Source organism: Schistocerca cancellata, chromosome 3, assembly GCF_023864275.1.
Source record: "Schistocerca cancellata isolate TAMUIC-IGC-003103 chromosome 3, iqSchCanc2.1, whole genome shotgun sequence".
NCBI lineage: Eukaryota > Metazoa > Arthropoda > Insecta > Orthoptera > Acrididae > Schistocerca > Schistocerca cancellata.
In genome coordinates, this window is record NC_064628.1 from 352,762,517 (window position 1) to 353,050,874 (window position 288,358).

Genomic DNA, 288,358 nt, shown 5'->3' on the forward strand with positions numbered 1-288,358 from the left:
GCGCCGTTCTCCGGACAGGGAACATTGTTGTTAGCCGTGACTGCACGTGTACCGCTAACACTCGCCCGAAATTCGTTTCACACATCCGATGTTTTCGCTATTCCGCCTCATTTTACCAGAGAGACTTTTTGTATAGCATTTAAAATCATCGCAGTTTCTGTTTTCAATAGCGTAAAATTTATTCTCGTAAATCTTGACTTCGTCATTTATATATTTACAAGTAAACAACCGATTCTTTAAGGAATCAAATTTTCTTATATAAAAAGCTTCCAACTTTACAAATGAGTTTTTATGTTAAATATTCGACGTTAAGCTAGTAACAGAGAAAAAGATTAGAAAAGTTTCGAAATTTTATTTACCGCTAAGTGCTCTGATTACGAAAATGTGGATGAATACCGTCTGAGTAATTTCCGCTCTATTTGAAGCAAAAGGAAGTTTTTTACGTTTCTAAACGTTTGTGACGTCATATCTGCTGACTAACGTGTCATACGATGATATAATTCAGGTACTTTCTTTCTTTCTTTCACTTGCGCCTTTGTTCCGCAATGTTCGCAGGGTCGGCGTGGTTACAACGGATTTGGCAAGGTTAATTTAGTGGGGTGGCCGGATGTCCTTCCTGCCGCCACTCTGTACCCCTCATGTCCGCCGCTCGTGGTCTCGTGGTAGCGTTCTCGCTTCCCGAGCACGGGGTCCCGGGTTCGATTCCCGGCGGGGTCAGGGATTTTCACCTGCCTCGAGATGACTGGGTGTTTGTGTTGTCCTCATCGTTTCATCATCATCCAGGAAAGTGGCGAAATTGGACTGAGCAAAGGTTGGGAAATTGTACGGGCGCTGATAACCACGCAGTTGAGCGCCCCACAAACCAAACATCATCATCACTCTGCACCCCTCAGGACGGAATCAGTGTGCCCCAGCTGTCTGCGTCTAGCGTAAGCCATGAAACGGTGCGGAAGTGTTACAGATGTCTGCGTGTCGTGTCGCTGGGGCGGGGTGTGGGGGCGAGCCCGCTATTCGCCTAGCGGGATGTGGGGGGGGGGGGGGGGGCGGCCCGGTATTCGCCTAGTGGGATGTGGGGGACGGGGGGGGGGGGGGGCTAAGTACCGCATTCAGGCTGGCCGACACACCGGCCCACGTCGTTAATTCGGATTCCATCCGGGGCCGGTGCGCCTACCCGAGTCCATTAGCGTTCTCGGCTAACCTGACGGGTCCTAAACTTCCAGGTACATTCAGTAGTATGTGTGGGTACTGTCTGCAAAATGTGCTGCGAGTGGAGTTAGTAGTAATAAATTAAAACCTTATGACTGATGCAGAAGTTTTAGAGCGCTTCATTTCAAGTAAAAACCAGTTTTTCACGCATCTCAATGTTCCTGGCGTCATTTCTTCTGTACTATTTGTGTTAACAATGATACATTTTTGCTGGTACGTTCAAGGGTATAAGCGAATACCGTCTCAAAAATGTGTTACGAATAGTCAGTATTAAAGAAGTAATACATTAAAAATGTCATTCCTCATGTTGAAGTTCTATTGCAAGAACAGTGAACACGTAGTAAGCAATAAACTTTTTTCCTTTGTCAATTTATAGGGGTGTCAACTAGAAAAAGCTCCAAAAAGTTTCGAACTTACGTTTAAAGTCCGTTGGAAGTCATTATCAATTACTAGATGAATAGGAACGAATGAACAACTTCCGAACAGGACGAGAAGACCCAACGGTACCGACCGGTCGTCATGTCGTCCTAAGCCCTTAGGCATCACCGGCTGCAGATACGGAGGGGCATGTGGTCGGTACGTCTCTCTCCCGGCCGTTGTCAGTTTTCGTGATCGGTGTCGTTACTTCTTAGTCAAGTAGCTCCTCAGCTGGCCTCACAAAGGCCGAATGCACCCCACTTGCCAAAAGCACTCGGAACACCCGGACAGCGACACATTTAAGTGCTGGACAAGCTCGACAGTACTTAACTTCGGTGTCTAACAGGAATCGGTGTTACCACTGGCGGGTAATTTGAATGTCGTGAGCTACGCTGCCTCAACACAAAAATGGTTCAAATGGCTCTGAGCACTATGGGACTTTACGTCTGAGGTCATCTGTCCCATAGAACTTAGAACTACTTAAACCTAACTAACTTAAGGACACCACACACATCCATGCCCGAGGCAGGATTCGAATCTGCGACCGTAGCGGTCGCGCGGCTCCAGACTGTAGCGCCTAGAACCGCTCGGCCACTCCGGCCGGCTACCTCAAGGCATATACATGATTTATAACTGTAGTACTTGCTGTGTTAAACCTTTGACATAAGATTGTGCTTCTTAATGAGTAGATTAAGATAGAATTTTGAATTTTTAAATTCGGCCGATAATTATACGAAATAACGAAAGCAAAATTTTGTTGCCCCAGGAAGCTGTCACATAGAAACCTGCAACTGTGCTTTTGAACCGTGACCCGTGGACAGGATTAGTGGGTTAGTAACGTAGATATTGCTTTACTGAACAAGATGACGTAGTGGTGAACACACTGATTTCGTATTCAGGAATTCAAGCCCACATCCTTGTCCAGTGTGAACTAGTGCTGCCAGTAGTGATCTCGGTATCGACGGGACGCAGAGCTCTGACGTCCTTTGTTTCTTTAGTACCTCACTCAGGAGGCGGTGCGTAAAAACGGAAAAGGTACTACAGAAAACTTTGTTGCACAGTCAGATCTGTGGCATTTTATTAGTAAAAATGGGTTGCATCGTATTGTATTGTACTGTATGGAACTGAGGACCTAGAAACGATGGAGAGGCTTCGTCGCCGCCGTAGTCCTCAGTGGTTCACAACCCAACAACAGGCTACAACAGTCCACTCACCCCACCGCCGCCCGCACCGAACCCAGGGTTATTGTGCGGTTCGGCCCCCAGTTGACCCCCCTGGAACGTCTCACACTAGACGAGTGTAACCCCAATGTTTGCGTGGTAATTATGGTGTACGCGTACTTGGAGACAGAGTTTGCCCAGCAATCGCCGACATAGTGTAGCTGAGGTGGAATAAGGGGAACCAGCCTGCATTCGCCGAGGCAGATGGAAAACCGCCTTAAAAACCATCCACAGACTGGCCGGCACACCGGACCTCGACACTAATCCGCCGCGCGGATTCGTGGCGGAGACCGGCACGCCTTCCCGCCCTGAAAGCAGTGCGTTGGACCGCACGGCTAACAGGACCGGCTAAGATGGGTTACCTTTTATTTATTTGGTTCTCGTCACTTCTGCACCATAAAATCAAATAAAATTCAAAACGCCGTATCCATGTTTAGCAAGCCTGAGAGAAACTGAGGACAGCGAAAATAAATAACCATCCTTCGATTCTTGCAAATCAGAAAAAGGGAGATGAAAGAACATTTTACAGGAAACGTGTACATCCTTTTGACTAGAGCCACATATTACTGAAAGCCAACAAACAGAGCTTCGGAATAAAATATTAATTTAAAACTCCAGAGGGCCTCGTCTCGGTGTTTGGAACGAACCTAGCACTGGCTCACAACAAAAACTGATTTCCATAAGTACGGTATAATATTTGGCGTGTTAGATGACAGACTGGTAACATAGGCGTTATATAAAATGAAAGATTGTCACCAGTTCTACATCCAAATATACCTATCGTAATCAAAAACTGTACACCCCCCCCAATCCCCTCACCGGTAGAGTCAATTATTGAAATCGCTGCTGTAAAGTGAATTCCCAATTTTCACTGAAATCTAAGCTTAGCCTCTATATCAAATCATAAACAAATATATAGTTTACAAACTTTCTATTTTATATTAATGGTTTACAGTCACCTACAATCGCTGTAAATCTTGAACGTGCACGTAAGATAATGTAATTAATTCAACGATGTAGTACTACAGAATGTGTATATTTGTGACAACTTAGTTTCGTATAGGTACCGCTTGACAACGAGTCCCGCTTTAAACTAGAAATTGAAGAATACATAAAATAAATAGTGCAGCTTTGATATAATTATTGCGATGTTGTTCATACAATTTATTAACGGTGTCTATTAAAATGTGCAAAAACCCAAATCTGCCATAGTCTTCTTTAAAGTGCTATGTCGCAGTCATCTGTAGAATTTTACAAAAATATTGATAAAAAAAAATATTCCTACTTTCACAGAATTATTACGATTTTATCCACATAATTTATTAACGCTGCGTAGCACAAGATACAAAGAATCAAACTTTCAAATTTGCCGCCCGTCTTCTGCAAAGTGCTGTCACGCAGTCACTTTTAGAGATTTAGCAAAATATTGAAAAACCTAGCCATAATGGTACCATACATTGAAGTGACAAAAATCACGGGATGAATGTTCCATGGATTCACGTCGGGCGATCTAGTTGGCCAAATCATTCTCTCCAATTGTCCAAAATCTTGTTCAAACCAAATCGCTGATATGTAAGCGTAGGCTTCCGCGGCCGTTGTCATCTTCAATAAAATTCTTCAGGGTATCAGACCGAATCGTCATAAATTTAAAATGCGCCAACGTTTCGGCCAGCGTTGCAGCTAGCCTTCATCAGGGCCTTACGTCGATGATACTTTCATCATTTGGCCCCACGGAGAAGAGGAGTTACAGAACTTCCACAAGCACCTTAACCAACAGCATAGGAAAATTCAGTTTACAATGGAAACAGAGAAGAATGGGGTGCTGCCTTTTCTCGACGTGGAAGTTTATCGAAAACCTGATGGCAAACTTGGCCACAAAGTGTACAGGAAACCAACCAGTACGGACAGGTACCTTCACGCCTCCTCCCACCATCACCCCACGCAGAAGAAGTCCGCCCTGCACACGCTAACGAAGAGAGCGTACAGGATAAGCGATGAAGAACATCTGAAGACAGAACTTGAACGCCTCAGGTCCATCTTCGGAACTAATGGCTATGGGAAGCAGACGATAGACAGCACCATGTCGACAAGGGAGAAGACTAGAAGGGAAGAGGAGAAGGAGGCACAGAGCATTGCTGTGTTACCATATGTACAAGGGGTCACCGAACGTATTGGCAAAATTCTACGAAAAGCCGACATCAAACCAATTTTCCGAAGCAGAAACAAAATATCAGACATGCTCGGTTCTACCAAGGATGCAGTTGACAAACTACACACAGCTGGCGTGTATGAAATTGGTTGTGCGTGTGGATTAGTCTACATAGGTGAGACGGGACGTCCGATTAGCACAAGGCTCTGGGAACATGAAAGATATATCCGCCTGAAACAACACACTAAGTCAGCAGTGGCGCAACACCGAGACGAGTGCGGGAAACCAATATTTTTTCAAGAAGCCCGCGTCCTGGCGAAACAGCCTCTCACTTTCAAAAGAAAGATTAGAGAGGCGATAGAAATAGCCAAAAGACCCGCCAACATGAATAGAGAGGACGGGTACAAGCTTCCGAGGTCTTGGCTGCCTGCAATAGCAGGGCTACGGAGCGGCGGCAGAGCCTTGGCGGCCCATGCAGACACGCGGAGAGCCGCAGTAGTGGTCGCGAGCACACAAAGCAATGGCACGCCGCAGCCGGCTCCTGGACAGCATGTAAACAGTATGACGCCACAGCCATCACCTGTTCGCTATTCGTCCGTCTCCTCCAATGGGGTGGATTAATATAAAGACCAATAGAAAACAGCTATTTCAGCCAATGACAGATAATAAAGGAAACACCAATAAAGCATACCTTTCACCCCTCCTCCTCCTCCTTTTACAGCCAATCAAGTAACGACACGGTTTTCTCGTGCAGCTATTTAAGGAACCAAGTGTGTTTCATTTGGCAGTTTAACGTAAGGCCCTGATGAAGGCTAGCTGCAACGCTGGCCGAAACTTTGGCGCATTTTAAATTTATGACTATGCGGTCTGATACCCTGAAGAATTTTATTGAAGACAAATCGCTGATAGTTGTGGCTCGGTGATATGGCGCATTGTCATTCATAAAACTGCACAGTTATTTGGGAACATGAAGTCCATGAATGACTACAAATGGTCTCGCAGTAGCCGAACATAACCATTTCCTGTCAACGATCGGTTCATTCCATGTAAACATAGCCCACACCATTATGGAGCCATCACCAGCTTGCACAGTGCGTTGTTGACAACTTGGGTCCATGGCTTCGTAGGGTTTGCACCACACTCGAAGCCTACCATCAACTCTTACCAACAGAAACTGGGACTCTTCCGACCAGGCCATGGCTTTCCTGTCTTCTAGAGTCCAACCGATAGGGTCACGAGCCCAGAAGAGGCGCTGCAGGCAATGTCGTCCTGTTAGCAAAGACACGCGCGTCGGTCGTCTGCCACCATAGTCCATTAACGCCAAATTCCGCTGCACTGTCCTAACAGTTGCGTTCGTCTTTCATCTTACATTGATTCCTGCGATTATTTCACATGGTGTTGCTTGTCTGTTAACACTGACAACTCTACGCAAACGCCGCTGCTCTCGGCTCATTAGGCCGGTAGTACACTATCAAATTTCTTTGTCAAATATCTTTGTCAAATATCTTTGTCAAATATCTTTGTCAAAGAAATTTGATGGTGTAATAGGAAACTTGGTCAAATGTCGTCAAATATTTGATCAAATCTAGGGCCTCGCTGTAGATTTGATCAAATAAGTCGCTTGTCTTTTCTTCGCTGCAATGTGACATGTTACCATCGCTGCAGCGTTCTGTCATCTGTAGTGTTTTTTTAAACATTGCCGGTAAATACAGTTGGTGTGTACCGACAACTACAAAATTAATAGAGATGTATGTAGCTGATGAGGCGCTTTACAACGTGAGGCACCCTTAATACGAAAATAGATTAAGAAGATTGTAGACCTGACCAAACATAACCTAACCTAACTCTCTCCTGTAGCAAGGAATCGGAGTGTTACAGTGAGCCTGTCTTCTGCAGATATAGCAGTTCTTAAGTGAGTATTGCGCTTTGTGATATGAGGATACACTTCACTGAGCACATACAGAAATGTATGCTCATCCATTCTTATGTAACTGCTGTACTACTTGACGTCCTCCACTATAAGCTCACGTAACAAGTTTTGTTGAATGCTTTTATCGAGTCGTCGTAAAGCCCACGGCTTCACCCAGGTACGTTTCCCTTTTCCCCCCGCTTCTCTCCCGCATGTGCACACAGAGCAATTGTGGTACATGCAACTGCTGCGGTTAATAACAAGTTGTTGTTGTCAGCCATCTTGAGCTTTGACAAAAAATATGATGACAGTGCAATACACCTTTTTAACGCGACCTCAGAGATATTTGTCAAATATATTTGACAAGTATTTGATCACATCTTTGATCAAATATTTGACAAAGAAGTTTGATAGTGTAATACCGGCCTAAGTGAAAGTCGTCGGACACTGCGTTGCCCGCGGTGAAAGATAATGCCATAAATTTGGTATTCTAGGCACACTCTTGACGCCGTGGATCTAGGAATACTGAATTCCATAACGATTTCCGAAATGGGGTGTCACATGTGTCTAGCTACAGCTACCATTCCGCGTTCAGAGTCCGTTAATTCCCGTCTTACGGGCGTAATCACGTGGAAAACCGTTTCACATGAATCGTCTGAGCCGGCCGAAGTGGCCGGTTCTAGGCACTACAGTCTGGAACCGCGCCACCGCTACGGTCGCAGGTTCGAATGCTGCCTCGGACATGGATGTGTGTGATGTCCTTAGATAAGTTAGGTTTAAGTAGTTCTAAGTTCTATGGGACTGATGACCTCAGAAGTTAAGTCCCATAGTGCTCAGAGCCATTTGAACCATTTGAATCGCCTGAGTACAAGTGACAGCTTCGCCAATGTGGTGCCCTTTTATACCATGTGTACGCAATACTGCCGCCATGTGTATATGTGCATGTCACTTTGTTACCTCAGTGTAGATGTAGATAACACAGTTCGGCTCTGAACATCTAATATTGTGGCTGTCTTGGTTCCGCAAATTCATGTTAAAAAAAAAAGACACCCTGTACGACTTGTCTGAATGGAAGCCACGTCAACAAAAAGTATTTTTTTCTGGGGACAAATTCACTGTTCCATAAATGCCAAGATTATTTCCCCGGCCATTTTAAAAGACCGGGAAACTACCATTCCTTTGAGATGGCCGTCTGACGTGGGTTAACGGTCGTCTCCATGGTAACTCGAGTTGCTGATTGCTTTATTTACTCGAACAACACGGAAGAAGCGAAGCTTATTTGTAGCCGTAAAGTGTAAGAGTAAACTGACTAGCAGTTCCCGGTAGCTTCCAGACAGCACATTTAGCAAGAGAGAGAGCAGCCACTTGCTCCAAGGCTTACAGCTGCGTGTGTTCAGTATTCTGAACTACTGCTTTTTAGGATTGGTGGTTAGCGAGATGATAACTTTGTTTACGCACAGCATTCGCTGGAGCAATACGCAAAATTCTCAGATCGCAGTGCGTAAGACACCTTCACATATAACCTAACTATTATGGGAATTTCAAAAGTGGAATTATTACTGATAGTACTTTATTGTGTTTCCGCTACTTAAATGGTACGCCCGTGTGTATCATTTAAGTAGCGGAAACGCGGGATTAGCCGAGCGCTCTAAGGCGCTGCAGTCATGGACTGTGCGGCTGGTCCCGGCGGAGGTTCGAGTCCTCCCTCGGGCATGGGTGTGTGTGTTTGTCCTTAGGATAATTTAGATTAAGTAGTGTGTAAGCTTAGGGCCTGATGACCTTAGCAGTTAAGTCCCATAAGATTTCACACACACACACACAAAGTAGCGTAAACACAATAAAGTACTATCAGGAATAATTCTATAACCATTTTGCATACATACCAGATAACTCGTTTTTGTGGGACACATTTTCGATATGTTCCCCATAAAATATATTTCTTTGTCGAGGCATGATAGTCGATTACGCATCATTATAATTCTTATTTCGATTCATTAACATTTGTGTTTACTGTACTGCTAGGACGGCAACATTGCTAGTGCCTTACTAAACCAGCACAATGAAGCAATTGACTGCAATATGAGACTGAACCTCAATGGTAACAACCACATATACAAAAGTTCAAATCCCTGACTACTCTATTTACTTAAAGTAAAGTATTACTCTATTTACTTAAAGTAAATAGAGTAATAATTGCGACTGACTGCTGTCTTAAATTTTATTTAAAAATAGTGACGGTTTCGCAGTAACGGTTATCGACGGGGCAGCGGAAACAAAAATAAACTTAATTCTCTCAAATGCGCGTCCACAGTGAGCTTCGTCCCTCGCAGTCCTGGCGAGCCTAGCAATTATTTTCTGCCTTAGATGTATCCCGCTACTGTTCTGTGCCTACTGACTGTCATTCATTCACTATAACCTAGACTTATTAGCTACAACGGAACTTGCCATATTTGATGATGACGGATGATTGGTTTGTGGGGCGCTCATCTGCGCGGTCATCAGCGCCCGTACAAAGTCCCAATTTTTTCACGCTCCAATTTTGCTACTGTCAAGAATGATGATGATGATGATATGATGAGAACAATACAAACACCCAATCCCCGGGCAGATGAAAACCCCAACCCGGAAGGGAATCGATCCCGCGACCCTGTGATTCAGGGGCAGCAACGCTAACCACCAGACCACAAGCTGCGGACACCGTATTTTAAACACTCTCGCAACACTTCATGTGTCTTACTCGCATTGCCACAGAATGTACTGAAGAGTTAATTTCAGTCAATTCAAATGGCTCTGAGCACTATGGGACTTAACATCTGAGGTCATCAGTCCCCTAGAACTTAGAACTACTTAAACCTAACTAACCTTAGGACATCACACACATCCATGCCCAAGGCAGGATTCGAACCTGCGACCGTAGCGGTCGCGCGGTTCCAGACTGAAGCGCCTAGAACCGCGTGGCCACACTGGCCGACTCAGTCAATTCAATCCTGCCCTACTGCAATGTCAAATCGTCTTAATACGACGCTAGAATGTCGTGTCTTACGTGATTTCATTTCGTATGCTCGAAGAATTCCAGTTCTTTGTTGTACTTTCGTTTCCTGAGAAGTTTTAAAACAGATCTTCGGATCAAATGGGGTTTGTAGACCCTTTTATTGTCATATGCAAGCAACGGAGCCGCCTATCCACAGCAAATTTTAGAGTGTCGTAGTGCAGATGCAGTGTCACACTCACACTTTTATGTTAGGTCTAACACGCAACGCGTATTTAGTGCCATTGTGTCCATAAGAAATAATTTAAATGGAATGAAACAACAAGTTTACTGTTACCAGTTACTGTCCATTTATTTCCACGACACGTTTCAAAGGTTTATACCTCCATCATCAGGTGGATTTACATTTGTTAGTATAACATATGTATGTGTTGTGTTCCGATTTTGGAGGAGGTTGTGGCACTGTCTAGTGGAGAAACAAAACACTATTACAGAACATGATTTTGGGTTTTCTGACAAAAAACTGAACGTATATCTAACGATAAAAATAAAACAAGTAAAATACACTCCTGGAAATTGAAATAAGAACAGCGTGAATTCATTGTCCCAGGAAGGGGAAACTTTATTGACACATTCCTGGGGTCAGATACATCACATGATCACACTGACAGAACCACAGGCACATAGACACAGGCAACAGAGCATGCACAATGTCGGCACTAGTACAGTGTATATCCACCTTTCGCAGCAATGCAGGCTGCTATTCTCCCATGGAGACGATCGTAGAGATGCTGGATGTAGTCCTGTGGAACGGCTTGCCATGCCATTTCCACCTGGCGCCTCAGTTGGACCAGCGTTCGTGCTGGACGTGCAGACCGCGTGAGACGACGCTTCATCCAGTCCCAAACATGCTCAATGGGGGACAGATCCGGAGATCTTGCTGGCCAGGGTAGTTGACTTACACCTTCTAGAGCACGTTGGGTGGCACGGGATACATGCGGACGTGCATTGTCCTGTTGGAACAGCAAGTTCCCTTGCCGGTCTAGGAATGGTAGAACGATGGGTTCGATGACGGTTTGGATGTTCCGTGCACTATTCAGTGTCCCCTCGACGATCACCAGTGGTGTACGGCCAGTGTAGGAGATCGCTCCCCACACCATGATGCCGGGTGTTGGCCCTGTGTGCCTCGGTCGTATGCAGTCCTGATTGTGGCGCTCACCTGCACGGCGCCAAACACGCATACGACCATCATTGGCACCAAGGCAGAAGCGACTCTCATCGCTGAAGACGACACGTCTCCATTCGTCCCTCCATTCACGCCTGTCGCGACACCACTGGAGGCGGGCTGCACGATGTTGGGGCGTGAGCGGAAGACGGCCTAACGGTGTGCGGGACCGTAGCCCAGCTTCATGGAGACGGTTGCGAATGGTCCTCGCCGATACCCCAGGAGCAACAGTGTCCCTAATTTGCTGGGAAGTGGCGGTGCGGTCCCTTACGGCACTGCGTAGGATCCTACGGTCTTGGCGTGCATCCGTGCGTCGCTGCGGTCCGGTCCCAGGTCGACGGGCACGTGCACCTTCTGCCGACCACTGGCGACAACATCGATGTACTGTGGAGACCTCACGCCCCACGTGTTGAGCAATTCGGCGGTACGTCCACCCGGCCTCCCGCATGCCCACTATACGCCCTCGCTCAAAGTCCGTCAACTGCACATACGGTTCACGTCCACGCTGTCGCGGCATGCTACCAGTGTTAAAGACTGCGATGGAGCTCCGTATGCCACGGCAAACTGGCTGACACTGACGGCGGCGGTGCACAAATGCTGCGCAGCTAGCGCCATTCGACGGCCAACACCGCGGTACCTGGTGTGTCCGCTGTGCCGTGCGTGTGATCATTGCTTGTACAGCCCTCTCGCAGTGTCCGGAGCAAGTATGGTGGGTCTGACACACCGGTGTCAATGTGTTCTTTTTTCCATTTCCAGGAGTGTAGAATACCTCCAGTGGTCACAGGTTCCTTTCACTGTCGTAACTCATCATATGTATATTGTCATATTTTGAGAACAGAGATGGAGTCTGGAAATTATTAGGTGCAAGGATCAAATAGTAAAAGAGAAACATGAGCACTGATAACAGTAAACATGTTGTTTAATTCGATGTCATTAACAGTCACGGTAAAGCCTAACTTAAAATGTTCGCATTTAAAATTATTTAAATGATAATATCTTTCCACGTCGGTCTGTATTAAATTTAGTAACATTTCTTTCCATTTCATTTTCATTTGCATTGCTAAACAATTTCGGCTGTGAAGCCATTTTCAAATGTGAATGCATGCACAATCCGTCAGAAATGCCATGCTTCATTCAGGGCCCAATAACTAAACAACACAAAGAGTAGCCTAATAGTAAGGAGTCACCCTTGAAAGGCGTCATAATCTCCACCATCAGATCCAAAGTTAGCTGCATTAACCTTTTATTCCGAAATGAATGTAACTAACAGTTCATCGTGTGTTTCAAAAAGCTGACACATAAAACAAATAACAAAGCGGAAGAAGATGTGAAAGGAACGTGCTAGCAAATAGCTAATTCCCATCTTGAAGTTTAGTGTCCACCCGTACTTTACTTAAAGATGTGAGTGGTTAAAATCGATTAACGTTAAAAATTTTCACGGAAGTAAATATAAAGAGTCTCCGTAAATCAGAGTCCCCTTTCTGCGTTAGTGGTCAGTGCGTCTGGTTGCTATGCGGAGTACCCGAATTCGATTCCCGGTGCCGCCAGGGGTTTCTCCTCTGTCTGAGGGCTGCAACGGGGTGTACTCAGACTCGTGATGCCAACTGACGAGCTACATGATTGAGGAGTAGCGGCTCCAAGGGCTGCGAATCCGACGACGGCCAGGAAACGCTGTGGCCGCCTCCTCCATAACGCATTTGAACGACGGCATTAGCAGAAGAATTCCATTTCTTTGTTATACTTTCGTTTCCTGAGAAGTTTGAAAACAGATCTTCGTATCAATATATATTTACCACCTGTTTCGGGACCAAGTTATCCCATTGTCGAGTGCTTAAATCTCCTAAGCCACTGACATAATAAGGGACAGCTATAAGGCCTTCATAACTGGATAACGCAGTCCCGAAACATGTTGTAGTAAATATATCATTTGTCTATGGCATCCATACTTGGGTTTCAGGCAGCTTCGTTGAATGCTGAAGTGCTGTTACAATGCTGTTAGAGAGCCTCTGCAATGTTGTTCGAGCATAGGCGGAATACCAAGTCGGCTGAGGCATGAATTGGAATTTTGATTGAGGAGGGAGGCGTACTAGGGTAGTCCGCACACTTATGCAAAACCACTGTGCTAGCGTGCCATGATGGTTAGGGCACCTGCCTATTAAGTAGGAGACCCGAGTTCGATTGATAAAAATTTTCAATCTCCGTTTCAGTCTGTAAATCTACATTAGTAGAGTAAGCCTGAAAGCCTGTCTGAAAACAGTTTACAATATAGTCTACTCATTGAACAGAAATTTGTTTACATTAATAATGAAGTCATAGAATCTTAGGATTGCTCAGCAAGAAATATGTTGGGAATTCCTAGGAGAGACAAGGAAAGAAATTAACTGCTGAAGGAACAGACTGGAGTGGAAGTCGTAATTAAGTGCATAATTAAAATGAAATTAAAGTGAGCAGGTGGATGGGAGCTGGATGGAACAAGGAAGTACTTCGCTGCATTTCAAGAGATAAAAAAGACAGAGGGGTAGAAGACATAAGAAATCATGCACGAGCAACACGGAAGCATATGACGGAAAACTTGAGTGGAAAGATCTAGAGGGGAACGTGATGCCATAAATAATAATATCCTCCCTTCCAATTTCTAAAATACTGCTCTTTACACGAATTCCAAAGGACCTCGTTTGTCATTAAGGCCTACGTGGAGGAGCAATAGTATGATATGCAGATAAATCTGATTCTGTGATTTAGCCATGATATCATTTGCTGTGGTGACGGTTTCATTACACCACAATGGAAATCTTATTTTTTGAAAATTATAGTCATTAAAAATAATTGCAACCTTGTGTCGCATTTGTAGTTAATGACAGGTTAAAGGAAAATGCTGCAGGAATGTAAATAAAGTGCAAATTAATTGCATTTATTTTCACTCAGGATATCATTTAGACCACAGATAGTTGATTTCAGTTCCCCTTCACAAAGTGCAATTATCAAACAATGTACAGTCGTGGACAAAACGAGCGAGACACCTCGCCTTTTCGTTATGCAGGTCCGCACAGCTTTTAAGTCTGCTACACACCATAACAGGCAAGGCGACGAAGTGCTACCAGCATACTATGCGCAGGCGTGAAATTGAAAAACTATCCGAACTTTGTCAGAATGTTTTCAGTCTTGTGTAAGACTATATTAATGCTGATTAGTGTGTTAAACACAACACGTAAATATAAGATATAAATGAAAGAAGAAACGCTAATTAGTATGAACTATACTAATAAAAATTAATTTTAGCCTATCGAGGTAACAAAACTCCTTTGGTAAGACAAAGTACCCCAGATCGTTAGGAATTAGCAAAATATTATGCGCATTCGGCCGCGAAGCGGTCTGTGTCAATGTTCAGACCAGTCATACTCGATTACCATTGCTGACCTACCATGAAGCCGGCCGCGGTGGTCTAGCGGTTCTAGGCGCTCAGTCCGGAACCGCGGGACTGCTACGGTCGCAGGTTCGAATCCTGCCTCGAGCATGGATGTGTGTGATGTCCTTAGGTTCGTTAGGTTTAAGTAGTTCTAAGTTCTAGGGGACTGATGACCACCGATGTTAAGTCCCATAGTGCTCAGAGCCATTTGAACCATTTGAACCTACCATGAAAGTGTGCAAATTTAGCAATGCGTGAAGATTCATAATGAAATTCAGTTAATATCACTCAGTGTCACACTTAAGTCAATTCAATTCTACATCTACATCCATACTCCGCAAGCCACCTGACGGTGTGTGGCGGAGGGTACCTTGAGTACCTCTATCGGTTCTCCCTTCTATTCCAGTCTAATATTGTTCGTGGAAAGAAGGATTGTCGGTATGCCTCTGTGTGGGCTCTAATCTCTCTGATTTTATCCTCATGGTCTCTTCGCGAGATATACGTAGGAGGGAGCAATATACTGCTTGACTCTTCAGTGAAGGTATGTTCTCGAAACTTTGACAAAAGCCCGTACCGAGCTACTGAGCGTCTCTCCTGCAGAGTCTTCCACTGGAGTTTATCTATCATCTTCGTAACGCTTTCGCGATTACTAAATGATCCTGTAACGAAGCGCGCTGCTCTCCGTTGGATCTTCTCTATATCTTCTATCAACCCTATCTAGTACGGATCCCACACTACTGAGCAGTATTCAAGCAGTGGGCGAACAAGCGTACTGTAACCTACTTCCTTTGTTTTCGGATTGCATTTCCTTAGGATTCTTCCAATGAATCTCTGTCTGGCATCTGCTTTACCGACGATTCATTTTATATGGGCATTCCATTTTAAATCACTCCTAATGCCTACTCCCAGATAATTTATGGAATTAACTGCTTCCAGTTGCTGACCTGCTATTTTGTAGCTAAATGATAAAGGATCTATCTTTCTGTGTATTCGCAGCACATTACACTTGTCTACATTGAGATTCAATTGCCATTCCCTGCACCATGCGTCAATTCGCTGCAGATCCTCCTTCATTTCAGTACAATTTTCCATTGTTACAACCTCTCGATACACCACAGCATCATGTGCAAAAAGCCTCAGTGAACTTCCGATGTCATCCACCAGGTCATTTATGTATATTCTGAATAGCAACGGTCCTATGACACTCCCCTGCGGCACACCTGAAATCACTCTTACTTCGGAGGACTTCTCTCCATTGAGAATGACATGCTGCGTCCTGTTATCTAGGAACTCCTCAATCCAATCACACAATTGGTCTGATAGTCCATATGCTCTTACTTTCTTCATTAAACGACTGTGGGGAACTGTATCGAACGCCTTGCGGAAGTCAAGAAACACGGCATCTACCTGTGAACCCGTGTCTATGGCCCTCGCCTGAGTCTCGTGGACGAATAGCGCAAGCTGGGTTTCACATGACCGTCTTTTTCGAAACCCATACTGATTCCTACAGAGTAGATTTCTAGTCTCCAGAAAAGTCATTATACTCGAACACAATACGTGTTCCAAAATTCTACAACTGATCGACGTTAGAGATATAGGTCTATAGTCTTGCACATCTGTTCGACGTCCCTTCTTGAAAACGAGGATGACCTGTGCCCTTTTCCAATCCTTTGGAACGCTACGCTCTTCTAGAGACCTACGGCACACCGCTGCAAGAAGGGGGGCAAGCTCCTTCGCGTACTCTGTGTAAAATTGAACTGGTATCCCATCAGGTCCAGAGGCCTTTCCTCTTTTGAGCGATTTCAATTGTTTCTCTATCCCTCTGTCGTCTCTTTCGATATCTACCATTTTGTCATCTGTGCGACAATCTAGAGAAGGAACTATAGTGCAATCTTCCTCTGTGAAACAACTTTGGAAAAAGACATTTAGTATTTCGGCCTTTAGTCTGTCATCCTCTGTTTCAGTACCATTATGGTCACAGAGTGTCTGGACATTTTGTTTTGATCCACCTACCGCTTTGACATAAGACCAAAATTTCTTTGGATTTTCTGCCAAGTCAGTACATAGAACTTTACTTTCGAATTCATTGAACGCCTCTCGCATAGCCTTCCTCACACTACATTTCGCTTCGCGTAATTTTTGTTTGTCTGCAAGGCTTTGGCTATGTTTATGTTTGCTGTGAAGTTCCCTTTGCTTCCGCAGCAGTTTTCTAACTCGGTTGTTGTACCACGGTGGCTCTTTTCCATCTCTTACGATCTTGTTTGGCACATACTCATCTAACGCATTATGTACGACGGTTTTGAACTTTGTCCACTGATCCTCAACGCTATCTGTACTTGAGACAAAACTTTTGTGTTGAGCCAACAGGTACTCTGAAATCTGCTTTTTGTCACTTTTTCTAAACAGAAAAATCTTCCTACCCTTTTTAATATTCCTATTTACGACTGAAATCATCGATGCCGTAACCGCTTTATGATCGCTGATTCCCTTTCTGCGTTAACTTTTTCGAATAGTTCCGGTCTGTTTGTCACCAGAAGGTCTAATATGTTATCGCCACGAGTCGGTTCTCTGTTTAACTGCTCAAGGTAGTTTTCAGATAAAGCACTTAAAAAATTTCCACTGGATTCTTTGTCCCTGCCACCCGTTATGAACGTCTGAGTCTCCCAGTCTATATCCGGCAAATTAAAATCTTCACCCAGAACTATAACATGATGGGGAAATCTACTCGAAATATTTTTCAAATTATCCTTCAGGTGCTCAGCCACAACAGCTGCTGAGCCAGGGGGCCTATAGAGACATCCAATTACCATGTCTGAGCCTGCTTTAACCGTGACCTTCACCCAAATCATTTCACATTTCGGATCTCCGTCAATTTCCTTTGATACTATTGCACTTCTTATCGCTATAAACACGCCTCCCCCTTCACTGTCCAGCCTGTCTCTGCGGTATACATTCCAATCTGAGTTTAGGATTTCATTACTGTTTACGTCTGGTTTCAGCCAACTTTCTGTCCCTAGTACTATATGGGCGTTGTGACCGTTTATTAATGAGAGCAGTTCTGGGACCTTTCTGTAGACGCTCCTGCAGTTTACTATTAGCACATTAATATTGTTATTCCCTGTTGCATTTTGCCTACTCCTACCTTGCCGCGTCAGCGGGAAAAGTAGGCAGTAACAAGTATGAAATTCTGCAAGAGTTTAATATTGACATCCATAGGGCTCCAGTACAGAATAAAGATAACAATAAAGCGTATTGGGGGCTCGAGAATTTCTTAAAATTGCTTTACTGATAGTCTATCTGCCTCCATCGAGATTAGAACCGAAAACAAACCAGACCTCCGCTGCAGTAAGCAAACACCTTTCACTACGCTAGCAGACAACCCAGGCAAACAGCCCTCTATTATTAATCCAGACATGAATAAGCCGGCAATTTCGCAATGAAAATGGCAAAATGATTTTCAGTTTCTGTTGCATAGAGCTTTCTGGACTCTAAAACAAGAATTTTCTATCTTATGTCACCGCTTATGTGACAATCATTCGGAATGTTTATCGAAATAACAAAATACTGTTATTAGAGAGAAAATTCAGGATAATGCTGCACCACCCCAGGAAATAAACGGCTACATAGCTGCCAAACGTATTCTACAATGTTTCGAATTCTCCTTTAGACTCGCGACAGCCAGAAAGCGTTCATTAGCCGAAGTGTTTAAGCTAGCTAGCAATGGAAATGCTCGCACTTTTAAAACGCGGTGGCATTAATACTGGGAACTGAATTACATCTACATCTACATCTACATTCATCTACATTTATACTCCGCAAGCCACCCAACGGTGTGTGGCGGAGGGCACTTTACGTGCCACTGTCATTACCTCCCTTTCCTGTTCCAGTCGCGTATGGTTCGCGGGAAGAACGACTGTCTGAAAGCCTCCGTGCGCGCTCTAATCTCTCTAATTTTACATTCGTGATCTCCTCGGGAGGTATAAGTAGGGGGAAGCAATATATTCGATACCTCATCCAGAAACGCACCCTCTCGAAACCTGGCGAGCAAGCTACACCGCGATGCAGAGCGCCTCTCTTGCAGATTCTGCCACTTGAGTTTGTTAAACATCTCCGTAACGCTATCACGGTTACCAAATAACCCTGTGACGAAACGCGCAGCTCTCCTTTGGATCTTCTCTATCTCCTCCGTCAACCCGATCTGGTACGGATACCACACTGATGAGCAATACTCAAGTATAGGTCGAACGAGTGGTTTGTAAGCCACCTCCTTTGTTGATGGACTACATTTTCTAAGGACTCTCCCAATGAATCTCAACCTGGTACCCGCCTTACCAACAATTAATTTTATATGATTATTCCACTTCAAATCGTTCCGCACGCATACTCCCAGATATTTTACAGAAGTAACTGCTACCAGTGTTTGTTCCGCTATCATATAATCATACAATAAAGGATCCTTCTTTCTATGTATTCGCAATACATTACATTTGTCTATGTTAAGGGTCAGTTGCCACTCCCTGCACCAAGTGCCTATCCGCTGCAGATCTTCCTGCATTTCGCTGCAATTTTCTAATGCTGCAACTTCTCTGTATATTACAGCATCATCCGCGAAAAGCCGCATGGGACTTCCGACACTATCTACTAGGTCATTTATATATATTGTGAAAAGCAATGGTCCCATAACACTCCCCTGTAGCACGCCAGAGGTTACTTTAACGTCTGTAGACGTCTCTCCGTTGATAACAACATGCTGTGTTCTGTTTGCTAAAAACTCTTCAATCCAGCCACACAGCTGGTCTGATATTCCGTAGGCTCTTACTTTGTTTATCAGGCGACAGTGCGGAACTGTATCGAACGCCTTCCGGAAGTCAAGAAAAATAGCATTTACCTGGGAGCCTGTATCTAATATTTTCTGGGTCTCATGAACAAATAAAGCGAGTTGGGTCTCACACGATCGCTGTTTCCGGAATCCATGTTGATTCCTACAGAGTAGATTCTGCGTTTCCAGAAACGACATGATACGCGAGCAAAAAACATGTTCTAAAATTCTACAACAGATCGACGTCAGAGATATAGGTCTATAGTTTTGCGCATCTACTCGACGACCCTTCTTGAAGACTGGGACTACCTGTGCTCTTTGCCAATCATTTGGAACCTTCCGTTCCTCTAGAGACTTGCGGTACACGGCTGTTAGAAGGGTGGGGGGGGGGGGGGGGGCAAGTTCTTTCGCGTACTCTGTGTAGAATCGAATTGGTATCCCGTCAGGTCCAGTGGAGTTTCCTCTCTTGAGTGATTCCAGTTGCTTTTCTATTCCTTGGACACTTATTTCGATGTCAGCCATTTTTTCGTTTGTGCGAGGATTTAGAGAAGGAACTGCAGTGCGGTCTTCCTCTGTGAGACAGCTTTGGAAAAAGGTGTTTAGTATTTCAGCTTTACGCGTGTCGTTCTCTGTTTCAGTGCCATCATCGTCCCAGAGTGTCTGGATATGCTGTTTCGATCCACTTACTGATTTAACGTAAGACCAGAACTTCCTAGGGTTTTCTGTCAAGTCGGTACATAGAATTTTACTTTCGAATTCACTGAACGCTTCACGCATAGCCCTCCTTACGCTAACTTTGACATCGTTTAGCTTCTGTTTGTCTGAGAGGTTTTGGCTGCGTTTAAACTTGGAGTGAAGCTCTCTTTGCTTTCGCAGTAGTTTCCTAACTTTGTTGTTGTACCACGGTGGGTTTTTCCCGTCCCTCATAGTTTTACTCGGCACGTACCTGTCTAAAACGCATTTTACGATTGCCTTGAACTTTTTCCATAAACACTCAACATTGTCAGTGTCGGAACAGAAATTTTCGTTTTGATCTGTTAGGTGATCTGAAATCTGCCTTCTATTACTCTTGCTAAACAGATAAACCTTCCTCCCTTTTTTTATATTCCTATTAACTTCCATATTCAGGGATGCTGCAACGGCCTTATGATCACTGATTCCCTGTTCTGCACTTACAGAGTCGAAAAGTTCGGGTCTGTTTGTTATCAGTAGGTCCAAGATGTTATCTCCACGAGTCGGTTCTCTGTTTAATTGCTCGAGGTAATTTTCGGATAGTGCGCTCAGTATAATGTCACTCGATGCTCTGTCCCTACCACCCGTCCTAAACATCTGAGTGTCCCAGTCTATATCTGGTAAATTGAAATCTCCACCTAAGACTATAACATGGTGAGGAAATTTATGTGAAATGTATTCCAAATTACCACGTGTATAGGCAAATGGATTTTATCTGCATTCCTGTAAACGTGATTTGGATCGAAAGCGTAGCTACGATTAATATGTTGATGTATCGACTGCAACTAGAGCATTTCAAATAAAAAGAAGGGGGAATTATTTATGCGGCCCTCATCTTCAGTAACTGTCGTAGCTGTTTTCGTTGTTAGGATTTCGCCAACTAAATCGGTAAAAATGGAACCCTACTAGTCTCACTTTCTTGACCGTCTATCTGTCTACCCAACCCTTAAAACCCGTTTACCACGAGTACGGGTAGACATAATAAGCGGAAATGTATCGCTCTTCCTGCGGTATACGGTCCCTTGGTGATGTAAAAAAGTGAGCTTCTGTGTCAAAGCAATCTAAAGATACGGCCGTTTATGTAAAGAAAATTTACGCGAAAGGTCAAAAAATGGCTCTAAGAACTATTCGACCTAACTGCTTAGGTCATCAGTCTCCTAGACCTAGAACTACTTCAACCTACCAAACCTAAGGACATCACACACATTCAGTTCTTGCTTCGAGACAAACGGAACGTTGTCAGATGAAGTGTTACCAGGCGACGATCAGTCAGGGAAGAGCACGTTGTGCGATGTCCATGACGCACCCCCAGAGAAGGTTGCCCTCAGCATGGCGTTAGCTGTGCGGCAGCGGTTGGCTTGGGCTGAGACAGTCAGCTAACGGCTATTAGCCAGCTCATATTCCTCTCATCACTAACCAAATTATCTGGCAATAACTATTGTTGCTGTTCCATAATGCCTTCTTTTCCCGTGTTAGAACACACCAAAAGCATCCGTTCGCCCCTATGTAACGCATAATTAACCACTATATGTCTCAAGAGACGGAGCCGTCACTTCAAAAGGAGACGGGGACTATTGTATTGTCAGTAGAGAAGCACTAATAGCACCACGGGTCGGCCAGGAGAGTTCAGTGACCTCGAACGTGCACCTGTCAAAAGATATCAGGGACATATAAACCCTTCTAAAGCTACGCTGATCGATTGTTTGTGTTGCGACTGCGTAGTGGCAATGCGAAGGAACAACCATAGAGTAAATATCTCTGGAGTGAGCATTGCGTTCTGCGCATGTTGTCAACATTAAACCAGGATTGTCACGTATTTTAGGGACTTCGCTGTGCGTGTGTGCTTTCCCCAGAGTTTGAAGTTTATAATATCAAGAGTTTTTTTTGCGTTTTCACCGTTTGTTGATAGTGTTATTGCGATGGTGAATTACTGTTGTTGCTACGGGTGCAAAGAAAAATATGCGAAAGGAGGGATAGTAACTTTTCATGGGTACTATGTTTAAAAATTTCGAGACGCATTATAATTAAGGCTTGATTCTGTAGACCTATTTTTCTACGATTTTATGACTATATAATAGATATCACGGCTCGTACAAAAGCTTACAAACAATCGCTTCCTCTCGTAAATTTGCTAGTGGAACAGGAATGGGAATGGTTAGTTGTTTCAGCAAATACTATCCTCCATGCATTTATCAGTGACTTGTCGATTATGTTATAGATTTGAAAGACGGGAGACAGATAAATTCAATAGAGTGGGAGTCTGTAATTGTCTTCGTATAATATGTGTGTCCAAACCTTTTGTTTACTATAAAGTTACAGTAGGAGACCATGTTAAGTGTGCCTAGGACATGGAGAATGATTATGTGTGATTTATATTTTAGTTTCCCGAAGGATGAACAATGAGTAAAGACGTGGCTCCAGAAAATAAGGAGGAGTAATTTTGTCCCCACAAAATATTCCAAAGTATGTTCAAAACACTTTGAACAGGAATGTTTAGAGAGGAAAAAATTTCGACGTGTGTGGCTGAAGGTAGATGTTATACCAACTATTTTTAATTTTCCACAGCACCTACTACCAATTTCTGCATTCAGCTTAAATACATTTTCTGCACAAATCAAATAAAAAACACAATAGTGTAGCTATTCAAAGTACACATTCATCTTCTTTGGCGTATTTTGCCTTCAATTTATTTTCTTCACCATTTGATTAAGAAGCGTAAAATATTAGTAAACATGTCCCCAAACTCTTTCATTTGTGTCACTTTCCACTTCCCTTAATGGTGTTATATAAGTTGACTGTTACATGACCAACTGTATTTGCTTTACAGTACATTTATTCTCCGATCGCCCTTTTTCCTTCTTCGTACTCAGTCTACTATTTATTTAATAAACTGGGAGCAAGTACGTAAAATGCGTTAAATAAACACTTCAAAGTGTCACCAGTAAGAAAAATTGTCTTTAGGTCGCAAAAACGAGAAAATAAATACGCAGAAATAGCAGAAAAAAAGGTCGAATTAGCAGGGATATAATCACTAATGTGAGGCAAATTCGGTGTTTTTCGGACACTTGCAAAAGTACTAGCGTACTGCCAAGTCGTTTTGCAAGACTATCACTGCAAAAATGTACGTCAGGCTCTGTAATACTATAAAGTGCCGTATCATACCGAAAACTACCAAAAATCGAGTGCATCTGAACTGTGACACCTATCGCAAAGAAGCAGAATGCAATATCACTTGCCCTTAACATTTACGTAGCTGGTTTACTCCCGGTTTCAAATGGATACTGTTAAAATGTCTGCGCAACATATATAAATAATCCACGACACGTACGAAAAGAATCCGTCTGTACTAGGGATGTAGTGACATTCGAAATATTCAGGGCGCTATACGGACACACACGACGTCCCGAGAACACGTGACCAGGCCGGCAATGTATGTTGACAACACAAAATCTGTTCTGCGTATGTGAGTGCTCACTCCAGAGATATTTACTATATGGGAACAATCACAGCTAAAACAAGACCAAACAGACCACATGTACAAATGGACAGGGAACATCGACAACTACGGAGTGTAGATGTAAAAAAACAGCATGAAATCAGCGGACGGAATTAGTCGTGAGTACAATGAGTGTACGTAGAGAGTTAAAAACAATCGGGTACAGTGGTCGAGCAACTACTCATAAGCCACACATTTCCGTAATCAGTGCTAAGTGAACCTTGGGGTGGCGCAAAGAGCGACTCGACTGGACCGTAGATGAGTGGAAACAAGTTATTTGGAGTGATGGATCACGCTATACCCTGTGGGTTTGGGTTTCGCGAACGTCTGGAGAACGTTACCTGCCATCATGTGTAGTGCCAACAGTAAAGCCTGGAGGAAGTGGTTTTACGGTATGGTGGTGTTTCTCGTAGTTACAGCGTGGTCCCCTTATTGCGCTTAAGAAAACTGTAAATGCAGAAGGGTATGAGCACATTTTATAGCACTGTGCCACGCGTAAAGTAGAAGAATAGTTCAGGGACGATGATTACATCAGCATGACAATTCACCCTTACGTGAAACAGCAGTATGTGGACAATAACATTTATGGAAAGGACTGGCCGGCCAGAATCCCAATGAGAAGTCAATGAGACAGCTTCGGACTGAGTAAACGCGTTGGCTCTGCTCCAGACGCCAGCGTCCGCCATAACTACCTCATTTGTTTTCGGCTGTTGAGGAAGAATATGCTGCCAGTCTTCCACAGACATTCAGACACGTCACTGAAAGTGTCCCCAGCAGAGCTGAGCCATCATAAAGGCGGAAGAGTACGTATTCCATATTAGTGTCCAATAACAGCTGTCAAGTTACTGTTGATCAGATGGTGTACACTCGCGAAGAAAGTTCCCTCTAACATAATTCTTGCATTTATTGTGCTAATACATTCGTCTCTGCCACACTGGTTCCCCGTCCAGGTCCCATCTGGACGCTACAATAGCTCTTGAAATCACTCCTGTGGCGCCCACTCCGTGCCTATGGCCGTGGCTGCGGGTATCGAGAGCGTATTACAGTGTTTGCCATATCCGTTGTTTAATGGCCTTCGTTCGACTGTTTCTGTCTGCCAAGTAAATTCTCTTAGTTCAGTTGGATTCTATTTATACAAAACGTCTCTCAGTGTAGCTAATTTATTGCTACGTGAATTTTTGTATCGTATTGCTATCCTGTTTATCTGAGGTGTTCGCCGTTTTAATTTCTTACTGTCACGTTATAACAGTTTTTTTTCAACGTTACGTTTTCTATTACGAATTTTTTACCCATAGAAAACAGAAAAGATCTGATACTATGCAATAATAAGGTTAATGGTACCTGCAGAACAGTGGTTCCCAAACTGGGAGTAGTTACTCCCTGAGGGGCAAAATGAAATTTTCTGAGGGGTAAAAACTAAATGTTTCGATTCCATTTCAGTCACGAAACTAAATTATTTTCAAAAGATCATTACTTTTATCACAATTTTTAAGACTCTAATACTGGTTGTATAAGTCATCAATAACTACTTTTCTCATTTAGTAGCATTAATGCGGTGGAGGTTACGGTTTCCTCACATAGTCCACTTACATACATGTTGTGCTTCGTCCCGTACATCGCTGGTGATAAAAGGTGAGACATATACGTAACAAATGCTAAATATCAAAAGAAAATGTCTTCTCCAAGTCGTAGACAGTTCCTGTAGTAGTCCAGAAATTACTTCATTGCTCACTTCGAAACAGATTAATGAATTAACTGACAGCGCGACACAATAGTTACTACATAAAGACTACTATAGAATGTACACAGTATTATTATTATTACTATCACTGTTAGTGGCTGTGGTCAGACACAAAGCGTTACCAGCCTGAAGTCTTCCATTTTCTGCCAGTTCAGTAGTAAGGAGTGCAGTAATCAAGTGATTTACGAACAGTAAGCATAGTGCACACATTTTAACTTGGTCGATTTTAAATGGAGTTGCAGGGCGCAGGTCAAGCAAGTGCCGCAATGGAGAGGAGTAATGCAGAGGAAGAATGTTTCGTAACAATTGTCTATTCTCAATGTGGATAGTTAGCTTTCTTATCTCAGGAGGAGTTGTGCATGCATTTGCTATGTCCCATGAATTCCTTCGTCATTTATTCTAACCCCTCCCCCCTCACCCCCCACCCACACAAACACACGAAACTAAATATCATTCATCTTACGTATTAAAAATAAAAGTGTTCCAAGAAAAGTCTTTATTCTACAGTTTAGTTAGGTGCTAAAGTTGGTGATAATGTGGGAGAGGAGCAACAGACGGTGAAGGAGGGGGGGGGGGGCGGTACCAGCTAATGTCTAATTGCACTTGGGGTAATGGTCTGAGAACAACTGCACTACAAACTTCCACATGATTTAAATATCTAAGAAGATTTAAAATGAAACGAAACGATTTAAAATGAAACGAAACAGGAAATTAGTAGTAAGTAAGCTGAATGCTGTTCAGAGTATCGTGAGAAAGTGCCAGATGACTGTTAGGAGAAGAAGGAAATATTCGTAGGGCACTGTTGGTTGGAACACTCCGAGGAGGAGATTCAGGCATCTAATCGGAAATGGTTTTCTTGCTCCATTCACAATGACCCATTTTCTCTTGAGTCGCAAGTGTATCTGTTGAGTATAGGTGACTGCATAGTGTGGTGTCATGATTGTGTTACATTAGGATGAGATAAGGGAGAGGATAATATCCGGTGCGGGCACAGACTCCTCTTGAATATGACCAAGGCGACCCCATAACGTCCCCACACTGCGATCGGTTTAAATCATGTGATTTGATCCATTATAAATGGTTCTGAAAGCCTGCGACTGTGAAAACAATAGGTTTTTTTTATAAATAACTCTTCTGCTACCAGTCATGATTTCTTTATTTTATTTTTCGCACGACGCGTTTCGGGAAATTGTTCCCATTTTCAAGTGCATTTTTTATGTTTGTTGTGTCGTTCCTATGTGATGTTGTCGATGTGTGAGATTATGCATCATTTTGTTGACTTTTCTGCAATATATAAGAAAACACGCGATTTTTAGTTGGTTGTCGATCTTTTTGTGAAGTTGGTGGTGAAATTTAGAAGAATTTGTACCTACAGTTTCCTTATGGTACATTTGTGCAGAGTCTCAAAAAATTGGTTAATTAAGATTTACTCAAGAATTTTTCAAAGGAGCAAAATTTGGTATAGCTCTGTTAAATTCTGTTATTACGACATTTGGTCATGTCAATAGGAATCGTGGAATCAAGAACCTATCCCAGAAATAACGACGTAGATCAGTAACGTCGACAACCACACACAATCTTCACTGATATAAAACACTATATTCTTGGAAAATCACTGTTTTCAAAAGAGTCACTGAGACCGATCACTTTAAGCGTCGATCCTATAGTCGCGTGATGCTGATGCCATCGTAATCTTGTGGATAGGTCGGTCATAACTGCTCCACATCCGAAGTTTGCGACAGTTCGCGGGGGAAACTCGCAATCGCACTCCCATCAGATTTGGTGGTAAGATGGCCCAGTGAACAGCCCGTCAAAAACTGAACACTGATCAAGCATGAAAACAGGAAAAAGAAATACTGAACTGTGAAAAAAAAGCAAAACGAAAACCGTAAACGGCCCAAGCTTGAAAAGTGCAATATCGAGACAGACTGAATAGTCGCGGCGTCGTGGTTAACCACGTGGCTCATTGTGGTTGCTCCATATTGCACTTCTTGGCGTTGGACAGTTCACTGTTTCTATTTTTTTTAACAGTTCAGTTCACCTTTCTTCTGTTTTCGTGCTTGATCTGTGTTCAGTTTTTGACGAGATGTTCACTGGGCCCTCTTACAACTGAGGGGATGCGATGGGGAGTTACCCTTGTTAATAATATTCTGTACTGGTACAAACTGTGTCAGCGTTTTCTTCTCGGCCCACTGCAATCCACGAGTGTCAGGAAGTCACATGCTGTTACCTCACACCTCGCGCAATGGTCCCGAGCGCAGTGTACCGCTTACGAGCCCTCCTTGTGGCTCTATCTTTGGCTAACGCCGCACACAGCGGCCGAAATCCTATCCGGGACCAGCGCGCACACCGGAGCACGTAGAGTTTCAGTCAATGTTACGAAAACGTGCCAGTCTTAACCTTTACCGTCCTCTTTGCCTTATCATATCCCAGTGATTACAGCAGTTACACATGAACATAACGAGCAAGGAATTTTTATGTAAAGTGCGCTTCATCAAAAATGAACACGAAACTGTCAATCTGATTGCGTTACTTTATATTTGAGGAATAAAGAAATTTGTGCACAGCTTACACTGTGTTGGGGCAACCGCCGGGCTTAACGTCTTCATCCGACAGATATATCACCGTCAACAGTGTCACAAGCTCTCAATCCTTGATACATTCCGGAGAGATTTGCAATTTAATCCACTAAATTGGCATAAAGTCTGGTGATCAGGAACTTGACGGCACTTCCCCTGCTCTCCTTGTGAGACGAATACTGGCGGTGAAAATTTCTTCCTAACCCAGCAGGTTCGATCTGTGTATCTTCAAGGTCGAGCGCCACCGAACAGGCGTTTGTTGCCGACCTCGGTTACAGAGGTGAGTAGACTGATAGGGAAACCAATTACAAAGACACCAATATGTCCTATTTTTGAATATTCCTCCAATGTGTGTAGTACCCATGACGCACGCGTGACAACAGAGAGATAAGGAGTTCAGAGACGCGCTGTTAGGATCATGGCACGTCAGTACAATGCACACAAAATGTAAAGAGAATGATAAGTTTACTTAAATAGGGATACTGGAAGAAATCTGAAAATTTGTTCCAGGACTGGAACTCGTACCTGGATTTCTTGCCCTTCGTAACTAGTCATTGCACCAGTAGAGTATTCTAGTACGCCGCCTGGCCCGAGGCAAATTCTAAATGTCATCTGTTTCCCTCCTATATGCTGAAGACCTTAGCCGCGATGCTGTTTCTGCGAGAAACAAGAATAGGTATTCGAGGAAGATTGTGAAATAATTCAGCTCATACTTATTCAAATATTCCGGGCGTTTATGCCGTGCCGACCGCGGTGGCCAAGCGGTTCTAGGTGCTTCAGTTCGGAACCGCGCGACTGCTACGGTCGCAGGTTCGAATCCTGCCTCGGGCATGGGTGTGTGTGATGTCCTTAGGTTAGTTAGGTTTAAGTAGTTCTAAGTTCTAGGGGACTAATGACCTCAGATGTTAAGTCCCATAGCGCTCAGAGCCATTTGAACCATGTGGTCTGTCAAACCGGAAAGTAACCACAAATTGCCTAACAAAATCCACCTGTAACTATCACGTTACAGAAAACAATCGTTCGCCAACTGGGAACACTACCCTGTCAGAAGTTGAATCTATTAGCTATTTCGTTTACTGGCGTCTTTTGAAGGCTTTTGTTGTACGATATTTAAATGTCTTCCGTGACTGGGGGTGGACGCTGACGCCGCGGTGTGCCGGCAGGCCGCGATGGCGATGGCGCTGTCGCTGTCGGTGTCGGTGCCGGCGTCGGTGACGAGCCCGGCGGCGTCGTCGGCGCTGCCGTCGGCTCCGACGCTGGCGCCCGCCGTCGCGGTGACGGTGGGCGGCGCGGTGGCGGGGGGCGGCGGCCGCGGCCCGGGGGGCGGCGCCGGGCCCAGGACTCCCACCCCCGGGCCTCCCGTGGTGGGCGGGGGGCCAGGCGGCGGCGCGGGCGGCGGCCGCGGACATCCGGGGGCGGACGCGGGGGCGGCCGCCTGCCCCCCGAGGCTCGACTACGGCGCCGCCGCGGACACCGACGCCGCCGCCGCCATCATCTGCTCCATGTACATCGTCTTCGGCGTCGTCTACAGCCTGCTCGGTGAGTACCCCTCAGAGTCTTCATATCCACAGTTTCGTGCTTAAACCTCCCCTTCCTAATCCGCCAACTGCATTGCGATACACTACTGGCCATTAAAATTGCTACACCACGAAGTTGACGTGCTACAGACGCGAAATTTAACCGACAGGAAGAAGATGCTGTGATATGCAAATGATTAGCTTTTCAGAGCATTCACACTAGGTTGGCGCCGGTGGCGACACCTACAACGTGCTGACATGAGGAAAGTTTCCAACAGATTTCTCATACACAAACAGCAGTTGACCGGCGTTGCCTGGTGAAATGTTGTTGTGATGCCTCGTGTAAGGAGGATAAATGCCTACCATCACGTTTCCGACTTTGATAAAGGTCGGATTGTAGCCTATCGCGAATGCGGTTCATCATTTCGCGACATTGCTGCTCGCGTTGGTCGAGATCCAATTACTGTTAGCAGAATATGGAATCGGTGGCTTCAGGAGGGTAATACGGAACGCCGTGCTGGATCCCAGCGGCCTCGTATCACTAGCAGTCGAGATGACTGCCATCTTATTAGCATGGCTGTAACGGATCGTGGAGCCACGCCTCGATCCCTGAGTCAACAGATGGAGACGTTTGCAAGACAACAACCATCTGCACGAACAGTTCAACGACGTTTGCAGCAGCATCGACTATCAGCTCGGAGACCATGACTGCGGATACCCTTGACGATGCATCACAGACAGGAGCGCCTGCGATGGTGAACTCAACGACGAACCTGGGTGCACGAATGGCAAAACGTCATTTTTTCAGATGAATCCAGGTTCTGTTTACAGCATCATGATGATCGCATCCGTGTTTGGCGACATCGCGGTGAAAGCACATTGGAAGCGTTTATTCGTCATCGCCATACTGGCGTATCACCCGGCGTGATGGTATGGGGTGCCACTGGTTACACGTCTCGGTCACCTCTTGTTCGCATTGACGGCACTTTGAACAGTGGACGTTACATTTCAGATGTGTTACGACCCGTGTCTCTACCCTTCATTCGATCCCTGCAAAACCCTACATTTCAGCAGGATAATGTACGACCGCATGTTGCAGGTCCTGTACGGGCCTTTCTGGATAAAGAAAATGTTCGTCTGCTGCCCTGGCCAGCACATTCTCCAGATCTCTCACCAACTGAAAACGTCTGGTCAATGGTGGCCGAGCAACTGGCTCGTCACAATACACCAGTCACTACTCTTGATGAACTGTGGTATCGTGTTGAAGCTGCATGGGCAGCTGTACCTGTACACGCCATCCAAGCTCTGTTTGACTCAATGCCCAGGCGTATCAAGGATGTTATTACGACCAGAGGTAGCTGTTCTGAGTACAGATGTCTCAGGATCTATGCACCGAAATTGCGTGAAAATGTAATCACATGTGAGTTCTAGTATAATATATTTGTCCAATGAATACCCGTTTATCATCTGCATTTGTTCTTGGTGTAGCAGTTTTAATGGCCAGAAGTGTATAATTGACCGTGATCGCGTTTGCCTACTGAAATTTTACAGTGAGTGAGGCTACCGTTACGAAGCAAAATAACACTGGGTAGTTGGAGGAAAGAGCACAACAGACTCTTGTGAAGGAAGACTCTATTCTAGATAATAATTTTGAAACGGGTGGAATTTAGTGCAATCGCTCATGAGCCCCCCAGGGGGGAAAAGGGTACCAAGTAGTATTTTAACACAAAAAATATTGATTATTCAAAAATACTGATTAGCAAGCCCACTAGGGCAATGGACCTCTAGAATCTTAAGAAAGGTAATGGCAAAGAAAATTAAGCAAATAATCACCGGTGTGGCAACGGAAGGTTGTCACCCTTTTCCACAACACGAGAGTCCGCGAGAAAATAAATGAATCAGAAAGCACTGAGTTTACAATTACCCAGTCTGGAATACTAAATTTTGAAAGTAAAGTCAAATGAAGTTGCTGGTTAAATAAATGACTGACTGTAACTGAAACTTGTTTCGTAAAAAATGACTTTCAGTAACCTCAGCATAACGTAATGCAAAATTTAGAAAAAGGCAAGCAGTTTACTTTTAATTATGGAAATACTGAATTTCCTTTAAGCAAATGAGCTCCTGATTTACTTTTAAGATAACAATAACGTATATACCAAGCCAGCAGAAGTCACTCCCTAATAATAGAATAAATAAAATTGCGCACTCTTTATTTGTGCTGTATCTTTAGTTATTAGTTTTGCCATTGAAATTTTGCGTTACTTTAAGTGAGTGAAGTTAAGACTCAAAATTGCAAAGTAGTGGCTAAACTTTAGCCACCCTTATGCAACACAAGAATGAACAGTTACTGAGGCAGCGAAATTTAGATTGAAACTGGGCATTACCAAACAAACAAAACTGGCAGTAAATAGTCAATTAATTTTCATATTTTTACGACACTCGGTGATTGTATGGAAACGAAAGGGACCCTGCTTGGTAATAATGTCTAAGGACAATGTCAACACAGGTGCCCCACAATTTTCAACGACGGCAGGTTATAATTCAAGAAATTAGTGAACAGTCTTACGTTGTTGTAGCTTTACGGACGACGAAGAATGTGGCCGACGACAATGTTGAGCTGCCGAGCAGCCGCTGTTACTGCTGCTGTTGGTTGAGACATTGAGTCGTCTCCAGAGCCACGGATAACTATGGGACAGGCACCAGTTAGAATTGCAGCTTTCTCCGCCTGTACACTACTACCGTGCTCTCGATACACGCGGGTTAACGAAGTAGGTGCGCCTACACTGGCGCGAACGTATCTGCACACCGCGTCTGTGAGAAAGCTCAACAAACACTTCCGCACTCTTTCATGACTGAAGCTACTCTGCTTCATCAATGATCGCAGCACGACAGAGTCTCTTCATATGCAAAGATAAACAACGGCACAGCAACTGCAATTTCGTAGTTGCTATCGGCACATTAAAATAATGTTGCCTTATCTATTACCCGGAAATTTACAATATTTACATTATAATCAAAATCAGTTATATACTGTGACAAATAAATACGCTATTACATCCTTTACATACTAACTATAGTTTCTGTAATAAAACTTACATATTCAGAAACTTAAGTAAAGTAGAAGTTATCAACAAATACTAAATGGTGAAAAATTCTGGATGACGCAGAAGGTATTTTATCTGTATTTTTGGTATTGCAATGCCACAGCAAGGACCTGCATTTTACGGGATAAACTTGCCAGAATTGACATAGTTTATGAAAGACTGCCCTTGACCGCAATAAGAACATTCCAGTGCAATCTTCTAGATTCGAAGACATATTCTGCTGCCAGGCTGTGAGCACGACGACACTGCACGGCGACTGAAACCATGGTCGTAAGATGCGGACAGAGCAGTGTGCTCCTGTCGCTATCAGGGACGTTCGGCAGCACGTCAGTCGAGGCACTGTGCGCGATGCTCGGGTTATACCTAACAGACATCACCATTAATCTCACGCTGCAGTACAGGGTATTTGCACTAAAGCGCCAAAGAAACTGGTATAGGAATGCTTATTCAACTACAGAGATATGGAAACAGGCAGAATAAACAAAAAAGACTGGCGCAGTTGTTAGCTCGGGTACTGCTTCTACAGTGGCAGGTCATCAAGGTTTAAATGAGTTTGAACGTGGTGTTATAGTCGGCACACGTGCGATGGGTCACAGCATCTTCGAGGTAGCGATGAAGAGGGAATTCTCCCATACGACCGTTTTACGGGTATACCGTGAATATCAGGAATCCGGTAAAATATCATATCTCCGATATCGCTGCTGCTGGACAAAGATCCTGCAAGAGCGACGAAGAGAATCGTTCTGCGTGACAGAAGTGCAACCCTTCCGCAAATTGCTGCAGATATCAATGCTGGGCCATCAATAAGTGTCAGCGTACCAACCAGTCAACGAAACATCATCGATACGGGCTTTCGGAGCCAAGGACCTACTTGTGTACCCTTGATGACTGAACGACACTAAGCTTTACGCCTCGCCTGGTGCCGTCAACTCCGACATTGGACTGTTGATGACTGGAAACATGTTGCCTGGTCGGACGAGTCTCGTTTCAGATTGCATCGAGCAGATGGACGTGTACGGATATGGAGACAACCTCGTGAATCCAGGGACCCTGCATGTCAGTAGCGGACTGTTCAAGAGCTGGTGGAGGCTCTGTAATGGTGTGCGGCGTGTGGAGTTAGAGTGATATGGGACCCCTGATGCGTCTAAATACACTCCTGGAAATGGAAAAAAGAACACATTGACACAGGTGTGTCAGACCCACCATACTTGCTCCGGACACTGCGAGAGGGCTGTACAAGCAATGATCACACGCACGGCACAGCGGACACGCCAGGAACCGCGGTGTTGGCCGTCGAATGGCGCTAGCTGCGCAGCATTTGTGCACCGCCGCCGTCAGTGTCAGCCAGTTTGCCGTGGCATACGGAGCTCCATCGCAGTCTTTAACACTGGTAGCATGCCGCGACAGCGTGGACGTGAACCGTATGTGCAGTTGACGGACTTTGAGCGAGGGCGTATAGTGGGCAGGCGGGAGGCCGGGTGGACGTACCGCCGAATTGCTCAACACGTGGGGCGTGAGGTCTCCACAGTACATCGATGTTGTCGCCAGTGGTCGGCGGAAGGTGCACGTGCCCGTCGACCTGGGACCGGACCGCAGCGACGCACAGATGCACGCCAAGACCGTAGGATCCTACGCAGTGCCGTAGGGGACCGCACCGCCACTTCCCAGCAAATTAGGGACACTGTTGCTCCTGGGGTATCGGCGAGGACCATTCGCAACCGTCTCCATGAAGCTGGGCTACGGTCCCGCACACCGTTAGGCCGTCTTCCGCTCACGCCCCAACATCGTGCAGCCCGCCTCCAGTGGTGTCGCGACAGGCGTGAATGGAGGGACGAATGGAGACGTGTCGTCTTCAGCGATGAGAGTCGCTTCTGCCTTGGTGCCAATGATGGTCGTATGCGTGTTTGGCGCCGTGCAGGTGAGCGCCACAATCAGGACTGCATACGACCGAGGCACACAGGGCCAACACCCGGCATCATGGTGTGGGGAGCGATCTCCTACACTGGCCGTACACCACAGGTGATCGTCGAGGGGACACTGAATAGTGCACGGTACATCCAAACCGTCATCGAACCCATCGTTCTACCATTCCTAGACCGGCAAGGGAACTTGCTGTTCCAACAGGACAATGCACGTCCGCATGTATCCCGTGCCACCCAACGTGCTCTAGAAGGTGGCCAGCAAGATCTCCGGATCTGTCCCCCATTGAGCATGTTTGGGACTGGATGAAGCGTCGTCTCACGCGGTCTGCACGTCCAGCACGAACGCTGGTCCAACTGAGGCGCCAGGTGGAAATGGCATGGCAAGCCGTTCCACAGGACTACATCCAGCATCTCTACGATCGTCTCCATGGGAGAATAGCAGCCTGCATTGCTGCGAAAGGTGGATATACACTGTACTAGTGCCGACATTGTGCATGCTCTGTTGCCTGTGTCTATGTGCCTGTGGTTCTGTCAGTGTGATCATGTGATGTATCTGACCCCAGGAATAAGTCAATAAAGTTTCCCCTTCCTGGGACAATGAATTCACGGTGTTCTTATTTCAATTTCCAGGAGTGTATGACTCCGGCAGGTAACATGTACGTAAGCATCCTGTGTGATCACTTTGGCAATTCCAGCAGGCAATACGACACGCCACACATCCACAATTGCTACAGAGTGGCTCCAGAACACTGTTTTGAGTTTAAACACCTCCGCTGGCCACCAAACTCCCAAGACATCAACATTATTGAGCATATCAGGAATGCCTTGAAATGTGCTGTTCAGAAAAGATCTCCACCACCTCGTACTCTAACGGATTTATGGACAGCCCTGCAGGATTCGTGGTATCAGTTCCCTCCGGCACTACTTCAGACACTAGTCGAGTCCATGCCACGTCGTGTTGTGGCAGTTCTGCGCGCTCGCCGGAGCCCTGCACAGTGTTGGGCAGGTGTACCAGTTTTTTGGCTCTACAGTGTATAATGTCCATGAAAGAACGTAACAGAGTGTGTGAAAGACGAACACTCAAAGTCTATCCTTCGTCATACGGCATCCTTCTAAACGACAGTTCAATACAGCCCATATCCGACCAAGCACATCTGCAGTGAAGATAAGAACACCTGCAGCGATGCGATGTCATAAGTCTTCGAGATTGTGTGGTAGAGATGGAACAGGAACGTCATACAATTCCACAAGAAAATATCGCAAGGCGTCCGACCTGACAACCGTGGCGCCCACTAAAGTACTTCCTGCCGCCGTTGGATAAGCAGCTGCAGCAGCAAGTCGTATACCCCTAGCTTACTTATTTGTTACATAGTTTAATTCTTAATTTCTTTGCGTGTTTTTGGGTATTTGCATTGTTTAATTCATAAATTTCGGGCGTATTATAGTATTTGATAGTTGTAGCATCGCGCTTTAGTGTTTACTTCGTAGATTCTTACTTAAATTGCGTGTGAGTTTCGTATAGGAGATGTAATTTCGAGTTTTAGTTACTGTAATCGTAAATTCAGGCAGATTGTAGCGCAGTCGTTAGGCATTTGTACAGGTTAGTTCATACATTCTTTGCGTGTTTCCCTTGCGTTATCTAGGCACGAACTCGTCTTTCAGTAACTGTTGTTCAACATCGATTAGAATGGACAGGGACTGTGATTGCTGTGTTCGGATGAGGGCTCAGTTGGCATCCCTTCGCTCACAGCTGCAAGCGGCGCTGACTTCGGTCGCGCAGCTTGAGGCTGTTGCCAATGGGCACCACTGTGGGGAGCCGGACTTGGGTATCACGGGGATGTCAACCTCGTCCCGTCTGTCCCCAGATCGGTCTGCCGCTGTGGTTGCCCCGGTTGCTGCCCGCAGTGGGGCTGAGCCCTCGCCTGTGGTTGATTGGGAGGTCGTTCCAAGACGTGGCAGGCAGCGAAAGACGTCCCCGGAGGCTGATCAGAAAGCCTCCCTGGTGCGTCTGACGAACAGGTTTCAGGCATTGTCTCTGGCTGAGCCAGATACAGCTGCCTGCCCTGTTTCAGAGGATGATTCTCAGCCTTCAAGGTCCGGGCAATCGCAGAGGGTGGGCTTATTGGTAGTTGGGAGCTCCAATGTTAGGCGCGTAATGGGGCCCCTTAGGGATATGGCGGCTAAGGAGGGGAAGAAATCCAGTGTGCACTCCTTGTGCATTCCGGGTGGAGTCATTCGTGATGTGGAAAGGGTCCTTCCGGATGCCATGAAGAGCACAGGCTGCAGCCAGCTGCAGGTGGTGGCACATGTCGGCACTAATGACGTGTGTCGCTTTGGATCTGAGGAAATTCTCTCTGGATTCCAGCGGCTATCTGATTTGGTGAAGGCCGCCGGTCTTGCTTACGAGATGAAGGCAGAGCTCACCATCTGCAGCATCGTTGACAGAACCGACTGCGGACGTTTGGTGCAGAGCCGGGTGGAGGGTCTGAATCAGAGGCTCAGGCGGTTTTGCGACCGTGTTGACTGCAGATTCCTTGACTTGCGCCATAGGGTAGTGGGGTTTCGGGTTCCGCTGAATAGGTCAGGAGTTCACTACACTCAGCTGGCGGCTACACGGGTAGCGGAGGCTGTGTGGCGTGTACTGGGCGGTTTTTTATGTTAGAAGGCCTCGGGAAAGTACGGGGTGGACTGCAATCTCAAATGGTGCATGGCAAATACAGGACGTGCTTGGATCAAGGAACAGTCGGAATTGTAGTTGTAAATTGTTGTAGTAGTGCTGGGAAAGCCCCTGAGCTACAAGCGCTAATAGAAACCACAGAAGCTGAATTCGTTATAGGTACAGAAAGCTGGCCAAAGCCTGAAATAAGTTCTGCAGAAATTTTTACGAAGTCTCAGACGGTGTTCAGGAAGGATTAGGCAGAATTGGTGGTGGAGTGTTTGTGTCTGTCAGTAGTGGTTTATCTTATAGTGAAGTCGAAGTAGATACTCCGTACGAACTGGTATGGGTGGAGGTTATACTTAACAGCCGAACTAAGTTAATATTTGGCTCCTTCTACCGACCCCCAGACTCCAATGATATAGTTGCTGAACAGTTCAGAGAAAATTTGAGTCTCGTAACAAATAAATACCCCACTCATACGGTTATAGTTGGCGGGGACTTCAACCTTCCCTCGATATGTTGGCAAAAATACTTGTTCAAAACCGGTGATAGGCAGAAAACATCTCCCGAGATCGTCCTAAATGCTTTCTCCGAAAATTATTTCGAGCAGTTAGTCCACGAACCCACGCGAATTGTAAATGGTTGCGAAAACACACTTGACCTCTTAGCCACTAACAATGCAGAGCTAATAGAGAGCATGAAACGTCCCCTTAGAAAAATTATACAAGACACTGCTTAAACTGACACACAATATTTTTAGTGCAACGCAATCTGACTTTCAGAAATCCCTACAAAAGAATGGCCCTGACTTACATTAACCTATAACTTTCACAAATCACTTACCTCACCATTCGTTACTCGAACTACTGCAATACAGCGGGCGCCACTACTGCCAGCTAAATAAAAGATTCAAACTACTGAAGGCACTAGCTACTGATAGGCATAGTTAGCAAATGAAAGATTTTAATAGAGAACAAACAATGTATTTACCTTAATAATCATAATATATATAGCAGTTCATGACATCCATTTTTACAAATTTCAAAACTCCGCCATTTCTCTCCCCACATCCACCACTGCTGGCAGCTCACCTCCAACTGCGCAACGCTACGCGCTGTTCACATCCAGCTGCCGCTGCCCAACACTACAATGGCAGACAACAATGCAAACTAGCTACAGACTGCACACAGCACAGCCAGTGATTTTCATACCGAGCGCTACGTAACGTTGCCGATAAGAAAACATAAACAGCCTACTTACATAGCCCCCATGCTCCCCACAAAAAATTGTACAAATTGTTTTGGGCAGTGGCCAATAATGATTTGATAAAATTTTTCATAATTACAATAACAAAGATGTCAAATGCACACACTTATTGATAAAATGTTGGTCAAAAGCTAAAATTTTCTCACAGTCCATAAAGACAGTCCAGATTGTTCATCACTGTAAAATTGCAGTGTTTTTCTCAAAGTCTGAGCAGTAAAAGAAAATGCACACGGAAGTAGTGGATTTCCATGGAGTCTTGAAGAAGTAGTGTTGTCCTTCCAACGGAAAGACAGTGCTGACTCTTGACATGCTGACAGGTAATGGGCCACAACAGAGCAAACCCACAGCAGAGTCATTCGAACTTTTGAAGAATATTGGTAGGTAGGTAGGTCATCACAGAGCAGACCCACTGTAGACCTGGTAGAGAGTATGGTATTGGTGGGCCACCAGAGATGCAGACCCACTGTAGTCCTTGTAGAGATGGCCAGCAGCCATCAGTTGTGACTGTGCGGGTGCACAATCACCACTGAAGAGTCTTGCGGATAATATAGCAAGTCCATAACCACCACTTGTGCACTCACAAAGTTTTTGGAATTGTCCTTAGAACCAGCAATGCTGTTATCCAGTCCCTTGCTGAATTATTAACACACGTGGAAACACTAACAGTCCCTACTTCTCACATATTGTCCATATTCTATGACCAACAGAAACGTGTGCAGTGAAATGGAACTTACAAGTTAATAATATGATGATCTGGTGTCAATTACAATTTTATAAGATAAGAATACAATTACAAAGGTACAAAATACATCATTAAAGAACATAACAATACAGATAACATTTGTGGTACAGGCTTTACAAAAGAATCGAACTAACATATACATCAGTGTTACAGGAATTGTGACATAAGTAAATACAGAAAAGATCAAAATAACTTTTGAAACATCACCTTCACATATGAGCAACAAAACAGAATAAATAATGTCTAAACATTTTTCAAAGTAAATAACATATTATCATAAAAATTCTACAATGTAACTCTCATCAGATAAACACATAAAGACAGGAAGAACACAAATATACAAGAGTACACAAACACATAGCGGGATAACAGAAAGGGAAAGGACAGGGTTTGTTTTACTGCAGTATCTTGCAAACAAAACTCTCTTTACTTCTTGGAGATCTCCCTTCGTTCTTCATTATTTCCAAAAAGTCATATCTATACCTGCTTTCTTTACTTTTCTCGTATAACCTCTCAGTGCATTTCTTCAAATTCATCACAACTCATTCTCTTATAGGCTACCCCCTCTTAAGCTAACTTCAATCTATTGAGCTCAGATGCTAAACTAAGGGACGAGGCAATGCAGCAGCACAAAACAATTAACACAAACATCAATGACAAAAAATTTAAATAGGCAAAGCAATTGCAATACTACAACTAATATAAGGCAATGTGCAGCAAACAAGAAAAATAAATCAGTACTAAACTGGCTTAGAAGAGTAACACAAAGTCAAATTCAGTAACACTATGTCTGGCAAACAGCAGCAGCAAATGAAATAACTTATATCTAAACATGACATAGCTCAAGCAGAAAAAAACATTACACTAAAGACAATAATGCAGACAAGGGAAATGTATATTCACATCTTAATGTCTATGTAATTAAAGTGGTGCACCACAAATTATTCTACAAAAGAAATTACCAAGGACTTGAAAAGAAAATTCTGTATGCAATTCCTGTGAAATGTTTTTGTGCTCCTTTGTTTTTTTTTAAGTACACCATACAGTTTTTTTTTACTGGATCTGTAGGCATAAAATATTTATATTAGTACATCTACAAAATTTTATTTTAACCAATGCTGCAGTGCAGCTAGGAACTAGATAATAAACAAAATAGGCAAAGCAAGGCGTGAAACGTCATTCACTAGCCATATGGCATTTCATAATGCAGTAAACAATCTTTCAACTAGCAAGACAATAGACATGAAATGTTTCTCATCATTTCATTTCAGTAAATATCATAAATTAAGAACTCTGCAGTGTAATCATGTTTTGAAGTTTGAGGGTGTCGTATTTACGATGCTTTCTGCAAAATAATGTCAATAGCGAGGATAATGGCCTCCCTTTTTTTTCAGCCTGTGCCTCTGAAAAGGCACACACAAATGGCTTGTTCTCCAGGCGTCTGAAACAGCTGGGTGCCCACGACGCATTATGTGCAGGTGGTTACTTAACTTTCTTACGGAAATATTTACGACAGCAGTTTCCGCTACAGTGACAGTCTCATATACAAAATTTCACGGGTCGAGTATTTGCGTTGCAAATGTGTAGAAACAAAATCTTATGAATATAACAGTGTCCAAAAAATTTTCGCCGGCATTGTGATACATTCACGCATTTAGACACATTTCATAACTCTTACAATTACGATTCTTGGTTTCCAACAACCTTTTTCACAAACCAGAGTCCCTAACCACTACTCATTATTCCTTACCTTATTCGTCGACACTTCTTCAATATTTCACCATAATAAATACGTAGCATAATCAGATTCCTCATACAGCATCAGCTTATTGATCATAAACATACCTCAACAGCATTATACACATAGTCATCGTAATAATAACATCAATTAACACCTCATTCAACTCTCAAAATCGTCGTAGCTTTCTCCAATAATTTCAAAACCTAAGAAAAATTCTCTGCTCATGTCAAAAGTGTCATCTGCCTCAAACGTATTTTAAAAATCGTGATTCCATACCAAATATATCATTCAAAGCTCTCATAATATCACAATGGTTCCGAAAAAATATGAACTGTTCACAAAGTACAGACAAAATACAATTTCGTAAGTGTGAAGTAATCCAACTCTGTAATTGCATAAACATGTGTCACTGACGTAGTAAAAAAAGTTTGTCTCTCTCAGTTAAATGATCAGATAGCTGTGTAATTATGTGTTAGAGAAATATGGTACCGATGTGTAAAGTTGTATAAGCAAATACCATATTAGCTAGGGCTCCTTGTGCTTGCCAAACACATGATACACAAAAGTAAGCATGTACCCCCCTGAAGATTAATGTAATTATACCCTCAGGTGTTACAGATTACAGCAATGGAATGAAATGTATCACGGAAAACTTTCTTTGTAATTCAAAAATCTTGAAAAAATAAATGGTTTAAGTACAAAATTAAGCACTCAAATGCATGTCCTGTAGCGCTAAATGTGCGTCTTGCTGTAAGATAATTCTGTGGAAGTGTCGTAGTTATTTTCCTCCGAAAGCTAAGTTCTGCAGAAGCCAATGTACTTACCTCATGATAAACAAAAGCGAAATGCTTTGCGTATAGATATCGTAGTTATTATGCTTATTGGCGTGATGAAGAAAGCACTGTACTGTAACGTATTGTTGTGCTACGGAAAAGGCTGCCTCCTAGTAGCTATACCACAAAAGTTACTACTAAAACATGTTTTACTTTCCAGAATAAAACAGAAAACTGTGCAGATATAAAACAGAAACTCCGCAAAAGCAACATTGTAAATTGTCACTCATTAGTAGTGTCGTGATAAAATCGTGTAGCTGTCACACAAACCAACCACTGTGTCATCTGGCATTTCACAGAAAGTACTTTAAATCCAGAATGTATTTTCAAGTAAACCAAAATGTTGCATTAAAATCTCATTAGCAGTACTGGTAAATGTTCTAAGTATGTGAGCCTTATAGTCGTTACGTAATCGTGCAACTAACAAGCAAGAATGCACACACACAATAACACTGTGTCGTCTGTTCACAATAACAATGCATTCGTAATTACTTGTCAAAGTTCCCTAGGTTCTTGACTGGATAGTTAACTTCAAAACATAGCTGTTTCTAAGTGTGACAATGCATACTAGAAATGTGAAGCGAAACGTTTTATGGCAAAGACAAAGTTAAAAAGCGGATTATTTTTCAATAAACGGTTTTACATGTGAAATGTGGTGTAAACCTTTACTCTTCCTAGTACGCAGAGTTTCAACTTCAACGCAATTATCATGTGGTATACGTCGGATTCTGTAAGGTCCATTGTAAACGAGAAAGAATTTGTGACTCAAGTGTTTCTTCTTATGTGACAATGAATGAGCTTTAATGAGAACTTTCTGACCAATATATAATTTCTTTGCATTTGCTTTACCGTGTAGTTTTCTCCTTTTGTTTGCTGCAGATTTGATATTTTTAAGAGCCAAATCAATTATGTCTTTGTGTCGAAGTTTATGTGTATTCGGGAAAGGTACAAGCTCTCTGATTCTGTTCGGTGGTTCTTCATTCTTCAGTACAAGAGTAGGTGGTAAAGCAGTGGAATCATGAGGCATTTCATTCAGCACGTTTTGAAATAAGTGTAGATATCTGTCCCAATGCTGATGCTTTCTGTGACAATAAAGTCTGCAAAGCTTATTGATTTCTTTCATAATCCGTTCAGACTGGTTACAATGTGGTGAGTACAATGAAATAAAAACAGGTTTGATTTTATGATTCCGAAGCATGCGTGACCAAACAGTAGATATGAATTGCGGTCCGTTATCTGAAATGACTTTAGCAACGTGGCCAACTTCACGTAAGAAATTTTTAACAAAAGCGTTGGATACAGACCGTCCAGTGGCTTCACGTAACGGAGTGAAAGAAACAAATTTTGAAGTAAGTTCAACAGCGACTAGAACGTACGAAAATCCATTCAATGTTCTGACAAGGGGTTCCAAGAGATCAACAGCAGCAAATTCTTTTAATTTAGAAGGAATAATAGGAAACAACGGAGCACGATGTGAGATAGTAGATGGTTTCGCCTTTTGACAAAGTTTACAAATAGACAAGACTCTTCGAATTCTCTTTTCCATATTGTTAAAATAACAAGTCGTTCGAAGAATATGATAACATTTTCGTGGACCAAAATGTGCGTAACTGAAATGAATGTACCAAATGAGCTTATTAATAAAATCGTCTGGAATGCAAAGTACCCATAGCTTGTCATAAACAGTGCAGCGTTTGAAGAGTATGTTGTTTCTAACCAGGTAATAATGCCGAATCTGAGTGTGTGTCTTTTCATGCCATTTACTTTTGATGTCTTTCCAAATCGGATCTTTATCTTGTTCATGAGCAATGTCCTTTAAAGATGTGGTGATGAAGTTTTCAAAGGCGACTTTCTGAATGTAAAGAATACTGAAATTTTTCTCAATGTTGCCTTCTGTGTTACTTTTCTCAAGCCCAGCCGGTGCGCGTGACAGCGCGTCCGCAACACTGTTCTCCTTGCCGGGAATGTAGACTATTGTGAAGCGGAATTCTTGCAGAAACAATGCCCAACGTTTTAACCTTTCATGATTTAATTTTGAAGACATAAGAAATTGTAATGCACGATGATCACTGTATACTTTTACGTGCTTACCAGAAAGAAAGAAACGGAATTTGTTAAATGTCCAAACGATAGCTAAAGCTTCTAATTCAGTAACGGAATAATTTTTTTTTCAGATTTTGTTAGCACTCGGCTAGCAAAAGCAATGGTTTTCTGAACAGTAATGTCATTTTCTATGGCTTCTTGAAATAAATGGGCACCAAGACCGACTTTAGAAGAATCCGTGCTAAGGCAGAAATCTTGTGTCAGATCTGGATGAGCTAGTATTGGCGCATGAAGTAACGCTTCTTTCAAAGAATTGAATTCCAACTGTGCTTGTTCGTCCCAGTTCCAAATAGTATTTTTTCCAGTGAGAGAACAAAGTTTTGGTGTAACAAGAATTTGCATATTCAGAAAACGACGGTAAAAATTTACGAGATCTAGAAAACTGCGGACTTGTTTTTTTGTGGATGGAACTGGAATGGCTCTGATTGCTTCTAACTTTTCAGGATCTGGCTGAATGCCTTCAGAAGAAATAATATATCCCAAAAACCTCACCTTTGACCTACCGAATTCAGACTTTTCCAAGTTAACTGTAATTCCAGATTCTGCAAAAATACGTAACAAACTGTTGAGGATGCGGTTATGTTGTTCCCATGAAGCTTCTTCTATTAGAATATCGTCCACATATAAGGTGATGTGACGTTTTAAGAACTCAGGTAATATGAAATTTAGCCCGCGAATGAATGCTGCCGAAGTAATGTTCAAACCAAAAGGAAGTTTCCGAAACTGATAACAAACGCCGAAACAAAGGAAAGCTGTGTATTTTCTGCATTCTGGATGAAGTTCGATCTGATAAAAGCTGGATCTGAGATCAATGGAAGACAACACTTTTACACCATTAAAATTTTGAAGAAGTTCTTCTAATGTTTGCGGCCTGTCTGTTTCAGGAATAATGATAGTATTGATTTGTCTCGAATCTAAGACAAGCCTAATCGATCCATTTTTCTTCTCAACAACATGTAATGGATTGTTGTATGAGCTTACTGCAGGTTCAATAATGCCCTCGTCAAGCATAGATTGTATTTCTGTTCTAACACGGTCCCTATAATGTGCTGGAATTACGTATGGTCTAACACAAAATTTAGTATGCTCACGAACACGAAATTGGTATTGAAATCCCTTGATTGTTCCTGTTTTATGAGTAAAAACTGTGGAATGTGCTTGTAAAATCTCAAAAAGATCCTGCCTATCAGTGTCATTACAATTCTCAATTGTTTGAATTTTATTCTAAATTAAATCATTAGTTTCAAATACACTCCTGGAAATTGAAATAAGAACACCGTGAATTCATTGTCCCAGGAAGGGGAAACTTTATTGACACATTCCTGGGGTCAGATACATCACGTGATCACACTGACAGAACCACAGGCACATAGACACAGGCAACAGAGCATGCACAATGTCGGCACTAGTACAGTGTATATCCACCTTTCGCAGCAATGCAGGCTGCTATTCTCCCATGGAGACGACCGTAGAGATGCTGGATGTAGTCCTGTGGAACGGCTTGCCATGCCATTTCCACCTGGCTCCTCAGTTGGACCAGCGTTCGTGCTGGACGTGCAGACCGCGTGAGACGACGCTTCATCCAGTTCCAAACATGCTCAATGGGGGACAGATCCGGAGATCTTGCTGGCCAGGGTAGTTGACTTACACCTTCTAGAGCACGTTGGGTGGCACGGGATACATGCGGACGTGCATTGTCCTGTTGGAACAGCAAGTTCCCTTGCCGGTCTAGGAATGGTAGAACGATGGGTTCGATGACGGTTTGGATGTACCGTGCACTATTCAGTGTCCCCTCGACGATCACCAGTGGTGTACGGCCAGTGTAGGAGATCGCTCCCCACACCATGATGCCGGGTGTTGGCCCTGTGTGCCTCGGTCGTATGCAGTCCTGATTGTGGCGCTCACCTGCACGGCGCCAAACACGCATACGACCATCATTGGCACCAAGGCAGAAGCGACTCTCATCGCTGAAGACGACACGTCTCCATTCGTCCCTCCATTCACGCCTGTCGCGATACCACTGGAGGCGGGCTGCACGATGTTGGGGCGTGAGCGGAAGACGGCCTAACGGTGTGCGGGACCGTAGCCCATTTTCATGGAGACGGTTGCGAATGGTCCTCGCCGATACCCCAGGAGCAACAGTGTCCCTAATTTGCTGGGAAGTGGCGGTGCGGTCCCCTACGGCACTGCGTAGGATCCTACGGTCTTGGCGTGCATCCGTGCGTCGCTGCGGTCCGGTCCCAGGTCGATGGGCACGTGCACCTTCCGCCGACCACTGTCGACAACATCGATGTACTGTGGAGACCTCACACCCCACGTGTTGAGCAATTCGGCGGTACGTCCACCCGGCCTCCCGCATGCCCACTATACGCCCTCGCTCAAAGTCCGTCAACTGCACATATGGTTCACGTCCACGCTGTCGCGGCATGCTACCAGTGTTAAAGACTGTGATGGAGCTCCGTATGCCACGGCAAACTGGCTGACACTGACGGCGGCGGTGCACAAATGCTGCGCAGCTAGCGCCATTCGACGGCCAACACCGCGGTTCCTGGTGTGTCCGCTGTGCCGTGCGTGTGATCGTGGCTTGTACAGCCCTCTCGCAGTGTCCGGAGCAAGTATGGTGGGTCTGACACACCGGTGTCAATGTGTTCTTTTTTCCATTTCCAGGAGTGTATGCCGCCGATATCATCCCTGTAAGTACTTGCAGAGTGATTATTAGCGTCAAGTTCCGTCGAAAATTCCGAACTGTTGTCTAACAGGAGGTAAAGCCGATTAATTTCTTCGTCATGGTTTGAGAGCCAATCTTCAAATTTCAAATGTACTGACTTACCTTCTTTCTCTAAACTTATTTCAGCATCGTGAAAGTTTAAGATTGCTTTGTATTCATTCAAAAAGTCTACTCCCAATATAATTTCCGTCGACAATAATGGAACAATAAGAAAGTTCATAGAGAAGCTGTGGCTTTGGCTAAAGAATTCTAAATTGGTTTGTTGGCGTACATCTACACTTTTTCCAAAGATTGCACCTTGTAATTTAATCTTACATAATGGAAGTGTGGGGCAATCGTTCGATTTGTTGCATTTGCTAAAGGCTGTTTCACTAATTAATGAAATGGGACTGCCAGAGTCAAGAACTGCCGTAAATTTTACGTCATTTACTGTAATGTGAATCACAGGATATGCAATGTTGTTATGTTTTACGTCGTGTTCCTGGAGTAAGATGTCTCTAATGTCTTCCATTCTTACATAATTACTAGCTACGGCAGCTTTGTCGCCAGTTTCATAAGTACGTCTTGTGGCTGCCAGCGGTGTGAGTCATTGCCTATTGTCTCTTTGCTGGCGCGCGTCGTTATTGGGATTTGGAGACCTAACTTCTACAAATTCACCGTGACGAGAATCCCGCCAGTTCTGATGCAGTTCAGGTCTGTCGTTACGATCATATCGTCTGTCGTCATGTCGGTAGATTCCATAGTTTCTTTCTTGTCGGTCACGTGGTGGAGAATTTCTCCCTGAGTCGTAACTGCGCGCTGGACCGTTGCGTCTAAAGTTATTCTGTCTCCCTTGATAATAATTGTTTTGGTTCCCATATTGTCTGTTTCTCTGATTGTCTCTGTGATAGTCATTACCGCAGAAAGGTGTTCTTTCCCTGTAACTATTACTCTGCCAGTGGTTGTCATATGGGTGGTGTCTGTTTTGGTCACGATTTACGTTGTAAGAATAGGTTTGTAGTGGCCATTTATTGTTTCTGTCGTCACAGAATTGTGACAGATGTGACCTGTAGTGATTGTTTTCCTGTTTTCGCATCCCGCGACTGTCTGTGTCAATTTCTAATTCTTGTAAGAGTCCCTGAAAAGCTTCAATGTCGTCTTTGCAACGTCCTGCCAAAATAATATGCCGTAAATGTTCAGGCAGTTTGATTAAGCAAATGCGGATGAGTTCTGAGGGGCTGTATGGGTTTGACAGGTACTGATTCTTGTGCAACATGTCTTCAAAATATTTGACAAGACTGGAAAATTCAGATTGTTCAAAATGTTTCGTCATCATGATGCTATGTTTTACTCGGTCTTGTGTAGCTTGTGACCAATATGCTGAGAGGAACTGTGACAATCGTGAATGACCGATCGCATTCTTACAGCTGGTTCATTCTCCAAGTAGCCACATATAAATTCTAATCTGTGTTCTAATGACCAGTTGGGAGGAAAACAATGAGAGAATTGATGGAGCCACGCTTGTGGATGAATGTCGTTGGCAGAATTCTTAAATGTTTTGAATTTACGTGTAGTAATGAACAGCTTATAGTCAAAAGCATCATGTCGGCGAGTCGCATGTCGGTCATTGTTACGTCGTTTCGGCGGTTCCATCTCAAAATTCGGTGTACCTTGCCAATTTCTTTCATAATTTCCGAAGTGCCCTGTGTTATTCTTTTGTAGCTGTTCCATATCTCTATGTCCCTCTTCCCGTATTGGAGCGCGAGTGTCCTCTGAAATACGCAATTCTTGTATTACCTGTGTCAGCTGATCTTGTACTTCCCAGATTTCTCTTTGGTGTTGCGTATTAATTTGATTCAGATTTTGTTTCAGTTTCCTAATTTGTTCGCACTCTTCTGTGTCATTAAAGACTACCGGTTTTGTGTCATTCAGATTATCATCTACCTTCATAGATAAATTATTTAGCTGATCCGAAAGTTCAACTACTTTCTCTGATAATGAACTAATTTCCTCCATGTGTCTTTCTCAACCAATTTTCAGAGTATCTACTGCGTCCTTTAAGTTTTCTTGAGTTTTTGCAATTTGCGTAACCGAATCGGTAGATGCAACTGAGTCCATTTTAGCTTGCAAGGTCTCATGATTTTCATGAACATTAGTTTGCAGTTCTTTTATGGCTGCTTCGTGATTCTGTAATGCATTTTCATGCCGCGAAAAAATAGGTTGAAAATGCTCACAAATTTGTGTTTTTACGTCATTACAGACTTTTTGACATTTCGATTCAATGTTATGTAACTCAGTAGTTAAATCTTCACGTGTTTGTTCAAGTGTGGTGTCTAACTTTTGAAGCTTTTGCAGTGTTTGTCTCTGATTTTTTTCCATTGTGTCTAACTTTTGAAGATTTTGTTCCATTGTGTCTAACTTTTGAAGCTTTTGCTGTGTTTGTCTCTGATTTTGTTCCATTGTGTCTAACTTTTGAAGCTTTTGTCCCATTTTTTGCATTAATTTTAATAACAATGCACTGGTGTCTGAAACATGTTCCTCAGTGCTATTCGGCAATGCATTTGAACCGGCAATATTCGCAGTTTGAAAAGCAGAAAATGTGTCTTGACTTATTTGAGAAAAGGGTGAGGACACAAACCCTGAATCTACAGTTTTTGCAAGATTGTGTCCTGTCATTTCGGTTTCCTGAGGCAAGCTGTTGCCGACCGATCGATCGATAATGCTTCCCTGTTCACTAATTGTTTCACTGTCTACATCATTGTTTGCAGCCCGCTCCATTTCCCTATGTACAATTACCAAATTACTACTTTGAACATTAGTTAATTCATTACTCGGTGGCGCTAACACACTGCTTTCGTCTTCACTGCCATTTCTCAGTTTACTTTGGAGCCTAGTATTACGTTTTTCACACGCCATTATTGTCACAATATTTCACACGATAACACAGAAAAACACAATTTGAAGAGCAAAAATAAGAGAACACATTAACATAGCACTGAAAATAATATCTAGTTAATTGCAAGCGCAGCTGCGAAATACTTGGTGCAAATTTACATGCATGCCACAACTGTTTTACTGTACAACAATGAAAGGCTGCAACTACAAAGGAGATTCTCTCTACAATTACGCGCTAGCAATAAACAAAATCTACCCTAATTACACAAACTACAAGAAAAAATCAGAAGATTCCAGTGAGGTATCCTCGGCTAAGGGTCGACATATGAAACGTCCCCTTAGAAAAATTATACAAGACACTGCTTAAACTGACACACAATATTTTTAGCGCAACGCAATCTGACTTTCAGAAATCCCTACAAGAGAATGGCCCTGACTAACATTAACCTATACCTTTCACAAATCACTTACCTCACCAAAAATCTTCGTTACTTGAACTACTGCAATACAGCGAGCGCCACTACTTCCAGCTAAATAAAAGATTCAAACTACTGAAGGCACTAACTACTGATAGGCATAGTTAGCAAATGAAAGATTTTAATAGAGAACAAACAATGTATTTACCTTAATAATCATAATATATATAGCAGTTCATGACATCCATTTTTACAAATTTCAAAACTCCGCCATTTCTCTCCCCACATCCACCACATGGAAGAACCCTGGAGATACTAAAAGGTATCAGATAGATTATATAATGGTAAGACAGAGATTTAGGACCCAGGTTTTAAATTGTAAGACATTTCCAGGGGCAGATGTGGACTCTGACCACAATCTATTGGTTATGACCTGTAGATTAAAACTGAAGAAACTGCAAAAAGGTGGGAATTTAAGGAGATGGGACCTGGATAAACTGAAAGAACCAGAGGTTGTAGAAAGTTTCAGGGAGAGCATAAAGGAACAATTGACAGGAATGGGGGAAAGAAATACAGTAGAAGAAGAATGGGTAGCTTTGAGGGATGAAGTAGTGAAGGCAGCAGAGGATCAAGTAGGTAAAAAGACGAGGGCTAGTAGAAATCCTTGGGTAACAGAAGAAATATTGAATTTAATTGATGAAAGGAGAAAATATAAAAATGCAGTAAATGAAGCAGGCAAAAAGGAATACAAACGTCTCAAAAATGAGATCGACAGGAAGTGCAGAATGGCTAAGCAGGGATGGCTAGAGGACAAATGTAAGGATGTAGAGGCTTATCTCACTAGGGGTAAGATAGATACTGCCTACAGGAAAATTAAAGAGACCTTTGGAGATAAGAGAACCACTTGTATGAACATCAAGAGCTCAGATGGAAACCCAGTTCTAAGCAAAGAAGGGAAAGCAGAAAGGTGGAAGGAGTATATAGAGCGTCTATACAAGGGCGATGTACTTGAGGACAATATTATGGAAATGGAAGAGGATGTAGATGAAGATGAAATGGGAGATACGATACTGCGTCAAGAGTTTGACAGAGCACTGAAAGACCTGAGTCGAAACAAGGCCCCCGGAGTAGACAACATTCCAGTAGAACTACTGACGGCCTTGGGAGAGCCAGTCCTGACAAAACTCTACCATCTGGTGAGCAAGATGTATGAAACAAGCGAAATACCCTCAGACTTCAAGAAGGATATAATCATTCCAATCCCAAAGAAAGCAGGTGTTGACAGATGTGAAAATTACCGAACAATCAGTTTAATAAGCCACAGCTGCAAAATACTAACACGAATTCTTTACAGACGAATGGAAAAACTGGTAGAAGCCGACCTCGGGGAAGATCAGTTTGGATTCCGTAGAAATACTGGAACACGTGAGGCAATACTGACCTTACGACTTATCTTAGAAGAAAGATTAAGGAAAGGCAAACCTACGTTTTTAGCATTTGTAGACTTAGAGAAAGCTTTTGACAATGTTGACTGGAATACTCTCTTTCAAATTCTAAAGGTGGCAGGGGTAAAATACAGGGAGCGAAAGGCTATTTACAATTTGTACAGAAACCAGATGGCAGTTATAAGAGTCGAGGGGCATGAGAGGGAAGCAGCGGTTGGGAAGGGAGTGAGACAGGGTTGCAACCTCTCCCCAATGTTATTCAATCTGTATATTGAGCAAGCAGTAAAGGAAACAAAAGAAAAATTTGGAGTAGGTATTAAAATCCATGGAGAAGAAATAAAAACTTTGAGGTTCGCCGATGACATTGTAATTCTGTCAGAGACAGCAAAGGACTTGGAAGAGCAGTTGAACGGAATGGATGGTGTCTTGAAGGGAGGATATAAGATGAACATCAACAAAAGCAAAACGAGGATAATGGAATGTAGTCGAATTAAGTCGGGTGATGCTGAGGGTATTAGATTAGGAAATGAGACACTTAAAGTAGTAAAGGGGTTTTGCTATTTGGGGAGCAAAATAACTGATGATGGTTGAAGTAGAGAGGACATAAAATGTAGACTGGCAATGGCAAGGAAAGCGTTTCTGAAGAAGAGAAATTTGTTAACATCGAGTATAGATTTAAGTGTCAGGAAGTCATTTCTGAAAGTATTTGTATGGAGTGTAGCCATGTATGGAAGTGAAACATGGACGGTAAATAGTTTGGACAAGAAGAGAATAGAAGTTTTTAAATGTGGTGCTACAGAAGAATGCTGAAGATTAGATGGGTAGATCACATTACTAATGAGGAAGTATTGAATAGGATTGGGGAGAAGAGAAGTTTGTGGCACAACTTGACTAGAAAAAGGGATCGGTTGGTAGGACATGTTCTGAGGCATCAAGGGATCACCAATTTAGTATTGGAAGGCAGTGTGGAGGGTAAAAATCGTAGGGGGAGACCAAGAGATGAATACACTAAGCAGATTCAGCTGCAGTAGGTACTGGGAGATGAAGAAGCTTGCACAGGATAGAGTAGCATGGAGAGCTGCATCAAACCAGTCTCAGGCCTGAAGACAACAACAACAACAACATCCACCACTGCTGGCGGCTCACCTCCAACTGCGCAACCCTACGCGCTGTTCACATCCAGCTGCCGCTGCCCAACACTACAATGGCAGACAACAATGCAAACTAGCCACAGACTGCACACAGCACAGCCAGTGATTTTCATACCGAGCGCTACGTAACGTTGCCGATAAGAAAACATAAACAGCCTACTTACAAGCATCATGACTGATACAGGGATTAGTGAACACAGGGTCGTTGTAGCTAGGCTCAATACCGTTTCTTCCAAATCCACCAGAAACAAACGCAAAATAATTTTATTTAAAAAAGCGGATAAAGTGTCACTAGAAGCCTTCCTAAGAGACAATCTCCATTCCTTCCGAACTGACTATGCAAATGTAGACGTGATGTGGCTCAAATTCAAAGATATAGTAGCAACAGCAATTGAGAGATTCATACCTCATAAATTGGTAAGAGATGTAACTGATCCCCCATGGTAAACAAATCAGGTCCGAACGCTGTTGCAGAGGCAACGGAAAAAGCATGCGAAATCCCGAAGATTGGCTAAAATGTACAGACGCGCGAAATTTGGCACGGACTTCAGTGCGAGATGTCTTTAATAGGTTCCACAACGAAACATTGTCTCGAAATTTGGTAGAAAATCCGAAGAAATTCTGGTCGTATGTAAAGTACACAAGCGGCAAGACGCAGTCAATACCTTCGCTGCGCAGTACCGATGGTACTGTTACCGACGACTGTGCCGCTAAAACGGAGTTATTGAACGCAGCTTTCCGAAATTCCTTCACCAGGGAGACGAATGGAATATTCCAGAATTTGAAACACGAACAGCTGCTAGCATGAGTTTCTTAGAAGTAGATACCTTAGGGGTTGCGAAGCAACTCAAATCGCTTGATACGGGCAAGTCTTCAGGTCCAGATTGTATACCGATTAGGTTCCTTTCAGATTACGCTGATACAATAGCTCCCTACTTAGCAATTATATACAACCGCTCGCTCACCGATAGATCTGTACCTACAGATTGGAAAATTGCGCAGGTCGCACCAGTGTTCAAGAAGGGTAGTAGGAGTAATCCATCGAACTACAGACCTATATCACTGACGTCGGTTTGCAGTAGGGTTTTGGAGCGTATACTGTATTCAAACATTATGAATCACCTCGAAGGGAACGATCTATTGATAAGTAATCAGCATGGTTTCAGAAAACATCGTTCTTGTGCAACGCAGCTAGCTCTTTATTCGCACGAAGTAATGGCCGCTACAGACAGGGGATCTCAGGTTGATTCCGTATTTCTGGATTTCCGGAAGGCTTTTGACACCGTTCCTCTTAAGCGACTTCTAATCAAGCTGCGGGCCTATGGGGTATCGTCTCAGTTGTGCGACTGGATTCGTGATTTCCTGTCAGGAAGGTCGCAGTTCGTAGTAACAGACGGCAAATCATGGAGTAAAACTGAAGTGATATCAGGTGTTCCCTGGGAAGCGTCCTGGGACCTCTGCTGTTCCTGATCTATATAAATGACCTGGGTGACAATCTGAGCAGTTCTCTTAGGTTGTTCGCAGATGATGCTGTAATTTACCGTCTAGTAAGGTCAACCGAAGACCAGTATCAGTTGCAAAGCGATTTAGAAAAGATTGCTGTCTGGTGTGGCAGGTGGCAGTTGACGCTAAATATCGAAAAGTGTGAGGTGATCTACATCTACATCTATACTCCGCGAGCCACCTTACGGTGTGTGGCGGAGGGTACTTATTGTACCACTATCTGATCCCCCCTTCCCTGTTCCATTCACGAATTGTGCGTGGGAAGAACGACTGCTTGTAAGTCTCCGTATTTGCTCTAATTTCTCGGATCTTTTCGTTGTGATCATTACGCGAGATATATGTGGGCGGTAGTAATATGTTGCCCATCTCTTCCCGGAATGTGCTCTCTCGTAATTTCGATAATAAACCTCTCCGTATTGCGTAACGCCTTTCTTGAAGTGTCCGCCACTGGAGCTTGTTCAGCATCTCCGTAACGCTCTCGCGCTGACTAAATGTCCCCATGACGAATCGCGCTGCTTTTCGCTGGATCATGTCTATCTCTTCTATTAATCCAACCTGGTAAGGGTCCCATACTGATGAGCAATACTCAAGAATCGGACGAACAAGCGTTTTGTAAGCTACTTCTTTCGTCGATGAGTCACATTTTCTTAGAATTCTTCCTATGAATCTCAACCTGGCGCCTGCTTTTCCCACTATTTGTTTTATGTGATCATTCCACTTCAGATCGCTCCGGATAGTAACTCCTAAGTATTTTACGGTCGTTACCGCTTCCAATGATTTACCACCTATGGCATAATCGTACTGGAATGGATTTCTGCCCCTATGTATGCGCATTATATTACATTTATCTACGTTTAGGGAAAGCTGCCAGCTGTCGCACCATGCATTAATCCTCTGCAGGTCTTCCTGGAGTACGTACGAGTCTTCTGATGTTGCTACTTTCTTGTAGACAACCGTGTCATCTGCAAATAGCCTCACGGAGCTACCGATGTTGTCAACTAAGTCATTTATGTATATTGTAAACAATAAAGGTCCTATCACGCTTCCTTGCGGTACTCCCGAAATTACCTCTACATCTGCAGATTTTGAACCGTTAAGAATGACATGTTGTGTTCTTTCTTCTAGGAAATCCTGAATCCAATCACAAACCTGGTCCGACATTCCGTAAGCTCGTATTTTTTTCATAAAACGTAAGTGCGGAACCGTATCAAATGCCTTCCTGAAGTCCAGGAATACGGCATCAATCTGCTCGCCAGTGTCTACGGCACTGTGAATTTCTTGGGCAAATAGGGCGAGCTGAGTTTCACATGATCTCTGTTTGCGGAATCCATGTTGGTTATGATGAAGGAGATTTGTATTATCTAAGAACGTCATAATACGAGAACACAAAAGAAATCCGTTGGAATTCGATTACTCGATAAATAGTACAATTCTCAAGGCTGTCAATTCAACTAAGTACCTGGGTGTTAAAATTACGAACAATTTCAGTTGGAAAGACCACATAGATAATATTGTGGGGAAGGCGAGCCAAAAGTTGCGTTTCATTGGCGGGACACTTAGAAGATGCAACAAGTCCACTAAAGAGACAACTTACACTACACTCGTTCGTCCTCTGTTAGAATATTGCTGCGCGGTGTGGGATCCTTACCAGGTGGGATTGACGGAGGACATCGAAAGGGTGCAAAAAAGGGCAGCTCGTTTTGTATTATCGCGTAATAGGGGAGAGAGTGTGGTAGATATGATACGCGAGTTGGGATGGAAGTCATTAAAGCAAAGACGTTTTTCGTCGCGGCGAGATCTATTTACGAAATTTCAGTCACCAACTTTCTCTTCCGAATGCGGAAATATTTTGTTGAGCCCAACCTACATAGGTAGGAATGATCATCAAAATAAAATAAGAGAAATCATAGCTCGAACAGAAAGGTTTAGATGTTCGTTTTTCCCGCGCGCTGTTCGGGAGTGGAATGGTAGAGAGATAGTATGATTGTGGTTCGATGAACCCTCTGCCAAGCACTTAAATGTGAATTGCAGAGTAGTCATGTAGATGTAGATGTAGATGTAAAGTAGGTCATCAGCCGCGACGCGGCCTATCCCGCGACGTGACATCTCATTTAGGTAATCTCATAAACAATTGTGGCAATGTTTAAGGGCGCCATCATGTTGGAAGACGAAATCCCTGCTGACAGTTTCAGATTGTGGTATGAGCCGCGCCGGCCGGTGTGGCCGAGTGGTTCTAGGCGCTTCATGCCTCGGGCATGGATGTGTGTGATGTTCTTAAGTTAGTTAGGTTTAAGTAGTTCTAAGTTCTAGGGGACTGATAACCTCAGATGTTAAGTCCCATAGTACTCAGAGCCCTTTGAACTATTTTTTTGGCATGAGCCACAATTCCAGGGTGTCGGGGTAGGTGACTGCACTGACAATTCTGTCAATGAATTTTTTGTACCGCTTCAGAATGTAGTTCTAAATTGCTGATGTGAAACACGACACGGAAACTGCTTTGCACTACCTATCGATTGGCAACACCAAAAATTCTAGCACATAAAATATTTTCTCTGCCTGAAAACTTGGAAATTTGTGGTAAGCTTCTATGGGACCAAACTGCAGGGGTCATCGGTCCCTAGACTTAAAAATCTACTTAATCTAACTTAAACTAACTTACGCTAAGGACAACACACACACCCATGCCCGAGGGAGGACTCGAACCTCCGACGGTTCATCCCCGCGAACCATGACAAGACGCCCTAGACCAGGCGGCTCCCTGCCTCGTTGGTCACTGTTTTCAGCAAGTATGGTGAACTTCACTGGCGACAAACAGTTAAAAATTAAGAAGAAGGAGAGAGAGAGAGAGAGAGAGAGAGAGAGAGAGAGACAAACCTCTGAGCGTTTATCTTTCACATATTGCATCATTTGATACATTATGTTCAGCCATTTAAAATGTTTTGTCGACTTCACAATACTCTGCCTATTGTCTCTGAAAAACGACAGACGAGGCACGGGGGGAAGAAATACAAACCTTGAGACACCTGAAAAATTGGGGAGTGAACTCACGGCAAAAGCGTTCATACCACTGCGGAAAGGACCATATGGTATCTGTATTTCTCCCCAACATCAGATAGTAGTTGAAGATGAAACACGTCAACCTCACACTGGGCATTGTTCGTTTTCTGACCGGCCGCGAACCATATCCCATACGCTTGCTGCGTGTAAACCTTGGCGAGGAGGCTGATGAGCCAGTGGAGAGGAACGCACCCGGAGCAGGTACTCCTGTACTGCAACCGTTGGTCGCAGGTAAGACGACTAACACACAACACGACGGCATTACACAATCGCCTCGACACCAAAACTGTATACCGACCTCAGCGACAGCGCTGACACAATATCGAGAGCGCTGCATAAAGAGTACTTGCAGCGCGAGAATGCAGGTGGCAATCAACATAGGCGGCGAACGACTCCTCAGACAATAATAGCAAGGCGGACACTAGCAGTACCGTCACTTGGGGTGATTTGGAACTACTGGGGTGAAATGGAACACGGTATCCATTTCAACAAATCATCTTTGCTGAGGAGTGATACTTCGGTGTAACTAATGGAAACCACCCTCTAGAGTCACCACAGATGTTCCAGTGATATAAAAATTGTATGTGTCAAAGAGATATGTGATTTTTTAAAAATAATATATTTAAGTATAAACTTTACATTTTTTTCTAAAACTCTGCAAACAAACTGTTACACAGCTACTCTGGTAATAGTAATACAGTTCTCTGAGATTGGAATGTGGAGGACAACTATCAGTGATGATATTTGAAAAGTTAGGTTTGGTTATGTTATTCATTAGCTGCAGACATAAATGTAGAAAATCATATTTTTTCAGGGTAAATTGGAACATGCCACGGGTATACAAAAAGAAGATTGGGCCAGCTGGCTATCAAAAATACAGTGAGACAAGCCTGCAGAAAGCTGTCAGTGATGTCAAGGCATGTAAATTATCACTCAGGAATGCATCCAAAAAATATGCTGTACCACCTAGTACACTTTCAAGGAAATTAAATAACAAAAATCCTTTGAAAATAGGTGGACAAACTGTTTTGAGTTTAGAAGAAGAGAAGGCATTAGTCAGAGGATTATTTAAATGTGCAGAATGGGGTCAGCCATTAACGACAAGTGAGATAAGGGATATTATAAAGAGCTACTTAGGTTTATTTACCCCAGACCTCGAGTCAGATTTCATGTGCGAAAGAAACAACGGGTATTTCACGTTCAGGTCAAGAGTGCCATGGACCCGAAAAGGCTGAAAATCACTGCAGTAGACATTTATAAAGATGCCTAAACCGCCATAGCGCTGCTACCCGATAGACAAGCTGCAGTACAGATGATATGACAATTTTTATGTTCATACTGAAAATATAACGGAAAAAAGCAAACAGATGCCTAGCATTTAAATTCCAGCATTGTATTGTGTTGGACTGGGAACCTAGAAACGACGGAGAGGTTTCGTCTCCAGCGTAGCCTCAGTGGTACCGTAGTACATAAAATGTATTCGCTGTTGCTAATATGGACAACCATCAACTGTATAATGGAATCACGACAATGAAAATTTGTGCCGCACCGAGAGTGGAGCCTGGTTTTCTCTTATTTTCATTGTTGTCATTCCATTATACAGCTGACGGTTGTCCTAACTCGCAACTGTGAATACATCTCATGTATTTCATAACGGCTTATTAGCTGCAGTACCTGATGCTCCGGAAATGCTTGTACCTCCGAAGGAACACTGCACCGTAATTCGGAATAACACAGGCACTGCAATATCGCACGTATCCGCCGACACCGGGCAACCGACTTTCAAGTAAAATGTCTCCCTTGTAGGGGAACATACGTAATGGATGTACGAGTACAGGTCGTAGACACGTGGTTAAGTGTGGTGTTGAGTCATGCTTGCCTAGCCAAAAGGTAAGGCGACTGCTCGCGATTATCGGGACTTCCGGGTTCGAGTCCCGCTGCACTCCGTTATTTAGTTAATAGTTGTCCATATCCACAACTGTGAATACATTTCATGTATTTCATAGCGGCTGTATCCACTGCATGTCCGAAGGAATACTGCATCGTAATTCTGAATACCACGTTGTTGTTGTTGTGGTCTTCAGTCCCGAGACTGGTTTGATGCAGCTCTCCATGCTACTCTATCCTGTGCAATCTTCTTCATATCCCAGTACCTACTGCAACCTACATCCTTTTGAATCTGCTTAGTATATTCATCTCTTGGTCTCCCTCTACGATTTTTATCCTCCACGCTGCCCTCCAATACTAAATTGGTGATCCCCTGATGCCTTAGAACATGTCCTACCAACCGATCCCTTCTTCTAGTTAAGTTGTGCCACATACTTCCCTTCTCCCCAATCCTATTCAATACCGCCTCATTAGTTATGTGATCTACCCATCTAATCTTTAGCATTCTTCTGTAGCACCACATTTCGAAAGCTTCTGTTCTCTTGTCTAAACTATTTATCGTCCATGTTTCACTTCAATACATGGCTACACTCCATACAAATACTTTCAGAAACGACTTCCTGACATTTAAATCTATACTCGATGTTAACAAATTTTTCTTCTTCAGAAACGCATTCCTTGCCACAGCCAGTCTATATTTTATATCCTCTCTACTTCAACCATCATCAGTTATTTCGCTCCCCAAATAGCAAAAATCCTTTACTACTTTAAGTGTCTCATTTCCTAATCTAATTCCCTCAGCATCACCCGACTTAATTCGACTACATTCCATCATCCTCGTTTTGCTTTTGTTGATGTTCATCTTATATCCTCCTTTCAAGACACTATCCATTCCCTTCAACTGCTCTTCCAAGTCCTTTGCTGTCTCTGACAGAATTACACTGTCATCGGCGAACCTCAAAGTTTTTATTTCTTCTCCATTGCTTTTAATACCTACTGCGAATTTTTTTCTTTTGTTTCCTTTATTGCTTGCTCAATATACAGATTGAATAACATCGGGGACAGGCTACAACCCTGTCTCACTCCCTTCCCAACCACTGCTTCCCTTTCATGTCCCTCGACTCTTATAACTGCCATCTGGTTTCTGTACAAATTGTAAATAGCATTTCGCTTTCTGTATTTTACCCCTGCCACCTTCAGAATTTGAAAGAGAGTATTCCAGTCAACATTGTCAAAAGCTTTCTCTAAGTTTCCAAACGCTAGAAACGTAGGTTTGCTTTTCCTGAATCTAGCTTCTAAGATAAGCCGTAAGGTCAGTTTTGCCTCATGTGTTCCAATATTTCTACGGAATCCAAACTGATCTTCCCCGAGGTCGGCTTCTACTAGTTTTTCCATTTGTCTCTAAAGAATTCGCGTTAGTATTTTGCAGCTGTGGCTTATTAACCTGATTGTTCGGTAATTTTCACATCTGTCTTTGGGATTGGAATTATTATATTCTTCTTGAAGCCTGAGGGTATTTCGCCTGTCTCATACATCTTGCTCACCAGATGGTAGAGTTTTGTCAGCACTGGCTCTCCCAAGGCCGTCAGTAGTTCTAATGGAATGTTGTCTACTCCCGGGGCCTTGTTTCGACTCAGGTCTTTCAGTGCTCCGTCAAACTCTTCACTCAGTATCATATCTCCCATTTCATCTTCATCTACATCCACTTCCATTTCCATAATATCGTTCTCAAGTACATCGCCCTTGTATCTGAATACCACAGGCACTGCATTATCGTACTAGCAGTGGTGGTAGCAGAGCTGGTCAGACGTCAGCGTCACAGGCGAATAGGGACCGACGTGGGCAAAGGATTAAATGTAAACTACTAACGCAGCCCTGGTGTTGTAGTTTTACTACTAACTACTTAGGCTTGCTAATGCTATATCGTAGGCATTAAACAATGCTGACCACTACATTATACAGGGTACCAAACAGTAGAAACTTAACCTACTTGGAGTAGTAGAATTAGAAGCATGTTCATAATTAAATGTCGCTGTCTCATGCCGTGCATGCATTTTCTTGCGTAATTGGTTGACATCGGGTAATAGCCTTTCGAGAACAACTATGAATTTAAAAAACTAACGTAAGAAGGAAAAATTATCTAGGTCAACCATGACTTAGCCTTATCACAGCGTTAAGAGGAGAGCGCTAACCAGCCGTACATCTTTGGCCAGCTACTCAGTGATCTACAGGATCTAACTGCTAAAAAGGTAATACTGAAAACGAATTAAAACAACTAATGTAGGTCTAGGAATTAGGCCTTGTTTTGGACACATAACACTTCTGTCAGGTTTGTAGCGGCCAGTCACGATTGCCTATTCTGTTCCAACTCAGAGTAGCACTTACACCAAATATCTTCAATTATTTGTCGTAAATGTTCCAATCTCTGTCTTCTCCTTCTATTTTTGCTTATACAACTTCCTCAGACTACAAAAGAAGTTGTTTCCTGATATCTTAACATATCATTCAATTCTTTCTTCTCATTTGTGTTCGCACGTACTCTTTTCCTCGCCACTTATGCGAAGAACCTCCTAACGTCTTTATGTTTTCAGTTATTTCGTTAACAGGTGTTAATACATCATAAAATAAATAGATCTTAGGACAACTTAGTAAACTGGCGGAATGTAAGCACAGAAGTAAATGCAGCTGCGCACTGACTCTGCAATATGTGTTCCGCATGATAATAAATTTCCATGTCAATGATCCAATGAACAAGTGTCAAACTAGACTGAACTAAATTGTATGTGTATGTGTGTACGTGTACCTGTGTGTGTGTGTGTGTTTGTGTGTGTGTGTGTGTGTGTGTGTGTGTGTGTGTGTGTGTGCGAGAGAGGGAGAGGGAGAGAGAGATGGCTCTTTGGTAAAGGGGTCATGGGAGGTTATTTCTTGATTTAGCTGGTCAAGGATAAGTACGCTAGTAGTCACTAGTTACGGCGTTACTTAAGGATCCTCCCTACCATTCGACTGCGTTGATTGATGAAACGCTAGTAGCTGCAAGAAAATATCTAGCATACCAAGCGCCCAAGTGAAGGTTCACGAGGTCCTGTAAATTTGAGGACACAATAATGCAAGGCACGCCATGTCATATAAGACGATGTCATGTGAAGGAATCTGGGAGTTTCCTTTCTGAGCCCCCGGCGAGATAAATTCCTAGCATTGCGCATACTTCATCCATATTTTATATATCAGCTGGGTTGGTAGCCCGTCCTAGTGGCGGAAGTACGTTAGAAAAGGCGTGGAAGTTATAGCAGTTTCTCGAAATAATATTGTTTACACATTCATCACGGTAGACCTACAGCATTATTATTATTATTTTTATTATTCGGGTGAACGACAGAAAACTAAATCACTGTGGAGAGATAGAGATTTGAAACCAGCGTTAAATAAATAAGCAGGCAGTGACTTAACAATCACGCTACCGTAATCGACATCAAGCGTTCTGAAGTCGCGTCAAAAGGCATTCGTCCTTGACTCGTGTTTTCGCTGTACATGACGCTCTTTACTACTGTACATACACTATCCACTCAAAAATGTCTGCTTAGAACACTTTCAGTGAGGTGTCTGCACGTATGTGGGTAAACAGCAGGCCATCCTTCCTCGAGAGCCAAGACCACAGAGGGTAGAGGGATCTTGGACTCTGGCATCTGCAACGATATCAACGTTCTAACTCATCACAAATGCGTTCCATTGGTTTCATGTCGGGAGTGTGGGCAGTCCAGTCCATTTCAGGAACGTTATTGTCCAGAAACCATTCCCTCAAAAAAGCTGCTTTATGACAGGGTGCGTTGTCATGCTGATACAGTCATCGGTTCCGAACTATTCCTCTGCTTTACGCAGAATATAGTGCTGTAAAACGTGTTCATATCCTTCCGCCTTTAGCGTTTTCTTAAGCGCGATATGGGGACCACACCCTAACCACAAAAACATCCACATCAAAACATGTTTTGCACATCTTCATCTGCATCCACAACCACAGAATTACTAATCAACCCACAGCACCGTGCACAGTAAAGCGTACGATGAGAGACATTCCCTGACGTAACCAGTTTGCGTATTGAGCATAGGAAAAAGAACCGGTCATACGCCTTTGTTCACAACTTCATCTCTCTTACGGTAGTCACTCGCTTCCTGCGAGAAATACACGGTGGAGGCAGCAGAACTGTAGCGCAGTCTAACACATTTAGTGATCTCTAAAGTTAGGGTAACTGGATTCTGCGAGAAAAATATCACCTTTCTTCCAAAGTTCCAAGTTTAAGTTTTTGTAACACATTTTCGCAAGGGTTGCATCGACATGTAGACATTTTGTTCCAGGTACATTAGGCATTTAGTTTGGACGCAGCAATCAGATTCGTAAATTAACTGCGAGCCACTTTTAAAATGTTGTTATTTGTCCAACTGGTTGAATAATGTCATTACCGACGTTGAGTAGCACACTTGCTTCGATCTTAAGGGTAGCTAATCTACCTTTCTACTCCAGTACTATGTCCACTGAGTTCGGATATTCTGTATCGTAATTCCTCTGTAGAAAAGAAAAAAGTTAATGTGGGTCATCGTTTTACTACGATCCAGTGATGCGTACTGAGTTAAGTGATTTAAAATCTCGGAGTCACCGTGCCTTGCCTAACAAGTTTTTCTTCTCAGAATTTTCCATTTTCTTGATGAAACAAGTTTATGTTGGGTAGACATCACATTTCATCAGTTAAGATTGGTGATATGTCAGTAACCAACAAGTGGGGAAAAATTATAGAACCATCCTTGGACGTCTTTAAATGTCTGTCAAGTTCAAAAGGTAAATCAGAAACATACACATTTAATAATGAAAATGACAGTCCGGCAGTAATAGTGGATTACGTGGGCGGAGAATTTCGAGTTACGAAGAAAGGGAAGGTGCCTGGGGGTGACTGTGTTTTTCATCAGAAATAATTAGAACTTGACGGAAAATAATACAAAGGGGCTTGCGCAATTGCTTACAGGATATATGCGGTGAAAGACAATTCCCGTGAATGAAACAATGCTGTGTGAGGCAGACAACTCCAGCGCTACAAATCTCCTGTAACTTACAAGATGTTTATTAAATTGGCACCATCTACGTTGACAAAAAAAATTAATAAGAAAAAGGAAAAGGGTGCGTTTTTAAGTGGAAGCAGCACAATAGATATTCGCAGTCCTGTAGCTAATTATAGAATGAAGACTGTTTTGAAAGAGCAGATAAGTAGTTGTTAGCATCCCACTTAGACAATGAACTGACGTTACCTAATTCCAGTAAGTTGGAAGCAGAGGAATTATGGGCAAACTTTAAGCAGATGGTAAATCGTGGTCTGGAGAATTTGTGCCTAGTAATTGGATTAATGATGGAAAAGACACACCATGGTATAATAACGAAATTCGGAATCAGAGGCTGCTGCACTGCCAGTTCAAAAGAGAACGTGCAAATGGCGACAAGCGTAGTTTATTAGATATTCGTGCGTCTGTGAAAAGGTCTGTGCGCGAAGCATTCAACAACTACCACCTTTATACCTTAGCAAAAGATATGGCGAAGAACCCGAGAAAATTATGGTGCTATGTAAAATTGCTAAGCGGGCATAAGGCTTCCATTCCGTCCCTTGTTGACCAGTCTGGTTTGGCAGTTGAAGACAGCAAAATGAATATCAAAGTTTCAAATTTCGCCTTCAAGAAATCGTTGACGCAGGAGTATCGTATAAACATACCGTCATTTTATCATCGGACAGACTCCGCGCATGTACGACATAGTAATAAAGGTCCCTGGCGTATAGAAACAACTGAAAGATTTGAAAGCAAATAAATCAGTAGTACAAAGAGTAATCTATGGCATTGTCCCCCTACGTAGCTTCTTGCATTTATCGTGAATCTCTCGCCCAGCGCAAACTCCCAAACGACTGGAAAAAAGAGAAGGTGACTCCTGTATATAAGAAAGGTGAAAGAACGGACCCGCAAAATTAGAGACCAATATCCCTAACTTCTGTATGCTACAGAATCTTTGAACATATTCTCAGTTCGAATATAATAAATTTTTTCGAGACCGAGAAGGTTATGTCCACGAAACAGCATGGTTTTAGAAAGCATCGCTCATGCGAAACTCAGCTTGCCCTTTTCTCACGTGATATATTGCGAACTATGGTTGAAGGCCAACAGGCAGACTACTTATTTCTAGGTTTCCGGAAAGCATTTAACACGGCTCCCCATTACAGGCTGTTAATGTCAGATCCCTTAATCGGGCAGGTAAGTTAGAAAATTTAAAAAGGGTAATGGATAGGTTGAAGTTAGATATAGTGGGAATTAGTGAAGTTCGGTGGCAGGAGGAACACGACTTTTGGTCAGGTGAATACAGGGTCATAAATACAAAATGAAATAGGGGTAATGCAGGAGTAGGTTTAATAATGAATACAAAAATAGGAGTGCGGGTAAGCTACTACCAGCAGCATAGTGAACGCATTATTGTGGCCAAGATAGACACGAAGCCCATGCCTACTACAGTAGTACAAGTTTATATGCCAACTAGCTCTGCAGATGATGAAGAAATTGATAAAATGTCTGATGATGAGATAAAAGAAATTATCCAGGTAGTGAAGGGAGACGAAACTTTAATAGTCATGGGTGACTGGAATTCGAGAGTAGGAAAAGGGAGAGAAGGAAACATTGTGGGTAAATATGGATTGGGGGAGAGAAATGAAAGAGGAAGCCGCCTGGTAGAATTCCGCACAGAGCATAACATAATCATAGCTAACACTTGGTTCAAGAATCATAAAAGAAGGTTGTATACATGGAAGAATCCTGGAGACACTGACAGGTTTCAGATAGATATATAATGGTAAGACAGAGATTTAGGAACCAGGTTTTAAATTGTAAGACATTTCCAAGGGCAGATGTAGACTCTGGCCACAATCTATTGGTTATGAACTGTAGATTAAAACTGAAGAAACTGCAAAAAGGTGGGAATTTAAGGAGATGGGACCTGAGGTTGTACAGAATTTCAGGGAGAGCATAAGGGAACAATTAACAGGAATGTGGGAAAGAAATACAGTAGAAGAAGAATGGGTAGCTCTGAGGGATAAAGTAGTGAAGGTAGCAGAGGATCAAGTAGGTAAAGAGACGAGGGCTAGTAGAAATCCTTGGGTAACAGAAGAAATATTGAATTTAATTGATGAAAGGAGAAAATATAAAAACGCAGTAAATGAAGCAGGCAAAAGGGAATACAAACGTCTCAAAAATGAGATCGACAGGAAGTGCAAAATGGCTAAGCAGGGATGGCTAGAGGACAAATGTAAGGATGTAGAGGCTTATCTCACTAGGGGTAAGATAGATACTGCCTACAGGAAAATTATAGAGACCTTTGGAGACAAGAGAGCCACTTGTATGAATATCAAGAACTCAGATGGGAACCCAGTTCTAAGCAAAGAAGGGAAAGCAGAAAGGTGGAAGGGGTATATAAAAGGTCTATACAAGGGCGATGTACTTGAGGACAATATTATGGAAATAGAAGAGGATGTAGATGAAGATGAAATGGGAGATACGATACTGCGTGAAGAGTTTGACAGAGCACTGAAAGACCTGAGTCGAAAGAAGGCCCCGGGAGTAGACAACATTCCATTGGAACTACTGACGGCCTTGGGAGAGCCAGTCCTGACAAAACTCTACCATCTGGTGAGCAAAATGTGTGAGACAGGCGAAATACCCTCAGACTTCAAGAAGAATATAATAATTCCAATCCCAAAGAAAGCAGGTGTTGACAGATGTGAAAATTACTGAACTATCAGTTTAATACGTCACAGCTGCAAAATACTAACGCGAATTCTTTAGAGACAAATGGAAAAACTAGTAGAAGCCGACCTCGGGGAAGATCAGTTTGGATTCCGTAGAAATATTGGAACACATGAGGCAATACTGACCTTACGACTTATCTTAGAAGCTAGATTAAGGAAAGGCAAACCTTCATTTCTAGCATTTGTAGATTTAGAGAAAGCCCTTTGATAATGTTGACTGGAATACTCTCTTTCAAATTCTAAAGGTGGCAGAGGTAAAACACAGGGAGCGAAAGGCTATTTACAATTTGTACAGAAACCAGATGGCAGTTATGAGTCTAGGGGCATGAAAGGGAAGCAGCGGTTGGGAAGGGAGTGAGACAGGGTTGTAGCCTGTCCCCGATGTTATTCAAGCTGTATATTGAGCAAGCAGTAAAGGAAACAAAAGAAAAATTCGGAGTAGGTATTAAAGTATTAAAGTCCGTGGAGAAGAAATAAAAACGTTGAGGTTCGCCGATGACATTGTAATTCTGTCAGAGACAGCAAAGGACTTGGAAGAGCAGTTGAAGGGAATGGACAGTGTCTTGAAAGGAGGATATAAGATGAACATCAACAAAAGCAAAACGAGGATAATGGAATGGAATGTAGTCGAATTAAGTCGGGTGATGCTGAGGGAATTAGATTAGGAAATGAGACACTTAAAGTAGTAAAGGAGTTTTGCTATTTGGGGAGCAAAAATGTAGACTGGCAATGGCAAGGAAAGCGTTTCTGGAGAAGAGAAATTTGTTAACATCCAGTATAGATTTAAGTGTCAGGAAGTCGTTTCTGAAAGTATTTGTATGGAGTGTAGCCTTGTATGGAAGTGAAACATGGACGATAAATAGTTTGGACAAGAAGAGAATAGAAGCTTTCGAAATGTGGTGCTACAGAAGAATGCTGAAGATTAGATGGGTATGTCACATAACTAATGAGGAGGTATTGAATAGAATTGGGGAGAATAGGAGTTTGTGGCACAACTTGACAAGAAGAAGGGACCGGTTGGTAGGACATTTCTGAGGCATGAAGGGATCACAAATTTAGCATTGGAGGGCAGCGTGGAGGGTAAAAATCGTAGAGGGAGACCAAGAGATGAATACACTAAGCAGATTCAGAAGGATGTAGGTTGCAGTAAGTACTGGGAGATGAAGAAGCTTTCACAGGATAGAGTAGCATGGAGAGCTGCATCCAACCAGTCTCAGGACTGAAGACAACAACAACAACAACAACAATGATGGTATGAGCACATGGATTAGATTCACAGATATGTGGGTGGCTGTAAGATTTCTTAAGTTACAGAAGCCAGTACGCCGTCCTCGACGGCGAGTGTTCATCAGAGACAAAGTTATCGTCAGGAGTGCCCCAGGGAAGTCCGGTAGAACGGGTCTTGTTCTCTGTATTCATAAATGATTTGGCGGACAAAGTGTGCAGCAATCTGCGGATGTTTGCCGATGATGCAGTGGTGTACCGTAAGGTGCCGAAGTTGGTGACTGCAGGAGGATATAAGATGACTTAGACAAAATTTATAGTTGGTGGGATCAATGGCAATTACCGTTAAATGTAGAAAAATGTAAGTTAATGCGGATGGGTAGGAAAACCAAACCCGTAATGTTTGGATACAGCATTAGTAGTGTCCTCCCTGAGAAAGTCACGCCGTTTAAATTTCTGGGCGTGACGCTGCAAAGCGATGTGATTGGAACAAGCATATGAGAACTGTGGCAGGGAAGGCAAACGACCGACTTCGATTTATTGGGAGAATTTTAGGAGAGAGTGGTTCACCTGTAAAGGAGATCTCATGTAGGACGCTGGTGCGACCTATTCTTGGGTATTGCTCAAATGTTTGGGGTCCGTACCAGGTCGGATTGAAGGACGACATCGAAGCAGTTCAGAGGCGGCTTTCTTCGTTTGTTACCTGTACGTTCGAACAACGCGTAAGTGTTACGGAGATGCTTCGGGAACTCAAATGGGAGTCCCTGGAGCGGAGGCGACGGTCTTTTTGGGGAACACTAGCGAAAAAAATTAAAGAACCGGCATTTGAAGCTGACTGCCGAACGATTCTACTGGCGCCAAGATATATTGCGCCTGAGGACCTCGAAGATAAGATACGATAAATTAGGGCTCATGCGGAGGCATACAGTCTTTTTTCCCTCGCTCTGTTTGCGAGAAATGGGAATGACAAGTAGTGGTACACGGGACCCTCCGACATGCACCGTACGGTGGCTTGTGTGGTATCTATATACACTCCTGGAAATGGAAAAAAGAACACATTGACACCGGTGTGTCAGACCCACCATACTTGCTCCGGACACTGCGAGAGGGCTGTACAAGCAATGATCACACGCACGGCACAGCGGACACACCAGGAACCGCGGTGTTGGCCGTCGAATGGCGCTAGCTGCGCAGCATTTGTGCACCGCCGCCGTCAGTGTCAGCCAGTTTGCCGTGGCATACGGAGCTCCATCGCAGTCTTTAACACTGGTAGCATGCCGCGACAGCGTGGACGTGAACCGTATGTGCAGTTGACGGACTTTGAGCGAGGGCGTATAGTGGGCATGCGGGAGGCCGGGTGGACATACCGCCGAATTGCTCAACACGTGGGGCGCGAGGTCTCCACAGTACATCGATGTTGTCGCCAGTGGTCGGCGGAAGGTGCACGTGCCCGTCGACCTGGGACCGGACCGCAGCGGCGCACGAATGCACGCCAAGACCGTAGGATCCTACGCAGTGCCGTAGGGGACCGCACCGCCACTTCCCAGCAAATTAGGGACACTGTTGCTCCTGGGGTATCGGCGAGTACCATTCGCAACCGTCTCCATGAAGCTGGGCTACGGTCCCGCACACCGTTAGGCCGTCTTCCGCTCACGCCCCAACATCGTGCAGCCCGCCTTCAGTGGTGTCGCGACAGGCAAGTATGGAGACGTGTCGTCTTCAGCGATGAGAGTCGCTTCTGCCTTGGTGCCAATGATGGTCGTATGCGTGTTTGGCGCCGTGCAGGTGAGCGCCACAATCAGGACTGCATACGACCGAGGCACACAGGGCCAACACCCGGCATCATGGTGTGGGGAGCGATCTCCTACACTGGCCGTACACCACTGGTGATCGTCGAGGGGACACTGAATAGTGCACGGTACATCCAAACCGTCATCGAACCCATCGTTCTACCATTCCTAGACCGGCAAGGGAACTTGCTGTTCCAACAGGACAATGCACGTCCGCATGTATCCCGTGCCACCCAACGTGCTCTAGAAGGTGTAAGTCAACTACACTGGCCAGCAAGATCTCCGGATCTGTCCCCCATTGAGCATGTTTGGGACTGGATGAAGCGTCGTCTCACGCGGTCTGCACGTCCAGCACGAACGCTGGTCCAACTGAGGCGCCAGGTGGAAATGGCATGGCACAGGACTACATCCGGCATCTCTACGATCGTCTCCATGGGAGAATAGCAGCCTGCATTGCTGCGAAAGGTGGATATACACTGTACTAGTGCCGACATTGTGCATGCTCTGTTGCCTGTGTCTATGTGCCTGTGGTTCTGTCAGTGTGATCATGTGATGTATCTGACCCCAGGAATGTGTCAATAAAGTTTCCCCTTCCTGGGACAATGAATTCACGGTGTTCTTATTTCAATTTCCAGGAGTGTAGATGCAGATGTAGATGTATATGTAAGATAAATAGATTTTGAGAATTTTCAGACCCATTTTCAACAAGATATGCTCTAAAAACCTTAAACTGATGCTAAAGAGTGTCCCTCAATACTGTAGTTGTCTTTGCAATTCACTGAGATTCAGCAATTCTCTTTCGAGGAACGAGATAATGAGATATATAATATCACGGAAACTATTATGAGCTGTGTTTGACAATGCTTTCAGATCCTTAAACTTGGCAATGCAGAAGGAATACCCATAAAGAGAACACATTTGAACCACGATCGTTTGCTGGTGACGTCGTATCTTTTGTCTCTAATGGAAATAAACTTTAATAACGAAGGTAAGAACATAATAGACAAAAACAGAAAGTAGGACTGAAAATAACTTATAACGATACCATTAACCCTATCCCCTATTCTTTAAAGAATCGAAGGCTCACGTTTCGCCGGCCGAAGTGGCCGTGCGGTTCTAGGCGCTGCAGTCTGGAACCGAGCGACCGCTACGGTCGCAGGTTCGAATCCTGCCTCGGGCATGGATGTGTGTGATGTCCTTAGGTTAGTTATGTTTACTTAGTTCTAAGTTCTAGGCGACTGATGACCTCAGAAGTTAAGTCGCATAGTGCTTAGAGCCATTTGAAGCTCACGTTTCACTACATGAAAAATGCAATTTAGTAAGCTATAAACTGTTTTCATTTAATTATTTTGCGAGAGTGTAAGCGTCAAAAAGTTTCGGAAAGGTTCGCAATGATGTTTGAAGTTTGTTCAAATGGTTCAAATGGCTCTGTGCGCTATGGGACTTAAGTTCTGAGGTCATCAGTCCCCTAGAACTTAGAACTACTTAAACCTAACTAACCTAAGGACATCACACACATCCATGCCCGAGGCAGGATTCGAACCTGCGACCGCAACGGTCACGCGGTTCCAGACTGTAGCGCCTAGAACCGATCGGCCACTCTGGCCGGCTGAAGTTTGTTGATAGTCGCTTAAGTGCTCACATTCTTGAATACTGGATGAATATATTGTGGGTAATGTTCGCGCCATGCACTATGCTGCCTCAAGATAGCAGTATGCATTGTGTGACGAAAATCAGAGGATATCTCGTAATGACCTCCTTTCTCCCGGCGTAGTGTAGCAGTTCAACGTGGCGTGGATTCAACAAGTAGTTGGACGTTCCCTGCAGAAATTTTGAGCCATGCTGCCTCTGTTTTTGGTTTGTGGGGCGCTCAACTGCGTGGTTATCAGCGCATGCTGCCTCTATAGCATCCATAAATGTTCGATGAGATTCATGTCGGGCGAAATGGGTGACCAAATCATTTGCTCGAATAGGCCGGAATGTTCTTAAAACCAGTCGTGAACAACTGTGAACCGGTGACATGGCGCATTATCGTGGATAATAGGAAATGCTGCAAATGGTCTCCAAGTAGTAGTAGGACCAGAGGAACCAGTCCATTCCATTTAAACACAGCCCACACCATTATGCAGCCACCACCAGCTTGGGCAGTGTCTTGTTGACAACTTGGATCCATGGCTTCGTGGGGGTCTGCGTCACATTCGAAACCTATCATCAGCTTTTACCAACTGAAATCGGAACTAGTCTGACCAGGGAACCGTTTTCCAGTCGTCTAGGGTCCAGCCGATATGGCAGCAGCCCAGGAGAGGCGCTGCAGGCGGTATCATCCTGTTAGCAAAGGCACTCGCGTCGGTCGTCTGCTGCCGTAGCCCAGTAACGCCATATTTCGCTGCACTCTCCTAATAGTCGTTCGTCCCACATTGATTTATGCGATTATTGCACCCATCGCACGCCTTGTCGCTGACAACTCTCCGGCAATCGTCGCTGTTCTCGGTCGTTAACTGAAGACTGACGGCCACTGCGTTGTCCGTCGTGAGAGGTAATGCCTGAAAATTGGCATTCTCGGCACACTCTAGACACTGTGGATACCCAACAATTTCCGGAATCAAATGTCTCATGCGTCTAGCTCCAACTACCATTTACGTTGTTTTTATTTGGTTGTACATTGGGGAGCAAAACGTACGGATGAAAGTAACTTCCGCGAACTGCCATACGACATACACTACTGGCCATTAAAATTGCTACACCAAGAAGAAATGCAGATGATAAACGGGTATCCATGGACAAATATATTATACTAGAACTGACATGTGATTACATTTTCAGGCAATTTGGGTGTATAGATCCTGAGAAATGAGCACCCAGAACAACCACCTCTGGCCGTAATAACGGACTTGATACGCCTGGGCATTGAGTCAAACAATGCTAGGATGGCGTGTACAGGCACAGCTGCTCAAGCAGCTTCAACACGATACCACAGTTCATCAAGAGTAGTGACTGGCGTATTGCGACGAGCCAGTTGCTCGGCCACCATTGACCAGACGTTTTCAACTGGTGAGAGATCTGGAGAATGTGCTGGCCAGGGCAGCACTCGAACATTTTCTGTATCCAGAAAGGCCCGTACAGGACCTGCAACATACGGTTGTGCATTATCCTTCTGAAATGTAGGGTTTCGCAGGGATCGAATGAAGGGTGGAGCCACGGGTCGTAACACATCTGAAATGTAACGTCCCCTGCTCAAAGTGCCGTCAATGCGAACAAGAGGTGACCGAGACGTGTAACCAATGGCACCCCATATCATCACGCCGGGTGATACGCCAGTATGACAATGACGAATACACACTTCCAATGTGCGTACACCGCGATGTCGCCAAACACGGATGCGACCACCATGATGCTGTAAACAGAACGTAGATTCATCCGAAAAAATGACGTTTTGCCATTCGTGCACTCAGGTTCGTCGTTGAGTACACCATCGCAGGCGCTCCTGTCTGTGATGCAGCGTCAAGGGTAACCGCAGCTGATAGTCCAAGCTGCTGCAAACGTCGTCGAACTGTTCGTGCAGATGGTTGTTGTCTTGCAAACGCCCCCATCTGTTGACTCAGGGATCGAGACGTGGCTGCACGATGCGTTACAGCCATGCGGATAAGATGCCCGTCATCTCGACTGCTAGTGATACGAGGCCGTTGGGATCCAGTACGGCGTTCCGTATTACCCTCCTGAACCCACCGATTCCATATTCTGCTAACAGTAATTGGATCTCGACCAACGCGACCAGCAATGTCGCGATATGATAAACCGCAATCGCGATAGGCTACAATCCAACCTTTATCAAAGTCGGAAACGTGATGGTACGCATTTCTCCTCCTTACACGAGGCATCACAACAACGTTTCACCAGGCAACACCGGTCAACTGCTGTTTGTGTATGAGAAATCAGTTGGAAATTTTCCCCATGTCAGCACGTTGCAGGTGTCGCCACCGGCGCCTGCCTTCTGTGAATGCTGTGAACAATTAATCATTTGCATATCACAGTATCTTCTTCTTGTCGGTTAAATTTCGCGTCTGTAGCACGTCATCTTCGTGGTGTAGCAATTTTAATGGCCAGTAGTGTAGCTCGATGGAACTTGCACCACACTTAGAAAGAACTGCTACAGTATGGTACAGAAGGAACTGAAAGAAATACGTAATGACATGAACAGAAATGACAGTTTTATTCAAAGACAGTAATTGCACTGATATTTCTGCTGTTCATGATGGTCCCCTGAGCGTTACAGAAGGCGGGGCGTGGTTCTTAATAGAGTGTGTGATCACCACGGACAGGCAATACATGCTCTGCAACGTGCACCCATGCCGGCCACAAGGTTAGTGTGGAGTTACTGTGCTACAGCGTTCCATTCCTCACCAGCGTGGTTGAAACTTCTGGACGGTCGTTTGATGCATGTGGTGGTGCTGCAGTACGTCTGCCCTACGCATCCCACATGCACTTGATTGGATTTAAATGGGGCTGTCTGCAACCCAGTATATTCGCCAAAAATCCTGTCGTTCGAAGGGCTGCTCCACCTGCGCTGTTCCATGTGACTGCACACTGTCATCCTTAAAAGTCGAGTCAGGGTGGAATGCGCCCCTGAAAAGACACGCATGGCGAAGGAGTACAGTGTCATAACGTTGACCGATTAGTATATCGTTGCGGGCTTTCAAATTAAAATGAAATGATGTGGTGCGGCACTCCACTATGTACCCTCAGACTCAGAGTTGAAATATTGAAAGTTTTGGCTGGTTTCGTTGTCTAGGGGCTGGGATACGTAGTTGCCGCATTACAAGCCAAATACTGCTGAGTTTACAGTATACAGTATGAACAGACACATTAATCGAATAGTTGAAGGTTCCTATCACTCGGCAATTGCGAATTTTTAATGCAACATAATAATTTATAAATGAAAGATTGCAATTAAATAAAATCTGAAGGTATTATATTAAAGATTTTAAATTAATGAGTACGATAGCAGAAGTACCTTTTAGAAGGGCGTTTATTACTGGAAAACACTTATTGGTGTCGATGGTCCAGCGATTAACAGGGAAACAATAGATTTCTACTTCATGTAATTAGTTATGAACAACAACATAGCTCGCAAGATATTAACTTCTAAACGCATACTATCCTTCACTGCAGAAACCATAGAAATCTCACAAGTGCACAGGCCAGCACTACGAAATATTTCTATCTCTCGCAACCACGCGCAAACTGCTCCACTCTCCGCAGGTTCTGAGTCTATTAACATGCGGCCCAGTCATGTCGAATCGCTCTGTAGCATATTGTACACATCGGCGTGAACATTTCACATTTTTCTAAATATCTGCCTGCGATTTCCCTTGCTCTTGCAAAAGCTTAATCTGCACTCGTTTTTCTAAACTAAGTTCGTTGCTTTCAGGCATAATGCAGCAGTACAATCGATGTCACAGATCTCAACAGGAAATAGCACTAGATCAGTGATATAAATTTTATTACACGACATGTTTTATTGGTGACTATGAGGTGGATCATTGTTTTTTGCATTTTCGACGCCGACAAACTACTTTTCAAACCAAAGGGTTTGTTTACTGTTATCTATGTCGCACACGTGTAAAATTTCTAGTGTACTCAGTGCTTTTGGCCAAGGGTGTGCAACGAGGGAAAAACGCCTATCTATATCCCTCCGTACTGGCCTTAATTTCTCGTATCTTATCTTCGTGGACCTTACGCGTAACATACACTTAAAAGCCAAAGAAACTGGTGCACCTTTCTAACATCGTGTAGGGCCCCTACAAGCACGCAAAAGTGCTGCACACGACGTGGCATGGACTCGTCTAATGTCTGAAGTAGTGCTACAGGAAATTGACACCATTAACCCTGCAGGGTTGTCCGTAAATCCTAAGAGTACGAAGGGTGGAGATCTCTTCTGAACAGCACGTTGCAGGACATGCTTAATGATGTTCCTGTCTCGGGAGTTTGGTGGCCAGCGGAACTGTTTAAACTGAGAAGAGTGTTGCTGCGAGTAACTCTGTAGCAATTCTGGACGTGTGGGGTGTCACATTGTCGTGCTGGAATTGCACGTCCGTCGGAAGGCGCAATAGACATGAATGGATGCAGGTGATCAGATAAGATGCTTACGTCCGTGTCACCTGTCAGAGTCGTCTCTAGACGTATCACTCAAACTGCTCACGCCCCACACCATTACAGGGCCTCCGCCAGCTTGAACAGTCCCCTGCTGACATACACGGTCCATGGATTCATGAGGTTGTCTCCATACCTATACACGTCCATCCGCTAGATACAATTTGAAAGGAGACTAGTCCGACCAGGCAACATGCTTCCAATCATCAGCAGTCCAATGTCGGTGTTGACGGGCCCAGGCGAGGCGTAAAGCTTTGTGTCATGAAGTTATCAATGGTACACGAGTAGGCCTTCGGCTCCGAACACCCATATCGATGACGTTTCGTTGAGTGGTTCGTACACTGCCACTTGTTGACGGCCCTGCATTGAAATCTACAGCAATTTGCGTAAGGGTTGCACTTCTGTCATGTTGAACGATTCTCTGCAGTCGTCGTTGGTCCCGTTCTTGCAGGACCTTTTTCCGACCGCAGCGATGTCTGAGATTTGATGTTTTACCGGATTCCTGATATTCACGGTACACTCGTCAAGTGGACGTGCGGGAAAACCCCCACTTCATCGCCACCTCGGAGATGCTGTGTCCCATCGCTCGCTCGCCGACTGTACCACCACGTTGAAACACGCTTAAATCTTGATAACCTGCCATTGTAGCAGTAGTAACCCATCTAACAACTTCGCCAGGCACTTGTTGCCTCATACAGGCATTCATCTACATCTACATCTGCATCTACATACATACTCCGCAATCGACCGTACGGTGCGTGGCGGAGGGTACCTCGTACCAAAACTAGCATCTCCTCTCCCTGTTCCACTCCCAAACAGAACGAGGGAACAATGACTGTCTATATGCCTCTGTACGAGTCCTAATCTCTCTTATCTTATCTTTGTGGTCTTTCCGCAAAATGTAAGTTGGTGGCAGTAAAATTGTACCGCAGTCAGCCTCAAATGTTGGTTCTCTAAATTTCCTCAGTAGCGATTCACGAAAAGAACGCCTCCTTTCCTCTAGAGACTCCCACCCGACATCCTGAACCATTTCCGTAACACTCGTGTGATTATCAATCTAGCAGCCCGCCTCTGAATTACTTCTATATCCTCCCTCAATCCGACCTAATAGGGATCCCAAACGCTCGAGCAGTACTCAAGAATAGGTCGTATTAGTGTTTTCTAAGCGGTCTCCTTTACAGATGAACCACATCTTCCCAAAATTCTACCAATGAACCGAAAACAACTATCCGCCTTTCGCACAACTGCCATTACATGCTCGTCCCACTTCATATCGCTCTGCAATGTTACGCCCAAATATTTAATCGACGTGACTGTGTCAAGCGCTACACTACTAATGGAGTATTCAAACATTACGGGATTCTTTTTCCTATTCATCTGCATTAATTTACATTTATCTATATTTACAGTTAGCTGCCATTCTTTACACCAATCACAAATCCTGTCCAAGTCATCTTGTATCCTCCTACAGTCACTCAACGACGACACCTTCCCGTCACCACAGCGCCATCAGCAAACAGCCGCACATTGCTATCCACCCTACCCAAACGATCATTTATGTAGATAGAAAACAACAGCGGACCTAACACACTTCCCTGGGGCACGCCAGATGATACCCTCACCTCCGATGAACACTCACCATCGAGGACAACGTACTGGGTTCTATTACTTAAGAAGTCTTCGAGCCACTCACATATTTGGGAACCAATGCCATATGCTAGTACCTTAGTTAGGAGTCTGCAGTGGGGCAGCGAGTCAAACGGTTTCCGGAAGTCAATGAATGTGGCGTCCGTCTGATACACTTCATCCACGGTTCGCAAGATATCATAACCGCATTGTCGACCGCAGCGCCGTATTCTGCCTGTTTACGTAAATCTGTATTTGAATACGCATGCCTATATCAGTTTCTTTGACGCCATGAGTATTGAATATGTATGATCTGTTTTCAGATAGCAGGTCAAGTATGGTAATAAATAAATTGAACTGAACTTGACTCTCTGTCACACACTGGAACAAACAAGGGCTGTAGTGCACCCGCTGGCTGCCCCGCTGTGTGACCGCAGCGGGTAGCAACTGACCCGCGCGTTTCGCCGCGTCGCGCCGCTTCATCCTCGGGCAGCGCCCGCTCCGTGAGGCAGACGCTCCGCTCCGCTCCGCTCCGGCGGGCGCGGCGCGGTCATCGATCCGCAGGCTCCGGCGTCATCCCCGCCCCCCCTTCTCCCTCCCCTCCCCCACCGTCCTTGTATACGTACCAGCCGGCCCGCGCCTCCGCTTGCCTCCCTCTGACAAAGGAGCGACGGGACGGGACCGCACCCTCGCACCCAGCAAGAGCCGAGCGCGGCGGCGCGGGCAGGTAGGCGCTCTGACGTACCGAGTAATGACTTCAGCAGCACGCCAAAACGGCGGGGCTCACTCCGAGGCACGCGCTGTGCTATTCGTTGTGACAAAAATTAAAGCCATTAATCATCGCGCTACATACCGGGTGATCAAAAAGTCAGTATAAATTTGAAAACTTACTATACAACGGAATAATGTAGATAGAGAGGTAAAAATTGACACACATGCTTCGAATAACATGGGGTTTTATTATAACAAAAAAAAAAAGAAACAAAGTATTGCTAGACGCGTGAAAGATCTCTTGCGCGCGTCGTTTGGTGATGATCGTGTGCTCAGCCGCCACTTTCGTCATGCTTGGCCTCCCAGGTCCCCAGACCTCAGTCCGTACGATTATTGGCTTTGGGGTTACCTGAAGTGATGGACCGACATCTCTAGGGATGCTGAAAGACAACATCCGACGCCAATGCCTCACCGTAACTCCGGACATGCTTTACAGTGTTGTTCACAACATTATTCCTCGACTACAGCTGTTGTTGAGGAATGATGGTGGACATATTGAGCAGTTCCTGTAAAAAACATCATCTTTGCTTTATTTTAATTTTTTTGTTCTAATAAAACCCCGTGTCATTCCAAGCATGTGTGTCAATTTGTACCTCTCTATCTACATTATTCTGTGGTTTATTCAGTTTTCAAATTTATACTGACTTTTTGATCACCCGGTATAAATGTCCAGTATTTAAACCGATATTGACTCGTAATCGACAGTGACTGTTTCAAAAATATCAACAGGTAACAAGTTTATAGTAATGGCCGTTCAGCTCTGTATACGAGGTCTGTTCAAAAAATTCCGAAACTTTGTCACAAAATTATTCTACGATTATGCAATTTTAGTCATATTGGAGACCGTGGCTGTTGTTTGAAGACTAATGTTGATGGTGTTAGGACAGCAACCAGCCACAAATTTACTTTCAGTTCCTTTATTCGAAGGTTAGCGTTACCGGTTTCGAATCGTTGTGATTCATCCTCAGACGGTTTACACGCTTTCTTTATGACATGTGTGTGTTTTTTTACGGATTAATTGTCGTGAAACGTCGGTTTGGAGTGTTTGTTTTCATAGCATTCGTCCAACAGATGTAAATGCATTCCCACTGCATTCTTATTGTTGCACACGTAAATTGTTCTCACTGAACACTTTAGATTTGTCACTGAGAAGATGTCTACCACGCACCACATGTTTTCATACATACAAAGAGCTTACAAACGAGAACAATTCACGTGTGCAACAATAAGAATGCAGTGGGAATGCAGTTACATCTGTTGCACGAATGCTATGAAAACAAACACTCCAAACCGACGTTTCACGCATGTAAACCGTCAGAGGATGAATCACAACAATTCGAAACCGGTAACGGTACCCTTTGAATAAAGGAACTGAAAGTAAATTTGTGGCCGGTTGCTGTCCTAACACCACCAACATTTGTGTTCTATGATTACCTTTTACTTATTGTGCATGGTCACCTTAAAAATATTCTCCACCACGATTGATACACCGCTCCCAATGTCGTTTCCACTTCCGGAAGCAGTCTTGGTACGCCTCTTGCTGGATCGCATGAAGCGCAATCTGTGAATTTTCTTTTATTTCGTCTGCCGTTGCAAATCTCCGTGCTTTCAATGGGTTTTCAACTTTACAAAGAAAAAAAAAAAAAGGTCTGCAGGGCCAAGTCTGGAGAGTACGGCGGCACAGTGATTTCGTTTCTTGTGCAAGAGTCACGCACCAACAGGGATGATTTCCGGGTGCGTTATCGTGAAGCAAGAGTCACGAATTGTCTCGCCACGTTTAAGAGGAATCGTTAGCGCTAGGATTTCACCCGGAACAAATCCCGTCCACTCACCCCCGGTTTTCACGGTCTCTGTTCGGCGCCTGGGCATCGTTTCATTTGACCCACCTGGTTTACCGCGTTCGGCTGCACTTGGAGTGAATGTTAAATTAATATCTTGTTAGGTCTTAAATTTTGCCAGGTAGTTAGTTACAAAAAACGTGCACAATTGGCCTCAGCTGTGCCAGGTACTTCCACAGCAAACATAAGAGAAAACAATTTAGCACTGAACTCTTTAAATACGAGAACTCAGTATTCAGGTGAATAGCCTATGAAGAAACATACTTCTACGTGAGAAAAAGCACCCAAAGCTAAAACGGGAAAAACCTACCCTCAAAGAATAATTTGCTTGGAGAAAGAGGAACCATAGTATACTTGACACTTAAGTTTCAGAACTCAGACAGTATACGTGAAACAAGCACCAATGTTCACTATACTTCGAGAGGGCATCAAAATTAGTTTGCTCTTGCTAGATCGATCCAAGCTCTTTTTGCGTGTTATTCACTGAATAGTTTTGCTGAAAAGTTTTAGGGGTGGAAGAAGAGATAGCACAGCGTGAAGGACGTTTTACAAATGGTTCAAATGGCTCTGAGCACTATGGGACTTAACATCTGAGGTCATCAGTCACCGACGTTTTACAGCCGTGAAACACTGCAGCATTTATTTCCTCCATAACTGCTCTGTGACAAGGTTTGAATGACATTTACGAAATTAATAAATCTTTTGGTTAAAAACAGACAGGACAAAGAATAACGACAGATTATTTTCCTGAGACATTTGCAACAGATTATACGACACTAATCACACACGAAAAGCCACAATTCTTTATAACCTCGTTTATAATGCGCAGGTATGGCATTACAGTGTCTTGAAAGGAGGATGTAAGATGAACTTCAACAAAAGCAAAACGAGGATAATGGAATGTAGTCGAATTAAGTCGGGTGATGCTGAGGGAATTAGATTAGGAAATGAGACACTTAAAGTAGTAAAGGAGTTTTGCTATTTGGGGAGCAAAATAACTGATGATGGTCGAAGTAGAGAGGATATAAAATGTAGACTGGCAATGGCAAGGAAAGCGTTTCTGAAGAAGAGAAATTTGTTAACATCCAGTATAGATTTAAGTGTCAGGAAGTCGTTTCTGAAAGTATTTGTATGGAGTGTATCCATGTATGGAAGTGAAACGTGGACGATAAATAGATTAGACAAGAAAAGAATAGAAGCTTTCGAAATGTGGTCTACAGATAAATGTTGAAGATTAGATGGGTAGATCACATAACTAATGAGGAGGTTTGAACAGAATTGGGGAGAAGAGGAGTTTGTGGCACAACTTGACTAGAAGAAGGGATCGGTTGGTAGGACATGTTCTGGGGCATCAAGGGATCACCAATTTAATATTGGAGGGCAGCGTGGAGGGTAAAAATCGTAGAGGGAGACCAAGAGATGAATACATTAAACAGATTCAGAAGGATGTAGGCTGCAGTACGTACTGGGAGATGAAGAAGCTTGCACAGGATGGAGTAGCATGGAGAGCTGCATCAAACCAGTCTCAGGACTGAAGACCACAACAACAACACATGGCATTGGTAGAATTTACAAGTTAAAAGTCACCCATTACCCATGCAAATACCGACGAAATATGTCCTATAAGCAAATATCTAACTGCTTTCTTTAGGCATTTCTACTTTATGGCATTCTTATATTCTTTAATTTTCGTGAGCTACTGTGAGGGCCTACATAAACAAAACGGCTTTCACATATTTGATTTTAGACAAAGGAGTTATTCGATTGCATCCGTGGCTTTACTACCGACATGGCAGATTCAAGACCATTGTTTTCGCATTGTATGTTTGCTCTGCTGTTTCCCTCAAATAACCGTATTATAATAAGTGAATTAGTTAATGAAAATTTGTCCTTATTGCCCTTAAATAACATCAGGTTATTTTTTGTTTTCTATTGCTGGCGATGCTTTCAGTTCTCTATAAATATTTTTATTTCTTTAATAATGCAGATTCATATTATATTACTATCCAGAAAAACTTAAATTCCTTATCATTACTGAATTTCATCACAGTGCAACATGTGTTGGACTGTGACGATAACAACTTTGATGTAGCTGCCAGTCTGCGGAACATCAAATTCTCATTTGCGCGGTCCAAAAGATTGTGATAAATTGCGAGTCGGTCTTTCTGGTCTGACTCATGAGCCGTGGGACGAACTTGGCGGCAACACGAAGCAGTCCAAGATGTTGTGTAAGCATTTCATGACATGATCCAAATGAAATATTACATACTTCTGCAATCTGTCTGACATCAATATTCGACTGGCACGCACAATTTCGTTGACATGTGCGTCGTCGGTAGACGTCGAAGGGCATCCTGAACGAGAATCATCTTTAATTACCGTCCGGCCAATTTTAAACCGTGTGAACCATTCGTAACACCGAGTACGGCTCTCATCACCGTAGACTTCCTGCACCATTTGGAGTGTCTCTGTAAAGGTTTCGCCGGCCGTGGTGGGCAAGCGGTTAAAGGCGCTACAGTCTGGAACCGCGCGGCCGCTACGGTCGCAGGTTCGAATCCTGCCTCGGGCATGGATGTGTGTGATGTCCTAGGGTTAGTTAGGTTTAAGTAGTTCTAAGTTCTAGGGGACTGATGACCTCAGCTGTTAAGTCCCATAGTGCTCAGAGCCATTTGAACCATTTTTTGTAAAGGTTTTTTTTTAATTTCACGCAAAATTTAATGCTAACTCTGCCATCTCGAAATTCGCGAACTGTGCGGCACAATGTTCTCCAACCAGCTCGCAATTTGACAGAATTTGACACGATATCCCTCATGGTCCGCAGCTCGTGGTCTCGCGGTCGCATTCTCGCTTCCCGAGCACGGGAATAACAGGGTGTTGTTGAGTCGTCTTCATCATCATCATTCATCCCCATTACGGACGGAGGAAGGCAATGGTAAACCACCTCCGCTATGACCTTGCCTAGTACAGCGGTGCGGGTCTCCCTCATCGTTCCCTACGCTCTGTCAAGGAGTATGGGACTTCACCATCATCATCATCCCTCATGAGGATATGCGCCAACTCTGTCAATCAATGCCAAGCAGAATAACTACTTGCATAACGGCCACAGGTGGACCATCACGCTACTGACTTGCTCAGTTTGTGAAGCTGTTTCTCTTAAATAAATCATCCATTTTTTCTGAAATTATAATCGTTTGTTTATCTGTACGTGTATATCACATCTACCGAAATCCGTCCCATTTGGATAATTCCTTCGTGGTGCGTCGTTTTTGGTCGTAGAGTGTACCGTAATAAAAACACTGCCAATGAAATGTGAAGTGTTATCTAAGTCTAATCTCTGAATCACACTCATGTTAAATTACAAAGGCGTGCGAATTTGCCTGCCGCGTTTCAGTGTCGCGATCTCGTAAAATCACGTAGCGCAGTCTGCGCGGACAACTGCTTTGGACGCTGTAAGTGGCTACTAAAAAGCACTACAATCATAGAAGTACCTCAGTGTACCGCTAGATATTTCTGTCTTGCAATAGTACCTAAAGCTCTGATAGAATCGGCGGTTTCACGTGAAAGACACCAAAACTTTAAAACAAAATTATTAAAATGACAGTCTGAGGTAGAAACCACTGGTGCTCAAAGGAGTTTGGTACAGCATCGAAAACCTTCCGGAAAGCTAGGAAAACGTAATCTATTTGTTCCCTGTACCTGTAATATGTGTATGAGTTTCACCACGAGTAGTTTTCCCTGCGCAATATTAACTATGCATATGATATTTTAGGCGTTTGAACTGAAAGAACTTTAAAGTAACTTCAACACCCTAAGATCATTGTACAATAAGAGTGGCGCATTGTGAGAAAAGAGTACATGTTCGGGATTTCCTGCAAAGAGTTTCTGTTGCGGTATGGATAACAGATGTGTGGCAGTGTGTTAGTGAAATGGCGCGGCAACTGGAAGCGTACTACAAGGTATCATCACATATATTCATATACAGGTTGTTAAAAAAAAGTATCCAATATTTTGAGAAGTTGTAGTACTCACCAAAACAAGAAAGAAAGTCCAGAAACCGTGGGTTCTAAAATGCATACTTTAAGAGCTATGGGCACTTCTTCATCTTCGATAATATGAAAGAGATCTCATCTACTGCAAGCTCTTTGCTTTCAGTATTTTGAGAGGAGCTAGTTTGACCAAAACAGGTAAAAAATGTCCAGTAAACATGTACTCGAAAATGCGTACCTTAAGAGTAGGAAATCTGGACGGAGCAGAAATGATCAGGAAACAAGTTAACGCAATAATTAGAAGATATACTTAGCTTGTATTTCTACAAGCCTATGAAGTCTCACTACAAATAATGCAGTAAGGAATGAAAGTCCAGCTAATAAGTATCAACAAGGATGAGGCTCCCTAAAGCAAGCAAGAACGATAGTATCGCAGCGAAGACGCTCCAAGTGCGACTGGATTGAGTAGCTGCCGCCGGCCATCCTACACTGAAGCGCCTAAGAAATTGGTATAGGCACGCATATTCAAATACAGAGATATGTGAACAGGCAGAATACAGCGCTGCGGTCGGCAACGCCTATATCAGATAACAAGTGTTTGGCAAAGTTATTAGATTGATTAATGCTGCTACAATGGCAGGTCATCAAGATTTATTTGAGTTTGAACGTGGTGTTATAGTCGGCGCACAAGCGATGTGACATAGCACCTCAGAGGTTGCGATGAAGTGGGGATTTTCCCGTACGATAATTTCACGAGTGTACAGTGACTATCAGGAATCCGGTAAAACATCAAATCTCCGACATCGCTGCAGCCGGAAAATAATCTTGCAAGAACGGGACCAACGAAGACTGAAGAGAATCGTTCAGCGTGACAGAAGTGCGACCCTTCCGCAAATTGCTGTCGATTTCAGTGTTGGGCCATCAACAAGTGTCATCGTGCGAACCATTCAACGAAACATCATCGATATGTGCATTTTCAACTTCTCGCGGCGTAATGAATAATCCATTAAATTTCGGGCATACAGCCGCGCAAATAAAATTTCCTCCACTGATATTTCGGCCGCGTATCGTCCGGCCATCCTCAGAGTGAGTCACAAGACTGACGACAAGTTTTATTTTTTTTTTCCTTTATTGAATTTCAATTCCCCCCGAAGGGGGCGGGCTGGCAGCAGCTTAGTACGCCGCTCTTCAGCCTACAGATTGTATGACAAAGATCAGGAGAACAAATAATAATAAAAACAGGCGATAAAATCGGGGACTTAGAGAGTAACAAGGCGAAAAGAAATCGTGGAACTTAAAACAAACAACAGAGGGATGATGATGCTAATAAAAATACATACGGAGCAGACAGGGAAAACAATAGACAATTAAAAAAACACGGCGACAGTCTGGATTCTGTTCGCAAAAGACACAAAATTCACACCCAGCGACAGCATGGTTTCTGTTCGCAACACGAGAAAGAGAAACAACACTGAATAGTCACGGAACACTGCACGAAAAAGTTGGCAAATGTGACACCACAGTCGAGAGCAGGTGGGGGGAAACTGGACAGAAGAGGGGAAAACAAAAAAGGGGGGAAAGGAGAGTAAAAGCGCAGGGGGGGAACCGGGAAAGGAGCTGATGGAGGATGAGGACCCACAAGAGGGGTTGGGGGCAGACGCGGCAGGGAGGGCGGTAGGCAGAGGAGGGGAATACAAAAGGACTGGGGGGGAGAAGGGAGGTAGGGAGAGGTTTAGTGGTGAGGAAACAGGACGGAAGGGGGGGGGGAAGAGGGAGCCCAGGGAAAGGACAGAGGAAAGGAGGGGGAGGGAGGATCAGAGTTTATAGGAAGGATAAATGAAGGGAGAGAGGGCATCGTCCGGGAGGGGGAGTTGACGGAAGCCACCTTGGGAAAGGAGATGGAGGGTGTAGAGATGGAGGGTAGGGGGGACACAACGGTGAAGTCGTGGCAATGGGGCGGGGATGGGAGAGGAGAGGAGCAACCAGGGGGTGAGGGGGTTCAAGATGGCGGGAGGTGTAGAGGATGCGGACATGTTCGAGGAATAGGAGCAGATGGGGGAAAGGAATGAGATCATAGAGGATCCGCGTGGGGGACGGGAGGCAGATACGGAAGGCGAGGCGGAGTGCATGACGCTCAAGGATCTGGAGGGACTGATAGAATTTGGGGGGGGGCAGATATCCAGGCAGGACTGGCATAACAGAGGATGGGACGGATTAAGGATTTGTAGGTGTGGAGGATGGTAGAGGGGTGCAACCCCCATGTCCGGCCAGAGAGGAGTTTGAGGAGTCGGAGGCGGTTGTGGGCTTTGGATTGGATGGAGCGGAGATGAGGTATCCAGGTGAGGTGACGGTCAATGGTGAGGCCAAGGTAGGTGAGGGTGGGGGGAGACGGACAGGACGTGCGCAGACAGTAAGGGAGAAATCCAGGAGCCGGAAGGAGCGAGTGGTACGACCTACGATGATTGCCTGGGTCTTGGAAGGATTGAGTTTCAGGAGCCATTGGTTACACCATGCAGCAAAAAGGTCAAGGTGATTCTGGAGAAGGCGTTGGGACCGTTGGAGGGTAGGAGCGAGGGCGAGGAATGCGGTGCCATCAGCATATTGCAAGAGGTGTACTGGAGGGGGGGTTGGGGCATATCTGCCGTGTACAGGAGGTAGAGGAGAGGGGAGAGGACAGAGCCCTGGGGCACACCGGCAGAGGGGTAGAAGGTGTGGGAATTGGCATGATGGATGGTAACATAGGAGGGGCGGTGGGAGAGGAAGGAGGCCACCAGACGGATGTAGTTGATAGGAAGGGCGTAGGTTTGGAGTTTAAACAGGAGACCGGGATGCCAGACACGGTCGTAGGCCTTTTCGAGGTCAAGTGAGACAAAAATGGCGGAGCGACGGGAGTTAAGCTGGAGGGAGAGGAGATGAGTGAGGCGGAGGAGTTGGTCATCAGCAGAGAAGGAAGGTCGAAAGCCACATTGGGTGTTTGGGAGGAGGTGGTTTTGGTGGAGGTGGAGATGGATGCGCCGGGAAAGGATGGATTCCAAGAGCTTGCTGAACACCGATGTGAGACAGATAGGACGATAGGAAGAGGCATCAGATGGAGGCTTATTGGGTTTGGAGAACATCAGGATACGGGAGGTTTTCCACAGGTCGGGATAGAAGCCAGTGGCAAGGATGACATTGTAGAGGGTGGCAAGGAGGGAAAGGAAGGAGGGAGGGCAGTGTTTGAGGTGGCGGTAGGTAAGGCAGTCGTGGCTGCGAGCAGTGTTGCGTTTAGTGCGGAGTGTGAGGCTGATGTCCTGTATAGTGATGGGAGTGTTAAGTGCAGATGGTGGGGTGTGGCCCAAGTACTGGAAGCTAGGAGCAAGGGGAGGAACAGAGGTATTCGTACGGTCCATGACATCAGGGAAGAGGGAATAATCAAAGTGGGGATCATCTGGGATGGAAAAAACATCAGAGAGGTGGGAGGCAAAGTGGTTGGCCTTGCTGAGGTTGTCAGGAAAGGGACGGTCATTAAGGAGGAGAGGGTACTGGGGTGTGGGGCGGTTCCCAGTAAGGCGGTGGAAAGCAGACCAATACTTGGAAGAGTTGATGGGGAGCTGACGACAAGATGCCAAGCGCGGCCTTATATGCTCCACCGCGGCGGTACTGCGCAAGCGGGTCACAGATGCTGGTCGGCGGCAGAGAAATACATTTATATATGCGCCGCCTGTGGCGAAGGCGTACATACATTCGATTGCTTATCGATGTATGATCAGCGGTGATGACACCATGACCACTTTTCTGCAGTTTAATTACCCCAAGAGCCGGATTCCATGCTTTGTCCAAATTAAAACCATTATCTCTATTTATTAAATTATTAGCTAATCTAATCTGTATAGCTTCCTTGAAAACAGATTCCCAAAAAAGAGGTGGATGTTAAAATCTTCACAGCACTGTAATTCGTGGAATGCCCTGTATCAATGCAATGTTCGGCCACAGCTGATTTGTCTGGCTGTAATAAGCGTGTGTATCTTCGGTGCTCCACACACCTCTCATGAACGGTGCGTGTTGTTTGACCTATGTACGACTTCTCACAGTTTCCGCAAATAATCTGATACACACTCGCTTTACGAAGCTGTAAATCGTCCTTCACAGAGTCCAGTGCCTTATCCTCGAAGTCTTCCATGAATAAATTGTGCAGTATCACTCAAATTTATATCCGTGAGGACTTACTCTCTCATACATCCATAATCAATAAACCTGCGGGACTGATGACCTTAGCTGTTTAGTCCCCCTTAAACATCCCAACAACCACCATCCCCCAATAAACCTGCATCAATACACGATGCATTGTCATATGTCATGTGTCATATGGACACAATGAAATACACACAGAGTTAAGTGATTTGGGGGGGGGGGGGATGTTAAGATGTATGTTTTACTTTTTGGCATAGAATCATTTCTGCATTAGTAGGTACCCAAATCTGCAGCTCCTGTGGATACTCCAACTTAGTAGATGTCCTTTTGTGCGGAGCTTCAGGTCCACAACTTCATATGATGTTTGCGCAATGTTTGCCATTTTTTGCCTCCAGCACAAATAAAAACATGTATATACTGAACTTGAATATGGCTGCCATCAGTGTCGCCACCATACAGTTACATTGAAACGAAATACAGGGCTACTGAAACGTTGCACATTGTTGTTGTCAAACCAACTATCACCAGTCGCCCTCGTTGCAATTCCGCGAGTACGACGGGCGTGAGGTCGGTGTCGCTGCAACCGCTTCCTACTCGTCGACTCGTGTGCTCTTATAAAAATAAAATAAAATGAAAATAATAGTGCAGCAGTGAAGAGCCGTGATGGAGCACGGAAGTTGAGTGCACAATCTTGCTGCTGTAGTGTATTACTGATAGGGCGAAAATAACCGACTCTCTGGATCAGGTAGCTCCCAACGAATCTGTTTTGTGAGGCTGAGGAGGGTGTATGGCAAAAGTTAAATAATGCAGTGAATACCACTGCAAATGTATTCTGTGAGAGCAACAGTGCTGTCTGGAATTAGCTGCTACAGTCCATATTTCAGACGGTAAACATATAAAGTTCGTATATTCACTGCTAAAAGATCGGTCAATGTATTGATAAAGTACATTCGTCGCACCCAACAGTTATATAGTGGCAATGACGCGACTCTTCGGTTATACTTGCGGACTGCTTCTGACGCTCGTATATTCCACTTGTAGCCGACAACAGACTCATTCGAAATGTTTCCTGTTAAGTTGGCAGCGATGGAGACTCGCGAATCGCCTGCGAGCGCGCGGAAACGGCGAGTTCGGTGATGACGTAATAGGACCTGCTGGCGAGGTCTGTACAGAGCCCGTCGGCTGAGGTTGCTACTTTTATCACGGAAGCTTGTGACATCATTCTTACGGCATAAATCAAACCATATGTTAGACGTAGAAAATCTCCTTTAAATGAAATTATTTTTTGCACACTTTTAAATTACTAAAACAAAACTAAAAAACTTCGCCCGAACAGGCCATCAAGGCCCAACGGTAACGACCGGCCTCCCTGTTATCCTCAGCCCACACGCGTCAGTGGATGCAGATATGGAGGGGCATGTGGTCAGCACACCGCTCTCCCGGCCGCATGTCAGTTTCCGAGACCGGAGCCGCTACTTCTCAGTTTCCCTCACAAGGCTGAGAGCACTCCGCTTGCCAACAGCGCTGGGCGGACCGTATGGCCACCCACCCAAGTATTAGCCTAGCTCGACAGCGCTTCACTTCGGTGATATGGCGTGAACCGATGTTACCACTGCGACAAGGCTGTTGGCAGTTTTAAATTACCCTGATGGGCAATTTTAAGTACTTTCAATATACGAAAATATAATTCAGTAACCCCAACAGATTTCTAGTCCTGTTCGCGTGCAAATCATATTCAAAATAAATAGACTAAAAATTCTATAAAATTCTCAGAATAAAAACTGAACAACCGTGGTTGACATGTATATAAAGTGATCAGTAGTATACAAATATGAAAATCTGAAATTTTTCGATGTTTGTAGTGATGGAAATGCCGTGTGGCTAGGGCCTCCCGTTGGGTAGACCGTTCGCCGGCAAGTCTTTCAAATTGACGCCACTTCGGCAACTTGCGTGTCGATGGGGATGAAATGATGATGATAAGGACAACACAACACACAGTCCCTGTAGCGGAGAAAATCTCCGACCCAGCCGGGAATCGAACCCGGTACCTTAGGTATGACATTCCGTCGCGCTGACCACTCAGCTACCAGGGGCGGACTTTATAGTAATTAAAACATCATATTTTACCTCAAACTAGTCATGTGTATCTAGGTAAGTATTTTGGATTCGTAATTTCCTGTCAGAAAGGTGACAGTTCGTAGAAACTGACGGAAGGGCATCGAGTAAAACAGAAATGATATCCGGTGTTCTGCAAAGAAGTATTTTAGGCCCTCCGTTGTTTCTAATCTACATAAATGATTAGATTCTCATCACAACATCAAAACCAATTGCAAAATGATTTAGACAAGGTATCTGGATGGTGCGAAATGGGGCAACTGACCCTAAACAAGGAAAAGTGGAGGCCACCCATATGAGTACTAAAAGGAATCCGTTAAATTTAAGTTACATGATAAATCACACAAAACTAAATTCAATTCAGCTAATACCTAGGAACAAATTACACTGGAACGATCACACCTACATAGGGAGAAACGATGATTGTAATAAAATAAGCGAAATCTAATCTCCTACAGAAAGTGTTTGTTTCTCCCGCGCGCCGTTCGAACGGTAGAGAAACAGAGTGAAAATGCTTCGATGAACCCTCTACCACGTGCTTAACTATGAATTGCAGATTAGCCATATGGATGCAGATGTAGACCTCGCACTTCGAGTGAGATATCTCAGTTGCTTTAAAATGCTTTTAAGTAAAGTGTCAATACGTTTTGTTCTTCGATTAGATCATAGAAGCTGTACCCCCCTCCCCAAAACCTATTACGTTACCGCGAATAAGAGATGATTCCGACTTTCGACGAATGTTAGTAAGGTCGAGCATAATTTCTAAAATAGAAACCAAAACCGAAAACATTAATCATACGACGGGAGCTGATAAAGTAAACACAAGTAAAAAGACTGACACGAAAAAAACGCGGATAATTTCAAGCAATTTCATGGGTAACCGAAAGTATCTGTAATGTTACGTTAGAACCAACGTTCATTACATGAAAATTTAGGTTACGATGAACAAGGAGCCTTCAGTCTGAAGTAATCGATTAGATTCTTGAACCCTCGATTTTAGACTGACGAAAATAAAATAAAATTCAACAGAATTATGTCACAATTACAAAATCGTAATCGAACTTAACTACAGCCCACAAATCACGTAGTAATGCCGCATTTCGGGTAACGCGCGTTCATCTCCTCCCTCGAAGGCGTCCCAGTGTCGAGTTCAGGTCACCTGGAGGACCACACAAGCGCGCTCATGTTCCTCAAGCCATTCTGATACAATTATGGGCAATTACATTAGAATGATGCATCTTATACTTGTATAGTGGTATAGCTGCACGCGCCGTGTGCTATTACACTACTGGCCATTAAAATTGCTACACCAAGAAGAAATGCAGATGATAAACGGGTATTCATTGGACAAGTATATTATCCTAGAACTGACATGTGATTACATTTTTACGCTATTTGGGTGCATAGATCCTGTGAAATCAGTACCCAGAACAACCACCTTTGGCCGTAATAACGGCCTTGATACGTCTGGGCATTGGGTCAAACAGAGCCTGGATGGCTTGTACAGCTACAGCTGCCCATGCAGCTTCAACACGATACCACAGTTCATCAAGAATAGTGACTGGCCTATTGTGACGAGCCAGTTGCTCGGCCAATATTGACCAGACGTTTTCAGTTGGTGAGAGTTCTGGAGAATGTGCTGGCCAGGGCAGCAGTCGAACATTTTCTGTATCCAGAAAGGCCCGTACAGGACCTGCAACATGCGGTCGTGCATTATCCTGCTGAAATGTAGGTTTTCGCAGGGATCGAATGAAGGGTAGAGCCACGGGTCGAAACACATCTGAAATGTAACGTCCACTGCTCAAAGTGCCGTCAATGTGAAAAAGAGGTGACCGAGACGTGTAACCAATGGCACCCCATACCATCACGCCGGGTGATACGCCAGCATGGCGATGACGAATGCACGCTTCCGATGTGCGTTCACCGCGATGTCGCCAAACACGAATGCGACCATCATGATGCTGTAAACAGAACCTGGATTCATCTGAAAAAATGAGGTTTTGCCATTCGTGCACCCAGGATCGTCGTTGAGTACACCATCGCAGGCGCTCCTTTCTGTGATACAGCGTCAAGGGTAACCGGAGCCATGGTCTCCGAGCTAATAGTCCATGCTGCTGCAAACGTCGTCGAACTGTTCGAGCAGATGGTTATTGTCTTGCAAACGTCCCCATCTGTTGACTCAGGGATCGAGACGTGGCTGCACGATGCGTTACAGCCATGCGGATAAGATGCCCGTCATCTCGAGTGCTAGTGATACGAGGCCGTTGGGATCCAGTACGGCGTTCCGTATTATCCTCCGAGCCCACCGATTCCATATTCTGCTAACAGTCATTGGATCTCGACCAACGCGAGCAGCAATGCCGCGATACAATAAACCGCAATCGCGATAGGCTACAATCTGACCTTTATCAAAGTCGGAAACGTGATGGTACGCATTTCTCCTCCTTACACGAGTCAGCACAACAGCGTTTCATCAGGCAACGCCGGTCAACTGCTGTTTGTGTATGAGAAATCGGTTGGAAACGTTCCTCATGTCAGCACGTTGTAGGTGTCGCCACCGGCGCCAACCTTGTGTGAATGCTCTGAAAAGCTAATCATTTGCATATCACAGCATCTTCTTTCCGTCGGTTAAATTTCGCGTCTGTAGCACGTCATCTTAGTGGTGTAGCAATTTTAATGGCCAGTAGTGTATTAAATTACTTTTCTCATTAGTGGCCGGGAGTATTTTAAGATATATTGAGGCACAGGAGAGACTGCAGTTCTGCGTGTCGTTTAACAGCTATGAACTGATTCTGTATTTACAGAAAGGTTTAAATAGGGAGTCTCCTGTGTGTGCTCTGTAATTTTCCTGATTCCTTTGCCAAATGAACGTACTGTGTTGTATGCAGAACTATATGCAATCTAGAGATCACTGCAGTAGATGGGATCTATTCGTGCTGAGAGATTTCTCGACTGCACTGATTTTCTGAGTGCCCTTAAAGCTAAGCAATGTATGTACCCGGAAGAGAAATATGCCCAGAAAAACACAGAGTACCCTCTCCGCCCGCAAAGTCTGGGAAAATAGGAGTTATTCCGTTAGGTATCCAACGAATTCCAGGAGCAGATGTGTACTCTGACCACAATTTATTGGTTACGAACTGTAGATTAAAACTGAAGGTACTGACTAAAGGTAGGAATTTTAAGGAGGTGGGACCTGGATAAACTGAAAGAACCAGAGGTTGTAGAGAGCATTAGGGAATGATTGACAAGAACAGGGGAAAGGAGTACAGTAGAGGAGTAATGGGTAGCTTTGAGATTTGAAGTAGTGAAGGCAGCACAGAATCATGTAGGTAAAAAAACGAGGCGTGGTAAAAATCCTGTGGCAAACAGATGTTGAATTCAATTGATGAAAGGAAGAAATATAAAAATGCAAGAAATGAAGCAGGCGAAAGGGAATACAAACTTCTAAAAAATGAGATTGATAGAAAGTGCAAAATGGCTAAGCAGGAATGGCTATGGGAGGCTAGGGGACAAATGTATGGATTTAGAAGATAGATAGGGGATAGATAGATGCCGCCTACAGGAAAATTAAAGAGGCCTTTGGAGAATATCAAGAGCTCAAATGGAAAACCAGTCTTAAGCAAAGAAGGGAAAGCAGAAAGATGGAAAGAGTATATAGAGGGTCTATACGAGGGAGATGTACTTGAGCACAATATTATGGAAATGGAAGAAGATGTAGATGAAGATGAAATGGGAGATATTACACTGCGTGAACAGTTTGACAGAGCACTGAAAGACCTAAGTCGAAACAACGCCCCGGGAGTAGACAACATTCCATTAGAACTACTGACAGCCTTGGGAGAGCCAGTCATGACAGAACTCTTCCATCTGGTGAGCAAGTTGCATGAGACAGGCAAATTACCCTCAGACTTCAAGAAGAGTATATTAATTCCAATTTCAAAGAAAGCAGGCACTGACAAGTGAGAAAATTACGGAACTATCAGTTTAATAAGTCACGGTTGCAAAATTTCGCCACTCTAGTTTCTTAGCCGCCCTTAAGGGCCTAGTAACAATCAAATTTGTTTATCAAATGCGTACTTTCCTTTCCATGGATTTGTCAAACGACTGCACAGACGTATCAACAAAGTTTGTCAAATGTAAACTGACTTTGGAAGCAACTGTCACACTGTGCGTATTGCGTAACGAAACATTTTGACACTAGTGGCTACCAATGCAGACAAAGCATTTGTCGCATTCACTTTAGCACTGAGTACACAGATGGAAAAGAAAACAAGACATTGATCGAGGGCGTTGTCGAAATTGAGCATTAAATATATCCCTAAATCTTCCAAAGCAAATATTACATCCATAATCGATGATTAAATCTACTTTCCCCGTATTGACAGTCAAACTTTTTAGAACTTTTTATAATTACTTCGCGCTCACATTGAAAACTAAGACACAGTTATGCACAAATCTGCTCTCTTCTGTTCGGTCCCCTAATGCAATTTCATTAAAATACTACAACGTGGGAATACATACATAGTCCATGGAAGAAAACTTGATGATAGTTCCCCCAAGTGTGGAACCTCACAATACAATGAGATTAATTGTATTAAAAACTCTTTCTCGCTAAACATGCGCAGTAAAATATCAACATAAACAGCGTCCGCTATCTTGTCAAATCGGCCCCTAATAAAAATTTCTCTCATACACATCAGCCACAGTCTATGTTGCAGCGCGGGGTAGCCGCGTGGCCTAGGGCGCCTTGTCACGGTTCGCGCGTCTCCTCCCGCTTTAAACATGAGACAGGAATGGTGATTATCAACATCGTTGTGGTGGATTCGATTCGCTTTATGTTTTGTGGCCTGATTAAGATCTTTTGGATCGAAAGTACTTGCACAATAAAGATATTCAGTTTGCAGATGCCAGTGTGTTTTTTCAACATGACTTTCATAAAATACGTAACAGCTGTGGGGGAACCGCCTACCGAAAACATATTCTTGTTAGTGTGCTCCTTACACCGCAATAAAAAGGTCTCTGGATTCTAACCGCGTCAATTGGCAGTGTGTCAGCGACAGTTTGGGAAGCTTACTCCCCACCATCTTCCGAATCCTCCTGTGGCTGTGGACGGGAAGGGACACCCGGCGAATTGACACGAATAGAATCCCAAAACATTTCTGTTGCATTAAAATGCTGCAAAAGCTCCATCAAAAAAATTGGTTCAAATGGCTCTGAGCACTATGGGACTTAACTGCTGTGGTCATCAGTCCCCTAGAACTTAGAACTACTTAAACCTAACTAACCTAAGGACATCACACACATCCATTCCCGAAGCAGGATTCGAACCTGCGACCGTAGCGGTCGCGCGGTTCCAGACTGTAGCGCCTAGAACCGCTCGGTCACTCCGGCCGGCTAAAACTTCATCCACACATTGATTTCTCCCATCACATAACAGCAAATGACCTTTCCTCTGAGGCGGTTACTGTAGTTTGCAACATTCCTCTGGGTTACTTTCTTGGGGCCTACATTATTTTAATTTAGAGGATGGTTATAATTAAAGGGCAGATCTCGCAGCCAAGGAGGCGTGTCTCGATCCATAAGTATTTCAGTGTGCTATCCCCCTGCATGCACTCACCTCGCTGTTCAGCTCAAGAGTCATGCGTCGTTAGCAGGATGATTAGCTGGAAATGACTGAGAATAAGCTCCGTTTAGTCAAGCCCACAACACGTGTGTGGTGTACTTCCATTCTGCCCCGTGGAAGGGACGAGGTTCTCCTCACTCGGCTTCGGATAGGCCACAGCCCTATGACGCATAGCTTCCTGCTCCGGCGAGAGGACCCTGCAATGTGTGGTGCTTGTGGCGTCCAGGTCACTGTGCGCCACGTTTTATTGGATTGCGTTTTATTTTGTGACCAGCGCGGGCCGCGGCTGACTTGCCAGCGGACCTGCCATCTCTTTTAGGAAACACTCGAACGAATGTGGTTAAAGTTTTAAAGTTCTGTGCCTTGTCAAATGTTTTTACAAAGATTCTAGGGAGAGGGTCTTAATTTGCTCACTTTGTGACAAGCTTGCCCATATTTTTTGTAAGTGGCTAGCCATTGACAATTTCCTGTGGCATTCTTGCTGCTACGTTTTTGCTTTCCTTACGTCTTACTTTCTTATGTAGCATTTTCCTTCTTTTCCTGCTTTCTTTGCGTGTGTGCTTCGATTTTGCTATGTCTGTCCACATTGGTTCCCTCTAATGTGTGTCAGGGCGCTGATGACCTCGACGTTGAGGGCCCATAAGCCCCAACACACACACACACACACACACACACACACAAACACACACACACACACACATATATATATATATATATATATATATACTTTCGCTACTTGAGAGGTCGCTCATGACGAACGAGTGATCGCAGAACAATGAAAGTTGTGGAAACATTTGTTAGGACATGCGAAACAGAAATAATGAATAAACCAGCGAAAGAAACACGTTTTAATTTCCACATGAGAGGGTAACATTTGTTAATTGATTACCATGTCTACATTCCAGGTTACAAACGTTGCTCAGTGTGACGACCATCTACATCCACGACAGTCTGGAACCACACTAGAGATACGATTTCACAATTGTTCGCATCACTTTTCGAACAGTGGACTATGGAATATTCAGCTGTCGTAACACAGTTCGTGCACTGCTTGAAGATCGCACATTGCGTCCAGCATTCTCAGCCACGATAAGAGTAACTTCTGCAACAATTTGTGGCGTAATTAGCCGTCGGCGTCGCCCAGAAGCAATTCCCAAATCTCCAGTTAATTCGAACTTCTGAATCATGTTCTCCAAACCCGGTGCGGAACAGGACCTCTCCGTATTCCTGTAGTGCATCTATACTTGCGATGAGCAGCAGCACTACTGCTGTTGGTTTGATAAAACAACCTCGCGAAGAAAGCCCTAGTCACCTTGTGCAGATCCATGTTGCCTGTCTGCAGCTGTAATGCACACTGATTATTGTGTTTCAACCCTACTTCGTCGTACCAGTACCTATGCCAAACGGAAAGTCATGATACTAACACTATTGACGCAAACTGTACAGCACATGTAATTCCTATAAAGTTGAGTATCCATACCGTAAATAGTTTTCCGCCTGCACTGGCTCAAGTAGCGAAGGTTTAACTGTAACCACTCTGTACATCAATTTCATATATTCAGTACGCCAGACAGCTCCAAAGCTGTTATATATGCTGCCGAGACGCTCATAATTGTTAAATTTAGCGCCATATAACAAACCAAAATTATGTGATCCCTGTGCCAAATGTAGATTATGATACTATCGTTATTTTTGCTGAAACCCTCTCTTCTTTCGGTAATGTTCTTTCTAATTGCAGTTATAAAATACATGATCATATGTATTGGACTAGCATGTTATACTAAATTATTTAGGCAAATTTTATACTTTCTCAATTTATTTCATATCATATCAGAACATTATTTGTATCTTTCAATGTAAAAGCTTTTGGTTAAAAAAATTATTATATAGAGTTCACTTTACACAAGTTAAAACAAATGCAACATAGCTCGAATATTTTTCCAGATGCAATTTACGTAATATTTCACGGAAATTCTTGTTCACTAAAGAACGCTACTACTATGTTCTAAAAATACTTTAATTTTGTCGTAAAGAATTCGATGTTTTGTAAAATCTGAATATATACATTGTCCTTTAGACATGGCATACTTAAGAATCCCATAATTTCTATTTTGCAACTTTATAAAATAATTTTTACCATTATTTTATTCCTCTGATGGTTGCAAGTGCGAAATATAAGTTTATTTAAAATTGTTAATAATACAAAAACCTGATGTCATTGTAATCATTAATTTGAGCTCTATAGGTTCGAGAATATGCTAGAAGTTCATGTTTTAATATTTGCAACAGAATATGTGCGAAATCATCAGTCAGCACTTGGCAGTCAAAATGTCCATTAGCGTTTCTTTCAGAAAGCCTACAGCATATCTTCTTTCTCATGAAGGCGCGAATAAAAAGTTCTCTTTAATGTTAGGAAGCTGGTTGGAGAATTTTTACTGTAGCGACATTTAACACGTGAAATAAAACATGGACTGTGACATCGTGAAAAAGTGTTTTCACTTCGTCAGTAAAAAATCCGAGGCCTGAGATAATCTTCTAGCAAAACGGCGAGCGCTGTGTGAAGGACAAACAAAAAGAGGAATACATCTTTCTTTACACTATTACCCATCGAACTTTTTACTAAATAATTTCTCTTTCCTTGAACTTTAAAAATGTACTATGTTAGCAGTTTGTAAGTTTGTAGTTGCAGATGTAGCTCTGCTGCGATGAAGGGTAAATACACTCCTGGAAATTGAAATAAGAACACCGTGAATTCATTGTCCCAGGAAGGGGAAACTTTATTGACACATTCCTGGGGTCAGATACATCACATGATCACACTGACAGAACCACAGGCACATAGACACAGGCAACAGAGCATGCACAATGTCGGCACTAGTACAGTGTATATCCACCTTTCGCAGCAATGCAGGCTGCTATTCTCCCATGGAGACGATCGTAGAGATGCTGGATGTAGTCCTGTGGAACGGCTTGCCATGCCATTTCCACCTGGCGCCTCAGTTGGACCAGCGTTCGTGCTGGACGTGCAGACCGCGTGAGACGACGCTTCATCCAGTCCCAAACATGCTCAATGGGGGACAGATCCGGAGATCTTGCTGGCCAGGGTAGTTGACTTACACCTTCTAGAGCACGTTGGGTGGCACGGGATACATGCGGACGTGCATTGTCCTGTTGGAACAGCAAGTTCCCTTGCCGGTCTAGGAATGGTAGAACGATGGGTTCGATGACGGTTTGGATGTACCGTGCACTATTCAGTGTCCCCTCGACGATCACCAGTGGTGTACGGCCAGTGTAGGAGATCGCTCCCCACACCATGATGCCGGGTGTTGGCCCTGTGTGCCTCGGTCGTATGCAGTCCTGATTGTGGCGCTCACCTGCACGGCGCCAAACACGCATACGACCATCATTGGCACCAGGGCAGAAGCGACTCTCATCGCTGAAGACGACACGTCTCCATTCGTCCCTCCATTCACGCCTGTCGCGACACCACTGGAGGCGGGCTGCACGATGTTGGGGCGTGAGCGGAAGACGACCTAACAGTGTGCGGGACCGTAGCCCAGCTTCATGGAGACGGTTGCGAATGGTCCTCACCGATACCCCAGGGGCAAAGTGTCCCTAATTTGCTGGGAAGTGGCGGTGCGGTCCCGTACGGCACTGCGTAGGATCCTACGGTCTTGGCGTGCATCCGTGCGTCGCTGCGGTCCGGTCCCAGGTCGACGGGCACGTGCACCTTCCGCCGACCACTGGCGACAACATCGATGTACTGTGGAGACCTCACGCCCCACGTGTTGAGCAATTCGGCGGTACGTCCACCCGGCCTCCCGCATGCCCACTATACGCCCTCGCTCAAAGTCCGTCAACTGCACATACGGTTCACGTCCACGCTGTCGCGGCATGCTACCAGTGTTAAAGACTGCGATGGAGCTCCGTATGCCACGGCAAACTGGCTGACACTGACGGCGGCGGTGTACAAATGCTGCGCAGCTAGCGCCATTCGACGGCCAACACCGCGGTTCCTGGTGTGTCCGCTGTGCCGTGCGGGTGATCATTGCTTGTACAGCCCTCTCGCAGTGTCCGGAGCAAGTATGGTGGGTCTGACACACCGGTGTCAATGTGTTCTTTTTTCCATTTCCAGGAGTGTACTACGATTCATTAACCCATGCCAGTGATAACGAAAGTTAAAAATGAGGTATTCTGGCGTGCATACACAAGACGATAACGGGTAACATCTGTAGATCGATGGAAGATAGCTTTCTTTGAGCACATTTTGCGCAATATGACGTAGTAAATAAGTTTTGCTATTTCGGGAGCAAAATAAGTGATGATGGTCGAAATAGAGAGGATATAAAATGTAAACTGGAAATGGCAAGGAAGGCGTTTCTGAAGAAGAGAAATTTGTTAACATCCAGTATAGATTTAAGTGTAAGAAAGTCGTTTCTTAAAGTATTTGTATGGAGTGTAGCCATGTATGGAAGTGAAACGTGAACGATAAATAGATTAGACAAGAAGAGCATAGAAGCTTTCGAAATGTGGTGCTACAGATGAATGCTGAAGATTAGATGGGTAGATCACGTAACTAATGAGGAGGTACTGAATAGGATTGGGGAGACGAGAAGTTTGTGGCACAACATGACTAGAAGAAGGGATCGGTTGGTAGGACATGTTCTGAGGCATCAAGGGATCACCAATTTAGTATTGGAGGGCAGCGTGAAGGGTAAAAATCGTAGAGGGAGATTCAAAATGGTTCAAATGGCTCTGAGCACTATGGGACTCAACTGCTGTGGTCATAAGTCCCCTAGAACTTAGAACTACTTAAACCTAACTAACCTAAGGACATCACACACATCCATGCCCGAGGCAGGACGCGAACCTGCGACCGTAGCGGTCGTGCGGTTCCGGACTGTAGCGCCTTTAACCGCTCGGCCACTCCGGCCGGCCGTAGAGGGAGACCAAGAGATGAATACACTAAGCAGATTCAGAAGGATGTAGGTTGCAGTAGGTACTGGGAGATGACGAAGCTTGCACAGGATAGAGTAGCATGGAGAGCTGCATCAAACCAGACTCAGCATCACCTGATTTAATTCGACTTCATTCCAATATCCTCGTTTTGCTTTTGTTGATGTTCATCTTATATCCTCCTTTCAAGACACTATCCATTCCTTTCAACTGCTCTTCCAAGTCCTTTGCTGTCTCTGACAAAATTACAATGTCATCGGCGAACCTCAAAATTTTTATTTCTTCTCCATGGATTTTAATACCTACTCCGAATTTTTCTTTTGTTTCCTTCACTGATTGCTCCATATACAGATTGAATAACATCGGGGAGAGGCTACAACCCTGTCTCACTCCCTTGCCAACCACTGCTTCCCTTTCATGCCCCTCGACTCATAACTGCCACCTGGTTTCTGTACAAATTGTAAATAGCCTTTCGCTCCCTGTATTTTACCCATGCCACCTTCAGAATTTGAAAGAGAGTATTCCAGTCAACATTGTCAAAAGCTTTCTCTAAGTCTACAAATGCTAGAAACGAAGGTTTGCCTTTCCTTAATCTAGCTTCTAACATAAGTCGTAGGGTCAGTATTGCCTCACGGGTTCCAATATTTCTACGGAATCCAAACTGATCTTCCCCGTGGTCGGCTTCTACTAGTTTTTCCATTCGTCTGTAAAGAATTCGCATTAGTATTTTGCAGCCGTGACTTATTAAACTGATAGTTCGGTGATTTTCACATCCGTCAACACCTGCTTTCTTTGGGATTGGAATTATTATATTCTTCTTGAAGTCTGAGGGTATTTCGCCTGTCTCATACATATTGCTCACCAGATGGTAGAGTTTTGTCAGGACTGGCTCTCCCAAGGCTGTCAGTAGTTCTAATGGAATGTTGTCTACTCCCGGGGCCTTGTTTCGACTCAGGTCTTTCAGTGCTCTGTCAGACTCTTCACGCAGTATCATATCTCCCATTTGATCTTCATCTACATCGTCTTCCATTTCCATAACACGCTGAATTGCAAACATACACAATTAAAAGACACTCATACATAAGCTTTCAGCGACAGCCTTTCGTCGGAAAAAGAGAAACACACACCATTCATTCACACAAGCTAGGTGATCGTGTTTTTGTGAATGAATGGTGTGTGTTTCTCTAAGTCTGCAACTTACCGTGTTAACTTTACGGTAAGTAACAATCGATCTTTTCCTACATTGTTGATATTCCTATATGGAGTTTCCTTTGTTCTATTTTCAGTTCGTTGCTTTTACTTACGACGCCAGTCACATCATTGTACACATTTTTAAGCACGAGAGCTTCGCAGCTACCTGTACTGGAGTGTATCAAAGTATTCCCAAGAAGTGACAGTGAAAGTTAATTGTCCATAATGAAAATGTGTTTCTCTGACTTTGTCGTCGGTGAGAAATTTTGAACGAGAACTGACAACCCGTGTGAAATAACAGAGCATCAATAGGGGTTTCAGAAAGGGCCTGCCTTAGTCATGTACAAACAGTACAACCGCGCTGGGGCCCGCGCTTGTAGGGGCCCCGCGTAAAACATTAGGAGGTAACCTGAAAACTGTCAGCCGTAGTTTTGTTATTACAGATAATCCGAAAAAAAGTAAGGTGTTTCTGAAATTACTTTTAATGTAATGTAATTCAATTATATACCTATTATGACACTACTATGGCCACTGGAGTACGTCTCAGAAAATTATGCCTGCATCGGAGTCGGGGGAACCAGGGGCCATGATACTGATACACTATAGTAATATCGGTTATCATCAGTTGACTGTTGCCCATGCGTAATTTAAGGGGTACGTGATTCATTGTTTCTCGACGCCTCTGCGCGCCCTTTTTACTCGTTGTTCTCGTTAACAATGAAGCATTACATTGTTCCATCAGCAGGTGTTTCCCACAGTATGATTTTTCGACAGTTTAAACGTACAGTACTTTTCCAGTTTGCGCTGTTTCACGTATTGTGTATGCTCTCTGTTTGAAGATGCAGTGTTTTTGCCTGTCCTGTGTAGTTCGAAGTGCCAAGAGAGAAATGTCTCGTGAAAGGGAAAGTTTTTGAAGATACGATTCAGGTACTCAAAGGGTCAAGAAAAAGCTATAACATTAACAATTTTTGAACTCACGAAAAGGTGCTTTTGAACAATTTCTTCGACCACAACTGCAGACAGTGAGACTAAAGTGTGATTAAATAACAATGTCATTAACAGTAGCCTCTCATCTTGTGGTGCTTTAGACGCACGTGAACATAAAGCATTGCCATGCGGACCTCTCGCTATCACACATTCAGGTAGGCTAGTAGTAGCAATTGTGAAGTAATCACAAATTCGGACCCAGGCACTCGGCCTAATACATTAACATCATTCATGATAAATAAAATTGTACAGAAAGGCCCTAAGAAAATTTTAAATTTTGAGTATCCCTTAAATGAGAAAAGAAGAAAGTTTTCAACTCATTTTTACGCAAGAACTTTATCAAATGGAGAAAAAAGGGATCGTAAATGGCTTGTTTTTGCTGCAAACTTTTTATATCTCCTTCAACCAAGCTGTCACGTGATAGACTCTGTGACTGGGTTCATTTAGTAACTCGGCTTCACGAGCATAATCAATCATTCAAACGCATAAACTGTACAAAAAATGGATAGAATGTGAGATACGTTTGAAACAAATAAGTGACATTGATCACATTCATCTTGAACTACTCGAAAAAGAGAAGAAACCTTGGTGTCAACTTCTAAGAAGAATTATACTCACCATCACGTACCTAGCTCAACATAATGTGGCCTTAAGGGGAATCAGCAACAAGCTCTATCGAGAAAATAATGGTAATTTTCTTCGTTTGGTCGAAATGATAGCAGACTTTGACCCTGTTTTGCAGGAACATTTAAGATAGGTAAAAACTCAAGAAATTCATGACCACTACCTTGGGAAATATGTTCAAAATTAACTCATAATTTTGCTTGTCAACGAAGTAAAAAACAGCATTACTAATTTTGGCAAACAAAGTAAAATTGTTTCTGTTGTGCTTGATTGTACTCCATACGCAAGCCAAAATGAATAAATGACTTTGATTTTTAGGTTTGTAAATTTATCAGAAGACGCAGTGACTGTAGACGAACACTGCCTCGACCTTCCGAACGTCACTTCAACAACAGGAGAAAATTTGACTGAAACCCGTTTTTCGAAGCTAAATCAACTAGGACTCGATACTCATGATTGCGAAGGCCAAATTTACGATAATGGGGCAAATATGAAAGGTTATCGAAGTGGTGTTCAAGCCAGAATCCTAAAATCCAATCCAAAAGCATTTTGTATGCCATGCGCCAGCCACAGTTATCAGATGCGGCAAAATCTACAGCAAAAGCACTCACGTTCAAAGAATTACACCAAACTGAACAGGGTACCAACTTTAATAGTGAAGACGCTTTCAGATACTCGAAGGGTAGGTAGTGTGGAAAGCAGCAAAGCTATAAGGTACCAGACAAGAGAAGTCAGAGTTGCCCTTCTTGATGTGAGCAACAGCACTGTTGAATCGAAAACAAATAACGGAGCACACTCGGTTTCCGTGAAAGAATTAGAAAGTTTCCAGTTATTTGTAAGCGTTGTCATATGGTACGACTTTCTCTTTGCCATTAACGCCGCAAGCAAGGCACTTCACTCAGAAAATATGGACGTGAAAGTAACAACTAAATCTCTCGAAAGTCTAGTGAAGTTTATTGAGAATTTCCGTAAAGAAGGTTTTGTTAATGGGCAGAAAACAGTGGTAGGGATAGTTGAAAGTTTACAGACTGAACCAAAATTTGAAGAAAGAGAATTGTCAAGAAGGCAAAGCAGTTTGTTTAGAAAGTGACGACATGGTTTTCAGAGCTCACCCTTCAGAGGAGAAATACAAAATCGATTTTTTCCGTCCAGTCGTCGACACAGTATTAGAAAGTTTGAAAGAAAGGTTTGGCCAACTGGCTAAGTATTTCAAAATATTTGGCTTTTTGTTTTCTCTAGAATGTTAAAAATACATACAGGACGAAGAACTGAAAACGTAAAGACCTTGAGAAAGAGCTAAGTGTAAACATAAATGGCGAATGTTCGAAAGACAATGTTGCATCAGAGCTTTTGACGCAAATAAAAGTGTTCAGAGAAATGGTGTCTGAGGATGTGAAAACTCCTATGTTGTTATTGAACTACTTGAATGACAATGGAAACCCATTTCTCAACGTTTATATTGCCTACAGAATTTTACTAATTGCGCCAGTGACTGTCGCCTCCTCTGAAAGGAGCTTTCCACGTTTAAAGGTCATCAAGAATTATTTCAGAAGCAGCATCTCGCAAGAACGCCTTTCTTTCCTTGCCATGCTTTTAGTGGAGCACGAAGTGGTTTGAAAATTGCATTTTGAAGATATTGTTGATGAATTAGCTTGTCAAAAAGCAAGGGAAAGTTGTTTTGCTTAAAGTGTGTAAAGCATAAGACTCTTAATGTTAATAACCTGCAATTTATTTAATTTCTTGTAAATATAGAACACAGTCAAGTGATGAAAATATTTAGTTGCAGATCCGGAACAACACTTGTGAACCTAACTAGATTCTGAATTTCATTTAACTGGAAGAATTTATTATTAACTTGTTAGTAATTACCATGTCTATTAAGATTCCTTCTCTGATTAATTATTTTCCTATCACAACAGTAGGTCTGCCGTAGTAACAGTCTTTTGATATGAAACTTCCCGGAAGATTAAAGCTGTGTGCTGGACCGAGACTCGAACTCGGGACCTTTGCCTTTCGCGGGCAAGTGCTCTACCAACAGAGCTATCCATGCACGACTCACGCCCGTCCTCACAGCTTTACTCCCGCCGATATTTGCCCGCGAAAGGCAAAGGTCCCGAGTTCGAATCTTGGTCCGGCACACAGTTTTAATCTACCTGGAAGTTTCATATCAGCGCACACTCCGCTAGAGAGTGAAAATTTCACTCTAGTCTTTTGATATATTTTGTTGTATTGTATTGTATGTTAACCGGGGACCTAGAAACGACGGAGAGGCTCCGTCCCCGACGCAGCCGCAGTGGTCCACGACCCCACGACGACTACCGCAGTCCACTTCACCCCTCCGCCGACCCACACCGAACCCAGGGTTATTGTGCGGTTCGGCCCCCGGTGGACCCCACAGGGAACGTCTCACACCAGACGAGTGTAACCCCTATGTTTGCGTGGTAGAGTAATGGTGGTATACGCGTACGTGGAGAACTTGTTTGCGCAGCAATCGCCGACATAGTGTAACTGAGGCGGAATAAGGAGAACCAGCCCGCATTCGCCGTGGCAGATGGAAAACCGCCTAAAAACCATCCACAGACTGGCCGGTTCACCGGACCTCGACAGAAATCCGCCGGGCGGATTTCTGCCGGAGACCAGGCGCTCCTTCCCGCCCGGAAAGCCGTGCGTTAGGCCGCACGGCCAACCGGGCGGGCTTTGATATATTGGTAGTACCTCAATAACGAAACTTAGAATTCTTTTAAATGTGACGAAGGCGTATAGCTTATGGTGGAGAAGGGGCTGGGAGGGAGGGACGCTCGAGAGCTCCCTGGGGAAGTTTTGCACATGACCCCGCGACCCTGGGTTTTGCTCTTGGATTGTAAGTCGTGGTAACCTAGGTGTACACAGAATGACCAGCAGTAGCCAGCACGCGGCTAATCGTCAATCACAACGAAAACTGGGGACAGAGCGCCGGGTCACGCAGTGTTTGAAGTTCGCGCCGCCTGGTCATCAGCGATCGTAGACCGACATTCGCCCTTCCTCCCAGCATTAGAGGTTCACTGGTTGGTACAAGATGCATTCTAGCAACGTTAGTGGTCTTTCTACCTGAAAACGAATTCCTAATCCAGTGCGCTGCCTCTACTCAAATGCAAGGAACGAAAGAAAAGTACCGCCGTTTCGGCCATATACGGAACAATCGACCTCCATGTCGCCCTTAGCCGGGGGCGTCATATGGGTGCACTATTGAGGGGTGAGGGTCAGCGCACCGCTCTCCCGGTCTTTAACATATTTGTAGATCTGGTGCCGCTACAGCTCATTCAAATATCTCCTCATATGGCGCCACAACGCTGAGTGGTTCGCGTTCCAGTCCTCACACTGCAGAAAAATACTGGCAACTGAACTGGAGCCATTCCACATGGCAGCCAGTCACGCTGCCCACTCACCTATGTAGGCGGACAGTGGCTCACGTAACATGAGGAGCGACTTTTGTCCTGTGAAGATGTTGCACTGTTTTTAAATTACATTTCAAACAACTAGTAACATTTACGTATAAAGATTAATACCCATGAATACAATGAACTAAAATAATGTTTGCCATAAGTTTCCTTTAAGTTACGTCTATGTTCACAAACTTTTTGTAAACAGATTACCGGATTCGGTCTTTTATGATCATCATCAGATCTGCAGCAAAAATGGGAAAAACATAAATACACTCGCAGTTGTCTACAGCTTAAAAACAATACATAGACCATAATGATTTTTTTTCCTTTATTGTATTTCGATTCCCCCCGAAGGGGGCAGGCTGGCAGCAGCTTAATACGTAGCTCTGCAGCCTACAGGCTTTTTAAAACGTAAGAAAGAAGATAAGAAACAATAAAAGCAGGCGATAAAACGGTGACTGAAAGTGGAAAACGGCGGAAAATTGTGGAAAGTTAAAACATAAAGCAAAGGGTTGGCAAAGCTAATAAAATACACAGGAAGCAGACAGGGAACATAGTAGACAGACAATTAAAAAACATGACGACAGTCTGGTTTCTGTTCGCAAGAGATATAAAAATCACACCCAGTGACAGTATGATGTCCGTTCGCAACACTTCGGAGAAGACACACAACACTGAACACTCACTGTAAACACTGTACTAAAATGTCGGCACAAAGATAACACACCATAGCCAAGGGCAGATGAGGGGGGGGGGGGGAGGGCTGGGCAGATGGGAGGGAAAACAAGGAGGGAGGAGAGGAAAAACGAAAGGGGGGAACCAAAGGAGGAAGAGGATTCATAAGGGGGGAGGGGCAGGGCAAAGGCGAGAGGGAATGGGAAAAGGCAGAGGAGGGAAATGCAAAAGGGCTCGGGGGAGAGAAGGGGGGCAGAGAGAGGGTAGGTGGGGAAAAAAAGAGGATGGAAGGGGGGGAGAGGGAGCCCAGGAAAAGGACGGAGGAAAGGAGGGGGGGGTGAGGATCAGAGTTGATAGGAGGGATAAATGGAGGGAGAGAGGGCATCATCTGGGAGGGGGAGTTGATCGAAGCCACCTTGGGAAAGGAGATGAAGGGTGTAGAGATGGAGGGTAAGGGAACACAACAGTGAAGATGTGGCAAGGGGCGGGGATGGGAGGAGAGGAAAGGAGAGGAGCAACCAAGGGGTGAGGGGGATCAAGGCAGCGAGAGGTGTAGAGTATGCGGATATGTTCGAGGAACAGGAGCAAATGGGGGAAAGAAATGAGGTCATAGAAGATCTGCGTGGGGGACAGGAGACGCATACGGAAGGTGAGGCAGAGTTCATGACACTCAAGGATCTGGAGGGACTTATAGAATTTGGGGGGGGGCATAATGAAAAGTAGTACTGACAATATATACATTTGTGCACTTTAATTATGAAGAGGCAGACCTGTTTCATAAAAACGAAGTGCTAATGTACTGCAGCCATAGTGGCATCGTCAAATGTTAAATGCAGAATCAGCACCAGCATCGTCAAATACATATAAATAACATCGTATGCACTCGTCATGTTGTCAGTAGCACTACTGTTTAAAACAATCTGCCGTGCAGTTGCCACAAGATGTTTGTACTGTAAGTTCACCAGATGTCGCTAATGTCGACATACACTAGTTTTCAATAATTAATCGAAACAGCGAAAATAAAGGGGTGATACAATAGTTGAAGTCTCTAATGAGCTTATGACGTATAAAAGGCATTACAGTAATATAAAGCAATAAAAAGAAGAACACAACAAAAGTAAGATTGTTAAAAAGAGGAAGAGTTAAGAAACAGTGGTTGACATATGCTCTAGTGCCAATATTCTAGATAATGACATAAATATTAAACACCTTTGATTGTGCACCGGATAATATTAAGCAACCATAAAACAAATCGCTAAAGGAGCCTCAAATGAAAGAAAACATAGTGCTGCACATAATCAGCGCCCTCTGCTAGCGCTAACGCCAGAATTCCGCACAGGCGGGAAGTGGTTGGAGGAACGTGACCGGCAGAGGGCCCCTCGTACCCTGCGGCACTCTGTTGCAAGAAATGAATGATAAAATTCCGTAACAGTGGATGACCCAATCGTTAATGACAAAGTTAATTACGACTGATCTAATTGGCTTTTCGTTATTGACTTGATAAGTAATTGCACAACTCACATTAAATACATCAGATGACTGACAAATGTTCCGAAATCTGTTTTTAGGTGTGTTTAAATTTACAAATTTTGCCACGTAATTATTGGTTTAACTACAACATAGCTATTTCTCCTAAAATTTCTATGGGAAAGCAATAATTAAATCATGAGAATGAAATTAGAGATTTTTCTGAAATTTACGAAAGCATGTTAATTCACATCAGATTTTCTTACTAATTGTAACTTTCTGTTAATTACCATAAATGATCTGAAATTATGCCAATGCTGTTGATTAGGTATTTAAGTGAACAGTACAGTTCATTTTGCTAATAGAAATTAAGAAAAACAATACTTCCTAACTTTTGTCCATTACATATTGTGGATCGGGTAGTATACAATCTGCTAAACTTTTAGTGGTATCGAAGCGTTCATTAACCACCCTATAAACTAGTCCCACTAGAACTGGTTACGGTGAATATGTAACAAAAACGTTGTACGTCTGTATTCAGTACACTGATGTAATGTTAGGTGATCAGGAACTTATGTTACCATATCTCGTCCCTTGCCGGCCAAATATTGGCGATGAAAAATGTCTTTAACGCCCAAGCTTTCATTTAACAAAAAAAGTTCTGTGGCATTAGAAAGACGCATTTCGATGGGAAATCTGTTTATTTCTCGTCGTCTCTTCCCCAGCTTCAACGTACTGGTTGCATGGAAGACTTTAAAATTTATTTAGAACGGGCAGTACTTAACCTGTGTAATGGTTGTGCAGATGCCTCAAAAAGAAAATGGAAGCACCAGAAGGGGATAGGGACCGTAAATGAAAGGTCACGGATTGAGAGGGCATGATCTGTCTTTTTGGGTGATTACAAAATAGAGTCAAATTTACAAATAACAAGGCAATACGGGCCCACTTATGAGTAAGACGTTGTACCTCCTTTTGCCATGAATGAGTCAATGATTCGATTAGAAAGGTGTTACAAAACCATTGTAACCTCTACGAGTCTAGGTGGTCCAAAACTGTTGTAACTGGTTCTTGATATCTCAGATACTGCCATTTGGACGAAGTTGACGCCTGAGCTCGTCCCATGTGTCTTGTTTCGGAAACAAGTATGGGGATCTTGCTGGCCACGGGACTACCTCAGCATCAGGGCTGTTGATATTTTTAAAATATCGAGCACCCGATATATCGATGTTTTCAAAATCATATTAATCGGTACTCGATATATCGGAAAATTTTACGTATATATCGATATATGTACGGAAGAAACTTCGACTTACCGGCAGAAAAGAAAAGAAACATCGGCTGCACATTGAAAATATACTATCAGTTTTGGAGCTGTACATTTAAGTATTGATTTATCATTAGATATTCTGTACATCAACAAGCTAGCAGCTTGCTTATCCTCCTCAGATCAAGCATTCAAAGGAAAACGATGTAAGTTCACGCTTGGCGATAACCACTTTGGTAACAGTGGTAACTGCAGGTAAGTGGCACAATAAAAGGTGTTCGATGGATCCATCGTTCGGTTTCGTCACATATCGTTTTTATTAGGAACACTTCATGTCAACTTCCCTGTTTTTTTAATTTTTGCAAAAGCCAGTGACCTAGCCAGTTGTAGTGTCAAAATATCCTGGTGAAGTTCAACGTTGTAGTTTCTGTTGGTAGCGCCAAGCACTGATTACGTCAGAATTTCCCCCCACTTGTCTCCGCCCACAGCAAAGACCAATCTTGTCTTTTAGATTTTTGTTCATCAGTTCGAGCAACTGTTTTTGAAGAATGCCGATGTGAAGAAATAGCACATTAGTTGCCTTAAAAATTGTTTTTTGACGCAAATGGTGTGCTACTTCTTGACATCGGATATCTTGTTGTTCCATTTACGTCGACACCCCGTAGTACAATCGGACTTCTTCTTTGTGCCACCCACACTTGCTTCACACAGTCAAAGAGAAAGACTGGGCGTGATGAAAGCTCAAAAAGTAAGACTCCTTCACACAGTGAAAGTAAAATTATGTTCTACTACAATTTCAGAAGGACAACATAAAATATTTATCGAAAATTACGAAAAAAATGTAATATAACAATATCGGCACTCGATATTGCCATTTCGAAATCAATATAGCGGTGATAATAATATCGCCGATAATATTGACGTTTTATGGAAACATATCGACACATCGATATTTTATCAACAGCCCCACTCAGCACGATGCAGACACTTCATACAGACACGATCTGTGTGTTGACGAGCATAATCATATTTAAAATGGCACCACGATACTGACGCATGACAGGTTACACACGAACAAGAAAGTCTGTGGCGTACCATTGCGCCGTCAGAGTTCCCTCAGTCGCTACCAGCCGTAACTTGAAGTCACACCCAATGGCATTCCACGTCGTGACGCCCGGAGTAACACCGCTGTGCCTCCCCAAAACATTGGAAGAATGGAATTTCTCCCCAGATCGCCACCATACTCGGCAGTGATGGTCCTCTGGGTTAGTGCAGAACTGTGATTTATCGCTAAACACAATGCTACGTCATCTATGAGTGGCGTTTGAAAAGTCCGTGCAAAGTCGGAGAGATGGCACCACCAGCGCGTATCAAGGTAATGTTTGGTTAGTAGCATCTTTGGAAAGAACGCACACCAAGTTTCAGCCATATTAATCTATTTCTTTGTGTTTGACATTCGTGTGAATCAAGGAAGTGGAGTGATTGCCAAAAAATGGACGAAAAAGAATTTCGTGTGCTGATTAAACATTACTTTATGAAAAGCAAAACGCCTCAGGAGACTAAAGAGAAGCTTGATGAACGTTACGGTGACTCCTCACCTTCGATCAGAACAGTTCATAAGTGGTTTCAAAATTTTCGGAGTGGCCATATGGGCACAAGTGATGCTGAACATTCTCGACGCCCTGTGGAGGTTACAACTACAGAAATCATTGATAAAATACATGATATGGTGATGGATGACAGAAGAGTTAAGGTGCGTGAGATTGCTAGTGCTGTGGGCGTCTCGAATTAACGGGTACATAATATTTTGCATAAACATTTGGATACGAGAAAGCTATCCGCAAGATGGGTTCCGTGATTTCTCATGCTTGACCAAAAACGGAATCGTGCGAAGTCTTGCAAGGATGGTTTGCAGCTGTTCAGGAAAAATCCGCAGGACTTTAAGCGTCGTTTCGTCACTGTGGATGAAACATGGATACATTACTATACTCCAGAGACCAAACAACAATCCAAACAATGGGTTGCCAAGGGAGAATCTGCACCAAAAACGGCGAAGACCATCCTTCGACCGGAAAGGTTATGGCGACTGTCTTTTGGGATTCGCAAGGGATAATCCTCATCGACTATCTGGTAAAGGTGCATATTATTCATCGTTACTGCACCGTCTGAAAACCGGGCTGCAAGATAAACGCCGGCGATTAGACTGCAAAAAGGTCCTTTTCCATCATGACAATTCACCAGCACACACCTCAGCAGTTGTGGTCGCAAAATTAATGTAAATAGGATTCCAACTTGTTTCACATCCCCCCTGTTCTCCAGACTTGGCTTCCTTGGACTACTATTTGGTCCCCAATTTGAAGAAATGGCTGGCGGGACAAAGATTTCATTCAAACGAGGAGGTGATTGAGCAACTAATAGCTATTTTGCAGACTTGGACAATTCCCATTATTCGGAAGGGATCAAGAAATTAGAACAGCGTTGGACGAAGTGTATAAGTCTAAAAAGAGACTATGTCGAAAAATAATAAAGGTTTACCCCAAACACGTAAGGAGTTTTTATTTTTGTTCGGACTTTTCAAACGCCCCTCGTATCTACAGTCCATGCTTCCCGGTAATACCACCACTCCAAACGCAGACGTTTGTGTTGATGTGTTCACAGCAGCCTACACTTGGGATGGTAATTTCTTAGTGTGGCTGCAACTAGTCTCTGATCGATGGTGTGGGATGAGATAGAATGTTTCAGGCAGTTATTACTTTTTCTCTGATGGCAGGTGCAGATATGAAGTGGTTACGATGTGCTTTGTGTGCAGTACAGCGATCCTGTCCTGCGGCGTTCAGACATGATTGACCGGAACCATGACAATGAGTATGCCTGCGCTCACATTCCCACGCAGTCCACCATCGGGCCACTGTTACATCGGAACGCGCAACAAATCTTGTTACTGCCTGATCTGACCAGCCGGCTGAATGAAAATTCGTAATAAGGTCTCTTTCAAACTCTGTCAAGTGGTGATAACGCCGCCTCACTCGCCTAAGCTTCATCTGTGTGTCTTTCACATTAATCGCTCAACAGCTGCCATTGTTCACGCCCCTTGTACAATGAGATGGCAAAAGTCATGGACAGCAATATGCAGATATACAGATGGCGGTAGTATCGCGTACATAAGGTATAAAAGAGAAGTGCGTTGGTGGAGCTGCTATTTGTACTCAGGTGATTCATGTGAAAAGGTTTCCGACAAGATTATAGCCACACAACGGCAAATAACAGACTTTGAACGCGGAATAGTAGTTGGAGCAAGACACATGGGACATCCCATTTCGGAAACTGTTAGGGAACTCAATATTCCGAAATCCACAGTGTCAAGAGTCTGTCGAGAATACAAAATTTCAGGCATTATCTCTCACCGTATACAATGCAGTGGCCGATGGCCTTCACTTAACTACCGAGAGCAGTGGCATTAGCGTAGAGTTTTCAGTACCAAAAGACAGGCAAAACTGCCTGAAATAAATGCAGAAGTCAATGTGCGACGTGCGGCCAACATATCTGTTAGGACAGTGCGTCGAAATTTGTCGTTAATGGGCAGCAGATGACCAACTCGAGAGTATCTGCTAACAGCACCGCATCGCCTGTGGTGCCGCTCCTGGGCTCTTGACAATATCGGTTGGACCCTAGACGACTGGAAAACCGTGGCCTGGTCAGATGAGTCCCGATTTCAGTTGGTAAGAGCTGATGGTAGTGTCTGAGTGTGGCGCAGAACACACGACACCATGGGCCCAACTTGTCAACAAGGCACTATGCAAGCTTGCCGGCTGGTCCGGCTGAACCGGTAACTGACTGGACGTGGTTATGTTCGTGATGTTTTTACGAATGACAATGCGCCATGTCACCGTGCTACAACTGTTCACGATTGGTTTGAAGAACATTCTGGACAATTCGAGTGGCTGCTCTGGCCACCCAGATCGCCCGACAAGAATCCCATCGAAAATTTATGGGAATAATAGAGAGGTCAGTTCGTGGAAAAAATCCTGCACCAGCACCACTTTCGCAATTATGGGCGGTTATAGAGGCAGTAGGGCTCAATGTCTGCAAGGGACTTCCAAAGACGTGTTGAGTCCATGCCACGTCGAGTTACTGTATTATGCCAGGCAATAGCAGGTCTGGCAAGATATTAGGAGGTAGCCCATGATTTTTGTCACCTCATTCTATGCGCTGCCAGGCATGATAACATAACTAAACACGAATGGCATTAGTGGAATCTGGTGACTGTCCTACCTATCACAAAGAATTGCAACTCTAATCATTTACATACCCGTCAATGGTAGGTGCGAGTACGAAGTGACACTTCCACATTACTACGCCTTCTGCGTAGTTCACATTTTTAGCAGGCGCTGTATTTTTGCTTTCCTTTACTGTTGTATCTTTTGGTTCAGCTTGCTTCTCCACAAAAAGAACAGGAGATTTTATAATAAATGAAAAGCACCAGTTTGCTTTTGTTCTACAATATTACTTTTATTGTAAACCGGTTTTCGGCTTACAAGGCCATCTTCAGACATTTACTGAGTATTATAGCAGACAACATTGGAAGAGAAGTAACACATCTAGACAGATGTAGAAACATACAGTAAGTAACATCTTTGCAATGAAAAAGTAAAAACTGAACTGTACATGAATAACAATGGAGTAGACAGGAAAACTTTCAGCACAAAATAGGAATAGTTTGCCTACATAACAGTTTCTATTAATAAACAAAACTTAAAAAAAATGAAATTAGTACTAGACAAGGCTTCATCAGGAGGTATGAAACATGGAGAGTGATACGCAACAAATTAAAAGAAGAGACAGTTATCAATGTAAATACAGAATACGTAAGGAAATTAAGCAATATCAATAAGATAAACAGAAATAAATAAATGCAGGAAAATGGAGGTGTTTGAGGGAACCTACAGTCTAAGAGTGTGGTGGTACTGCATTTCAACATTAACATTATAATCAAAGCAGTGGCTGTGTAACAGTTTTCATTAAATAAATGAGCAAAGTAAAATATGAACAGTATTTGAGACAACTACAAGGGGTGTTAAACATAGACAGTAACACAAGTACGAGTTAAAAGAAAGCCTTAACTATTGAAACTATAGTCTATGTGGAATACAAAGACAACTTCAACAAAACAAAACCAACTTAATGAATACAGGAAAATGGGAAGATTAGGAAGAGAGAGTGTGGGAAGATGTAGGAAGAGAGAGTGTGGGAAGTAATGAACAACAAAGATGGTTATATGAAGTTTAGAAGAGGGGAAGTGTTGAGCTGTGTCTGGTCATTATAATGTTAATGTTAAAATGCAATACCACCACACTCTTAGACTGTAGGTCCCTCAAATACCTCCATTTTCCTACATTTATTTAGTTCTGTTTATCTTATTGATATTGCTTAATTTCCTTATGTATTCTGTATTTGCATTGATAACTGTCTCTTCTTTTAATATGTTGTATATCACTCTCCATGTTTCATACCTCCTGATGAAGCCTTGTCTAGTACTAATTTTATTTTATTTCATAAGTTTTGTTTATTAATAGAAACTGTTATGTAGGCATGCTATTCCTATTTTGTGCTAAAGGATTTCCTGTCTACTCCATTGTTATTCATGTACAGTTCAGTTTTTACTTTTTCATTGCAAAGATGTTATTTACGGTATGTTTCTACATCTGTCTAGATGTGTTACTTCTCTTCCAATGTTGTCTGCTATAATACTCAGTAAATGTCTGAAGATGGCCTTGTAAGCCGAAAATCGGTTTACAATGAAAGTAATATTGTAGAACAAAAGCAAACTGGTGCTTTTCATTTATTATAATGTTGTTCTACCAAGAACCGACGGAAGATTCTGTTAATATAACAGGAGATTTACTTGCGTAATTATCTGTTACTAATTCGCGAGCTGTGAGTGCGCGTCCGGGAAGCAGGCACCTTTTCGCAGACAGTGACGGACACTCTGTAGGACAGCGAGTGCGCGGGTGGCGGCGTTCGCGGCCTGCAGTGGCGTGGAGCAGGCCGACAGCCCGCCTCGCCGTGCCTCAACACCCCTCACCGTGACGTCACCGGGCGGCTCGGTTTACATTCACACCGGCTGGGAATGGCAGACCCTGCTGCTGCAGTACTCACATCTACGAGAGCAAATCGAAAAGTGAATCCATTTTTTTAAAAAGAGAAACATGTTTATTGGGTAAATAACGTTGCAATTAAGTTCATTTTTGTACGTAATCTATCTCTCTCAATCTCTATGCACTCCGTCCGTGTCTTGACAAGCTTCCTAATTCCTTCGTGGAAGAGGTTTTTATGGTAAGCTACACTTCCACTCTTGCACCGCCTACTCAACCTCGTCATCTGACAAACTCTTGGATACGCGCATGTGCCCCTTCTTCGAACCAAAAAGGTGGTAATCACTTGTTGGTCAGGACTCTGTCGTGGATCCTTCAGCAGCTGAAAACCGATACTTTCAACAACCAGCTGTATGAATTATCCTGGAGCAAAACCACACCTTTTGAAAGCTTCCCTCTCCTGTTCGTTTTTGTTTTTGTTTTCAGATCTCGCACCAGCTGTCACTGTTCACTATATGGCCTTAAAGAGTGCAATGAATCAGCAGTGGAGCTTTCATTTATAAAATCATTGCAGTCTTGAACTTTCCTACAGAAGCTTGGCTTCTGAATTGCTTTGCTGACAGCGATGATGGATGTTTCCATACCAGGCTTTGCAGCTTACTCTGTGGTTCACAGTGATCAACACACGTCTCATGAACGCTTCCTATGCGATTGAGAAAGTCGATTAGTTAGTTACATGTTCCACAGATCATTTGAACGACTCTTTTATTGAAATGATATGGAACGAGTCAGTTTACATGATATGTAAACATGATTAATGGTATCTACAATGAACGCATTTTTATTTTTAGTCGTACTAATGCAGCTATACTTTTTTTTTTTTTTTTTTTTTTTTGCTGGTTACCAGTTTTTAAGTAGAAATTCAGCAATGAAACAGAAGAAGTTGTCCAGGGGAAATGATATTAAATTAGATTTAAAACTTACTCCGCTATCTGTCAGTCATTTTATGTTAATGGTCAAATGGTCAAAAAACTTCTGTTGCTGCATATTGAACGCTGTTCTGAGCCACTGATAGGTTTAACAATGGGTAGTAAAGGTCATTTTTCCTTCTAGTGTTATAGGTATCTACATCGTTGTTTTTCTCAAATTTTCATGGATTACATAATAATGTGCTTCCGCTTCGAAGCGTCTTATGTGCATTTCGAATTCTCAAAGCTTTTCTATTCATGCTTACCTGTTGACGTGGTACCCTAGCAGGGACGATTGGAATGCTGAACCTTGGCTAACACTCATTTCATGCGCACTGTCATTAATGGTGGCACAAGGACCACCACGAATCATTCGCTCAGCTATCTCTACGTTCCTGTCCGTTTTCAAAGAGGGTGCCCTGTCCAGCGCTCTTTGGTACAGACAGATCCATCTCCAATTAAAGTGAGTTACCCACTTGTATATATAAGACAGCTGTCATCACACTACAGGCAACGGCCTTGCCGCAGTGGATATACCGGTTCCCGTCAGATCACCGAAGTTAAGCGCTGTCGGGCATGGCCGGCATTTGGATGGGTGACCATACGGGGCCGCCACGCACTGTTGCCATTTTTCGGGGTGAACTCAGCTTCGTAATGCCAATTGAGGAACTACTCGACCGAATAGTAGCGGCTCCGGTCAAAGAAAACCATCATAACGACCGGGAGAGCGGTGTGCTGACCACATGCCCCTCCTATCCGCATTCTCATCTGAGAATGACACGGCGGTCGGATGCTCCCGATGGGCCACTTGTGGCCTGAAGACGGAGTGCTTTGTCATCACGCTACAGCTGTATTCTGCGAATAATCTCCACAGCTTTAACCCCTTCAGAGCATATAAAGCGATCACTACATCGGTGGATTGTAGGTACCAAATGGATGCTGGATCGGGACTCTGTCCCTGACATCAGCCTTTTCCAGACGACAAACACACCAACTGAAAATGTAGAATGGTGCACTATGTAAAATGACTATGTTATAAGCCTAAACCAGAACTAATAATGAAAATGCAATCGTCAAACATCTAAACCAGAACTAATAAAGAAAATGCAATCGTCAAATACAGTGTCAAAAAAGTATATAAAAATGCAAACGTGTGAGGTCAGAGAATGGCTGCTGCATTGCACTTGCCTTTTCTGATATAAGCCGACTTTGCAGTGCTTTGAGCGGAGTTTTTTGAGTGGGGGAAGGGGTGTTCATATTTGATGGTGCTTTTCAGACAGAGCCCAGGACTCGTGATTCTTGTTTGCTCCGTATCTGGCAAACCCCGACAGTTGGTTGGATTTGGTCGGGTTGATTTGGTGGAAGAGACCAATAATCGAGGTCATCGGTTTCATCGGATTAGGGAAGGATGGGGAAGGAAAACGGCCGTGACTTTTCAAAGGAACCATCCCGGCATTTGCTTGAAGCGATTTAGGGAAATCACGGAAAACCTAAATCAGGATGTCCGGACGCGGGATTGAACCGTCGTCCTCCCTAATGCGAATCCAGTGCTAACAGTTGCGCCACCTCACTCGTTGACATATGAAGGGCTTATTTCAATAGTGGTACAAGTCCATTTTTGTTCATATTGAGATACAGAGTCCTGAAGTTAAATGAGTGCTAAAAAATCTGCAGTTGAGATACCAGAAATATTCAAGCATATGGCTTCTTGCTAGAGATGAACCTCTCTTTCTGTTTGTTTGGCTCATTAATTTCAGAAGCATTATAGACAGAAAATTGGAGGTAATGGACTTGTACCACTATTAAAATAAGCCCTTCATATTGTTGCAGGTATACTCTGGGGATCGAGCCTTAGAAAACTGGTCTTATTGCATGGTTAGCGGGCGATTAATTCCGCAGGAAAAACTCATTCTGTTTATGAACTGGTCTGCTCCCGATTCCAATCTTAACCGGAGTGTCTGTGGAATGTTTTCGGAGCGCCAGCTTCGCGTTACACGTGAAAGAATTGTTTTCGCTGTTTGAAGGCAGAGATGTGGAAAACGCCATATTTACTGTCATCCGCTTTAACATTTCTATACTTTGTTTTGGCCGCAGCTATAACTGTATAAATCTCTTCTTTTATGTCGTTTATGAGTCAGAACTTCTTTCGGTGGCTGTGAAACATCATTAGATAATACTTTTTTGTGGCTTACTTCTCCAGTCTTTATTTTGGTAAACAATTCGTTGGTATTTATTGAATACGTACGACGTCTGTTCAAAAAATACCGGAAGTTTGTCCACAAAATTTTTCTACGCTTAATTCTTACTTATTGTGCATGGTCTCCTTCGAAAAACTCTCCTCCACAAGTGATACGCTGCTCCCAACGCCGTTTCCACTACGGGATGCAGTCTTGGTACGTCTCTTGCTGGATCGCGCGAAGCGCCGTCTCTGAATTTTCTTTTATCTCATCTACCGTTGCAAATATTCGTCCTTTCAACGGGGTTTTCAGGTTTAGAAATAAAAAAAGGTCCACAGGGCCAGGTCTGGAGAGTACGGAGGATGAGGCAGCAGAGTGATTTCGTTTTTTGTGCAGTTGTTACTCACCAACAGGGATGAATGCGCGGGTGCGCTATCGTGATGCAAGAGCCATGAATTGTCTCGCCACATTTCACATTTCAGGCCGTTCCCTTCTCACATTTTCTCGCACGCATTGCAACAGATTCCAATATACCATCGGTTAACAGTTTGTCTCTGTGGCACGAATTCATAACGTACTAATCCGTCAAAGAAAGCTATCGCATGGCTTTGACATTTGACCTGACCTGGCGAGCTTTTCGGGGTCTTGTAGAACCTTCCCCACCCCTCTGTGAAGACAACCAGACCCACGCCTCATCGTCAGTTATGATCCTCTTAAGGAACATCTCGTTCTCATTTGCGCGATGTAAAAGCTCTTCACAGATTTCTGGTCTCGACTCTTGAGTTGCGGGACGAACTTGACGGCAACACGATGCATTTCAATATACTGTGTCAGGATTTCATGACATGATCCAACAGAAATGTTACAGTGAGTCTTCGGTTGGCACGCACAATTTCGTTGACGTTCCTGATATGAGCGTCGATAGACGTCGAAGGGCGCCCTGAACGAGGGTCATCCTCAACTTCCGTCCGACCATTTTTTAAACTGTGTGGTCCATTCGTAACACCGAGTACGGCTTAAGCACTCATCACCGGAGGCTTCCTGCATCATTTCGTATGTCTCTGTAAACGTTTTCTTGAGTTTCACACAAAATTCAACGCAGACGCGTTGCTCCTCTAACTGTGCCGTCTCGAAATTCGCAAATTCTGCGACACAACGTTCTACTCAATGCAGCACTGAACAGTAACTAATAAAGATACAACAATGAAACTTCCGGCGTGTGCAGGGATGCCAACCGCATTTCGCTCTGACACACCATTGACACAAAATTACGAATGTTGCGGAACTGTTTTAGCAGACGTCGTAAAACAGGAATCCCCCCCCCCCCCACACACACACACACGCACGCACGCGCACACTCATATACACACACAAACAAACAGTGTGTGCTAGTAATAACAAATTCATAAAGTTCGCATTTCACTGTTCGAAATAATGTGTCATCTGAACTCGATTTAGTCGAAGTCTCACTTCTAGTTGACTTGGCGACAGATGGACTTATCTTCTCAACCTATCGTACCATTGGTGGGAATATCGAATAATTATTATATAATATTGAATTTCTTACAAATACCAGATAAACATCAGACCAAAATATATAAATGTCTGACAATGATTATATAAACACAAATATTAGATAAAACGCAGACCCAAAAATATAAATGTCTTGTCTAATTCTACGTTGGGGTACCTCCTACGGTTCAGCCGCGTAAATCATACAAATGTTCATTGTACACAACCAATGAGCAGCTTTCCGTTGCGAAATGTTGTGTTCATGCGGATGTCTGTGACGCATTCGTATGGGTTCATTGGTGTTTAAACTGTTGATGAGAAACGTAAAGCGAAAAGGGAACAAGACATACCCGTATAGAACAGCATCGAGTTCAGTGTGTCATTAAGAAACGAATCACCTTCAGCAGCATCAAATGCACTCACTCCACGAGACTCTGCACAGTGACTGGGGGTTTAATCCAGGACAATGGCCAATAGTTCCGTGATAAGGAACTTCACAATATACCTCTCCTCCACATGACAGTCAAACACCAACAGAAATTTATACCGTCACTAGGATTCTAAGCGCCCAACTCTGTGTTGAGCGCTTCAGTGCTAACGTGAGTTGGCGACCAAGAATCTACGGATACATCGAGATGCGACCAATCTATTGTAGTCCTACAAATTTTATTTTTCGAGTCGCTTTTAACATTGTCTCGCATATTTTCGTACATATTTCTCGTCGTTGAAGTTTTTCCTAGCCTATCCCCTGACACTGCGACTGAAGAGGGGAAGCCCTCTTTGCTGTGCTTGGGGGCTTGACCACGTCCGCTGAAGACGACGGGTAGAGCTGTCCCATGCGCCCGCTGACACGGGTACTGGTTGCTGTTTCAGGTTACCGCTGCTTCAAGGCCGTCATGTTCCTGACGGGCTTCATCTTCGGCTCGGTGATCGTGTACCTCATCTGCCTGCAGGAGAAGCTGCTGCCGGCCTACGGGAACGCTGGTGAGTAAGTGCGTTCGCGGCTGGACCTCAAAGCGCGCCAGAGTTCTCCCGTTGGCCACTTCTCACCACGCTCAAACTCCCTACACCTTCCAACTACAACAAGTGCTTGATAGTGTTCTTACACTTGTCATCTACCAACTACGATCAATGTACATTGCGTACTCGCTCCATTCGAGACTGAGTGTGGGAAGAGTGACTGCGTTATACCTGCGTTTACATCTATATTCCACAAACCATGTAATGGAGCGTGGCGGAGGGTACTTTATCTACCAATGTCATTTCTCCTCTTCCCCGTTGCATTCACGAACTGCACGCGGGAAGAACGATTATTGGTAAGACTCCGTGAGACAGCTCGAAGCTCTCTGATTTTACCTCCATTGTCCTTTTGCGATATTCGTGTAGGACGAATCAGTCCGTAGCTAGACTCTTTCTTAAAAGTACGCGCAGGGAATTTTAGCTGTAAAATACAACGTGATGCACATCGCCTCTCTGCCACTGAAGTTGCACGAGCGTCTCCTACATCTACATCTACATCTACATGGTTACTCTGCAAATCACATTCAAGTTCCTGGCAGAGGGTTCATCGAACCACCTTCACAATTCTCTATTATTCCCATCTCGTATAGCGCGCGGAAAGAATGAACACCTATATCTTTCCGTACGAGCTCTGATTTCCCTTATTTATCGTGGTGATCGTTCCTCCCTTTATAGGTCGGTGTCAACAAAACATTTTCGCATTCGGAGGAGAAAGTTGGTGATTGGAATTTCGTGAGAAGATTCCATCGCAACGAAAAACGCTTTTCTTTTAATGATTTCCAGCCCAAATCCTGTATCATTTCTGTGACACTCTCTCACATATTTCGCGATAATACAAAACGTGCTGCCTTTCTTTGAACTTTTTCGATGTACTCCGTCAGTCCTATCTGGTAAGGATCCCACACCGCGCAGCAGTATTCTAAAAGAGGACGGACAAGCGTAGTGTAGGCACTCTCTTTGGTAGGTCTGTTTCATTTTCTAAGTGTCCTGCCAATAAAACGCAGTCTTTGGTTAGCCTTCCCCATAACATTTTCTATGTGGTCCTTCCAATTTAAGTTGTTCGTAATTGTAATACCTAGGTATTAAGTTGAATTTACGGCTTTTAGATTAGACTGATTTATCGTGTAACCGAAGTTTAACGAGTTCCTTTTAGCACTCATGTGGATGACCTCGCACCATTCAGATACCTTTTCTAAATCGTTTTAGAGTTGGTTTTGATTTTCCGATGACTTTATTAGTCGATAAACGACAGCGTCATCTGCAAACAACCGAAGACGGCTGCTCAGATTGTTTCCAAAATCGTTTATATAGATAAGGAAAGGGCCTATAATACTACCTTGGAAAACGCCAGAAATCACTTCTGTTTACTCGATGACTTTCCGTCAATTACTACGAACTGTAACCTCTCTGACAGGAAATCACAAATCCAGTCATATAACTGAGACGATATTCCATAAGCACGCAATTTCACTACGAGCCGCTTGTGTGGTACAGTGTCAAAAGCCTTCCGGAAATCCAGAAATACGGAATCGATCTGAAATCCCTTGTCAATAGCACTCAACACTTCACTTGAATAAAGAGCTAATTGTGTTTCACATTAACGATGTTTTCTAAACCCATGTTGACTATGTGTCAATAGACCGTTTTCTTCGAGGTAATTCATAAAATTCGAACACATATATGTTCTAAAATCCTGCTGCATATAGACGTTAACGATTGTTGTTGTTGTTGTCTTCAGTCCTGAGACTAGTTTGATGCAGCTCTCCATGCTACTCCATTCTGTGCAAGCTTCTTCATCTCCCAGTACTTACTGCAACCTGCATCCTTCTGAATCTGCTTAGTGTATTCATCTCTTGGTCTCCCTCTACGATTTTTACTTCCACGCTGCCCTCCGATGCTAAATTTGTGATCCCTTGATGCCTCAGAACATGTCCTACCAACCGGTCCCTTCTTCTTGTCAAGTTGTGCCACAAACTCCTCTTCTCCTTAATTCTATTCAATACCTCCTCATTAGTTATGTGATCTACCCATCTAACCTTCAGCATTCTTCTGTAGCACCACATTTCGAAAGCTTCTATTCTCTTCTTGTCTAAACTATTTATCGTCCATGTTTCACTTCCATACATGGCTACACTCCATATAAATACTTTCAGAAACAACTTCCTGACACTTAAATCTATACTCGATGTTTACAAATTTCTCTTCTTCAGAAACGCTTTCCTTGCCATTGCCAGTCTATATTTTATATCCTCTCTACTTCGACCATCATCAGTTATTTTGCTCCCCAAATAGCAAAACTCCTTTACTACTTTAAGTGTCTCATTTCCTACTCTAATTCCCTCAGTATCACCCGACTTAATTCGACTACATTCCATTATCCTCGTTTTGCTTTTGTTGATGTTCATCTTATATCCTCCTTTCAAGACACTGTTCATTCCGTTCAACAGCTCTTCCAAGTTCTTTGCTGTCTCTGACAGAATTACAATGTCATCGGCGAACCTCAACGTTTTTATTTCTTCTCCATTGACTTTAATAGCTACTCCGAATTTTTCTTTTGTTTCCTTTACTGCTTGCTCAATATAGAGATTGAATAACATCGGGGACAGGCTACAACCCTGTCTCACTCCCTTCCCAACCACTGCTTCCCTTTCATGCCCCTCGACTCTTATAACTGCCATCTGGTTCCTGGTGGTGGTGGTGGTGGTTAGTGTTTAACGTCCCGTCGACAACGAGGTCATTAGAGACGGAGCTCAAGCTCGGGTTAGGGAAGGATTGGGAAGGAAATCGGCCGTGCCCTTTCAAAGGAACCATCCCGGCATTTGCCTGAAACGATTTAGGGAAATCACGGAAAACCTAAATCAGGATGGCCGGAGACGGGATTGAACCGTCGTCCTCCCGAATGCGAGTCCAGTGTGCTAACCACTGCGCCACCTCGCTCGGTCATCTGGTTCCTGTACAAATTGTAAATAGCCTTTCGCTCCCTGTATTTTACCCCTGCCACCTTTAGAATTTGAAAGAGAGTATTTCAGTCAACATTGTCAAAAGCTTTCTCTAAGTCTACAAATGCTAGAAATGTAGGTTTGCCTTTCCTTAATCTATTTTCTAAGATAAGTCGTAGGTTCAGTATTGCCTCACGTCCAACATTTCTGCGGAATCCAAACTGATCTTCGCCGAGGTCGGCTTCTACCAGTTTCTCCATTCGTCTGTAAAGAATTCTCATTAGTATTTTGCAGCTGTGACTTATTAAGCGGATAGTTCGGTAATTTTCACATCTGTCAACACCTGCTTTCTTTGGGATTGGAATTATTATATTCTTCTTGAGGTCTGAGGGTATTTCGCCTGTCTCATACATCTTGCTCACCAGATGGTAGAGTTTTGTCAGGACTGGCCCTCCCAAGGCCGTAAGTAGTTCCAATGGAATGTTATCTACTCCCGGGGCCTTGTTTCGACTCAGGTCTTTCAGTGCTCTGTCAATCTCTTCAAGCAGTATCGTATCTCCCATTTCATCTTCATCTACAGCTTCTTCCATTTCTATAATACTGTCCTCAAGTACATCGCCCTTGTATAGACCCTCTGTATACTCCTTTCAACTTTCTACTTTCCCTTTTTTGCTTAGAACTGGGTTTCCATCTGAGCTCTTGATATTCATACAAGTGGCTCTCTTTTCTCCAAAGGTCTCTTTAATTTTCCTGTAGGCAGTATCTATCTTACCCCTAGTGAGATAAGCCTCTACATCCTTACATTTGTCCTCTATCCATCCCTGCTTAGCCAATTTGCAATTCCTGTCGATCTCATTTTTGAGACGTTTGTATTCCTTTTTGCCTGCTTCATTTACTGCGTTTTTATATTTTCTCCGTTCATCAATTAAATTCAATATTTTTTCTGTTACCCAAGGATTTGTACTAGCCCTCGTCTTTTTACCTACTTGATCCTCTGCTGCCTTCACTACTTTATCCCTCAGAGCTACCCATTCTTCTTCTACTGTATTTCTTTCCCCCATTCTTGTCAATTGTTCCCTTATGCTCTCCCTGAAACTCTGTACAACCTCTGGTTTAGTCAGTTTATCCAGGTCCCATCTCCTTAAATTCCCATCTTTTTGCAGTTTCTTCAGTTTTAATCTACAGTTCATAACCAATAGATTGTGGTCGGAGTCGACGTCTGCCCCTGGAAATGTCTTACAATTTAAAACCTGCTTCCTAAATCTCTGTCTTACCATTATATAAGCTATCTGATACCTTCTAGTATCTCCAGGATTCTTCCATGTATACAGCCTTCTTTTATGATTCTTGAACCAAGTGTTAGCTATGATTAAGTCATGCTCTGTGCAAAATTCTACCAGACGGCTTCCTCTTTCATTTCTCTCCCCCAATCCATATTCACCCACTTTGTTTCCTTCTCTCCCTTTTCCTACTCTCGAATTCAAGTCACCCATGACTATTAAATTTTCGTCTCCCTTCACTACCTGAATAATTTCTTGTATCTCATCATACATTTCATCAATTTCTTCATTAACGATATGAGCCTGTAATTTAGTAGATTACTCCTACTATCTTCCTTGTATATTGGTGTGACCTCTGCTACTTTCCAGTCTTTGGCTACGGATCTTTCGTCGAGCGAACGGCTGTATATGATTGCTAAGTATGGAGCTAATGCATCAGCTTACTCCGAAAGGAACCTAATTGGTATACAGTCTGGACCAGAAGACTTGTTTTTATTAAGTGATTTAAGTTGCTTCACTACTCCGAGGATATTAACTTCTACGTTACTCATGTTGGCAGCTGTTCTCGATTCGATTTCTGGAATATTTGCTTCGTCTTCTTTCGTGAAGGCGTTTCGGAAGGCTGTGTTTATTAACTCTGCTTTGGCAGCACTGTCTTCGATAGTATCTCCATTGCTATCGCGCAGAGAAGGCATAGATTGTTTCTTGCCGTTAACATACTTCACATACGACCAGAATCGCTTTGGATTTGCTGCCAGGTTTCGAGACAAAGTTTCGTTCTGGAAACTGTTATAGGCATCTCGCATTGAAGTCCGCGCTAAATTTCGAGCTTCTGTAAAAGATCGCCAATCTTACTAATCGAACCTGTGATAAAATGCGCTACTCTTCTGTGGACCGTCTCTATTTAATCTTCCAGTCCTATCTGTCAGGGCTCCCATATTGTGGAGCAATATTCAATTACTGGTCGACTCAGAGATTAATGAGCTACAGCCTTCGTGAGCGGACAACACTGGCTGAGGATCCTTGCACTCTGGCATCCGTCTTTCCTGCGATTAGTTTATGTGGTCGTTTCACACGAAATCTCTACTTATGCGTAATCTTAGATTTAATGAATGTGATTTCATCCAGTGCTTGTTCAGCAGTGGTGTAATCATACAATAACGGGTCATTCTTCCTATTTGTACACAGTACATTTCTTTATAATCAGGGCCAACCTAACAATCCTTGCACCAAACATCGATCCTATGCAGATGTTCCGACATTTCGCTACATGTTTCTAGTGCTGCGACTTCTCTGAATACAGCAGCATCATCTGCGAGTAACCTTACGGAGCTTCCGACGTTACCCACTTGGTCTTTTGTACACATTGTAAACGGTAACGGCCTTTCAGCAGTCCACTGAGGTACGCCGTAAGTTACTTTTATGTCTGAAGTTTTCTTTCCATTCAGAATGCTCATGTGCGAACTGCAGTAACTATACGGCTAAAGAATACTCATATATTTCGACCTGAAAGCAGATTCGTACAATTTTCTAAGTAAATTATCGCGAAACATTAAAAGTCTGCATAAAGAGTCCATTATATCGTATTTTTCAGTCGCAGATTTCTGTTACACTGCTCTGCGCGCACGTAAACTTTGATCACTCTCCGTGTCTTCTTGTTATACGCCATCAGCCGAACGTGAGGTGAATGAAACACACTTGAAAAGTATTCCACAGCATCCAATCCCTTTCGTAGATTAAATTGTAGTTTACCATTATCTTATTAATGTATGGATCCATGCCACTGGATTTACCCAAACAACTCTCAAGCATATGAACTAGGTTCACTTCATGTCACCACGCATTGTTTTACCCGAGTAAGGTTGTAAAGAAAAAGTACCGATAAAATTATGAACCGTACTTATTACGTACTGTCGATTCACCTAACAGTTCCTCGTTATTTCCTTACTTATCGTAATAATTTACTACTCTTAATTCTCCCTTAAAGTGAAGACAACCAAGCTGATGAAGTGAAAAGTGCATGGGCAAGGAGGAAAACAAGAAATTATATTTTATTCAAAGCACAGTCTTCAAATAATATTTATTATTCAAGCAAACAAGGGTACAAATAGCGAGCTCTTGTGAAAGAGAATCACCTCAACATGAAGAGCTTGCAGAGTGTTTATTGACAGAAGAATATAGCACCGTTAAAGGAGGAGGGACTGCAAGTATACTCAAAGTCGAAAGATCGTTGACAGTGGATGAATTGGATGAATTACCAATGTACGTTTTGGAGATACATAAATCGCAAGAACCAATGCATTAGTCAGCGAACACAGCACACAGTTTTCAGTGCCGCAGTGTATAGTGATTCCGAATTAAATTGTAGTTCTCGCATGGTGTACGAAGCCCTGCGGTACACACAGATTGTACCTGCTGCTCCCCATAAGTGGAGTCCGCAGCTCTTGATCTAGTGACTGGCGTTGCTGCCTCTGGATCATGAGGTCCCGGGTTCGATTCTCGGTCGGCTTGAGGATTTTTGTCTACCCGGTGATTCGGTGTTTGTGTTGTCCTGATCGTTTCATCATCATGATTCGTGACAGTGGCTAGATTGGACTGTGAAAAAAATTGGGACTTTGTAAGGGCGCTGATGACCACCTGTCACAGTTAAACGTTCGTGAGACGAGTCATAAAAATATGCCAACCAAAAGGTCCACTGATTTTATAGGAAATGAAATGTAAAGAGCCACCAGCTGCTTTAATTATACACTGCCTGACAAAAAAAAAGTGAAGATCCAGAAAGGGAGGAGGAAATGCAACGAAACTAAATGTGTTGAGAGGATATGTGATGTTACAGTAGGTTCCACAAGAAAGTGTACGCTGTTGTCTGTATGAAATGGTTCAAATGGCTCTGAGCACTATGGGACTTAACAGCTGAGGTCATCAGTCCCCTAGAACTTAGAACTACTTAAACCTAACTAACCTAAGGACATCACACACATCCATGCCCGAGGCAGGATTCAACCTGCGACCGTAGCGGTCGCACGGTTCCAGACTGAAGCGCCTAGAACCGCTCGGCCACATCGGCCGGCCTGTATGAAACAATAGACACTATAATAAATAAGTATTTACATGAAAATACATGTTATTACTAATTGCACAATTACCTAATACTTAATCCAATCGCCGCCGTTATCGATTATAGCTTGCACCGTTTTGGCATGCTTTTCACGAGATTTTCTGCATATTCTCTCGGTAACGATCTCCATATCGTCCTGATTTGATATGACAGCTGCTTCAAAGTATATATTGGCTTTCCTTTTAGCTTCATCTTAATATACGACCAAACATTTTTACGATCGGATTTGCATCCGGAGACATTGCAGGCCAATCCATCGTGGACACTCCATTGTCTTATTTGCACGCTGTTCAGAGACGGCTGGGATGTTTAGGAACATCATCCTCTTGAAGCACGTAGTTTGCCTCGTTAGAACCAAATAGCTTTTAACGGACCTAAGAAGGCATTTTTGATAAATACTGTACATTTTTTCAGTGTTTAAATTGGCTGGAAATAAGTGCCACGTCGCGCACGTTAGCCCTCTCTCCGGTAAATCATCCACGTTTCCAACAACCTCTAAATATCGTTTGCCCCACTTCACAACGAATGTCTTCTAAGAATTTTAGCAGCAGCTTCATATAAAAGCTTTTGTTCCTTTGGACGGTTTACAAGGAACACTGCCTCATGGGGCTTCCGATATTTTGCACTCATTTAAACTGTAACCGACAAAACAAAACATCAACTCTCAAACAGTTTATCTACACATTGTGCAAAAGCGCATTGATTACAGATTTGAGAGCCGGCCGAAGTGGCCGTGCGGTTAAAGGCGCTGCAGTCTGGAACCGCAAGACCGCTACGGTCGCAGGTTCGAATCCGCCTCGGGCATGGATGTTTGTGATGTCCTTAGGTTAGTTAGGTTTAAGTAGTTCTAAGTTCTAGGGGACTAATGACCTCAGCAGTTGAGTCCCATAGTGCTCAGAGCCATTTGAACCATTTGAACAGATTTGAGACCACTACGAGAGATGCCGCTGCGGACGTTACATTTAAAATTATTGAGGAACTGACTCTATTTCAGTGGTTACAAAATCGAGTCAAATTTACAAAGAATTGCGCAGAATGAACCCACTTATCAATATAACGTTGCATCCCCTCTGCCCTAATACAAGCACTGATTCTGTTAGGAACGGTGTGATAAAGCCGTTGTAATTTCTTCTGAGGCAAGCAGGCCCACAGCTGTTGGAACTGGTCCTTGATTTCTGGATACTGGCACTGGGATTGAGTTAACTTCCGGTCTGGTCCCACGGTTATTCTATAACTGGCAGATCCTGGGATCTTGATAGCCACGGGACTACTTGTACATCACGCAGACATTTCATAGAGACACTTGAAATGCGTGGACGAGCGTTGTCTTGTCGAAAAACGGCACCGAGGTACTGTCATATGAGAGGTAACACATAATGACGTAGAATGTCCTGACGTAATATTATGTCGCCGAAATTCCATCAGTCAGTAACAGCCATGACCTGATGGTTCCCCATACCACGACGCATGGACTGACATCGCGGATCCCCTACAAAACAACGGACGAATGGGACCTCTGCCCAGGTCGCCCCCATACTCGCTGATGATGGTCAAGCGGGGCAGTTCAGAACCGCGACGCATCGCTGAACAGAATGTGGCATCATTGCGACGTCATTGTTCCACGCTTCCCGTTCACGGCATCAAGCCAAACTCCACTGTTGATGCCGTGGTGTAGCGGCAGCCTATGCGTGTAACACGCTGTAATTCCCTAGTCCAGCTGTTGCTAGTCTCCGACAAGTGGTGTAAGATGACACAGAATGTAGCAGGGAGTCCATTACTTGTTCTCGGATGGCAGGCGCAGAAGTGAAGAGGTTACAGTGTACTTAGTGTGCATTACTGTGTTCCTCCCTTGTGGAGTTCAGACTTGGTTGAATAGAATCTTGACAACGAGTATACCTCCCCTCGTGTTTCCAAGCAGTCCGACATCAGGCCACTTTCACGGCCCAATGCTCCACAAATCTGCATATTGCATCATTCTACCAGCTGTCCAAACGGAGACTCCACTGTAAGGCCCCTTTCAAACTCTGTCAGCTACTGATAAAAAGCTGTCTTGCACGGGTTCGAGGCAAGTCCATGGCCTTCACAGTGATCACTCAACTTCTGACGCTGCTCAAGCTCGTTATATATACTGCCAGGCTGGTAACAACACTAAACACAAAGAGCACTAATGCACTCTGGTGGCCGTTGCATCTGTCATAGAAAATTGCCACTCTAATCATTTACATACCCGCGTATAGTGTGCACGTGACCCGCCAGGATAGCCGAGAGCGCTAATGCGCTGCTTCCTGGACTCGGGTAGGCGCGCCGGCCCCGGATCGAATCCGCCCGGCGGATTAACGACGAGGGCCGGTATGCCGGCCAGTCTGGATGTGGTTTTTACGCGGTTTTCCACATCCCGCTAGGTGAATACCGGGCTGGTCCCCAAGTTCCGCCTCAGTTATACGACTCAGAGACTTTGAAAACGTTCGCATTATTTCATGACTTACACTAGACGCAGACAGCTGGGGTACACTACTTCCGTCCCAGGGGGTTCGGGGTGGCGTAAGGAAGGGCATCTGGCCATCCTCTGCAATTAACACTGCCCAATCCGTAATAACAAAGTCGACCCCGCGTTGGAGCGGGACAAAGGCCCTGAGAAAGAAAGAAAGGGTATAGTGTACGAAGTTGATTGACATCTGACCATGAGTGTACTTAAAACCCTTGTACACAGGGCACACACAGTGTTGGATGCAGAGAATTTGCCTAAGGAACTCGCACATTTGAGGACGGTGTTCAGAGACAATGGGTACTCGACCCGGCAAATTAACAGGACCTTCTCAACTAGAGCCAGGAACCGGGAAGTGGATAAAGAGGAGGACGCGCCAGCCAAGTCCCTAGTTTTTCTTCTCTTTGTCGGAAATATCTCCTTCAAGATAGCAAGGATTCTTAATCGTTTTAATGTGAAAGTGGTTTTTCGTCCGCCTTCTAAGATTTCGGATTTGCTGGGATTGGTGAAGGATGATTTTTTACTGCGGAAGGCGGGAATTTACAAAATTCCGTGTCAGTGTGGTATGGCCTATATAGGACAGACGACGCGTACAGTGGAAGAGCGTTGTACAGAACATCAACGTTGCGCTCGCCTACTGCAACCCAGTAAGTCTGCAGTTGCGGAACATTGTATTTCTAACGGACATTCAATGGAGTACGACAAAACTTCGATTTTGGCCACTGCAAAAACTTTTTGGGACTCCATTATCAAAGAATCAGTTGAAATACGCATTGCGGGAAATCTAATGAACCGTGACAGTGGTTACCAATTGAATAACGCATGGAATCCCGTCATTTCCGAAATTTGCTCGAGACGAAGACACCAGAAGACTTCGATAGCTGCTATCAGCGATAATACCGACGGCAGCTGATTACTGCAGTTCCACCAGCGAGGGCGCTGCCGCTGGTCGGTGTGGTCCTTCTGTCTCCGCAATTGCAACGCATGCGCGGCAGTACTATCAGCGCACTATATAAGCTGGAGCGGAGAACGTCTTGGTGCCTTCCTCCGCACGCGTGACCCGGACACACTACGACGCCACCGGCAACTCCAGCGACACGTTCGAAATTTGCTCGCGGCTAAGAAACGCCGGGACTGGCGACAGACATGCACCCGTTTAAATGATACCCTACCAATCAACTCGTCCAAGTTCTGGTCGGCCTTCCGTCGCCTTACCGGAACCAAACCCTCCCCCTACTATCCTCTTCTCCACGATGATCACCCCTTCCCTGACGCCCTTAGTAAGGCCAATCACTTTGCCTCCTACCTCTCCGATGTTTTCTCCATCCCCGATGATCCCCAGTTCGATTACTCCCTCTTCCCGGATATCCGCGATCGAACTGACACCTCTGTCCCTCCCCTCGCTCCTGGTTTCCAGTACTTGGACAACATTCCACACACGGAACTCAATGCCCCTATCACTACACAGGATCTCATTGATACACTCCGCACAAAACGCAACACCGCTTCTGGTCACGATCGTGCCACCTACCGTCACCTTCGTGAAGCTCCTGTCTCTTTCCTCTCCACCCTGGCCAGGCTCTACAATGTAGTCCTGTCCACCGGTTACTACCCCGACCTGTGGAAAACCTCCCGTATCCTCATGTTCCTTAAACCTGGCAAACCGCCGTCCGCCGTCTCCTCTTACCGTCCTATCAGCCTTACCTCGGTCTTCAGCAAGGTCCTGGAATCTATCCTCACCCGCCGCATCCACCAGCATCTCCACCAGCACCGCCTCCTTCCCGTCACCCAGTGTGGCTTTCGGCCGTCCTTCTCTTCTGACGATCTTCTCCTTCACCTCACTCATCTCCTTTCCGAACAGCTTAATTCCCGTCGCTCCGCAATCTTCCTCTCCCTTGACCTCGAACGCGCTTATGACCGCGTCTGGCATTCCGGTCTCCTCTTCAAGCTCCAAACCTTTGCCCTTCCCATTAACTACGTCCGTCTGATCGGCTCCTTTCTCTCCCGCCGTCCTTCCTATGTCACCATCCATAACACGGATTCCTACACCTTTTTCCCCTCCGCCGGTGTGCCCCAAGGTTCCGTCCTCTCCCCCCTTCTGTACCTCTTGTACACGGCGGACATGCCGCCGCCGCCACCCCCCGTCCACCTTCTCCAGTTTGCCGATGACACTGCCTTCCTTGCCCTTGCCCCCACCCTGCAACGCTCCCAACGCCTTCTCCAATCCCATCTTGACCGCTTCACTGCTTGGTGCAACCAGTGGTTGCTTAAGGTCAATCCCTCCAAAACCCAGGCGATCATTGTAGGCAAAACCACCCCTTCCTTCCGCCTCCTTGATTTCTATCTCACCGTCTATGGCCGTCCTATCGCCCTCACTCCCACCCTTCAGTACCTTGGCGTCACCCTCGACCGTCGCCTCTCCTGGACTCCCCATCTCCGGACAATCCAAGCCAAGGCACGTTCCCGCCTCCGTCTCCTCAAGCTCCTTTCTGGCCGTACGTGGGGTTTGGACGCCTCCACAATCCTCCACACCTATAAATCCCTCATCCGCCCTATACTTTGTTACGCCCATCCCGCCTGGATCTCCGCGCCCCCTACCTTTTATAAATCCCTCCAAATCCTTGAACGCCATGCTCTCCGCCTTGCCTATCGCATCCGTCTCCCCTCCCCCACGCGGATCCTGTATGATCTCATCCCCTTCCCCCACCTTCTCCTTTTCCTTGAAAGGATACGGATCCTGTACACCTCCCGTAAACTTGATCCTCCTCACCCGCTCGTGTCCCCGATCCTCTCCCACCCCCGCCCGCTGCCGCGCCTGTATTCCCACATCCCACCTGGTCTCCATCTCTCCACCCTCCTTACCCTCTCCCAAGGTGGCTTCCGCCAGCTCCCCCTCCCTGATGATGTCCTCCTCCCCTGCATCTACCCCTCCTATCAACTTTGATCCTCCCCCCCACATCCTGTGTCCTTTCCCTTAGGCACCCTCCCTCCCCCCCCTTTCCCTTCCCTTCTCTTTCCTTCCCCCCCTCCCTCCTACCCTCTCCTCCGGGCTTCCCCTCCCCCTTCCTCCCTCCCCCTCTCTCCTTTGCCCATGGCATCTCTGCTCTCCCCTCCCCTTCCTCCTCCTCCACCTCCACCTCCACTCTTGACAGGTCCCCGGACTCGTACACGCTGAGTGAACATTCGCGCGCCGGAGGTCGTCGCCATCAGTGTATCGTGTGTGCCGTCGTGTTTAGTGTTCAGTGTTGTCGTCGTACTCCATCGTTCACCTGTGCCATCGCCATCTTCAGTGTTCGTGCGTCGTGACAACAGTTTGTAGTGAATTATCGTCGAGTGTGAATGGCTCCGTGTTTGTCTTTATGTGTCTCCTTTTTATTAACCACCGTTATGTCGCATTCGTGTCTTCTTTCTGTTTTTTCCTTATGTCCTCTACGGCTGAAGAGCGGCGTACCAAGCTGCTGACAGCCTGACTGTTTTTGTACAGGTTTTAAAATAACAATAAAGAAAAAAAAAAAACGTCTTGGGTCCCCCCCCCCCCTCCAAATTTTGTAAGTCCCTCCAGATCATTGAGCGTCATGCACTCCGCCTCGCCTTCCGTATACGCCTCCCGTCCCCCACGCGGGCAGCTGCACGTCGCACAAGTTGTGATGGAGTTAAAGCTTGTTGCGTAGAATCGCTGCATAAGAAAAAAAAATATGAAACGTGCTTCGATTCGTGCAGGGTAAAGAAAAGACGTCAGCTCGGCTGCTCAGCATCGTTGCTGAAATAATTTGTAATGGAAGACCCAAGAAGTACTTTTAATTATCTTAGAATGTCAACAGAACTGTTAACATTTCTTCTAAATATAGTTAATTATGCGATAAGGAATAAAGATATTGTAATACATGAAGCACTGTCGCCAGAACTGAAATTACATATCACATTGCATGCATTATAATCGAGAACACTCGGCATGCCATAAGATGAGGTTTTAGTTGGTGATGAGGCTTTTCATTAACACCAATAATTATTAACAGTAATAATTATTAACATTAACAGCAGTAATTATTTGAAGCAGGCCGTATTAAGAAGAATATGGTTTCCAGACTAGTCTCTTGAAGATAGATCTGTACATTTCAAAACTCAAACATACGTGAATGAGGAGCACTGTACGACGTTTTAAATAGATTAATATTGAATAAAGAATGTAGACTTCTTGATTTGTGTAACCTTCCCTCCTGTCAACAATATACCTTAAAAAAAAAAAAAAGTCGGCCAGCTCGAACGATGGGATTTTAGTCTTTGCATTTTTCTTAATTCAGTTGTATATGTGCTCCCAATTCAGTAAATTTTGCCCTGAAGCTCAGATATTGTCAAACTATCTATGTTCTGATCGCACGTGATGGTCTCAGGAGCAGCAATATGTTGCTTATTTTTGTAATCAGCATCACTGAAATCCCACAAACACCTATGCAAAGCATAGATATCCAAAAAGTGAACATTATTCTCCGTTCCCCACTTCATATTTCATTTTGTCTACACTCTATGAACACACACAACCTCAAAACTCATGCGACTAGTGTCGCCAAAGTTGGAACACGCCGAAACTGTTCAGTTTCATTGACGAGTTGCACAAACGCGCGGCGCGCATGCGGAGTGGCCGGTAGCGCAGTTGCCTGTCGTCGTGTAAACTAGGCTTTGTCTTGGCCTGTGGCAGGTTGCATAGACATCAGTCCGCTTTGCGCTGTTGCGAAGTAAAGATGACCACGCCAATCTCTGTTAGCCCCAAAGAGAAAGAGCGTTTCCTTATCGTTTTTCTGTGGTCTGCAGGTTTCCCTGGAGTGGGAATATATAGAAGAGTTTCAGCACAATACGGTGATAATGCGTTTACCAGTGTTCGCACGAGGGTGAAGATTGAGGAAAGAACGGGACCTTCAGCCACAAGTGACGCCAATATTGAACAACGTAAGCGTAGGCTTCCGCGATAGTTGTCACCGTCAATGAAATTCTCCTGCGCTGTTGACCGCAATGTCAATATATAAAACTGTTCGACGTTTCGGCCAATATTGCAAATGGCCTTCCTCGGGGCTTTGTTCTGAGCTAACTCAGCTCAATACAAAGCCCTGAGGAAGGCCATTTGCAATAGTGACTGAAGTGTCGGACAATTTTACATATAGACAACGCGATCAACAGCCCAGAAGAATTTTATTGACAATATTGAACAAGTCCGTGCCTTCATTCTGAATAACAGACGGGCAACTGTAGATGCTGTGACAAACCGTATGCAGATTAGTATGGTTCTACATATGAAATCATGCATAACAGAATAACAACTCGGTGAAGAGCAGAAGCGGAACTGTGGGAAAAACTGTCATCACCTACTAGACTCTTATGCAAACGAAGGCGAAACGTTTGTGAAACGTATCTTTACTGGAGATGAAACAGGGAGTCATCACTTCGAGTCAGAGAGCAAGTGACAGAGCATGGAAGGGAAGCACCCCAAATCTCCAGGCAAAAAGAAATTCAAGAGTGAACTTTCTGCAGTAAAAGTGATGCTCACAGTTTTTTGGGACTCACAAGGGCCAATCCTGGAACATCACCTGGAAAAGGGTTCGACAGTGAACGGTGGACGTTACAGAGATATGTTGTTAAACAAGTCGACATCTGTAATTCGTAATACACGCAGAGGTCGATTGCTGGAAGATGTTCTTTAGCTGCATGACAATACATACCTCCGCCCATAACCGCTCTTACTCTTCAGACGCTGCGTTTCGAGGTGCTGGAGTGTTAGTCCAGATTTCGCCCCGTCAGATTACCATCTGTTTCGTCCACTTAAATACCCTTTAAGATCCCGTCGATGCAGCTCCGACCAAAAAGTGAAGGAAATGGTGCATACGTGGCTTGCTGTGCAACCAAAACAATTTTTGCGCTAGGTATCTGAAAGCTTGTCCAATGGTGGACCCGGTGCATTTTAAAAACAGAGTGACTATGCTGAAAGAGGGTATAAACAAAAATTGTGTACTCTCGTTATAACAAGAGAGCTATTCAGAAAGTAAGGTTCGATCGGATGCGAAATGGGAACGACAGTGAAAATCAAAAATGTTTTATTGCAGTTTGCTGTACCTTCCCGCTACTTCTCTATACAGTCGCACCCAGCTTAAGACATCTGTCATGGCGGGGTACCTACTTTCCAATACCTTCGTCATGGAAGGCATACGCCTGTGCTTTCCGCCAGTTCTCTGCGCTGGTCTACTGCTCTTTATCAGTGGCAAAATGTTGAGTTCGGAGCCAGTTGTTCATGTGAGCAGAGGTGAACATCAGAGGGAGCCAGTCCTGACAGTATGGTGGGTGATCAAACACTTCCCATCGAAAACGCTGCAGGGGCTTCCTCAATGCCCCTGCAGTGAGCGGCGGAGAATTTATTGTCCTGAAGGAGGAAATGCATGACAGATACGTTACGTGACGTTGCACAGAAATCAGGAGAAACCTCTCAGGGGGTACCCTTACTTGGCGGGAGACACTATTGTTCTAGGCATCTTTATGTGCTCGCTGTATGCTTACAAAAGCGACGTGACGCCATCGACAGGCACACTAGAAACACTGCCCAACATGTATGTGCAAAGCTTCATCGGATTTTCACTGCCGTTTTCATTTCGCGACCAATCGGATCTTACTTTCCGAATAGCCCTCGTAAATTATAAAAATTGATTGCACATACTTATTGTCTTACTCTAGTACCAATTTACAAATTTTTCGGATGATTTTCAGCAAATAAAGGAGCATAAAAACTAAGAGCTGGAATGGCTAAGGGTTCCTGAAAAATTACATGTTACTTTTCAGTTTCTTGCCTATGTGGATAGGCTTGCATTCTGCTCGTCTGAGAATAAAATTCCATCGCAGCAAAGGAGCCCATTTACTGGTCGACGTTGCCTGCTGCCTAAAACTCATCTGAGATGATTCGAGCGGCCACAAGCAGGACGGCTAAACCAAAGGAAGTTGAGTAAGCAAACACAGAAAAGATAAAACATCCTCCCCCCCCCCCACCCACACACACACAAACACACATATACATACTAGGAAAAAAATACCAACTTTTTCGAACGCAGGCAAAATTATTGTACGAAACACCATTTATATGCTCACATAACCATAACCTGCTGGCTTGTGTTCACAATTAGAGTACTAAATAGAAAACTGACAATGCCGAATGCACGTTTCTATTTTCTTTCGTCCAAATTTTGGTGTTGTCAAAATTGTGAGAGTTTGTTATCATTATAGTTCTCACAACAAGTGCGTAACACATTTACTTCGAAAATTTTTGGACGGAAGCTTTCCAAAAGCTGTATTTCTCCGAATGGCAATTTCTTGGAAGGTTATACTAAAGCAATGTAGGGGAAAGTACGGTAAGACTTGTTATTGGGGTGAAATTGGGTACTTCGTTCGGACGTCACTGTTTATGCCCTCTGGTGGACAGATACAGAATTACAGTCTACTATCCGATCCACGAACGATGGCGGTTCGCACATGTCAAGGCACCGACGGGGCTTGTATTGTTGACGATACCAAGGGGCATCTGCAGTACGCGCATGCGTATGCTTTCCGGTTGAATAAAACGGAAATTATGTCTCTTGCTTGCTTACGCAGAATTTGTCACTTACCACCACTATCAGCGATGACAACTCGCAACAAACTGAATCGAAATTCACTAAACAACTCGCTACGATCACGTTTAATGTTCGCATTAGCTCAAAATGGTCCAAGTGGCTCTAAGCACTATGGGACTTAACATCTGAGGTCATCAGTCCCCTAGACTTAGAACTACTGAAACCTAACCAACCTAAGGATATCACATACATCCATGCCTGAGGCAGGATTCGAACCTGCGACCGTTGCATTAGCTACGGCATTTACAGAACAGTGCTCAGAACACACTGAACGCTCATTGGCTGTGGGAGCGTACGTGACGTAGGGGTGCAGAACAAGCCTAAACTCGACCGCCATCTTTCGTGACTCCAACTATAATCAAGAAGAAAGAGCGACCATATTGGCATGTTGTTGCTGCTCAGCTCACAGGTCTGTTTAGACAAGTTTACTTTACGATCTCAACTAATGTTCTATTGTTTTTCAACTGCGATTTTTTCATAAAATCTCAATAATCAGGAATATCAGATGATTAGTAAGTATTTATACACTAGCAAACAATAGGGATTTGGTTCAACAGTAGCGTGCTCTTGTTTCGTTTCTATATCTGCACTCGGGGTAAGACCAACTATATTACCCCACCATACAAAATAGCACTACAAATTTCATTTTGCAGTGTTAAATATGCTGAGAACTTACCAGATGAACCCAAATAGACTATCATGGAGCCGAGAGAGCCTGGAAGGTGCAATGGACGAAGTATTGTCGTGTAGGAGGGGTTACATGAAAGTGGTAAGACCCTTTAAAGTTTCACAAGGATCTTATAAGATTAAAAAAGACTTGTACAAATTAACTTCTAAGAAAGCGGCAGTTAAAGGACGATTATGGCCATGTTGTACTGTGTTATGCCACTTTGATCTGTGTAGAGCGGCGTGGCAAGACGTGACTCTAATCTGTATACTGAGAATCGTCAAATTTTAGTCCCAGATGTTTAATTGTGTGCATAATCTACGCATCCGACTGAAACAGATATACACAGGTTACATGCCCCTATTACGTCATACACACTCTGTCAAACTGCACTCGTCAATAGTGTTGCAATGCGTTGATGTGGTGAGTGGGCTACACACTTTAGTATCGGTACTTCTCGTTATAGTAATTATGATTTGATTATCATAGGCATATTGCACGCTATCTGAATCATAAACACGCTCGCTCAATGAGCAGTAAAGTGGGTTACTGACAACAACAGAGCAACAACTCTCAGTGAAATAACGTACTAATGTTACTTAAAATCCGTCTTGATTGCAAAAATTTTTTTATTATTCATATGACCGGTTTCGGTTCATTCAGAACCATCTTCAGATCTGTAAAAATAATTATACTAATTTACTATTTCACGGAAACAAATGTTTTTCATCCTATCTAATGAACATCAAATGTACCAGAACGTACCTGATATTTCAGTTACAGGAGTAACCCGTCCAAATCCAGCACCTTTCACATGCTACGTCACATAAAATTGGTTGGCAGAGTGCACGTCATTTATATTAATTATAACACTATAACCGACAGGTGGCGTCTGGTACACTTGTTACATTCCATTTGTACATACTGTATTCCGTAGATCTTTTTATATTAAAAATATTTGGTTAAAATATGTAGATGTCAAAGTTAAAATCTGTACTTGTCAGGATTAAAAAGCAGTAAAATTATCATTTTTATACGATCTAAAAGCATAGGGCGATTTATATATCTATGGTGCTGGTGTGAACTTGTTTTCCTCTACGGTCTGCTTCCGTGGTTCCCGCCATTTTGGTGTTGTGCCGCGGTGCGCTCAGTCGTCTGATGTCCATCGCCGCGGGCAAGAGGGCCGCACAGGAGGGCCCCGTCAACGACGCCAGGCGCTGCACGCGTCTTCCGGCTTCTCCACCGCGCACCATCTCTCATCTCTCGGGCTGGATCTCCACACGCAACAGTTGTCGTCTTAGTAGGTCGTCATAAATGCTAAAATAGGCGTTATGATTGAATTCGTTTTGTTCGTTGAGGATTAAATCCGGATCTTTATTTTTGTGGGTGTATATTTCGATCTCTTCCAAAATGTTAAGAAAACGCCCCTTATGAGCTCTATGCAGGATTTCTACATTGTTTTCAATATTCGTGACTGAGTGCTTTGTCGCAGCCATATGCGCCCCAAAAGTTGTTTTGTTTTGAGAGTAGGTGTGCTCCCTGAATCTGGTTTCGAAGTTGATTTTAGGTGACATTTTATCTCCATTACAGTTCACATACGTAAGCAGAGAGATTGAAAATAGTATTGACAGGGAGCGAGAATTAACTCTAAACAGACATCAGAAGAAGCTTTTTAACTTAGGTGTAGATTTTAATATTGATAACGAAACGGCGTATAAAAAGTTGCATACTTTTTGTGAGAGGGTCGTGAACTTAACTGAGATAGAATTAACAAAGGATGAGCAGAACCTTTTAAATAAAGGGCTGCAATATAACCTAAATCCCGCAATTAACTCAAATACAATAAAAAAGACTATTACAGAAGTGAAAATTGCATGTGATATCGCAAATATGAATAGATACGAACAGACAAACACGGCAATTAAAGTAAAGAAGTCGATTATAGATGAAATGCACTCCGCTCACAAGAACAGAAACGATCTACTAACTCTTAAGGGCTTGAATAAGAAGTTAGAATCACGTAAGGCTATCGTCACAAAGGCAGATAAGGGCGGCACTATGGTTTTAATACACGATACAGACTATATAGAGAAAACTGAAAAGTTCTTTATGGAAAACGGAATAGTAGAAGTCAAGAAAGATCCAACCAAGAAATTTCAAACAGAAATAAGGAAACAAATAGATAACAGTGTGTTTCTATTCACAGAGGAGGAAAAGTTTAAACTGAAAGCAATGAATCCGCGAATCCCCGAATTACGGTCACAAATAAAGCTCCATAAAATAGAAAAATCGATTCGCCCAATCGTTAATAACACCAGCAGCCCAAGTTATAAATTAAATAAAGAGCTAAATAACAGATTGAAGGCGGCATATACATATCGTCGGACTTTCAACATTAGCAACAGCTACGAATTTGCCGAGCAAATTAAAGACGTACTTATACCTCAGAATGCGTCACTAGCTTCATTAGATATCACCAATCTGTACACAAACATTCCCGTAAAAGAAACGATTGAGATCATTAAGAACAATCTCCTCACTCATGGTAAATTGGCACTGGGGGAAGTGATTGAACTAGTGGAAATGTTGGAACACGTCTTGTCGTTCAATTACTTTACTTTCAATGGCAAAATTTATCAACAGAAAGACGGGCTGGCAATGGGGAACAGTTTAGCTGGGACGCTGGCTGACATTTTTGTAAATCACTTAGAAAACAAATTCTTTGATGAAAATCCTAATATCGCTGAGAAAATTGTATATTACAGGAGATATGTTGACGACTCCATTTTATTATACAAAGGAGATAAAAATGATATCGAAAACTTAGCACAAAAAATGAGCTCTCAACACCCGAAAATTAGATTCACCATGGAATTTGAAGAGAACAACCGTTTAGATTACTTAGATTTAACACTAATAAAGAAAGATGGGAAGCATGAATTTAGCATATTCAGAAAACCTACGTGTACAGATCTAGTTATCAATGAGCGCTCCTGTCACCCACCGCGATACAAATGGGCGTATTTTACTTCGATGGTATACAGGCTACTAAGATTGCCACTAAGCCAACAGGAAGTAGAAAAGGAGTTAAGTATTTTAAAACAAGTGGCCGTAGCGAACGGATATACGTGTAAACAGGTGATGAATATTTATAGGAAGATAAAGAAGAGGCAAATGGAACAAACAGAAGGAAGTCAAGTAGCAGTTAAGAGGAACAACAAGAAAAAATATGTAGCTCTTACTTACAATGGAAGAATTGCAGACAAAATTGAAAGATGCTTTCGTAAATCCGACGTTAAAATAGGGTTCCGAACAAATAACACGTTAAAATTGAAGCTCCGGCATAGAATATGTAATAGTAGGAATAAATTTCAGGATTCAGGTGTATATAAGATCAAATGTAATGACTGCTGTAAACAATATATAGGACAGACTGGCAGGAACTTCGAAACCAGATTCAGGGAGCACACCTACTCTCAAAACAAAACAACTTTTGGGGCGCATATGGCTGCGACAAAGCACTCAGTCACGAATATTGAAAACAATTTAGAAATCCTGCATAGAGCTCATAAGGGGCGTTTTCTTAACATTTTGGAAGAGATCGAAATATACACCCACAAAAATAAAGATCCGGATTTAATCCTCAACGAACAAAACGAATTCAATCATAACGCCTATTTTAGCATTTATGACGACCTACTAAGATGACAACTGTTGCGTGTGGAGATCCAGCCCGAGAGATGAGAGATGGTGCGCGGTGGAGAAGCCGGAAGACGCGTGCAGCGCCTGGCGTCGTTGACGGGACCCTCCTGTGCGGCCCTCTTGCGCGCGGCGATGGACATCAGACGACTGAGCGCACCGCGGCACAACACCAAAATGGCGGGAACCACGGAAGCAGACCGTAGAGGAAAACAAGTTCACACCAGCACCATAGATATATAAATCGCCCTATGCTTTTAGATCGTATAAAAATGATAATTTTACTGCTTTTTAATCCTGACAAGTACAGATTTTAACTTTGACATCTACATATTTTAACCAAATATTTTTAATATAAAAAGATCTACTGAATACAGTATGTACAAATGGAATGTAACAAATGTACCAGACGCCACCTGTCGGTTATAGTGTTATAATTAATATAAATGACGTGCACTCTGCCAACCAATTTTATGTGACGTAGCATGTGAAAGGTGCTGGATTTGGACGGGTTACTCCTGTAACTGAAATATCAGGTACGTTCTGGTACATTTGATGTTCACTAGATAGGATGAAAAACATTTGTTTCCGTGAAATAGTAAATTAGTATAATTATTTTTACAGATCTGAAGATGGTTCTGAATGAACCGAAACCGGTCATATGAATAATAAAAAATTTTTTGCAATCAAGACGGATTTTAAGTAACATTATAAAATCACTGATTGCTGTTGTCCCATAAGACATTACGTCTGTTTTTGCGAAATAACGTACGTTATAACCCGTAATTTGTGGCAACTAAGGCGTTATTATTCATAATTTAGATGATTAAAACCTCTTAACGACAGAAAACAACTTTATAACCCGAAATAACTATAGCTGTGTCTGGTTATTTACGTTATTCACGCCAACGATCGTTGTAGTTTACTACGCGAAAATCTTTCAGTCACTACCAAAAAACAAAATCACCTAAAAATGTGTAATCAATATTTCCCGTGACCAACGTTTCACTTACTTACGGTAAATCTCAATTTCGTGCACAAGTTTTCAGTTAAATTTAAAAAACCGTTTCTTATTACAATAGTAACTTAGAAACTAAAGTTATAATTTCATTGCAAACCAGCGATATAACGATAGCTGTCTCTGTGACACTATTTAAGTTCTGTAAGCGTTATTTCTTATCGTCCCCTTTCCTTATTTCTTTGTCTTTAAATCCTTGAAATAATCGTTAAGTGAGTAAAGAAGTTAAAACCTTTGTCTTTTCTTAAATGAAGTCTAATTAAATCCTTTTTCTCTAATTACTGATTTTAGACCTTAATAAAATCTGAATAAGACATTGATTCTTTGAGTCTAGCTCTCTGAAACCTGAAATAGCTGACTTATCTTTGCAAGACTGACTTGTAACTACTTTTCATCAATGTAGCTCTCTATTATTTGCGCGACTTGTGTATCATTCAGTGGGGATTCAGTCCTTTCCACTGTAAAATTAGACTCTGAACTCAGAATTAAGTTTGAATTTTCTTCATTAGTCTCCATTTAGTATCTCACATATAACTTTGATGCGAACGAGTGACGTTCAAAAAATCTAAAGCCCACGCAAATCGGTATAGGACAGGGAAAACAAAAACAAAAACAAAAATCAAAAATCCTACGTGCCACCACCACTTTTGTACTATCTTTAATACAGCAATCAAGGCTCATCCACATCAGGTGTTAGCAATCGCGTCCCCTCTAATAGTCCCTAAATTAAATTTGCCACTGGCCACCCTACCAAACAATGGAACTGAATATCGTCGATTAATATTAATTGGTTCCGCTTGGGTACGAAGTCTGTCTTCAAAGATTAGGGTCACAAAATTTATGGGTGACAATAACTGTGTCCTCTTTCACACAAGTCGTGCATATCCTGGTTCCTGGTTTTATAAAACGCCAACTGAGACTTAAACTCAATGGTACACAGAATCACAATTATTACGCTGCTAACCCTGTAGCGTGTACTCAAAAATATACACCAACATAAACCGCTCAATTACCTTAGAGCTTGCGTGAATACGACATCCACCAACTTAAACCACAACGACTTCTAGGATCTTGTGCGCACCAGGAATACCACGAATCGCACTCAAAGTTCAGTCCAGTAACTGACTAACACATTCCAACATCAACTTCTCCGAATATGGAACACAGCTTCACCGAAATTAGAGCGTAACTTTACAACAGCACGCTAGAACGTTACTTCCTACACAACATGATCACTAATATACTTGATCCACGCTATTGCAGCGTCACTTAACCAATTCCTCCACATATACGATCGTAGCAAAACTCTCTCCAGCGCTACGAACCAAAAAAACTCTAATCAATTACTACTTTCTCTCGCGGAGCAATACAGATTGAAGCAGAGGTACTGCTAGACACGTCTAACAAGTCACACTAAGTTCTGATCTACAATACCAACCGAATTCAATAAAACTTCTTGACGATATTCTCACAAAATTTGTTAGTCGCAGTCCCATCTATATCCGCGATCTATTGTTTTTCCCGGTGACTGTCAGACACGATAATTGATTAGACCTTGCACCTACCAGCTCTAGCCTAGGCTTCCCTAGCAAGACTCAAATCAGAACTGAACTTCAAAATCCCAAAACCATAGGGGAACAAATTTAGACAATCACTTCACAGTTCATTTGCTTTTAACAATTAAATGTAGGTTCTTCGGCGGCCTTCGTCTCTGTGAATAGCGGCCAGCTCTATGTGATGATATCTCTGGGTCGGACAACTGATGTCTGCTGCTGCCGGGCTAGGAGACCCTTTGCCGCAACTTGCTCGTTCTGTCAAGCGCGGTCGAAAGCTTGCTTTTCTACAACATGTTGCAAAACATACATACATTTATAATCACTCATCAAGTGTCTAATACTTGCCAACCGCAAAGTCCGTGACGGCACCCAAAAACTTTTGTCCCGTCACGAAGTCCACTGTGTTTTCAGAACAACAGTTAGTCGATCATTTTTGGATTTGCTATGAAAGACGTCCGAAAACGAACATACGATTTGCAGCCAAAAATAATTTGAAGCATAAATTCAACGATGAAACGAAGATGGCTGGATGGAAATGGTTGTATTCAATTGCGGAAAATGTCTTTGCTGGGTCAACGAAAGCTGCAACGGAACACGTTATGAGAATTGATACTTTACATGTGAATTTTCTGACTAATAGTGTCAGTTAAGTTGTATTTCAGTAAACATTTCTACAGCTTTTACACTGAAAATCTTGTTTTTCTTTATTCTCATAAAGTTAGTATGAGTACCTGCTCTTAGCCTACCAGTGGGGTGCGACCAGGTGATTTGACTGTTTCTATACAGGAATCTCTCAATAAAAAGTACTGAAGCTATGGCTTTTCAGGAATAATATATTGTACCCAAATAAACAATGATTATTTTTACTCAGTCTGACAATCTCTATGTTAATTAGTTTAGATGCAAAGAGCCTTGAACTATTAGCTACCCGATCTGAACATAAACAAATTTTCTACAATTATTATAATTGCTGTATTATAATATTTTATACGTTGTTGTTATTATTATGATCATAGGCATATGAGGTACACTGAAAGTGGGGCTGACAGCGAGATAAATTTCGGAATTGGGAAGGGGGAGGTACTTAATAAACAGCGACCCCTCTCTCCCTCCCCCGCACACGACTCCTTGATCTGCAGCTTTTTGGCTAAATCACTCTTGATTCCCCCTCCCGGGTTTGATTTACATTTTACAGAAATACTGGCTTTGCAGGGCAGGTCGCCAACGTGTCACTGGTTCCACCCATAGTACAATCCTATCATAAGCATCTCTTGTGTGTATCGATCAAATTAAACACCCAAAACGTAAAATGGAATTTAGTCCATGATAGAAGGGCTGTAGGTTTAGCCTCTTGACGAAGTAGAGAACACGTTGTAGGTGCCAAAACTGAACACTTCCCATGCATGCCGGGAAGTCTGGGCCTGTTGATTCTGGGGCATCGCAACCTCTACTGCGGTGGGTTGCCTTCACGGGGAGACCCCTCCAGTCGGTGTGGTTTGCATCTTTGCTAATGATCTACAAAGAAGAGGATCAGATTCTTTCAGACTGATGCCCCCAAGACCCAACCAGTCTCACTAGAGGGAAAAATAGCGCTTCATTGCAGTGAGAGATGATTCCAAGACTTCACTGGCCACACTGTGGGGGGAAAGTAGGTTCAATAGAAATGGTGAGAAATTCTCCCCCACCCTGCCAGTAAATAGTTTTTACCTGAACTGCTGGTAAGTCATCTGTGAACTCAAATCGGTTGTTTCTTGTTGATCATATTGGGGAAAAATCCAGAGAAGTAACCATTTAGTGAAATGCGAAGTGACTCTATCTTGAATAAAATGACGATCCTACTCATTCACTCTTCGGTGAGACGCCCAATAGCATTCCTGTTACCATAAAAAGAGCCTCAGTATGGTCCAGGGTGTAGTTCGGTGCATCCAGCTGAGGTCGAATGATGAAGTGAATTCTGGTGTTTTTATTTTGGCTTTTGAAGGGGACATTTAACTGATAAGGTAAAAGTAATCATTTACCACTGAAACGCAAAGCTGACGTTGAACCCTCTCTCTTCCACATGAAGTGATTTAACTGTGTATATTTGAGGTATATGTCTTCATGCATCATAAATGACCCCATCTGTGGCGACTGCTGAAGGCTATTGCATGTAAAAACTCCACACAAACAACCGCTAATACGTATAACCTGTCGAGAGCTGCTAATACGTATCAACTGTAGGGAGCAACATCCCCCTTGGTCTTCAAAATGCTCCACTTTAAATAAGGAAAGACAGATACGGGAGTAAGAAACCTTGACCTTTTGAAGGAAAAGAAATAAATATCATTGCCTACATCTAGGTCAAATAACAAAGAAGTTCACAAACAGGGTGATGAAGCTCCCCTCTTCCCCCCCCCCCCCCCTCCCTGTAGAGAACCTGAAGACACCCACATTTCCCCCAGTGTCAGATCCTGTTGTCAGTCTGAATACACCTGTTCCTGACGGGTACAGGATGCTCTTCCCTTCTGTTTCTGCTATCTCACATTGGGAATCCCGGTTCTCCAGTCCCTGCCAGAAAAAATTCCTACTCAACAGACACCTCTGAGCAGAGGGTTGCCTTCGTCTGGGCCTACGAGGCACATTAATGTTGTCCCATGGCCTAGTGTCACCCAGTGCTTGATGGAAGCGGAGTCAATGGGCTGCAAACGGTTCACTGATCTCCCTTTCTGATATCCAAGCTGGTATCTTCAGTCAGAGAAGAATAAAGATTAAAAAGAAGAATGAAGACATGGAAAACTAAAACTGAAGGTTAATTCAACGACTCCGGCTGCATTTCTCCCCTCCGCCCCCACTCCATGGCATTGGAGTTAGGCGTGCTGGCGTCGTTCCTATTCCACAGGTTCTCAGACACCATCTGCCACTATATCCAGCAGTATGTATTGCTGTTCAGAAAACTCAGTTTTCCGAAACATATATCCCAACTATATGTAATGACCGTGCGCATTTGCAAAATATGTGTGTACACGGGATGGGGTACTACTCACTACAATGTAACATGGCCTATAAGAACAGTGGCCGTAAAAAGTTCATAACTGACAGGTACTTGAGACGAATTTCACGCCTTGTCAATGACAATCCCTCTCAAACCCTTCAAGACTTGCTGCTGTCATTGACTGCAAGTCCATCTCAGCCAGTTTCCAAGAAAACATTGCTAACGGAACTGCATGAAACGCGCACTTTGGTCGGGTGTCTCGCAAAAATCCATTGCTCACAGCGGCGCATAGAGCTACACATATTCAGTGCTCAAGACCGTGGACAATAGCTGACTGGAGTCGTGCAGGGTAGTCCAGAATGTCACGGTTTTGCCTCTTTTCATATGATGTAAGGCACAGGTATTTAAGCTGCAGTGTGTGGTGGTTGAATATGTTCTGGAAATCTTTCTGTGATATTTTGGCGTTGTACCATACCTTGGGGCAACTCATATACAGGGGGTTTCACTAAATGTGTTTGCCTCTGTAAGTTACGAAGTAATAGGAGACGGAAATATTTATTGCGGTAGGTCACCATAAGAAACGTTACACTGTCTGCGGAGCTATGAACATAGTTTATTGTGTTATTATCCAGAGAGTTACAGCAAAAAGATACAATTTTTAAATGGAACAATAGTTGTTTCTATCATGCACTGGAATCAGTAACATCAGCTGTGTATACATCAATTTAAATTACATTCTTATCACTTTCAGTTTGGGAGCTACAACCCTTCAAAGTTTCAGGGGCAGATACCACACGCTGTACATAATACATGGCTGTGTGGTGGGTGACGGATGTTCTGGCGGCGGGAAGTTGATTTAAATGAGATGTTCAAATGTGTGTCCATGTTCCTGAATGCACAATGCAATGCGCCTTCTAAAGGATCTGCGGACGAGATGTAACATCGCCGGTGTACCGAGCAACATGCGTCCTCGATGTGCCGTTTTAGATCATATGGGGATGTGGGCTCATGACATAAACACGATCCTTTAGATATCCCCACAAAAAGAAATCTAATGGTGTTAAATCGGGCGACCTTGCGGGCCATGAATGAGGACCATGGCGCCCCAACCACCTTCCTGCAAACCTGTTGTTTAGTTCTTCCACAACAGCACGCGCAGAATGGGCTGGGTGACCATCGTGCTGCATCCACATATGGAATCTCGTGTGTAGACACACATGTTCAAGGAGACCACCCAAATTGTCGACTATAAACGCGCGATATAACTCACCTGTCAGTGTACCTGGGAAGTAGTGTGGACCGATGATTTCATCCCCAAGGATTCCACACCATACATTAATAGACCACTTAAGTTGACGGTCGACAGGTCGTACCCACAGAGGATTGTCTGCGGCCCAGTATTGCACGTTATGGCAATTCACTGTGTAAGTAGGCTGTTTAGGTTTTTATATTGGTAATGCCACGTAGCGCTCTGTATGAAAATCACTGGCTGTGCTGTGTGCAGTCTGTGGCTAGTTTGCATTGTTGTCTGCCATTGTAGTGTTGGGCAGCTGGATGGATGTGTGGTGGATGTGGGGAGAGAAATGGCGGCTCACCTCCAACTGCGCAACGCTACGCGCTGTTAACATCCAGCTGCCCAACACTACAATGGCAGACAACAATGCAAACTAGCCACAGACTGCACACAGCACAGCCAGTGATTTTCATACAGAGCGCTACGTGGCGTTACCAATATAAAAACCTAAACAGCCTACTTACAACTGCACCATAATTTGTTAAAGTGGACTCATCAGAGAACATAACACCTTGTAAATACTCCAGCGTTAAATCACGCATGGTCCATTCACAGAATGTAACCCTCTCACGGAAATCGTTCACATGCAGCTCCTGGGTCAGTGACAGGCGGTACGGGTGAAGCCTGTGGCAGAGTACTATACGCCACACAGATGTGAGACTGACACCAGCGACTGCAGCAACGGCTCGTAAGCTGACATGAGGATCGTGATGTACTGCAGCTAAAGCAAACAGCTCCGTCTTCTCACTTCTTGCAGTTCTTCGTCTGTTAACTGTGGCGCATTACCAAGCTGCCTGTTTCCCGAAGTCGTTGTTCGACTCGCAAGAACGTAATGGCTGCCGGAGCTTTTCGCCTAGGATATCTCACGCGTACGCCATGGCTGCTTCAGTGGCATCGTGTCGGCACTCGCCGAGCATCAGCAACATGTTAACGTACTCGTTCTTCGTGTATGCCATCTTCATACTGTGGTATGTTGAGCCCCGTTTGTCTGCGTGGCTCGAACTGTCGGGTACACGGCCGTGTGCGGCGAAAGTCGGCAGTATAACAGCGCATCGAGGAAGCTTCTCGCTCCGTGACACCGGTGACGTTACAACTCGGCCGCGCTACATTTAGAAGGCGCATTGCGTTATGCACAGCATGTGTGGTATCTGCCCCTGAAACTTTGAAGGGTTGTAGCTCCCAAACTAAAAATGATAGGAATGTAATTTAAATTGATGTATACATAGCTGGTGTTACTGTTTCCAGTGATTGATAGAAACAACTATTGTTCCATTTAAGGGGAGTAGGACGTAAAACGGGCCGACTTGGAGCAGGAGAGGCATCACAGGACATTTTAATTTCCAGTGTCTATACTTTTACAAATAGTTCATAAAGCTCTGTCAGCATCACCAGGAAGGATTCAGGATTCGCATTCATTGCAGTGGAAGTTCGAAAACATAACAAAATAATTTTTTTACGTGTGAAATTTCATCATTTTTCCACTTACTAATGGCTGCATTTGTTGCTATAGGTACACTTTTCTTCATAAGTTAGAGAGATTCTTCGATGAATTTTGCACAGCATACATACCATACTTACAGGTGTATGAAACTCTAGAATTTATTTAATTTATGAAAAAACGAATGATCTGTTGTATTTTAAACTTCATGTTTAGAAAAAACACAAATTTTGTAGTTAATTACCTCAATTTTTATCACAGTTTTTAATAGATTTGGAAAATTCTAGAGTTTCATACACCTTTAAGTATGGTTTGTGTGCTGTGCAAAATTCATAGAACCATCTCTCTTACTTATGAAGAAAAGTCTACCTATAGAAACAAATGCTGCCATTAGTAAGTGAAAAAAATGATGAAATTTCACATGTAAAAAAAATTACTTCGTTATGTTTTCGAACTTCTGCTATGAGTGTGAATTCTGAATCCTTCCTGGTCATGCTGACAAAGTTTTATGAATTTATTTGTAAAAGTATAGACAGTGGAAATTAAAATGTTATGTGGTGCCTCTCGTGCTCCAAGTCGGCCCGTTTGACGTCCTACCCCCCTTAAAAAATTGTATCTTTTTGCTGTAACTCTGGATAATAACACAATAAACTATGTTCATAGCTCCACATACGGTGTAACGTTTCTTATGGTGACTTACCGCAATAAATATTTCCGTCGCCTATTACTTCGTAACTTACACAGGCAAACACATTTAGTGAAACACCCTGTATGTCACAGTGAACGTGGACCCAGGTGTTTATTTCAATAGTCTCCGTGAACCAGAGTTGTCCTTTCTTCTGATTCTTCATGAAAAGTATGTTGTGGACACTCCAATCTTCCAAGATAACGAAGATGAAACTAACAGTCCTATGCAATGCAGAATTGACTGTTAGATGACACTTCAGGCAGACGTACCTGTATAAAAGGAGGCGGGGAATATTGTTTCACCAGTAGAGATGTAATAACACCTATCTGTCAGGATAGCTCAATGACCAAGAACGTTGACTAGTCACTGGATGTCACCTGAGTAATACATCCATCAGGGACATTTCAGCCCTTGTACAGCAGTGCTAGTCGATTGTTGATGATGTGATTGCGAAGCGGAAACGTAAAGGAACAATCACATCCGCGATTGTGGAAGGTGGTTATAAAACATCGCATGAAATCAGCAGAAAGAATCACTCGTGAGTTCGATAGTGCTACGAGCAGTCGAGATAGCACAATGACTGCGCTAGTGAGTTATAAAGAATGGTGTACAATAGTCGAGCATCTCCTCGTAAGCCACACATTTCTGTAGTCGATGCTAAGCGACAGTTGAGATGAGGCAAACAGCGATGCCACTGGACACCAGATGACTGGAAACGTGTGTCTGGAACGATGAATCGCGCTGTTCTGTATGGGAATTGACGAATGCCTGGAGAGCGTTATGCGCCATCATGTGTAGTGCCAGCACTGAAGTACGGAGGAGATGATATTACAGTATGGAGGTGTTTTTCGTGATTAAGGTGCGGTTCCGTTATTACACTTAAGAAAACAGTAAACGCGAAAGGGTGTGAACACAATTTACAGCATTGTGTGCTGCGTACAGTTGAAGAGCAATTCGAGGACTACTATTGTTTGTATCACATGTTTCAAAATGAGTTTTTCTTTTTGATAATGCATGGCTACAATATCCTAAGAATTAACACATTCTACTGAATTTATTGAACAGTTACATGTTTTGTGACAGATTATTTATTACGTTTTAAATGAAAATATTTTATGGCTTCTTTTTACAGCCATGCCGGTCATTTCACTTTGCATCTATGTGAAGTATATCATATTTGTTTTTCTTTGTAAATATTTATTGTTTACTCCTGTTTTTCTGACATGTTCTACATTTGGATGAAGTCCTCTCTGTGGATCTATTGGAACGAAAAGTACATCTAATCTAATCTAATCTACTCAGCCTGGCAGTAGACCCTGTCATGAAGCAGTATCTGTAAGGTAACGGTTTGTGGACAGTAAAAATGGACTGGCTTTTCCAGTAATCTGACCTGAAATCGATGGGAAACATTTGGGATGATTTAGGTCGTCGACTTTGCTGCTGATCCCAGTGTCCAACATCACTACCTTCTCTAGTTCCGGCTCTGGAGGAAGATTAGGCTGCCTTTCCTCCACAAGACATTCAGACACCTCATTGGAAGTGACCCCAGCAGAGTTCAAGCCATTATAAAGGCGAAGGGTGGACACATCGCATATTAATGGCCAGTAATAGGAGTCTGGATACTTTTGATGATGATGATGTTTGGTTTGTGGGTCACTCAAGTGCGCAGTTATCAGCGCCCGTACAAATTCCCAACTGTTACTCAGTCCAGTCTCGCCATTTTCATGAATGATGGTGAAATAGTGACGAAAAAACAAACACCCAGTCATCTCAAGGCAGGTGAAAATCCCTGACCCCGCTGGGAATCGAATCCGGGACCCTGTGCTCGGGAAGCGAGAACGCCACCACGAGTTGCGGACTGGATACTTTTCATCATATAGTATACAGCCGTGGTTTGTCGAACACTCGGGGATCCTATCACACCTCTGCTGGCCGATTAAGTCAGCTGATCTTAAATTCTGTAGGAAATGTCTGGAGCTATGCTGAACAGTGGATGACAAGTGTCAATCAGCATCACCAGAAACTGATAGTTTCATGGGGTGTGATCATTAATGAGTGGCTTCAGCTGAATATGGCATACCTCATTGAATATGGCATACCTCATGGGCCCACTTCCTCGCTGGAATAAGGACGTTATGAATGCTAGAGGTGGTGTTTCACAGTATAGTCGGTACAGAATGCCGTGGTTGACAGATGTGCAGACGGCAGGACACGTGTGTGTGTGTGTGTGGGGGGGGGGGGAGCGGTAGTGGTGGGAGCTGCAGGCAGGCGTTGTAAGGGAAATGACGAGCGCTGGAGGAGAAGTGCCGTTCTAAACTGAAGACCACCCTCACATTTTTTGCACTAATGGGCCCCTCCGTGCACACAATTGAATGGTTGCCATTCAAAAAGATAAACTGTCACCTGTGCTTTCGTTAGTATCTAACAAGAATTCGCGGAAAATGTGGCGATTTATTTTCACCTGGCTTGTTAACCAGTTGCAACTTTCAGAGAAGCGTCACATTTCTTTGGGAGTCATTTTAAAATTTGCTTCTTTTGCCAAAACACAGTACGCAGTCTCACCTCACTAACATGTTGTGCAGAAACAATTGTGAGAGAATTCTGAAAAAGTGGTTTATTAAGTCAGGAACTCGGGAAAAATGTCAGTAGCTTATGAAAAAAGCATATCTTCAGTACAAAAAAAAACGTGTAGTCTCTTCACTTATGTTGTTGCAAAACCCATAGCATTTCTCGTTCCATCAGCTATTGATGGCCTCTAAAATTACACTACTGGCCATTAAAATTGCTACACCAAGAAGAAATGCAGATGATAAACGGGTATTCATTGGACAAATATATTATACTAGAACTGACATGTGATTACATTTTTACGCAATTTGGGTGCATAGATCCTGTGAAATCAGTACTCAGAAAAACCACCTCTGGCCGTAATAACGCCTTGATACGCCTGGGCATTGAGTCAAACAGAGCTTGGATGCTCATGCAGCTTCTACACGATACCACAGTTCATTAAGAATAGTGACTGGCGTATTGTGACGAGCCAGTTGGTCGGCCACCATTGACCAGACGTTTTCAATTGTTGAGAGATCTGGAGAATGTGCTGGCCAGGGCAGCACTCGAACATTTTCTGTATCCAGAAAGGCCCGTACAAGATCTGCAACATGCGGTCGTGCATTATCCTGCTGAAGTGTAGAGTTTCGCAGGGATCGAATGAAGGGTAGAGCCATGGGTCGTAACACATCTTAAATGTAACGTCCACTGTTCAAAGTGCCGTCAATACGAACAAGAGGTGACCGAGACGTGTAACCAGTGGCACCCCATACCATCACGCCGGGTGATACGCCAGTATGGCGATTACGAATACACGCTTCCAATGTGCGTTCACCGCGATGTCTCCAAACACGGATGCGACGATCATGATGCTGTAAACAGAACCTGGATTCATCCGAAAAAATGACGTTTTGCCATTCGTGCACCCAGGTTCGTCGTTAAGTACAGCATCGCAGGCGCTCCTGTCTGTGATGCAGTCATGATCTCCGAGAAGATAGTCCACGTTGCTGCAAACGTCGTCGAACTGTTCGTGCAGATAGTTGTTGTCTTGCAAACGTCCCCATCTGTTGACTCAGAGATCGAGACGTGGCTACACAATCCGTTACATCCATGCGGATAAGATGCCTGTCGTCTCGACTGCTAGTGATACGAGGCCGTTGGGATCCAGCATGGCGTTCCGTATTACCCTCCTGAACTCACCGATTCCATATTCTGCTAACAGTCTTTGGATCTCGACCAACGCGAGCAGCAATGTCGCGATACGATAAACCGCAATCGCGATAGGCTACAATCTGAACTTTATCAAAGTCGGAAACGTGATGGTACGCATTTCTCCTCCTTACACGAGTCAGCACAACAGCGTTTCACCAGGCAACGCCGGTCAACTGCTGTTTGTGTATGAGAAATGGATTGGAAACTTTCCTCGTGTCAGCACGTTGTAGGTGTCGCCACCGGCGCCAACCTTGTGTGAATGCACTGAATAGCTGATCATTTGCCTATCACAGAATCTTCTTCCTGTCGCTTAAATTTCGCGTCTGTATCAGGTCATCTTCCTGGTGCAGCAATTTTAATGGCCAGTAATGTACATTCTTTTATCGAAAAAATCTGTAATTAGTGGAATAACACAGTAGATAGTAATGATGTGGAAAAATACTCTGCTCCTTGCTTGTTGTTATCATTTGCAAAATCTCAATTCGATATCTGAAACCGCTTATGAAATATGAGGAATGTTGTGGATATTTCACTCTGGCTTCATCACTGGCGCGGCGCGACCTCAAATGAGTGTTCTATGTCTAAAAAATGTTCAAATGTGTGTGAAATTTTATGGAACTTAACTGCTAAGGTGATCAGTCCCTAAGCTTACACACTACGTAACCTAAATTATCCTAAGGACAAACACACACACCCATGCCCGAGGGAGGACTCGAACTCCGCTGGGACCAGCCGCACAGTCCATGACTGTAGCGCCTAAGACCGCTCGGCTAATCCCGCGCGGCGTTCTATGTCAGATCAATTTTCTCAAGATTGGTGACAGATAAATAGCTCTACCCAAGTCTAAAGAATAATTCGATATGTTAGCTACATTTCATATGCAACAAAGTATTATGTAATATGCACCAAATGCAAAATCATTTTTAATTGCAAACATTTCCGAATTTCGCGCAGTGTCTTACTTCCAGGTAAATATCACAACAACTATGATCATTAACGAAATGATGGGCACATCAACATGAACCTGACATATAAAGCTATAAGAAAGCAAAAATGTACTTTTTTTGTTTTACAGAATAGTTTCTGTAAGATCGTTTGAGAAGGATTGCAGGGTGTGCGCCTCGCTGACCGGCCGAAAGGTGAAAAACAGCTGTCGGCCTCTCTGCGCATCGGCCGCCGTATCTTGCGTGGACTCTACTGGTGCAATGTCTCTTGGGGGGTGACTGGTGTCTGTCGTTCTGTGTTGTTACGAGGAGAGAGTGTGAGGCGGTCGGTGTTGGGCCGGCAGGCGTGGCGCTGGCGGCGGGCCTGCTGTTCGGGCTGGTGACGATGCTGGTGCAGTACGTGGGCCTGTTCATGACGGGCCTGCACACGGGCCTCTTCTGCGCCGTGGCGGGGCTCGCCGTCGCCGACCAGCTGCTGGGCTGGGCGCCGCCCTCCGCCTGGGCCGCCGCCGCCTCGCTCCTCATCGCCGGGCTCGTCTTCGCCGTGCTCAACCTCTACTGCCAGAAAGGTGAGTCCAGGCCTCGCCTCACCGCGGCGGCGGCATTGCCCGCGGCCCACTCGCTCCTATACATAACCCTGAAAAAGAGGTCAAATGTTTTGCGAAATGGTAGACATGATGTACATATGCAGGGTGTAAACGGTATAAGGCGCCAAAATTATACAGGTGGTACATCTCGGTGTACTTGACAAAAACGTCTAATGACATTTTCTTCTATCGTGCACTTCATTTTTGTATCATTAAAACCCAATGTTCGTAGGATAGATAGTATACGCATTTCTGAATACGTAGTCTGTAACCTCCCCCTCACTTATCGACCTTAATGACAGTAAAAATTAAACCGTGTACTGAATGGAAATTCGGGAAAAGCAATCGTCACCGAAGTCAATCTGTCGGTAAAGAGGTAGGAAAGGGTTACATCTAAATGAAAGGAAAAATGCAAATGAAACTGGTGGAAATTAATTTTGAAAAGGGGTACAGTTAATAAAGAAAGTAAATGTGCGGTCGTTACGTTAAAAGTTACTGGCGTTAATTAGATATTTGAGGAAAATTACGGTCGGCAGTCCTATGGACAACTACTATAATAACTGAAAAAGAAAGGTTATTGCACATATAATTAGCACTAAAAGCGTGGCATCTGAAGGTTGACACGTGTTGTGTGAAAACTGAATGTTTGTCAGAAGTAATAAATTTCGCTACACTCTGACTTAATTTAGCAGAAGAATTAATAAAACTGGAAAATTGAAAGTTAATTTAGTGACTGAAATTAATAGTGAGCTTTGTTTCTGAAGCATACGAAATTCAGTAAAATAAGGTTAGTCTTGGGCTACCTCAACAATCATTTCAAAAGCTACTTGAATCTACGCAATTTAGAAATAAGAGATTTAACTTTGAACTTGAATTAAATGATTCTGAACAATTAACAATAGTAAAATTTAGTACGTACCAAGCTGAGTTGCAGTCACAGGTAAGCTAAAATATGGTAACAAAACTCGCACTCTTAATTTGTGCTTGTGTAATCTAAATATTGTAGCCAGCTATGAATACCTTAACTGACCTTTGAAATTAAAGCAGTGAAATCGAATGATATTACTTTAAAGGTGGCTTTTCAATTTCAACGACACTCGGGTACATTCCAGAAAACGAAGGGATCCTGCTTGGTAATGCAATTGGTACAATGAGCAACATAGGTTCATGCTACGTTGCTGTAATTTAAAGAGGCAAATGGAACAATTTTAAAAGCTGAGGTCTGCCATACAGTTCTAAAACGTTACGTGCTTCCAGTCTTCCTTGGTGGTTGATTGAAGGTTTGAAGTCGTCGATCGAGGAGGTGGCGACAGTCACTCATTGTCGGCCGTCGCTGTTGCAGAAGCTGGATGTTGGCGCGCCTTCTTCTCGACATGGTCACCAGGCGAAACAGGCTCTTGATGTGCGCCAGCTAATGCTTCCCGTCCGCGACACCGTGTCAGAAACTATCATAGCAAGTCAAGCGCAATTACATGCTGCCAAACCCCGAAAGTGCGGCAACTCGCAGGAGCGTCACACCACACACCTGCTCCACCGCCCTACTCCAGCGAGACTCCCTCTCTGCCCGCGCTCCATGCGGCAGAGTTAACACTACCAAAGATCCTAAACACTCTGGTTCTCCACACGACCTATCGATGTAATCGTTCGATAGCATAGTTTTCCCTAGGCCAGACCCAGCGCAAAAATACAAATAATATTGCATTTATGTCGATGTATAATTGGTTTGTATATATATATATATATATATATATATATATATATATATATATATAGTAAACCAATTACAATATATAAAGACACAGAAATGTCATATCTTCAGGTAACAAAATAAGGAAAAAAATTTATAGTACAATAGATGGAAATAGGAGGATATGCATTTCCGGCGTTACAAGTCAACCGACAGCACACGGCGTACCGAGCTTATTGCCTACAATGACGGGGCGGCCAGAGAAAGGCAACGAGCCGTCAGAGGAATGAAATCATTAGACGTGTACAACGACGTGGTGTGATAATTGGGTGGTACCGAAAAAAGGAATGTAAACGGTTTCTGGATTGTCAAGAATGTGTAAATCGCTTTACGTGAATTGAATACAACCAGTCTGTTTCTCAACAAGTCGTAACGAAGGTCGTAGTAGTAATGACAAGCTAATATCAAACACAATGTATTTCCATTAGTACAAATTCAATCAATCACTAAGTAGTTAGTTGTGCATTAATTACAATCAACTGTTTCACCTTTTTACGGCAATGCCATAACGAATACTAAATTCACATTATTTTCCTTCTGTACAACAACATCGTAACGAAAAGAAAACCCATTACTTCGTTTCCTCTTACACCAATACTACCATAAATGTTCGAAATGACCACCATTCGCTTCTACACATGCTTCATTACGGCGAACCCAGTTTCGTCGCACTCGTTCACACACATGCACATTGGCCTTTATGGTATTGGCAGCATCTAAAATCTTCTGCGTCAATTCGCCCACATTATTTACTGGCTTAGCATAAACAAGTTCCTTCATATGGCCCCAAAAGTAAACATCCAGTGGATTTAAATCAGGGCTGCGTGCTGGCCATCGACGTGGACCCGAACGCCCGACCCTTCGTCCTGGAAATCGACTATCCATAAACCTGCGTACTCTGTGACCAATGTGGGGTGGAGCACCATCGTGGAGGAACCACATGTTATGACGTATGCCTAACGGAATGTCTTCTAACAACGTTGGTAACAATGTTTCCTCTAGAAACGTTCGGTAATAGTTACCAGTCAAACGTGTAGGTAAAACATAGGGCCCAATAATGTAATTATCGAGCATGCCCGCCCACACATTTACGGAAAATCGTCGCTGAAAATGTGTTGCCACTACGTAGCGAGGATTGTGTACACTCCAAGTGTGCATGTTATGGAAATTATTTATTCCGTCGCGAGTGATACGAGCTTCATCTGTGACGACTATTTTGTTGACAAAATCATGCTGCGCACTGTGTAACAAAAACCACTCTGGGAATTCACGTCGTGGGGGGAAATCTTGTTCTTCCAATGCTTGTACGCGTTGAATGTGGTAAGGCCGCAGACGCTCCTCTTGCAAAGTGCGATGAACGACAGTGTGCAATATACCCATGTGGCGGGCGATGCTTCTAGTACTCTGAGAAGGATCCTCCTGGATGCGGTCCAGAATTCTTTCCTCAGTTTCCAACATACGATGGGCGCGTTGTGGGCCTCTGCCTTCTGCGCGGGGCAGTAAAGAGCCAGTATCTCTCAATCTAAGGAAATTAAATACGTACTCGTCAGTTGTATTCTGTCATGATGTAACAAAAACGGAAAGCATATCAGAACAGAAGATACGTTTCGCATACGGACGAAAATTTACAAAGGTGCAGATAACTACTGTACTTCATTAAGAAGTAAATGCATAATAATCGCGTACAAGTAGAGAATTACAATGACACAAACCTCTGGTGCACAGCAGCAAATATCTTTCGTGCAGGAAGTCGTCGTTGTGGGAAGCGTTCTCGATAAATTCGTACAGCTGCCCTGGCAACACCTTTTGCCTGGCCATAAATTAAATGCATATCGCATAGTTCAGCTATAGTAAATCTCCTTTCCATCCTAACAGTTAACAGAGTTGCAATAACATCTGCACAGGTTACTCGCCCACTGTCGTCGCTCGGTGTATTACAATGACGCAGCCACTCAGGCCGCAGTTGCCTATGTGTTTACGATTTACGCTCGCGATGTCAGTACGCGCAGCGGGCAATAACAGAAACCGATTGCGTACGTACGTGCACGGACAAGTTATCTACTTTTCCAAAACCATTATCCTGAGACGAACTGTTTTTTTTCTGGGACAACCGTAGGAAATAAGCAAACATGTTACTAGACTTTTTAGTCAAGCATTGCGAGATGTGCCATCTGTATAATTTTGGCGCCTTATACCGTTTACACCCTGTATGTGACGTACATGTAAAGACGAACAAATTATTACAGTTTCAGAAAAACTGGATGAATTATTCGAGTCAAAGAGCTTCAGAAATTGAGCAAGTCTATAATGCTTTGTTCCGCCTCTGGCACTTACGCAAGCAGTCATTTGCCTTGGCATTGACTGACAGAGTTGTTGGATGTTCTGCTGAGGGATATCGTGTCAAATCCAATCCAATTGGCGCGCCAGATTGTCAAAATCCCGCGCTGGTTGGAGGACCCTGTCCATAATGCTTCAAACGTTCTCAGTTTGAGAGAGATCAGGCGACCTTGCTGGTCAAAGTAGGGTTGGGATCCATGAAGACAAGCAGTAGAAACTCTAGCCGTGTATGGGCGGGCGTTATCTTGCTGAAATGAAAGTCCAGGTTGGCTTGCCATAAAGATCAATGAAATGGGGCGTAGAATATCGCCAATTTACCACTGTGGTATATAAAGGGTGGTCCATTGATAGTGAACGGGCCAAACATCTCACGAAATAAGCATCAAACGAAAAAACTACAAAGAACGAAACTCGTCTAGTTTGAAGGGGGAAACCAGATTGCACTATGGTTGGCTTCCTAGATGGCGCTGCCATAGGTCAATGGTCAATGGTGGCCGAGCAACTGGCTCGTCAAAAGACGCCAGTCACTACTCTTGATGAACTGTGGTATCGTGTTGAAGCTGCATGGGCAGCTGTACCTGTACACGCCATCCAAGCTCTGTTTGACTCAATGCCCAGGCGTATCAAGGCCGTTATTACGGCCAGAGGTGGTTGTTCTGGGTACTGATTTCTCAGGATCTATGCACCCAAATTGCGTGAAAATGTAATCACATGTCAGTTCCAGTATAATATATTTGTCCAATGAATACCCGTTTATCATCTGCATTTCTTCTTGTTGTAGCAATTTTAATGGCCTGTACTGTATTTCGGCTGTACATCGTCCAGCCATTTTCAGAGTCAGCCGAGGTGACTGTCGCTCCAGCACTTGCTGCGCCCTTTCAAACGTCGAAATTTTAGCCTCGACTTCATCTTTCTGCGTATCAGTAGTGAAAGAAGCAATTGAAATTCGGTTGACGACGAATTCAATTAACTGAGATAGCGGCTTCAGCTTGGACAAATCATGGAATCCAGCACTTTCTGTAATAAACTCAGAAAGATGTCCCGACGGCACAGCTCGCAGTGATACATCGATGTCACCTTGTCGATCGACTGTGCAGCCACAGACCTGTTTCTTTTTTAGTGTATGTGTGTGGAGGTTTCAATACAGCAGCACCGGTGGATCACGATCTTATTGTCTCGGTGGATGGTGAAAGTGTTCTATGCAATGATGTCATTCCAAGGGCACCACTGGAGTGCACATTGATGGTGTGGTGGTGGGACTTGAAGTCACATACCACCCTGCGACAGTGGAAGTTCAACTTGCAGGCAGTAGGTGACATAACTGCCGTGGCGCGCACAGCCACAGCCACACAAACGCAAAGGTCGGCTACCGCGGCAGAGTTAAGAGGAGCCTGCAACTTAGTGCCGGCGCGTTCCGCCAGCCGGCGCTAGAGGCGTTCCCGCCAAACATTCAATCAGCCGCGAACTACGCACGCGCACGAGCCTTTTTCCGGTGCGGATCGTCACACTATGATATCACCATCCATCACTCAGGGATCGCCAACGGCCGCCAGTCATCACTCCGGAATCAGCGGAGGAAGACTGGAGCCGCCGTGTTAAATAGCCGGAAGAAAGGAAAGCAGGCGTCATTCAACCCGCTGCGGACTGCCGTCCGGAAGCTACTTCGACGCAGCCGGAACGTCCAGGTGCCACGTCTTCGCTACGCCGGCCATCGACCGCGGACTCTGCGCCCGTCTACTTCCTCGGCATCCGCCGGAAAGCGTCAAGATAAAACCCGACAAAGGAAGTAAATTCAGTTCAGTTGCTAATATTTCAATTCAATAAGGAGGCATATTCTTAGGCTTGTTATAAAATTTTGGTAGGAGAAGAAGCCTTTTGTTTTCGAAGAACGTTTACCTTTTTGTACAATTAAGCGGTGGCCTTGCTTCACCTAATAAAAATTTTTGTTCCCACATGGGTGGTATTATGTGGATATAACTATGACGACATTAGGTACCAACATTGGTGGTTTATGGTGGTCGACGCCTATCGATAGGGCAATACAGCACTGACGCTTCATTAGTGGGCGTAACAGAGCTATCGTTAGCCATGGTCGGAATCTGGTTCCTCAAGGATGGTGAGAGGAACCGGGTGGCGGTGCCAATGTCAGGGTGTCGTGGTGCCAATGTGTTGTGAGCCAGCGACGGCGTTCCGTAGGGCTTCCACTTCGTCATAGAGATGCCTTGCCTTCTCTCGCATGGACGTCTTCAGAGTGACCATGTCCGTTTCCTCGTGGAGGGTAACTACCCTCCTGAGAGGAGGGGCATGCAGGCTCCATCGAAGCACTTTATTCTGCAGGCGCTGGAGGGTCTGCACCCAGAACGCACTAATCGTAGCCCACGCAGTGGAACCGTAGGTGAGGGAAGGGCGGACAACCATCCTGTACAACCAGAGCTTGGTTTCGAGGTTCAGAGCCACAGATCTAATATCATGCGTATGTTATACCTACTGCCACCGATCAACGTCTCTGGCGGCTTGTATGTCCGTGGCCGCAAGCGCAGTCGCGCGGTCCGCGGGCTTAAAAGAAAGGAGCAAGAGCACCAGTCAGTCACATTGGCTCACTCAGAAGATGGCTGGACGATATACAGCCAAACTATTAGAAGAAGAAGTGAAATTTATGCGGCTGCATGCCCGAAATTTTATGGGACGAAGGTAATAAAAGTTAACATTAATGGGGAACGACAGGGTGACGGACGAAAATATTGCTCAAATTGATGATTTTTTTTCTCTGTACTGAAAAATAGTAGGCAAATGGGGGGTTTGCTGCAATGAATAAAGCATACATTAAAGTTTTTATTTGTATTTTTTCTTGGAAAACAGTAGTATCTTCACTGTATAATTGGGATTTTCCCGAGGCAGCTCTGAAAGGAGGTAGATCGACGGTTATCGCCTGTAACTACGGTTCTGCTTATCTGAAACATGAAATTAACACATCACCCTGATCCTTACAGATGTAATTTTAGTTCATCGCAGGGATTTCCATATGTATATTTGCATATACAGGACGTTACAAAACGGTACGGCCAAACTTTCAGGAAACATTCCTCACACACAAATAAAGAAAAGGTGTTATGTGAGCATGTGTCCGGAAACGCTTAATTTCCATGTTACAGCTCATTTTAGTTTCGTCTGTATGTACTGTACTTCCTCGATTCACCGCCAGTTGGCCCAATTGAAGGAAGGTAATGTTGACTTCGGTGCTTGTGTTGACATGCGACTCATTGCTCTACAGTAAGAGCATCAAGCTCATCAATACGTAGCATCAACAGGCTAGTGTTCATCACGAACGTGGTTTTGCAGTCAGTGCAATGTTTACAAATGCGGAGTTGACAGATGCCCATTTGATGTATGGATTAGCACGGGGCAATAGACGTGGCGCGGTACGTTTGTATCGAGACAGATTTCCAGAACGAAGGTGTCCCGACAGGAATATGTTCGAAGCAATTGATCGGCGTCTTAGGGAGCACGGAACATTCCAGCCTATGACTCGCGACTGGAGAAGACCTAGAACGACGAGGACACCTGCAATGGACGAGGCCATTCTTCGTGCAGTTGACGATAACCCTAATGTCAGCGTCAGAGAAGTTGCTGCTGTACAAGGTAACGTTGACCACGTCACTGTATGGAGAGTGCTACGGGAGAACCAGTTGTTTCCGTACCATGTACAGCGTGTGCAGGCACTATCAGCAGCTGATTGGCCTCCACGGATACACTTCTGCGAATGGTTCATCCAACAATGTGTCAATCCTCATTTCAGTGCAAATGTTCGCTTTACGGATGAGGCTTCATTCCAACGTGATCAAATTGTAAATTTTCACAATCAACAGGTGTGGGCTGACGAGAATCCGCACGCAATTGTGCAATCACGTCATCAACACAGATTTTCTGTGAACGTTTGGGCAGGCATTGTTGGTGATGTCTTGATTGGGCCCCATGTTCTTCCACCTACGCTCAATGGAGCACTTTATCATGATTTCATACGGGATACTCTATGCGTGCTGCTAGAACATGTGTCTTTACAACATGTGGTTCATGCACGATGGAGCTCCTGCACATTTCAGTCGAAGTGTTCGTACGCTTCTCAACAACAGATTCGGTGACCGATGGATTGGTAGAGGCGGACCAATTCCATGGCCTCCACGCTCTCCTGACCTCAACCCTCTTGAGTTTCATTTATGGGGGCATTTGAAAGCTCTTGTCTACGCAACCCCGGTACCAAATGTAGTGTAGTGTAGGGTTTCGCAGAGATCGAATGAAGGGTAGAGCCACGGGTCGTAACACATCTGAAGTGTAACGTCCGCTGTTCAAAGTGCCGTCAATGCGAACAAGAGGTGACCGAGACGTGTAACCAATGCACCCCATACGATCACGCCGGGTGATGCGCCAGTATGGCGATGACGAATACACGCTTCCAATGTGCGTTCACTGCGATGTCTCCAAACATGGATGCGACCATCATGATGCCGTAAACAGAACGTGGATTCATCCGAAAAAATGACGTTTTGCCATTCGCGCACCCAGGTTCGTCGTTCAGTACACCGTCGCAGGCGCTGCAGTCTGTGATGCAGCGTCAAGGGTAACTGCAGCCATGGTCTCCGAGGTGACAGTCCATGCTGCTGCAAACGTCGTCGAACTGTTCGTGCAGATAGTTGTTGTCTTGCAAACATCCCCATCTGTTGACTCAGAGATCGAGACGTGGCTACACGATCCGTTACAGCCATGCGAATAAGATGCTTGTCATCTCGACTGCTAGTGGTACGAGGCCGTTGGGATCCAGCACGGAGTTCCGTATTACTCTCGTGAACCCACCGATTCGATATTCTGCTAACAGTATTGGATCTCGACCAACGCGACCAGCAATGTCGCGATACAGTTCCCCACAGTCGTTTAATGAACAAAGTAAGAGCATACGGACTATCAGAACAATTGTGTGATTGGATTGAAGAGTTCCTAGATAACAGAACGCAACATGTCATTGTCAATGGAGAGAAGTCTTCCGAAGTAAGAGTGATTTCAGGTGGGCCGCAGGGGGGTGTCGTAGGACCGTTGCTATTCACAATATACATAAATGACCTTGTGGATGACATCGGAAATTCGCTGAGGGTTTTTGCGGATGATGCTGTGGTATATCGAGAGGTTGTAACAATGGGAAATTGTACTGAAATGAAGGAGGATCTGCAGCGAATTGACGCATGATGCAGGGAATGGCAATCGAATCTCAATATAGACAGGTGTAATGTGCTGCGAATACATAGGAAGAAAGATCCCTTATCATTTAGCTACAATACAGCAGGCCAGAAACTGGTAGCAGTTAATTCCATAAATTATCTGGAAGTACGTATTAGGAGTGATTGAAAATGGAATGATCATATAAAGTTGATCGTCGGTAAAGCAGATGCCAGACTGAGATTCATTGGAAGAATCCTAAGGAAATGCAATCAGAAAACAAAGGAAGTAGGGTACAGTACGCTTGTTCGCCCACTGCTTGAATACTGCACACCGGCTTGGGATCCGTACCAGATAGTGTTGATAGAAGAGAGAGAGAAGATGCAACGGGGAGCAGCGCGCTTCGTTACAGGATCATTTACTAATCACGAAAGCGTTACGGAGATGATAGATAAACTCCAGTGGAAAACTCTGCAGGAGAGACGCTCAGTAGCTCGGTACGGGCTTTTGTTGAAGTTTCAAGAACATACCTTCACCGAGGAGTTAAGCAGTATATTGCTCCCTCCTACGTATATCTGGCGAAGAGACCATGAGGATAAAATCAGAGAGATTAGAGCCCACACAGAGGCATACCGACAATCCTTCTTTCCACGAACAATAAGAGACTGGAATAGAAGGGAGAACCGATAGAGGCACTCAAGGTACCCTCCGCCACACACCGTCAGGTGGCTTGCGGAGTATGGATGTAGATGTAGATACGATAAACCGCAATCGCGATAGGCTACAATCCGACCTTTATCAAAGTCGGAAACGTAATGGTACGAATTTCCGCTCCTTACACGAGGCATCACAACAACGTTTCACCAGGCAACGCCGGTCAACTGCTGTTTGTGCATGAGAAATCGGTTGGAAACATTCCTCATGTCTGCTCGTTGTAGGTGTCGCCACCGGCGCCAACCTTGTGTGTATGCTCTGAAATCATTTGCATATCACAGCATCTTCTTCCTGTCGGTTAAGTTTCGCTTCTGGAGCACGTCATCTTCGTGGTGTAGCAATTTTAATGGCCGGTAGTGTATTAGAAGAAGAAGTGAATTTATGTGGAAGCACGCCCGAAATTTTATTACCTGTCTTCGAATGAGTTTCTTGAGTAGGCGAGTTCCAGAGGTAAGGTTAGTGGTGTCCCCCCCCCCCCCCCCCCCCCCGCGCTGTAGCGTGATGCGTCCAGTGTGAGCGACGCGCGAACGCCGGCAGGTCTGACGGTGCTGGGCACGAGCGTGTACGGCGGCGCGATCCTGGCGGGCTCGCTGGACTACTGGCTGCAGCGGCTGGCGACCGCGCGCTGGCTGTGGGCGCGCGTGGCCGGCGCCGCCCCGCCCGTGCCGCCGCCATGCTGGCTGGGCTGGCTCGTGCTGGCGCTCTGGCCCGCCGTCGCGCTCGTCGGCGTCGCCACGCAGTGCGCCGTCACCGGCCGCGGCCTGCACCACCGTACGCACCGTGAGTAGCCGCCCCGCCGCCTCTGCGCGTCCTCTTCTGGCACCGCTACCTTAGATTAGATTAGATTACTACTAGTTCCATGGATCATGAATACGATATTTCGTAATGATGTGGAACGAGTCAAATTTTCCAATACATGACATAATTAAGTTAATTTAACAACATAATTTAGTTAATATAACAACTTTTTTTTTGTTTTTAAATTTTTTTTTTTTTTTTTTTTTTTTTTTTTTTTTTTTTTAATTCTTCATGCTTTCCCGGCGATCTGTTGACATCTTGGATATTCGGGAATCCAGCCGGATGTTCGCGTCGTTCTCGCATGATATTTCAATAGCGTGCCTCACTGTCTTCTTCAGGTGCTATCTGAGACTGGTCCTTTGGGTCGATCGAGACCAGTATTTATGCCTGGGAGGAGCTGGGCGTTCCCTAATCGGTCCGCGCCGAGTCGAGTGTTCCATCTGTGGTCCGCCTCCGCCAGACTCGGCTTCAACGGACCCCTCCAGTCGCGGATGTCCCGACTGCCGTCGGCGCCCGTTTTGGCCGTCCTCAACGGTTGTGGTTGTCATCTGAGGTGTGTCAGACCCGATCTGAGATGTTGGGTACTCTATCTCATGACTGTTACTGTGATTTCCGCTTCTGTTTCGTGCTGGGCACTCCCTAATCGGTTCGCGCCGCGTCTTGTGTTCCATCTGAGGTCCGCGCCCGCCAGACGCGGCTACATTATCCCTCTCTGGTCGCCGGTGTTCCCTCCGCCGTCCGCGCCCGGCCTGGCCGTCTTCTGAAGTCGAGTTCATGATCTGGGGTGTGTCAGATCTGGTCTCTAATGTCCGACACCTTGACTCACAGCTGTTCTCTCGGTCTCCACTTCTATTTCTTGTAGAATCCCAGAGTGTCCTGCACTGAGTTTTCACAAGCTCAAGCGCTGGATTCCAGGCAGTGCTGATTTGGTATCCCGAGTCACGGTTGGTTAGATTGTCTGTGACCTTAATCTCAATGGCTTCTTTAATGACACTGTCCCAAAATCTTGAGGTCTGTGTCACAATCTTGGTGTCATTGTAATCCATTGAATGACCAAGTTCCAGACAATGCTCTGCTATGGCTGATTTAGTTGCCTGCCTGAGTCTGGTATGTCTCTGGTGTTCTTTACACCTGATGTCCACAGTTCTGGTGGTCTGGCCAATGTACGACATCCCACAACGCCCAGCTCCTCCCAGGCATAAATACTGGACTCGATCGACCCAAAGGACCAGTCTCAGGTAGCACCTGAAGAAGACAGCGAGGCACGCTGTTGAAATATTGTGCGAGAACGATGCGAACATCCGGCTGGATTCCCGAGTATCCAAGATGTCAATAATTTTTTTGTTTGGTTTTTTTTCTCTTTTTTCTTAATTTATATCTAAAAATCCCTCTATGGAGTAGAAGAAGTTGTCATTCAGAAGTTCTTTTAATTTCTTCTTAAATACTTGTTGGTTATCTGTCAGACTTTTGATACTATTTGGTAAGTGACCAAAAACTTTAGTGGCAGTATAATTCACCCCTTTGTGTGCCAAAGTTAGATTTAATCTTGAATAGTGAAGATCATCCTTTCTCCTAGTATTGTAGTTATGCACACTGCTATTACTTTTGAATTGGGTTTGGTTGTTAATAACAAATTTCATAAGAGAGTATATATATACTGAGAAGCTACTGTGAATATCCCTAGATCCTTAAATAAATGTCTGCAGGATGATCTTGGGTCGACTCCAGCTATTATTCTGATTACACGCTTTTGTGCAATAAATACTTTATTCCTCAGTGATGAATTACCCCAAAATATGATGCCATATGCAAGCAATGAGTGAAAATAGGCGTAGTAAGCTAATTTACTAAGATGTTTATCACCAAAATTTGCGATGACTCTTATTGCATAAGTAGCTGAACTCAAACATTTCAGCAGATTATCAATGTGTTTCTTCCAATTTAATCTCTCATCAATGGACACACCTAAAAATTTTGAATATTCTACCTTAGCTATATGCTTCTGATTAAGGTCTATATTTATTAATGGCATCATACCATTTACTGTACAGAATTGTATGTACTGTGTCTTATCAAAATTCAGTGAGAGTCCGTTTACAAGGAACCACCTAGTAATTTTCTGAAAGACATTATTGACAATTTCATCAGTTAATTCCTGTTTGTCAGGTGTGATTACTATACTATGTTAGTTCTCTTTGCTGATGATACAAGTATAGTAATCACACCTGACAAACAAGAATTAACTCATGAAATTGTCAATAATGTCTCTCTGTTCCATTCGCGAATTGTGGTGTCGGAAGCATGGTCGTCAGCAGAAATTTAGGCAAGAGGGGGCAAGAGGATCTGCTGAAACCTTTGAGTTCAGCTACTTATGCTATTAGGGTCATTGCAAATTTTGGCGAAATACATCTGAGTAAATTAGGTTACCACACCTATTTTCATTCTCTGCTTTCGTATGGCATCATACTCTGGGGTAACTCATCATTGAGTAAAAGAGTGTTCATAACACAAAAGCGTGTAATCAGAATAATTGCTGGAGCTCATCCAAGGTCATCCTGCAGACGCTTATTTAAAGAGCTAGAAATCTTCACTGTAGCCTCACAATGTATATAGTCACTTAAGAAATTTGTTATTAACAATCCGAACGAATTCAAAAGTAATAGCAGTTTACGTGGCTACAACACTAGGAGAAAGGATGATCTTCACTACTCAAGGTTAAATCTAACTTTGGCTCAGAAGAGGGTAAATTATGCTGCCACAAAAGTCTTTGGTCTCTTACCCAATAGCATCAAAAGTCTGACAGATAGGCATATAGCATTTAAAAGAAAATTAAAAGAATTACTTAATGGCAACTCCTACTCATTAGATGAATTTTTGGATATAGTGGGTAATTTCCCAACCTCCACAAAAAAAAAAAAATAAAAAAAAATTTAAAAATGTAATATTTTGTCTAATGTAATATCTTGTATAGACACCTTTTATTAACCTGACACGTTCCACATCATTACGAAGTGTCGTATTCATGATCTATGGAACAAGTACTAATCTAATCTCTAAAAAGATTCTAAACATGCATTTTTATATCAAAAAACTTGCCTAATTCCTGTTCATTATGAACAAAAGTAGCCAGCAAGAGTGCCACTGATTAATACTCTTCAGAGTGAAGAAACAGCAAACACGTTGGAACACGTATTATGTTACAGTATAAGAGGATCAAGTAGGTAAAACGACGAGGGATAGTAGAAATCCTTGGGTAACAGAAGAAATATTGAATTTAATTGATGACAGGATAAAATATAAAAATACAGTAAATGAAGCAGGTAAAAACGAATACAAACGTCTCAACAATGAGATCGACTGGAAGTGCAAAATGGCTAAGCAGGGATGGCTAGAGGACAAATGTAAGGATGAAGAGGCTTATCTCGCTAGGGGTAAGATAGATACTGCCTACACGGCCGGCCGGTGTGGCCGTGCGGCTCTAGGCGCTTCAGTCTGGAACCGCGTGACCGCTACGGTCGCAGGTTCGAATCCTGCCTCGGGCATGGATGTGTGTGATGTCCTTAGGTTAGTTAGGTTTAAGTAGTTCTAACTTCTAGGGAACTAATGACCACAAATGTTAAGTCCCATAGTGCTCAGAGCCATTTCAACCATTTGAACTGCCTATAGGAAAATTAAAGAGACCTATCGAGAAACGAGAGCCACTTTTATGAATATCAAGAGCTCAGATGGAAACCCAGTTCTAAGCAAAGAAGGGAAAGCAGAAAGGTGGAAAGAGTATGTAGAGGGTCTATACAAGGGTGATGTTCTTGAGGACAATATTATGGGAATGGAAGAGGATGTAGATGAAGATGAAACGGGAGGTATGATACTGCGTGAAGAGTTTGAGAGAGCACTGAAAGACCTAAGCCGAAACAAGGCCATGGGAGTAGACAACATTCCATTAGAACTACTGACAGCCTTGGGAGAGCCAGTCCTGACAAAACTCTACCATCCGGTGAGCAAGATGTATGAGACAGAAGTAATACCCTCAGACTTCAAGAAGAATATAATAATTCCAATCCCAAAGAAAGCAGGTGTTGACAGATGTGAAAATTACCGAACTATCAGTTTAATAAGTCACAGCTGCAAAATACTAACATGAATTCTTTACAGACGAATGGAAAAACTGGTAGAAGTCAACCTCGGGGAAGATCAGTTTGGATTCCGTAGAAATGTTGGAACATGTGAGGCAATAGTGACCCTACAACTTACCTTAGAAGAAAGATTAAGGAAAAGCAAACCTACATTTCTAGCATTTGTAGACTTAGAGAAAGCTTTTGACAATGTTGACTGGAATACTCCTTTTCAAATTCTGAAGGTGGCAGGGGTAAAATACAGGGAGCGAAAGGCTATTTACAATTTGTACAGAAGTCAGATGGCAGTTATAGGTGTCGAGAGACATGAAAGGGAAGCAGTGGTTGGGAAGGGAGTGAGACAGGGTTGTAGCCTCTCCCCGATGCTATTTAATCTGTATATTGAGCAAGCAGTAAAGGAAACAAAAGAAAAATTTGGAGTAGGAATTAAAATCCATGGAGAAGAAATAAAAACTTTGAGGTTCCCTGATGACATTGTAATTCTGTCAGAGACAGCAAAGGACTTGGAAGAGCAGTTGAACAGAATGGACAGTGTCTTGAAAGGAGGATATAAGATGAACATCAACAAAAGCAAAACGAGAATAATGGAATGTAGTCGAATTAAGTCAGTCGATGCTAGGGAATTAGGTTAGGAAATGAGACACTTAAAGTAGTAAAGGAGTTTTACTATTTGGGGAGCAAAATAACTGGTGATGGTCGAAGTAGAGAGGATATAAAATGTAGACTCGCAATGGCAACAAAAGCGTTTCTGTAGAAGAGAAATTTGTAAACATCCAGTATAGATTTAAATGTCAGGAAGTCATTTCTGAAAGTATTTGTATGGAGTGTAGCCATGTATGGAAGTGAAACATGGATGATAAATAGTTTGGACAAGAAGAGAATAGGAGCTTTTGAAATGTGGTGCTACAGAAGAATGCTGAAGATTAGATGGCTAGATCACATAACTAATGAGGAGGTATTGAATAGAATTGGGGAGAAGAGGAGTTTGTGGCACAACTTGACAAGAAGAAGGGACCGGTTGGTAGGACATGTTCTGAGGCATCAAGGAATCACAAATTTAGCATTGGAGGGCAGCATGGAGGGTAATAATCGGAATACACTAAGCAGATTCAGAAGGATGTAGGTTGCAGTAAGTATTGAGAGATGAAGAAGCTTGCACAGGATAGAGTAGCATGGAGAGCTGCATCAAACCAGTCTCAGGACTGAAGACCACAACAACAAGAACAACAACAACAACAACAACAACAACATAATGACTTTTCTGGAGACTAGAAATCTACACTGTAGGAATAAGCATGGGTTCCGAAAAAGACGGTTGTGTGAAACCCAGCTCGCGCTATTCGTCCATGATACTCAGAGGGCCATAGAGATGGGTTCCCAGGTAGAGGCTGTGTTTCTTGACTTCCGCAAGGTGTTTGATACAGTTCCCCACAGTCGTTTAATGAACAAAGTAAGAGCATATGGACTATCAGACCAATTGTGTGATTGGATTGAAGAGTTCCTGGATAACAGAATGCTGCATGTCATTATCAATGGAGAGAGGTCTTCCGAAATAAGAGTTATTTCAGGTGTGCCGCAGGGGACTGTCTGAGGGCTGTTGCTATTCACAGTATACATAAATGACCTTCAGAATAACATTGGAAGTTCACTGAGGCATTTTGCGGATGATGCTGCAGTATATCTAGAGTTTGTAACAAAGGAAAATTTGTACTGAAATGCAGGAGGATCTGCAACGAATTGACGCATGGTGCAGGGAATGGCAATTGAATCTCAATGTAGACAAGTGTAATGTGCTGCGAATACATGGAAAGAAAGATCCTTTATCATTTAGCTACAATACAGCAGGTCAGCAACTGGAAGCAATTAATTCCATAAATTATCTGGGAGTAGGCATTAGGAGTTATTTAAAATGGAATGATCATATAAAGTTGATCGTCGGTAAAGCAGATGCCAGACTGAGAATCATTGGATAATTCTAAGGAAATGCGATCCGAAACAAAGGAAGTAGGTTACAGTAAACTTGTTAGCCCACTGCTTGAATACTGCTCACGGGTGTGCGATCCGTACCAGATAGGGTGGATAGAAGAGATAGAGAAGATGCAATGGAGAGCAGCATGCTTCGTTACAGGATCATTTAGTAATTGCGAAAGCATTACGGAGATGATAGATAAACTGCAGTGGATGACTCTGCAAGAGAGATGCTCAGTAGCTCGGTACGGGCTTTTGTTGAAGTTTCGAGAGCATACCTTCACCGAGGAGTCAAGCAATATATTGCTCCCTCCTATGTATATCTCGCGAAGAGACCATGAGGATAAAACCTGAGAGATTAGAGCCCACACAGAGGCATACCAACAATCTTTCTTTCCACAAACAATACGAGACTGGAATAGAAGGAAGAACCGATAGAGGTACTCAAAGAACCCTCCACCACACACCATCAGGTGGCTTGTGGAGTATGGATGTAGATGTAGAAATAAACTTTAAAACAAGAATGAGGAGACTAGGTACTGGCTGAATTGAAGCTGTGTGTGTGGAGGGGTGGGGGAGAGGGAGTGGGAGGGGGGGGGTCATTCGTCATGTTTGGGTAGCTCAGTTGGCAGAGCACCTACCCAGAAAAGGTAAAAGTCATGAGTTCGAGTCACGGTCTGACACACAGTTTTAGTCTGCTAGTTAGTTTCAAACTTTAAAACCACTTATTCAAGCCGTGCTACCTATGACATTGTTCGTCTACAAAACTTCACGTCTCATTGCCTGATTATGTTAGTGGATCTACTGCAATATTTTCCTGCCTTCCATTATTTTAAAGTTGACAAGCATTATTTCCAAAACCTCAAAACCAGCCTCAGGAAATAACAGGGCATACCCTGTGGGTGACATCAAGTTTAAGGCCGAGAGGGAGACTTAGAGCCAGTCTTACTGACTCAATAAAGACCAGGAATCTGGATTGACTCAATAAAGACAAGTTTAACAAAAGGGAATCTGGACTGGAACAAAACTGTTATAGAAGGTGAATTATGGAAAGACAGAGGAAAGTGGAGAAGAGAACAAACTTGACCACAACTTCCATAATTAAAGTTTAAACAATGGAAAGTCCTGGTTGGAGTATCAACAGTTGTGGAAAGGATATCTAGGATGTATGGTACTCTGGATAGTAATTACATATAATAACAACTACCAGGTCATATGATTCCATACAGATACACACTGAATAGCCAAAGAAACTGGTACACCTGCCTAATATTGCATAAGCCCCTGCGAGCACGCAGAAGTGCCACAACACGATGTGGCGTGGACTCGAGTAATGATTGCAGTAGTGCTGGAGGGAACTGACACCCTGAATCCTGCAGAGCTCTCCATAAATCCGTAAGCATACAAGGGGGTGGAGAGCTCTTCTGAACAGCACATTGCAAGGCATCCCAGTTATGCTAAATAATGTTCATGTCTGAGGAGTTTGGTGGCCAGTTGAAGCGTTTATACTCAGAAGAGTGTTCCTGGAGCCACTCTGCAACAATTCTGGACATGTAGAGTGTCGCACTGTCCTGCTGGCATTGCCCAACTCCATAGGAATGATGGATGCAGGTGATCAGACAGGATGCTTATGCACATGTCACCTGTCAGAGTCATATCTACATGTATCACTCCAACTGCACATGCCCCGCACCATTACAGAGCCTCCACCAGCCTGAACAGTCCCCTTGCTGTTTACATATTCCTGTATTTGAATACGCATGTGTATACCAGTTTCTTTGGTGCTTCAGCATATTTTATTGTCCTACAATGTACAAAGCATGTTGTCAGAAATGTAGACCAGACTGAACTAACTGCAGGTCCAGAGAGGTTAGTTGAGCTACCTCAGTGCAGCAATATTGTTCCAGACTACTCTACAGAGCTATGTTACCCAGACAGATTGCTGCTCACTGTAAAGATGACATGTTGAGTTGCAAACAGGCACAACAAAAAACTGTTACACATCAAGTTTTTGGCCAAAGGCTTGATCAGGAATAGAAAACGCGTGCGCACACACACACACACACACACACACACACACACACACACACACACACGTGACTGTTATCTCTGGCCACTGCAGCAGAATGCCAATGCCCCCCCCCCCCCCACTCCTCCAAACACTGCACCTGGCAGCCTTGTTCTTCCACCATCTAGTCCCTGCACGCTGTCCCCACCTGTGCCCTGCTACCCTTCCCCATTCCCCCATCACTCCGAATTGCTGCTTGCATTCAATGCAACACATTTGCATTCTGGCAGAGATAGCAGTCCTGTGTGCGCAAGGTGTGCTTGCTTGCATGATTGTGTGTGTGTTTTTCTTTTCTCATGAAGGCTTTGGCCAAAAGCTTAATGTGTAACAGTCTTTTCATTTCCTCCATAAGGGAAAAATATCAGAATGTAGATGAAATAACTAAACAGAAACATGGAAATAACTAGATTACAGGTATTGAAGGGAAATTCTAGCACTAATTTATGGCACTTACAATGGGAAAAAAATTGCAGAACCATACCTGACAATTGACAGCAAACCAATGACTGACAGTGACTGGCATATGAAAAATATAGCACAATAATTTTAAAAGACCTGTAAATCACCCACTCATGCCCTTAAGATTTGATGAAGTCTTTTGGGTAGAGGCAGAGCAAAGCACACAAGAGTCAACTAACACACAAGGAGTAGATGCTGAGGAGGAGGAGGAGCTCACATCATAAATAACAGAAGATGAAATAACAGACACCATAATGAGTGAAAGAAACTTTGCTCCAGGAGAAAATGGGCTAAGAAGAATGTACCTAAGAAAATCCAAACAAGAAACAATGATACCATTACCACAAATGATATTTAGTTACTGCTTGAGCAAAGAAGTGGCCCCAGAATCTTGGGAAAAGGGCAAAGTAATAACACTGGAGGAGGGGGGGGGGGGGGGGGGGGACAGACAAATTGAAAGCAAATCTCAACTCATATTGGTCACTAACACTGTTGAACATCTTGAGGAACATACACAAAAAAATAGTGACAGATCACTTAATGGGGTACAATGGTCAAGCAGCTTCTCCTACGCCACACATTTCTGTAGCAGATCACCCATGCCTAGCATACAAAAAGGATTCAAGAAGACTCACTGTACCAGTGATATATTCCTGAAACTTACCAGTTACACCATGAATGTCTTTAACCACAGCCAGTGTATGCTCACCATATTCTTCGATATTAAACAGGGGTTTGATAAGATATGACACATTTGTCTGCTGATGAAACTCGTAAACATGGATCTATCCTTAAAAATAATGAAGCTAAAGTACAAATTAGTGGGAGACAATGCAGGGTCCACGCAGAAAATGAATCATCAGACTACTTTTCCCCTTAGGCAGTGAGGCATTCTATCTTCACTGATATACAGTCTATATATCAGAGATGTACTAACCACAAACAACAACAGCCAGACTATAGCCTTATTGATTGAAAACACTGTGTGCTGGGTTACAGACAGCCAAACACAAGTGATCCAAAGCAAAACTAACATGTACTTAAACTAATTATAAACATGGATGACAACAGACTGCATCAAGCACAATCCCAAGAAAACACAGATGGTACTCTTTCACTGTTAATGCCTAACAAAGAAGAAAAATCAAGATGAGAGCTCCCTTTATGGGGTACAGTATTTGAGCTCAGAGACATAGCCAGATATTCATGACTATTCTACTACAAGTGCTTAAATCAGCACACAGATCAGAAACAAATACTTGACAGAATAAGAAAAAGGCAAGGGCTTGTAATACAAATACGGAGACCTTTGACAGGTGCACCACTCAAACAGCAATTCACACACATAAAAGATTTGCCAGAACACAATGACCCTGCCCTAGGAGGGATGATTGCAACAGCAGCAAACAAAATACACTCAACAAAGAGGTGATTGCTATACAGCTAAATAAATATGAATGTTAGAACACACAGTGCGGAAGTATGCAATGCTACACGAGATACGGTAAGAGCATACTCCAAAATCACCGCAATGATTAAAAAGCCAACAAAACCAAGAAAACCTACACCAAGATACTTATACCCGCATTAAACAACAATCCAAAACATAATAAAAATATTCCCAGACCTGGCACTCACCATGCTGTCCGTGATCAAAAACAAAGAGATCCAATCACGTTTAGATGAAAGACAATAAATAGAATACAATAAACATAGTTGTAACCAGCCACTGCACAGAGCAGTAGAATGTGTCAGAAATACTCTAGGCCATAAATATAAGAAGCACTGTAATAACCATCCACTGCACATAGCACTGGAATATGTCACAACCAAAAATTATAAGTATAAGAAACATATAGGAACCAGCCGTTGCACATAACAGTTGAATTTGTAAACAAGTAAACATAATATCTACTTTAATAAACAAATCAGAAGAATTAATATTAAACTTTATTTTCTTAAAAATATATGTGTATATAGTTGTATTGTCAAACAAATTGTAATAAAATAAATGTGTGTAAGACCTTATGGCTGTACAGAGCAAGAAAGTGCTCTCAAATAGCTCACTCTTTTCTCTTCAGGGAATGGAGTCAAAAGATTAAAATAATAATAATAATGATGATGATGATGATAATGATAATGATAAGAGCATGAGCTCAGTACAGCAGATGACATGATGATTTCATTGAGTTAAATTGATGAAATTTTGTGCCACACACATTCGTCTGGATTATATTTAGCTAATGTAGTTGTGTCATGAGTGATGTCAACTGCTAGTCATTTCTTATGGCTGATATCTTGCCATGTTAATGGCATCATCAGTCTATCAGCACAGTATCACATTGTTATTTAACCATATATGGGGATAACATTTGTGGAGGAAGCCTATAAGCTTGAATACAGTAAGCAGGTTCAAATGGATGTAGGCTGCAATGGTTCTGCAGAGATGAAGTCACTTACAAAAGATAGGATAGACAAGCAAAGAGATCTCCACCAAACTTCAGACTTATGGTCACATCATCATTTGATAGGGTGCATGAAAATTATTAATCAAATTCAATACATTATAAAAGTATATTGAAAGTAGATTTATTAAAGCCTGATATATCAAAGATATTCATGGATATTGCTGATGTGTCAACAGCATAATATTAGTATATGCATACTGATATTATTTCTCCAAATAGTAATTATTTTTTATACTTCATTCCCATCTTAATCAGATGCAATGAAGAGTGGTTTATGTACTTTGCAGAGTGATCACAGCACAGTATGACTGCCAGTTTCACTTTGTGTCTACTGTGGTCTATGAATGGTGATAAGATCTGCAGACGGATTCCCACAACAGGCCTACATAATTTTTATTGATATAGTTACGTTTTCAGGCAAATCTGATGTTGAGACAGGATGTCCCGAAATCAATATTGTGAAATAAGATAATAAGATCAATACAGGGCAATCTGAAGAGTCAGTTAAGTCATACAACAGTAATAAAATGAACAGGAATGATAGACAGGCTAACTTGTTACAAGATCTGTTCAGAAATGATGACATATTAAAGTAATTGTCTACTGTATTGAATGACTGCTTCCACACAGTGGTAGGAAACAAACAAATTAACCCAATACAGATCTGGAAGAGTTACTCTGGCAAAACTGTTTGCACCACTGGCAGCAAACAGATTACAAAAATAATTGACACTAAAAAGAGGTAATTCGTCTGTCTAAGAAGTTTTTCCTAGTGAAATGCTAAAATATTGTGTTGATTTGATTGAACCAACCTTTAAATTAATCAATTACTCGAGATCTAAGAGATCTTTAGTATGCAGAAGGGACACCCAAGTACATAGATTGAGACAGGCAAATCACATCTGATAACCCATTTCATTTCTTCTAGTCTGGTCAGAGCATTGCGTCTATAGTAGCATATGAGGTGTGATTGGAAAGTTTTAAGAATTGATCCACTACTGCTTACTGGTTTGGCAGGCAGATACACTGAGGGTGGGAAGTGAATCATTGCCTTGTCCTTGAATGCCCTCTGACAGGAAACTGTGTTTCCTTTATTCAGTTTGTTGTGGCAGCTGGATGAGTGCGGGTCTGTTAGGGTTTGTTACTGGATTCTGTCTGAGCAACGAGTTTGTGTGAAATTTTGTTTTAAAACTGGGAAATCAGCTTGATCCACCCCCAGTGCCTCCAAATCACCCTCTGTTAACTTTCCACAGTTTCTTAACCTCAAACCTTGCCTCACCATCATTCCCCAAATCCCTCAACATACAAAGTAACCTTACATCCGCAGAAAGAACTGCAGTCCACCATCTAAAAACCCATCGTGACGTTATAATCCTACCTGCAGACAAAGGCTCCACCACAAGGGTTACCTGGCGGAAGAACTGTGTCAGCTTTCAGATACTTCCACCTACAAACCTTGTCACAGTGACCCCATTCCAGTAATCCAGCAGAATCTCCAGTCACTATTCAAATCCTTAGGCGCATCCCAGAACCTCTCCCCAACACCTTCAACCTATTACCCGGAACCTATCCTCCTACATAAAAGATACCAACCATTTCTTCCACCGACTCTCCACAGTTCCTGTCCCTTTACCACACGGTGCCCTTCTCATCACTGTTGATGCCACCTCCCTGTACACTAACATTCCTAATGCCCATGGCCTTACTGCTATTGAACACTACATTTCCAGATGCCCTATGGATTCCACACCAACAACCTCCTTCCTAGTCGCAATGACCAATTATATCCTCACACACAATTACTTCTCCTTTGAAGGCATTACCTACAAATAAATCCAGGGTATGGTTATGGACACCCGTATGGCACCATCCTATGCCAACCTATTCATGGGCCATCTGGAGGAATTCTTCCTAAAAACCCAGAATCCTAAACCCCTCACCTGGTTTGGATTCATTGATGACATCTTTGCTATCTGGATTGAAGGTGAGGACACCCTATCCACATTCCTCCAGAACCTCAACAACTTCTCCCCCATTTTCTTCACCTGGTCCTACTCAATCCAACAAGCCACGTTCCTAGATGTTGACCTCCACCTCAGAGATGGCTGCATCAGTACCTCCATCCATATCAAACCTACTAACCACCAGCAATACCTCCACTTCGACAGCTGCCACCCATTCCATACCAAGAAGTCCCTTCCGTACAGTGTAGCCACCCGTGGTAATCACATCTGCAGTGATGAGGAGTCCCTCTCAAAACATACCAAGGGTCTCACTGAAGCCTTCACTGACCGTAATTATCCTCCCAACCTTGTGCAAAAACAAAACTCCCGTGGTTTATCTTTCCAGTCTCCCTCCACCTCCCAAAGTCCCACAGTCCAGCCACAGAGAAGCGAGCATTCCCCTCATAACTCAGTACCATCTGGGACTGAAGCAACTGAATTACATTCTCCGCCAGGGTTTTGATTACCTCTCGCTGTGCCCTGAAATGAGAAATGTCCTGCCCACTATCCTTCCCCCCCCCCCCCCCCCCCCCCCTCCTACAGTAGTATTCCACCATCCACCGAACCTTCACAATATACTCATCCTCCTTACACAATTCCTGCTCCCAATCCCTTACCTCATGACTCATACCCTTGTAATAGACCTAGATGCAAGACCTGTCCCATACATCCTCCTACAACCACCTACTCCAGTCCTGTCACTAACATCACCTATCCCATCAAAGGCAGGGCTACCTGCGAAACCAGCCATGTGATCTACAAGCTAAGCTGCAACCACTGTGCTGCATCCTATGTGGGCATGACAACCAACAAGCTGTCTGTCTGCATGAATGGCCACCAACAAACTGTGGCCAAAAAACAAGTGGACCGCCCTGTTGCTGAACACGCTGCCATACATGATATCCCTCATCTCAATGACTGCTTCACAACCTGTGCCATATGGATCCTTCCCACCAACACCAGCTTTTCTGAATTGTGCAGGTGGTAACTTTCCCTGCAATACATCCTATGTTCCCGTAACCCTCCTGGTCTCAACCTTTGTTAGTCACTGTCCTCACCCATCCAGCCCCCTCCCTGTTCCCATTCCAGTACTACACAGCCATCATTTCACCGCCACACCCAGTCTTTCTTTTTATTTCTCTCGTTTCCACTACTTCCTCCCCCCCCCCCCCTCCACCTTCTCTTCTGCCCTCTGTCTAAACTGCAGCACTTCACTGTCCACCACCCCCACCATACTATCCCTCCCCCTCCCCGCCCCAGCCTCCTCCTTAACCCACCCCTGTCGCCACTCACATCATGCACTGGTGCTGCTGCTCAGACTGTGGTTTCAGTTATCTGAGACTGCAAGCATGCATATGTGTGTGTGTGTGTGTGTGTGTGTGTGTGTGTGTGTGTGTGTGTGTGTGAGTGCGCGCGCGCGCGCAAACACGCATGTGTGTTTGTGTGTCTACTGCTGACAAAGGCCTTAATGGCTGAAAGCTATAATTGTGTGAATCTTTTTGTTGTTCCTAATGTGACTCAGCATCTCTGCTATATGATGAGTAGCAACTTTCTTTCTCTAATACTGTTACATTCCATCCTGGATTTTCCATTGTTTGAAATCAGCTTCTGAGACTTATGAACTAATAAAAACAGCTTTTGGAGATAATTGTATAAGCCAGTCAAATGTTTTTGCCTGGTTCAACAGATTTAAAAATGGCCACAAATCATTTGAAGGTGAACCATGGTCCAGTCATCCTTCCACCTCAAAAACAAATGAAAATGTTGTGAAAGTTCATGAATTAGTACACTCTTATCACTGACTTACAATTAGGGAGATGACTCATGAACTTAATTTAATTTTCTATGCAGTTCAGTCAACTTTAACTGAGATCTGCACATGCGTTGAGTGTCCGCAAAAATTCATTCCAAAAGCATTGTCAAGTGACCAGAGATAATACCGACTAGAAGTGTGCCAAGAACTGCTTAATTGGACTAAAAATGACCCATATTTATTAAATAGGGTAATTACAGGTGACGAATTGTGGGTATATGGATATGATTCTGAAACCAAAGTGCAATCTCCGCAGTGGAAGACTTCACCACAACCGAAAAAAGGTGAAGACGATGTTGGTGACTTTTTTCAATTCTACCAGTATAGTGCATCATGAATTTACCGCTAGAGGACAGGAATATTACAAATGTGTACTTGAGTGTTTGTGTGAATAGGTGCGGAAGAAAGCCTCCTTCATCATTGAATTTTTGACCAGATTCGAAGTTCCTGTGCTTCCACAACCATGATATTCCCCTGATTTGGCCCCTGCAGACTTCTACCTGTTTCCTAAATTGGAATTTTTGCTGAAAGGGAAGCAATTTGACTTGATTGAAGACATCCAGGCAAATACAGAGAGTGCCCTTAATACACTCCAGGAAAAAATTTCCAGGAATGTTTACAAAAGCGTAAACACCGTTGGAGCCTGTGTGTTCAGTCAGAAGGGGACTATTTTGAAAGAGATGCATCACAGTAGCATGTAAGTACCACCATTGTACAATTACACGCCCATTCTTAAAACTTTCCAATCACACCTCATATTGTTTCATTGCCTGAACAGAACTAGTTAACTTTTGTTTTTTTTAAGAGATTCTAAAGCCATATATGATCTCACAAATGAACTGTAGGGAGAGCTCATCAAGAAAAACTGTCTTGTTGGTATATTCTGTGACCTTGCCAATACATTTTACAGTGTGAACGATACTTGGAAATTAAACATGCCATGTAATTAATGCCACCACTCTTATATAGATGGAGTTTTGCATTCTACTAGAAAGTTGTGTGTTACACTGGCACTCTGCACCATGTAAATAAAACAGAACTCTGAATCAGGAAACATAAATTATGCAGCCCCATATGATTTGATACAGGATCTTTTCTGGTTATTAACATTAATAATGATCTTATAATGATTCTGAAGGACTGTTCAAAAACTATTATGTTTGCTGATCATACAAACATGTTTGTTTAGTGCCAAAATTCAGCCATACCATTCATGTTCCATATGATAAGTGAAGCCACCTAGAACTGGTTCACAACAAACAGTTTAAACTTTAATCGTACAAAGAGTCATATAATACAATTTTGAATAAGCAAACTGCACCAAAAATATGGAAATACTGTGATAAATGCATGCTTGGATGTAAATACAGATTCTCGCCAAGCCTGAAAGTGTTGGTGTTGTACTTGAATGAACAGCACCTGTACAATGTCCTCAATGCATTGCAGGTGTCAGTCATGGTCTTCTACAGGGCTATTACAAATGATTGAAGCGATTTCATAAATTCAGTGTAGTTCCATTCATGGACATATGGTCACGACACACTACAGATACATAGAAAAACTCATAAAGTTTTGTTCGGCTGAAGCCGCACTTCAGGTTTCTGCCACCAGAGTGCTCGAGAGTGCAGTGAGACAAAATGGCGACAGGAGCCGAGAAAGCGTATGTTGTGCTTGAAATGCACTCACATCAGTCAGCCATAACAGTGCAACGACACTTCAGGACGAAGTTCAACAAACATCCACCAACTGCTAACTCCATTCACCGATAGTATGTGCAGTTTAAAGCTTCTGGATGCCTCTGTAAGGGGAAATCAACGGGTCGGCCTGCAGTGAGTGAAGAAACGGTTGAACGCGTGCGGCCAAGTTTCACGCGTAGCCCGCGGAAGTCGACGAATAAAGCAAGCAGGGAACTAAACATACCACAGCCGACGGTTTGGAAAATCTTACAGAAAAGGCTAAAGCAGAAGCCTTACTGTTTACAATTGCTATAAGCCCTGACACCCGATGACAAAGTCAAATGCTTTGAATTTTCGGCGCGGTTGCAACAGCTCATGGAAGAGGATGCGTTCAGTGCGAAACTTGTTTTCAGTGATGAAGCAACATTTTTTCTTAATGGTGAAGTGAACAGACACAATGTGCGAATCTGGGCGGTAGAGAATCCTCATGCATTCGTGCAGCAAATTCGCAATTCATCAAAAGTTAACGTGTTTTGTGCAATCTCACGGTTTAAAGTTTACGGCCCCTTTTTCTTCTGCAAAAAAACGTTCCAGGACACATGTATCTGGACATGCTGGAAAATTGGCTCATGCCACAACTGGAGACCGACAGCGCTGACTTCATCTTTCAGCAGGATGGTGCTCCACCACACTTCCATCATGATGTTCGGCATTTCTTAAACAGGAGATTGGAAAACCGATGGATCGGTCGTGGTGGAGATCATGATCAGCAATTCATGTCATGGCCTCCACGCTCTCCCGAATTAACCCCATGTGATTTCTTTCTGTGGGGTTATGTGAAAGATTCAGTGTTTAAACCTCCTCTACAAAGAAACGTGCCAGAACTGCGAGCTCGCATCAACGATGCTTTCGAACTCATTGATGGGGACATGCTGCGCCGAGTGTGGGAGGAACTTGCTTATCGGCTTGATGTCTGCCGAATCACTAAAGGGGCACATATCGAACATTTGTGAATGCCTAAAAAAGCTTTTTGAGTTTTTGTATGTGTGTGCAAAGCATTGTGAAAATATCTCAAATAATAAAGTTATTGTAGAGCTGTGAAATTGCTTCAATCATTTGTAATAACCCTGTATGTATTATATCAGAGCTAAGGGAATTTGAATGTGGGCAAATCGTTGGTGCTTGCATTGTCAGTGCTCCTGTTACCAAGGGAATCAAAGTGTTTATTGTTTCAAGAGGGATTGTATTGAAGATTTATACCACATATAGGGAAAACAGAAAAACATTGTCCGCTGACTCACAACTTGGATGAAAGTGTGTGTTAAGTGTTTGTGACAGATGGTCATTGAAGAGGACTGTGACAATAAATTAGAGAACAACAGCTGCAAAAGGTTCTGCACAACTGAATGTCACACTTGTGAACCATGACAGCATGTAAACAACACAAAGGAGCTAAATTAGCAGTGAATTGCAGGATGAGATGGCATTCCAGGCCTACTCATCAGTGATGCAAATGTCTGTAACAGGAAAATGTGGTGCAGAAGCCATAAAACCTAGATTGTGGAGCAATGGAAGAAAGTCATTTCATTGGATGAGTCTTGTTTCACACTATTTCCCACTTCTGCCCAAGTTTACTTCCCAAGAGTGAAACATGGTGGGGGCTTGTTGAGCATTTGGGCAGCAATACTGCTGTATTCCATGGGCCCCATGATTACTCTGAAAGGTCACATTACTGCTAAAGATTAATTATGTGACCAATTTGGCTGATCAGGCCGATCCCACAGTAGAATGTTTGTTCCACAGTAGTGATGCTGTATTCAAAGAGGGCAGGGCACCTGTTCACACAGCTCACATTATTGATGACTGGCTTTGTGTGCATAAGGATCAATTTTTCCATCTCCACTGGTCACCACTCTCACCACATCTCAATATTATTAAGTATTCAAACAATGCAAAATCCAGATTAGAATATCAATAGTTTTATGGAAAGGATAGGTTGCTACTCTCCATAAAGGATACATTGAGTTGCAGACAGGCGCAATGAAAAGACTGCTACACACTGAGCTTCAGGTCAGAGCCTTCTTCAGAAAGGAAAACACACACACATATTCACACAACCAAAACACCTCGTGTACACATTATCACTATCTCTGACCACTCCGGTCAGAATGCAAATTTGTCACATCAAATGAAAGCAGTAATTCAGAGTGGGGAGAGGAAGAGGGAGGAACAACAAGGTATTGGTATGGGGAGAGAAAACAGCACTGCCTGGCAGAGCGTGCAGGGGGGGGGGGGGGGGGGGCTGAACAGGAGAGCAGCAGAGAGGGGGAAAATACCAGTGGATGCACTGGCAGAGGACAGCACACATTGAGGGTGATGGGGATATGATCTGGGAGAAGGTAAGAGGACAGAGGGGCCGAAACGGTTGGGTTGAGGTGTGGGGATAGCACATTACCACAGACTGAGGCAGAATGATTTTGGAAACAGAGAATGAGCTGCAAGTATAGCTCCCACCTACACAGTTCAGAAAAGCTGATGGTGGAAGGGAGGATCCAGATGGCCTGGGTTGTGAAGCAGACATTGAAATCAAGCATAGCAATCTATCCTTTTCATGAAGCATTCAGCTGCATGTTGTGTAACAGGGTGGCCCATTTTGCTCTTGGCCACAGTTCAGCTGTGGCCATTCATCCTGGCAGACAGCTGGTTGCTACCAATATAAAAAGCTGTGAAATGATTGCAGGATAGCTGGTATGTGATGTGGCTGCTTTCACAGATAGCCCAGCCTCTCATGGGATAAGATAAACCTGTGACATGTCTGCAGTAGGATGTGCTCAGTGGGTCAATTGGGCAGGACTTGCATGTGGGTTTTCTACAGGGATATGGTCCCTGTGGCAAGGGGTTCGGATTGGGAATGGCATGGGGATGGACTAAGATGTTGTGAAGCTTGGATGGGTGGTGGAAGGATCTTTGGCAGGAGTGCCTCATTTCAGGGCATGATGATAGATAATCAAAGACCTGAAGAAAGATGTCATTCAGTTGTTCCATTCCAGGGTGGTATTTGGTGGCAAATACGGCAGTCCTTTATAGCTGGTTCTTGTAGGTGGTGGGAAGACTGGGGGTGTGTGGGGATATGGCACAGGAGATCTGTTTGTAGAATGGGTCTGGTGGATAGTGCCTCTCTGTGAAGCTCTTTGTGACACGTTCAGCATACTGTACAAGGGAGATCCTGCCACTGAAGATATGCTGTCCCTGGGAGGAAGGAAGGGATGGCAGCTGTCAAAATGCAGGTACTGTTGATGGTTGGTGGATTTCTGCTTCCATTCAATATGACACAGTTGCATTCTGGCCAGAGCAGCCAGAGATAGTGGTCTTGTGTGTGGAATGTGCTTGTTGTGTGAATGTGTGCATGTTTATGTTTTCCTTTCTGAATAAGGCCTTGACCAAAAGCTCAATTTGCAATAGTCTTTTTGTTGTGCATGTCTGCAACCCAATGTGTCATATTTATGGTGAGTAGTAATCTATCATTTTCATAATATTGTTATTATTTAGTCTACTTTGTCTAGTTTTGGAGAGAAGGGTGCATAATTACTATCCAACTTCATTATCATTACCTGAACTTGCTGCTATTTTGCAGGTAGAATGGTATAAGAATCCCTTGGGAACCATACAGTACCTGCATTTATCCATTCCGAGATGGCTAGAAGTTGGTCTGAATGCCAATGGGTTTTCTACACTGTATTAGGCATGACAGTATCTTGTGTTTTTGGTGTTTTCATATTTTTGTCTATCATATGTGCAACATTTCGTGATATCTAGCTGGATAACAAGCTGAGATGGATCCAATACTCAGATAAGTAATCAAAAAGCTCATTTTGCACATTTTGTGCTACAATACGTCTTCCATTATTTTGATTCAGTAGCTATCCAGCAAAAGCAAGCAGCAGCAATATTGTGTAATGTAATATGTCTTCCAGAAGGTTCTTCATAGATTTCAGAATTCGTACACCAATTCCCAGTGCATTTTCTCCAGAACAATATTTATAATTATTAATAAAAATCAGTGTTTTTTATAATGCAACTGGCACAACCATAATACTGAGAGCAAAAATAATTTTCATGTTGACTTTGCCTTCCTGACTGGTATTCAGAATGGGGTTCATTATTCTAGTATGTCCATCTTCAACAAGCTTCCATAGGAAAGAAAGTAAGAAATTGGAAATCCTTATAAATCCCAAAGATAATCAAATGCATGCTTAATTATCCATTACCTCTACAAATTATCTGATAATCTAAATATGATAACAGAAGATTTATTTTAACTGCAGTACGTGATGTCCACTGTAGGAAGTGTCTCATGTTACAAATTTGTATAACCATTGTTCTATGACTATTAGTGCTCTGACAACGTGTGTACTAGGCTATGCTTACAACTTGACTTGTTACATGTCACTGGAGGTTTTCTGTCATGACAGAATCTGTGGGATACAATGGTTAGATGGATAAAATAAGGAAGCAGCCATTAATTTTGTCCACAATTCTACTGAGAGGCAAGCATACAATACTCAAAATAGTTAAAGATAGAGGTTAGCTGGTATGTCATGTATTGGGTGCATATTCAGAACATACATGCCTTGATGCAGTATTCTCTATGAGGACAATGTGAAAAATTCTCAGCCAGGGCAGATAAGTGCTGCGCAATAACACAAGTCCAGAATCAACTAGATTTGTGAAGCAATTTGGCTTACTTGGCCTTTTATTGTAATTATGTATTGTAATAATGTACACACTATTACTGAAATACTGATCTGTCATAAAATCCTTTATTATTGATGAAGTAATTTCCAAATAACATTCATCAGAAGTTAGTGAAGATTTATAAAGACTCTGTTTCTGTTTTTGAGGTGATTAAAGTGCGTTGCCCAATTTTTTTCAACACTATGAAATGAGCAGTGGTATTGAGACATACCCATTCTTCTATTGATGTACTAGAACTGGAACCATAGATAAAAACATCAAGAGAGTGCATAAAATAATATGGATAAAAATATTGAAGGTGTATGAACTACCAGCAGATCAAAAGTAGGAGTATGGTACATTGTATTTGAAGAAACAAGTATGAGAAAGTTTTGTACAAGATTAGCGCTCTTTTGTTGAATGCTGATGGAAAGCTAATGTGAAATTAAATGCCTTTTGAATGTTCAGGTCACTTTAAAAAGACCTCAACTTCTTTTGGAGTGTGATTTGCTACTATACTGTGATGACAGCCCATTATTTCATACCAGAAACAAAACTGCACTGCTCACAAAAAAAGTGAAGCACCTGGAAGACGTGTTTGGACGTCAATATAACTTTGTATACGTATGCACCGTAGGTGAGCATATAAATTATACTATGGGACTAAACATCTGAGGTCATCAGTCCCCTAGAACTTAGAACTAATTAAACTTAACTAACCCAAGGACATCACACACACCCATACCCGAGGCAGGATTCGAACCTGCGTCTGTAGCGTATGACAGATAGAATGGCCACCAGAGTGCATTTGTGTTGTTGATGTACAGTGTTGTTACCAGGCTTGGTAGGTTATAAAAAGGGCATGAAAAGTGTCAGATGTTAAGTGATCAATGTGAAGGACATTATAATGAAACAAGCCCTTTGAACACCTTCTTTTACTATTAACAAAGAGACCAATACCACACCATTAACTTCACATTATGACTACATTTCCAAATTTACACCATATCAGGTATACAAAAAAACACTAATGAGTTTATCAGTGCAAGGAGATATAACCCACAACATAATTAAACTGATTTCATCACATAATAGAAAAATGCCATATCTCTGTAAAATAATTTCTCTGCAGTTTTCGTATTTACGTTCAGAGGAAAAGTAGAATGGGTTATAACTTTTTTTTAAAATGTTTATTAGTGCTAACAAAATACAGTCGTTTTTGTACAACTGCATTTATATTTCTAAATCTATTACACATCAATTCAAAGAGCAATTAATGACAAAATTTGACATGATTAATTAAATACATAAAAATGCCAATTTCTCTTATGTTTTCAGTTGATCACTTCGTTATAAAAACTAAACACAACTAAGCAAACAACCATATAATTCTGAAATCAAAGTTATTAAAACAAAATGTTGAATTGACTAGTAAATGCGGCATTACCCACATATCAGAAAGTGTCTGTTTTTGTGTACGTACAGAGGGAAAGTACTTTGTCAGTCAGTCAGAGAGAGATGTCAGTGGTGGAAGCTAGAAGCTTGTTATGCTTTGACATTTGGCAATGTTACACAGCAAACTGTGTGTTTTTATATACTGTGATTGATATACAGTAGTAATGAAGAGATGACATGGGTTTTTGAAATAAATAAATGGAAAACATCTTGTGTCCAGTTTAATAAATAAATAAACCACAGCCCAACTATTGAAAACTGCTGGAGAAATCAGAAGCAGATCAGCACACCAACCAGATAAGTACTAGAATTCAGATTCTTAAACAGAATGTATTCCTCTTGTCATATAACTACAAGCACTGTCACATAAACAGATGTACTGTCATTGTTGTCAGAAGGGGTAGCCAGCAATCTACCAGTAATACTTTTTATATATGAGAGGGGTTACAACTGAAGATGTCATGTACTTGTGTGAGACAGCATTATCAGCCCCTGACAGAGTGTGAAAGGGCCACGTAATGGGTCTCAATTGACTAGTTGGTTGAATCATCTAATATCCAGATTTGTGGAGCATTCAGATGTGGCAGTGGTGTGGCGATGAACTGTGTGGGAATGTGAAGGTAGGCATACCCGTTATCATGGTTCTAGTCACCTGTTTCTAACAACCAAAGAGAGAATAACTATACTCTGCACCGAGCACATCATAAGCCCATCACATTTGCACCTGCCATGTGAGAATGAGTAATGGACACTCTGCAACATACCATTGTCCTGCACCATTGGTCAGAGACTAGCAGCAGATGAACTAAGGAATTACTGTCTCATCCCAGTCACCTGGGGAGAGGTCCCATTCTTCTGATGCTCTGAAAAGGCACAGCTGTGTTGCTTGTGTTGCTTTACAACAGTCCATAGTTTTTTGTGGGCCTAATATTTTTTTTTTTTTTTTTTTTTTAATGATTTACCTTCCTAGTATTTACAATTAATCTATATTATAGTTTAATGTTACACGTTTCCTTGCATACATTATGGCTTCTCTTTAGTATGTTAATGCCTTAATTTGCATTTTTAGACAGGCAATGTCTGTTATATAAGTTTTTAGTTATACCATAAGTACTTCCCATTTTATGAACCCTTTCCTCTAATGGAGCTTTTTCCAAACCATTCCCTTTGATTATCTCCCCAAGAGTCCGCCCCCGGTAGCTGAGTGGTCAGCGCGACAGACTGTCAATCCTAAGGGCCTGGATTGGATTCCCGGCTGGGTTGGAGATTTTCTCTGCTCAGGGACTGGGTGTTGTGTTGTCCTAATCATCATAATTTCATCCCCATCGACGTGCAAGTCGCCGAAGTGGCGTCAAATCGAAAGACTTGCACCAGGCGAACGGTCTACCCAACGGGAGGCTCTTGTCACACGACATTTCATTTCATCTTCCCAAGATATTTAATTTTTTTTAATCTTTTAAATTTTGCTAATATATGTTTGCAGAAATTTTGTTGCATTTTTAATGTTTGTAATTTTTTTGGCAGGAATTCTTAAGCTTTTCCTATTGGCTATTTCTTCTAAAAGATTAATGTAGCAAAGTCATCTAATAATGCTACACAATTTATTCCAATGTTTTTGTTACCTTTTCCCAACCCTATAGAACATAGTTAAAAATAACTGAGGATCAGCCATTACCTTGTTGTACATCTGTGTGAACTCTTTATTAAAACAAGACATTGTTTTCATTCCTGAGAATTTTTACTTTGCCCTCATGAAAGCTCCTATTGTGCCACAGGGCAGCTACATCAAATACTGGTTTGAGCATGTAATACTGTTTTATTACTCATTACATTTAATTACTACTTTGTATGACTGTAAGTGATCAACCCAAAGGTTGGTTTCAGCACCGCACTGCTTTATGAAACTAATATGACTGGAGGCATTTTAAGTGAAGTAAAAAATACTTGGTTCAACTGGAGTGAAACACTAAAAATTTGGATTTTTTTAACACTTCACAATGCAGCCAATAGACAACACACTACAAATTTCATTACTTTCTGGTGACTCCTTGACAGGGTTGCAATTTCCGCAAACAGCACCAGCTTTTGCTTTTGTAAACATTTTGCACACTTGCTCCTAATAATACCAGGTGTTCCGGTATGAAATGAGTGTTAGGATACAAATGTGTCGATAGGGAACATTTGTTGTGAATGAGCCTTAATTTTTTTTTTTTTTTGGTTGGTATGACATCTGTCAAAATTATTTAGTATACATCAAGTCATGGAACAAACAACTTCATATGTTTTCATCATGTTAACAATGTCGAATTTTGTAACAGAAAGTGATGATTTGCGGAAAGCATTAATTTTTTGTTTTCATTTGAAAGAAAAGTGCTGCAGAGTCACATCAAATACTTGTTGAGGCATATGGTGATCATGCTCTATCAGAAGCAACATGCAAAAGATGGTTTCAATGGTTCAGAAATAATGATTTTGATGTAAGAAATGAAGAACGTGGAAGACCACCAAAAAAGTTCAAAGATGCCGAATTGCAAGCAATATTGGATGAAGATGATACTTTGAGTCAGAAGCAAATGGCAGCAATACTAAAAGTTGCACAACAAACAATTTCTGACAGTTTGAAAGCTATGGGAAAGATCCAAAAGTGTGGAAAATGGGTGCCACATGAATTGAATGAAAGACAGATGGAAAACCAAAAGACCATTTGTCAAATTTTTCTTCAAAGATATGAAACAAAATCAATTTTGCATCAAACTGTTACTGGCAATGAAAAATGGATTTATTTTAAGAACCCTAAACAGGAAAAATCATGGGTTAATCCGGGACAACCATCAACATCGACTGCAAAACCAGATCGATTCGGCAAGAAGACAATGCTCTGTGTTTGGTGGGATCAGAAAGGTGTGGCATATCATGTGCTTCTAAAACCCGGTGAAACTGTGAATACTAATTGCTACAGACAACAAATGATCATTTTGAACTATGCATTGAAAAAAGACCAGAATCGGCCAGAAGACATGGCAAAGTAAGTTTTTTACACGACAATGCACCTGCACACAAAGCAAAACTAGTTCAGGATACAATCAAAACACTTGGCTGGGACCTGCTACCCCACCCACCATATTCAACAGACTTGGCCCCTTCCGACTACCATTGGTTTTCATCAATGGAACAAGCATTGGCTGAGGAACACTTCGAAAATTGGGTGTCTGATTGGTTTGCTTCAAAAGACGAACATTTCTATTGGCGTGGTGTCCACAAATTGCCAGAAAGGTGGTCAAAATGTATAGAAAGCAATGGTCAGTACTTTGAATAAAATGTTTTTACTTTTAAATTCAAAATTAGTGTTTTATTTTCACAAAAAACGCTCATTTCATACCGGTACACCTGGTAAATAAATGTATGATCATGGCTTTACCATAAACTTGTACTTGTGACACAACTGATATACTATCATGGGATGTTTAAAGCTGAGCTTAGATTAGTTTTCAGATGTTGTTAATATCTTTTTCAGCACATAAGAACTGCAAATGAGCAGAGTAACAAGAAGAGCAATGGCTTCTTTTGGAGTAATACCTCTTAATATACAAAATAATCAGTATGACTAGACTAATGCCTTATATAATCAGTTGTTAGTATACTTAAGATAATTAGCTTGCAATGGCTACTCCAGTTGATTAGTATGTAACTTGAATTGTCACATGAGCCTTAAGGGTGTGCATCGTGCTGGAATGTTTGGAATATGATGTGTGACACTTGATGTAATTTTACAAATATTACTCTTTCTGTTTATCATTCCAGGATCCTTAAATAAAGAAAAGTTACTACTAACTTTTTGTATGCATTAATTTACTTCCAAAATATGTACTTAACCATAAACCTTATTCTCATAATGATCAGTATTATATTTATTTGTAGCAGCATATCTGAAACAGCATCACCATGCGGGAGGGCCAGGAATGCGCAGTGGCGGTCCAGCAGGGCAAGTGCCCCGTACACGTGAGCAAAGGGCAGAAATGAGGCAAAACAAGTATCGGTACCTCTATCAGGTACGGACAGCACATGGCGATGTCATATGCCAGGTGAGAAATTTCATTTTGTACAAAGCTCTCTAACTCTTCTGATAAAACTGTAAACCTTGAAAATGACTGAGGTGTGCATTGGCTTATGCAATGGACCTGTATTTTGAATGAGTGGATTACAAACCCATATCCAACTAAATTAACGTAAGTTTCTGTTGTCGTAGTCAGTTACTCCAGCTGAATGCCAGTTGGTTCAGTAATGCAACAGCCAGTTTCTTCACCTCATGCTTCTCAGCTAAGTTAATGTTCACCTTTAAGCACAATGAATGTTGAAAGTAGCAGCCAATGTTAGTTTGTTTTACCACCACTCTTGCCTTTGGAACTCCTGATGAGATATGAAACCAGATATCAGCTAGACTGTTCACAACTGGGTTATATTTAATGAATTTTAGAAGACAACATGCATGTGTATCTCCCGTGTATACCATCTTCTTGCCTTCTAGAGGTGTACTCTGCTTTCACGTCATGGTGGAAATCACAAATAAAAAGTTGGAGAGATTCTATATTTAAAAAATGGGAAACCCAGGATCGAATGTAACAATATTTTGAAAAGGATAGTTGCTACTCATCATATAGCACAGATGCTGAGTCACAGATAGATACAACAAAAAGACTGTCAGAAAGTGAGCTTTTGGCCAACAAGGTCTTCATTGAGACAACACATGCACACACACACACACGACCACAGTCTCTGGCTGCTGAGGGTCTGGCCTGACCAGCCAGCAACTGTAGTGAGTGTGTGAGTTGCATTTGTGCATGTGTGTGTTGTGTTGGGGGGGGGGGGGGGGGCATGCATTTCTTTTGCAGTTGTTCACTCATATTTTAAACTCCAGAGATACTTATGGGTAATCTTGTAATATGTAATATAATGTCATCTTATTGGATATGCTGCAGTAATTCTGTGTCTTTTTGACACAATATTTTAACAGCATAACTCAATATCATCATCTAGCACTCCCTGATGCATGTCTCAGTTTACCAGTGAGCACCTGATGACAATGAACTACAAAGTAAAAATGTTGTGTCAAGAGGATGTGACATCCTGGCAGCATTCTTGAAAGGAAATTACCTGTCACCAGCATTGGCAAAACATGAGGATTGCTTGTACTGTTATGCTGAAATACATCACTTTTTAGGTATGTCAACAATATGTACATACTTCAGCCATTATTGTGGTTTACTGCCAGCAAAGTAGAAGTAGCAGAAATAAGAACAGCAAGAGACTTAACTTCAAAGTTGGTGATCATGAAGTAGATGAAGTTAAGAAATTCTCCTACCTGGGGAACAAAATAACCCATGACGGATGAAGCAAGGAGGTCATCAAAAGCAGATTAGCACTGGCAAAACGTGGAGGATGTACATTTGGAGCACAGCATTGTATGGTAGTGAGACATGGATGGTGGGAAAACAAGAACAGAAGAGAATCAAAGCATTTGAGATGTGTTGCCACAGAAGAATGTTGAAAATCTGGTGGACTGATAAGGTAAGGAATAAAAGGTTCTCTACAGAATTGGTGAGGAAAGGAACATAAGGACAACAGTGATAAGAAAGGGACAGGATGATAGGACATCTGTTAAGTATCAAGGAATAACTTCAATGGTACTAGAGGGAGCTGTGGATGGTAAAAACTGTAGAGGAAGACAAATATTGGAATACATCCATCAAATAAATAAGAATGCAGGATACAAGTGTTATTCGAAGATGAAGAGGGTGGCTGGCACAGAAATGGAATTCATGGTAGGCTGCATCAAATCTGTCAAAATGCTGATGTCACCAAAATCATTCTTTGACGAAATACTCAAACCATATACAGCACCATGAATAATATCCATGTTCTCTCATGCAAATCAGACCACCAGATCCAAATATAAATTGTTCAGTTCATGTGATTAGTTATACAGGGTGTCCAATAAAGCAGTCCCAGATTTCAAAATTAAGTATCTCAAAAACTAAGAGCAATAAACAATTGCAACAAAAGATATGTTTACTGTAAAAGTGGTAAGAATTTTGTACAGTAATTATACAGAAGTTTTGAAGTAATTCAAAAAGCTGCTAACAGATGGTGATGATACTTTGCAGCTCATACAGTGAAAGTGCATAATTATACTTGTCCTCAAGAAAGTGAAACATCTGTTTGGGATGATAAGGTCTGGCCCCATCAAGCATGAACCACTTTGTGCCTGATTGATCCTCCAACACTAGCTGTGTGGTGACAGATTATTCCAACTTTGCAACATAGTGTTCACTAGTGATCATTTCTCACATGAAAAAGGGCCAGCAATGCCTTTGCTGTGTACTGCAGCCTTAACAGTAACTTTAGGAGAATACAGTGGTTTCCCTTCACACAGATGGGGATTTTCAAAACCCCAAAATCACCAGTTCTGTTTATTCATAACTCCATTCAGGTGTAAGTGTGTTTAATCTGTGAATCAGATGCAGACATCATCAGATCCTTCATTATCAATCATTGTGAGAATCTGGTTCACAAAGGCAGCTTTCTGTTGCACAGACCACATTGGTATGGCCTGGTGGCTTTTGATTTTGAATAGGAACATGTGCAGGCTGTCTCAGCATGTTTTGTGTGGTGGAACACTTTAAATCCCTCTCTGCTGCAATTCTTTGAATGGATTTCCTTGAAGTTTGCTGAATAATTCCAGAAACCATAGTGACATTTTCAAGAGCAACAAAAGTTTACCTGCAGCCAACATTCCTCATTAAATCATCAGCCATGCTGCCTGTCCAATGGAATTTGATGAAGATCTGGTGAATGGTTTCAGTTCAGATCCTTTTGGAACATTAAATCACGACTGAAAACAGCATCTAGTTACTGTAGGGCTGTGTTCTAACCTGTGGTGTTCCAGTACCAGAAAAACATGTTGTTCGATGGAATACATGATTTCAACCTCTTTCTTCAGTATGCTGCCCTCCTTTCATGTTTCAGCCGTGGAAGTGATCACTCCGAGCTATAGCATATTATTTATAGGCAATACATATGGTGATTACAGAGCCATCTGTTAGCAGCTTTTTCAACTATTTTGAAACTTCTATATAAAATTCTTACACCTTTCGCAATACATCCATTTGTTGCCCTCGTCTATCAATCTCAGTTTTTGAGATATTTAATTTTGAAACCAGGGACATCCTGTATGTTCTCAGTTCTCTCTATTCCATCAAAACATATCAGGAGTTCAAGTGATGCAGAGCTTCTTGTTAACTAACTGGTGAAAATAATTTACACATCCATTTCTTTTCATTCCAAAGATTCCAACTTTGTAATTTGCTACTGTTACAACATTTAATCTTCAGAGAAAGCCTTCTACTCCAAAAAGCCCTGATATGCTGAAAGAGTGATTTGTTTCCAATACTTGTTTTCATGATTATTTGTGTTCATTTTATTATTGTACAAAACTAATGATTGAAGCCCTAACCAATGAAACTTCGTAACATCACCTCCATACTATTTCACCATTCACACATGCCCATTTGTGTGCCACATCTCCTAATGTGACACACCATTCTGTAAAACCTTCTTCCACTGCTCTACAGATCAACAAGTTCATTATGTGTTCCACCCTAGGCAATGTCACATATTTCTTTTTGTGATCTGTTATTTCCACGCAACAGTACAGCCATGGGATCAGAGTTCTATCCATTCTTGAACAAAATTCTGTCACTACACACTTGCGCTGGAACAGAAATCCTCTGCAGTAATTGACAAAAATGTCTTATGGTTGATTTCCATAAGATTGTGAGCTTGGCAGACCCAGTGGGTTAATTAATATTCTAACTCTTCATCCTCCCCATTGACTCATTTTTGTAAAGGTGATCTACACTCAAAACTAATGGAGAGTCACCTAAGTTTTTTCAACAAACTGAGATATGTGACAGAACATTCCCAAACAGCACAAGCTATCTTTAAGTTCAAAATTCAACCAAAGTCCACTTTTAGCAATGTTAGAGCCCAGTCAGCTACTAACACAGACCAAAGAGTAAACAACCATAAACCAAGTCCAAGCAAGAACCAAGCACTAGACTGACTGGCATGCACTTCCATTACATCAATACTATGACAGAATTACAACTGACTCACACCAGCCCTGTGCTGACTTAAATACTGGATTCTGGTAGGCGTGGTCTTGTCGGAGAGGAAAAGTGCCATCTGGGTGGTGCGACAATGGTTATTATAAAATAACAGTCATGAAACATTGTGTTATCCACAGCAAAATATTCTCTTTTATTATAACATACTATGGTGCCAGAAATGTACATAGGTTTGTAGGTAATGGCTGCCAGCAAAATAGCTAGTCACTATTTCACTACATCTGTACATAAATGCTGTAATCTGTCTTTACTGAATGTAAACAAACCAGTTTGATATGTCTGTATGTATCACTTTTCAAATCATTAAATAATGTGTACATTTAGGGACACTTGTTGACCATTACCTAGAGCAGGGTTGCCCAACAATTAAGCTAATGTGAGCCACACTGGAAGAAGATGAGTATTTTAGGGACTCACAAAATATACTAAACACTAACAATGACCCCTGAGAGCAGAAAAAAATATGTCAGTCGAAGGTATATAGTTAACACATTAACGTAATTTATAATTTATTAATTTATGATTCTTTATTCATTTTATATATAAAATTTCATTAATAATTTTATATACATAAGTAATTACAAATCTGGGGAACTAATGTATCAATCTTAGATTCGAGTGAAGTGGTTGTAGTCTCAAGATGTTTATCTGAAATTTTGGTTCTGCTTTTATTCTTTGTGTGCTTTACTCTTGAAAATAACTGTTCACAAATTTACATGCTTCCAAACAAAGATGACATAACACACAACTTTGCAACAAGGAATTTTTGTCTCTGGAAGGAATAATTTGTGAAAGTCCAACAGTGATACATGATCAGATTTTTCTTTTAGTTGGAGATCAGACTGCAGTTCTATGCATTACATCTGAAAATCTTCTGGCAAAATATCTTTGTTATAGTGGAAGTGGAAGTATCAGGGAAGATACAATATCACTGGTGATGTTGCACCTTCACTGTCCCCTTAGTGAAAGTGGATTATTGATACCAATTTTGCCAAGAAATACACATTCACTAGGGATAACGCACCATCACTAGTGAAGGTATACCTCCACTGCGAAGAGGTAGGGAAGTGAACCATGATTGCAGTAACAAAACAGTCATATTTTGAAAGTTGTGTTTTATGAACTGCAATTTAGAAATATAGTCATATAAAATTCATGGTGCTGCAGAAACAAAACACAGTCATATTCAAAAGTTGCATTTTATGAGATGCAATTTGAAAATGTAGTCATATTATATAAAATTCATTTATTGCAGCAAGGATGTGCACCATGGCACTTAGAATTGCACAACATTTTTCTTTTTGCAAAAGCATCTCAGAGTCTGATGTTTGTGCTGGCAGTTGCATTTGAAGAATCCACGGCTTCTTCCCATTGACCGAAGTGATGCAGTTGTTGTTAGAGTGACAGTTTTCTCTGCTGGAACTTCCTCTTTAGGGATTATTCTAAGAGGGCAAGCATTGCTGAAATGGGACCTGAAGCAAAATGTTGTCACAGTCGCCCCTTCCAAAAATATTTAGAAACAATCAGTTTATTACCCTGAGTAAATATGGTTCATTACAACACCTGTTGTCCCAATTCAGTAGAAGCCATCAGCTCTTCTGTTGAGGATGACACCCAAGATTGGCTTTGCATCTCCTCTTCCTCAACTGAAATTGGGAACTGGGACTCTCACCGTAAATCTCTTTTCCACTGGTGGCAAACAATGGTATGGGCACTGCAGCATTCTTTGTGCTTGTACACCTCTGCTCTGTGTTTTTTAATAGCGCATGTTGACTCTTATGATCAGTCAGGCAGTATTCATTATTGTCTGGAACACATTCTTTCTTCCTGTTCACAACCTCTTTTTCCCGTTGGTATATTATCATCTTGCACTGGAGATTTGCTGTGATCATTATCCTGCAATGTTTCAGTCCATTTTTCACTACTAACACTCATTTGATTAATTATATTTTCAAGGTTGTCCTCAGAGTGAATGTTCGCAAATACTCCAGGAGGTAAACCAGATGGAAGCAAACCATGTTTTGGAGGGCATATGGGGTTTTTTAATTAAAAAATGTACAGTGTAGTTCTTCAATAACTGCACAAACCTTATTGCATGGCTCCCCTCCACAGTGCTGTACTACTGCATCCATATAGCTAGCATATTTTCCATGTCTTGATTTGCTAGCTCTATGCTATCTTGTCTCTGGTTGCGTCTCGGTTTACAGTGCACAATCTTAAAAGTAGTCTGACTGCAACACTGAGGGAGCACCTGACAACATAAAAATGTCAGTAATGTTATTGCATACTACCTCAGCTGTTTTGGGCTTCAGCGGCCTGAAAACAACCACAAATTTAGTGAGATGGTCCTGATAAACCATTACAAATTTATAGTCTACATCTGGTTATTATTGTAAATCTATTAGATCAACTTGACATCTGGAATTTAACTCTTTGAACAGCATGGACTTCACTACTGTTCCTTTCTTCTGACCTTTTTGTTTTTGTAAACACGGTTCACATAAGCTAAGATAAATCTGAACATCTCTGTATGTTGTATTGTGGTATTTTGACTTTAAGCATTTTATTATTGGTCACGTCCAATATGACCAGTCGTTACATGAGCATCAAGCAGAATATCATGCATTTCTTCATCATAAATGTAGTACTTAAACTAGAATTCTTCAGTAACAGGTTGTATTAACTTTGTCATTCTATTCATCTTGAACACTTCCTATCTCTTTAAAAAGTTGTAGTCATTTCCATCCCTCTTTCGTCCATGTTTTAGTGGTTTAACCTTTCTGATAAGTGACTTGTACTTTTCTGCTACTGTACACATCCACTAACTAGGGCCAGTGATGGTACACTTGCACTAGTGGACATGTTCTTTTCAATTCACAGTAAGCTTTCACTGATCATTTTAGTGATGGCACGCATGCATTATGGGTGCTCACTTACCTCTTGGGCCACATTGATATTTGCTTTGAGCTGCGTACGGCCCATAGGTTGGACAGCCCTGCCCTACAGCATACTCTACTTCCTCCTTTTTTCTCTCTGTAGTTTTATTTCCACTCTGTCATCATCTCATCTCAGTGTAGACAACTACAAACTCTGCCAGTTCTCACTTCCCAGACTTTTAAGATGCTGATATTTTATCATCAGTTTCCCTATTGTCCTACCTTCTTGTGTTCCCTTGACCTGATGCTACAGGTTACTTTTTGAATTAATCCCTGATTAGTGTTGTTTTTCACAATTATTTTCATTCTTCCTACCAGAAGAAGAAACTTCTGGAACGAGAAATCACTGTTTTTTTGTAACTATCTGTCTCTTGCTCTCTATCTCTCTCTTCTTTTTTTCTCTCTCCCGCCACTTAGTTAGCAAAAACTGATTCTACCTACATTGAATTTGGTTTCATTTTTATGTTTGCTTTCATTATAAATAAGCTATAGAGCAGGGGTGTCCAACCCGTGGCCCATGCGCAGCATGCGGCTCAAAGCAAATATCAGTGTGGCCAAAAGCAAGCATTAATGCAGTCCAAGAAGTGAACATCCATCACACAATTGGTAAAAAGAATTTCAGTTTGACTCCCATTACACTTTTTTTTCTTTTTTTCCCCTTTGTGACCCAAAAATACTCGTCTTCTTCCAGAGTGGCCCAGGTAATCTAAAACGTTGGGCACCACTGCTATAGGGTGAAGTAAGTACTTTCCTCACACACAATTGATTATTTAGCCAGTTTGATAGTGATGTATACACCACTTTTATAAAGTATGTTGATTATGCTTGGTGTTATTTATTGTTGCAGAGTTATGTTCAGGCCTTACAGCGCCGTGTCCTTGGTGACACCAGTTGTGGCACTTTACGTTCTGACAGCACAAGGCTCACCGTTCTGCCACCAGCATCATCAGCAGGGCAACCGCTCACTGAATCAGAGGGTGAAGGAGACACAGATGACCTACGTTGACTTTCTGATTATGTGACAGTTCAGATATTGCATCTGAAATTTGTGTTCTTTCTTTTAGAATATTAGGGCAGGAAGAGATTTCCGACTGCTAATTACCTGTAGATTTCTGTTCAAGTGAATATATTTTCACATATCAATCACCTTAAAGCATTTATGTGTTGCTATTTTCAAAACATTTATTGTATTTTGATCAAAATTTGTAAAAAGTTTGCTCATCAGTTGAAAAAAAGTATAGTTATCTGAAAATGATAGCGTCATTGTAGCACTTGAAGCTAGTGTTTCTATGTGCCCTACTTACAACAATACCCCACAAACTGCAAGAGATCAAACTGTAGATACTGAGAGAGAGAAAAGTGGAACCTATTCTGTCCATTTTACTTAAATGTGATCGTTTGTCTGGCTACTTCAAACAAATGTACTGAACAATTGCTCATGTTTTGCGGAATAGTCCATTTACATCCAGTCCAGTCACTTACTTAAGTATGAATATGCAATCAATGTTGAAATATTTCTATATAATGTGTTTTAAGAGACATTCGAGACCACGTTTAATTAATGTAAGGAATTTTGTTGTTTGTACACTATGCCGTATGAAATTTTTTTGACACAATAAATAGAAAACAATATTTCCAACTTACAAGTTTTATGTGCGAAGATGTTAAAAGAGGCTGTGCAGTCACAGACAAACAACAAAAGCATAATAATATGTCATCAAATAACAACTGTAGCAGCTATATGTGCAAGACAAGAAATATCAGAATGTATACCTGTGCAAGCAACACTTATAAAAAGGCAGGGATGGTAACCTTGGATAAAACATCCCGACAGCCAAATTAAAAAGACACAATGACTCTCTATTGTACATGGTTCTATGCAGGCAAAATCTACACAGAGGCAACACAGAGTATCATTGTTGAGGTTTCTGTGGTCATTTGTTGACACAATAGCCTATTGGCTTTTATTTCAGGATTTTTGGGTAACATTTGTTTTATGATTTTCCTGAAGTTTTGCCAGAAGGAGTTGCTGGTGTTGCCAAAGGTTCACTCTCCACTAATAGTAAAGGACTGGAGTCGAGACAGCACCCAGAGATTATATGTTCCTTTGTGCCAACATCTGAGGGAATTTCCCTGATTGTTACCACTGGGGTTCTCCCTTGGCACCTGCTACAGCTGTCTACTGCAGCATGGGAATACATGAACTGTTTACTTTGAATCTTTCTTCCTTTTTCAGTGAAAAATAAAAGCAAGCTTCAATATAAAAGATCCCAGATTCCAGTGAATGATCACTGCATGTAGTAAGGGGGGAAACACAGTGGTAATGACCAGGAAAAAGCCCTCATATGTTAGTGTGACGGGTACATATAATCCACAACTGCAGACTCAACTCCAGTCCACCACCAGCAGTGGAGTGTGAACCTTAAACACCAACAGTCACTCCTATGATGAAACCTCCGGAAAATCACTAAACAGACATCAGTCAAAGATCTCAAGACAGAAGTCCACAGGCAATATGCTACAGCATCTCATTTTTGAAAGGGAAAATCTAGTTCTGATAAGTTCCCCAAATTTTATGAAACAACTGTCTCTGATGAAAGAGCCGCTCTCTTTTGTTGGAAATAATTCTTCTTCTATAACTTGAGCATTGTTAAGATTATCCACAGCTACCACAGTAAACACCTGTTTAATGACTGTATAAATCATATGCGTTATTACCTACTATCTTTCTTTTCTATCACTAGTAACAGCTGATTCCTTCTTTTTATGTCACTGGAATATTCAGATTTGGTGTGTAGAATGATTCCAACTGAATTTACCTACCTCTTGGAGGAGAGCTATATTTTAATATTATTTACCACGATACAAGTTGCAAACAGTTACAAAAGAGCAGAATAATATAGTAATTTTCACTTTTCTTCATTCTGCAACATATGCTTTGTTGTGAGAGAATAATGTGCAGGCATTCACTATTGCCATTGATTCTTTCATAAAACAACTGTCTCCAATTCCACAGCCAAAGGAATCAGTGGATAGTTCAAACATGACTTTCTGAAAAACCAATACAGCACAATATTGTTAAATCACTCTAGAGCCCTAGCTGTTTGTATGTTGCCTATATGCCAGAGTCCAGCAAACTCCAGTAAGTATACCATTTATATTAAATGATGGAGTTTTGCTGTACATCTAGACTATCATTGATCTGTCCATGTGAAATAAACTTGAAGTAGACATCCAGAGGTTGAGGCTATGTGATAGATTTCATAGGCATTGCATCTTAATGTTTTTCCTTCTCTCTTTCACATGTGAGATCAATCATGCATGCTTGTGCACTACTGCCCATCCAAGAGACATTTGCTTCAAATCTGATAGCAGGAAATTTTTCACAGCCAATATTTAGCTGACAATCAGATAATGTGTCTCATGGGGTGAAGGCATGCAACAGAGTTGGTGGTAATCCATCTGTGGCATAGAGGCATTAAAACCTGGAAGCCCTCTTGGTACTATTCAACTGAATTAGGCTACATTCTAGTACTGTATACTCTCCTCTGTTTCATCATCATCATCATCATCATCCTCATCATCATCATCACCATCATCATCAACAGCACCATCACCACCCACTAAGAACATAATCATGACACTAAATTCAGCACTGAAAAAGCATATAAGACTCAACATCCACACTTCATGAAGAAAATATGTCATTCCGTGTAAAGAAATAAAACTTCCCACTTAGGTGGCAAACCCATTCTCTCAGGGTGTTCTAGCAGACAATATCATACGTTATTAGCTTTTGACTGTCTTACAGAGAGAGAGGGGAAAAAATTGGGCTATATTTAACAAAACCTTCTAGTTATGGATCACAAATGAATGACAGAATGGCTTCATTGGTATAGAAATGGGCCCAAATCAGTAACATGTCGTTAAATGACATTCGTGGTCCCATCAAGCCCAAAAGATTTTGGGAACATCATAATTTAGTTTCCTAATAGAAATATTTGAAACTCATATTTCCATTTCAAATGGACAGAACTGCATTTATTTCTCAGATCTTCCTAACAGAATAAAGATGAAAAAAATTAATGAAAAATGCCACAGTAAACAAATTTATATTCTGATACCAATGAGAGAAAGTAGGTAAGAGGGGAAATGAAATGGTATTTCCAAGTCACTAAGGAACAACCAAAGAGAATAAAAGATTTAAAAAATTGGAAAAAATAGATCCTTCAGACCTTAGGTTAGAATGACTGGAATACAAACGATGATCAAGTGGCTAACATGTGGAACTGAAACAATAACAAAACTCATCAAGAACCATCAGAGAAAAATGGCAATAAAGACGCAACAAGCATTAAAAAGAATAAAACAATTCCTAACTTGATACTAACAGTATGCTCAACAGCAGTAAGGGTGTCATATTAACAATATCCACAGTGTTTATCAACTCACCATGAATGCTAATCATCATCATAATATCTGCAAAACTTGCGATAAAAAATAAGTTGTAAATGTACCACACAATTGCTGTAATATATAAATTTCACTATTTACTCTCTGACTTTTTCTCCAATATTTTCCTTGCTAACATCTTTATTACTGTTAAGTTCCACAATTAACTACAGTAATTGACTGAAATCTGTCCATTGCCTTTCACATATTTACGACACTATGTGGACTAACATTCCCAGTTCACATTCCTTCTGGTAACAGCCTTACTCCATTTGTTAGCCTTTGAGAGAGATGCCTATAATCAGCGCCAGTTTAAAGCCCGAGCAACACACGCTGCTGCTTGAGGCACCAAACTGAGACAGGCACCAGAGGCATCACCCAACTGAAACGTTACTATACAGTGCCTATGGTGAATGTGTATGAGGGAAGTGAGGACATCAAATGATAAGCTGCTTGTGCTGAAAAATAAACACACACACACACTTTCTGCTGGAACCCTATTTTTTAAATTTTTGTTCTCAGCATAATTATCCACCTTAAGTTTTCATGTACCATTGCTTCTCTAACACAACCTTTTACTTCACTCAAAGCTCCTGTTGAGAAGTTTCTGTTTCTGGTGACACATAAAGTCATTAGGCACTGAGTGGTTAACTGTGATCCAAATTTATCTGCCCAGTAGATAACTGGCTATTTTATTTCTAAATATTGTGCGTTACCTTAATGTGTGACACTGAGATATTTTGTACAAAACACTTTTAATTCAGTAACATTGATGTCAACTGTTTAATGCTCTTAAGCATTACTAAGATCTTCATTATATAATGATATATGATTCTCTGCAATGTCTTCCCTGAAAACAGTCAAGTCTAGAACATGTGTCATTACTTGCAACAGTGAAATATTCCCATGTATCTACATCCAAGAATTATAATGTACTGTAACAAAATGCCCATACATATAATGCACTTCATTCCAGAGAGTAGTAATGTAATATAACAAATGTTTTTCAAATGAGTGCATTTCTTTGACAGCTTCTGAAACAAATGAATGACTTCTGGTTACAAGCTTTGGAGATGAAGTGATCACCACAAACCTCTTATTGATAATAAATATATGTTTATGTTTTTTTTATTACTTTTGTGCAGTGCACAGAATGTTCAGTATTTTGTGTAAATATATAGCACTGTCATATAAGTAAAAGATGGGTTTTCTTGCTATCTACTGAAATACTACAAACTAGGATTGAAGTGAAACTGTTGAACAACATGTTGTTTTGTTCAGTAATTTGCATTTGCAGCAGATGTGTTCCATAATTCTCATTATTAGCGTGAAGGGACAAAAATGCACAAATAATGTAAATTTGTAAGATTATTGATTCCCACATGAAAATGTGACTCACTGTGTGACAATATTTAATGTGAAATATACAAATTCAACTGGAAAGTAATTAGCATTTTCATAATTTTTTTAATCATATCAAAAGTGATGACAGTGGCATTCAGTAGCTACATGCAGTACTTGTCACAGAATGCTAAACACATTTCCGTTTACAAACTGATACGATATTTCAGTGCTGAGCAACTAAAAATTATGGATGTGTCTGTACTAGTGTAACAAGAAAATTACAAATTAAAATTGTACCTTGTAAGTACACAATAACTTCTATCTTATTTCACTGAATTAAGCTACCCATTTGATGTAAATATTAAAATAAATTTACTTTAGACAATATTTACAGAGTGTTTGATTCATACAGCACACAGATCTATTACCATTGTTCCTTAAGAAATACCAAATTTTTCATTCAGTGTTACTAACTTCTAGGCAGTCACAGTAAATAAATGTCATTGAAGAAGGATGGCCTGTAATTATTGTCTCAATCAAATTCAGAGACATTCTGCTCATTTGGTAAAACACTGATGATTTCTAGAAGAAAGCAATGTAGTATTGTGAAGTAAATGCAACAGCATTGAGTCCAAACCAGTTAGGATATGAAGAGGACTTTTTTGTGGGGCCATGCAAGTCACTTTATTCAGCATCAAGATAATGTAATGCATCACCATAACAGTACATTGAATGTACATATAGAAATAAATTTTGTAATGTTAGGAATGCAACCATAGCCAAGGGTGACAGGGACCTCCTATGCATATGCTAAATCACATTGGTATGAATTTTAGATAATACATGGTGTTTCAAATTGCTTAATAACTTTGGAAATTACAACAGATTTATTGACACAATTAACAGGCATTGTTTTAGTGTTATGTACATTAATTTTCTAAACTTTACATTAAACAGGCTGAATATGAATTCCATTGGTTATGTGGCACACATCCCACCTGAAGTTAATTTTTTATCAAACACCCTGCAGCATGTCAGGAGTAACTTGTTCCATTGTGGTGTAAATTCTTGCTCAGAGCTCTGCCATAGAAGCAGTGATTAGGATATGGTACAAGTACAGCATGCTTGAAGAATCCATAAAAGAAGTGACAGGTCCAATGAATGTGGGGCCAGCAGTCAGTACATCTCAACCAAACCATGTACCAGGAAACCAGCTGTCAAGGAAATCCTGGACATCAGTGAGGTAATGCACTGGTACACCATCTTGCATGAAGTGTACACTGCCTTCCTTTTCAGCCTTGTCAGTCAGCATGATTAAAAAGTTTGCCAGCAGGTTGAAATCTGAAATTAACAGCAGTGGGGAAAGGTTAGGCAAATAGGAAATTGAGGGGGTATGATTGTCACATTAGGCAAGAAACTCAGATCCACTGAGATAGAAATTGAAGCTGTATGTGAGACTGTTACGGCAAGACTCAGTATAAGGAATGGGTATAAAATGATAAGTGGATTCTTCTATCGTCCACCAGACTCATCTCCTGGTGTAACCAAAAAATTCAGAGAAAACCTCCAGTCACTTGTTCTTAAGTTCCTCACTCATACTGTAATCATCAGTAGAGACTTAAATCATCCAACAATTAACTGGCGAAATTACAGTTTTATTAGTGGTGGCTGTGATAAGACATCCTGTGAAACATTATGAATGCCTTCTCTGAAAACTACCTGGAACAAATACACTCCTGGAAATTGAAATAAGAACACTGTGAAATCATTGTCCCAGGAAGGGGAAACTTTATTGACACATTCCTGGGGTCAGATACATCACATGATCACACTGACAGAACCACAGGCACATAGACACAGGCAACAGAGCATGCACAATGTCGGCACTAGTACAGTGTATATCCACCTTTCGCAGCAATGCAGGCTGCTATTCTCCCATGGAGACGATCGTAGAGATGCTGGATGTAGTCCTGTGGAATGGCTTGCCATGCCATTTCCACCTGCCGCCTCAGTAGGACCAGCGTTCGTGCTGGACGTGCAGACCGCGTGAGACGACGCTTCATCCAGTCCCAAACATGCTCAATGGGGGACAGATCCGGAGATCTTGCTGGCCAGGGTAGTTGACTTACACCCTTCTAGAGCACATTGGGTGGCACGGGATACATGCGGACGTGCATTGTCCTGTTGGAACAGCAAGTTCCCTTGCCGGTCTAGGAATGGTAGAACGATGGGTTCGATGACGGTTTGGATGTACCGTGCACTATTCAGTGTCCCCTCGACGATCACCAGTGGTGTACGGCCAGTGTAGGAGATCGCTCCCCACACCATGATGCCGGGTGTTGGCCCTGTGTGCCTCAGTCGTATGCAGTCCTGATTGTGGCGCTCACCTGCACGGCGCCAAACATGCATACGACCATCATTGGCACCAAGGCAGAAGCGACTCTCATCGCTGAAGACAACACGTCTCCATTCGTCCCTCCATTCACGCCTGTAGCGACACCACTGGAGGCGGGCTGCACGATGTTGGGGCGTGAACGGAAGACGGCCTAACGGTGTGCGGGACCGTAGCCCAGCTTCATGGAGACGGTTGCGAATGGTCCTCGCCGATACCCCAGGAGCAACAGTGTCCCTAATTTGCTGGGAAGTGGCGGTGCGGTCCCCTACGGCACTGCGTAGGATCCTATGGTCTTGGCGTGCATCCGTGCGTTGCTGCGGTCCGGTCCCAGGTCGACGGGCACGTGCACCTTCCGCCGACCACTGGCGACAACATCGATGTACTGTGGAGACCTCACGCCCCACGTGTTGAGCAATTCGGCGGTACGTCCACCCGGCCTCCCGCATGCCCACTATACGCCCTCGCTCAAAGTCCGTCAACTGCACATACGGTTCACGTCCACGCTGTCGCGGCATGCTACCAGTGTTAAAGACTGCGATGGAGCTCCGTATGCCACGGCAAACTGGCTGACACTGACAGCGGCGGTGCACAAATGCTGCGCAGCTAGCGCCATTCGACAGCCAACACCGCGGTTCCTGGTGTGTCCGCTGTGCCGTGCGTGTGATCATTGCTTGTAAAGCCCTCTCGCAGTGTCCGGAGCAAGTATGGTGGGTCTGACACACCGGTGTCAATGTGTTCTTTTTTCCATTTCCAGGAGTGTAGTTAGGAATCCCACTCATGATGAAAATATATTGAATATAATGGCTACAAATAGACCTGACCTCTTGAGGATGTCCACATCAAAATTGGTATCAGTGACCATGGCATGGTTGTGGCAACAATGATTACCAAAGTACAAAGAACAACCAAAAACAAGCAAAAAGGTATATATGCTCAGTAAACTAGATAAAAAATAAGTAGCGTCAGGCCTCAATGAGGAACTTGAAACTTTTGAAGCACAGGGCAGGAGCATGTAGAGGGGCAAGGGCCCAAGTTTAAAAGAATAGTTGGCCATGCACTGAACAGATCTGTACCCAGTAAGACAGTTCATAATGGGAGGGACCCTCGATGGCTTACAGTCACTGTAAAGAAACTCTTAAACATACATATATTGTTTTGAAATGGCTTTTCCAAAAAAGAAAATAACTGGCAAAGGCTCCAGCAGACAAAACATGGACCACATCAGGGATCAAAGTATAATGTGAAAGAAAATAAGAACTTTTTGTACTATCAAAACCAGATAGCGGCCCTGAATTTGCTCACTACTTCAAAAAATACAAGTTAATTCTGAGTCATGTCATAACGGAAGCAAAATTAAGAGAAAACAACAGATTTTTTAACAAAAATATTGCACTGTCACAGGCTGGCAACAAGATCACTGATCCAAAATTAGTTGCTAACTACAACAGTACTTAGTATACCAAAATAGCTGGTAAGATAGTGAAGAAACAAATGGAAAAAAAACATCAAACAAAGTATTAGAGGAAATTTCTGAAATAAGTGTAAACAACACATCCATTGTCCTTTGACCAATAAGCAGGGAACAACTGTTACACACCATTAAGGCATTAAACAGAAATTCTGCAGGAATTGATGATGTGCCAAACTACATTATAAATATATCAGCAGAACAGATACTCACACCCCTGCTAGATATCTCCAGTTCTTCATTGTCAAGTAGTATCTTCCTGCAGCAGTTAAAAGCTGCAAAAGTTGTACCCCTTTACAAAAAGGGCGATTTGCAGCAGATGGTCAACTATAGGCTTGTGTCATTCTTGTCAGGCTTTTCAAAAATCATATAAAAATTAGTTCTATCACAATCTACTTTTTTAACAAAAAAATATTATCTCAGAATATCAGCATAGCTTCAGGTCACAGTGCAGTACTGAAACAGTCACTTGCAGCCTCATAAATCATATTTTAAATGCAGTGGATACCTGCAGAAATGTTTCGGGGGTTTTCCTAGATTGAACCAAAGTCTTTGATCTAATAGATCAGTAAATTCTCCTGAGAAAGTTAGAGTGTTTGGTGTAAGAGGGCTGCCAAGCTAGTGGCTGAAAGCGTACTTAGAAAATCGCTCTCAGATAACAGAGATCAAACATATGGAAAAAAATTAACTCCAAGCTTATCACTTGAAACCTTCCACATTAACCCATGGTGTACCACAAGGCTCAATTTAAGGTTCCTCTCTTCTTAGTTTTCATAAATGACTTCCCTCTACATGTTCAACACTCCAAACCAGTCCTATTTACAGAAGACACCAGTGTACTGACTGAAGGTGACAATGAAAAGGCTCTTAGTCTGTATGCTAAAGTCACACATGAAAAGATTTCAGAGTGGTTTGTAATGAATAAGCTACTGATAAAATCTCAAAAATCAGTCCCCATACACTTCCACACACAGCAAAATAAAAATCCATTAAAACCAAATATCTCTATGGAAAAGCAAAAAATTAACAGTGTCACTGAAACAAAACACTGGGTGGTCCACCTTGTTTTCGGTAACAGTTTGGTGGTGGCCATTTATTCTAGTTAATAGACTGTTGCTTGCCATTTCAATGTAAAATTCTGTGCAGTGGTTGCAGCAGAGCTGGTATATAACATGGCTGCTTTCCCAGGTCACCTGGACTCTGATGGGGTAGGGTGTGAAACAGAATAACCACATAGACTCAATCATGGGTAATGCAGATGGTAGACTTTGGTTTATTGGTAGAATACTGGGGAATTGCAATCAGTCTACAAAGGAGATTGCTTACAAATCACTCGTGACCAGTTCTAGAATATTGCTCAAGTGTGTGGAATCTAACAGGGGATGATGAAAGTATACAGAAAAGGGCAGCATGAATGGTTACAGGTCTGTTTGATCTGTGGAAGAGTGCCACTGAAGGAACTGAACTGGAAGACTCTTGAAGACAGATGTAAACTATCCCAAGAAAGTCTCTTAACAAAGTTTCAAGAGCTGGCTTTAAATGATGACTAGGAATATACTACAATCCCCTATGCATCGCTCACACAGGGATTGTGAGGATAAGATTAGGATAATTATGACTGCACAGAGGCTTTCAAACAATCATTCTTCCCATGCTTTATATGTGAATGGAACAAGAAGGAAACCTAATAACTGGTACAGTGGGATGTACCCTCTACCATACACCTCATAGAGGTTTTCAGAGTCTAGATGTAGATGTAGCTGCATATGTAGATGTCTAAGTACACTATTCCATTAGCTGTTTCCTCTTAGAAAAAGAAAGGGCCATAAACTTTGCTCTTGTTCAGTGCACAAAAGATGTTGACTTTTGGGCTATCATAAATATGTTCCAAAGTTTGTTGTGGTTTTTCATCATCTCAAATGCTACAATTAACATAAACTATAACACTTATGTGAAAATTTGACTCCTTACAAAAGGCAATGTTTCCAATGAAATCTTCATCTTTATCCAAGCAATATAACATTTCCTCACAAATGACTTTACAAGCATTCCCATCAGTGTTGTTTATTTCTTGCACCCAGGACAAATTTCATGCCCAAGCAACACAGGTGACCATTTGGGGCCCTAGATGAGAGGGCTACCAGATGTGACCCCAGTGAAAAATTCATGTCATAATTAGTAGCAAAAACAACCCATTTCCACACTCCCTGATGTTTATTTTTTAAGGCCTTACTGAGAATCCAAGACATGGCCACTAATGTACGTGTGATAAGGGAGAGAAAAATGTTCTCAGACATGCCTTGCTTGCACCATCTCTAATTTGTACAGTCTGAGATATAAATGTCTTCTTAATACATGCGAAACAGTTACACATGGGTCACGAAGCTTGTGAGAAGCAGACCGGATGAACTTTGTAGCACTGTTTGCAAGACTTTGTACAACATCATCACACACTAAAGCTGACCTGAGGATTTCTATGACTTACCAAGGACCCAGTGTCAACAAAATTCAAACATAGTAAGCCTGCTAGGATAATCTTTACCATGGTCAGTATGAAAATTACATTGCATAGTTGTCACAGACACAGTGGACCAGTGAATATAGCTATCTTCACTACAATTGTCACTAATTCCTATGATTTCACTAAATCAATGATGACAAATGTCAAGATAGCCTATATCTGCTGTAATGCATCAATTCTTGGTGTTCAGTAACACTTTTGATAATGATGTTATTCCCTCATCTATTAGTTATAAGAGTTCCACCAAGCTAAATAGTAAAGTTCATTCCTGCTAATAATGCCTTTTAGTCATTTAAAGAACTTCACTTGTCTTGAACATACTTCCTGTGAAGTTGCATTCATACAATACATGCAGATAGAATAAAACACCCTATAATGCAATTTATTTGTATCTCATAGCTTAAGAGTGACCATTTTGTGAAGCATATGTTAACAGTTCAACGTGTAACCAAACAACTTAATTTCGATGATCCAACATAACACTTCTTCACAGTTCATCCTGTGATGGTCCCCCTCTATCTCTTAACAACATGCTTTCTTTTTTGAATGTGTGAAACTGGTCAATTGCCTTTAAGTAGTGCATGCCACTACTTACAAGAGATGGAATGAGTAATCCCCATGGAGGTTATTTTTATTTTATTTATATACTTGTTCCATAGATCTGTACATGTGAGCAAGTCACTCAGATGTGGAACGTGTCAATGTACATAATAAAATACATAGAATAAGGACATTGTTATAGTATTAATAACAGTGCACAAAAGTCATACTTATTAGCTTAAAAACTAGTCAACATAAATGTGAAGATAGCAGTTTCATATTTAGGGCATTATTGCATCTATTTTAACCTTGAACAGTAATCAAAACTTCCCACTTTGGGTTTAAAAGTGACCCAAAAATGGAAATGAGAAAAACAGGAATTTTTACATTAGGGCATTATTACATTAGTTTAACAGTAAACAGTGTCAAAAAATTTAAAAACATCTTTCCAATCTGGGTTTTACTTATTTCTCTGAAAGAATTCCTCTAGTGAATAAAGTGAGGTCTCAAGTAAATAATTTTTCAAGCTACGTTTAAATACTGATGTACTACTCCTTATACTTTTGATGCTGTTGGGTAGGGAATTGAAAATTTTCGTTCCACCGTACTTTACCCCTTTCTGAATAAGTGTCAAGTTCTTTAACTCACAGTGGAAATCCTCTTTTCTTCTGGTGTTATGTTCATGATGTAGGCAATTCGTTTTATACAGAGTGGGGTTATTTATTATGAAGCACATCAGTGAATATATGTACTGAGATGTTGCTGTCAGTATTTCAAGTCGTTTAAAAAGATTTCGACATGAGGTTTGTGGGGGTACACCACAAATGATTCTAATTGCTCTTTTTTGTGCTGTGAGGATTTTCTTTGTGGCAGGTGTATTGCCCCAGAAGATGATGCCATAACACATGACTGAATGAAAATAGCCAAAGTAAGCTGACTTTGAGATGGTAATGTCATTGAAGCGTGACAAAATTCGTAAAGCAAATGTTGCCGACGTCAGCCGTTTTAGTGTTTGTAGAACGTGATGTTCCCAGTTCAGCCTACTGTCCACGTATACGCCTAGGAATTTTGATAAGTACACTTGCTTTATCATCTGATCATTCTGTGTGATAACTATTTCTTTTGGGTTTTTGTGGGTTGTCTGGAACTGGATAAAATTGGTTTTTTTTCAGGTTTATTGAAAGGGAGTTAATACTAAACCAACCCAGAACTTCTTTAAGGATATCATTGACCTCAGATTCTAAGTCAGTAGCTGACACATTATCCACCACAATGCTCGTATCATCAGCGAACATTGTAAATTTACACTGCTTATTGATGGATAAAGGCAGGTCATTAACATATATGAGGAACAGCAAGGGCCCAAGCACTGATCCCTGTGGCACTCCCTGCTGCACATTTCCCCACTCAGAGTCCACTATATATTGTGATACACTATCTGAAACATCTAGAATAATCTTCTGCTTCCTATTTTCGAGGTACGATTTTAACCAGTTCCCTACAGGTCCTGTAATTCCATAATGAGAGGCCTTCTTGAGGAGTATCTGGTGATCTACACAGTCGAACGCCTTTGATAGGTCGCGTAAGACACCAATTGGCAGCCTCTTTCTGTTTATAGACTCTAGAACATCATTTGTGAATGAGAAAATTGCATTATCTATTGAAACTCCCTTTTGAAAACCAAACTGCTGACTGTTAATGATGTTCAGGCCACCAAGGTGTGCCACAATCCTGTTGTACAGAGCTTTTTCTAGGACTTTTGAAAATGTTGTTAATAGAGAGATAGGGCGATAGTTTGACACATTTGTAGCATCCCCTGCTTTGTACAGGGGCCTGACAACAGCGTATTTCATTCTGTTGGGAAACACTCCTTGTTGCATGGATGTGTTGCAGATGTGAGCCAAAACTTCGGTCACTTCACTACAGCAAGCCTTCAACAGCTTGCTTGAAATATCGTCGATACCAGCAGAATGTTTATTTTTCAAAGACTGTATGATTTTTTTGATTTCATTGGCAGTAATGGGAGGCACACTTATTTGACTGAAAGGTTCTGGAAAATTATTTTTCATTATACAGGCAGCTTTATCTACAGAACCATGGCAATCTATCTGTGTTGGGACAGTTAAAAAATGTTGGTTAAAGATTTCAGCAATTTCCTCACTATTAGTTATCTCTGAGTTGTCAACAGTTAAAACAATATTTTTGTCTTTGGTGTAGTTTACAGTCCCTGTTTCTCTCTTTATCACATTCCAGATTGTTTTAATTTTATTTTCAGAATTAGTAATTTCAGATGCTATACACATACTTTTAGAGTTTTTAATTACTTTGGCAAGAATTTTACAGTAGAGTTTATAATGTTTTAGCTGAGCGGGGTTGTTAGAAGTCTTTGATTGATGCTATGTAGAGTTGTCTTTTTCTCTGACAGGAAGCTATGATGCCCTTAGTGAGCCATGGTTTTTTTGCAGACCTAGCAGGTTGGACTCTGTATGACTTTTTTTGGAAATACACTTTCAAAGGTTCCTGCTATCTCATTTGTGAATAAATTGTATTTTGAATTAGCAGTTTCTGCTAGATAAACAGGTGTCCAGTCAGTATGCTGAAGACATGATCAGAACGTTTGAATAGCTTCCTCACTTATTTTCCTTACTGTTTTCCATCTAGGTGAGGTGTCACTCAGAGGAATTCCCAAACTGTTGAAAGTAACTCGTTGTCCATCATGGTCAGACAGACCATTTATAACCTTTTCAATATTAATATGGTTGACTTTACTCTGATCAACAAAAACGTTATCAATGAGAGTACTGGAAGAGGTTGTGGTTCTGGTGGGCGAGCTAACCACGGGATCAAGGTTGTACGTGCACATGAGATTTTCAAACTCCACCTTGCAGGGAGAATTAACCAAGAAATCTATGTTAAAATCCCCAACAACTACCATGCCACTATTTTTTCTACTTAAGTACAACAAAAGAGTATCTAATTGTTTAACAAACACTTTAAAATTACCATATGGTGCCCTGTAAACTGCCACAACTGTTAATCTGGAGGCAGTGTCTGGCACCTCTATAGCACATACTTCAACATGTAGCTCAAAGCAGAATCTTTGTACATCTATTGCCGTGAACAAGACATTGTTTTTTACATATACAGCTACTCCTCCTTTGTCCATATAGTTCCTGCAATAAGACGTTGCCAAAACATAGTTGGGAATAGGGACCACTTCAATACCAGCAGTGATGTGGTGTTCTGTTAGACACAGAATGTGGGCACTGTTTATACCTTTTTTGTCTTCTATATTTGCTGTGAACTGATCCAGCTTGCAGTATAGGCCTCTTATGTTCTGATGAAACACTGTTAACTTTTGTTTGTCTTTAATTGTATTGATGTTTGAGTGAACTTTCGTTTGTGTATTAATTACTTGTTGCAGATTTTTGTTACTGGACCAAATCCTGCTAGAGTTGGCCCAGTTCACTAGTTTCCCTCGTTAGTTAGGGCTATGACTGGTCTGCTTTCACGATCGTTATTGTTTAGGCCTATTATTTCATGAAAAGCTTTTCCGATGTCTGCTGCTAGTTTATTTTTGCCAAACTGATTTAGATGTAGTCCATGCTTTGTGAAGCAGTGTCTCTCATACCTGTCTGTATCCAGTAGCGTCACATTCGTAAACTTAGTGCAAAAGTGTTTCAGTTTACTATTCGTTAGCCGAATTTCTCTGTTCACACAAGACCAGTCTGCCAGGTCATATCTCGTGGGCACAGTTGTTAGTATTATGTTTGTATGCTGTAATAACTGCAGCAATACGAGTAGCTTTTTAATGAAAGTGCTGGCCTCGTTGCAATAAACATCGTTTGCTCCTGCGATTATCGCAACACAGTCTTTTTCCGTGAATTTGGCACATTCTGTGTGTATGTCTTCTACCACATTCACGAATTTTGCTCCTGGTTTAACAATTGCTGATATACACGAACCATCTTGAGCAGAGTTCGACATGCATGTCGAAATATTGCGAGCATGACTGTCTCCAAATATTTTTACGTTATTTTTCCGTTGTGTTTGTTTACGTACGCGATCGGAACTTTTTGTTACGCAACCACGCGTGTTTTGTGTACACGTGTTGTCGTCTACTACAAGTTTAGATGCACTGTTTTTGTTATTTGAATTATCACTGTTTATCAAGCTCTGAACTTTGTCCACTGTTGAGGCTTCTTTATTCACTTGTGGGTTTCCTTTCTTGTATATAAATGTGGCGTCGTCGACGGTTACGTTTTCACGACGTACATAACACCGATCTACACACACTGTCGAAGCACTACTGTTTTGTAGTATCGGTCTTGGAGGACAGCGTATTTCACTTCTAGCACTTCAATATCGGTTTGTAGCATTCTGATTATTTCGTCCTTATTTTTGATAATGTTTGAAAATTTACTTTCACACGCGGCTGCTATGCACGGCTCACAGGTCCACAAATAGTCATCAGTTAGGAGTTTTAAGTTGATCTTGCAGCAATTTTCATGAAACCAGTACTTGCAGGTTCTACACTGAATTCCTTTACGAACTTTTCTGATACACAATTTATAATTACTATTACTTTTATCTTCATAACTGGGAGCTGAACCTACACGTACTTTCTCTATCGGCGCCATCTTGAACAGTGGGCAGTGGATGGCCACATAGTTAACAACTACAAAATGGTAGCCCAGGAGGCAACAGCGTCACGCTTCTGTAACTGTGTGTGTAATGTGTTGTCTGAAAAAGCATGTAAGTTTGGAATCTGGGTTACCACGTGCCCATTCTTTATGTGCTACCTACTGTACATCACCTCCATTATATGATGAGTGCTCATTTCATCACCATGATTCCGCTGAGGATTTTCAAGTACCTGACTAACAATATTTCAGAAGGTAGATATTGCATCGAGTGACCCCATGTTACATCCCATTCTAAAGTTGTTCTGTCTCTGATTATGTTGTTTTTGACACAATATTCAATCATCACAAAAAGTTTGAGTATATGAAATTCGATAGATAATTGCTGAAAGATCATCTTTCAAGGCAAGATAGTTTGTTTTTTTTTTTTTTTTTTTTTTTTTTTTTTTTGCTTTGGTTTTAGGGCGCAGAACTGCTATGGTCATTAGCGCCCGGTCTGTGACTTAGGAAGCAGTAAAAAACCGAAAACGGAAACCAGCAGCAATGGGAACGAAAGTCATAAAATTGGAGAAACCAAAAGCAGAAGGAAGGCTTAAAAATCCACTACAGAAGGGGGTTGGTTGTCCCAAAAAAAACTTCAAATGACTGACATCATTTCACTGGCACGAATGAACTCTAGAACGCGATCGGCCGAGCGCGTGTCATCGGCTAAAATTGACGATATATCAGGCGACAGCTGTAGACGGGCGCGTAACGGATTAAAATAGAGGCATTCAATTAAAAGGTGTCTTACCGTCCACAGCTGAGAGCAGTGGGGACAGAGTGGGGGAGGATCGCCACTTAAAAGATGTTGATGGCTAAAACGACATTGTCCTATCCGGAGTCTAGTTAAAATTACCTCCTCCTGACGACGCGTTCGGGAGGAAGAGGTCCAAGCACAAGGAAGAGTTTTCACGTCCCGCAATTTATTGTGGGGAAGTGTCGACCAATGCGCGTGCCATAAATGAACAACACGACGACATAAAACGCTCCGAAGATCGGCGACGGGAAGCGATTGAATTGCTGGCCGAAGAAGAGAGACTGCAGCCTTGGCTGCAATATCGGCCGCCTCATTTCTGCAGATACCAACATGTCCTGGGAGCCAGAGGAACGCCACCGAGACGCCCCCCAGGTGGAGCAAGCACAGACAGTCCTGAATCTGGTGGACCAGAGGGTGCACAGGGTAAAGAGCTTGGAGACTGACGAGAGAGCTGAGAGAATCGGAGCAGATAACGTACCGTATCCGCCAATGGCGGCGGATGTAGTGGACAGCCTGGAGAACAGCGTAAAGCTCCGCAGTATAAACTGAACACTGGTTGGGAAGCCGAAAGTGATTTGGGGTGTCGCCAACAATATAGGCACTCCCTACACCTAATGATGTTTTCGAGCCGTCAGTGTAAATAAATGTGGCGTCCGTCATTTGTGCACATAGAGCAGCAAATGCCCGACGATAAACAAGTGAAGGGGTACCATCCTTGGGAAATCGACAAAGGTCTCGGAGCAGGCAGATCCGGGGATGGAGCCAAGGCGGTGCTGTACCCCAAGTCGTCAAGAAGGTTTTAGGAAAGCGGAAGGAAAGAGAATGGAGCAGTTGACGAAAGCGGACTCCCGGTGGTAGTAGGGAGGAGGGGCAGCCTGCATACCCTACATCAAAGGAGGCGTCGAAAAAAATGTCATGGGCTGGATTAGCAGGCATGGAAGACAGATGGCTTGCATAACGACTCAGAAGGACTGCTCGCCAATTGGACAGCGGAGGTTCAGCAGTCTCAGCATAAAAGCTTTCCACAGGGCTGGTGTAAAAAGCTCCAGACACTAACCGTAATCCACGGTGGCGGATAGAGTCGAGACGCCGAAGAATAGACGGCCGAGCAGAGGAGTAGACTATGCTTCCGTAGTCCAATTTCGAGCGCACTAAGGCGCGATAGAGGCGGAGAAGGACCAATTGGTCCGCTCCCCAGGAGGTACCATTCAGGACATGGAGGGTGTTGAGGGATCGCAGACAGCGAGCCGAAAGATAGGAAATGTGGGAGGACCAGCACAGTTTTCTGTCAAACATAAGACCCAAGAATTTAGCGGCGTCTGAAAACGGAAGGTTGACAGGACCTAGATGTAAGGAGGGCGGGAGAAACTCCTTACGTCGCCAAAAATTAACACAAACGGTCTTACTGGGAGAAAAACCGAAGCCGGTGTCGATGCTCCAAGAGTGGAGGCGATCAAGACATCCTTGAAGACGTCGTTCAAGAAGGCTGGTCTGTTGAGAGCTGTAGTAGATCGCAAAATCGTCCACAAAGAGGGAGCCTGAGACATCAGGAAGGAGACAATCCATAATTGGATTGATGGCAATGGCAAACAGTACAACACTCAGCATGGAGCCCTGGGGTACCCCGTTTTCTTGGGAGAAAGTACGGGAGAGAGTAGTGCTCACCCGCACCCTAAATGTGCGCTCTGCCATAAATTCGCGAAGAAAAAGGGGCAGCCGACCTCGAAAGCCCCAAGAGAACAGTATGCGGAGGATACCTGTCCTCCAACAGGTATCATATGCTCTCTCCAGATCAAAAAATATTGCTACTGTTTGGCGTTTCCGGAGAAAATTATTCATGATATAAGTGGAGAGAGCAACAAGATGGTCAACTGCAGAACAATGCTTTCGGAATCCGCATTGGGCAGGTGTTAAAAGACTGCGGGATTCCAACCACCAAGCTAAACAGTAATTCAGCATACGCTCCAAAACCTTACAGACACTACTCGTGAGAGAAATGGGGTGATAGCTAGAGGGGAGATGTTTGTCCTTTCCAGGTTTCGGAACAGGAACGACGATAGCTTCCCGCCATCGTCTGGGAAAAGTACTGTCGGTCCAAATGCGATTATAAAGGCGAAGGAGGTAACGCAGACTATGGGTTGATAATTGCAGCAACATTTGGATGTGGATACCATCCGGTCCTGGGGCGGAGAAGTGAGAAGAAGAGAGTGCATGTTGGAGTTCCCACATGGAGAAAACAGTATTGTAGCTTTCGCGATTTTGAGAGGAGAAAGCAAGAGGTCGCACTTCCGCTGCACGTTTCTTCGGGAGAAACGCTGGCGGGTAATTTGAAGAGCTCGAAATCTCAGCAAAGTGCTGACCCAATGAGTTAGAAATTGCGACGGGGTCCACTAATGTATCATGCGCGACAGTGAGCCCAGAGACCGGGGAGAAACTAGGCGCGCCTGAGAACCGTTGAAGCCGACTCCAAACTTCCGAGGAGGGAGTGAAGGTATTAAATGAGCTAATAAAGAATTTCCAGCTTGCCTTCTTGCTATCGCGGATGACACGACGGCATCGCGCTTGGAACTGCTTATAGCGGATACAGTTGGCCAAAGTAGGATGGTGGCGGAAAATGCGGAGAGCACGTCGCCGCTCACGTATTGCGTCACGGCATGCCTCGTTCCACCAAGGAATTGGGGGGCGCCGGGGCAATTCGGAGGTGCGTGGTATTGAACGTTCCGCAGCTGTAAGAATAACGTCAGTAATGTGTGTGACCTCATCGTCGACGCTGGGAAAGTGACGGTCATCGAATGTCGCTAGAGACGAAAAAAGTGTCCAGTCGGCCTGGGAAAACTTCCAGCGTCTCGGGCGCATATATGGCAGTTGAGGCTGCAGGCTAAGGACACATGGAAAGTGGTCACTCGAGTGTGTATCATCAAGGGCGAACCATTCAAAGCGCCGAGCTAGCGGAACAGTACCGACCGCAAGATCCAAATGAGATAAATTTGTCGTGGAGGCAGACAAAAATGTAGGGACCCCAGTGTTGAGGCAAACTAGATCCACTTGGTGGAAGACGTCTAGCAATAATGAGCCACGTGGACAAGGATGTGGAGATCGCCAAAGCGGGTGGTGGGCATTGAAGTCCCCAACCAGCAAATAGGGGGGTGGAAGCTGACCAAGAAGATGAAGGAGATCAGCTCGTGCCATTGGTGTGGACGATGGAATGTATACAGTACAAAGATAGAACGTGTATCCAGAAAGGGAAAGACGGACGGTGACAGCTTGGAAGGAAGTGTTTAAGTGGATTGGATGATAATGGAGAGTATCATGGAGAAGAATCATGAGTCCTCCATGGGCTGGAGTGCCTTCAACAGAGGGGAGATCATATCGGATGGACTGAAAATGAGGGAGAACAAAGCGGTCATGGGGACGCAGCTTTGTTTCCTGAAGACAGAAGATGACCGGCGAGTAGGATCGTAAGAGGATCAACAATTCATCCCGATTGGCTCGAATGCCGCGGATATTCCAGTGGATAATGGACAAAGGGTGAACAGAAAATGGAGGAATGTGACCAAGGTTGCTGTCAACTCAACGACTTCTCAGAGCTTGCGACCAACAGCATGGAATGGCATTCAGCCAAAGGCAGAAGATCCTGATCCATAGGTTCTTCAGGAGCAGCTCCTGCCACCAGCGATTGGCCGCCAGCAGTGCGCCTCGGCGACACAGAAGACGGCCAAGGGTGATTTCCTCCAGGTGGTGCTGTAGATGGGACACACCTTGGCGGAGAAGGAGATGAACTGGGTTTCTTTGTAGCCTTCTTGGAATTATGATGTTTAGATGAAGGAGGAACCGATGGTTGTGAAGTTGGGGTACGTAAAAAATCTTCACGAGTATGCTCTTTTTTCTAAGTCTTGGTGTCTGACTTTTGGGCTCGAGATTTAGCAGAACCCGATGAAGGGTGAGCCATAGAGTGGGCAGGCGAAAGCGGTAAAGTTGGACGGGCGATCTTTGCGCTGGCCAATCTGACGACCGTGGCACTAAAGGTGAGGTCGCAAGTCTGCGTGGCCGCCTCCTTTGTTGGCCGAGGAGAAGCAAGGACAGTGCTGTATTTTCCTGTCTGAGGCACGGTGGGCTGTCGACTGGCGAATAATTTTCGAGCAGCAAAGGTCGACATCTTTTCCTTCACTCTGATTTCCTGGATGAGCTTTTCGTCCTTAAAAATGGGGCAATCTCGAGAGGAAGCAGCGTGGTCACCCATACAGTTGATGCAGCGAGGGGATGGAGGTGGACAAGCACCCTCATGGGCATCCTTGCCACACGTAACACATTTGGCCGGATTGGAACAGGACTGGCTGGTGTGATTGAACCGCTGACACCGATAGCAACGCATAGGGTTTGGGACATAAGGGCGAACGGAAATTATCTCATAGCCTGCTTTGATTTTCGATGGAAGTTGAACTTTGTCAAATGTCAAGAAGACAGTGCGGGTTGGAATGATGTTCGTGTCAACCCTTTTCATAACTCTATGAACAGCCGTTACGCCCTGGTCAGACAGGTAGTGCTGAATTTCTTCGTCAGACAATCCATCGAGGGAGCGTGTATAAACGACTCCACACGAGGAATTTAAAGTACGGTGTGCTTCAACCCGGACAGGGAAGGTGTGGAGCAGTGAAGTACGCAGCAATTTTTGTGCCTGGAGGGCACTGACTGTTTCTAACAACAAGGTGCCATTCCGTAATCTGGAACAAGACTTTACAGGACCTGCATTTGCCTCGACACCTTTCTGAATAATGAAAGGGTTGACTGTGGAGAAGTTGTGACCTTCGTCAGACCGAGAAACAACAAGGAACTGTGGCAACGATGGAAGAACCGTCTGTGGCTGAGACTCAGTATACTTACGCTTGTGAGCAGACATAGTGGAAGGTGAGGAAACAATTGTGGAAGAATCCCCCATGATTACCGGCGTCTCCGGTGGCGCGCTCCTCCCTTGTGGGGGCCCTCTCTGAGGGCACTCCCGCCTTAGGTGATTGTTCACACCTCAGGTCACACCTCCCGACAAACGGACGGAGGGACCAATCGGCACTTTCGGAAGGTATCAGCTCGGGTAATCACCCCTCCCTGGGCCTGGCCGTTACCAGGGGGTACGTACGTGTCCTACCTGTCTACCCGGGGCGGGGAATTACGCGTTACCCCGTCACCGGTTACGCACAAAAATGCGTGGGTTGGCCTTCAGACACGCACAGGGAGGAAGAAAGAGAAAGGAAAGGAAAGAAGAGAGGTCTCAAACGCCACAGCGGAGAAAAGGGTAAAGAGAAGAGGTAAGGAAAAGAGAAGGACAAAGGAAGGAAGAAGACATACAAGCAAAGAAGGCGAAGAATGCGTTACATTTTCGAGCGTCCGTCTCCGGACGTAGGCACAAACCATGCTCCCAGATGGGGAGAAAGGGAAGGAAAGAGCCAGAGGTGAGGGGAGGAGGGGCGAAGATGGGGGATGGGGAAGGATGCGAAAAGGGAAGGTATGCAGCCCGGAAAGGAAGGAAGGCCACATTAGCTCGGGGTCCCGTGCTCGCTACGCACGTATCCAGAAAAGAGTTGTGAACCCCCTGGAGGGAAGATAGGTTTCTGTTTTGCAGGGAAATAAGCATGCATATCATGAGCAAACTACAGCAAGACAAGGTTAAAATAGCGTTTAAACTCCAGTAACTATTATAAAAAAATGAATGTCATTAACTGCATGTGCAGGGAATAGAAAGGCCAATACAACATCTACAACCCTCACTATAGTCCAAAATAAAGATGGAGTCTTTGTCCGTGAGCTTACTATGGGTCACAATATTGGTGGACAACAACAAAATGCAGCACAAACAGGATTTATGGTCAGATGAGCACATGATTATCACCAAAAAATTCAAATAGGAGTGGTGCAGGAGCAGATCTAATGATGAAAAAGAAAATAAAAATGTGGGTAACCTACTATGAACAGTGTAGCAAAGAGAGACCATTGCTGCCAAGACAGACACAAAACCATGACCCACTGCAGTAGTATAAGTGTACAAGGAGAGGCATTTAAAAATTGTTTTTTGAAATATCTGGAAAACTACAAATTTGATTAAAAGAAGGTAGTAATAGAAGGTGTTTTTCTTGAAGAGAGACATCCAATGACACCAAACTCAACCCACCACCCCAGCCCCAGAGTGAGTCAACCTTGACATCTTGAATAGGAACCTCCATTACTTATTGCAGAGTCAGATATTTGACCCAGTGATAGATTGTGCAGTATTAGCCAAAAATCAAAATGTGTTCAGAACCATTAAAAAACGATGAGCAACTGTTCAAAATGATGACATCTTCTGTGATACATTTTTTTTGCCATTCAAATTACAATCTATGAAGCACAGACGGTGATCATGCATCACAATCTGTGATCAGATTCTCATTGTAGGTTTAACACTTCCAGGTTGAAGAAAATATTTCCATTATTTGGAGTGTGACTGTGGCCATACTGTGAACTACAGACATGGAAGTGGCAGGATGATGCAGTTACTTTTCGCTTTACTTCAAGTATTTGAACTGCATACATCTCTTCCCAATTGTTCTACGATGTTGAAAATTGCAGAGAGAGTAAATAACATTTCCTCGTACTTTGCATCAGACAGACATGCAGTAGAAGCTCATCTAAAGTATACTAACCCAGTCTCTAATATGAAAGTTCTTTCTGCAACAACTTTTTGCAGTATTATCCAATTCCTTACTGAAACTAGAAGTGTTCAACCCAACAAAGAGTCTGACCACAGCCTATGATGAACAAAAATACTGAAATTAATGTTTTAGCATAAGTTTCTGTAAATCCTCACATTAGTTCTTTGCAAATTGCATGAGCTTCATAAATTTTGCAGAGGAGGATTCTGCGCATACTGTATAAACACAAATTCCATTCACATCACTTACTGTTGCATCATCAAGAATTACATGGAGACAACTTTTAAAACGCCTTGAACTTCTGCAATTGGATACAACAACTAGCAGCCTATGATGATTTTATTTCACAGATAATTTTTTCTGATGAATCAATTTTTACAAATCATAGCCAATTCAATCAGCATAATATGCATTATTGGTCAGTGGACACTACCCATTAGTTAAGCTAAGTCAAGTGTAACACTTGTGGAGTGTCAGTGTTTGGTGAGATTATTGTAGGCACTTGGCCAACTGACCCATGCTTCATAGACAGCAATGTAAATGGGCAAATGTATGGCAACCTTTTAGATAACATTTTGCAAAATCTATTGGGAGACATTTGACATTGAGCAAGAATGGATATGTGGTTTCAACACAATGGATGACCAGCGCATTATTGACAAGTATCTCAAGAAGTTTTGAATCAAAACCAACCTGGTTGATGGATTAGATGAAGAGGTCCTCAGAATTGGCCTGCATGTTCACCCCACTTGACTTCCCTTGATTTTTTCATTGGAGAATACTACACAAAAAATGCTACATGGAAGTACCAACAAATCCAGAAAATATTGACAGTAAATAATCAATAAAAGTGATATATAACATTATTTTATAAAATGATCCAGAAATAAATTTAATAATTCGCATCATCTTGTGCAATTAATAATATGAATTTTAAGCATACAGAAATTTCGTAATTTTAAATATTTTTAAAAGAAGAGTAATTTCAACTGCTTGTACAGAGTACTAACAAATTGATTCCTTTTTACATATTTTAGCCTGAAACATAACACATCATATACAAAATCATGTGAAGTTCATTCAGTTAGACAGCTGATATAATGATTACCTATAAAAGAATTGATAGTATATGTGGTATTGGTTATTTCTATTAGAAAAAAAAAGAAAAAGAAAAAAAGAAAAGGTAATGTTAGAGGAGGGTGAACCGTTATAACTTCTTTGGAGCTTCTCCATTTCCTCTACTGATCTTATCTGCTTGTAGCCTCAGCCTAGCATCTGTACTACCTGTGATTTGTTTCACGGGGTCATTCCAGTCTGAACTGATTTGTATGCATATTTCCAGATATTTAATGGATGAGACTGCTGCTGTTGATTATTTTGCAATTGGTTCATCATACAATAATGTGTCTTCCCATCCATTTGTATGGAATAAATTACATTTGTTTATATTGAGGATCAACTGTCAATCACTGGACCAAACTTTGATCCTCTGCATGTCTTCCTGCATGTCACTACAATTTTCTAGAGTTGGGGCTTCTCTGTATATCACAGCATCATATGCAAACAGCCTCATGGAACTTCTGATGTTACTCATCAAATCATTTATACATAAGTGAAAAGTAATCATCCTATAACTCTCCCTTGGGGTACACCCAAAGTTAGTTTCATGTCTGAAAATTTATCTCCATTAAGAATGATTACTATGTTATGTTTTCAAAGAAATCTACAACCCAATCAAAAAGTTGATCTGATATTCTGTACACTCATAATTTGTTCATAATGCAACAGTGAAGAATCGTATAGATGCCTTGTGGAATTCAAGGAACACATCAACTTGGGCACCAGTAACTACTGGTTTCTGGGTATTGTGGACACACAAAGTGAGCTGAATTTCACACAGTAGTTGTTTGCATAATCCACATTGATTCCTGCACTTTGAAAAAACACACTACATGCAGTTCAGAACTTGTAAGGGGTGTCCCAAGAGTATATGTCTAACATACGATGACAAGAAGATAGAAGAAGTGGACAGTGTTAAATTCTTGGGATTACAGCTTGATAATAAATTCAACTGGGAGGAGCACACCACAGAACTGCTGAAGCGTCTTGTGGGGCAGCGAGTACAAGTTGTAAAAATAAATTGCTGTATAAATGCTTGCATGTTGAATCAGTTTCAGGCTTTTAGAATGTTGTTAATGCTGTCTTTCGCCGTTCTCAACACTGGCTCTCTATTTACTTTTTAGCACCCAGAAAGTGATTTAACAAAACGTGGAGCCTGTAATTAGAGTTCCTAGCGCCCACTTCATCTGAGAATACCATTATAGCTGCAGCTTATAGCTCTGAGGAATTAGGAGATTGTCTGGGATTTCTAATCAAAAACGATTTTCCAAAATAGTTGAGTATATTCTGAAATTCACTGACAAAAACACAAGTATCCCTACAACCTAACTAACAGAGCAGTTCAGAGTCTAATGCGCTGATGCAACTATAAATGTCCGAATTAAATTTTAAAAAGAATGCTCGCCAAGATTTGATGAGAATATTTCATCAAACGCTACGCTAAATAATTGGTAGAATGTCTGTCCCGCGACGGCACGTGAAAATACGACAATACGCAAACTGAAGCTAGATAACGAAAATCATCCCAGAATTAACCCTTCACTTGAAATGCTTTCACGGTTCGCGTATCTCTAGTAACTTAATACGGCACCCGAGGCTGTTTGTAGCAGTGATACCGATGCGACGCGACTCCCGACACAGATGGCGTGCTATTTAGCGTCTGGAGAGAACTGGAGCCTTCCTTCCTCGCGCAGCGTTCTTATATATATAGCCGCGGTGCGGCCGGCTAAGGGAACGCCTGCTCAAATCGGCTCTCCCGACTAGCCGCTGGGCTAGTAACGCACCACTTCAAGTTACATAATAATTTATAGCTTCTTTTGCTGATGGCCGATGAAGCTCTTAATTTAAACGTGCATTCAGCACGCAGGTAAGTATTGATAATAAAATTTTGACGTGGCTAAGTTAAATATTTTGGGCGAGAGAATTAATTAAATTACACTGCACGCAGTAGATGAACTCTGAACTGGCCCTTTTGAGATCCGCTATCACTATAATTTTATAGGTATTCAAAAGAAACTTTTCACCTCTTCACAGTCATAGCGGACCTCCAACCTATTTAAATCTAAACATCCTAGCCTTATTTATTAGCCTACTTAATCTATCTTGCTTCCTTCAGTTTTGAGACGAAAACCTGAAAATCATGAATTTCCACTAAAGTCTTAATCTGTGAAATCCAAAGTACTGTTTTTATTAAATCATTATGAAAGATGAATCTAAATATAAATTTTGAAGTCTCTAGCTCTTTTCTGTTGCGCCAATGATTTTTTTAGAAAAACGTCCAAATTTCGAAAATGGCTGAAGTTATCGAACTGATATTTAACACACATTAATTTAGTATTATTCCTGACATGCTAGAAAAGTTTTAGGTCATTTGCTTGATTTTTAAGGTATTGCACAACATTTATGACGTCAAAGCTAGTTACAGCAGACTGGCTGGCACACAATGGAAACTGATGTGAATTTACTACAGCGTGAGTAGGCTGCTTCCCTACATCACCCTCTACTTAAATTTTTTTTGTTTATGAATGTTAATGAATGAAAAAAAATTTAATTACACAAAGGGAAGCAAGAGTACAGTTTAACTCCCTATAAAAAATCAAAATTGAAATATAAACATGTAGAAACATTAAAGAAAACTGATTACCTACATTAATCATTTAAATTGTGGGCATGTTCACTGCCTTTTAAACAATGTCATTACTCAAAATTTTAAGCAAAGTCAATGAAATATTTTGGCATACATATTGCCTTAGACAAACAAACACATACGAATTGAAAAATTATGAAAATCTTAGATCCATTAAATACATTTTTACATACACAAATTCAAAGAAAATAACATGATACATAAACAGATGATTATCTCTTAGCAGTCTTTTGTAAACCTGAAAGAAAAGTTCACAAATAATTTTTACACACGTGGTTGTAGCTGCTTTGGCTGGCGTTCTACACTTCCGTTCACAAGAGTAGAGGAGGGGAAGTTGCTATGGTGTGCGTCCTTCACTTCTCTCTAAATTACATGGGGGAAAGGGGAGGTGTCACTGTGAGTTGTGTCCAAGTCACTCCATGCTTTCACGCAGCTACCAGGCTGCCATTATCTGGTTTGTCCTGTAGAACAAACAAAAAGAGTGCCTCAGACTCTGTTCACTTAACATCTAAGGGTGGGTCACAATGAAATGGGTATATATACATTTTATCCTTCAATATTTTTCTGGAACAAAGTTAACAGAACTTTTTCAACATTACTCTCGCGATTACTTAAATGTCATAAAATCGGTAAACAAATGGCTCAAAACGCCGTTAGCGACGTACTAGAGAAAATCTATGCTCAAGGCATACAATCATGAATCCTATTTAACATCAATTTATTATTTCTGGGCCGGAACACTGAACCAATGCTCGGTACATTCCTGACAAATCTGCATTTTATTTATTTAACTGACTCATCTTTGATTACCTTATTCTTAGAGATAGTATGAGTATATTTGATTAGTGGTTGTTTTCTCAGCTTCTTTGTACATGTGAGTAACTTTTGGTAATAGTACAGTTCTGAGTGTTCAAAACACACTACGTTTAGTTGACTACAAAATCCACTTATTGGTCCTCTGCTGTTGTGTTAGTTCCACATCTGCAATTAGGTACTTACTTACTTTGAAGTGTATTTATGCTGAGCTAAAATTAATGTTTCACGTCTGCCATTATGTTACTTATTTATTTTGCTAGTGTATGTACTTATTTAACACTCACTCTATTAATATTTAAAGCATAGGATAGCACATTTATTTCATATTCATAGTGTATTGTAGCTGATCAGTTTGCTCACGTGGCAATCCATTTCACTCAATCGGACGCTGAAACCTCAGGTAGTTTCTCTCGACCTACCACTAAAGTGCATCAAGTAATTATGGACGAGCGTAATGCTAAATTCCTTAAACCTATAGGACACCATGAGCTGCTCTGTCTCATCTAACATAAGGGTACCTATGGTCGCATTCACGCCTCCAACTCATAACCTCAATACGTGTAGGTGTATCCTGTCACACACTACACTAAAATAATGGCCAGCTCCAACCTTATAAATACTTCAGGGACGTGTCCTTCATGTCTCAACCACAAGCACTGCTCAATTCTATTACACTGCCTTTCCTTGCTACACCAGGTGAGTTTAATCTTACAACTTATCTGCATATTTTTCCTAACACTAAGCAATCTCTTTTACTATTTCTTAGTTAGCTCTAATGCATACATTAGGTTTCACTACCACTTCAGATCCTGCTTGTATATGAATTCATATATCTTTTTAAATTACTGTTGGCAGACCATTTCCAATAAAACAACACTTTGTACTTACCATATTACCAGGGTTCTATACATACTTGTTACTCAAATACATTGTATCTTAATTACATCATACTTCTCTATTGTTTGTCACTATTAGGTTTGTCACATTAGGTATTTTTCTTCACTAATCGGTGGATAGAATGGTTACAGAACTCATGGCTTGATAGCCATGACAGAAAAATTTCATGTCTGGAAGAAGAGGTCGAAATTTTTGTGGATAGGAAAGATGAAGAATGAGTGAGACCTGAAATGGAAAGAAGATCTCACACAGCTGGGACTGCACAGCTGCCACACTGTGTAGAGGTTACAGAACAACCTCCTCCCTACAGCATTCATTGGCTTAATGCTGTATTGATAACCATACCAGAAAATTTAATGTATGAAAGAAGAGGTCGAAATTTTTGTGGATAGGAAAGATGAAGAATGAGTGAGACCTGAAATGGAAAGAAGATCTCACACAGCTGGGACTGCACAGCTGCCACACTGTGTAGAGGTTACAGAACAACCTCCTCCCTACAGCATTCATTCATAACCTTTGACCACGCCACGTCGATCTGAAAATACCTTATGATGCCTTTTTAGAACCTGTCTCAGTTCTTCCTTTTGATTGTCTGAAATCAATTTAGCTTCTATTTTGTCTAAAATAATAGCTTCTTCTTCTGTGTTCATCTTACTGTTACTAAGATTAACACCTTCATCCCAATACCTCCTATTTTTCAGAACTCGTATAGGCATCTCCCAAGTTTCATGATCAATTACTACATGTTTATCACTAAAAGGTACTATAATTACTCCGGTTATTGGCAAGACCATTTTTAACTGGCTTCTTTCAAAGTCAACAACACTCTGATATTTTGACAAGAAATCTATGCCAATTAAAACCTCAATACTGAGATTGTTTACAATTAAACATGGATGATCAATTAAATTACCATTAATGTTAAAGGGCAGCAAAGCTTCTTGCTTTATCGTTTTTGACACCTTGCCAGTAGCACCAATTATTCTTAGTCCTGATACCCTCATTACTGTAAGCTTGTCTTTACCAGGTAATGCATCAAAGAAGGACTGAGATATTGCACTCACCTCACTTCCACTGTCTAAGAGACAACGTACATTGATACCCAACATATTCACTATTATTATAGGGTGGCTTATTCTAGGTTGTACAGGTGGTTCCTCAAATTCATCTAGTAGTTCCTTTTGGATTTGTCTTCAACTAAAGTGATCGACATCTGTCTTCATTACATTTAGGTCACAGTGTGTAGGGGTTTCCTGAATTACATTTTCAGCTGCCTTTTCCAGTCTGTCTATTAATTTTAAATCGAAACACCGCATGACTTCATTACATTTAGTTTGCTGAACATAACCCAAATTACTGTAGTCTGAGCGATTCTGCGCCTCCAGACCGGGCATAACACTAGTTACAGCTAAACCACTTTCACCATTATCGTCGGTTTCCTTCTCAAGTGACAACTGGTCACAGCTACTGGGTTCATCGACCCTCAACAGCCTACCCTCTACAATCTCACTTATCTCCTGTCCTAAATTTATTAGTACAGTATCAACATCCTGCACAGGCACTTTAGATAAGAGCATATCATCCTCATCGTAAATATAAGCATGAATTTCTTCTGCTTCTTCACCTGTCAATTCAGTATTTTGTAGCTCCTCCCTATCGTTACACTGCTGCGCCTTCTCTTTCTCTTCCCATTTAGAAAGCGTCTCTAACACGGTATCTCCGGCGATTCAAGATGGCCGCGAGTGTAGAAGTGTGTGAATCTAACTTGAGAAATAGTTATAGTTATGCTGTTAAAAAGGGTGTTTGTAAGAATTGTAACACTGCAATAACAACGCTAAAAGAACGAATTGCTAGCTTACAATTCATAGTCAGTTCCTTAAGAAGCGATATTGACTCACTCAAGAAAGAAAATCGGGATCTGCGATCGAAGCCAACACTAAGTGAAGTGATGCAAGACAAAAGTAATATATCGTCCGAGTGGGTAAAAGTGCCGTACAAAAATAGTGTTCCAACTACAAAAAGAACAACAAAGTCTGCTAATAATGTCACATTTTCGGAGAAAAACAAATATCATGTTTTGCAAACAAGTGACTGTGATAACGACTCTCCAAATGATCGTGAACTTAAAAAAGACAGTTAACTGAAAATGAATAGCGTTTTTTCAAATAATGTCAACAACAAACACAGATCATCAGGGAAAAAGAGTAGTGTACTATTACTAACAGACAGTCATGGCAGGAATCTATCCAGCATGCTCCGTGAGAAAAATCGCGACATAGCAGTGACTAGTGTAGTGAAACCGGGAGCGGGATGTAAAAATGTTGTAGACATTAACTCTCAGACGAAATTAATGCAAGAAAATGACTTTATCGTCTGTATAATGGGTTCAAACGATGTGGGAAAAAATGAAGCAGAGGTTTGCGTGAAAACGCTACAGAATTTTTTACAAGCCAATAAATACAGAAACACAGTAGTTGCCACACTTCCTCATAGGCATGATCTGATTTATAATTCGTGTGTAAACAAAGAAATTCGGAAAACAAACATTAAAATAAGGAAACTGTGTTCTCAATACACTAAGTGCGATGTACTGGATATAAGCAAGCTACATGGAAATCTGCACACGAAGCATGGAATGCATTTGAACTATGATGGGAAAAGATTTGTTTGTGATCGTGTTAGTGAAATAATCAAAGAAAGACTTGTAAGGGATAGAACAATTTATCAGCTTCCTGAACATCCTTCCAACAGCGAGGAAAACAAAATAAACAAGAAAGAAGAACGAAAATACAACGCTGCTGACGTTCCTAATTTAAACTAGAGGTATGTGATGCTGTAAATATGATTCCCAATTACCAAATCGTGAATACGCCCGAACTAAAAATTTATCACCATAATGTGCAATCCCTGCGTAATAAGATCGATGAAATTAACGTTCTATTAACACATGAACTTAATGATATCTCAGTGTTATGCATTTCAGAGCACTGGCTTAACCCAGAATTAATCCAGAATACGAAAATAAACAAATTTGTCTTGGCTGCTTACTACTGCAGGAAAAACAGCAAACAGGGTGGGGTAGCAATTTACACAAAGGATAATGTAGATTTTATTACACTACCTGACTTAACTAGGGCAAATGTCGAAAAGGATTATGAAATTGCAGCTATAAAAATTACTCAGTTCAACCTGGTTATTGCTACAGTTTACCGATCACCGTCCGGGAATTTTGAACTTTTCTTAAACAAAATGGAGTCATTGCTAAATAAAGTGAATAAAATGGATTGTGAATTGATAATCTGTGGTGACTTCAATATTGACTTCCTCACGAATAGTGGAAATAGGGAGACCATTTTGAACCTTGCAACGTCCTACAATTTAAAGGCTGAAGTAAAAGCAGCTACCCGAGTATCAGAAACTTGTCAAACAGCTCTTGATCAGTTTCTAGTAAAGAAGAGTTTACACAACACCTCACTAAAAATTTTCAATGCAGGTTTTAGTGATCATCTTGCTCAAATATTAAGCATAAAAGTACAAGGCAGTATTATTAACAACATGTCTTTTAGAACAGCATATCGAAGCTATAATCAGCATAATGTGAACTACTTCAACAACTTATTACAGAAAGAAAAATGGCTAGGACTGTACAAAATGAACGATATAAATGAAAAATTCGACACTTTCATTGATACATTAATCCATTTCTTTGAACTTGCATTCCCACTGAAAACATTAACCATACAGGGAAACTCTAGAACAAACAGCTGGATCACAAAGGGAATAAGGGTTTCATGCCAGAAGAAAAGACTACTTCATGAAATATGTAACTCAAAAAATTCCTCACCTGTAGTACGCGCATACTATAAAAAATACTCCAAAATATTAAGAAAAGTAATAAAAGCAGCAAAAATAATGCATAATGATGAAATTATTTATAATTCAGCTAATAAATCAAAGGCTATGTGGAGTGTTATAAAAAAAGAATGTGGAGAATACAGACAACCTTGGAAAAATATAACACTATCACATAAAAATAAAAAAGTAACAAACCCCTTAGAAGTAGCTAACACATTTAACAACTTTTTCACAGGTGTTGCTGAAAATATGTTACAATCAAACTTTAAGAGCATCCAGGCAAATGAATATAAAATAAGTACATGTAGAGGATCAATGTACATCAGTTCTGTTTCACAAGATGAAGTAGCTAAAGCAATAAAAGGACTAAAAAATTCCAAATCGGCAGGTATTGATGGTATACCTGCAACAATGTTAAAGAAGAGCGCATCAAACCTAATTGAAGTACTCACACATTTATGCGACTGCTCACTTCAGGCAGGCACTTTCCCTGATGTGTTAAAAACATCAAAAGTTATTCCCGTATATAAAAAAGGGGATAAAGACAATGTAAATAACTACAGACCCATCACAATTTCCTCCTGCATCTCTAAAGTACTGGAAAAAGTTATGTATGAGAAACTTATGAAATTTATAAATAAAAACAGCATCCTATGTAATGAACAACATGGATTCAGAAATAAGAGGTCAATGACAACTGCTGTCTATGAGTGCATCAATTCCATCCTAAACCTGATGGACAAAAAACAGGAAACAATAGGAGTCTTTATTGACTTGTCAAAAGCTTTTGACATGGTGGACTATAAAATTCTGCTATCAAAGCTAGAAAGATATGGTATTCGAGGTCTGTCCAACAAGTGGATCAGTTCCTTCCTGACAAATCGTATGCAGGCAGTGTGCGTCAAGCACACAAATATTGAACTAAAAACTGTATCTAATCACTTATCTGACTATAAACAAATAAAATGTGGTGTACCCCAAGGATCCGTATTGGGACCCCTTCTGTTTCTTCTGTACATAAATGATCTAAGCTTAAATATTGATGCACACAAATCAATCATATTTGCAGATGACACCACGATTCTACTAAAAGGAGACGACGATGAACAGTTGCAGCAGACAGTAAACACGGTAACGAAACAACTTAGCAGCTGGGCACAGAGTAATCAGCTTGTAATAAACAGTAAGAAAACCGTTGCTCTAAAATTCCACAATGTTCCTAACAAGGACATGTTTATCCCATCAGTCTCTATCAATGACGAACCAGTTGGTAACAGTACTGAAACCAAATTCTTAGGACTTTGGCTGCAGAGTAACATCAGATGGAATAAGCATATTGAATGTCTCAATGCAGAACTGAGCAAAACATGTTACCTTCTTTGTTCATTAAAATCATGCTGTAGTGAGAAAACAGTATTGAATGCATATCATGCGTACTTTCATTCTCGTCTTAGATATGGGGTCACCTTCTGGGGAAACTCTAAAATAGCTAATAGCACTTTTAAACTACAAAAAAGGGCCATTAGAATCTTGTTTGGGTGCAAGCCTAGAGACTCTTGTAAACCCCTGTTTAAGAAATCTGGTATTCCCCCATTACCGTGTGTATACATTATGGAAACCCTTTTGTTCTTTAAATTAAATGTAATAGGCAAGGACCAGAGGCTACAAAAAAACTGTGATATACATGAGCACTTTACCAGACAAAACAGGAACTTACATATGACTCAAATCAGCACAGCACTGTGCCAAAAAGGTACTTTTCACATGGGAGTTAAGCTTTATAACAAACTTCCTGTAAACATAAAAGCTATCACTGAGGTCAATACATTTGGAAAATCTCTAAAGTCATATTTACAGCATCACTGCTTTTATTCCATTGAAGAATATTTAAATTTATGAAATGTGTTATATAAATACTTATGTGTAAAGTGTATTATTGTAAGCTTAAATATGTATGCCTTGAAATTACTTTCAGCCTGTATATTTATAACTTGACTTGTCCAATGTCTTATGCATAAGCTGCTATGTAGACAACAGGACCAATAAAATACAATCTACAATCTACAATCAAGTACTGTGAGTGATCTAATATTTCTGTTGTATCCTTAGATGCTACCGACTCTTCATCCACATGTTCAGTCTGAGTATTCTGATCTGTCTTACCAATTCCCGTAACTACTGGCTTAGGAAAAGTAACCGCCTGGTGAGCGCCAGTGTCCTCATAGACGGGAACTAGTTTTCCTGCCTCGGCCTACTACTGTTTCCTTTATTTTCATTATAGTTAGCTGGCACAGCATTACTTTCCGTACTGTTGTTTACATGCATATTTCTGTTTGGAACAAAATTATTATCCCTTGGACGCCATTGTTGGTTCTGATACTTAGTTCCCCAATTCCTACCTCTCTTAGGATGGCGAACACCTACTGTTCTGATATTTGCATTGCCATTTTGCTCGTTCCTAAAATTACTATTATTGTTATTGGCATTTCTGTTATTACGTGCTTGCTCCTCATTGGCAGCAACACGTTCTACGCGTTCCAAATATTCAATGAAACGATCAAGATTGTCTCTAGGGGCAGATATAATTCTAGTTTGCCAGTAACATGGCAGTTTGGCTTCAAGACCTAGGATAATCATTTCTGGCTTTAGCTTTTCCGCCAAATGTGACAAACGTGAAATCCATGACCTAGCAAACTCTTTAATAGATTCCTTGCCTGCACTGAAGCGTTTTCCACTCCAAAATTCTCTCAACACTTCATTTTGCTTATTACTAGACCAATACTCATTAATAAAAGCTGTTTTAAATTCCGCTAATGTTTTACACTTCAACATAACATCAGCTGACCAACGCGTGGCGTCACCTGCTAAATGGCTTCTAATAAATGAGATTTTCTCTCGTTCAGACCAAGTTGGTGGAATAACATCTTCAAAATCGTTCCAGAAATCTAGCGGGTGGATATTTTTATCTGGATCGAATCGCAAGAACTGCCAACACCCGATAAAAGCGGCGTTTGCAGCTACAACTTGTTGTATATTACCATTACCAGAAGCTACTGAAGCTACTTTACTCTCAATGTTAGCAATGTTAGTACTGATATTTTCTACTCTCAATTCAACATTATCTACTCTTTGTACAATATGAGTAGTATCAGTTTTAATTGCATCTACGTCTGCTTGACATATGTTTACTTTAATATTAACATCTTTAAATCTATCTGAGCACAGTTCAGATTCCGCCTCGATCTTTTCTGTTAACTTGTGCTCCAGCTTCGCATCTTCCATTTGGAAGTCTTTGCGAACCTCAGCAACTTCGGATTTAACTGTTTTATACATTTCAGAAAACTGTTGAGCAACCTTTTTCTTAATATCCTCATGATTGTAATCAATTTTATAATTCAAACTGTCCAGATCCTCTTTCAACTTATTGCAACCAGCCTTGAAGGTATTGTCCATTTCCTCCAATCGTTTATTAAAATTAGTTTGGCTGGCCACAATCTCAGACTTTAATTCAGCATTATTGGATTCTAATTTATTGTCCATTGCCTCAAACCGTTTATTAAAATTGGTCCGGCTGGCCACAATCCTGTTATTTACCTCAATTATATCAGATTTTAAATCAGCTGTCATTTTTGCATTACTGGCAGCTATTGCTTGTAATATAACATTTAAGTCAACAGCCCCAACATCTTTGGGTTGCTCACTAGCTGGCTTTTTATCACACTCAGGTGACGAAAAACTAGCTCCAACACCAGAATCATCAAAACTAAATGAAACTTCTGATTGATTAGTCATATCTAACTGCTCCTTCTTAAACTCTACCATCTCTGATGACTGTTTCATTTTTAATTCATCAGAGAAACTACCATCCAATAAATTTACAATTTCTACTTTCTGCTTTACTACAGGGGTCTCTATTATTGAATCATTGCCCCTTCCCACACTACTGTCAGGAGACAATACTTCACATTTTACTTTAACATTACTACTTTCATGCATATTTACACTTGAATTGTTGTCTGGATTTACAGTTCCCTCAACAGACATAGGTTCTAATTTAAGTTTAAACTCAGTTTCTTTTAGCGGTTCCATCGCCGACAGCCTTTTAGTGCAGGTTAGTAAAATTTTTAACAGCTTTTCACTTAACTTAGTTCCTTCTGCACAACGTATGGCGTTGCCGGCGCGGCATACCAGGATTCCTGATGCGACGTGGCACGTTGAACTGCAGACGGCTCTCCGACGGCTGTTGTGTGTTTGCGTGGCCCGCAATTGCAGGCGCTGCGCCGGCTGCTCCAGCGGACGACTGCGGTGCGGCGAGACTGGCTTCTCGCGATGCCGACAGCACCGCTAGACTCAGTGCCAGCTCCATCAATCCAGATGTGTTGTTAATCCAATTACGTCGTCCACATGCACACGTAACACATTCACTGTTCTATACTCAGTTGCGTGTCGCATTTCACTCGCGAATCCGAATAGTTAAAAAAATCACTTTCACTTAGTTGATTTCCCGGCCGATGCACCATATGTGGGGCGGCGAGTACAAGTTGTAAAAATAAATTGCTGTATAAATGCTTGCATGTTGAATCAGTTTCAGGCTTTTAGAATGTTGTTAATGCTGTCTTTCGCCGTTCTCAACACTGGCTCTCTATTTACTTTTTAGCACCCAGAAAGTGATTTAACAAAACGTGGAGCCTGTAATTAGAGTTCCTAGCGCCCACTTCATCTGAGAATACCATTATAGCTGCAGCTTATAGCTCTGAGGAATTAGGAGATTGTCCGGGATTTCTAATCAAAAACGATTTTCCAAAATAGTTGAGTATATTCTGAAATTCACTGATAAAACCACAAAAGTCCCTACAACCTAACTAACAGAGCAGTTCAGAGTCTAATGCGCTGATGCAACTATAAATGTCCGAATTAAATTTTAAAAAGAATGCTCGCCAAGATTTGATGAGAATATTTCATCAAACGCCACGCTAAATAATTGGTAGAATGTCTGTCCCGCGACGGCACGTGAAAATACGACAATACGCAAACTGAAGCTAGATAACGAAAATCATCCCAGAATTAACCCTTCACTTGAAATGCTTTCACGGTTCCGCGTATCTCTAGTAACTTAATATGGCACCCGAGGCTGTTTGTAGCAGTGATACCGATGCGACGCGACTCCCGACACAGATGGCGTGCTATTTAGCGTCTGGAGAGAACTGGGGCCTTCCTTCCTTGCGCAGCGTTATTATATATATAGCCGCGGTGCGGACGGCTAAGGGAACGCCTGCTCAAATCGGCTCTCCCGACTAGCTGCTGGGCTAGTAACGCACCACTTCAAGTTACATAATAATTTATAGCTTCTTTTGCTGATGGCCGATGAAGCTCTTAATTTAAACGTGCATTCAGCACGCAGGTAAGTATTGATAATAAAATTTTGACGTGGCTAAGTTAAATATTTTGGGCGAGAGAATTAATTAAATTACACTGCACGCAGTAGATGAACTCTGAACTGGCCCTTTTGAGATCCGCTATCGCTATAATTTTATAGGTATTCAAAAGAAACTTTTCACATCTTCACAGTCATAGCGGACCTCCAACCTATTTAAATCTAAACATCCTAGCCTTATTTATTAGCCTACTTAATCTATCTTGCTTCCTTCAGTTTTGAGACGAAAACCAGAAAATCATGAATTTCCACTAAAGTCTTAATCTGTGAAATCCAAAGTACTGTTTTTATTAAATCATTATGAAAGATGAATCTAAATATAAATTTTGAAGTCTCTAGCTCTTTTCTGTTGCGCCAATGATTTTTTTAGAAAAACGTCCAAATTTCGAAAATGGCTTAAGTTATCGAACTGATATTTAACACACATTAATTTAGTATTATTCCTGACATACTAGAAAAGTTTTAGGTCATTTGCTTGATTTTTAAGGTATTGCACAACATTTATGACGTCAGAGCTAGTTACAGCAGACTGGCTGGCACACAATGGAAACTGATGTGAATTTACTACAGCGTGAGTAGGCTGCTTCCCTACAGTCTTAACAAATCTCTGTTTGCAATGCGATTTTTGTCAGACATAGGGGATTAAAAATGAAAAAGCTGGCATACTATGCTTACTTTCATTCCATAATGTCATATGGGATTATGTTTTGGGGTAATTCATCAAGCCAAGCTAAAGTTTTCCAGGCACAAAAACGTGCAGTAAGAATTATATGTGGTGTGAACTCAAGAACATCCTGCAGAAGCCTGTTTAGGGAACTAGGGATACTAACTACTGCTTCCCAATATATTTATTCCTTAATGAAATTTGTCATTAAAACTATATCACTTTTTCAAACCAACAGCTCAATTCATGGAATCAATACTAGAAATAAGAATAATCTTCACAAGGATTTAAAGTCACTTACTTTTGTACAAAAGGGTGTGCATTATTCAGGAACACACATTTTCAATAACTTGCCAGCAGCCATAAAAAGCTTAACAACCAATGAAATTCAGTTTAAGAGAAGCCTAAAGGATTTATTGGTGGCCAACTCCTCCTACTCCATTGATGAATTTCTTAGTAAAACCAACTGATTTGTATATAAGTACAACATAACTTCTGCACAATTTCAGTGCAGTAATGTGTTCATTGTAAATAAGTATTACAGTAGTTGAATTACATGTTTATTACCTTATAAATAAATAAAAAACTTTATTTTAAATTCAGTGCATTAGTATTTGTAAAATGACTCTTAGTGTTCATTAAAAAATGACGATCATTCCACTTGGGACCTGTGGAATGGTACATTAGCTTATTTGTTTTAGTTGTAAATATTTGTCATGTATTGTTGTTTTTCTGACATGTTCCACACCTTGGAGGACCTCCTCACTACGGATCAATTGGAATGAAAGTAAATCTAATCTAAAAATCTAAAACAGATGTTTGGTCTTAAGAAACATAAGAATACACAAGTATAAAATGTGTTCCACAATTCTAAAACACAGTTATGACAGTGATTACAATTGGTGTCATCTTTTTGACAATCTTTCTTGAAAGCAATAATGATCTATTTTTTCAGTCACTAGGAACACTTTGCTACTCCAGGGACCTACGATACACAGCTACTAGAAGAGGAGTAAGTTGTTCCACATACCTTATGAAGAATTGTGTAGGTATCCCACCAGGTCCAGTTGCCCTCCTTTCTTGATAGATTTCAGCTGATACTCTATCCCATGGTAATTTATTTTGATATATGTCATTTCAGCAGTAGTGCAACTTCTAAAGGGGGAACTTCAGTATGATATTCTTCAGTGGAACAATTTTGGAAAAAGAAATTTTCTCTTTGTTTTGATCCACCTCGATGCCATTATGATTGCAAAGTATCTAGACAGATAGCTTTGATATATTTCCTGATTTAAATTAAGACCAAAACTTTTTAGGATTTTCTGTCAGATCAGTACACAGAATTTTACTTTCAAATTTGTTGAACACTTCACGAACTGGCTCACATTACTCTAATTTTGGCTTCATTCTGTATTTGTCTGTGTATGAGGTTTTAGCTACATTTAAGTCTGTGGTTAAGTTTTCTTTGCTTATTGGGCAGCTTTCCATCATGGTGCCCAGTCCACAGCTATTCTTTCCTACCCCTCACAACTTTGCTTTGCCCATACCTGTCTAAAGTGTACTGTACGGTCGTCTTTAACTTCATTCATTGATACTCAACCTTTCAGTCTCAAGGGAAGAACATTTCATGTTGATAACTCAGATAATATGAAATCTATTTCTTGCCTCACTTGCTAAACAGGAATATCTGCTTCCCTTTCTTTACATTCCTATTTACACCTATATTTAGTGCAGTTGTAACAGCCTTATAATCACTGATTTTCTGGTCTGTGTCAGCTATTGCCTATTTGTAACCAGGAGATCTAAGATGTTAACTTCATGAGTTGGCTCTCTGATTAATTGCTCAAGGAAATTTTTAGATTAAGCCTTTATAACTATGTCACACAATTCCCTGTCCCTACTACCTGCCCTGAACACTTGAGTCTCTTGGTGTACAGCCCAGAAGTTGCAATTTCCCCAAATACAACAATATGAGCAGGAAATTTATAAGCAAATTTCTCCCATTTTTTTCCTTAATTATTCTACTTCTGCTGTATCTGAGGCAAGGGGTCTATAAAAGAATTTGCTACAATGTTTGATCCCCCTTTCCCACTTTTCTTCATCCAAATCATTTCACATTCAGAATCTGTTCTAACCTCAAAACAGATCTTATTTACAGTTGTACACACCCTTCCATCACAGGCATTCATCCTATCCTTGCAATATGCATTCCAGAATTTAGATTTTATTAACATCTGGTTTCAGCAAGCTCTTTGTCTGCTTCTACAGCTACATACATACTCTGCACGCCACTATATGGTAAATGATAGAGGGTACCTTGCACCACTACCAATTTTCTTTACTGTTTCATTTGTAAATAACGTGAGGGAGAAATGATTGTCTATATGCCTCACTATGAGCCCTGATTTATCTTACCTTATCTTCAAAGTCCTTATGCGAAATATATGTTGGCAGCAGTAGAATGATTCTGCAGTCAGCTTAAAATGCTGTTTCTCTAATGTTCTCAATAGTGTTCCTCAAAGAGAAAGTCGCCTGCCTTCCAGGTATTCCCACATGAGTTTCTTAACCATCTCTGTAATACTTGTTTGTTGATTGACACTATCAGTAACAAATCTAGCAGCCCACCTCTGAATTGCTTTTATGTCTTACTTTAATCTGACTTGCCCCAAACACTTAACCAGTACTTGAGAATTGATCGCACTAGTGTTCTATTTATTGTCTCCTTTGCAAATGAACTGCACTTTCCTAAAATTCTCCCAATAAAGCTGTCCAGCTACAACCCTTACACACATGAGCCATTTGGAGCACTGTAAAAAAAAAAAAAGGAACAGGAAGAGATACAACAAGCAAAGAAGATGTAAATAAAATCAGATATGAAGGTACCCTAGCAGATAACCCCAAAAGTGTGGCTGACATTTTTAATAAACACTTCCTATTAGTAACTCAACAGATTGGTTGCAAGCCCAGTGTTGATGAAGCTGTAACTCTTTGTCAAGCTGTATATTCAAACACAATTTCAGAAATGCACCTTAATCCTGACACTGTAGATGAAATTCAGAAAATCATCATGTCTATAAAAAGTAAGAACTCTGCAAGGGCTGATAATATTTTCAGTAATTTATTGAAATATTCTTGTGTGTGGATAAGGGACATTCTCTGTCACAGTTTCAATGCTTCCCTTCAGAAGGGTGTTGTTCCCAGTAGACTTAAGTATGCCACTGTGAAGCCCCTGTACAAAAAGGGTGATAAAACTGAACTAACTAACTATTGACCAATCTCTTTGCTGACAGCTTTCTCTAAAATTCTAGAAAAGCTAATACATATAAGAATTACTGATCATCTCATGAAGAATGGAGTCCTCAGCAAGAGCCAATTTGGCTTTCAAAAGGGCCGTTCAACAGAAGACGCAATCTAGGCACTTGCAAATGGTAAATGAAAAAATGTCAGCACTTGGTGTCTTCTGTGATTTCTCTAAAGCTTTTGACTGTGTCGATCACCAGATTCTCTTGCAAAAAGCAAACTTAGTAGGAATGAGTGGTGTTGCAGGCAAATGGCTATAGCTGTATCTCCAAAACAGAAAACAAGAAGTTGTCTTGAATAGCTCAGGCGGAGTACGTGATGTTTCCTCACATTCTGAATGGAGTTCCATTACATGTGGAGAGCCTCAGGGCTCAATTCTTGGGCCACTATTATTCCTAATTTTTATAAATTATCTACTATCATGTACAAGGCTGCCATGTACATTATTTGCTGATGATACCACGATTTTTATGAGCAGCAGAACAGATAGCAATCTAGAGGAATCCATTAATCACATACTCTCAGATGTGGTTAAATGGTTCAAGGCGAATGGTCTCTAATTAAATTCCAGTAAGACCAGCTTTATTCTAGTTCTGTACAAAAACAGAAAAAGAGAGAGAGGTATGTGTGACACGTGGTAATCAGCCAAGCTTTATTGTAAAGCCAGGTCAAATATCAGAGTAAAGTAAATCACTTTGGAATCTGTCAAGAAGCTGAGTATCTTACGGATTTAAAAAACAACATTACAATAATGGATTTGGAAAAGATATACTGACATTAAAAAATAAAAGCTCTGCTGGGTGGGATGGGATACCTGTTGTAACCGCGACTGTTCCGGTCGCAGGGTTGCCGACAATGAAGCATGGTGGGACCATACGGGAGCGGCCTGCGAACAAACAAACAAATGGGAACGGACAGACACGAACAACGACGGATGACTGAGCAAGACCTTATGGCGAGAATACATAAGAAGCAACGGGGTCACAAGCGACAACTAAACGAATCCACAATGTTCACTCGTAAACGAAAACAAAGTATGGTAAACATGCTGCCTGTAGCCGAGATGTCGACAAATTCACACAAATATCAGACTGCTTAGCTGAGCGAGAGGCAGGTGCTTATATACAGGATACGGTACGTCACTATTGGCTGCTGGGATCATGTGCTCCACCGTGGCACCCTCACGTTATAGGCGGACCAGGAACGCTTGCAGCCATGGCTTACGGCACGATGGCTGTAGAGACCTCTAGTGGTAATCAATGTCCATGCTGTCTGGTGCAGATTCGAAACCCACAGATCTCGGTACCAGAATACCCACTAAAGGGATCAAAACAGTGTGCAGCATAATAGCACCTCCCCTAACTAAAATATTCAACCAGTCTTTTGGACAGAGATTCCTTCCCGATGTTTTGAAGTATGCTGGAGTTAGATCTCTGTTCAAGAAAGAGTTGAGGGAAGACATGAGAAACTATCAACCTGTTTCTAGTCTTCCTGTCTTGTTAAAAGTGTTACAGAAAGTAGCTGCAAACCAGATCAAAAACTTTATTGTAAAAAAATGATATTATTATAGGTAACCAATTTGGATTTCAACCAGAAAACACTCTGGATGCAGTGAATAACTTTATTGAAAACATACGCAAATCATTGGATCAAAGGAGTAAAGCTGCACTTATCTTTGTGATCTCATGAAAGCATTTGACTCTGGAAACCATTACTTGCTTATCTACAAATTAGACAGATACAGGATTAAGGACATGGCTCTAAATTGGCTAACATCATACTTACAAAACAGAAAACAAAGGGTAACTATCACTGCAGATGCAATGAATTATTATTCTAAATGGAGTACAGTATCACAAGATGTGCCTCAAGGCTCTATTTTGGGGTCAATCCTGTTCCTATTCTATGTAAGTGACTTACCCATAAATATAAACTCCCCACCAGTTCTGTTTGCAGACCATACTTATATTCTAATTGAAGACGACAATGCAGAAAAAATTCCGAGCTCCATCATAAGGACACTGGATACCTTAGAAAACTGGTTCCAGTTAAGTGGGTTGAAACTTAACATTGCAAAAACCCATATGGCACATTTCAAAACCAAACATTCAAAATGTGTGGAACTTAAAATACAACATAACAATCAACCTATGAAAGAAGTTGACATGGTCAAATTCCTGGGACTAAATATGAGGAACAACTTAAGCTGGAATAGACATATTGACTTCCTATCAAATGAACTAAGCAGTTTTGCATTTGCAATGCAAATATTAGCAAATTCTGCTGACTTGAGCACACAAAATTGCTTATCATAGTTACTCTGAATCTGTCATTAGATATCAAAAAATCTTGCAGCAACCCAGATTTGATGGTGCCTGTTTTGAAATTGAATAAAACAAACAATGTATCAAATGCAACAGATAAAGAACAAGATGGAACACAGAGTCAAGAAATACAAAGAGAAAAAACAACACACATCAGAATCTACTCTGATGGTTTTGGAAGAGGGATGGCAATAAAAACGAAGAACCTGACAACTCAAAAAAACATTAAAATTGAATGCATAGTGAAACTTAGAGCAAGATTCAACCAGATCCTCACCAACACTGAAGATTGCAGTAATTTGTCAAGAAGTGACTTTGCAATTCTTATAGGTGGTTCTAATGATGAATGCCATAATGAAACAGCTGCAGCAACAACACCTCTGTAGTCAACACTGGGCAAGTTAACAAACACAAATGTTATGTTATTTAAAATACCTCATTGTCAGGATTTAATTGAATCATCATGTGTAAACAGAGAAATAACTATAGTTAACAAGTAGTTTGAAACAGTTTGTAAACAGTTTAAAAATGTAATGCTTTTAGGTAACTGGTTCCAGTTAAGTGGGTTGAAACTTAACATTGCAAAAACCCATATGGCACATTTCAAAACCAAACATTCAAAATGTGTGGAACTTAAAGTACAACATAACAATCAACCTATGAAAGAAGTTGACATGGTCAAATTCCTGGGACTAAATATGAGGAACAACTTAAGCTGGAATAGACATATTGACTTCCTATCAAATGAACTAAGCAGTTTTGCATTTGCAATGCAAATATTAGCAAATTCTGCTGACTTGAGCACACAAAATTGCTTATCATAGTTACTCTGAATCTGTCATTAGATATCAAAAAATCTTGCAGCAACCCAGATTTGATGGTGCCTGTTTTGAAATTGAATAAAACAAACAATGTATCAAATGCAACAGATAAAGAACAAGATGGAACACAGAGTCAAGAAATACAAAGAGAAAAAACAACACACATCAGAATCTACTCTGATGGTTTTGGAAGAGGGATGGCAATAAAAACGAAGAACCTGACAACTCAAAAAAACATTAAAATTGAATGCATAGTGAAACTTAGAGCAAGATTCAACCAGATCCTCACCAACACTGAAGATTGCAGTAATTTGTCAAGAAGTGACTTTGCAATTCTTATAGGTGGTTCTAATGATGAATGCCATAATGAAACAGCTGCAGCAACAACACCTCTGTAATCAACACTGGGCAAGTTAACAAACACAAATGTTATGTTATTTAAAATACCTCATTGTCAGGATTTAATTGAATCATCATGTGTAAACAGAGAAATAACTATAGTTAACAAGTAGTTTGAAACAGTTTGTAAACAGTTTAAAAATGTAATGCTTTTAGATATTAGGGAATGTATCAGTCGTAAGCATGAACCCTCTGACAATTGTAACTGCTTGAGAACTTGTCATACAAGACATGTTCAAGGACTATGTGGATTAGGAAAGACACTGATGACCCAAAAAATACTTAGTATGGTGAATAACAAATAACTTTGCATCAGTAATTTGGAACATATGTCTGAAAACCCAGAACCAGATCAGGGAAACATATAAGACTGACCAAGCCTGAAATGTGTCAGACTTGGTCAAAACCTGAAGGGGACACTAAGGTGAGCTGTGCACCAAATCTAGGTGGCTTGACTTTGCTATATCAGAATGTACAAGAATTAGGCAACAAAATGTGAGAGCTGGAAGTAATTTTAAACTGTAATCTTAAGGAGGTTTCTGTGCTGTGTATCAATGAGTGCTGGCTTCGGGACACTCAGATTTGTGCAGCAAATATACCAGACTTTGACTTAATAAGTAGCTTTTGTAGTGTAACTTATAAATGTGGAGGTGTATGCATCTATGTTAGAAGTAATGTTAAATCTATAGAGGTAAAACTTAGTAAGGTGAAGTGTGCAGAAAAAATTTTGAATGTTGTATTTGTGAACTCACCGACTGTCAAACTATCATTGCTTGCATCTATAGGTACCCATCAAGTGACTTTACCCAATTCTTACATTATATAGATGATCTTTTAAATGAACTGAGAGGCAGGTCAAATTGCACAATAGTTCTTGGTGACTTAACATTAATTTTAACAAAATTAATAAGAACACGGTACAATTATTAAATGTCTTTAACTCATACAACATGAAACCTACTGTGCAGGAAATTACCAGATATGGGGGGTGGGTCTGAAACAATACTTGCTCAGATATTTACCAACAAACTAAGCTGTGAGTACAACACTGAAGTAACAAATAGAGGCTTTTCTGACCATATGGCTTTAAAAATGATGATAAGGAATGAGAACAATAAGAAACACACAATCACTGAAAAATATGTACAAAGAAGACTTATTAATGCAAACAACATAAGGTTTTTTAATAGTATGCTAAAAAGGGTGCAGTGGGACATAGAACAAACTGATGACGTAGACAAAAAGTATGACAGTTTTCTCACTGATTATAAATATTGCTACGATGTGGTGTTCCCATTAAAAAGCATTAAAGTCAGTGAGAAGACAAATATATGGGTAACACAAGGGATTAAAAAATCAGCAGTCACCTTTAGAAACCTGAGAAAACATGCTAAAATAAATACAACGCTGAAACCTTACTATAGGAAATATAGAAGGGTCTATAGGAAAGTTTTACAGGCAGCAAAAAAGGCTAACCAATGATTCACATATTAACAAGGGAAGCAATAAATCAAAATCAATTTGGAAGGTAATAAACAATACCACAGGGAAATTAAAACCAAGACCCATAATTTCAAAATTGAAAGTGAGAGTAAAGTGATAGAAGATGCTCAACAGATAGCCAATATATTCAATGAAGATTACGTGAACATAACACCAAACCTAATTAAAAGTCTGTGCAATTCAAACAACAAAAACATAAAATTACCAACTTGTAAAAAGACAATGTTTCTGTACCCAGTAACAGAATGTGAAGTTAGAAATGCTATTAATAAACTAATAAATAAAATACCTTGTGGTATTGACAGAATTCCAGACAAGGTAATCAAACATAGTCCTACCAGTATAGATACTCACCTAACTGACATTGTTAATACTTCTTTCAGGACAGGGGTGTTCCCACCAAAACTAAAACTCTCCATAATAAAGCCACTTCACAAAAAGGATAGTACAGCTGACATAAATATTTACAGGCCAGTGTCATTATTGTCAGATTTCTCTAAAGTAATGGAAAGAGTAATGTATGCTAGCTGACTTCCTGAATCAAAACAAAATACTGACTAATGCTCAAAATGGGTTTAGAAAGAATAGATCCACAGAAAAGGCAGTCTTCCAATTCATGAAAATGGTACTAAATGCCTTGGACAAGAATGAATTAAGCTGCAGGATATTCTTAGATTTATCTAAAGCATTTGATCTAATCAGCCATGACTTATTGCTTATGAAACTAGAATTTTATGGGGTCCGGGGACTTGCCTTCAAATTGTTCAAGAGTTATCTCTCTGATAGACAACAGAAAGTACAAATATGTCATAAAGGCAAGGGTATCTTTCAAATTTAAAAAAATAAAAAATAAAAATAAAACTAGCTATGGAGTGCCCCAGAGTTCCATGTTAGGCCCTCTGTTGTTCTTGGTGTATATAAACGATTTGCCAAACCATCTGACAGTTGCAGAAATGGTGATGTTCGCTGATGACACTAGCATTGTTCTAAAAGGATACACCGAGGATAATCTACAGCAGAGTGTCTCTAGGACAATAAATGAGACAGGAAAATGGTTTAGCGATAGGTAATGCTTTGATCATAAATAAGGATAAAACGGTATTGATGAATTTCAGTAATAAGCAAAGTGAAGGTAGAAGAAGACTAAATGCTGAGTTAGGGAATTATGTTATTGCACAAGCTCTGTAGACAAAATTCTTAGGTATATGGGTGGATGAACACTTGAGATGGGAAAAGCATTTAGAAGTTTTGAGTAAAAAAGTAAGTAAATGCTGCTATGTGCTAAGAATGCTTCAGGAATGTTGCAACACTCTATCATTGCTGTGTGCCTATTATGCTTATATGAGCTGTTTCTTAGATATGGTGTAATCTTCTGGGGAAATATATGTATGGCAAAACAAGCTTTCAAAATTCAAAAAAGGGCTATTAGAATTGTGGGAGTTGCCAGCAGAACATCCATAGATGCACAGTGAAGGATAGCATTATTCTGTGGTGGCGCGCACAATGGACAGATTGTTTATTCTTTGATTATATATAAGAGTTCTGTGGTTATTGGTTCAATGTTAATATGAGCTTTTTGTTGCAATAAAAAAATAAATATTATAGCCTAACTACTTTGTGAGTCTTTCTGAAGATTGTAATAAGTAGTACATGGCTAAAGTGGTGACCCCGTATAAAGAATTTCAATGTAGACGAACAAATGCAGCCCAGTTCAATTTCATCTACCAGGAGATTGGCGAGTCCGCACGGCACACAGAGTGTTATGGATCAGCGCGACGTTTTGCTAAAGAACATTGAGAAATTACGATGCGACATTGAAGAACAAGAAAACGCTGTGTTGATTTTTTCTGCACCATCAAGCAACGGCCTTTCGACAGTAGCAAGATGAAATTATGCCCACCGCAGTTCATATCTGATAAATCTGAACTGTGGCTTGCAATGCTTGATCTGACTTTCCAGCATCATGGCATTGTAAACGAAGAGACAAAATTTATGATCGCCGTTAGTGCGCTTGACAATAAAACAGCAACGATCAGTGCAGATATAATACTTCAGCTGACCGCCACGCAAAAGTATACGCGTTTTAAGCAGTTACTCATTGAGCGACTACGTCGGCCGGTGGAACAACATATCCAGCAAGTATTGCACGGTGAAAAGAGAGGAGATAAGTCACCTTCGGAATTTTGGCAGTACCTGCGAAGTTTAGTCAACGACACTGAGTTGCCAGACACGACACTGCAACATGTACGGCGTGTGCAGTTGCCAGAGGCAGTTAGAATGGCTGTGGCACTGTGACACACTAGATATCTCGTCATTGATCTCATTAGCCAACAAGGTCTACACCTCATTAGACGCAGCGCATACATCGATGGTGATGTTCGGACACAACAATACAGACTCACAGGAAACGACAGCAATACAATGACGCCAACAGCCGGACGTTTCTCAACAACTGGATGAACTACGAAAACAAGTTGATGGATTGAAGCAGCAGATATCAACATTGCTCAGAGGCAAGACAGGCATAAATAAGAAGAGCAAGGAAGATGACACTGTGTCTAAGGAGTGTATCTGCTGGTACCATCGACGATTCGGAAGCGAGGCGATGCACTGCACATCACCCTGCAATCACCCAAATGGCGACAATGGCCGGCGTTAGGCGCTGCCAGTCGCGAGTTCGAGCACCAGCGCCTACTGTTACGAGGTAAGATCGACGAGGGGCAGCTACGGGTGAGTAATCTTTCTTCTTTACCTTCACCATCCCATCAGCTGTTTGTTACAGACGTGAAGTCCAGTCGTGCATATCTAGTCGACTCAGGTTCGGACGTTAGTGCATTGCCTGTTAGAAACTGTGATGTGAAGCTCCCTCCATCTCAGTCGAAACTCACAGCAGCAAACCAGACGTTGATAGCGACTTATGGAAAATGTCACATAGAGGTAGCCCTTGGGTTCCATGAAAGTTTACCATGGACTTTCGTAATTGCCAGTGTGTCAGACGCAAAATTGGGTGCAGATTTCTTGTTTCATTATGCACTTGAGGTATCTATTAGCTCAGTGAGCATTTGACGGGGGACACAGTGCATTAGAGGCACCCTAGGATGAAGCCCTATGTCCACATCTGATTGCAGACAAGTAGCAAACTGCGAATTCATGTCTGGTGGGCAGAAAATAAAGCACGATATGGTACATCACATCAGGACTACACCCAGTCAACCAGTGTCTCAATGCCCACGCCGGTTAGCTCCGGATCGTTTTGCTGCAGCGAAGGCAGAGTTCGAAGAATTATTACGCTCGGGAATCGTCCATAGATCTGACAGTCCGTGGTCATTGCGATTTCACCTCGTAAAGAAGAAAGATGGGACTTGGAGACCATCGGAGATTACAGGGCACTAAATACTCGTACCATCCCCGATTGTTATCCGATACCAAACATTAGAGATTTTACGCACGCACTTGCAGGCACGACCATTTTTAGTGTCATTGATTGCAAAAAAGTGTATCACCAGATACCGGTCGCACCTGCTGATATAGCGAAGACAGCTGTCATGACACCATTAGGTTTATTCGAATACCTCAGTATGCCGTTCGGGTTAAAAAATGCAGCACAAACTTGGCAGAGTTTCATTGACAAAGTCCTCAAAGGTTTACCATATTGCTTTGTGTACCTCGATGACATCTTGGTTTTTTTGTTGTCTGAGGAATTGCATGAACTACATCTAAGGACTGTTTACCAACGTATTGAGGCAAATGGCATTTCGGTCAATGAATCAAAGTGTTTACTTCGATGATGTCAGGTGCCATTCTTGGGCTACTCAGTGACAGTAGCCAGTATCAGCCCACTGCAAGACAAACTCGACCTTCTACATCTACATCTACATTTATACTCCGCAAGCCACCCAACGGTGTGTGGCGGAGGGCACTTTACGTGCCACTGTCATTATCTCCCTTTCCTGTTCCAGTCGCGTATGGTTCGCGGGAAGAACGACTGTCTGAAAGCCTCTGTGCGCGCTCTAATCTCTCTAATTTTACATTCGTGATCTCCTCGGGAGGTATAAGTAGGGGGAAGCAATATATTCGATACCTCATCCAGAAACGCACCCTCTCGAAACCTGGCGAGCAAGCTACACCGCGATGCAGAGCGCCTCTCTTGCATAGTCTGCCACTTGAGTTTGTTAAACATCTCCGTAACGCTATCACGGTTACCAAATAACCCTGTGACGAAACGCGCCGCTCTTCTTTGGATCTTCTCTATCTCCTCCGTCAACCCGATGTGGTACGGATCCCACACTGATGAGCAATACTCAAGTATAGGTCGAACGAGTGTTTTGTAAGCCACCTCCTTTGTTGATGGACTACATTTTCTAAGGACTCTCCCAATGAATCTCAACCTGGTACCCGCCTTACCAACAATTAATTTTATATGATCATTCCACTTCAAATCGTTCCGCACGCATACTCCCAGATATTTTACAGAAGTAACTGCTACCAGTGTTTGTTCCGCTATCATATAATCATACAATAAAGGATCCTTCTTTCTATGTATTCGCAATACATTACATTTGTCTATATTAAGGGTCAGTTGCCACTCCCTGCACCAAGTGCCTATCCGCTGCAGATCTTCCTGCATTTCGCTACAATTTTCTAATGCTGCAACTTCTCTGTATACTACAGCATCATCCGCGAAAAGCCGCATGGAACTTCCGACACTATCTACTAGGTCATTTATATATATTGTGAAAAGCAATGGTCCCATAACACTCCCCTGTGGTACGCCAGAGGTTACTTTAATGTCTGTAGACGTCTCTCCGTTGATAACAACATGCTGTGTTCTGTTTGCTAAAAACTCTTCAATCCAGCCACACAGCTGGTCTGATATTCCGTAGGCTCTTACTTTGTTTATCAGGCGACAGTGCGGGACTGTATCGAACGCCTTCCGGAAGTTGAGGAAAATAGCATCTACCTGGGAGCCTGTATCTAATATTTTCTGGGTCTCATGAACAAATAAAGCGAGTTGGGTTTCACACGATCGCTGTTTCCGGAATCCATGTTGATTCCTACATAGTAGATTCTGAGTTTCCAAAAACGACATGATACTCAAGCAAAAGACATGTTCTAAAATTCTACAACAGATCGACGTCAGAGATATAGGTCTGTAGTTTTGCGCATCTGCTCGACGACCCTTCTTGAAGACTGGGACTACCTGTGCTCTTTTCCAATCATTTGGAACCTTCTGTTCCTCTAGAGACTTGCGGTACACGGCTGTTAGAAGGGGGGCAAGTTCTTTCGCGTACTCTGTGTAGAATCGAATTGGTATCCCGTCAGGTCCAGTGGACTTTCCTCTGTTGAGTGATTCCAGTTGCTTTTCAATTCCTTGGACACTTATTTCAATGTCAGCCATTTTTTCGTTGGTGCGAGGATTTAGAGAAGGAACTGCAGTGCGGTCTTCCTCTGTGAAACAGCTTTGGAAAAAGGTGTTTAGTATTTCAGCTTTACGCTTGTCATCCTCTGTTTCAGTGCCATCATCATCCCGGAGTGTCTGAACATGATGTTTCGAGCCACTTACTGATTTAACGTAAGACCAGAACTTCCTAGGATTTTCTGTCAAGTCGGTACATAGAATTTTACTTTCGAATTCACTGAACGCTTCACGCATAGCCCTCCTTACGCTAACTTTGACATCGTTTAGCTTCTGTTTGTCTGAGAGGTTTTGGCTGCGTTTAAACTTGGAGTGAAGCTCTCTTTGCTTTCGCAGTAGTTTCCTAACTTTGTTGTTGTACCACGGTGGGTTTTTCCCGTCCCTCACAGTTTTACTCGGCACGTACCTGTCTAAAACGCATTTTACGATTGCCTTGAACTTTTTCCATAAACACTCAACATTGTCAGTGTCGGAACAGAAATTTTCGTTTTGAACTGTTAGGTAGTCTGAAATCTGCCTTCTATTACTCTTGCTAAACAGATAAACCTTCCTCCCTTTTTTTATATTCCTATTAACTTCCATATTCAGGGATGCTGCAACGGCCTTATGATCACTGATTCCCTGTTCTGCACTTACAGAGTCGAAAAGTTCGGGTCTGTTTGTTATCAGTAGGTCCAAGATGTTATCTCCACGAGTCGGTTCTCTGTTTAATTGCTCGAGGTAATTTTCGGATAGTGCACTCAGTATAATGTCACTCGATGCTCTGTCCCTACCACCCGTCCTAAACATCTGAGTGTCCCAGTCTATATCTGGTAAATTGAAATCTCCACCTAAGACCATAACGTGCTGAGAAAATTTATGTGAAATGTATTCCAAATTTTCTCTCAGTTGTTCTGCCACTAATGCTGCTGAATCGGGGGGTCGGTAAAAGGAGCCAATTATTAACCTAGCTCGGTTGTTGAGTGTAACCTCCACCCATAATAATTCACAGGAACTATCCACTTCTACTTCACTACAGGATAAACTACTACTAACAGCGACGAACACTCCACCACCGGTTGCATGCAATCTATCCTTTCTAAACACCGTCTGTGCCTTTGTAAAAATTTCGGCAGAATTTATCTCTGGCTTCAGCCAGCTTTCTGTACCTATAACGATTTCAGCTTCGGTGCTTTCTATCAGCGCTTGAAGTTCCGGTACTTTACCAACGCAGCTTCGACAGTTTACAATTACAATACCGATTGCTGCTTGGTCCCCGCATGTCCTGACTTTGCCCCGCACCCGTTGAGGCTGTTGCCCTTTCTGCACTTGCGCGAGGCCATCTAACCTAAAAAACCTCCCAGCCCACGCCACACAACCCCTGCTACCCGTGTAGCCGCTTGTTGCGTGTAGTGGACTCCTGACCTATCCAGCGGAACCCGAAACCCCACCACCCTATGGCGCAAGTCGAGGAATCTGCAGCCCACATGGTCGCAGAACCGTCTCAGCCTCTGATTCAGACCCTCCACTCGGCTCTGTACCAAAGGTCCGCAGTCAGTCCTGTCGACGATGCTGCAGATGGTGAGCTCTGCTTTCATCCCGCTAGCGAGACTGGCAGTCTTCACCAAATCAGATAGCCGCCGGAAGCCAGAGAGGATTTCCTCCGATCCATAGCGACACACATCATTGGTGCCGACATGAGCGACCACCTGCAAATGGGTGCACCCTGTACCCTTCATGGCATCCGGAAGGACCCTTTCCACATCTGGAATGACTCCCCCCGGTATGCACACGGAGTGCACTTTGGTTTTCTTCCCCTCCCTTGCTGCCATATCCCTAAGGGGCCCCATTACGCGCCTGACGTTGGAGCTCCCAATTACCAGTAAGCCCACCCTCTGCGACTGCCCGGATCTTGCAGACTGAGGGGCAACCTCTGGAACAGGACAAGCAGCCATGTCAGGCTGAAGATCAGTATCAGCCTGAGACAGAGCCTGAAACCGGTTCGTCAGACAAACTGGAGAGGCCTTCCGTTCAGCCCTCCGGAATGTCTTTCGCCCCCTGCCACACCTTGAGACGACCTCCCACTTTACCACAGGTGAGGGATCAGCCTCAATGCGGGCAGTATCCCGGGCAACCACAGTCGTAGTCCGATCGGGGGATGCGTGGGACGAGCTGGCCGTCCCCGACAAACCCCCATCCGGACCACCACAGTGATGCCCATTGGCAACAGCCTCAAGCTGTGTGACCGAAGCCAACACTGCCTGAAGCTGGGAGCGAAGGGATGCCAACTCAGCCTGCATCCGAACACAGCAGTTGCAGTCCCTATCCATGCTAAAAACTGTTGTGCAAAGAACGTCTGAACTAATCTACAGAGAGCACAAACAAAACGACACAAAATTGAAACGGTTGTTAAAATACAAGATTGCCTAGTAAATGCAGTAATGCTGCCACTTGTGCACTGCTGACACACTGCTCGGCGGCGGAAGGAGACTACGCGATTTTACACTATTCAGGTACTAAAACGCGATGCTGCAACTCTCAAATACTATAATACGCCCGAAATTTATGAATTAAACAATGCAAGTACCAAAAACACGCAAAGAAATTAAGAATTAAACTATGTAACAAATGAGTGAGCTAGGAGTATACGACTTGCTGCTGCAGCTGCTTATCCAACGGCGGCAGGGAGCACACTGACTGTGACCAACCGACACTGGCCGTTCAAAACAAAAACAGATGACAGACGACTACGCGAATTTACACTATTCAGGTACTAAAACGCGATGCTACAACTCTCAAATACTATAATACGCCCGAAATTTATGAATTAAACAATGCAAGTACCAAAAACACGCAAAGAAATTAAGAATTAAACTATGTAACAAATGAGTGAACTTGGAGTATACGACTTGCTGCTGCAGCTACTTATCCAACGGCGGCAGGGAGCACACTGACTGTGACCAACCGACACTGGCCGTTCAAAACAAAACCAGATGACAGACGACTACGCGAATTTACACTATTCAGGTACTAAAACGCGATGCTACAACTCTCAAATACTATAATACGTCCGAAATTTATGAATTAAACAATGCAAGTACCAAAAACACGCAAAGAAATTAAGAATTAAACTATGTAACAAATGAGTGAGCTTGGAGTATACGACTTGCTGCTGCAGCTACTTATCCAACGGCGGCAGGGAGCACACCTTATCGAAGAGATGACTCGCCCCATTGACTATCGCCAACTACGCCGATTTCTTGGAGCAGTTAACTTCTACAGACAACATTTGCCTAATGCGGTGGCCATTCAAGCACCTTTGATGTCAGCACTAGTCAGCAAGGATGCAGTAGGCAAACAACCTTTACAGTGGACATCAGAGATGCAGATGGCATTCGACAAGATCAAAACCTGTCTATGTCAGGCAATAATGTTGGCACATCCGGTTCCTCAAGCTCGACTGGCAATTGTTGTGAATGCGAGCCAGCAGGCAATAGGTGCAGCTCTACACCAGAAGGTGGGAAACAATTGGCAGCCCCTAGGTTTCTTCTCCTGCAAGCTTACATCATCACAAGTAAAATGGAATGCCTATGATAGGGAGCTACTGGCAATTTACGAAGCCATCAGACATTTCCGACCGCAACATTTTCAGGAACCACAAGCCAATTACCTTTGCCTTAAGTAAGAACAAGGATGGTTGCTCACCACGACAATTTAGACAACTACAGTTTATCGCCCAGTTTACGACAGACCTGCAGCACATAAAAGGAGCTGAGAACGTCACGGCAGATTTCCTGTCTAGGTTGGAAACAATCTCTCAGACTATTGACTACAAGGAAATAGCTGCAGCACAGGAAACAGACCAGCAACTTGCTAAATTCTCTCATGATAGTACGTCCGGGTTACGCTTGCAACAAATACAACCTAGAGGTGAACACTTCCGAGTTCAGTGTGACGTATCACAAGGAAAACCGAGACCGTTCGTACCTGAGAGACTGTGACAACAATTATTTGATAGCATCCATGGACTGGCTCATCCGGGAATAAACGCCAGCATCAAACTAATGACAGACAGATTCGTGTGGCCCGTTATAAATAGAGACTGCCGTAATTGGGCAAAAACTTGCCTGGACTGTTAGAGGTCCAAGGTGGGACGAGACATGCACAAAGCATTAGGAAACTTCCCACTTACCATACAACATTTCACACATGTGCACCTGGACATTGCGGGACCGCTTTTGCCGTCGGAAGGATACCGTTATCTCCTCACTGCGGTGGACCGCTTCACCAGTTGGGCAGAGGCGATTCCGTTATCAGATAGTTCTGCAGAAATGGTGGCATGCATATTTCTTTCATATTGGATCGCACATTTCGGCTGTCCTTTACATGTCACCACAGACCAGGAGCATCAGTTTGAATCGACATTGTTCTCAGAATTGACCAACCTCTGCAGGTTCCAGCATTGTTGCACCACAGCGTACCACCCAGCAAGCAATGGGATGGTGGAACGCTGGCATAGAACATTAAAAGCTGCATTAATGTGCCATGCACAATCTTGGTCGTCAACATTACCACTAGTTTTGTTGGGCCTACGCACAGCATTCAGAACGGATTTAGGGGCATCCACTGCAGAAGTGGTTTATGGTGAACCCTTATGACTGCCTGCAGAATTCTTCACTGATAAAGAAGGGGCGCGACAGACCGAATTGCGGTTTACATTGCAAATGGTATGCGAGTATATGGCCAGACTTCGCCCATCTCCTGTCTCGAGACATGGAGCGGTAAATACGTTCATGCACAAAGATCTACACTCATGTACACATGTGATGGCTACGGACGGACGCTGTCAAGTCACCACTGCAGCCTCCATATTCTGGACCTTACAGAGTGCTCTCACAGGATGAACATACCATGCAGATAGATCTAAATGGAAAGAGTCAAGTGGTATCATTGGAACGGCTCAAACCTGCACATATGTTACTGACTGAAGAGGACACAGAGGTCAGGCACCACACCACTGGACCAGAATGACACCACCTCACCACCACAAGAGGAAGCGGTACCGTCACTACCAGCAACAGAAGCTGAAGAAGTTCTACCAATACCTTCAGTACACACAAGAGCTGGGCGTTGGGTGAAATATAAATACCCCTACATTCCCGGAGCTCTGCTCTATCGGAGGGGGGCTGTGTGGGAGTCGCCAGCAGAACATCCGTGGACCACAGTGAAGGATAGCATTATTCTGTGGCGGCGCGCACAAGGGACAGATTGTTTATTCTTTGATTATATATAAGAGTTCTGTGGTTATTGTTTCTATGTTAATATGAGCTTTTCGTTGCAATAAAAAAATAAATATTATAGCCTAACTACTTCGTGAGTCTTTCTGAAGATTGTAATAAGTAGTACGTGGCTAGAGAATAATGAAAGGTGTTCCCTGTAGAGTGTCATGCAGAGAAATATTTAAAGAATTTAAAATAATGACTCTTCCTAGCTTATACATCTATGAATGTGTCTGCTTTCTGAAAACTCATCAGGAATTTTCAACATTAAATAATCAAGTCCATGGCCATGAAACAAGGAATAGAGATGATTTTCACAGAGACTCCCACAAAGGAACACTCTACCAAAAGAATTGTAAACTACCAGCCCAAAATACTTTTTAGTGCATTGCCTGCTACAATAAAGAAAATTAAAGAATTTCATAAATTCAACATAGATCTTAAACAATTTTTACTAACACTTAGTTTTGTAACACTGAAGAATATCTGAATATGGACAAGTAATATTATTTATATATACTGATACAAAATATTTGTATTTATTATCCAAGTTTTTGAAACAAATTAAATATAAGAAATTATATTTTAATTGACTACATCCATACAATGTATATCTTTAATGGATGAATAAAGAGATTGATTGATTTGGGATAATTTTCTGAGGAAGTTCAAGTAGTGTATGTTGAATACTGAAACTGCAAAAGAAAATTGTCCAATACATGTGTACTGCATAGCAAACAGAGTCTTCTTGCCCATTATTTCAGAAACAATAAATCCTGACTGTTCCCTCCGTATACATTTATGAAATTCTACACAGCAGACAACTTCAGGGGAATCGTTTTAATCACACATGTAACACAGGAAATAAAAATAATTTTATGCTACCCATACACCAGTTGAAATTATATGCAAGGACTCCACAGTATATGGGGATGACAATACATAACAAGTTAATGAGCAAAAACAAGTTTAATATGAAGCCAGAAATTTTAAAAATGGGAGAAATCCTACTATTCAATAGAAGAATTCATAGGGGATGAAATGGTAATTTGAGCAAGGGTAATTAAGTGTTATATTTTATTGTATGTATATATAATAAAATTGTGTTATTATTATTATGCTGTTTGTTAATATCAGCTGTTCTTTATTTATGGTGAAATTTTACCACAATTTGACATGTCTCCTGTACCTGAATCAAATGATTTAGATAATGTATGTTAGGAGACAAGTAAACCACAATTCACAAGACATGGAAACCATAACAAACTCACACAGTGTGCTAGTGTCATTCATGTTAAGTCATCCAAGTCATCTCGCCCACCATCTCACAGAGCTGGATGAAACTTGTGTTATTTGTTCTCCATATGGAGATAAGTAACCATACCAAACTTCAGCATTTTATTTCTCTCAGGTTTGATTTTATGGAATATCAAAATTTGGAGCTATACTTAAATTTTTGTATTATATTTTGTAAAAAAAAAAAAAAAAAAAAAAAAAAAAAAAAAAAAAAAAAAAAAAAAAAAAAAAACATAGTTCACTATTACTTTGAATGTCACATAAAGGAAAAGAGGTAATTCATAAAAATAATTATCAAAGTTTGGGCTATCAGTTTAGACAATACAATTAATGTTTTTTGCTTTGTAACAAATAATAGCTTCTAATTTTTTCTTTGGATCTAAAATAAACTATTGAAATTTTAGAAGTTCTGAATAACATTCTTTTGACCTAACAGAAGTATTAAGTGATTAAACTTATAAAAGAAACAGGCTTAACAGACACTATTTTAGAACAACACCCAAGTTAATACAATTTTTCCAAAGAACACTAAATATAATAGATATAACTGATAACAGTGACTTTTTTCTCATTATAGTACATATAGTCATCTGAAAAATTGTTAAGTTCTTCCAGTTGATGTTTTGGGCTGTTCAACACACTTACAGAATGAGAACCGGGCAACTATCTTAGCATTTGGGCCAATTCAATGATTCCAGAGGTCATGAAGGGTGCATTTGTATCTAGTTCAATGATTATCTCAAAATACCACAGACTGGAATATTTGCAAGCTGCATATGTTGATGGGATATAGAATTACTGATTGATACAAGAAACAATTTACTCCAAGGCACTAAGAAGAAACAAACTCATTTGCTGCCTATCCCCATCTCACTGAACTGGTCTCAGCATAAATATGAAATATGCTTGAAGTTTCTGAATACTCAGCACAGCAAGAAAGAAAAAGAGTTTCTTAGCAGAACCAAACCTAAAAAGAAGGAAGACACTGAAACCTGAAGTAATTGATTTAGAAATAATGTTTTTATCAAAGTGATGAACAGTCTAGAGTTTTACCAGCTATAAAATATATTGGAAGCAAAACGATAAATCAATATGGAACAAAACAGTTGATTTTATGTAATTTACATAAAATTTATTCAAAATTTAACCCTTTTAGTGCCAAATACGATCTGATCGTGATCCAGATTTTCGGTGAAAAATGCCAGTAACAATCTGATCGTGATGCCCTTCTCATTCATTTTTTCCGCACTTGAAGGCAAAGTTGTTAGTATTTCCTAGCCAAGACGCAGAAGGAAGGTCGAAGGCACAGCATATCGATCTTCTTTTCGATTGTCAGTGCGATATTTGGAGTAAAATAAACTTGAAACTTCCTGGCAGATTAAAACTGTGTGCCCGACCGAGACTCGAACTCATATCAGCGCACACTCCGCTGCAGAGTGAAAATTTCATTCTGGAAACATCCCCCAGGCTGTGGCTAAGCCATGTCTCCGCAATATCCTTTCTTTCAGGAGTGCTAGTTCTGCAAGGTTCGCAGGAGAGCTTCTGTAAAGTTTGGAAGGTAGGAGACGAGATACTGGCAGAAGTAAAGCTGTGAGTACCGGACATGAGTCGTGCTTTGGTAGCTCAGGTGGTAGAGCACCTGCCCGCGAAAGGCAAGGGTCCCGAGTTCGAGTCTCGGTCGGGCACACAGTTTCAATCTGCCAGGAAGTTTCATATCAGCGCATACTCCGCTGCAGAGTGAAAATTTCATTCTAAAATAAACTTCTCTGGTGGTGTTTATTTACCGACTATTTCACGGCAGCATGGCATCGTCAAGTAAGAAGTTGCGGTTCGATACAAATGATTTAGACAATAATATGATAAGTAGTGGAAGTGAAGATGGATTTGCAGAAAGTGAATCAGATTATGAGATGTCAGGTAGACAAGAGAACTCGTCGTTTTCTTCTTCAAGTGACGACTGTGCGTCAGCAAATGACGACGACGACGACCAAACAACTAAATTGCAGTGCAAATACTTTTGTTGAAGTAATGGATGAGGCATCAGATAATCCACTTCCTCCAAGCTTTGTGTATGCAGAAGTACCAGGCCCTAAACATATACCAGCAAGTGCCACACCAATTGATTTTTTCAATTTGTTCTTCTCGCTGCAGCTTTTTACGATTATGGTGACAGAGACTAACAGATACGCTCGCCAGGTGATTCAGTCAATGCATTTATCGCCAAATTCGAGAATCAAACAGTGGCAACCAACAACTGTAGCAGAAATGAGGGCTTTTACAGCAGTAATTTTGAATATGGGACTGATAAAAAACCGACGATTTTTAGTTATTGGTCAACTGATGCAAACCTGTTGACACCGTGGTTTTCGCAAATGTTTTCACGCAACAGGTTTCAGTTGTTGCTGCGGTTTTTCCATTTTGTAGACAATTCGAAACTTCACCCTCCTGGTCACCCATTATATGATCCAACAGCCAAATTTCAAGTGTTGGTGGATATTGCCAACAATGTTTTCCGTCGCTACTACACTCCACACCAGCAACTGAGTGTCGATGAAAGTCTTGTTGGGACAAAGGCGCACTCACAGCTAATCCAGTACCTTCCCAATAAACATCATCACAGGTGGGGAGTCAAATTTTGGATGCTGTGTGATTCAGTTGTAAATTACTGCCTAGGGTTTTATGCATACCGTGGTGCAAAAAGTGATGCTGACAAAAACGAAATAAAAGAGAATGGCCTGGGATATGTAGTCATCATGAAACTACTAGCTCTTGGGAGCTACATGCAAAAAGGTTACCATGTGTTTTGCGATAACTTTTTTACATCTATTCCTCTGGCAGAAAAGCTGTATTCAGTTGGCACTTATCTAACGGGAACAATTAGAAGAAACAGAAAATTCCTGCCACGTGGTCTTCAGTCGAATTATGCTGTAGGTCAGCTAAAGTTTTTCAAGAAATCTTTTATACTTCTCTGTGGCTTCAGACAGAAGAAATCACAGAGAAATCCAGTCCTCCTTGTGAGTAAATCATCCTCTGCCACATCATCAGAAAAGACAATTCGCAATAGACAGTCGGTCAAGAAACCGGATGTTATTTTTTAATATAATAAGTATATGGGTGGCATTGACTCATCTGATATGATGGCATGCTGCTATTTAGATGAGAGGAGGACTGTCAAGATGTGGAAGAAAGTAGTGTTCAGCATAATTGCCAGGATGTTGCTGAATGCATATGTTTTGTATAAGGAAAGCCTAAACCCCAGCGACAAACCACTGACACGGCTGAAGTTTAACAGCATAGTCATTTGCAAACTTTCTAAACAGTGGTTTCAGGCAAGGACTGCAACCACAAGTGCAATAGATATAAATGTACCTGCTCCAACAGTATATGGTGAAGAGACTCTTCCAGGGAGAAAGGAACGCTACTGTAGTGTTTGTTCTACGAAGGATAAGAAGCGGCGTTCATGAACAGTACGTGTTTGTTGCAAGAAAGGACTGCATCCTTCATGTGTTGGTCAGCACGTGTGCAAGTAGTTGTCATAACTGCAACCTCACATTTGTCAGTGATTTATGACTGAAGAACTGAGAACACATTCAGAGCAAAACAATTTTTTTTGTAATGTTATGTTCTTTTTGATTTTTTCCTTAGTGAAATAAAAAAATTTTGTATTCCTTTAGGGTTTTTTGTTAAGGAAACTACAGAGATTCTATATATACCTGAAATTTTTGAGTATATCATCATTTGATCGGTCTCAGAGTAAACTGAAATCAAAGTTTTAATTTTTTTCGATAAACCCCATCATGAAAATAATTTTTTTTCTCTGAAAATATGTTCTTTGACAATGTGTATTGCACATATTACTGTAGCCAGCAGCATTCCCTAAAAATTAAAAAAAATTACATTCCTTTATACATTAGTTTAGATTTTATTGCAAGTATGGCAGAGGTCTGCATTTTACTGTAAAATCGCATGGCACTTTTAACATGATCTTTTGAGAAAACGTCTGGCACTAAAAGGGGTAACAGTGGATATTCAGAAACTAAAGTAGGTTATTCTATGATGATTCCACTTCATTCCAAATGGTGAGTTTTAGCAGATGCTAATGGTACCCTCTTCGTATGTGGCTGCATCATTCATAAGAATATAATTTTGCTAATGAATACAGCAACTTTAGAAGGAATCTATAACTATCTCACAAGAATAATAGTATGTGAAAACCTGACATCTGCATGTGAGTTACAGCACTGAAAATAAATGCTTTCCAAACGAAACTCTACTATGTTTCATAGTAAAAAATTACAAAGTGTAATGAAGATGAAATCATTGATTTTCAATAGATTTCCACTGGCAGAACAGAAATGATCATATGCACAGCAAGCACTGCTGATTTTATTGAGGATTTTTCATCTTCATTGGAAAAACAGGAAAAATGTGTTTCACATTATTAAATTACCAAATTACAAACAATAATATAAGGAAAAGGATAGATTGCTACTCACCATGAGGATGACCTGTTCAGCTACAGACAGGCACAACAAAAAGACTGTTGTGGCTGTCTGCAACTCAGTGTCTCATCTTTACAGTGAGTAGCAATCTATCATTTTCCTTATATTGTTGATGCTCTAATCAGAAGTTTCCAAGTCCCAATCACAATATTATAACAGTATGAATGATCTTTATTAAAAATTACTCTTTCAGTATCAGGACTGGATCCTGATGATGCCAGTGGGCCTCTGACTCTTGCACTGTACACTCTACTATAATTAATGTATAATACACCGAAAACAGAATATTAGTTATATGTCTTTGTATTACATCTGATGACATGAAACATGATGTCTGTATGACCCATGCAATGCAACAAACAATAGATAATTTCATCAAACAAATACTCAAGTATCCATTATTTTAATGACGGGTATGCAGCCAATAACAAAACCTTAATTTTATAAATCTACAAGTATCCATCAAAATGGTTTTAATATCAGTGTGTTTGCAATGAGCCCCAGAATGAATGAGTGTGATGGTACAAAAGGAACAGTTAAAAGACTAACACAAAACGAAATTTGGAAAGACTCCTATTAAACCAAATACTACATACATAAGGAATTTTTTGGTTTTTTTTTTAATTAAAGTTTTATTTTATTTCTGAATATTCTGGAAATCGGACATATTTCGACCTTGCAGAATGTTTTGGTGAAGTTCAAACACTTCCTGGAACCAGAATTTTCCATAACTTTAAGCCACTAGTTTGTTTATAGAACTTGAAAGCAAGGAATACCCACCCTGAAATGTAATTTAAGGAATAAACTGGCATCCTTTGAGAGAGAACAAAATATGATCTCATCAAGACACTTGGTTGTAAATACTACAGTCTGTAATACTTTTTGATAATCATTTAACTAAATACAACAGAACACATTTTATTATGCAATTTTCACATTTTTCAGGACATTTGTCATCATTCAACTGGCTCAAATGAGAGAATATTTGGCCAGTTCCCTTTCCTCATGTGCTTGATGTTGTTGAACATCCTATTACAGCAGTTAGAGGATTTACCAATTTTCAGAGAAGTATATTTGCTCTATTTAGAAAAAAATGGTAGTGTTATAAATTATAAATAATGTATGTGATACATAGTGTTGTTTGAAAAGATTGAACCAACTTGGAATTAAAAAAAAAACTGCGGGTTGAACCTGTTTCTTTTATAAGTTTAATCACTTAAAATTTCTGTTTTGGTCAGGACCATTGAAATTTCAAAGGTTTATTTTAGGCTCTCAAGAATAAAATTAGAAATCATACTCGTTACAAAACAAAATATAACGAAGAAGAAACTAATAGGCTATGCCTTCTTTTTTTCGGGGGGTGGGGGGGAGGGGTGGGGGTGGGGGAGGGGGTTATCTCTTTCTCTTCATGGTATATCCAGTGTAATACTGGACCATGTCTTTTTTTGCAAAATAAAATACAAAATGTAAGTAAAGGATTTTTTCCTGTCTTGATAGTTTTTCTTAAATGTATGACTTTTTTTTCCTAGTGTAGAGTATATAATCTTCAAATTTCATATCATTTGGATGATAAATAAAAAAGGGGCCATGTTAGCAAGTGTCATTTTATGTTGTCACAATGGAAAATAGGCAAAACTTTCTAACTTTGGAGTGCAATTAAAACGGAAACAGTGAGAGGTAAAATGCAAAAATTTGATTCCATTACTGATCTCCATGGGGAGAGCTAATAATCCCAGTTTCATCCAAACCTGAGATGGTGGGTGAGAACAGGCTTTTATTCTGGGTGGACTGACATGGAAATACCTGCTACTGTTTATGATGGTTTACAAATGGTATGTTATACTTCAGGAATTCAACAAATTAATGGTTGTGGTTCCCACTATAAAGAAATGTATGATCTCTCTACTCTGTAAAGGCAACAAACTAAGAGTTTATAATTAAATTTCTTATACAGCGCTAAAGATAATGAGACCCATTTCCTACATGTAAGTAATAAGTGACTGACTTAAAGAAAGGGAATTGTGGTACAGTGACCTTCCAGGAGGGTGGGGGAGGCTCTGTTTGAATATAAAATTCTTAAAACATTATTTCAACACTTTCCCGTGAAATTTTAAAAGTGCAAATACCACATTTGTGCAGCTAAAAAAATAAAGGCTATCATACCACATCTTTTTTTATCGGAGGTACCAGTTAGGGGTATAGGTGTGAAATGTCGCAAATCAAGCACTGCAAATAAGTTTATTTTGTTCAGAATTATGGAAGATTAATATTTATTGTCCTATTGTAGAGAAAGTATATTCTGTTAATTCAAACAGGTGAAATATTAATAATAAACCTAGTTCAGCAGAAGGAGGTTGCTTTCTGGTTTGAAGAGCTGCATCTGTATACGCAGTTTTTGGATTTGTATGCAGAGATAAAGAAAATCACAAAAGATAGACCATGAGTTATTATGTGGGTAATACCCAGTTGTGGACCTCTCCTCCCCCCCCCCCCCCTCCTCACCAAGAACATTTAACTAAAAGCATTTATATTTTTACATATATCAATATCCAAGTTTCTGAGATAATTTTTGAAAAATAAAGCAGCATGAAAACAGTCTCAAAATGACAAGGAATCTGTGATAGCTGCTATCAACAAATCTTATGATTTATTATCTTATATTTCTTGGATCCTCTGGTGCATTGGGTGAACCACAGGAAGTTGAGTAAGGCAAGACATAAAGTAAAAGGTCCAGCAATGATAAAATTACAGAACCATTGACTTTCCTGTGCATAGGTGAAAACAAATGAATAAACACCATTGATCGAATGCTCTCATTTACATGCTAGCATTGTCATAATCTCCAGACCTGTTGTAAGACATGTCAGAGTGATATACTAAGTATTGCTCTACACAAATTATTATTATTATTATTATTATTATTATTATTATTATTATTATTTCTATTTTTCTCAGACCTTAGGTCTGGTTAAAAATGGAAAGTGACGCGGACCTTCATCAAGAGTGACTTCCTTTTAACTGTACGGTATATGTTACATTGTATTTAGGAACTTTCGGGTTGTTGAACACGTATCAATAATTACGGCTTTCTGTAGTTGTATATATACGTTTGGATGTAGCTGTATTGCGTTGATGTACTGGTGGATATTGTGTGGTATGACTCCTGTAGTTGATAGTATAATCGGTATAATGTCAACTTTATCCTGATGCCACATGTCCTTGACTTCCTCAGCCAGTTGGATGTATTTTTCAATTTTTTCTCCTGTTTTCTTCTGTATATTTGTTGTATTGGGTATGGATATTTCGATTAGTTGTGTTAATTTCTTCTTTTTATTGGTGAGTATGATGTCAGTATTATTATTATTACAATTACTATATTACACAATGGAAACACCAGGCAGGAATATTAACAATGCAGGAAAATGACTGATTGCTACTTACTGCAAAGATAACATGCTAAATTGCAGACAGGCACAATTAAAAGACACTTACACACTGCTTCCATCCACAGATTTCATCAGAAAAAGAGAGAGACACACTTCATTCATACAAGCAAGGGAGCACACCTCACACACACACATAACCGCCAACTCTGGCAAGAATGCAACTATCTCAGTGGCTGGAAACAGCAATCTGGAGGGGGTGGGGAAGGAAAAGGGGAATGGGGAAGGGAGCAGTGTATGGGTGGGGGAAGAAGGAGCCGGGAAGAGTGGGGAAACATGGGCAGGTGTGTTGGTGGATGGTGGCAAACAAAGCGAATGTGAGACAAGAATAGGGAGGAGGTGGCAGGACAGACAGGGGGGAAATTGTTCAGTGGAGGGCGTGACAACAGTATGTTACTATAGGTTGAGGCTGAGATAATTATGGGAGCAGAGAAAATGTAAGGGTAACTCCCATCTGCGCAATTCAGAAAAGCTAGTGGTGGAGGGAAGGATCCAGATGGCTCAGATAGTGAAGCAGCCTATCAGATAAAGTATATTATGTTCAGCTGCATGTTGTGCTTGGCCACAGTTTGACAGTGGCCGTTCATCCTGGTGAACAGCTGGTTGGTAGTCATACCAATATAAAAAGCTGTGCAATGATTTTAGCAGTGCTGGTAAATGACATGGCTGCTTTCACAGGCAGCCCAGCCCTGATGGGATGGGATCAACTTGTGACAGGATTGGAATAGGAAGTGCTGGTGGGTGGATTTGGGTCTTCCACAGGGATATGATCCATGTGGAAAGAGGTTGGGATTGAGGGTGGTATAGGGCTTGACTCGGACACTGTGGAGATGGGGTGGACAACAGAATGCCATTATAGGAGGTGTGGAAAGGCTCTTAGGTAGGATTTCAGGACACGATCATAGGTAAACAAAGCCCTGGCGAAGGATGTGGTTCAGTTGTTCTAGTTCAAGACGGTATGGGGTGACAAAGGGGACACTCCTTTTTTGGCTGGTTCTTGGGGGTGGTGTGAAAATTGGGGTTGTGAGGGGAAATGGCACAGGAGATCTGTTTGTGGACTAGGTCTGGGAGATAGTGCCTGTCTATGAAGGCCTTGGTGAGGCCCTCAACTTACTGGGCAAGGGAGTCCTTGTCACTGTAGATACACTGTCCCTTGGTGGCCAGGATGCATGGAAGGCATTTCTTGGGGTGAAAGGGACGTCAGCTGTTGAATGCAGGTACTGTTAGTGGCTGGTGGATTTAAAGCGGACAAAGGTGTGGATGAAGCAATCAGAGGAGAGGAAGCCAGTGTCTAGGAACCTGCCATGAAGGGTTGAGAAGGGCCAGGTGTAGCAGATGGGAGAGAAGATATTGAGGTTGCAAAGGAATGAAGATTGGGGGTCTTGGCCCTGAGTCCAGATTATGAAGAAGGTGCCATGCGGGCACCCATGGCTGTGCTGCAGATTTGTTTATATACCTTCCCTTCGAAGGATAAGTAGTTGTGGTTAGGATAAAGTTAGTAAGGTGTATGAGGAATGAAGCAGTGGGTTTGAAGTCTGAAAGACATTGGCAAAGGTAGTATTCAATAGATGTAAGACCGTGGACATGAGGGATGTTCCCTCCTATGCCAACCTGTTTCTGGACCATCCAGAGGAGACTTTTGTAGCCTCCAAAAACGTGAAAACCCTAGCCTGATTCAGGTCCACTGATGCTATCTTCATGATCTGGATGTAGGGCCAAGACATCCTATCTTCATTCCTTCAAACTTCAACACCACTCCTGTCTGCTTCATTTAGTCCTCCTCAAATCAACATACCACCTTCCTACAAGTTGAACCCCTCCTCTCTGATGGATCCATGTGCACTTCTGTCCCACCAACCATGAACATTAACTGCATTTCAACAGCTGTTATCCTTTCACATCAAAAAATGCCTCCCATACAGCCTGGCCACCCAGGGATGGAGTATCTGTAGTGACAGAAACTCGCTTGCCCAGTATCTGTGGGTCCCATCAAGGCCTTCACAGAGGGGCACTACCATCCAGACCCAGTCCGCAAACAGATCTCCTGTGCCAAATTCCATCACACCCCCAATCCTTTCACCATCCTCAAGAACCAGCCATAAAGGAGTTTCCCCCTGTGTCACTCGGACTCATGCTGGACTGGGATAACCAAACTGCAATCTTCGCCAATGCTTTGTTATCTGTCATCATGCCATGAAATGAGGGACACCCGACCCAAGATCCTTCCCACCCCTCCTACAGTGGTCTTCCATTGCCCAAGCAAACTCCACAATGTCCTAATCCATCCCCATGCCACTTCTAATTCCAAGCCCATGGCAAAAGGACCATAGCCCTGTGGAAGACCTGCCCAATCCACCTACCCTACACTTCCTATTTCAGTCCCTCACAATTTTCTCCTACCCCATCAGGGACCGGGTCACCTGTGAAAGCAGCCATGTCATTTACCAACTCTGCTACAATCGTTGTACAGCTTTTCATATTGATGTGACTACCAACCATGTTTCCACCAGGATGAGCGACCACTGCAAAAGAGCAAAGTAGACCACCCTGTGACACAACATGCAGCTGAACATAATATGCTCGATAACAATGGCTGCTTCACTACCTGAGCTGGCCGAAGTGGCCGTGCGGTTAAAGGCGCTGCAGTCTGGAACCGCAAGGCTGCTACGGTCGCAGGTTCGAATCGTGCCTCGGGCATGGATGTTTGTGATGTCCTTAGGTTAGTTAGGTTTAATTAGTTCTAAGTTCTAGGGGACTAATGACCTCAGCAGTTGAGTCCCATAGTGCTCAGAGCCATTTGAACCATTTTTTCACTACCTGAATGATCTGGAGCCTCCTCTCCACCACCAGCTTTTCTTAATTGCGCAGATGGGAGTTACCCTTACAACATTTTCTCTGCTCCCGTAATTATCCCAGCCTCAACCTACAATAACATACTGTCACTACACCCTCCACTGAACAGTTTCCAACCCCACTGTCTTATCACTTCCTCCCCATTCTCGTCTCCCGTCCTCTGTTTGCCACCATCTGCTAACACCACCTGCCCATCTTTCCTGGCTCCTCTGCTTTCCCATTCCATTTTGTCCAACAACTTCCTGATGCTGCACCTGTTGGCATTCTACACCCCGCAAACTCTGCCAGAGAGCTTTCCTCTCTTCCCCCACCTTTATGCTGCTATCTGTTCCCCTTCCCCTTCCCCTTCCCCTTCCCCTTCCCCTTGCCCACTTCCCCAAGATTGCTGTTTCCAACCCACAAGATAATCATGTTCTGGCTCGAGCTGCCGGAGTTGGAGTCATGAGTGTGTGAGGAGTGCCTGCCTGCTTGCTTGCTTGTGTGAATGAGGTGTATGTGTGTGTTTCTCTTTTTCTGGCAAAGCTTGTGGTGAAAATCAATGTGTAAGAGTCTTTTAATTGTGCCTGTCTACAATTTAGCACATTATCTTTACGGTAAGCAACAATCTATCTTTTCCTACATTCTTCTTCTTCTTCTTCCTCTTCTTCTTCTTCGCGGATGGATCACTTAGGACCACGCTTAATCAACATTTTTTGGCCTTCCTTTTCGCCCAGTATTCCTTCATAAACAACGAATGGGCTAGTTTTCATTGCATAGACCATGTATGTCAGTTAGTTTTTCTCTCTTCTTCCTCAAAACCCCGTGTGTTTGTGATTTTTCTGATTTCATTTCTATCATGTATATTTGGAGACCCTAATTCTCTCAGGTCTTTTTCCGTCTGTACCATTTCGGTCTTGTAGTTTCATTCTTTAAAAATGCATGGATTTTGTGCGTTAACCTGTTTGAGTCCATTCTTTCTAAGTGCCCCATGAATTGGATTCTTCTCATGCGCATTGTATCTGTTATTTTGGAGATATTTTTATATATTTCTGCATTGGGTTTTGGATAATGTACCCCATCTTTAGTTCTTGGTCCTAGGATTTTCCTCATTATCTTACGTTCTTTCACTTCTAATTCCTCTTTTAGTGTTCAGTGTTGAAGGTTTAGTGTCTCAGATGCGTAGAGAGCTTCGGGTCTAATTACTGTTGTATAGTGTCATATTTTGCAGTTTCACGAGAGACTCTTTTTGTTGTAAATGTTTTTTGTTAACTGAAACGCCGTCTCCATTTTCTGGACTCTTGATCTGATAGATTTCTTTTCATTACAATTTTCTGCAATCCATTCACCTAAATATTTAAATTCTTTTACTCGAGAGATGTAGTTATTACCAATTTTGAGATCAGAAGATTATTATTATTGTTATTATATTAAAATATTTTACGATTTTATTGTTATTGTTAGATCCTAGGCAACTGTGGTACAGCGGATGTGGGAGTGAAAGCAAATTATATTTGGAGGAGCGGTAAGGGAGGAGAAAATTAAGAAACTGCGACTCCCGCCCTTCCTCAGAACCCAATCCTGTATCTATTTCTGGTAGTACGTCCTTTGTTGAAGCCCACAGCAAGGGAAACAGATGCAGACAAAAAAGAAATAATATGCACTTCAGCAACAACTAATTCAACATACATGCATACGAATGACAACACTAATGTGGATCATTGTTAGCACAAAAGATACAAGAAGTCTACTTCATTTCAAAATCAAACTTCACTCACAAACAGTGTATACACTGCAATTAAACTTCATGACAGACTAATATCAGATATTGCATTGGAATTGAAACTGAGACTTTTGCATTCGTGATCAATATTCTATGAAATGAGCCTTGTGAGTATACTTCATGGACCACTTAAACTCAGCAAGCAGCTCTTCACAAGGCTTCAAAGTTTTACAGAAGTTCTCCCAATGCCTGATGGAGTAGAAATATCTCTGATGTGAACAAGCAAATGTGTGACAGTGACTGCCTGTCAAGCATTCTGTCGATTTTGAATGACATTTGATCAGTAGTGCATACAGATCTAGTTGAGACATATAATGGATTTTGTGTATGTACTTCAAAGACATCTCAGTAATTTTATCTGGTATCTAGACTGGACTTGGCATAAGGCTTTGTTCAGAAAAATGTGTGGGTGTTTTAATTCTTTGTGACAAGTGAAGTCACTATTTTTGTGTTACAGGAAAAGAGGGGATAGCCATAACTCATTTTTCTACATTCCATATTGCACTCGATTGTACCCCTACACATACTTTGCAGGCCTCCTTATGGTGGGTGGCAGATGGTACTTCTGGTACCACTATCTGTTCTGGCATTCCCTCTTCCACTCGTGAATCCCATGTGGGAAAAATGATTGTTGATTAGCCTATGTATAAGCTCTAATTTCTTTGATTTCTCATTGAGGTGTTTTCTCAAGATATGTGGGAAGAAGTAACATGTTTCCCCAACTCTTACCAGAATGTAGTCTCTCAGAATTTCAACATAAACCTTTCCATGACGCAAAACACTCCCGTTTTAGCAATAGTCACTGGAGCTTGTTGAGCACCTCTATAACAATCCTACACTGACTAAGTGATGCCGTAGTGAAATGTGCAGCTCTTTGTTGGGTCTTCTCCATCTCCTGTATTAATCCAACGTGGTAAGGGTTCCAGACTGATGACCAGTACTCAAGAATCAATTCTTCTGTGCTTGAATTACATTTCCTTAAGATTCTTCTAGCTAATCTCCACCTGGCATTTAATTTTCTTACAATTTGGTCCATGTGGTCATTCCACTTTAGGTCACTCCGGCTGGTTAATCCTTGATATTTTACAGCAGTTATTGTATGCAGTGATTTTTCAGCATTAGTGTAATCCAACAGTAGAGGATTTCTTCACCTTTCTGCACACTATACATTACATACATTCAGAGTCAACTGTCAGTCAGTCCCTGCAGCAGTCGTCAATACTCAGAAGGTCTTTCTGCAGTTTGCTGCAGTCTTCTGGTGTTGCTATCTTCTTGTCAACAACCGCACCATTTGTGAACAGCCTTGTGGAGCTTCTGACATTATCCACTACATCATTATACTGCAAACAGTAACAGCTCTCTAACACTTCTTTGGGGTTCTGCTGAAATTATGTTTACATCCATCAGTTTCATTCCATTAACAGCAACATGCTGTGTTCTGCCTGGAAAGAAGTCCTGCATCCTGTCACAAATCTGGTACAATACTCAGTAAGCTCCTACTTAATTCACTAAATGACAGTGAAGACCTGTTTTACAGAACTATATTACACATACTCTATTCTAATAAGTTATGCTGCAGTGGCACTGCAAAATTGCAAAGCCCAGTGAAAGTGTTCCAAAAAATGCTGTGACATACAGCAGACTAACAGTTTACACAATATTTTTTGTCAATTATTTGTTTCTTTTATCCATTTTCAGCATTACAGTCAAGTCACACAATAACATTGAACATTGTAATATATTTATATGATGAAATTTTATGCACATGTGTCCACCACATGACAGAAATATCAAGTGAAAGAATTCAAAGAGTTGACTAAATATTCAACAAAGTTAAGTAACATTTAAAGACATACATTTCATTCTCCTGTTCAGATACATTGATGTTAAATAAAGTTTGCACAAAATTATTGCAATGAAGTAGTGCCTTGCAAAATTTATTTCATTCCTATAGTGTCATTTTTTTAAGTGAAAAACCAGCATTACCTTAACAAAGAGTGAACAGGATGGCACATAAGGGAGCTGGATGGCAACTTGTATACTGATTTTTTATGGATGTTGACCAAATGGTCGAGGTAAGTACCTGAATAAGGAGAGAACAATAGTTTCTAAACTGCACCAAGTACGTGTGTTCTTTACAACTTCTGTTCCTCATTACAAGGATTTCCATTCAGCATGTGTATTTATTCTGTCTCAATTTTTGCTCATATTATTAACTAGATTAGCAAACTTATAAGTCAAAGAAACTTATTCAGCCTATCTTCTACTAATAAGTGTCTCCAACACAGAGTTGAAATAAATGTTTTGGACCACTATCTACTTAGGACATGTAGCCAACATATTGAAACTGACCAAGTGACCATGGTACTTTTTCACAGGCTGGGAAGAGTAAGGTAACCAAAGTTTGATGTGTCACTAAAATTACATGCAAGCAGAACTGACTATTGAACACACTATCCTGCACTGACAATTAATTATAAATTATTACAGTTCACATTAAAAAGTGAAATGTGTCATATCACAAATTTTTAAGTTCAGCCCTCAGGAAAGAATCAAATTTTTGACACTTTCCACATGACTATGCCAAACTGTAAAACGCCATGGCACAATGGTTGGGTAAGCCTGATCTACACTGTGCTTAGCACTGGATGATGGAAACCTAACATTGTGACATTCAACAGAAGAGTACAAACATTAAGGCATATGGTAATGAGTCAAATCTTAAATGCAGGGAAAGTTGAATATATAAATGTATAAAACACACACACACACACACACACACACACACACACACACACAAACACACACACACACACACACACACACACACACACACACACAAAATACTGCCAAGATACATTGCGGTTGTGCACTTGAACTTAAAATTGGTAAAACAGACCAAAATCAGGATCACAAACACAGCACTAAATGAGCTACATCATCATTAAACTTAATTCACATTAGTAGCTGTCAGACTTTGGAGTAGTCTGGCCACTCAATATTCCGCTTAGTGAACTACATCATATGGATCGAGGCCTCTGCATACCTTGAGTGCAAGCATCTATCAACAAACAGTTTTTAAACTCACTTTTGTGAATAATCTGAAGCAAACTAGCACAAAGCATGCAAGTAAAAATCTCAAACTAATTTGAAATTATTAAAATTGTGTTAATACATTAGAATTAAGAGGGAAATATACTCTCCAGCACAAAGTTGAAATAAATATTTTGGACCACTATCTACTCGCATCAACCTCCTATTCTTTCCATTGTTTAAAAATAATGCACAATTATTAGCACATAAACCTAAACGGTATTATTATTTTCACTTCAGAACTGCTAACATTTAATTTTCCTCTGGAAAACTGAGCATTGCCACCACAGGACCACTGACAGTGCAAAGCCACTAGCATATGCTGGATGGATACAGTAGGCTACACTCAAACCAGAGATATATTATACCATGTAGGACTATCGCTCCATGAAGAAAGGAATACAGTGGTGGCTGGAGAGTGTATTCAGACTGAAACTTTCATTCCTCCTGGCAGAAGAATTAAAGGGGAAGGAAGAGGGGTGAAGGAAAAGAACTGGTGAGGTGTAGGAAAACGGATAGAGTTCAGAAAAGCTGCCCAGAACCGCAGGTCAGGGGAGACTTACTAGACAGCATGAGAAGGAATGACTGACTGTTGGCAACTTCTCATCCCTGACCTGGAGTTCAGGGTGACTTTTCTGGACTCTACCCATTTTCCTAAACATCTCCAGTCCTTTTTCATCATACCTCTTCCCTCCACTTCAACCCTTCTGCCAGGAGGAGGAGCCACTGGCTCAGAAAGCTTCAAACTTTAATACCTTTTGAGTGCATGTGTGTTCTCCTACCTTCACTTGGTGAGTAGACTTTTTATCAATCCACATACAAAAAATAAAACAAGAAACACATGTATCTGTATGGCCCCAAGAACTTGAATTTTTGCCCCTTTTTTAAGCAACATTGTACAAACTGAGCCACCTATGTACTTCTAGAAGCATCTAACTATCAGAACCTCTCTCCTACTCTTGCAGACACCATAATATACAGTTTAATCTGTAAGGATGTTGAAGTGTAGACCACTATTTCCTCTCCTGTTCTGTATGAGTCACAGATTACTTGTGAGAGAAATACTGTCCAGCTGGCTTAATCTATGAACACATTACTGATGATAGTGACTATGTAGGAAAATCTGTGGTTTTTTCCCTGGGTAACACCAAAATAAAGATGGCTGCTTTTTTTTTTTTTTTTTTTTTTTTTTTTTTTTTTTTTTTTTTTTTTTTTTTTTTTTTTTTTCCCCCCTTGTAGATGGTGTCAGGTGTCTAATTGAAACATGTAAATCACATAGGACATGACATGATTGTAGAGTATCTGTTAAGAGTTATTCTAATACATCTGTAACTGCTTGTTCATTAGCTGGAGCAATGTTTGCTGCTACTGCAATCATTCTGTCTATTTGGAAGTATATAGTATCACTGTGCTGTTGTGGATATCACTACAATGGAAGGAAGAGTGAGTGTGACATCTAATGCTAACACATTGCTAACTTCTCTCAAACTGCACCAATGGAACTGCTAAGCTTTAGTCCCAATATTATGGCTCCCTGGGATACTGAAAGGAGCTGGCATGTGCTCTGGTGATTGGAAACTTAATCCTTGAAACTGAACTGAGTTAGTACTGAAACAAAGACCATTTTTAAATAGTGCAGTCCAGAAACTGTGACTGAATTAATGGGCCCTCAAATGATGTACTAAAGAAATTTAATAAGTTAAGAGACTACAATCAGCAAACAAAAGTTAAGGGGGAGGCTGATTTACTGAGCAAATGACTAAGGGGCAGGAAAGAACTAATGTAGTAAAGCATTTGTTTAAACCAATACTTCCATCAACAATCACAAACTTAAAAGCCACCAGCTGTACACCCAGTGAAATCTGTTTCAATTTATTCACTGTGTTCCATAGATCCCAAAAGAAACAGAAATTTTCAGGCCTACAGACTGAGAAAATTATGACTTTTTAATCTTCTGACGTCTATCAGTGATTGTAGAGTATCTGTCAAGAGTTATTCTAATACATCTGTAACTGGTTGTTCATTAGCTGGAGCAATGTTTGCTGCTACTGCAATGATTCTGTCTATTTGGAAGTATATAGTATCACTGTGGCTGGAAATGCAATTTCATTTTGCTGTTATTTATTGCTCTCTTTTTTAGTGATACTCTGGAGTATTTTCACTTTATTTTTAAAACAGTTTATTTTTTTATGCACAGCAGGGCTGTATAAATCGCATTGTCTTAGTAGGGAACAAAAGGATTTTAGAATGTCATCAGTAACACAGTTGAAACTATTGCTTATAGCCTGTCCTCTCAATCTGCAGAAATCTCTTTTTGCCAAAAGATTCTATAATCCCTCTTGTCATTCACTCCTTGTTCCTCCTTTTGTTCAGTTTTGTTTCTGTAGAAAACTGGACTCAAATGTGCCACAAAGCATCTCATTCATTCAAATGGATTTAACTAATTAAAGAATTAAATTTTTCATTAACACTGTTTCATCAATCTATTATACATGTTCTTCACAGCAGCTTGCTTCCTGTTTTCTAGATGTCTACTGGAACAGTCTCTTTACAAGGTGATTCATCTTACCCCTTGTTCCATTTTCCCTAAAGAGTACCATTGGTGGCCAGCCATTTGAAATTCCAGTGGTTAACAGACCCCTGTCCACACTTCTGTTTTTGCTTTCCCAAGACACAGGACACAGCAAGCTTCTGAACAGGGGGAGTGATTAAAGTTTCAGTGACCAGTATAGGGGCTGTGTCCCACACAATTTAAAAATTATGTACAAAATGAAAGGCAAAGATTGTTAATATGATAACTCATTGACCTTGAGGTAAAAGTTGTAACCATCGACTCATTGCAAGATGATGGTACATAATTTCGGTAGAGATGCTGACTGAAAAATGGTAAAACTAGTAGAAACCAAACTTGAGAAGTTCATTTTGGGTCCTAGAAAAAAGTAGGAACATATGTGGATATAGTAGCTCTAAGACTAAGCTTAGAACATAAGTTAAACATACATTTACAGCATTTATAAATTTAGAGAAATCTTTTAACACTGTTGAGGAGAACAAACTCTTTGAAATTCTGAAGACAGCAGAGATAAAAAGGTTATTCAAGAGTTTTACAGAAAGCAAAACTGCAATTACAAGAATCAAAGCACATGAAAGGCTGCTATCCTGAGAAGAAACTGAAAGAGGGTTGTAATCTATTCCCTATGTTATTCAAATGAGCAAGCTGTGAAGGTAACCAAGAAGTTTGTAAAGGGAATCTACGTTCAGGGACAAGTAAAGTAAATTGAAAAGAGTTTATGAGATGAATATCAACAAAAGTAAATAAAAGGTAATGAAATGAAGTCTGCCATCAGATGATGCTGAAGGAAAATGAGACACTTCAAAGTAGCATATCTGTTTCGCTATGTGGGCAGCAAAATAAGTGATGATGCGTGGAATACAGAACATATAAAATGCATACTGGCAATAGTAAGTAACACATTTCTCAGAAAGAGAAGTTTGTTAACATCAAATACAAATTCAAATCTTAGGAATTATTTTCTGAAGGTATTTGTCAACATTATAGCCTTGTTCAGCAGTGAAACATTGATGATGAAGAGCTTATAGAAGCTGGGAATAAAAGCTTTTTAAGTGTGTTGCTACAGAAGAATGCTGAAGATTAAATGTGTAAACTGAAGAATTAATGAGGAAGTACTCAACTGATTTTTTTTTTTTTTGGGGGGGGGGGGGGGTTGTACTGAACTATCTGAGTAAAAGAAGGTATAATGTATTAACGTAAGGAGAGTAGATGCTGAATGATGAATGCATGCAGCTTGCCGCTAACTTTATGTAATGTCTTGTCTGTATAGACGTGTATCTGTTGCCTTTAAGATCCCTTCACTTTCACACATAAATCTATACAGTAAGGTAAGGGCCTCCCGTTTTGTCTTTAGGCTGATCCGTGATAAGACAGGCGAAAAATTAGACTAATGGAGGATTATTAGTATTTTCTCTAATTTTCATTTGCTCTCTCTCTCTCTCTCTCTCTCTCTCTCTCTCTCTCTCTCTCTCCTTTATCTATGTACAGTTTTTGATATAATATTTCATTACGTGAAATCAGCCAAATAGAATCTCTGATGGAGCCCTTCGTCTTAGTATTCAGCGGCTGGCTTGCTGTAAGAGATCTTTACATTTATTATTATTGTTAAGCGCTGCATTCAGTTGGGAAAATCAATCGTTTGAACAATTCGTTCCTGTTACGAAAGATTTCGAATTCCAGATGTGTACGAAGCCTTTTTGGACGATTTAACAAAGACTCGGTGATTGCAGGCTCTCTTCGACACAGCTGAAACTTCCCCACTAATTACAGGGCCAACGCGATCATCAATGATTCAGACAAAGAACTCATTCGTTCATCCACTCCAGAATAAAAGGGGTCACAAACCTTATTTATGAAGGAAATTGTATATTCAATCCATCTCCATTACATGTCCAGATCTCTGTTGGTCCCAAGTCTTAATTATTTTCCGTTACAATTTCTTTCTCTTCAAACAACCCGCTAGTGGCACAAATGTTAATAGCTCGCTTTAGCGAGAAGAAAAGCAAATATGTCTCTTTTAGAAACCCATCAATCTTTCAACAGATACTTCCGAAGCTGTCCTAGTTACCAGTCTAACAACCTTGGAGAATACATACATGTATCTCTCTGTTATTCCAAAGAATAAACGTACTAGAAAATACTTTGGCGTCGACGAGCTGTCGGCGCATATATTACTAGAAAATCAGATCAGATACTTTTCCAAAGTGAATGAATGTGGATGGTTTGATTGGCAATGATTAAATGGTGCGTGGTAAAGGGTATTTTCTGTGGGGACATTACAAAGGGATTGGTTGATACGACACTTCCTGTACCATCAGGAATCATCTATTTTGTAACAGATGGAAGAGTGATTAAAGATTTGTGTGTGTGTGTGTGTGTGTGTGTGTGTGTGTGTGTGTGTGTGTGTGTGTGTAGGTGTGTGTGTGTGTGTGTGTGTGTGTGTGTGTGTGTAGGTGTAGGGACATGGGGGCAAAATTTGTAAAGGGAGACCAAATATATTAAGGAGGGTTCAAATGGATGTAAGTTGCAGTAGTTATAAAAAGATGAAGAGACTCTTACAGGATAGAGTATTGGGGAAAGCTACATTATTCCATTATTTGGACTGAAGATAACAACAAAAATGATGATAACAATATAAACAAATATTTAAATACATTATGAATGCCCAAGGCATGGATTCCACATAAACAGAAAGAGGAAAGCCAAGCTAACTTCCTACATAAGTGAATTATGCAAAAAAAGATAGTAACAAGAACAAACCAATTGCTCTGGACTGCAACCACAAGATTTTTTTAGGGTAAAGGACCATAAAACTAGTGATCAGGGATGCAGTTTGGATATGCCCATGTTTCATTCACTTAAGGAAAGGCGTTCTGTGAAATAAGTCATCATTCATTGCAGGACAGCCCTAAAAACACAGTTTTTTGCGATAGGCTATTATAAAAACTGTAACTTAAACAAATGAGATTTGTGCAAGACGATAAATCAATAAGAAAGGATAACACTCTTAAAGTTGATGCACTTCAGTAAGAAGTACCTGAGAAACAAACTAGATGTGTTGCAAATATTCATAAGGGAATACTCACTACATGTATTACAGTCCATCAAGACAGTTCTCTTGTCTTAACAGTTTTATTATAAATGTACATACAGATGAAACAACGGAAAATTCAGGATGGAATGAAACAATATTATGAAAAGGAAAGTTGCTACTCACCATATAGCAGAGATGCTGAGTTGCAGATAGGCACAACAGAAAAACTGTAGCAAATAAAGCTTTCAAGGCCTTTGTCAAAAACAGATGACACACACACACACACACACACACACACATACACACACAAAATTGAGGAGGTAGTGGAAAAGGAGAGAAGTAAAAAGACAAGGAGTGATGGTGGAATGAGGGCTGTGTAGTGGTGGAATGGGAAAAGGGAAGGGGCTGGTTGAGTGAGGACAATGACTAATAAGGGATATATTGTGGGAAAGTATATATCCTACATTCCCATGACCCTCCTGGCCTTAGCCGTCGTTAGCCATTGTCCTCACCCATCCAGCCCCTTCCCTGTTCCCATTCCAGCTTTACAACAGCCCTCATTCCACCATCACACCTTGTCTTTTTACTTATCTCCTTTTCCATTACCCCATCCCCTTCCCCACTTCTTCCCTGCCCACCATCTACCCTCCTGACAACATAGCTGCCCTACTCTCTCTCCACTTCATCCCTGCTCACTACTCCCCAACAGCACTTCAGTACCCACCACCCCTACCCCACTATCCTTAGCCCTCCCTGCCCCAGCCTCCTCCTTACCCAAATGTGCACAGGTAAATTTATTTTTTATTTATTTATTTATTTATTGTCCTCTGAATCAATACTGCACATGACATCCACATGGTGATGCACAAACATACATTTGATGTTGGACATTACGATAATTTGCTGCCATGAAGTAATATGCCATAAGTTTACACAAACATGAGCTTACATACATATTTTCTGAGAAGTTATGAACACACAAATTACATACTCAGTTGTTGTTGTTGTTGTGGTCTTCAGTCCTGAGACTGGTTTGATGCAGCTCTCCATGCTACTCTATCCTGTGCAAGCTTCTTCATCTCCCAGTACCTACTGCAACCTACATCTTTCTGAATCTGCTTAGTGTATTCATCTCTTGGTCTCCCCCTACGATTTTTTCCCTCCACGCTGCCCTCCAATACTAAATTGGTGATCCCTTGATGCCTCAGAACATGCCCTACCAACCGATCCCTTCTTCTGGTCAAGTTGTGCCACAAACTTCTCTTCTCCCCAATCCTATACAATACTTCCTCATTAGTTATGTCATCTACCCAGCTAATCTTCTGCATTCTTCTGTAGCACCACATTTCGAAAGCTTCTATTCTCTTCTTGTCCAAACTATTTATCGTCCATGTTTCACTTCCATACATGGCTACACTCCATACAAATACTTTCAGAAATGACTTCCTGACACTTAAATCTATACCCGATGTTAACAAATTTCTCTTCTTCAGAAACGCTTTCCTTGCCATTGCCAGTCTACATTTTATATCCTCTCTACTTCGACCATCATCAGTTATTTTGCTCCCCAAATAGCAAAACTCCTTTACTACTGTAAGTGTCTCATTTCCTAATCTAATACCCTCAGCATCACCCGACTTAATTCGACTACATTCCATTATCCTCGTTTTGCTTTTGTTGATGTTCATCTTATATCCTCCCTTCAAGACACAATCCATTCCGTTCAACTGCTCTTCCAAGTCCTTTGCAGTCTCTGACAGAATTACAATGTCATCGGCGAACCTCAACGTTTATATTTCTTCTCCATGGATTTTAATACCTACTCCGAATTTTTCTTTTGTTTCCTTTACTGCTTGCTCAATATACAGATTGAATAGCATCGGGGAGAGGCTACAACCCTGTCTTACTCCCTTCCCAACCACTGCTTCTCTTTCATGCCCCTCGACTCTTTAACTGCCATCTGGTTTCTATACAAATTGTAAATAGCCTTTCGCTCCCTGTATTTTACCCCTGCCACCTTTAGAATTTGAAAGAGAGTATTCCAGTCAACATTGTCAAAAGCTTTCTCTAAGTCTACAAATGCTAGGAACGTAGGTTTGCCTTTCCTTAATCTTTCTTCTAAGATAAGTCGTAAGGTCAGTATTGCCTCACGTGTTCCAGTATTTCTACGGAATCCAAACTGATCTTCCCCGAGGTCGGCTTCTACTAGTTTTTCCATTCGTCTGTAAAGAATTCGTGTTAGTATTTTGCAGCTGTGGCTTATTAAACTGATTGTTCGGTAATTTTCACATCTGTCCACACCTGCTTTCTTTGGGATTGGAATTATTATATTCTTCTTGAAGTCTGAGGGTATTTCGCCTGTCTCATACATCTTGCTCACCAGATGGTAGAGTTTTGTCATGACTGGCTCTCCCAAGGCCGTCAGTAGTTCCAATGGAATGTTGTCTACTCCGGGGGCCTTGTTTCGACTCAGGTCTTTCAGTGCTCTGTCAAACTCTTCACACAGTATTGTATCTCCCATTTCATCTTCATCTACATCCTCTTCCATTTCCATAATATTGTCCTCAAGTGCATCGCCCTTGTATAGACCCTCTATATACTCCTTCCACCTTTCTGCTTTCCCTTCTTTGCTTAGAACTGGGTTTCCATCTGAGCTCTTGATGTTCATACAAGTGGTTCTCTTATCTCCAAAGGTCTCTTTAATTTTCCTGTAGGCAGTATCTATCTTACCCCTAGTGAGATAAGCCTCCACATCCTTACATTTGTCCTCTAGCCATGCCTGCTTAGCCATTTTGCACTTCCTGTCGATCTCATTTTTGAGACGTTTGTATTCCTTTTTGCCTGCTTCACTTACTGCATTTTTATATTTTCTCCTTTCATCAATTAAATTCAATATTTCTTCTGTTACCCAAGGATTTCTACTAGCCCTCTTCTTTTTACCTACTTGATCCTCTGCTGCCTTCACTACTTCATCCCTCAGAGCTACCCATTCTTCTTCTACTGTATTTCTTTCCCCCATTCCTGTCAATTGTTCCCTTATGCTCTCTCTGAAACTCTCTACAACCTCTGGTTCTTTCAGTTTATCCAGGTCCCATCTCCTGAAATTCCCACCTTTTTGCAGTTTCTTCAGTTTTAATCTACAGGTCATAACCAATAAATTGTGGTCAGAGTCCACATCTGCCCCTGGAAATGTCTTACAATTTAAAACCTGGTTCCTAAATCTCTGTCTTACCATTATATAATCTATCTGATACCTTTTAGTATCTCCAGGGTTCTTCCATGTATACAACCTTCTATCATGATTCTTAAACCAAGTGTTAGCTATGATTAAGTTGTGCTCTGTGCAAAATTCTACCAGGCGGCTTCCTCTTTCATTTCTTAGCCCCAATCCATATTCACCTACTACGTTTCCTTCTCTCCC

General features: G+C 42.2%; 2 protein-coding genes and 1 pseudogene across 2 annotated transcripts; all 3 read left to right on the plus strand.

Moving 5' to 3' along the window:
- Nucleotides 1-29,303: 29,303 nt before the first annotated feature.
- On the plus strand, nucleotides 29,304-204,243 carry LOC126175039 (transmembrane protein 198). Its single transcript, XM_049921541.1, has 6 exons — nucleotides 29,304-29,427; nucleotides 122,158-122,268; nucleotides 158,151-158,375; nucleotides 168,934-169,176; nucleotides 195,890-196,053; nucleotides 203,938-204,243. The coding sequence occupies exons 1-6, from the start codon at nucleotides 29,391-29,393 to the stop codon at nucleotides 204,094-204,096; spliced, it is 939 nt and encodes a 312-aa protein (XP_049777498.1). The 5' UTR covers nucleotides 29,304-29,390; the 3' UTR covers nucleotides 204,097-204,243.
- On the plus strand, nucleotides 118,105-118,223 carry LOC126177747 (5S ribosomal RNA; annotated as a pseudogene).
- A 61,316-nt stretch (nucleotides 204,244-265,559) lies between the features above and the next one.
- On the plus strand, nucleotides 265,560-267,145 carry LOC126176302 (piggyBac transposable element-derived protein 4-like). The gene is given in 2 exon segments (XM_049923453.1): nucleotides 265,560-265,983; nucleotides 265,986-267,145. Coding segments are annotated over 2 exon segments (1,584 nt in total).
- Nucleotides 267,146-288,358: the final 21,213 nt, after the last annotated feature.

Coding starts and splice junctions, on each gene's coding strand:
- LOC126175039 (XM_049921541.1), top strand. CDS start 29,391: ATGTACATCGTCTTCGGCGTCGTCTACAGCCTGCTCG. Junction 29,428..122,157: donor CGTCGTCTACAGCCTGCTCG/GTGAGTACCCCT, acceptor TTGCTGTTTCAG/GTTACCGCTGCTTCAAGGCC. Junction 169,177..195,889: donor CCTGCACCACCGTACGCACC/GTGAGTAGCCGC, acceptor ATTTATTTGTAG/CAGCATATCTGAAACAGCAT.